This window comes from Nesoenas mayeri, assembly GCF_963082525.1.
Source record: "Nesoenas mayeri genome assembly, chromosome: 4".
Lineage (NCBI taxonomy): Eukaryota > Metazoa > Chordata > Aves > Columbiformes > Columbidae > Nesoenas > Nesoenas mayeri.
The window spans coordinates 5,069,436-5,356,614 of record NC_137540.1 but is presented as its reverse complement, the minus strand read 5'-3'; the positions used below and the strand labels follow the sequence as shown (position 1 = coordinate 5,356,614).

At 39.9% G+C, this 287,179-nt stretch overlaps 6 protein-coding genes across 18 annotated transcripts; 4 read left to right on the top strand and 2 right to left on the bottom strand.

The window, feature by feature from the left end:
- Positions 1 to 9,185: 9,185 nt before the first annotated feature.
- SLC9B2 (solute carrier family 9 member B2) lies at positions 9,186 to 21,681 on the top strand (the record flags this gene model as incomplete). The annotated part of the gene is given in 11 exon segments (XM_080344203.1): positions 9,186 to 9,278; positions 10,779 to 10,962; positions 12,432 to 12,641; positions 14,449 to 14,480; positions 14,484 to 14,677; positions 15,529 to 15,704; positions 16,252 to 16,358; positions 17,537 to 17,686; positions 20,020 to 20,128; positions 20,327 to 20,463; positions 21,442 to 21,681. Coding segments are annotated over 11 exon segments (1,632 nt in total).
- Positions 21,682 to 25,537: 3,856 nt separating this feature from the next.
- CISD2 (CDGSH iron sulfur domain 2) lies at positions 25,538 to 35,977 on the bottom strand. Of its 2 annotated transcripts, XR_013922111.1 has the most exons (5): positions 35,811 to 35,977; positions 28,635 to 28,846; positions 27,563 to 27,616; positions 26,376 to 26,475; positions 25,538 to 25,607 (listed from the first exon to the last, which is right to left on the bottom strand). XR_013922111.1 is itself a non-coding variant. In XM_080344204.1 (3 exons), exons 1-3 carry the CDS (start codon positions 35,911 to 35,913, stop codon positions 27,527 to 27,529), a joined length of 405 nt encoding a protein of 134 aa, XP_080200330.1. In that variant the 5' UTR covers positions 35,914 to 35,977; the 3' UTR covers positions 27,274 to 27,526. The 2 variants fall into 2 exon arrangements, 1 of the variants encoding a protein (XP_080200330.1); XM_080344204.1 differs by lacking the exons at positions 25,538 to 25,607; positions 26,376 to 26,475 and having other exon boundaries at positions 27,274 to 27,616.
- Positions 35,978 to 50,337: 14,360 nt separating this feature from the next.
- On the top strand, positions 50,338 to 70,878 carry UBE2D3 (ubiquitin conjugating enzyme E2 D3). Of its 2 annotated transcripts, none has more exons than XM_080343925.1 (7): positions 50,338 to 50,610; positions 63,006 to 63,069; positions 63,153 to 63,184; positions 65,504 to 65,581; positions 66,397 to 66,502; positions 67,839 to 67,932; positions 69,548 to 70,878. In XM_080343925.1, coding segments are annotated over exons 2-7 (357 nt in total). In that variant the 5' UTR covers positions 50,338 to 50,610; positions 63,006 to 63,068; the 3' UTR covers positions 69,594 to 70,878. The 2 variants fall into 2 exon arrangements, with proteins under 2 accessions (XP_080200051.1, XP_080200052.1); XM_080343926.1 differs by lacking the exon at positions 50,338 to 50,610 and adding an exon at positions 59,390 to 59,412.
- Positions 70,879 to 83,622: 12,744 nt separating this feature from the next.
- Positions 83,623 to 134,452, top strand: MANBA (mannosidase beta). 11 transcript variants are annotated; one of them, XM_080343291.1, is made up of 23 exons: positions 83,623 to 83,832; positions 92,617 to 92,711; positions 93,178 to 93,283; positions 95,201 to 95,371; positions 97,883 to 98,006; positions 100,428 to 100,603; positions 103,587 to 103,697; positions 107,931 to 108,082; positions 108,854 to 108,971; positions 111,724 to 111,810; positions 112,059 to 112,226; positions 114,829 to 115,047; positions 116,350 to 116,514; positions 117,295 to 117,439; positions 121,089 to 121,175; positions 121,389 to 121,531; positions 123,300 to 123,557; positions 125,676 to 127,875; positions 128,727 to 128,800; positions 129,359 to 129,514; positions 129,950 to 130,071; positions 131,131 to 131,215; positions 132,900 to 133,183. In XM_080343291.1, exons 1-18 carry the CDS (start codon positions 83,653 to 83,655, stop codon positions 125,898 to 125,900), a joined length of 2,730 nt encoding a protein of 909 aa, XP_080199417.1. In that variant the 5' UTR covers positions 83,623 to 83,652; the 3' UTR covers positions 125,901 to 127,875; positions 128,727 to 128,800; positions 129,359 to 129,514; positions 129,950 to 130,071; positions 131,131 to 131,215; positions 132,900 to 133,183. The 11 variants fall into 11 exon arrangements, with proteins under 11 accessions (XP_080199417.1, XP_080199416.1, XP_080199414.1 ...); XM_080343290.1 differs by having other exon boundaries at positions 129,359 to 129,830; XM_080343288.1 differs by lacking the exons at positions 129,359 to 129,514; positions 129,950 to 130,071 and adding an exon at positions 133,896 to 134,452 and having other exon boundaries at positions 132,900 to 133,132.
- On the bottom strand, positions 131,229 to 187,863 carry NFKB1 (nuclear factor kappa B subunit 1). The gene is made up of 24 exons (XM_080343283.1): positions 187,610 to 187,863; positions 174,765 to 174,811; positions 173,566 to 173,650; positions 166,123 to 166,163; positions 163,849 to 163,947; positions 156,400 to 156,548; positions 154,711 to 154,874; positions 153,762 to 153,920; positions 151,780 to 151,884; positions 149,856 to 149,947; positions 149,252 to 149,390; positions 146,833 to 146,955; positions 145,865 to 145,954; positions 145,121 to 145,309; positions 142,649 to 142,790; positions 139,654 to 139,768; positions 137,448 to 137,649; positions 136,159 to 136,328; positions 135,473 to 135,575; positions 134,497 to 134,621; positions 133,701 to 133,767; positions 133,195 to 133,367; positions 132,882 to 133,059; positions 131,229 to 132,570 (listed from the first exon to the last, which is right to left on the bottom strand). Exons 2-24 carry the CDS (start codon positions 174,801 to 174,803, stop codon positions 132,383 to 132,385), a joined length of 2,937 nt encoding a protein of 978 aa, XP_080199409.1. The 5' UTR covers positions 174,804 to 174,811; positions 187,610 to 187,863; the 3' UTR covers positions 131,229 to 132,382.
- Positions 187,071 to 249,414, top strand: SLC39A8 (solute carrier family 39 member 8; the record flags this gene model as incomplete). Its single annotated transcript, XM_080343331.1, is given in 10 exon segments — positions 187,071 to 187,550; positions 224,829 to 225,197; positions 225,199 to 225,345; positions 232,248 to 232,416; positions 237,362 to 237,531; positions 238,062 to 238,184; positions 239,338 to 239,505; positions 245,713 to 245,920; positions 246,431 to 246,615; positions 249,268 to 249,414. Coding segments are annotated over 10 exon segments (2,166 nt in total).
- Between the last annotated feature and the right edge of the window lie 37,765 nt (positions 249,415 to 287,179).

The window sequence follows — 287,179 nt, the reverse complement described above, 5'->3', positions numbered from 1 at the left end:
ATTTGTATGTCCAGAGTGCTGCTGAGTTGGAAAGAACGATGCTATTTGTTTCTTGGCATACGGTTTTTGTACCATGTGTTCTCTAACTCCACAGAAACTGCATTTTCACCACAATTTTAACCTCTCTGGACATTGCAACTGAAGTTAGTAATTTTCTGTTGATAGGGCACACAATCAAGGGTTCCTCTTAAACTCCTTACAATATTTCTGCAGGTCAGCCAGTTATGGTGCCAAGAGTAACTCTGTATTTTTCATCATCTTTCAATGTGCTTCCAGGTCCTGTCTGAAGTCGAGTATTAGATTTTTTTTGTAATAGTAAGCAGTGCACCTGACACTTCTGCTGTTCTAGTGAATGGAAAGTAAACTGGATAATCAGGGCTGCAAGACAGACTGTTTTACTGGCCTGCTTATCTGCATTGTGAGACTTGTTTTGTATGTTTTGTATAAGATTTGTTTTGACAATAAATTTTATTGTGCTAAGTACTTTGCTGATCACTTCACTTGTGCTACAATCTGAGGATGTTGATTACTTGATGTCTTTACTTGTGAAAAAATAAAAGCTGAGGCAGCTCCTCCCTTAAAATTCTGGCAGAGTCAAGGTCACACTGCGGCCAAACAGGACAATCTGGGGTGCGATTTGACAGCAGAGGTACTCGGAATCATGTCTCATTCTTGGAATGCATTTGCATCTGATTCCCAAGGGCTGTTGTTGCCTTATCATTTTGTTAAATGATTCTATGACATTTCCTGTGTGTGCAGGTTGGCTTGATGGGAAGCTCATCCTGCTGTCTGCAGCAGCACAGGGCATTGGACCAGCAGCTGCTACAGTAAATTGGAGAATGTTTGTTCCTCTACCCAAGCCAGGTGTCAAATGCGAGCTTGTCCACTGACACCTGCACCAAACAAGTTCTTGAATGAATAAGCTATAGATGAAGCCAGAGCTACCCACTGAGAAAATCAGGGAGGAACACAGTCACTATACTGTATCACACTTGCTTTGTGCTGTTTGAATTTCTGAGTCTTCAAGTCTGAGTGGTGGGCAAGATTTGAGAACACCTGCAACTGCTTTTCTATACTGTCTATACCTTAAATCCAGTGTCTCTGTGGCTTTGTCCTGGGAGAAGGTAAGAAGGATAGAGGGAATATTTCCTGTTAGAAGGCTGGATACTGCAGAGATCACTACAGTAAAGCCAAGGTGGTTTATCTCCATTAATAGCTGGTGTGACCAAGTCTATGTGATACTAACAGCACTGCTGCAACAAGGTTCGCAATTGGCAACTGTGAGAAATCCTTTACAAATGTTATTTACTTAACGATAAACAGAATTCAACATATGTATTAACTTTCTGGCTGCCTTTTAATTCCTTTTGACTGTGTTTTCCCCTGCTACTTCCTTCTTCTACAGCAAACAGAAACTAGTAGAGCTCTCCTAGTATTTCTGTAAGATAATCAACAATCTAGGAAAAGCTCCCGTAAGGAGGATTTTTGCCAGACTAGTTTCTCATGTATGTGGATAAGAATGCAGAAGACTACTGATCTTGGCACTTGCATTAAAATATTCATCCAAGGAGCAGGTAATTTTCCTGATGGTTTCACTTTGTAAACACCCAACATGCCATGCAAGGCTGGTGTACTTAATGCCACTATTCTCTTAAGCCGGACTTGAGACACTTGCTCTGAAGATTAGAGGCTACAGCCCAGGATGTCAGAATGCTTTTGACACGGAGGTTACTTTGTTAGCATAGCTGTTGATTTATCAGCGATAGCAATGCAGAAAAAGCACATTTTGAGGGAAGCATCAAGAATAAAGGAATATCCCTGGTTAAGTATAAAAGAGAAGTCATGCTTCTTTTACTATTGCTCTATTCCAATGATTTGGATGCAAAGGATTTTCACAAAGTTTATATACCACCATTACTTTTTTTATTACTTGTGCCTTTACCTGTCAAATCCCATAACTTCATTTAAATCAAACAATACAGACAATTCTAGCCTGTCATGTTTGTAATGTGCTTGTTAGTGCACATGCAGCTAATAAGGGCAATAATATAATAATACTAATTGTCTTAGTCTGGTTACTGTTTTTAGACTTTGCTTATGGATACTTTACTTCAAGGAAAATATTTAAACCTGTCTTACGTCATGTAAAGTTACTTAGTTGTCCCCAGAATGTGTGGTAATTGATGTCCATTACTCCCTGACATGCCCAAAATGAAAAGTGAGAGATCAGCTGCCTTCAACCATCCTCTATTTCAAGCCAAAAAAAGGAAATGAGGGTTTTATTTCTGGTGAGATCTGAAATACCTGAACATAAACTGCTTCTCTTACTTGAATTTTTCAGGCTTTCGCTGAAGAAGGAGCCAAAGTCATTGCTACAGACATCAATGAGTCTAAGTTGCAAGAACTGGAGAAATATCCAGGTAAATGGCCTATAGCAGGCATTAGGTAATCTCCTAAAAGTTTTATTGTAGACTGGCTGAAATATAATTTGAGGATAGGACAAACTTCAAAAGGCTAGAAAAAATGGAAAATATCCAGACTAATTCTTGAGATGTTGGCATTGCTTTATTCTGTGGTGTGGAAGGACAGAGAATTAGCATGTAAAATACTGCAACATCAGCCTATCAGATGGAGTATTGTTCCAGGTATGTGCAATAACTTTGAGTTTCTTGTGTCACAGAAGCAGTTGATTTCTGCTTCCCAAAAAGGCACCCATTTCAATTACCTTTTGAGATCACTAGGCCAGTTGTCAAACACATCACTCTGAAAGGCACGGAATGCTTTCCTCTGATTACACAAACTAACATTCAGTTATACAAAAAGTATATTCGGTGTCTTACACTTCTATGATCCATACTTGCTAAGGAATGCGTTAAAAGGATAGCTGTCTCGTAGCACTAGATAAGCCTGTTCTGTTTGTACAAATGCTCAGGCCCGAAGGTTGCTTTCCCACTGATATCACAGGAACATACTTCAAGGAGCAGGTTTTGCATAGCCGTGTTTCTTAATCGTAAGTGACACAAGTGTGGGATGTTATATTCAAAAATAAAACCACACCACTGTATTGTTTTCCATCTTGAAATAAAAAATAAGACTTGGATATATTTTACAACTGAAAATGCTTTCAACTCAATTTGACAGAAGAAAGTGGATTTCATGAATTCCTATTACAGGGCGACAGTCAAATATGCAAAGCCACTTGGCTCTAACACAGCTTTTAGAGTGAACAGTGGTCTCTGCTGGCTGGAGTTCACCACCAGCAATCCCTTTGTAATCCTTGAGGAACTTCAGGACTTTTCAGGTTCATTCTGAAGGCGTTTAAGAAAGTGTTATATTTTTTTAACTGTCCACGTTTTTCCCTCTGTCAGTGCGTTCACAAGGAAAGAGATCATTTTCTTTATCAGTCATTTCTAGCCTTTTGGTATATGATCGTTGCGGTCTTTGAATTTTATCCAGGAGAGGTAATTCCAGTGCTGATGTTAATCACCACCCTGTAGTCTAATTGCATCATTATATGCAAATGTCTTCAAAGCTGCCTATCTCATTTAACAAAGGCTTATAAAGCCTGTTTGTGGACTCCAAAGTTTGTTTTCAAAAGAAACGGGGTTTTATCCATTTCAGATCAAATTCTCCTATAATTTAAACATCACTCAGATGCTTTACAGACAGCTTTACAGTATTTCATAGCACCATGTACATTGGATGAGGCCTCTGGAGGCCTTTTAGTCCTGCCCACCTCTCAGAGTGGCTCTGGTTAGTGCAGGTTGCACGGGGCTGTGTTGAGTCAAGTTCTGAGCATCTTCAATGAAGAAATTCCCTCAACAACCTCTGTAGGTACCTATTCCAGTTAAACTGCCTGCATGGTTTTAAAATAAGAATGATATTTCTAAAACAAAACCTCAAACAAGAAATAATGCCCACCAAAATGCAAACACACTTTATATTCTGTCAGATCTTTCCATGTTTTAACTTTTCTATTGCCTTTCATCCTTCCCCTGTGGGTCTTTGAGAAGTCTGGCTCCATCTGTTATACAGTCTCCCAATAGGTAGCTGTAGACATTTATTAGACTGTGTGTCACTAGTTGCATATGACTAAATTGTGAAAAAGCTATGGGACACAGCCCTGCTCTGCACTAGGTGTCCTTTCATCCATATGCAGCACATGCTGTGAGAAAGGGTCTTGGTGTCCTGGGAGCCTGATTGTACGCACTGAGGGGATTACTGGGGAATGCCCTGACTCTTCCTTTTCCACTTATCCAGGTTTCCTTTGAATGAAAAGTTTGGGTATTTGAGAAGGGAGCACAGCTCAGTCTTTACATGCACTTTGGAGTGAAGGTACAGGCAAAGTGTATCGTGAATTATGCCTATTCCATAGTAAGGATTCAACCTTGACATAGGTGAGCAAAGCTAGTTGTCTTAAGATTGCTGGAAGATACTTAAGTAAAATGAGGTAAAATAATGCACAGATTATATCATATAGTATTACAGCTCATCTGGAAGTGTAGTTATGTTACTTTGCTCTTTCAACTTCTGTCCCAGGGATGGCACAGCTGTGGTTGGCCCTACAGCAGTTCTGTTCTATCAAAGTGTTTGGAAGTATGTTTTGCTAACATACTGTTAAAATTGCCATGAATGCCATGGGCTGATTGCCTATGAATATGGTTACCTTAAAAAAACACACACAACTCCATTTATCAAGTTTGTGAATGAAGCTGTATGCAATTTCATATGTAGACATTTTAAATACATATATATGTGGGGGAAGGAATTAAAGAATAAACACTACTGAGTATGACCAGTAATCAGACAACACAGGGAAAAATGTACAATATTTTGTGCATGTTTCTGTAACAATTGCCATATTTTTAAAATGATTGCTGAAGCTTTTCAATTTTAGCTGAAGCATTAATAGAATTTTTTTTATCTCAAAAAGAAATGGAACATGTATAGTTAAAGTCAGGCTTCTTATTTTTTGAAGTTATGTTTACTTAAAATTGCTTTTAAAATGGGACAGTACTGTGGATGTTGGCTTCCTCAGGCTTACTATGGGTTTAACTTTTACCTTTAATCATGCTTGGACCATTCTGATCTTGTGCAGTTTGTTTATGGGATTTTGAGTATCCAGTATTTTAATAAAGTGACCCTGGCAGCCAAGCAGGATCAAGTTGAGGCAGAAATCCAAAGTTATTGAAAACAGCTCCACCAATGTTCACTGACATAAATGCAAATGTTAAAAGCTCAGGCTGGCAGGATTGTTTCAGATTTTAGTATGAAGGCTAAAGTCCTTCTGTAGTAAATGTAGAAGGCTTACCTTGAAAAGAGAATCTCCCCACTGCATTAACACAGGAAACTTGCACTGTGTATTCTGAAAATATAATTAAGAATCAGAGAGAAAATTCATTATACATATTGCATGTTGAACTTTATTAGTTAACATTTCTAAGATCACTGGTGACTGTAATGTACAGCTGCTACTCAGAAATGGAGTTTTTTTGGTGAAAGCGCTCCTGCAAGAAAAGGAGATACTGTCTGCTTTTTACATTGCACTAAAAGCACAGATGTGGATTTCTTCAGTGGTTGTCTGAGAAGCTGGTGGACCAAAAAAAACCCCAAAATTGCCTTATTAGCAATACTTTTCTGGGTGTGTTACCAGATACAACTCTGAAATGTGTTCTAATAATATCACGGGCTTTTCCAGGAGACTTGTCGGATTGAAGAATAATGCTGCTTAATAATGCTCTTGTGACCTCTGAATTCACTGACCTGTTTTTAATAGAACTGGGTAATTCTGCTTGTATTCCTTCCACCCCAGTGATAATACAAAGAGGATTTTTAAGATTCCAGGTCAAACTTTTCTCTTGTGGGGGAGGGGGAAAGAGACTTCCCCAATCCAGAGTCCTTCTGGAAAATTTAATCTGAACAAAAAACAGTGCTTTTTTTCTCTTAAATGTGTAGCCATCTCAATTCTGATTAATGCAACTAGAAGCGAAGTAGCAGCATGTTGCATTTCAATTTGCTTTCATGTGCATGCAGTGTAGCTTGCAAAATGAGTTTGAAAAAGCAGCTCTTGTCTCCTGTCATGTGTATTTAACACACAAGGTGGACACACTTGATCTTTAAGAAGTAGAAATAACTTCATGGGGACACCACAAATATATTTTTTTATATTCTCCTGCCTGCTTCAAAGCAATTGTTCTGCATGCACCTAGAGAAGAATCATCTAGAAATCCTTATCCAGCTGCAGTCTAAGAGGATTGTGTGCAGCTTCCCCATGGCCCTTCCCACAGCCAAGAAAAAGGCAGCGCAGGACTGGTCCATCGCTCACACCAACGTGACACCTGTTTTGACAGCCCAGCCAGAGCCACTTGTTACCCTTCCCGCCGCCCTGCCGGGACTCAACCACGGTGGAAGCCCCTTGGGTGTTGCGAAGCTCCATGCTGAGGTTTTTCCTGCTGCTCTGGTGAAGCGGTGGCTTTGGAGGAGGGACCGCGGCTCCAGCAGCGGGGAGGAGGAGCCGGCGCTGCCGCTGCGGGCGGGGAGCGGGTTCTGCCTCCCCAGCTCCGTGCGGAGGAACAGGAGGGCAGAGAAGCTGCCCAGGCAGCGGAGCCTCCTCTCCCATCGCTGCCGTTCCCCAGGTAAGTTTTCTGCCCTCCTGCGTGGTTGTATCCCCATGCCCTGCGGCCGGAGGGGCAACGCGGGGCCGTCTGCAGCCAGGGAGCTGCTGCGGGAGGCGCAGGATGTTGTTGCATCAGCGCGCATTTACGTGTTTCTGGGGGTTATGATGATGATGTGTGGCTTTGGGTTGTCTTCTTTTTTTTAATTGTTTTTTAAATCTCCCCTGAACGTCAGTTGCTCTGGCGGCGGTTGTGGTATTTTATTTGTATGCCTTTCTGTATTGTGTGTGTGCCAAGCAGAACGTTGACAGTGTCCAGGGCAATAGAGCTAATAATACAGCCGTGCACACGCTGCCCTGTCAGTCATCTCTCCCGTTCAGCTCTCCCTCTTTCCTCCTCCCTAGCAATAAAAACAAGTCAAATGAGAGGATCTAATAATGAAAACTTTTCTTTTTTCAAAATAAGGAGAGTATATTTTACAGGGAGGTAGCGAAATAAGTCTGTTACTGGCTGGTTTCCATGGTACAGGCCTTAACCTTGTGATACGAATTCTGCTCCATGATTTCTTAGTCACTGATTTTGTTTGTATAGCGGGTGATTTTTTATTTTTTTTTTAAACCAACAAATACCATAAACCCAAAAATCCCCCACCCATGTGTGCATAAACTAATTACTCACTTTGGTCTCATTAATCCATCTGGCTGTTGCTTGCAAGTTGCAGTATCAAGAATCTGACAACATGAAGACCTGTCACAAAAAACAGCACATACACTATCAGACTCCTCATTCACACCTGGAAACCATTCCTGCTAAGCAGAACATCCCCTCTCCTTGCTCTGTCAATCTTTTCTTTCTTATATGCTACTGTGACAAATGCACTCAGGAGCTGAAGCTGTTGTGAGGTGGACTCGAGTTTCTTGGAAGTGTTAATGTATTTCATGTCAGCAGTTACGTGACCCCCAGAACTGGGATGTTGTGCATGCAAGGCTGAATGGAGAGCAATATCCTTCTGTCCCTTACCCACACACACCCCTTTCAGAATTATAAAATTAAGTATATATACCTGGGGAAGTGGTCAGTGGTAGGCACTGGTAGGTTGCTGGTACTTCCTGTCCCAGGTTCAATGAAAAGATGAACAGTCCTATGAAAACATAAACAAAATCACTTATTGCACTGAAAAACTTCGTTCCGCAAGTAGTAAATAAAGAAATAGAAAAGTACTGGAGTTTGAGTAAATTAACACTTTACATTTTAAAATGAAAGAAAGTAAAGCTGTTACATTAGAACACACTGAAAGTGTTTGCCTATGGCTCTGTATTCTTCTTCTATGGCTTGGCCATATCTCAAGCCAGTTTCATATCAGAACAGCTCAAACAAAACCACCTAGTTGTTACAATAGCCCCTGTCTTTGTTCATGGCATCAATTGTTCCCAAATATCAAACATATAATTATAAATTGAAGGCTTGATAATTGTGAGAATCAGCTCTTTGACTTGCTTCCAGCAATTCAGTAAGGAAGCAATTTCTTGGCTCAAAAGTTCTGGCTCAACTTGAGCAGTGTTTCGTATGTCCAGAGTGATGTAATAGAAAATGTGGTTAGTACTGAAATGTAGTTGGTAGAGAATATATGCACAGCTTTGGTGTACTGGAGAAGAACGCTAGCAAGCCTTGTCTTCAGATATGTGCATGCAACTCTTGCTGGGTCATATTTGTGAAATTACAGTAAATATTTGGACAAAAAATAATTCTGACATACAGAGCAGTTTGCTGCCATATCTCTCATTAGCATCTACAGGACAAGAAGTGGAGCAGTTAGACTAAGTAAATGCAATGACAATTACCCACAAACAACTTGGACCTTATTTCCTACCATGAGAAGTATCTCCATGGGATGTAAGCAGTAAAAACCAACCGCATTTTATCAGCCCCGTCTGAACACAGAAGGCAAGTTGTGCATAGATCTTTATTCAAAAAGGCATCTTCTGTTTCTTAGATATTTGGTTAATGTGCTTGTGAATAGTGATGTCTAACCATGTTCTTGCAAATTCCCCTGGAAATCAAGCTGGATCTGGTCAGGTTTAAGTCAGGGAAAAAAGTGTCCCCTGATGTGTTTGCTTTAGAAACTATGGTTGCTGTTCTTAGCACTGCAATGAATACAGGGCCTCTGGGACACTTTCAGAACTAATGGTCCTGGTAAGTGGTGTTGACAGCAAATAAATTTCATCTTGTGCTGATAGGAGGCACAAATAGATATCTCTCTAGATATATTACAGCCATACTTTTAAGGATGAAATAACAGGTTAGCACAGATCACTGTGATTCTATAACTCAATTTATTTTGTTTTTTAGTGCTTTTATAAACTACTAAGCTTACTGTTGTTTTGTTAGCTTCTGTCTTTTGTTCTAACATGCAGCATGCAAAAAGCATTCCATTCCAAATTGGGCTGTCAGGGTTTTTTCATCTGATCTATGTCAAAAGAAACAACATCACTGAGAAGTCATCTATCCAGAAAATAATATTTGCTTCTCTCTAACTTTTCTGTCTTTATTACTTTCCATAGGTTTGCAACAATGGTAAAGGAAGATATTATGAATGACGACAAAGATCCTGAGCAAACAGTATGTGACAGAAATGGCATGATTGCCATGCACAAGCAAAGCAAGGTGATTAATTAGAATCTCAAAGTACTATTTTAGTCATAGGGAACCCTCCTTTTCATCTGAAGGGGATACCATCTCAGTGGGAATTTCTTACAATTAAGAAATATTCAGTTTTTAAAAGTTTGTGGTATGTTGGATTGCTGGAAATCAGCGGTTGTGATTTCAGCTTGAAGTGAAAAATGCATCAGTGTACGTTTCACAATCAGCTATGGAAGAGAATTACGTGGACCTAAGATTGTGCCTGTCAGCTCACTTGCTGAAAGTTGTTCATGCATGTCTTCATTTTATCTATTAAAAAGGATTAATTATGCATATTTCCATTGTTCTTGGCAACTTCTATGGCTTAAAAAAAGATTTGCAGTAAATGCAAGAAAGAATAAAATTCTTAACATAAAAGGCACTTTAGGGTAAACACATAGTATTGACTGTAAAGATACTGTATCATGTATCTTTATATACTTGGGTAGCTGGTGATCACATAATCACAGGATAGATAGACAAACAAGTAACTCCATGCTGAAAGCTCACAAGATTTGTGTTCCAGCTATGACTCTGAGTAAGGGGGCAGAGAGAGAGGGAGATGAGACAGAAAAAAAATGGGAAATGTGGAACTATTAGTGGGGGAAATGTAGAACTATTGGTGGAAGAGGGCCAAACCACAGCATAGGCAAAATTCCATGTCCATGCTGTGACAACAAGCTGACATAAAGGTGAATAATCATAAGGGAAGGTAGATGATTAACTTGTCAAAAATAAGGACCCTAAAATGAAATGAGACATATCCAAAAATGGTCAAAAAGCGTTTTGTCTATGAATATGGATAAGTAGATGGCTCAGTATAAGAGGACAGTTTTAAGGAACCATTCTTCAAGGAAATAACTCCCATGGTAGTATTTCTCCATCTCTACCTTGCCTTACCAGCTTGAGTGTTCCAGCAATGGATCACGTGAGTAATGCTTGCATTGGCCAGCTCTTCTGTTTCTTTCATCTTTGTCTAATCACAAGTAGGTTTTGTTATTTTGGTTCAAGGATTTGAAACAGTAGTTATTGATGAGTTATATTCAAGACGCTGTCTCAGTGGAATTGTGCCAGTCATTAACTGTATTGTGGAATCCAGGCTAGAAGCAGAACCCTATTCAGTTGTAGAAAGTGTTGATAAATATTTAGCTTGTAGGTAAAACAGGCTGAACCTGGCCTCTTAATATTGTTTGTTCATCAAATATGCTGAATTGGTGCTATTTGTATTGGGACATGAGTCCTGCTGGTTGCAGGTAGAAAGGCAAATGTCCCGCAATCTCTCATATGCAGTTCTTTGTGCTGTGCAAAAACATGACATAACCAAAAATCCCAAATTTACTACAAAGCCGGACCATTCCTACAGCGACTGCTTAGTTAACATAGTCACCTGTAGACAGCGTAGATCAAGTGCTGATTTCAGGTCTTGTATGCTACTTCAAATGTATTCTGTGCTACTTCTGAGGGCGTCTCATTGTTTTCATCCAGGAGGGACCAATAGCAGATGCCAAAGGCACTGATGGGAATATACAAACAGAAGAAACTGCTCTCTTGAATCACTGTGCTCAGCAACTTCCAGAACCAAAAGCAGGGTCTTCAATACCTGAAAGAACATGGAGGCAAATATTTACTTGCCCTCCTCAGGGTTTACTGGCCCGAACAGTAACAAATGGTATGTAAGAAAGACAGAGTTTAATTAAACTGAGAAAGGGCAAATTAAGTACTCATTTCTCTGCATGTGATGATATCTGTCTATTGGTCTTGAAAATAACGAGGGCAAATAGCTATGTTTTGCACATCACGCTTATGTTTCAATGTTTTAGCAGAAAAAAAAATGAAGTGAAACAAAGATTTGATTTAAAGTACGGCTTTTGTTCTTCCATCCTCGCTTCTGCATTTAATTTGGTTTTTGCATCGCAAATTATTTTCATCAGAAGACTGACCTCCTAATTCTCATCTTGATAGTTGGTTTTGGTGTGAGAGCATTAAGATTATTACAAACACAGTGGCAGTTTTGGCATACTGGTTGGTTTTCTGTTTAATTGAAGCAAATAGATAGGAGGCTTTGCAGTGATACCTTCTTTTGTTTCTTAATACCCCAGGCTTGCAAAGCCAAGAATCCTAATTACAAGGCAAACGGACTCATTTTGTTTAAGATTTGCCCTGCACTGAGGGCTCACAGAGAAAATGCCTGGCTAAGCAGTTATTGCAGGCCTTTCCTAACCAAAGACTCTACCTGCTTCCACAGCCTCCGTTCTCTCTCACTTGGGATTCTTAGGTGTTTGGTCTTCCCTCAACTAAGATTAAGAAAACCATATTCTAAAAATGCCATGCACTTACTTTCTTATGATTATGAGAAGGGGGATTTATTCAACACATTTTTTCTCTCCTTCAGTCTTCTGCTTTTATACCAATTTATATCTGTTCTTTTTGGATAACTGTAGGAACAGGTTTGGGAACCTGAAAAGAGCATAACGTTTCCACATATTTTACAATATTTTCACATATTTTGTAATATTTTTCACTTAATGTTCTCATAATATTTTTGAGGACATGTTTTCCCTCTTTGATTGCTGTATGAAGGGAAGTATCTGTACCACTTCAGCCTGTCCAGAGACATGACCGTCTTCAGATTTCTTTTTTCCTCCCCGGGGTAGCAATGTATTGCACATGCAGCCAGAAAAAATATATTTAAATTCTTTTAAAAATGAGACCGGAGCTGCAGTCATTAGCTCAGAGATAGGCCAGATGGACAGCAGCAGGTTCATATTGCAGTTCTGAAGTAGCTGAAGGAAGAGAAGCAAATACAAGCTAAGTTGGTGAAATTCTTTCCTTTACGTTTGGGACCTGTTAAGCGCTTTCCAGAGTGGCCCAAGGCTCACTTAGTACTTTCTAGTCCCTAATGATGTTCCTGTTAGCATCTTTTTAAAGTATCTTAGCACCTGTAAAATCAGAATATCAGTTTAGGGAGCATCAAAGATAAAACACATTGTTGTGATTAAACTAATTTTTAAGGTAAGTGATTTTATTTTTGAAAGTCATGGTACCTTTTTCCTTAGTAGAAAACCAAATGTGATCTAATGGCAAACAAAGTTGTCCCTGATTGATGATTAAAGATGAATATTTCTTGTTTCATTCCAGTTGCAATCGTAGTCCTCGTCTGGGCTGTGGTTTGGTCAATCACTGGGGCTGAGTGTCTCCCAGGTGGAAACCTGTTTGGAATTCTGTTTCTTTATTTTTTTGCTGTCATTGGAGGTAAAATTTTTGGATTCATTAAAATACGAACACTACCCCCTCTGCCTGCTCTTCTGGGTAAGATATCCTTCCTTCTTTTTGTCCTGCATATCTGTGGTGTTTAACCATCTGTATGCTAGCTATATTTGGATTGGGAACAAACTGTTTCACGCTCCAAATCTGTAGCTTTTTTCCCACTACTTTTATCTGGTCCACACCAAGAAGGTGCAAAATTCTCCAAAGTGTCTCAGGTTTAGTTGTCTGTCTATTACTGAGGCTCTTCTCTTAATTCTTTGGGGGCCAGGAACCTGTATACCTACAGATTCAAAGGACCCTTCAGTCCCCTCTGCCACAGTTACTTAAAATTTGGTTTTAATATCACTAAACAGGAATCTTACTCCAGTCCTCCTGTTACAGTGGAATTATTAATTCTTAAGGAAATTATTGCTGAGCTGTTTCACATGTATCTTGCACAATGGAATTGTTTTCCAAAGAAAATACTACAGGAATTCCCTACTACTGGTAGGACAAGGGGCAATGGGATCAAGCTGGAACACAAGAGGTTCCACTTAAATTTGAGAAGAAACTTCTTCTCAGTAAGGGTGACAGAGCACTGGAACAGGCTGCCCAGGGGGGTTGTGGAGTCTCCTTCTCTGGAGACATTCAAGACCCACCTGGACATGTTCCTGTGCAACCTCACTTAGGCGTTCCTGCTCCAGCAGGGGGATTGGACTGGATGATCTTTTGAGGTCCCTTCCAATCCAGAACATACTGTGATACTGTGATGGGCTGTCAGGAAGAGTTTACACTCCCTGACAAATTCCCTGTCAGTTTACACTGACAAACTGAAACAAGTAAGGGAAGGGATCCCCAGTCTTTGAAAGAGACTATTGCTTGTGTTGACACAAATTAAAAAAAAACACCCACAACCAACCAAAAATCCAAATCTGTGTGTCTTTTTTTTACATTTTACTTGGTTTTTTTAAATCATTGCCATTTTAATGCAAATATATTAATTGTACAGACGAGTTCTGCTGCACTACAGAAACAATGCTTCACAGCACAATAAAGCCCATAATGTTACTGTGAACAAAAAAATAGTCTTCCTTTACACACTGTGAAACATGATGCTCCATAAATTAGAGAAGGCAAGGCTTTGCCTGATCAAAATAAAACTGTACAAAACTGCTCCTATCTATTTAAGGGACTGCTTAGAGTTTATATAAAACTTAGGTCAAGTATAGCTAGTTCAGAACAACTGAACTGATTTTTCTTAACCAATAAAAACTATGGAGTTGCCAGTACTTCAGATATTTAGCAAAATAGGGTTTTGTCATTGTTGAAAAATGCCTGGTTTCCTAGATTACTATCATATAGTTTTCCAGGACATTGAAACTTGTAAGAACACAGACCATGTTGTTACACACAGTTTGGATGCCCAGTTCTGTGAGACTGCATTTCCTTCTATTCCGTGACAACCTTTTTTTGCCAAGGGAAATTCATCTTTGCCTCATTTTTCTCCCCTGTGGCAACTGAAACTGCAACTTGGACTCTGTAGGTAGCAATGCTTTGATGCAGTTACAATTGTTCCTCAGGTAATCGAAGCTGTGAAGACAAAGATGTTAGTTGCTCTGGTGGTTCTCAGCCCTGATGATGCTGGGATAAACTGCGCTGGTAAAAAGTGCAACTCATTGACTTTTTTTTTTCCATGTCAAAATTAGGGACCTATCCTAGCAGAGTCGTGTATGCAAAACAGAATTCTCTGCTGGTTCTTCCTGTTCCTTCTTCATGCAGGAACCTTGTCAAACCTCGACTCAGTGGGTTTCACTGCCACACTTGGAATTTCAGATCCAAATCCAGTTGTGCTTGAGTCTATCTCTGGCTTAGGCCATGTAAAGCTGTCATATCCTGCACTGCAGCTCAGAGGGGATTCTTTTAATAAACCATATCAGATCATAACTGTATTTCCTCTCTATAAAGCTAAAGGTACTGATACTAATGTCTGAATGTGCTTTTATATTGCAGGCTCTTAAGAAACTCAAAGCAGTCTGTTTACGGCTTTCTTTTGGACCGTGCCTCTCAGAAACATGCACAGCTGCTGTTCTTGCCTACTTTTTCATGCATCTGCCGTGGCAATGGGGATTTATCTTAGGGTAATGTACTCTCTTTTCTCCTGTATGACAAAAGCGCCTGTTTTCATGTTACAGTTAAATGATTCAAGTGCTGTTATTTCTTTGCGCCAAGCAGAGACCTCAGTTCAATGTTGGTTGGGAAGCTGTGCTTAGCTCCTGTGGATGTTTGCTTCTGTCTGGCTCTGTGGCTAAAGGTCACATTTCCAGGCTGTGGAGGAGTACTTGCATCACTGCTCTTCTGTGTTCGTGATCCGGACACTTAGGAATACAGATGGTGCAATCTCCGAGTCTTTAACCACAACACTGAGGGCTTTTAAGGTCAGAAAATGATACCACAATTTGGAGAATCTTCATGCTGGAGTTCAGAATTTCCCCATAGGGAGATGCACGTAGAACGGTTTTCCTGTCACAAGTCAAGAATAAGGATATGGCGTATCATATTATATTTCCATCTAGCTATATCTAAACTGGTGGACTTGGTCCAGACCCGTATACTGGAGCAAGATGGATGAACTCCTCCTCCTCTGCCGCACACTGATTTTTATGGGAAAGAACTGCGCTTACTGAGTCATAAAGCAAGTCTAGACCAGGCTCCTAAATTGGACAATCAAGGCCATAACTGGCCTGCAGTGCAGACTCAAGTCTTAGTCTGTGGAGCCCTTCACTTGTAATACTTCTGAGTTTGGCAGGAAGTAAAAGCTGATTGCAAATCTGCATAGAAATATCCCTGCTTTGTAATTAGCAGGGAAAGGTAAGGCAAATACCTTCTATAAAAGTCTGTGTATTTATACGTTAAATAATTGAGGTCAGAACATTAAGTTTTTTAGTTCAGTGCTTACTTTTTAAGAGAAGCTGAAGCTGTGTGTTTCCAGTTTTGTTCTAGGTGCAGTCTCTCCTGCTGTGGTGGTTCCCTCAATGCTGATTTTACAAGCTGGGGGATATGGGGTGGAGAAAGGTGTCCCAACTTTGCTAATGGCAGCTGGCAGCATTGATGACATTCTGGCTATCACAGGCTTCAACACTTGCCTTGGGATGGCTTTCTCTTCTGGTATGCTGGTTAATCTGTACGTGGTGAAATCCAGAACAAACAGTGATATTTTGAAGAATGTGTGCTCTGTTATGACTGACTGGTTTGCAACTTAATGACATCTCCTTATAAAGTTCATGTATGGACTTGAATATTGAGAGGGAGATTTCCCATGATCAAAAGTCTTGGCATAGCTTTGTCTGCTCTGAGTTGTGGGTCACAACAACTTTCAGAAAACATTTTTTCCCTGTCTCCTCCTTCAGCTGCCAAGTCTGGTCCCTGGATACTGAACATAAGTGCTTTCAAATTTCCCTGGGTCCGGCAGTGTTCTCGTAGTGGCTCTTTCTCTGGCTTCTCTGGCACACTTTCTTGGCATGAACTTTCAGAGATACGAAGTTGCCCTGTCCAGTTCTTCCAGGCCCATAGGTTTCCTCCTTAACCCTTTTGCCCCTAAGTCATTTAAAGCAGACACTGTCCTGGAATCATCACCCTCATAGGTCTACAGGGTGGTTTGTGCATGAAGGGTCTATGTATGGCATATTGAACCTGTTCTTCTTTTGCCAAATAGGTTCTACTCTGTACAACGTGCTCCGTGGAGTGGTGGAGGTTGCTGTTGGCATAGCGGCTGGGGGGATTCTGGGAATGTTTGTTCGATATTTCCCAAGCCATGATCAGGTAAAAATTCAGTAAAAAAAAACCCACAACTTTTTATAAAAGAGAGATTCTTTGCTGAGGGATGACGTTCTGTAGTTGTTATTTTCCAAGGTTCCTGCAAAGCTTTTTTGGGGGCGAGGTAAAGCTGTGTACAGGGTTAACAGCTTCCAGGTTGCAAAGCCTGTAAGGTAAGGATGCGCTTTATAGGTGATTACTTGTTTACTGCAACAATAACAACGTATGATCTCACAGTCCTTCCTAATGCAGAGTTTGGAACCCAGCTCACCATCCTGCTCTCATTGAAGGTGGTGGAAATGCCCACAAATTAAGGAGAAGGGGTTTGATTCCCATTTCAGACAGTAAAATAATCATCAATTAGATTGATGTGTGACACATTTATTTCTATGTTTCCAGTAGGCCTAAGATTAAAAAGGAATAAAGCAGACAGATTATAGGTTTTAAGTGATTGTGCATATAATTAATGTTAATGAGAATGTGTTACTTTCAATGAAAATTAAGTTTATTTAAAGTGGTAGATGAATTTACTATCAAGGAGCAAGTAAGTGAACAGAAAATTGTGGAAAAATGTAGATATGTCTTGGCCTACTAAAGTCAATTTGCAAAGCATCTATTGCCCTCAGTGGGATCAAATTTTCTTCGTATTAAATAACATTAGAAGTGTGATACAGGAACTAAACAGATCAATAGAAGTGGGGAATAATGGCAGAGATAAAACTGTCTGCTGTGAGACTGGATCAAATTAAAATAGACCGTCCCTGGCAAATGTTTGCGTGGCATGTTCTTAAAAACATGTAGTGGCAAGGATTTACCTCTCCTTGGATAAACTGTTCTAGTACTTGACTGCACAGGTAGGAAATCTTGTTATCAGAGTTGAAGCGGGGCTGTTAGAATAGAGCATCATGTTCCTTATGATACAAAAAGCCTTTTGGCAATAAGATTTTGGATGGGCAGAGGAAATAAAATATTAACTTTCCAAAATTTAAGATTCTTAGGAATTGATATCCAAAAAAAACCTCAAGTCAACTAAGCAGTTCAAATCTCACTTGAAAGCTTTGATTCTTTCACGATAGTTAATGACAATAATTATTTTCAATTGTTATTTTCAAAATTAACAGACGTAACCTTTTTCTTCCATTTCTACAATAAATTCACCCTTTTGTCTCTTTCCTTGGCTGCAGGCATCTCTGGCATGGAAGAGGTCGTATTTTGTACTTGGGCTGTCCATGTTTGCTGTTTTTGGGAGCATCTACTTTGGCTTCCCTGGATCAGGAGGGCTCTGCACATTAGTCTTAGCTTTTGTTGCAGGCGTGGGATGGTCTGATGAAAAGGTGAACGTTTACATAAAGAAGCATACCATACCAAAACTCCTTTGAGTGTACAGCTTGACAGGAGTTTGAATTTCTGTCAGGAGTGGTAATAGTGCATCTACGAAGCTTTAGAGGGTGTATGGATTAAGAAAAAAAACAAAGCTATGTTTATTTTAGAAGCCTTTAACATTTAGCATGACAGAAAGTTACCATATATGTGAATATATATTGGTACAGAGCCTAACATACTGACAGAGAAATGCTCACAGGCTTTCCTTAGACATCTTAAGCCATGTAAAGGAGATTTAGTTGTCAAGACATTTAACTAGGAATCCAAAACTTTAAGTCCCAGCGCTGTGTCTGTAACCTTACACATTGACTTTATGGTAAGATTTACAAATAGGTGTCCAAAATACAGCTGTGCACATTGCCTGAATCCTCTGAGGTTTTGTTCCATGTGTTTTTTTGGGGGGTGAAATGGAAAACAGTAATTAGCTAACCTCTCTCATCTTTCCCAAATCTCAGGCAGTGCATTCTGGATAAATTAAGAGAACAAGGTGCCTATAGTACATGGTGATATAAAGCCCTACAAAAAACATAGAAAAGACTGCTTTTTAGTCACTTTCTCGTAACTACTAAACCTTCTTCCTCTTACTGTTGTTGCCCCCCTGCATTTCTGTACCTTGGCATGTCTCACTGCCACTTTTGCTTGATACCATCTACATTTAATGTTTTGAGGGCATCTTTCTCTCCACAGCTGTAGCCGTGCAACATGCAGTAGGAGAAGGGGAGAGATTCTGTGATTCTGTGAAAAGAAACGAAAGGGAATCAGATATAGCAGAGTCCACATTATTATCCCATCTAGATGTGACTTCAGTAAGATCTCAAGGTTTGTTAAAACAATGAAAAGAAACTATGGTTTCTATTTAAAGTATTATATTGTTGTCCAACTTTAGAAGAAGAAAAACTTGTCTTCAGACTTAACTAGTTAAGCATATTACAACTGATAAAGCTCTCTATTGTAAAGTTTTTTAGAGCAGTTCAGAAGTAAGGACTGTAAAGAGTATATGCATTCTATAAATGCTTGGTTTCAATTCCTTTGATTAGGGAATGAAGCTTCTTGGCCTTAAGGATGTTGATTTCAAAATCCTTAGCCTCTTTTGTCAGACACAGTCAGAGATGTCTGCATACTGTATACTCAATATATTACTAACATTTTCCTGCTGAGCTTCTGAAAGGCCACTGCCTCCTGCCGTCTCTGGTTTAAGTCACTTAGCAAATGCTGTCCACAGAGAGCAAGGAACATTGTACCTGTTGCTGGAACAGTTAAATGGGCAGTAAACAGACTCAAACAATGCTAGCATCTTTGAAGAGGATTTTTTTTCCCCAAAGAAGAAAAGGGTGTGATAACAGGGAGAAATGAGACAAATAACAAAAAATGGTGAGAAGTCTGTATATTTTCACCTCATTCTTTTTAAGGTTATGGAAGTTTTTGTGTGCTAGTCATTTGTGATTCCATTGAGCAAGAGATGTTGCAGGGTCAGTCCCAGAGAGAACACCAAGGACAAGGACATGTCTAGGCCCTGGATTGGTTACTAAGTGACAGAGCATCACACTTACATTTTCCACACAGGCCAACCTGAAGGTTAATTGGCTATTACAGAACTCCATTAATTAAAAAATAAGTGCTACTAGATATGCTATGTGTACCTCTTCACATAAGTGGAAGATTCCTGTTTATCCTGGCAGCAGTTGCTTTAGGAAAACTGTTAGGTGTAAACACAAGGAGAAAAGATGGCTTTGCCCTTACATAGTATGTTGCATAAAGAAGTTCAACACTTCTTGCTGCTATGGGATTTCAGAGTTTCTCAGTCTGACTTTGCTCCTGCTCACATTCAGGCAGGTCTCCAAATGCAGCCTGAGTGGAGTTGGGTCATGACTGAAACTTTTTGAGGGTCTGACTCTGCTCAGATACCAATGGAAAAACACGTTGAAGTTCCCAAAGGCTCAGAAATTTCATGGCAAAACTGTTCAAATCACATCTTGTAAATACTGAAAATCCATTATGCTTTATTTTCCTCCTCTTGTCTGCAAACTGCTCTTTTGCTGTTCAAACATCAGTGATTTTTATTTCTTTTATTGAGATAGAAAGCATTTCTTTATTAGCAGGGCTAGACACGCTGACCTTTGAAAAGTGCACAACTGATTTTGGATCTTTTAGTATTAGGTCAAAGAAGGAGCAATTCTGGACAATTGTTATGATGCATCTTCAGTTTGTTCCTTGATTATTTAAATGTTCTGTCTACTTGGCCATATTGTTGTGAATTTACAGATTATTTTTGTTTCGATTGCAGAGGGAAGTAGAAAAAATTGTCGCAGTTGCATGGAATATCTTTCAACCTTTTCTTTTTGGTTTAATTGGAGCAGAAGTATCTGTTATGTCTCTTAGGCCTGAAACCGTTGGTAAGATCATTCACTAAATATCCAGCTTTCATTACTGGCTTCCAAAGAATCTCTATAAAGAAATGTAAAGCAAAGCAAACTACAGCTGACCCCCCCTCCCAAAAAACCCAAACCAAGAACCAACCCCACAGTTCTAGGAGGCTTATTCCCTTCATGTACCTATGCACAAAAATACTGAGAAGTGTTTGTCTGTTGCAGGGTTCTGTGTTGCTACATTAGGCATTGCCCTGGTTGTGCGAATCGTAGCAACGTTCCTGATGGTGTGTTTTGCTGGGTTTAATTTCAAGGAGAAAGTATTTGTCTCGCTGGCATGGATTCCCAAAGCCACTGTCCAGGTAAACAGTCCAACATTACTTCGATTCCAGGCTAAATCTACTATCCTTAGCAAAGCTCCTTGTAACTGGCATAGCAGTAAACAGAGAAAAGATCAGGCTCAATGACAGCAGAGCGTAGGATATGGATAATTCATATTCTAAGCCACCCTAAGTCTGCTTGAGAAGTGCTTGGAGAGCATTCTATGTGAAGGTGCTTTGCTTTCATCCTGGGTTGTCCTCTTAATAATGGCAGTGAATTGTACATGTATCACAGGAAGTTTAACTATTTCTCAGCTATTGCAGGGTATGGTGCCTTTACGTACAGATTCTGAGAACTCTCAAAGGTAAAAGTGTTTCCCTCCTGCACATGCAGTATGTTCAGTGACAGTCACACCAGAGGCTCAGAAGGTTTTCAGTTTGTGGTCATTTTGGTAAGGGATAGTTCGATAGCCATGTTGCTGGAGAAGCGTCAGGCTGGCTGCATTCCTGCTCCTTTATTTCAGTGATAGTTACGTCATTTAGACTTTGCCTCAATAGCATGATTACTTGCAAACAAAAGCCACTAATCAGAACAGGCTAGGATTACTGCAAGATTTGTGAACTAACTTTTCAGAAGCTGCTACCAGTTGACTGCTGTCAGGATGCATTCTCAAAGTGTGGCATTTTAACAGCCGCAGTACACAATATAGTGGCCCATTTCATTAATCACACATCCTCCAGACATGTGGATTAGAGAGCAGCTGAGCAATGTTCTTCACAGGAGGGAATCACCCAGATAAACTCATTACCTTAGGAAATTCAAAGTGTAGCCAAGTGAAGATTGTTCTCATAGATGTAATATAACATTTACTTTTCTATGTGCTGCCTAGAAACAAATGGGTTGGATGTACTGAAAATGGCAAATTTATGTTAAATGTGGACTGATGATTAGTCCATTTTTGCCCTGTGTCAGTGCTAAAGGTCACTTGCTCCATCTCAGCAATGTTTTCTTTCCTGCAGGCTGCAATAGGTTCCCTTGCCCTGGACACAGCAAGAAGTCATCAGGATGAGGAACTGGAAAAGTATGGAATGGATGTACTGACAGTAGCCTTCTTGGCTATCTTGATCACTGCTCCAATCGGAGCCCTGGTTATTGGCTTGGCAGGGCCCAGACTTTTGCAGAAGGCTCAGACAAATAGCAGGGAAGATGATGAAGGTGCTGAGGTTGGAGAAGAGGCAGAGGCCTGTGAACCTTCCTAAGATGGACATCTACAGGAATATGGTCCTTCAGCCCTCACACTTCTGTTGAGTAAACACATTTGTGATCTTTCTGAAGGAAAGCAAAACAAGTATCAGTTATGTCTGCTATTTTAAAAGCAGCCCTGGTGGAGTTTTATAAAATATTTTTATGTGTTTATGGTGCCTTAAGAGATGAAATAGCTGAACATACAGGGAACAGGCTGGCCGGGCAGTGAGTCACTGAAAAGTTAGCAGTCAACAGTTACTTGAAATGTGTGGGTGTGTGGCCAGGGAGAGGATCGGAATTGTTCAGGCATGGAGTGGAATATAAACAGAAGAAAATGGAGACTAATGTGAATAACTTCTTGACAGTTGAAACTTGGCCGTGAGATGATAAGTTCAACAGCTCAAATAATGCAGCTTCTGAATACGAGATTGCTGACACACACTGAACAAGTCCTGCCATGGGTTGGTGATTCCTTCTCCTTCCTCACTCACGTTCCAAAACTTGCCTTTTTTACTACTGCTGTTCTTCACAGTTCGTGCACTTCTTTGTGCCTTCAAGGTGCTGTCAGCTCTGGTTGTAGAGCAACTGGTATCTCCTGGTATTTTGTCCTAAGTTAGTACTCATTTGGTTGAGAAAATGCCATGATCAGGTCCTCCTCACATCTGCACTTGGATAACTGCAGCAAAGAAAACCAGGTATTTGCTAAAAATATAGCCAGTTAGTGCCCATTTTTCCAAGAGGTGGTTGGCTGCATTGACTGTGGAGAATGGAAGCCCCTCAGATTTGCCAGGGCATTTTTTACCTCTGACTGATGCAGAAAACTAATAGACTTTAGATGAACAGCCTTGAAAATGCAGTGCTGAGGGGGATGCAACAAAGCGAGAGGAGCCTTCTTCTCACCTACCTTCAGCAAGGCTGCTGTGTGAAGGCAGCTGTTGTGAGGAAGCAGCATTCAGGACACAGCACTGGCACTCTGAGCACATACCCACGGATCTTGGGGTTCTTTCCAGAAACACGAGTTGTGTGCAGCTGTGGATCGTGGTAATGAATGGCAACAATCGCGTTGAATATCTTGCTGAAACATTTCACTAGAGGGACTAAAAAGTTCAAATGTGGCTTTCTTCATTTTATTTAATATAGATGCCTCCTGCACAGTCAGTTGCAATATAGTTCACATTTGGCTTTTTGCATTCCCAGTCGAGTTTCCTTTCTCTTCTCTTTGACTGTCCTAACGTCAGGAGTAAACCTCCTCTGTTGACCAAAATCCTGCTCTTGCCTTTAGCTTTGGTATCAGTTAGGGTTTAGTATCAACAGATACCAGTAAATCTTTCTTACTCTGCTACATTTTGTACAAGTAACTAGCTCCAAGTAGGTAATTCCCGCCTCCATTCTGACGCGTGGAGCTAGTGCAGCATCCCTCAGAAACTGGAAAGTGTGGTGGTGTTGGTTTTTGTTTGGTTGGTTGTTTTCTGTTGGTTTTGTTTTAGTAAGAATGTTAGCTTGTGCCTGTAATCAAGGTAAGCAACGCCTCCCTGCAGATTTCTATGCTACAGTTCACTGAACTCATTTTACAGAGCACTGTGGAGAATATATTTGATGTGTCTTGATATTTTTGGCATAAGAATTAATCAATTCTGTTTTAGCTTTTACACTTTTAAAATGCAACGTAAAAATATACAAAAATATTTTTAGAAGAAAACTATCTGAAACTGTATTATTTGCAGATTGTCCATGTCCGCTTCTGTATACAGATTAATTACAGCTGAGTATCTACGACTTTGTATGTGCGTTCTTCTCCAAGCCAAAAAGAAAGCTTTCTAAGAAATATTTAAGGTTTATAGCCTGCGATTCTGGAACAGTGACAAAAATTCCAGGAAATTATTTGGTAAGTTTTCTCCTAACAGTTGCCAAGTATATTGACATTTTTCTTACTATACACACTGCTGTTCTCTCCGCTTCCTTGGGGAATGTAAATCTTCAGGTCACGTTTGTCCCCTGATCAGAAAGGAGGAAGACGCTTTCAAACCGCACACTGGTGAATGGTTAGGGTGCTGTGCTTGGTGGTTATTGTGTCAGACATTGATGTTGGTGGCTGCTCTGCACATTTTGCATGGCTAAGAGGCACTCTGCGACTTAAACAGGGGTAGTTTTAGTAGGAGGTGGTTGTATTTGGAAACTGTCATGTCTGTAAACCTAATTGATGAAGGAATATGGTGTTCAGCTCATCAGTGACTGTCTATAAAATAATTCTACTTGAGTAAAACTTACAGGAGTATAATAAAAGCTTTATATAGTTTACTTTTTCATAAAGTTTTATCAAGAGTAGAATCCTGCAGGGAGGGATCACTATGCCACACATGGAGTTTGTTCAATAACAAAAGTGTGACATGTAAGGACTACAGCCCTGTAAATATGAATACAACCTTAGGTATGCAAGCAAAGCTCTGATAAACAGCCCTTGTTTATGATAGCTTCTAATACTTGCTCACCATCATAACAGCATCTCACAAATTGGATTTATCATGTTCCCTTACTCTCAGTGCACTCTCAATTTATTCATTAGATCACTCCCACCACTCTGAGTGCTTGAATAGCTGTACCAATGAAAAGTGTCATCTTATTCGCTAATCTAAACTAAATTGGATCCATTTTCCTTCCCTTGTCACCATCTGTGGACGTTTCTCACAAGACAACTTTCCCCCAGCTTTTATGAAATCTTCAGAAGAATCAGGTTAAAGCTATTACATAGACCTGCAGATCTAAAATGAAAAGCACTAATGCTTTATAAAGCTTCTCTTTTTGCCTTCCAGAAAGGAACAAAACACTTGCATATTGGCACAAAAGAAATGTTATATTTAGGCTAAGAACCTAAGAGACTGGAGCTTTGTAATAAGTATCATGACAATTCCGGTTGATTTGAAATAGCAGTTAACTTTGAGAGATACGATTTCACTTTTTATCAGAGGTTCTGTGGGTGAAGTCATGACATTTAAGACCACCGCCCTTTTAACAAAATGCCATTAAATCATGCATAAATTCAAGCCAATAAAATCTCTATGCCATGCCAGTCTCTTATTTGCAGGAAATAAAATCACAGCGCAATGTGTAATAAACTATAACCAGAGGAGTCTTGCTGTCATGCAGACATAATCACAGGCATAATGTGCAAGAGTACTGAGCACAGTATGTGTGTGCAGTTCCAGAAGGTTCCCAGGAACCTCTGCAGCAGAAGGGACTGCTGGCACAGCACGTTCCTGATGGTGAGCAGCAGGCGGAGTTACAGCAGGCAGCATATGGGAAAAGACAGAAATTTGCCATCTGGAAGCAGGGAGTCACACAGGTCAGGGAATGCTGCGATAACGTAATTACAATCACTGCTTTCTCTCTCTTTTTCAGCCAAATGGAGCGTTTTAGGGAATACAGACTGAAGTCTAAAATTAGCTGAAACACTCATGTTGTGACACAGCCACAAAACAGTGAATGACAGTTTTTGCATTTTTCTTTTTAAAGAAATGGAGTGCAAGAGATGAAGATTTGTGCTAGCTGCACCTCAATTACATTTACTTTATCTAGTAGCAGCCACCAGTCAGACACCTTTCTCTAAACATAATTGTTTTATGAGTTTATTTGTGGTCTATTATAACTATTGTTCAAATTTATAATCAAGGCTAAATACTGCTGCTCCCATAAAGCAAAAAAGGCATGTAATGACATGCCAAGTTCAGCTTCCCCTGATTTTGCTTCAAGATCCAGTCTACTACCTCAGTCCTTGCCTTTATTAGCATCAGGGGCAAGTTTATCACTCTGTGTGGAGCTTCCAAATTCGGTTAGAAAAGTCATCCAGTGGCAAGACATCATAGCAGGTAACTGGTTCAACTTTCTCAATTGCTCATGAGATACAGCGCTTTGGAGACACTTCTTAGCTATCTATCCCTGTAGACTTTAGGTAGATAATTCAAACCAATTAGTAAATTTTTTACCATCTTTAATAGACAATTCTGTGGCCATTAGAGACAGTACTACCTGGACAGATTTTGAAATGCAAGAAAATAGTCATTTATCTTGCTTGTAAAGTTAAGTCTTACACTGTCATTCTCCTTTTAGAGGAGCTTTGTGGGAGAAACAAAACCAATTTTGCTGCATTACTTACTCCAGCAGGGTTTGTCTGAGTAGAGCAACAGAAACAAAACCAGGATTCATGTACGTAGTTTACTTCTCAGGCTTAAGAGGAAATCAAACTATTTGTGATAAAAACTGGAAGTACATACAGACCTGTATATAATTACAGGCTGCTACAACAGGCTGTGGATTTTGAAGCCTGAAAAAAAATATTAAAAAAATCTCAAGACAGGCTTTTGCAGTTCACATAGTAATTTCGTCACCAAACCCAAGAATTGGGGCTTGGTGTTCAATATATACCACCTATAAGTGAAGAGTGAATATAAGACACTTAGTAACATTATGGATTTCTCCTATTATCTATGTTATATCCTAATATAATGTTTATGGTTTGCTCACCCATCAAGGTAAGACCACCATGTAGCATGTAAACATTAAAGACTGTACCATGGTTCTACTACACACTTTATGAAAGCAGGCATTTAACATACAGTCACATCATAATCTGCCATTTTTTGCTGAAAGGCAAAAGGTTTAGGTACCTAGAATTACAGCTGTTACAAACGCAGGTTAGAATGATCTACCTTACTTCTACTGCTGCTGAGAGAGCCATTATGTGAGAACTGCTTCCTGACTTGCTTTCTGTTTCAGCACTGTGGCGATCAGCTTTGGCAATGGCAAATGAAATGCTGTTAAGAAACAGTTGAAATCTGCCTTAGTACAATTGTCTAAAATTGTAGCATGGATGAAAAAATTGTTTTTAAACTGATGAACATAGTCTCTTACTGGAGAATACAGCACTTTAGAAGAATTAATTAGAAGTCTAACAGATAAGTAGCAATTATTTACCTGCACCTGAAATTAAGCCATACCACAGCAAAGTTCTGACTTGCCCAAATAACCATTTTGAATGGGTAACAAGCCAAGAATACAGCTCAGCTCTGCTTTCTTGGTTCTGTCATTTAACCAATTCCTCCCATGAAAGTCCCTGCTACAAAAAGAAGCATCTACAGGGCAAATGTGTGTTTCTTTACAAGAGCTCATGAATGATCAACACAGGGGCCTGAGGATAATGTTAGCGGCTGACCTGCTCAATAGTTGAGTTTATAGGGTCTGGAACTGCAGCACTGCACCTAGGACATGGTGTGAGACTGTCTGGCTGTGTGGGGCCTGTCTGAGCCAGGCTGCTTTGCACAAGACTAATAAACTGCCCACTTAGGCACTGCACAGGCCAGACCTTCACCTAGCATGACCTAACACTGCTGTGCTGCCTGCCCTCAGTGATATCCATTCACAAATGAAGAATTTATCATCTTTTTTTTCCCCACTTAAGTGAACTTAAATTTGCTATGGAAAAGCAGAACAAAACATGGCTTCTCAGCAGAACAAAAATCAACAAGAAGGTGCACTTCAACCACTTTGAAATTGCGACTGTTTTATAAATGCATGTTCATACAAAAAAAGGGTTCATTGTAGGAAGTCATTTTATTGTTGAAATAAACGACTTATTTACAGAGATAGTTACCTTACAGTTTTCCAAAGCAGACATAATTCTTCTCAGAATAAAGTATTAAAACAGTGACAGATTTAACACTGTCTAAATGCAGCTTATTCCAAAAAGAAATCTACAGCAATCATTAAACTAAATCATACTAATCACACAGTAAAATGCTGTCCTTTGCAACTACAACAGTATAAAAAGACTGTATATCAGTCATGACCTAGTGGATTAAGCATCAGCTATACCTCTTTCTTCTTGAGTATTAGTGGACCTACATTATCTCCTGTTAATTCATTGTGCTTGTTGTGGGAGCCATCACAGACAGGGAACTGGAAGAAAACATACATGAGGAATTAGTATAACTCTACAGCAATTGCATGGTGATTTTTATACTATGCCAAGAGCATGTCAATAATGTTGCTAGTTCCTCCTACTATGTCCTATTTCAACATCAAACTCGCTGTCTCCTGTTAGGACACGTTACTAAGAAAAAAACAACACTGCTAACTGGTAACTAAGTTTGTGAAGTCCTAAAATTGCTGTTCTAGACACAAAATTAGGGACAGAGCCTTTACCTTGAAAGAACAGCAAGCAAAGCAGCCATCACAGCCACAAATGCTTTAAAGTTTATTGTGGAACTAGTAACAGTGCTCTTAACAGATTTAATCATTTGCAACCACAAAGTACTGCTTTAAGGAAAACTGAAATATTTTGCTGAATTGATTGTTCTGAAGGGAGAATAGTTGAGAGGGTTTCTTAGGTCCAGGGCAGATTTTTTTGTTAGAACAGAAGTGCATTCAGAGCAGAAAGGACAAAAATCAGACCGCAGTCAGGACGTTCAAAAGAAATTGAGGGTAGATGAAAAATATCCATGTACATCTAGTTGGTTTGGGGGATACAGACTAACCAAACCAGTCAGCTACTGGCTGCTCTGGATCAGGTGGGGATATGCTCTCCCTCACCAGTACAGGTCCAGCCTCACTTTCATTACAATACGAACAACCTTCTAAGCATTGTTTTGGCAAAATAATTATGCTCTAATTAGTTGCAATGTATTTCCAAATATCAAACAAGGCTTGCTTGGTTTTGATCTGCTCACAGGTGGTCACTCTAAGTTTTTCTAGAAAAACACCACTCTGTTTCTTAAAAGTTTACCCAGTTTCTTTCTGCATGTAGACAGATTTACAGTAGAGAAAAATAAGAACTGTGCTATTCTCAAAAAAACAGGAACATGTTCCACTTCCAGAGAAAAGCAACAGGTCAACACGTAACAATTCAGCAACAAAGCACTGATAAAAACATGCAAGTTGCAATCTCTAATCCTACAGTAGCACAAAGTTGTCTTACCGTCTTGGAACGCCAACACCTGCAGTAAGCTTTAGTGAGGCACAGATCTTCAATGTTTATTTCATTCACTACTTTTGGATTTTCCTTCTGTATCTTGAGGTTAATCAAGCTATCCTTTTGCTGTTTCTTCTTGGAGAGGAATGGACGAACAGCGAGGTAACCGAGCAAGGCCAGCACACCCAGGAAAGGCAATAACCGCAGCCATTCTGAAACTAAAGAGAGGTGGAATTTGGATTGGTTCTTGATACCACTTCAGTATGGTGCAGCATCAGCTACCCTGAAATTACTTCAGCTTATGGTAAGGAATGGTGTTGCTCAGTCAGCAAGGCTCTGAGGGCAAACATGAATGTGGGTAAACCTTCAGAAGAAAGGTGGCCAAGATTAAAATGCGGGGTTTACTGGAGCCAAGGTAAAAGTTTGACTCCTAGAACGTCATCTGAAGTTCAATTTCAACACTCTAGCACAGAATAAATCCAAATCAAATAAAAGTACTGAAATGAGGAACCGTAAAATTACAGGGTTTCTGCTCACCTGAGGTAAACCTGCACTGTGAACTAGCAAACTGGGCACAATTACGTGCAGTAAGTATATTCAGTGCTGGTATCTTAACATTTTGTATATGAAGAACTATTGAAGAACTATTCAGTGTGTTTTACAATTCCTTTTCTAATTACTTATTTCAGATTTTTAGCTTCTTGAAGTTTTCCTCATTTTATTTGTTCCGAGTTTTTTTAGAAACTCTTGGTAGAAATTATACAGATTATTAGATACACACTAGCAAAACTTTCACCAGTCTTTTTGGTTCTATTTTTCAGAGCTGTTTGCTCAGGGATCTGCACCTAGTTTCTACAATACACAAAGCAGCAAAGAGTCCTGAGATCAGGTAAGTCAAGCCACAGAAAATTGCTCTTTACCAAACTGAGGAACTTCTTTCAAGTACAGATAAATATCCTCTGCAGACTGAGCTGCCTTGCTACATTGTTATAAATCATCTAGACATACTAGTGAGAGAAAGACTTCCTGGACTTTTTAAGAAATTCATCAGCACCTGGCATAAGATATATCTATCTGTAAGGTGGATCCACTTTGCCAGGAAAACATACTGTGACAATAGTCTAGTGTAATTTAAGTACCATGGTACAATAAATGAGAGACCATTTTTCTAAATGTATGGAGAATATATTAAATTAAACACTCACATAGAAATTGAAGAGAGTTTAAAAATATTTTTAAATGAGAAATGAAGTGTAATGAGCTGGAGCACAAATAGCTGCACAAGCACTCTGTAAGACAAGACACTGTAATCGAGTTCCTCTTTTAAATGATTTAGGATCAGAATATAAAAAAAATTTGTCCTGCATTTTGCTTTTTGAGATTAAGATGTACAAGCAAGGAAATGCAATGGAGCAGGAAAGGATGCTAGGTAGACTGTAGCTCTCAGAAATTACATTTTTCTGTACAGGTTGATTTTATTTGTAATAATAGAGCACATGTCCATACTAATACTTTTCCAGTTAGAACACAGTGGCTTTTTCTTAATAATTTTAATTTTCTGGAAGTATACCATGTGAGGAGAATTCTTTGTGGGACTAATTCTGTGTTCTCTGAGCTTTCCGTAGCCTTTGAAGTGAAAACCACACTTACTGCATTTTTCTGGGAACATGCCACAACTGTATAAATGCTGAAGGCACTGCAAGAGCTTTCAGTAGTCTTTCCACACCTGCACCTGCAGCAGTTCCTATGCACAACATCTGACAAAATTTGCTAAGAGTCACTGCACTAGACTAATCTCTGTTGCTCTTTTCTCAGTTACCCCAAGAAGCTGTAAGCCCTAAATTATGACAGTTATCACTGTGATACTTGTATGTTTTCAATTAGACAGAATACTGAGTTTCCTGGACAGCAGTGCCTGTTTGTCTTTTCTATCATTACTGTTCCAAAACACTCTATCGATAGGAATTCAAATACACTTTCTGACCTTAGATGAAGAACTGACTTGGAACATACTTTGGGAGAGAGGAAAAATATTTGGTCACTGGAAAAAATTCCAAATTGAGTCTAACCTGACCATTGGCAAAGAGGTGGATCTCTACAAAGCTACTCTGAACTCCAAGACAGAAGTGCCAACAGGTACACCATAACCAGAAGCAGGGTACGTATCAAGTGTGTGATGAATACAGCTGGGCTAAGATTGACACACAAAAAGGAAAAGTCTCATATCAGAATTAAACATTGTTAAAAGAGACCAGCAACTAAACAACAAGTGACATGTCAATACAGCTTGAAACTCCCTCATATGACCAAAAAAAAAAAAAAAAAAGAGAGAAATTGGAACAGTAGTCATGTCTATGGGAAACTCATAACCAGCTGGGTTCATCCAGATGAAACAGGAACACAATAGCTGTAGCCTCTGCAAAAAGAAATTAGAAACAAAGAGGAATAGGAAGTACAAGAATATTACATACCATGGTTATTATTTAATATTTGTATCATGCTAACTGCTGTTTTGTCCTCACTAGCCAATGATTTCTCTACGTATTTTTGATCTGGGAGTGTCTGAAAAACCTGCAATTACACCAATGTGCACACTAATCATAAACTGACTTGTTATTGCTAAAAGACTGCCAGAAGCTTGTACTTTTAGATTGAAAAATCAACATGACCATGTTTCTAGGGCAAGAGAGACAAGATACTGTCACAAAGTAAAAAAAGTCACAGATCTTTGGACTAAGTGAGCAGGGATGGGAGAAAAGCTTCACCCCAACTAATGTAATGATATCTTCCTACAACTGTAAGCTGCTCTATGTTTTTGAAGCCATTCATCCCTTTCTGAAGCAGATGTAAGGCAATTCACAAGCCTGTTTATTTTCACAGCTGGTACCTCAGAATTCAGCAATTACATGGATTCTGGAAATTCTTTATCAATTCTGCTAAATGGGAAGAGGCCATCTTTGGAGCCAGAAATGGAAAGCAGAGTCTTGAAAAGGTTAGTCTTTAAATTTGACTTACTTTCCAGCACTTTGGGGTTGGTCTCTGTCTAACGTATCAGGAACATCACTGAAACAGGAATGCCCAGAGAACTCTGGACAACAGGCCAGAGTTACATTTTTGAGGAGAGGTTATCTTAACATTTACTCTAACAGTAACAAGTCCAAACAAATAAGAAACACACACTGAACAGAAAAGGACAGGCTAGCCACTGACAGTTGTCTTTCCCAACCACTCCTTTATTGTATTTCACTTTGATTTATGTTTTAGCTAATTTATGTGGAAATGACCCTATACAGACCCCAAAGCAGCTTCTTACAGTAACAGCTCAACTGCAGGTCAAAACTTTAACAAGTATTAGCTACCAGTCATAATGAAGATTGGAATTGTGATGGTATATTCTCTAAACTGATTAAATTCTTAATGCAAATTCAAATTACTTAATTATATTATCTTCAGAACTAATCAGCAGTTCTACTCTAACAGTTTTCTGTTGGTTGCTTGGGTCTCTTAAGGATGTTCTCATTGCTACACAAACTAAACACAAAGGACTTCACACACCACTTTAGTATGTCTATTAGCTTATGCAGCAGGTCTCAAGGTAGAGAGGTGACAGTCCTTTTAGCAACATAGCACACTTTAAGTAAATTAAAAGCCAAAGCTATGGGTAGGTTAGCAAGCCACTCTGCAAATGACAACTTCATGATTCAAATGGGTTCTGAGGACCCTGTTATAATGGTATCATCCTTCTTTCCCCTTAGTACCTTAAAAGATGATCCACAAAACTGTCCTCTTCCTGCCTGGCAGCTCTTTACATTAAAAATCTCTCTTAACATATAGGCCAAGTATAAGACAGCCCACACAGCACTGTATCCTGTTTATGGAAAGGAGACTAGCACCTAGATTCTTCCATAAACCTTGACATTCTGACCACATGCTATTTTGAGGTGAATGTCTATGCTGTTCTAATAACGTACCAGGGTAAAAAACAACACCAGCATGAGAAAACACTGCTCATTTCAGCAAACTTGAGAAGGGAAGGGTAAAGCAGCTACGACAAGAAACTGCAAGAGGCTTCTGAGCAGCAACAGTGCAACCATTTAGATATCCACTTTCAAACTCAAGGTCAAACACCCTTTCCTTCCTCCCTCACTGGTTTTACCTTCAGAAGTTTTGCACTGGATGTTAACAGTGTTCCTCTCCCCAAGCAAACAGTTTTCCATTGTGATTTGGTGAGGTGATGACAGACAATGGGTGTCTCGAAATTTTTAATCAGCACACTACAGATTCTCCCCAATACTTTTGGTCAGTTTTTTCTACAACTGATGCACTAGAGAACCAAAGCTGCATCTGCCAGGAACCTAATGAAGGTTCACAGAAGCAATAAAAGAGCTTACAAGCAATACACTGCGCTGTTCCAGATTTGGGTTCTGGCCTCCCTTTGCGAACAAGGTCTACGCTAGCAAGTGTTTATAGTGCTTGTCCCCGATTAAGTTCAGTAGATGCCACCAAAGGACAAATACTAATGCACTTTGAATGTTTTAAGATTAATATTATTTCTTACCTTCCAAAGAGAAGCAGAGAAAAATGCTTGACATGTTTGATATGTCATTTGCCAAAGAATATCCTCCTCTGTATTTGTAGTAGTAGTAAACACAAAAGACAATATTAATCTCATCTTCTCTATTGTCTAATAGTCTTTCACTAATCTTAATTCAATAGATGTGATCCTGTAAACTGCTGCTGCAAAACAACTCCCAGAATTCGGAATCCTCTGGTCTTAGAGGCTTGTGACTTTAGGACAGAACAAGCTAAGACCAAACAAACAATACAAAAGAGGCAGCACCTGCTGAAAGAATCCCGTTTTCTCAGATGAAACTTTAAACTGCCAGCAGCTCTGAGTACACCTAAGTACAAAAGTCTTTAATGACCAATGAGGTTTCAATGACTTTCAATAAGTTTTAAGCACTAAGAGAGGATAATTTTTTTTATTTAGGTGCCTAGGATGTGATGTCCTACGATTTCATTTTGAAAAGCCTCACCATGTTGCATTTACCCTATGCCATAATTTTAAGAACCTCATTTTTCCTCAATTTTCATTCATATCCACCTTAAGAGGAAGATAAATGACAGCAGATATTAGATATTATCTGAGTGTTGAAAAAAGAGAAAAGTGTCAAAATGTTGCCTCTGTAGGTAGGTATTTTTAATTGTACCTCTCTTTCCATTGAGTGTTTTGCACAAGAGCAGTCAAAGAAATCACTAAGGACTAGAGGCAGTGGATTTTTTCAGGTACACTCATTAAATCCTACCAGGTCTCAAAGCAATCTCTGACACGGTTTCTTCTTTTACCTTTGTTTCATATGTTTGGGACTGATATTTCAAGATGTTTGGTCTCCACTTAAGGTTTCAGTGGAGCTTAAACTAAGCTTAACAAATTTTTAACTACAACTCGTAGTTAAAAGAGCAATAACTTAAGTAAGAAACTGCCAAATTCTAGGAATATGAGAGGGTGCGCTGTTATGTAGCTTATTATATCTCACTCCTCCTAACTTTGTAGCAGCTGAATTTCTCTATTCAGTAAATATACTTGACAACATTTTGAGATGAGAGTAGTTGTGGAGAAAGAAGAACGGTTCATGTAAAATGTCTCTACTTGTCGTGGGAAAGATAATGGGATTTTAAGTTTCAAAGCAGCATAAACATGCTGGGAAATAAAGTACTCAAACCTCGTTTAAGTAAATTATGCCTGTTCTAAATTAAATCATTCTCCAGCACTATTAAAATAACATAGCTTAGTGCTGCAAGGTAAACATTCAAGATTGATCCTACCCTTTGAAGACTTTTTCTGTTTCCAGAGAGTTTGTTATAACATTCCTCTTACTTATGATCACGAAACTCATCTTGTCATTTGACATTACTTGAGGTTCTGCCTGTATTATCCCAGCTGAGCCTGTGCTCAGATAGTTCCAGTTCGCAAAGCACTGAAATGCACTAAACACCTAAAAAATTTGCTGGGATTTAGTTTTCTTTCTTGTTCACTCTGTGATAGGGTTATGATTAATTAACAGGTATTTTTAGTCTCTCGCCTAGAGAATGCTTCCAAAAAGTGATTAGATTAAAAAAAACCTAATTTTGTGTCTGTAGCAGGCTCCAGAAACAGATTTATTTTTGTTTTGATCAGTACAGACGTTCCTATAACCTTCACTTTGAAGAGAGAGTGTTCTAGGCCTTCAGCCCAAATCCCATTTTCTGTGTGTGCATGGCCTGAGACTTGCTGCACAAAGAGGAATTTTAAATACAGTGCAAACGAGTGGGGCTGAGAAGCCTGGTGGGTTTTAATCTATCAATACATTTTACTCTATCATTATTCACCTCACAGGACACCTTAAACACTTCAACAGCAACTAACGTTTGGGGTTCCCCTCACCTTTAACAGATAGAATCATTTTGGTTGGAAGAGACCCTCAGGATCATCGAGTTCAACCATAACCGAACTCTAGCACTAAACCATGTCACTGAGAACCTTGTCTAAACGCCTTTTAAACCCCTCCAGGGATGGTGACTCCAACACTGCCCTGGGCAGCCTGTTCCAATGCTTGATCAATGCAGCCAAAAAGGCCAATAGCACCCTGGCTTGTATCAGGAGCAGTGTGGCCAGTAGGACTAGAGAAGTGATTGTTCCACTGTAATCGGCACTGGTGAGGCCCCATCTTGAATCCTGGGGTCAGTTTTGGGCCCCTCATCACAGGAAGGACATTGAGGTGCTGGAGAGAGTGCAGAGGAGGGAACGGAGCTGGTGAGGGGCTGGAGCACAAGTGTGATGGGAGCGGCTGAGGGAGCTGGGGCTGTTCAGCCTGAGAACAGGAGCTGAGGGGAGACCTGATCGCTGTCTGCTACTGCCTGAAAGGAGGTTGGAGCATGGAGGGGTTGGGCTCTGCTCCCAAGTGACAAGTGATGGGACAAGAGAAAATGGCTCCAAGTTGCGCCAGGGGAGGTTTAGATTGGATATTAGGAAAAAATCCTTCCGGGACAATGTGAGTGAGGCCCGGGGTGGAGGCGGCGGGCCCGGGGGATGTGCTGGAGCCCGGCCCGGCCCCACCGCGCCCCTCACGCCATCCGCGAGACGGGAACGGGGTCACGGCCGCGGGGACCCCGCGCTTCCCTCACCCCGCTCCCCTCACCTACCTGTGAGGCGGATAAAGCCACCGACGCTCTCAGGCAGCGGCAGGCGCTTGAGGTACGCGGGCAGCTGGACCTTGACGATGCGGGCCAGGCTCTCCAGCACCATGGCGGCTGCGGCCGGGAGGGAAGGGCAGAAGAAAACTCCGCCACCGCGGAGCCCCGCGCGCTCCCTCAACGACTCCCGCCGCGCACGCGCCACGGGACGGGGCGACGCCGGTGCCGCGCACGCGCTCAGAGGCGCGGCCCGTTCCCCTCCGCTCGGGCCGCGCTTCCCGCGGGAGCCCAGAGGGGGCGCTGCCGCCGGCCGGCACAGGCGGGAGGGAGCGGTGTCGCCAGCAGGGGGTGAGTGCGGCTTCAATAACGATTTACAGGCTGTGTGTGAGGCTCAGCCTGTCGTGTTAAAGTTGCTTTTCATATGGACAGTCTTTAACAATATTGAGGTAAAAGCCCTGGTGAGACCACACCTGGAATATTGTGTCCAGTTGTGGCCCCTCAGTTCCAGCAGGACAGGGAACTGCTGGAGAGAGTCCAGCGCAGGGCAACAGAGATGCTGAAGGGAGTGGAGCATCTCCTGTGTGAGGAAAGGCTGAGGGAGCTGGGGCTCTGGAGCTGGACAAGAGGACACTGAGGGGTGACCTCATTCATGGTTATAAATATGTAAAGGGTGAGTGTCAGGAGGTTGGAGCCAGGCTCTTCTCAGTGACAAACAATGATAGGACAAGGGGTAATGGGTGCAAACTGGAACACAGGAGGTTCCACTTAAATATGAGAGGAAACTTCTCAGTGAGGGTGGCAGAGCCTGGCCCAGGCTGCCCAGGGGGTTGTGGAGTCTCCTTCTCTGGAGCCATTCCAACCCGCCTGGACACCTTCCTGTGTAACCTCACCTGGGTGTTCCTGCTCCATGGGGGGATTGCACTGGATGAGCTTTCGAGGTCCTTTCCAACCCCTGACATTCTATGATTCTGTGATGTTTTTCATATGGATCATAGTTTTTCTGAAGTGGGATAATGTCAGTGCTGAGAGGGAGAGGCCCATATGCCTCATGTTCGGCAATGGCTTACACAAAACAAGCTGTATCTCAAGTGCATTATTTAATTTTCTTTCATTTTTGTGTCAAGGAGACTGGTCATTTTGGCATAGGAAATTACCCCTTTGTAGCCAGGTGAAAGAATGGGAAATAGGCAGCTATTCCAGGTCAATGTAGACAATCCTGCCAGACCTGAAAATTCCTGCATCGTGCCTTGGTCACAAGTCCAACACCATTTGGTTCAAGATGCTTTGCTACCATGAGTGAATCAACCAAGTGCTAACATTGTATAGGACATAGCATGAGCATTTCAGGAAAGCTGAAGCAGTGCAGTCCTTCTAGAAGATGCATCTCCTTCCTTATGTGGTCTTGACAGGAGCACAGTTCTCTTTCTTCTCTCGGTGTATGGAAACCACACCATGTCTGCCCATATCAGCTCTGCACTTTTCTTGCCAGCCCAGAATTGGTAATTAAAAAGTTTTGGGGTAAGTCAATAGAGTTGAGCAAAGCAATGAAAGAGGAATTATTGCATTTCTTGAGTCAGATGAACTCACTGGGCTGTCTTTGGCTGAATCTACTCAGCAGTCATGTTTGCCTTGTATTGAGTGCTAGATCTATTCCCCTAGTTTGGATTAATGATCGATTCAGGATAATCTTAACAAAAAGTTAAAATCACTATAAAGACTCAAGGCAAAAAACCCAAATACTGGAAGCAAGGTTCAAGACAAACAAATCCAGCTTGTTCTGCTTGTGGCCTGAATATTTACCTGTGACCCTATGTTAACATTTCCTGATGAATCATCTTCTTCAGCTAGTGAGAATATTCCTGTGATCTCAGAGTATCTTAGTTCACTGCCTCACCTAAGTTTATCCTTGTAATGACCATGTCTGATGTCCTAAAATGATTCCTTCTTGTGTAGGCAAATGCCTGCTATTAGACAAGATAATGAAAGAGCAAAATGCTTGATTATTCTGTAAAGATTACAAATCAGATGTCATGATGTAACCTTGTTTGTGGAACTTTATGAGGGAAGAATACTTAAGGCTGAAGATACATAAGGCAAATCTTCCAGCCCTGAATCAAACAACTTCACATTGAAGCTGAGAGCCTCTGTCCTTTCCTCCTCCTCCCTTTCTTCTGCTCTTCCAGCCTTCTCTAGATGCTGGCTGTGATACCGGGGACATAGCTGACATTTCACTGGAGCTCCTGTGTCCTGCTGTGCTGCCTTTGATCAGCGCTCCACTCAGCACACTGCCAGAAAATCTGCACATGTTGCAGAGAGGAACCATTCTCACCACGTCTTGCCTGTCGGCGTGGGTGTCAGTTGACATGAGTGATGAACGGTTTTGGTATATGAAAGGCTGAAGTCATAGATTACGGAAAAAAACTAGAAAGAAGATGAAGCCTGAATAATTAACTGAAGGGGAGGCAAAAAGATGGGTTTTAGAAATCCGGTTTGAACTGGGGCTCAGGAGACGCGTGCTCACTCTCCAATTTGGCTGCAGACTTCCTATTTGACTTAAGGGGAAAAATGTGGGCTTGCAGGCTTGCTCAGTCCTGCAGAGGAGAACGGGGTTTTACGCAGTATTCTATCTTCAGGGACCATGTTATGAGGTCAGAACTTAAAATCAGTCAACATCAGATTTACCAGGCAGTTGTCTTCCTTCTGTTACAACATGTTTAACACCCTATGTGGATGTTCTTATTCTACAGGCAGATTGCTTCTTCAGGATTTTATCAGCATCCTTTTCGACCTTGCTTCAAATTTAAGTGCTGTTGGATAGCTGGAAAATTTTCTTTTTGCAGTAGAGGAATACACAACAATTTGTTCTTGCATATTTAGCTTCTTTTAACTGAACTGTTAAAAAGTAAAGATTGCTTCTGCTTGTGCATTTCATGCTGAATTTGGCCACTGAATCTCTGCTCTTGGGTAGGATTTATAGACTTGCTGTAATAAACATAACAGCAGAAAACGCCCAAACATAGATGCTTGAACAGAACTTAGGTCACTGATACTGAAATACAGCTATTGTTTTCAGCAGTAGGTATCCTCTATCATCGGGATTTTTCATGTAGCAAGAACATTACAGATAAGATGGAGCTTGAAGCCCACATGAAGAGATCTACATAGTTAGTGCTAGCTCAGGTCTTTCACATGAAATTCTCAAAACAGAGCCTAAAAGAGAACCAACCCAATTAGCTTACTACTATGCATGCTTTGATGAGAATGGTAGAAAAGTTTGTGGTGCAGATGCAGATCATGTTTGGCAGAGCATGTCACTAGAACACAGCTGCATTGGTCCAGTTTGCTGTAGAAATAAGAGTTGCCCTCAGCATCCACAAGCTGGTTGGTCCTGGTCCAACAGACTGGGCATAGGTAAAAAGAAGCTGGTTGTGTTCCTTCTCTAGTTACCCTTCAAAATGTGCTTAATTTCCCTGTGCCTTTAATTCAGCTGTAAAATGAAATAACAGTGTCTAGATTTGCAAAGGAAAAATACATTTATACATTATATTTATTTCTTTTCTTTTACCAAGTACACACCAGTGAGGCTAAAAGATGAAAGGTGCTGAGGCAGCAGACACACAGTCCTTCCATCTCTGAAACAAGCCTAAGTAGCACAGTAATTTGCTCAGTACTCTTTCATGGTAATGAGCTTTTCTACCAACAGGGTGTCTCATGTTGTTAAAACCATTTCCTTGGAATTGGCATTGCCATTTTCCATATTGAGTGCCTGGAACAATCACTGCAGCAGGCAAAATACTGTTGTCAACTAAAAACTATCCTGTCACCAAAGAGCTGCCTCTCTGATCAGCAAACACAAGCGCCTGTCTAGGAGGAAGCTACATCTCTCCCTTTGTATTCATAGAATCATTTCACAAAGGGGTTTGATTAGCTGTTGTTCCTGCTGTACACAAAGCTCTCTGTCTCTTCCACTTCCCCAAAAGCAAGCAAAATCATCACACCCCAGAAGGGCTGGAGGAACTGTGATTCATTACATACAATGTCTCCATCAGTTAGTTATGCAGTCAACACCCAAATATTAAATAATTGAATCTCAAAAAATCAGGAGACTGGCATAAGGCCATATCTATAAGGTCACTTTCCTCTATTTTATGCTTATGAACATTGTAAGCAAGTTGCAATTGCATTGCATGCAGGTTAGGGTTTCATTTCCTACTTGTACATCCAAAGGCTCAGCTGCCTTTAGCAGAAAGCTGAGATTGTCGTGGTTTCACTTGACTCCGAGATCTGGCACCTTAAGTGCCTTCTGCTGGTGTTTATTGGAAAGATCTACTACTATTCTGTGGTGGGCAAAGTGTTCATGAGAAAAATGAGTTTTAAGGAAACAAATCACATTTATGATAGAATCAACAGGGTAATTTTGTGAGAGCATAATTTTAATCTTATAAAATTACTACTAAATTAGCATGATATTACTTTCTAACCTAACTAGTGTCCAATGATTTCACAATATAACTATTATGTTTTGAAAGCAGGTACTATTTTAACTGTTTAAGTAACTGCAGTGTTCTAAAAATAGCATATATTATTGTTGAATTTTAAAATTCCCTGTGGCTTAGAATGCTATTTATTGTCACAGATTGTACTGAATTCATTTGTGAGAAGAATGAAAACAGGAATGTAAAGAAAAATGGCAAGATTTCTAAGAATAGGATAAAGTTCCAATGTGGCAACTTTGTGCATGAGAAAACAGAGCAGTAGACACTGGTTTTATCTATTAAAGAAAAGTACCATCTCTCAGCCACAGGTTTAACATTTTAATTTCTTTTTTCTGATTACTACTGCTGGGGAGTGGAAAATGTTATTCATGAGGTGGTTATGAAACAAAATTGAAGAAAACCCCAACTCAAGAAAAAATAGGTGTATTCAGTATTCAGTGTTAACATCCTAGATATCCCCAGATAAAGTTCGGTTACATTCTACTTACATTATGTGCTTTTTCCAACCAGAAATGTCTTTTTATGCAGTGGCTAGAACTGGTCCATAGTGTTTCTATAATGTCTGCAGAAATAACACAAGGTGAAACTGAGTATCCATTCAGTTACACTAAGTTACTGATTTCAACTGCCTTTATTTAAAGCACACAAAGTAACAAGTTGTATGACACGAAACTATGGTAAGTACCATCAGTCAAGTAACACTAAGGATACACAAGGAAACATGCCATAGATATAATATTGCAAAGAGTTTTAAATTTTGACCCATTACATGAATCATGCAATTTTTCTACCCGCATTAGGTAGCTGATTGGATATGTGCTGCTCAGGAGGATCCGACCGATCCAATTGCTGGTTCCACACAGACTTGCACAGATTTTGAACTTTATTGGCTTCCAGAGAGTCGCTAATTCATAACAGTTTTACTTAAATCAGAACAAGTATCCTTAGGATTCACTAATATGTCCATCAAATACCAGATACGTTACTGATTTGTGGCAGGTTCTGCCTGGTTTGTTGCAATAAACCGGGCTGCAAAATCCACAGATTGTCACCTGTGAGGAAGCTGCAGTGATGGAAAACAGATCCATCCTTTCCTACACTAAGGGACCTACAGAGGACAAAGCCGACACAATCTGGCAAGTACATGCTGCTAAACGAACAGATGTGAACTAAAACCACTATCCAAACACTACAAGCCGCTCTCTTATGATGGGAATTCCAGGGAAAATAAGCTATATATCTGTCAATATATTTTCAGCGGCAGACCACTCACCATTCCCTTTAAAACGGCATCAATCTTTGCTATTAGTGAAGACTGAGTATCTTTCACCAGGCAACTAAAGGTATATTTGTTCCCTTAGTACTTTACTCCTTTGGCATAATAGCTATCACTGAAAGACACTTCATTTTGGAAGGCAAAGGTGAGAATGCCACAAAACTAATTCCTGTGACGCAACGTGCGCTCGTTGGCAGTGGCTAATTATAGCACAGAAAAACTACCGGCTTCCCCTGCCGAGCAGAGAGCGCACGATCTCTGCAATATGACTGCACTCTGCTCTTAAGTTCTTCCTGTGTCACAGTGCCCACTGACACCGCAGTAAACCAGCGCTTTATCATTGCTCCTCAGGCTGCTGTGGAACAACAGCACGGTGGAGATTTCTGAGCCAAAACCAACAAAACAAAACCAAAACCCAACCACCATGCCTCTTCCATTTCAGGCAACAAGTATTTGTTTAACGGATGGAGATGAAAGCAGGGAAAAAGTGGCTGTCTTGATCACAAGGCAAACACATGGAACAGTACTACAGGAGGTAAATAAGATTAACATAACATATTGTACGGCTGTCTTAGTAATGCTTTTTCTTCTTTATATTTTCTAGGCACTCCCCGTCCTCTGGGCTGCAGGTCAGCTATACCACAGTGCACTGTCAGATCTACGTAGCTGGCTATTCTCTAGAAGATTTGTAAGTTACTTCCTCACTTTTCGAGATATTGCCAGAATTTTGCATCAATTCTGCACTTCACCCCAGTACAGAGAGCTGTTAGGTCTGTAAATACATTTCTTTACAACTGATTTCTTTTTTGCCTTTGAATCAGCAGAGAAAGCAAGGAACACACAAAGTAAGACGTATCACCTCAAAGTTTACAGAACTTATTTTACAAGAAATGTAAGCCTAATGACTTTGAAAGGTAAAAAATGAATGAAAAATAAGTACATGGTAGTTAAGAGGCATTCGTCTCGAACAACGTGCTAGGAGAGTGCTATCGGACACTAGGAAAATATGCTAGTCCCTCGTTTTTTAGAGCAGAAAGTCTTTTATTGAAAATTAGTCATCATAGGTGTCTGTAGCTAATTTATTAAGATGCCTGAGAACACTCTAAAGTTCTTCCCCAAGAGGAATGAAATTATTTTTATTCAGTTGTTTTCTTTTACACTTTCATGTGAGTTATTTTGACAGTTTCAGGGACAGAAATGTTCCGATTATTCAGAGAACGGGTACAGTAGAAATTTATTCTGCACATAGTCACTCAAACTGGCAGTCCAATATGGTTTGATCCTGTCAAATATCCTGAACAATGTAAGGGCAAGGCTATCATTTAGTTTCCAAGTACCTGAGTCCTCCATACCTAATTGCAGCAGTGTTTGTTTTTCTAACATGGGAGCTAAACAGAGATCATAAAATCATGAGGCCACAAAATAGTCAGGAATGACTAAGAAATTATATTTTTCCCTGTTAATTTGAATTTAAATCACTATGACTGAAAAAATTAGTAACTTAGATCCCACTACTAACTCCTTAAGCCAGTATTTCTCAGGATTTTTTAGTTTGGTTCATTGCTGCTTTTTAAGATAATGTCCCATTATCCAAAGGAAAACAAAATGCAGCCCTCATTTTCTTTATAAAAATGAATCTATTGCTTGTAAAAGTGACAAATCTATGTAATATTTCTTGAAAGGCTGAAAAGCATGCTTGACCTTGGAAAATAGAGGTTGCCAGGAGTACAGAAGCTAAGTTGCCTTTGCTTTATAACTTGCAAAATTTCCAACAACTTGCCGACATCTGGCCATGTTTCATGACTACTGTGTGTGTCACAACCCACCCTCTCAGAAATACTGCCCTGATCCACCCTCTAACCATAATGATGAACAGTGTAATAACTGACTAATTTCAGTCTCGGTGATTTAGAGTAATCAGCAATATTTCCTGAATTACAGTACGACAACGAACAGGAATACTATTCCTGCCTTCAACGAGATGTATTTGGCTGTAATTACCTGGATATTTGAGGTCTAAGCAAACTCTTGGACATTTTATGGTGAACTGGGACATACCAAAACCAGAAAAGATCAACCAAATCTTTAAAGATGAGGTTGCTCAAAAGGACAAAAGGAAAAGTGAAATGACTCTTAGTACCCTATGATAGTTGGCTAGTTAAATACATGGTCATATACTCCTGTATATATATATACTCCTATCAGTTCAAAGACAAACAAAACAAACAAATAAACAAACCCTGAAGTATTTCTATGGACTTTCTTATTTTATTTTATCATTATCATTTTCATTATCATTATCATTATCATATCATTTATCATTTTATCATTTATCATTATTTTAAATATGTCAATACAGCATCAAACTTTTAAGCCACTACCATCTACAAGACTACGTAATAATTTCCCCAGGGAAACATAGCATTATTTTGTATAAAACAGAACCAGAGAGGGAAGGAGAGAGAGGATGTTCTACAATACTGCAGTATAACAATAAGTTTAGCTAGCCTGCTTGAATAATTAACTTTAATCGTTAACATTTTATCTGGATTGGCAATTCTTATAGTGTATTAGGTATGCTGATCAAATCATTTGTTAAACCCAAACACTGCTCAAAGGTTGTGGTTTGCTTAGTACATTTGCATTCTGGAACAAGCCTTGGAGGAGCAACCAAACTAGAATGGTCCAAATCTGACTAGTAATCAATTTCATCCAAGTAATTAAAACAGACGTATCTTGAAGGCGTTTCAGAGAGGCCTTTGGTGTCTCCTTTGGTAAACACAATAGGCCAAATGAAGTAGTGCTGAAAATTGCCATAAGACCTTGGCTGTTTTTGGTAACAGTGTAAGTCCTCCAGACTTAGCGCACAGTGTGAAGGCAGCCTGAGGGGCCAAAAAACAGGTATAACAAGGAAAGCAACCACCTCCAAAGGGAAAGGGTAAAGTGGGTCACCATTAAACAGCTTTTTGAGATCACCAACTGATGTACCCTGGCCTACTGAAATTGATAAAACTCAGATTTGGTCCAGAGAGGGGTTTCACCTGCTGAATTCAGCCTGTGTTACTTTATTTTAATAGCTATGACTAATTGCTCAGAGCTTCGCACCCCTATTGTAAGATGCTATTTTGATGTGTATGTATATATTATCTATGTTTATTCAGGAATGTAAAGAATTCATACGGAAGAACAAAACAAAGGTAGTTAGCAAATGCATGTCAACAAAACTTCTCATTTTTCAAAACTGGCATCATAATTACATCGTGCACATGCTCATGTGAGTTTCATGCTTCAATATCCATAGGGCTGAATCAGCACGGAAAATGAACAACATTCTTGTTGACACAAACTGCTGCTGACTTCAATCTCTTTTTCATTTAGATCAAATGGTGGGTTTGCTGGGAAACAAAAATGAGTACTCTGTATGAATACTAATAAATATCCAGTAGCAACTTTCAGAGTTTTAATTGTTTAGGTCTGTGAGAATAACATAACAGATTTTATGTTGTCAAAACTTCTTGTAAACTAGCTCTTATTTTCTGTAAGGATTTCAAGAGAAGAAAAATATTTTCTTCAACTGAAAGAAAACTGTTGTAACTATGAGGCTAAAAAGGTGCTAAATAATGAAGTGCTAAACAAAATCCCAAAGAGCGGGAGATTTTGTGGAGAAACTTGGTCTGTAGATGTCAGTGGAAGTTGCTGAAGTACTTTATATCCTTGTGAATCCCACATGGCCTTGTGTAAGCCATGAAACCTTAGCATGCCATCATTCAACAAAGCACTCAAGCTTTTCTATGTGGTCTTAAACATTAGATCTTACAACTCCCTATGCAGAGCAGCAAAAACTTAAAATGGATTAACGTAGAGACTCGGTGTTTTGCCCCATGACCTAGCAGTGAGACAAAAACAGTACTATACAAAGGAAACATGTAGAATAGCTTGGAAATTGCTTCAGTGAGATGTCAGAAAAGCTGTCGATGAAACAATGGGAGGTGAAGAATTGCCAAGTTGGAATATAATACAAAAAGTTACCTTTTATCTAATATTCCTTAGAAAGCTAGCTGCTGCCTAACACATTGATCTTGGGCTGGACTCCAGATGTCAAAGGGTTTTGCTACCTCTTCTTCCTAACAGAAGGAGACATAATGGGCCTAGGTATTTAAAACACTGATCAGGTGGAATCCAGTGACATCCACAAACCTGCTTTTCTTTCACTGTTGTGTAATGGCGCTTGGGTTGGCGAACTAAGCCTTTTTATTTATTGGGTTGAAAAAAGCCAATGGAATAATCTTAGCAGCTTTCCTCTGTGATATTACTCTTTGTGGTCTCCGGAGAATCAAAAGGGTCCCCAATACGGTGAGTTGAGCTGACATTAAGGAGGGATTTGACTGCAAGTTTGATTTATGATAATTAAAGGAAAAACAAGTCAGACAGGATGCTGAAGAGAAAATTGAGGCCTGGTAATACATGCAAACAGGGAGAAGCTGTTGTTGTTGATCTTAGCGCTTTGTTTTCCAGTAGCAGAAGCTGTTGTGTTTTGTCTCCTCCAAACAAGAACTAATAGCGACCTACCAGATGGACTAAAAAGAAGAACATTTTTTGTCGAACTAACTTTTTTCTTTCCTAAAAAGGAAGATCTTTTTGGAAACATTTTGCACCTCGTTTGCCCCTTTCAGATAGACGAAGCGTCCTGACGCAGTGTGGAATGCTGCTTGGTGTTGAGGGTGCTCAGTTGCTCCACCTGTTTTGAAGACAGGTAGAAGAGCATGCTCAAAATGTTAAAATGGCTGGTCTGAGGCAAGTGGAAGTGAAAAACAGACGTTGATGTGCAAGCAAGCCACACTAACCTTTAAACTAAGGCTGGGCTGCTTTTCCCTCAAGTCCCCTCTATGCTGAGGGAAGTTCTAGAACAGTATATCAGGCAATCTCCATTCCTGCTTGCTCTGCTGGACCATCAAAAAGCAGAAGAAACAGACTGGCGAATTCAGCCTTTGGAGGTTATCGAGCACCTCGCTGTACAGGGCTCTGTAACACCGTACATGAAAAAGGAAACAAAATTCAAAGATGGAGTTCAAATGAGCTGGTCTGTTCTCAGTGTTTTTGTGCAAACTGTTTATTACCGTGCCGCATCTATTGAGCTATTTTGCATAATAAGCCTCTGAAAATCTAACCCAACTTCACCACCATCTGAGGATTAGACATGGTTAATGCCTCTCTTCAGCCACTTCTGAGGATTAGCTTCAAAAATCGAATTAAAATGAAGCAAACCCAAACAGACAGGGTAGTTGTGCAATAAGCTGCAATGCCCATATTCAGTAACCATCATCAAAATGACTCTTGTATTTTGTATTACTACATGAGGTAGCCATGCAAGTAGCGCCAGAGTACACCTGCTGCATGTGGTAAAGGTGAGAGACTCTTTGAGTATGGCACATCCATACATTAAGGTTATGAGGCCTTACTTGCCCGAGTATTCCTACTAAAGCAAAAAATCTATGGAGTTGATTTATTTCCAGAAGCTGATGGGAAAATGTATGAGTTTTGCGTCACCATTTGAGGAAAAAGGGATGAGGTTGAGGAGTGTAACATTCTCCAAGCCGTGACTTGCAGAAATGGCCACAGAACTGTGAGAGTGCATCTTCTTTTTCATCCTATATAAGCCATTGTTTTTTTTAATTTTCTCAAGTGTATTTAAAGGTAAGTATTGAAATTGATGGATTTGTTTAAAAAATTGACCAGTGAGTGTAATAAAGTGTTTGTCTATACAGGCATACTAAACCAACATATACAAACCTGTTTCTGAGCAATGGCCATAAACAAGAGCTATCCAATACATCTTAAATTCTATTTGGGGTCAAATGCTAACAGAGATATTGATTTTAACATGCAACTGTTGGACGGCACACAAACAAAAACTTGACTTACCACATTAACAACTCCTGTTGCCTTAAATTAGCAGTGAAAATTACACACCTTAAACTGTGTTTGTGCTGTTCTTCACTCCTTCCATTATAAGGTAAAATGTGAATCGCAAACCAGATCAAAACTCTTAATATAGAGTCATAGTAGAGGTAACTAACCTCAAATAATAATTAAGAACGTAGAACTGGAATACTGTTAATTACCTAAGCCTCCTGAGATGACAATAAATAAAAGGTTCAAGAAGTTTGTAGCAATTTACAAGGCAGAGGAAGGTTTCTGTGACAGAAAGATGGACACGCTGGTGATTTGGAGCAGTTCAATAGCATCCGGAATCCAGAGCAGGCAAGGAACAGCAAGGTGGTTTTCATCAATATTCTTGATAAAGATGATAAGAACATTCATGAAATGGTTTGGGCCTACGCTTCCTGAACACGCTGTTCAGTACAACAACAAGCAGAAAATGAAGACTACACAAGGAAGTCGCTAGAAATGGTTTATGTGATCACAGAAAGATAACAAGTACACGGCATTGTTTTCTCTTTGGCCTGTGTGTGATGCAAATGCTAAAAAACCATGGCAGTCCTACCACAGTAATACTTTTTAAATTGTTCTTTAAAAGAGCGCGCATTGCTACCCAAATTAACTGCTGGCCAGTCTCAAGCTTCATACTGAAAATGTTGTTGCACAATCAGGTTTTGTGAATATGCTGCTTTCTCCAGACAAAAATTGGCACCCCAGATAGCAAGAAAACTAACAGTAGTGCATTTAAGGCGCTATAATGAATGCAGACGTGTTTCAGTGCAATGGGTTTAACTAATTACGTACCCATACTCCCTGGGCAGCCAATGCCACGTTTATTAATATGGTCTATCCCCTCATTAGAGGAGAAGGGCAGTCTGCCAAGCCTGCTCTGCTTGGTACTTCATGGGAGTAGGAGTCCTTAACATGTACACAACTATGCATAAATCTACACGATTTATGAGAAAAAAGAGCGGTCTGCTGATCTGTGCTGCACAAAATAAAGCCCCCCAGGAGCTCCAAGTGTCACAGAAGGTATCACTGCAAATTAAAATGATGAACCGATGACCCTGGCCCTTGTGCTGCCAGTCTACGTTACTGTATCTTGCCTCTGGTGTTGTTTTTGCCATCCATTGAGGAACTCGTTTTGGTTTAGTGGCATGTGTCAATACGCAACTAGAACCAAGTTTCAGGCACCAGGCCTGAGCTCCTCGTTGCTCCTGTCCCGGGCACAGGCGGACCCCTGGCTGCATCACTGGCACCACAGGGACAGGTGCGAAGCCCTTGGCCTTTGCCCAGGCCCCCGTGTCCCGCACACCCCTGGGTGACAGAGCGCTGCCGGTACTGCCTCCCAGGCGGAAGAACTCCCGACTAGTCCATTCCCAGCCGCCTGCCGCGCAGCCACACGGACGGGCGCGGGAACAGGGGCCTCGACGGGGCGGGAAGCCTGCGGCCGTCCCCAGCGCGGCCCGATGTGGGACAGTCCAGCCCCCTCCTCAGCACCCGCCGGGCCTGACTGACAGCCGCGGGGCCGAGTAACGCGCGGAAGGATACTGCGCCACCGCGTCAGCTCACACATGTAGATCCGGCCGCCGCCATCTCGTGGGAGGGCGGTGGCTGTCGTCAGCGGCGCGCGCCGCCGCAGCGGAGCCGCCGGCCGGTCCTAGTGGGGCGGCGGCAGGAAGCGGGACCGCGGGGGCGCCGCCCTCCCCGGGGTGCCCGCGGGCAGCCCCAGAACGTTCCTTCCCCCGGCGCGGCACCGGCGCCTGTCCCTCACGAGACCGTCCCGCGCCTTCAGCGGTGCTGGGCCGCAGCGCGCGCGGCCGGCGCTCGCCCCGTTTCCCCCCCGCCCCGCGCCGGGGGGTTTTGCTGGCGGCGTGTCCGCCCCGGCCCGCCCTGTCCTGCCCTTCCCTTCCCTCCCCGCCGGCTCCGCCTCCCGCGGCGTCTGGGCCCGGCTGCGCTGGGCTCACTCGTCCTGTCCCCGGGGCGGGCGGCGCCTCTCGGCTTCCCCCACACCCCCGTCCTCCTGCCGGCGGTGCCGAGCGGCGCGGCGGGCGGAGCGCTGCCCGGCTCGCTGCCCGCACGCCTGCGCGGCCGCCGCGCTCCGCTCCGCTCGGGCGCCCCCCGCGGCTGTTTCCGGAGGAAGGAGAAGCGCAGTTGCCCCCTCCCCCTCTCCGCCTTCCTCCCCCTCCTCCTCGCTTGCTCCCTCCCTCCCTGCCGGCCCCCCCTCGGAGCGGAGCGCGGAGTCACCGCGGCGCACAGACGGGCCCGGCGGCGGCGGCGGCACTCGCACACAATGGCGCTCAAACGCATCAACAAGGTGAGCGCCGGGGCTGCTCCCGCCGCCTCCCCCGCTCGGGTTTCTTCTCTGTTTTTGTGCTTTCCTCCGCCCGGGAGGAGAAGGGCACGGCTGTGGGTGCTCCGGGCTCGGCGCGGGGGGGGAAGGGGAGGCGGGAGGTCGGCGGAGCGAGGCCGGGCAGCGGGCCGGCTCCTTCCGGCGAGGCCGCGGCCTGGCCCGGGCGGTGAGGCCGCTTTCCCCGGGGCTGGGCCTGGAACCTCGGCGGGCGAAGGGGGGCGCTCGGTGGGGCCCGGGGCGCGGGCGGCGCCGCTCCTGCGGGCGGGGAGCGGAGACACCGAAATGTCAGCGCAGCCCGGAGCGGCTGTGGCGTCGCCGCCGCCGCTCCCCCGCCGCCGGCCGGCCCGGATGGTGCCGGTCCGTGTGTGCGGGAGGCGGTTCGTGCCCCGTCGCGGCTCTCCCCGGGACAGGCAGCCGGCCTGTCGGGCCGCTCGCTCCCCTCTGCCGTGTAACTTCTTTCCCGCATTGTAAGATGGCGGCGGGCTCGTCTAGTTCGGGCTCTTTCCGGGATCTCTCGCTTTCTGCAATAACATGACACAAACGCGCACACGCTCCGCTCTCCCCTCGGCTCCGGAGCAGCTGCCGCGGTGCCATCACCCTCTCCCCGCCTTCCTCCCCTTCCAGCCCGGGCCCGGCTCGGCCCTCCCGCCGCCCTGGCCCCCGCGCCGGGCGGGAGCGCGGCCCGCGTTGCACAATCGGAGCCGGGTGGAGCAACTTCGCGGCTAACTCGGAAAAAATGCCGAGGTGATGAAAGGGGGGTTTCGCCTTTTTGTTTTAAAGCCTCTCCCGGGAGGGGGGGGAAAGCTCCCGACGTGAGGTTGCGCTGGGGCAGCTGGAGGGTTTCTCGGCGGGTTTGGGAATTGCTCGGGGTGTGATCGCGGTGGCGTTACCGGGAAGTCGCTGTTGGTCTGAGCTCCTACGCGAGCTACGTGGAGCACTTACGTGTTTCTAGAGCTGAGAGGAGTTTCTTGGTCACCTCTGCCAAGATGGCAGAAAGTCGGTGTGTCCTGGAATTGGTGAACTAAACTTTGGTGCGCAAAACACCTTTTATAGGCAGCGTGTGAAGTTTGCCACCTACTAGTCTTCCTGTAACATCCCATCTCTTGTTGGGCATATTTTAGTCAAGAGGGGGCCGTTTATAATTTGTTAGTGAAAGGAAATCTCTGTTATCCCTGAAAATTTGAAATCTGTTCCGGATTAGTGCTAGCTAAGTGAATTGTCTTTGAATTACGGCTGCATTATCACAGGAATTTCGGAACAATTCCTTTTGAATCTGCCATCAGAACTTGTTCCCCTGTGCTAGTGGATGATATCACTTGAGTTGAAGCACAGCTAGGATACTCCCTGGTATGCTTTGTCATCAGCTCGTGCTTATGAAACACATTCAGGCACCGCAGGTAAGAATTTGTTGTCAAATATAAACCAAGGCAAACCCCCACTTACACAGTCATCTGGTGGTCACAACCTTAAAACGATTCAGCATGACTCTTCAATCAATAAGCTCGCTCTTTGACTTCGAGGTTTTGGCCTGTTGTGAGCAGCCTCTTGTCCTGCGTTGGTCCTTGCGCTCTGTGGCACTGTATAGTAGCAAACTTCTTCCTTCCTTTACCCAGTGTAGAGTTTAGGCTTGGTGAGATGGTTGGGCAAGGGTTCTTGTGGTGTTTTTGTGTGTGTGTGTGTGTTGTTTTTAAGGTGCTATTTTTAATCAGTTTGATCACACCGTGCTGCAAGACATGTTTCCAAATTCACATAGAGTTTACAGTTTTGATTTTGTATTTGCCAGTTTGGAAAGTCAAAATGGTGATGTTTTGCTAAACTGAAACTATTGCTTGCTAGTTGCTCTCTTCCCAAGCATGGCTTCCGATATGAATGTTTACTCGGATTGAGGCTGAAATCCAAAAATAGCAGGGCCTATTTTGTAACAAGGTAGTTGTGGCTTTAAATTTTGGTCTTGCCGACCGGTAAAGCCAGAGAATGGCACTCTGTCCCCAGTGAGGTGGGATCCCCTGTTTTCCAACCGTAAGGTCACAATCAGACCTTGAAACTCCTTGCTTCCTTGTAGTATGTTGTTGGCACTAGATCAGAACAGGCTAAAGAGAGACCGGGACCTCAGAACATTGTAATCACACATAGCTGGTTAGTCTGACTTGTGGTATTACCTGTCAGGGCTGGAATTCATTGTCTCCTGCAGCAAATGACATCGCAAATGCACCGGCAAAAGTATTTTTGGTTTGTGTGGCCAGCTACCTCTTCGTGGACTTGGTGTATCAAGCAAAATAGATTTTTTTTTTATTATATTAGGTGAATCAGACTTTCAGACTGTGTCAGCGTGTCTAAGTTTAATGTGAAGTATGATGCACATTCAGAATACAACCACTACTTAAAACAAAACTGGCAAATTCTACTTTTGGGTTGGAAATGAAAGCACATGAGTATTCACATGTTATGTGTTCGGTCTTCTACTTCTGAAACACCCTTCATAAAGCTCTGTTCAAAATGAAGTAGTTGTCAGGTACATAGCCAGTCCCAGAATGATTTATGTTATGTTGGAACTCATCATCGCATCTGTGCCATCTGCCCTGAGGGCAGCCTGCATTCGATTGGCAAAACTCTGCTTTTATTGATACGACTTGCACTGCGCAAGAGTGGCAGTTATTTTAGTATAACAAGTAGGTGCTTTTGCCAAGGAATAATGTGAGCCTACATCTTACTTTTAACTCTTTCCTTTCATGATTTTTTTTCCCCAAATTATCTTAAAGGCAATGGAACAAATTGATGTTGATTTATGAACTTGTATCTAAATGCTTGTGGCACGTTGTCCAAAGTGTTGAGTGCGCCCTGCTAAATGCACATCCTGTAATTGCTGCAGAATGTTGGCGCTTCAGGTTCAAATGATGATGATCTAGTAGCAGGGAAACATTTATGTAGGAGTGGGGAATTGGGAATGTGTAAAATTGAGAAAACTTGAGAGTGTCACATCATTGATGTACATCCATTTTATCACTGCTATACGCACCCGTTAAAGCGAGGCAGTATAAAATGCCTAAGTGGTGATCTTGATAGACTAAAAATAGAATTAATACAGGAGATGTATGCATGAAATGTCGCATCTGTGAAATCCTTAAGACGACTTGTGCCTGTTGTGTTTTATATCCATTTGGTTAAGCATAACACAAGTCAGCATCATTGTGGAGGGGTATTTTATTAGAAAATCTTAAGTGGACTTGGAATCCTGAAAGCTAAATGCTGAAGGTGGCAAAACCATTTATCGCTACTTAAGTATAGATAGAAGGCTTCCATTGTCAGTGATGGAGACTAAATAACTCTTTTCCTCAAGGCTATAGGCTCCAGCATTATTCCTAGGTGTAGAATTAATTGCAACTTTAATCCCACTTTCCAGATGTTCATATAAGAAATGCTACGAACTCTGGAGTGATGTGTAATATTTTTCAGAGATCGTGACATGCAGCAATGAAGGCAGCATGGCAATCTGCATTGGTTTAACCAGCTTTATATGCTGAGCGTGACATCCTATGGGGTGGAATATCCCTTTGGTCCATTGGGATCAGCTGTCCTGGCTGTGCCCCCTCCCAGCTTCTTGTGCACCCCCAGCCCACTCGCTGGTGGGTGGTGTGAGAAGGAGAAATGGCCTTGACTCTGTGTAAACCCTGCTCAGCAATAACAAAAACGTCCCTGTGTTATCAGCACTGTTTTCAGCACAAATCCAAAACACAACCCCGTACTAGCTACTATGAAGAAAATTAACTCTATCCCAGCCAAAACCAGCACACACCTGTATTCAAGTCCAGCATTTACTGTTAGGGTCTTGGGTGTCTTTTAAGAACTAGTCATTTTTTATGAGAGGGGAAGATTGATGCTTCCTTAACTAGAAAGTTTGGACCACAGTAACTTTGTTAATTGGGCATTGTGCTTGTGAAACAAAGTCCCAGTTAGCATAGATCTTTAAATGTGTGCATTGGAATGAGGGAAGAAGGGGATTGTAATCTTAAGTAATTTACAGAACTGCAGAGATCAATATTTCATTAGATGGGTACTTCTGGCATACCTTAAAAACAGAGTTCTCCAGTATGCTGAGAACTCGGGTGGGATAATGTATAGGGTAAAAAGGCTGTCCAGCCAACATTTTTATTTATGATCACTCCAGCTTTTCAAGATCTGTTTTTGAGAGTAAGCCGGTGCTTTTGCTAGTATTCCCTACATGAGTTTCTCCTATAGAAGGGCTGATGTAGAACTGCGGAATGAGCTCCCTTCAACCGCCTCCCCAGTCTGTAACCAGCTCTGAAGCACTGATGCCTTTCTTTGCACTCACATATTAATGGGTAGAGGAGGGGGAAGGATGTAAACAGCTGTAAGTAGCAGCTGTTGAATACAGAGCAGTTAAGCTGTGGAGGCCACCTCTAGCCTGGCATCATCCTCTACCCGCAGATGTTTTCTCTGCGTCTACTGGCTTGAACTGTTCAAGTAGAGAGAGGATGGATGTTCTTAACCTCCTCTGAGATGTCAAGTGACAGCTGGTAAGGAGGAGTGAAAAGGGTAGAGCTTTTGTGTCATTCAGGTTAGGGCATTGATATGTGATCTCCAATAAATCTTTCTGTTGCAAATATTAAGGTTTTGCCGCTTTAACTGACTGCCCTGTGTTCTTGTATAGGTCTCTCCCCTGTGCGTCAGAGCTGGCAGATGGGAACATGTGGTCTGTGCTTCAGCATTAGGGCCAGTATCTCAGTGTAAGCTGACTTTTGCTGATAGTTTAGGCTAGGATGCTGTAATTCACACTGAAAAGGCTACGGGTGTGCATTTTCTCCTGTGACTGACGTGATGCAGTAACCTGCTAGTATAATATTTGGAAAAAAACCAAATTAGGGTAAGACATGAAAGCAGCAGTGAGAATGTATATCTGATTGTAGTCAGTAGTGCATTTTTATATGCAATTGCTTTTGTCAAGCTGGCTTTATCGGCAGAAGGTCTTAAACTGTGTTGAGTTGCACACGCTGAACAGTTTTGTGAAATTGAATCTAAATGCCTCAGACTCTAAATGGAAAGTACTGGAGCTTTTATTAAAAGAAACTTTCTGTTCAGCGGGCTTTTTATGGGGCACTGATCTGATCCATTAAATGTGGTAGGTTGTGTTGGGGAAGCCTTACAGGAAAAAAATAAAGTTAAAATCATGCTCAAAAGTTAAAATTGGCGTTTATGCCCTTGGCAACTATTTCTAAAACACTTGGACGTAGGACAAGGTTTAATACTGAAAAATGAGCCAAATAGAGCATTGCAGGATTTGGGACTGAAAGCTAAATAGATAGAGGGGATTTTTAAAAGTTTTGTTTAAACATTCTTGAGAGCCTTTTTACCAACAGTAAACTGAAGTATTGAGATTTTGTGTAAAGGAAGCCTTTGTTCTGAACCTCATCCCTTTGAGGGGAGTGATATGCTAGACGTTTTCAAGATCTCCTGCAGTTTTATCCAGTGTAATTGTGATGGTTTTCTATTCCCATTTTAAGAAAGTGAGATGGAAGGATTCCTGACTGCTTTGCAAATGTTAAGGCCCAGTAAAAAAAAAGAGGAGACAAATGTTTAATCCTTTCCACAAGCATCTGGACACCAGAGTTCCAAGCTGAACTGAGTGCAGAAGCTAAAGTGCTTTAGGTCTTCCTGACAGAGGGCATGAGGATTGTGTTTAGTGCTCGGTTCACTTTATAGAGAGCTTTCTCTGTAACCTGGAGTTAGATTGCCCAGGTGCTTGTCATGGCTGTGAGCTCTTCCAACAGTTCTTTTAGGTTTCTAGTAAATACGAGTGTCCTGCTCTCAGACAACATTTCCCAACCTTTGCTGGCCTATTTGAGTAATAGTGCCAGATAGTTTTCAAAATCAGATAACTGCAAACTTTGTTCTTCCTTTTAGACTTGGTTTCAGTTTCTTCCTGCCTTGAATAATCTAGGAGAACCTCCTGAATGACAATTTGCCAGATGAGCAATGGCCTCTTTCCATTGCTCTAATTCAGGTTGCACTATGTTCATAAGTATGCTTTTAAACACTTTTTCCTTTTCTTTTTTTTTTCCCTTAAGCTTTTTAAAGACCTTTATGGACATCATTGTTCCCTCGGTAGCTGTGGTGGAACTCAGCTGTAAAAGCAGCTGCACTCCAGAAACAGTTTTGTATTTTTTCTTCTTTAATGCTCTATTGGCTCAATGTGAGCTGATCATGTAACTGCACCTAATCCTGTAGACAGACCCTTAGTTCTGCATCTCTGCCACTGGCTGTTCAAAATGCAGAACCATTATGAAGGGTAGTTATACACAATAGCATAATATGATAGGGTAATTGTGCAGCTGTAGATAAGCTAGTAGAATCATCCTCACATAGTTGTGTTTGTAGAATATACCCATATGGTATATTGCAGTAGCTTTTGCATGCATCTTTGGATTCATACAAAACAAGGGCTGGTCAAAGTCATGGCTGCTTTTTAAAAGGAAAGCTGACTTTCAGAGTTCTTTAGATTAAATAATTACATTTCAGAATAATACATCAGACTACACCTAAACAATGAAGTGTGATTACAGATGTGGTGCTATTTGTTAGAATATTAATTCAATAACTTCTTGTTACACGATCCTCCTTTCCATACGTTTCCTTGAGAACATGAAGAATTCTTGTACCTTTTTTCAGAAAGCACAGGCTTGCTGAGGTTAAGTGCCCAATTGAGGCCACTTGTGATTTCTACAGAAATTTGTCCTGTGTGCTGCCAGTCCCCACAGTTGTTGTGTTTTGGCCTGTGTCACGTGGAGTCTGGGGCAGCGCGTGTGCAGACGCTGCTTCTGGTTGATACCTCAAATGCCGCTGCCTTACTTTGAACATAAACTTATTTCCAAGTTCATCGCCTCACAGTTGTCTGTATTGAATTGAATCTGCCCCATTGTTTCCCAGTCGCTCTGTTTCTTTTAGCTAGGTGCATCTTGCTGCTTCTCTTGTGGCCTGTTTGTACTAGTTACCTTCTTCTCTGAGGGCTCCATTGTAGTCTTGGGTTACAGAACCAAAGACCAGTGTGGTTCTTGCAGTCAAAAAAGTATTTGAAGTTCCAGGGTCTGATATTCAAAGCTTGGAAATGCCAGAATTAAAATAGCCAGTTATCGTTGAATGGATAGGTAGTTAGCCAGCGCTTTACTTCACACTTTGCCCGTCAATATGCACAGGCCTCATCCTACACTGAGCATATATATACACTGAGCATATATGTTTGAATAGCTCTGTTATTTCCAGGGAATGGTAATGTTTGTAGTACTTCAGAACTGGTGTGTGTAAAGCAGTCAGATTTTCTTCACGTTGAGTAAGACAGCTGCTGTGGGTTTTGTTACTTTGGGGAAAACAAGCCATGCCTTTGAGTTCAAAGCACAACTATAGGTGTGTAGTTGCCACCTTCTTTCTGAGTCTGTTCCAAATGCCTTCAGTGAGTGACCAGGAAAGCAAACTCAATAACTGAGCTCCTTTTCAAGTTGGATCTGTCCAGCTACGGAGGTGAACTCTGCAAAAGGTTGGAACATACAACAGAGAGCCATTTTAGCTGTGCTAACTGAAATTTGCTGAAAACCATTACCTGCATTGTACACCTTCCAGATTTCAGAGCACATGAGAAGAGCTGTAGACAATGTTCTCATTCACAAAGGGCTTGTGTACTAAGAGGTAGGTTCTTCGGAAAGATAACATGTAGTCATCTGAGTAGTTTGTATCACAGCCCAAGCACACAAAGTGATTTAATTACAGTTGCGCAGCAGTCTGGCATTTCCTTCCTTGAGCGTGAGGCTTAAAACATTAATATTTCCATGTTTGTCTTGTAATATACCATTATTGTATTGTTGCATTGTACAAACAATATGCAGTGTGTAGCCCGAAAATTGTAGTACTAAAGGCTTGAGAAAGGAGAACCATGAAAAATAGCACAAGCAGAATAATAAAGATAGGGACAATCACAACTGTTACATTCCTGATCATGTTTTGGGTTTCTTAAAAATTGTTCTGTGCTTTTTGGCCCTTGCTGCTTTCTGTGACTGTTCTTCATGTGTTTTCTTGGCATATTTGTTCTGGCTATTTTTTTTTTTTTTTAAAAACAACAGAAACCTACATCTTTCTGTATTGTGCACTGTCATTATACGTTGTTTTTATCCATTTATTGTCAGCCATAATGCCAGCTTGTTGGAAAGGGATGATTTTCTGCTGGTTACACTTATGTTGCGATGTGTATTGTGCCCCTGCTTTCTTATTCAGCTCAGAAATTCACATTCAGTGTTCTTTCAAACTGTTATTTTCTGCTTCCAGGGGTAATTAATTTTCATGCTGAAATGAATGTTGCAAATGCAGGTGTGTGGGATGAGGCAGTAGTTCTTTGCTGGTTGACACTTCTTAATCTTCAAACAGGCTTAAATGTTCTTCCCCTCCCTTTATAGCTGCTTCCAATCCTTCTTTTTTAAAGCTGGTTTCAGCTGTGAGCTAATGAGTAAGACTAATGCAGTGATGAATTTTTGGATGCTTAGAGTTTGAAATATCCTGTTTAACACAGGCAATGTTAGACAAGCACTCAAATTAATAAATGTTGATTTTAAAAATTATTATTATTTTTAATTACCTCATTTTTATTTACACTTCTGATTTAACAGGATATTGCCTTTCATGCCCTCCAAGGTAGAATGAGTTACTATCTGGAAACTTAAAGCAAATTAACCCAGTTTTTTGCATTATCCTTTCTTGACTACAAACCAGAAAGCTGCAATATCTGATTTTAGCAAATAATTGTGTTACAAACCGGTATTAAATCTGTGAGTTTATGCCTGTGGAGGAAACGTGAGTGATCTTCTGCCACTCTGCGTTTCAGTCAGCTGCTACTATCATTAAAAATAAGCCCTGGCTATTTCCAGCTTAAACTAGAAAAATGTAGCAGTTGTGCCACAGGGAGTATGAATTCTGAGAAACGGGAGGAAAAGGAGCCGACCCTGCTGCTGCTCTACTTGGTACCTTGAGAAATGCAAGTGGTTCCCTGAAGTTATTTTCCTTCGCTGCCTTACTTATGCATGTTTGGATGAGGTATCCTTTAAATTTTTGTCACCCTTTAAATGAGTTCGGTAATCTTTTAAATATCTGGTAGAGAGGAGTTTTTAGCAGCTTTGCGGTCAAAAGAAAAACACTGGTTTGTAATAGGATTGTAGTCCTGCATTCACACTCACACATCCATGTTTTGGATCATCACTTGAAGTATAAGCCAGATTTTCTGTATTAGTTATCATAGAATAATTTTTAATAGACTGTAAGTTACATAATTTACAATGCATGTTCATTGTGATTGTGCAAAACAGGCATATCAGTTAGCTTTTATAAGCGTTTTTTTCCTTGAAAGTACAGCTTTATTTTTTGTTGGCTTTTTGATGAGTGTATGAAGAAAGAAGATTAAGATCGTGGTTGTTTCACCAGTAAGACTACAAATTACTACAAACTTAACGTGAAGCTGGCAGAAGCTGTGGCACTGCATTGGTGTTAAAGCAGGTCTGGCTGTTGCTGTATTTCCAGTTATCAATTTTCCAAAGCTACAAAATTGTACATATATTGCTTTTTGTACGTCCTCTAACAGCAGCATTGGCACTTACTCCTTAAACAGTGTTTAAATCTGTAGAATGCTAAGTGACTAATCATCCCTGTGGGGAGGTGGGAACTATCACAACTTTATATTTGGAAACTGGGACACAGAAATGATGATATGCTGGAGCTACGCTGGAAACCTCTGGCAGTGACGGAGCCTACTAGTCACAGTTGTAATTCAAGACTAAACCTTTCCAACAGGCATGTAACACATCATTCTGAACCAAAATTGGCTTATTGTTTCTGTGTGAAGTTTTGGGAATTTGCTTCTTGGCAGTTTATATCTTTTTTTTTCTTAAGGCACCTGCAAAGTGAAATAGTAGAGCAGCCGACTTCAGGCAAATGTGGGTTCTGTTTGGGGATTTATTAGAGAGTTTGAGGTGTGGATTAGTGCCTCGACAACAGAAAGCACTACTGAAACTGAACGTAAACAGAGAGAAGCAAAGTTGGAGGTAGTAAGCAGTGCAGCAGAAGGAATATTAGAAGCATAAAGCCCTTATATGTAGAAATTCCACAAAACAATGCTTGGGAACCTTTAGTTCTAAAATACCCATTAAACTCTTTGTAAAATGAAACTTGATGTGGACTTTACCTTGGTGAGAAATCAGGTGAAAGAAGGGGAATGATTATGAGCTGTTATTTTTTTTTAATTAGCTCATGGAAATGATCAAGCTTATTTTTGCCATCAGAAATATTTTTCAGATTAAATCTTTTCCTGCTACAGAACAGTCGCTCTTGATTGCTGAACTGCAGAGGGTCAGTTTGTGTTTCCGCTGCTAAGTGGGAAGCTTTTAAGAAGAAAAAAAGGCAAAGCATAAAAAGTTCCTCCCTTTCCTTGACTGAAATGCTTCAACTGGGCTCCAAATGTCACAGCTCGTGTGCCTCTGGTTGTTGAGTTTCCAGTTATTCCAGTTTGCAGCTTTACTCTTTTGACCATTCTATCGGAGAGAAACAAACACAAGAACGCTGCCGCCACAGCTTTTTATTTCTGAATTTAGTGGATAAATGGTTTGCTCTGTGGTTGAAATGCGAGTGGTGTATTGTGTGTTCCCAGCCTCACCTGTATTTTGAGCTGCTTTGTTTAGCACAGTTTTTTGGTGTGGTTTGTTTTGGTTTTTACAGAAATGGTTTGGGCTGGACAAAACTTTAGTCATTTTGCTTATGAAAAATCACTGCTTGTGTGTTGTCTAGAACAGTTTTCAAGTAACTCTGCATGGATGTATATTTTGAAATGGCTGGAGACTCAAATATTACAACCATGTTTCAGCTTGTAAATTTTTCTTAATGTTACTGGAGGGGCTTTTGCACACATTTTTTCACCCGAATTTAGTAAATTTTTGCCTTGCATTTGGAATCCTACTTGTATTTGCTTGTCCTAGTTGAATTACTAATATACTCTAATTTTCCTGCTGTGTTGAAACACCATATTTTTACCTTGAGTACTAATTTCTTAGACTTAGAACTCTCTAGTCTAACGCATGTTCCTGGGACAGTCCACTTCATGCTGTTGTTTTCTTGTCCCTCCTTGTCTTAATGCTATTCATTTTTATAGTTTTCATGAACTACGTGAAAAGCCTTTTTATAGTTTATAGTCCCTGTGATAGTCTTTTAAAAAATAAGATATGATCTTCTTCCCTGATTAATTAAATAACCCAGTAATAACTACACAACTACATTAGTATAGTAACATTTGTGTCTTTGTGCTTATTCTATTGCTACAACATTTAAGGGACGAAAGATCCAGTGGAACTTTTTTCTCTCAGGTTTTGGGAACAATTGATCATTCCTAGAATTGGAAAACACAAGAAATAAGCCTGATTAACAAAACGTATTTGTTAAATGGGAAAACAAAAATATCCTGAAATTTAGAAGAGCTTTCTTCTGAAGGTTCTTTTATATTCCTTGCATTTGCATGGACAGTGTAAATCTAACTTAGCATATTTTCTGGAGGGTGCTGAACAATATATGGACCTAACAAGTGATATTTCTTGGCAGAAATACGTCTACCACAGAGACTCAAAATAATCACTGAGGGTGTAGAGAAATGTCCTCAGAATGGATTTACTATGATGATCTGGAAAGAGCCGTTGCCTGCACTTCTAAATAACAGCAGCAGTGAAATGAACCATAATATTAACTTCATTGTGCCATTGTTGATACAGTTCTGGTTTACAAAGTAGTCCGATGTCAGTGCAAAAATGAAACTTGGTTAATCGGAAAGTTAGTCAAAAATAGCATGTGTAGGGAGGGAAAATGCAGGAATAAGGGGTTTTGGGTGTGTTTGTTTGGGACATATTTTTCCCCTCACTTCATATTGACTTACCCTTACTACATTTTTATCAAGTGCAGAATTTGTGAAACTTAAGGTGTGTACATTAGGATCCTCCCAGACAAAACAGCTGTCTGATGCAAATGTGCATATGTTTCCAGCGTAATAGCTATGCCTGGGTATCTTAAATGTCTGAAAAAGTAATGGAAAGTTCATTTTTTAATGGCTTGTGTAGACTTGCAGCAAAACAACTTGTGTGCAACTGTTAATGTATGGGAGAGGGATTGAAGGTTTTCCCGTTTCTCATGACTTCCAGATGTCTTGACAAGCGTAGATTTATACAAGTTCCTGAAGCTGTTCTTAGATTCAGAAGAGAGCAGGGAAGGGTATACATTTAATTTTAAAAGACACTGTTCAAGCAAGTAACTTGCTGAGCGTTTAAATGAAGTAATACTGAGCTGCTTTGACTGATCCCAGCAATCTTGATCCTACACGAGGAAACCTCCATCTGAAGTTTCTGTTTTCATTTCTCACTGTAACGGGGAAGGGAGGGAATTGTTTCTGCAGCTCAGTTCTTCAGAATTTTAAAGGTATTATTGTCTTAAGTATCAAGTTTAAAATTAAAAATACAGATATTTTTCCCTGATTCCGACAGTTGTCTGCGTCTTTAGTTTTCCCGTCTCCTTTGATCTATGCAAGATGTATCCCTGATGGGAGTAGTGAGGAAAAATGAAACTTAAGTTTCCGTGTTGTTTTTTAGGTTTTTCTTCCTGCTCTGAGCCTCAGCATCAGGCGGTACATTACACAGTGCTTTCTGTTGAATGAAGACTCATCAATAGCTTTCTCTCTTCCTGCTTCAGGCTTCTCTAGCTAAGACTGAATCCTTGCAAATTGTGATCAGAAAGTGATTAGACTTGGCCCACTTCAGGCTCTGTATCCTGCTCTTCTGTCTGTCTTTCAGCAGGAGTGTCTTTACAGTTGTGATATTTATTTGGAAAAGCATAGTCATTGTAGCTGTTTACCTTCGTAGCTGGTTTTGGCGATTGTTGTCTTTTATAAAGGCATTTTTGACACTGATGTAGTGTTTCTTGTAGTTGTTATTGCGCATTCTCCTGTGTTTGTATATGGGAAAACTTAAAGGTTTTTGCTGGACATGAAGTGAAAATGACTAAGTTCATTAGTGTTTCTTCTCTGAATAATTTATTTTATTGTTGTTCTTTTATTCCTAAAGGAACTTAGTGACTTAGCCCGTGACCCTCCAGCACAGTGTTCAGCAGGTCCCGTTGGAGATGACAGTAAGTAACCCTTATGTTTCATGTGTTGCTCTAACTCACGACATATCATGCATAGATAATAATGCGGAGTTTTTCTTTTGTAGTGTTTCATTGGCAAGCCACAATTATGGGACCTGTAAGTATTCGAATTCTTGTGATGTAATATTAAACTAGTTGTTCTTATTCAGGTGGAAACTGTGGGGTTTTTTGTTTTACTTTGTAACTCCCCTTATCAGGCCCACGTGTTTCAGCTGAAATGATCCTCTAGAGCAATGTTAGGCATTATCACTTAATATATAGAAACTTTGCATTTAACTTTTTCTGAAGTTTGAATCTAGCACGAACTTTGTAGTAGGAGCTGGTCTCAGTGTTAGGAATTAGATGAGATGCTTTTGTGTGGATTTTGGAACAGAGAATCCTTATTTGGTCTGGTGTCATGTACTGAGATCTTGAAAACATATCTAGATATAGGAGGGAAAAAGTCACTGAAGTGTTAGGTTCCAGTTACGCCTGGAGGAAAAAATTGTGTGTTAAATGAAACCTGAATGTGACCCTTTCCTTGTTAGAGTAAAGAAGGCAAATGTTTGCCTTTACTGAAAAGGTAACCTGCAAACACTTGACATCTGGCGTTCTCAGGGCTGGTTATCTATATTTAGAAAACAAAACCTGCTGTAACTTGAGAAGACAAATATTGGATGCCAGTAGACCTGCAACCACAATGCGGTGCTTCTGGTGAGGCTACGGAGTAGGAATTAAATATCAGTGTTGCCGAATTACCCTGACTTTATAGCTACAAGTGTGGTTTTAGGAGACCACGATGGAAAATGTGCCTATTACAGGTTCACCTGACTGGAAAAAATGGCTCTCCATTCCAAAGTCCCTGGTCCCCATTGATTTTAACTAGGTGCTTCAAGAAGATTAATTTGTTTAATAGCTATATTAATGTTTAAAAGGCAAAGAATGTTCTGCACTGTACTGAATATGATTTTATGTGGCTGGTGTCTGTGTGGCCATAAGGTGTTAAACAGCGGTTGTATTTAAATTGAGATTATTGTTTTTAGCTTCCTCTTCTGGTTTAGGAATGTACAGCTTTTCTCCTCATATAGTTTTGTGGTGTCAAAAGGTCCGCATTCCTGTTTCAAGTCTGGGCAGTATCCTGACAGAAGTATGGTGTCAGTGGTGCTGGTGGTCCCGTGGTGTTGCTTTGTGCCTTTAATAACAGACAAGGATTGTAGAACCAGTCACCTGGCTTTCCACCTCTGCAGTGCGATATTATCCAGGCTGGCATTTTCTTAGACGTGAGAGAGCGTGCATTGGTCTAACACATTCTCAGAGGAGGTTATAATTGCTAAGATTTATCTGCAGTTCAGGAGTTGCTTTCTGGCTCCTCAAGGCCTCACGTAGTATTTATTGATCAAACAGAGGTTATGTCTTGTCTGCGAGGTTTTTCAGCAGAGTTTGGAGAGGGTATAACCTGTAAGTTTTCAGGTTTGAGTTGCTTGTCTTGTGATGCAGAATTTTATTTTCTGGTATATAAGTAAGATGGAGTTATTTCCTTACACCAGTGAAAAGTTCTCGCAGTGAATGTGAAATAGTAATGTTAATATGAGTCTACAGGTTAATTGTGAAGTTTTTAGCTCTATTTCAGAAATTTAGTTGTAGTTTCAAGTAAAAACTTCTTATATCTTCTCATAACTAGTAACTTATGCAATCCCTATTCAGTCACTCCATGTATTCTCTGCTTATTATCAGCTTTGCTTACTTCCCCATGGTGCTTTCCTGCTAATAGTTAACACCTGAACCAGTTATCCTCATAATTGTTTCCTTGGCGCATGGAAATGTGAAATACTCTTCCATACTAGATTACAATGAATTTCTCATACAGAAAGGGAGGAAGATTTCACTTTAATCTTGATGGGAGGTTTTTTTGTTTGATGCTAGTGGGGTGAGGTTTTTGATTTTGTTGTTGTTTTGGGGTTTTTTTTTGCAACAAACAAGGAATTAGCTGTGTATTTGTAGGTGTTCTGCAGGGCTGAGCAACGCCTGGGCAAGGGCAGAACTTAAAAGGGGATGGAAGGCCCTTAGAGCAGCCCATGGCCACTGTAAGCTTGGGTGCTCATAGCAAATAAGCTCCAAACACGGAACTTCTCTGTACTGTCACTTCTTGGATCTATCTCAGAGGCTTTTGGATGCTTGTGCCAAGTTGTCCTGAGTGGATTGTTAAAGCTGCTGTTTTCTACAAAGCATTAGCTCAGGGAGGTCCATTCAGAAAGTGACCTGTACGTGTTCTGTATCGCTAACCTGAGGAAGTAGTAATTGAATTTTAATTGCATCTCTCTTGTATTAATGGATTAAACAGTTCAGTTGCTTAAGTAACTTTTGTTTAAAAACAAGATCTTCAGTGATATTTAGTCCTAAAGATGGTAATAGGATGATTATTTGTTTACTTTGACAGAATGACAGTCCATATCAGGGTGGTGTATTCTTCTTGACAATTCACTTTCCTACAGACTACCCTTTCAAACCACCTAAGGTAAGTATTGCTTTCTCATTTGTGAAATTAGTTCATTTAAAGAACCAAGTACAGGACAAACTGTCAGCATCTGTGTTGTAATGTTCTAAAGTTCTCACTTCCTTGACGCATTCTTACAGTATCTTAGATGACTATGTCCCTTTCTGACTACATGAGAATGAGTGTGTTGGCATATGTTTTAGGAGCAAATTCATATATATTCTTGGTTTTATTTCTCTTTTTCTTAATTGATAGGAAAACTCATTAGCTTTGTGTTACTATAATAAAATTCTTGCTGAGGGGACTGTCAGGTCTCACAGTGTAGCTGTTTGGGTTGTTCAATAGGAATGTGACACTATGGATAGGGATTAACTTGCTGAGTGCCTAAAATCAGGGAAGATGGCATCTGTTTGGCAATAACTGCAAAATATGCTCTTCTTTGCAGCTGTATCAGCCACTAGCATTGTCTTCCAATTTTCAGTCAATATGAAAGTGCACACTTGGACTCACCACAACGTGTGAGGGCTTTTTTAGCTCTGTGATAGCAGTGGTACTGTGGTTCAGGCACGTCTCTCAAGTGTCTTCATCATGACACAGGCACCTGTTATCAAAACACAGCCTCACACGTGCCCTCTCTCTGGAAATAGAGGGCCTGGTGAATGGAAACTGAGAAGTTGTGGCTTGGGTGCATTTCCATGAATTTGGTGCAGTTTAGCTGCTTAATCTGTTTTCTTTTAGAGTAAATTGAATTGACTGATAAGTTGGCTGAGGAGAAAGGGTGATGTCATTGTCGTCATAGACCAAAACACACTCTTCATATTTTTTTTTTGTTGCAGGTTGCATTTACAACAAGAATCTATCATCCAAATATTAACAGTAATGGCAGCATTTGTCTTGATATTCTAAGATCACAGTGGTCTCCTGCTTTAACTATTTCTAAAGGTAACTTTTGTGAAGGAGAAATACTTCCTTCTTGTGTTGAATACTGTGCTTCTAGCTTTGGTTGTCTGGAGTTCTTACTCATCTCTTGATTTCCCTTACTCATTCTAGCCTGTGTTTTGCCAGTTTGATAATGCTATTTTCCTGCGTTTTTAACGGATATTTGTTTTTTCTAACATCTTCTGCTATATGGCTGTTTAAGGCTTTGTCAGGCCACTTACTTGCTTTAGTATTATTATCAGAGCTTATTTACTAGCTTGATCCTGGAGGAATCTGCCAGCGTTTGGATTGAAACAGGGCTGTGGTGGTGCTATTTGAGCTAAGGCTGTGAAGCTGTTTGTTTGCAGCTGTCCATGTAGATACATGTTTGTATATTAATTTAAAGTCAGTTTTTAATAATGAAATCTGCATTGTTTTTTGACTGAGCTTGTCTAGAATTACCTGCAGAGTTATATTGTCATAACTCTGTGGTAGATGTACAAAACTGTTATTGATGCACACTGCTTTTTGCCACTGTGCGCTGGCGTTGTATTACGTTACTTCAACTTAGCTCACTGATTCTGCTTCAGGATAAATTGCTGTTGTGCTGCAATAGAAGCTTTGTAGCTTTCCTCATTTTACTATAGCAAATAACAATTAATATTCAGATATTTTCATGGTGATCAAATTTTGTTTTACCTCAAAGCCACTAGTCACTGTGGCTTCAAAAGATCCATCAAAATGCTCCTTTTTGTATAGAACTTGTAATTCCTGTCTGTCATAGAGTAGGTTTGTGATTTGAACGTGGATTCCCTACATTTTAGTGCTTTCACTATTGGTTTTTCTTTCAAAGCTACTGTGAGGGTAGAGGATGAAGTCCTCATAGCTGCCTACAAGTGTTACTACTTTATTTTACAACATGTGTAGTTTTAATGGTGCAGACCAGGGTATTGCCACCTTACATACAATATGGAAAGAATTCAGTCTGATTAAAAAAAAAAAAAATTGAAAAAGTTTTAGTAAATCAAACCATGGAATGTGCTGATCATGAGCATATCTAATAACATGCTTTTGTTGGCTGTTGTGTTGTCGTGCAGGGGACAACAGTGCTGTTCTCATGTACATACTGACAGCTCTAAGTATTGGGAAATAGGAAACAAATAGTTCTTACAGACTTTTAAGTCTTCCTGGGCTTTTTATTTAGAGTGGATTACGAGTTTATTTTGGCCATATATCAGGAAAATGCTTTTTAGGGCCTCTCCTGTGCCGCCATTGTGCTAATGCAAAGATCTGTGCTCCATTCTTTCTGAGATTGTTGCTCCTGTTTTGCTATCGAGTATTGTCTCTTTTTATTTTACAGTTCTCTTATCCATTTGTTCACTGTTATGTGATCCAAATCCAGATGACCCACTAGTGCCAGAGATTGCACGTATCTATAAAACAGACAGAGACAAGTAAGTACGGAGTTGTGTAAGACCGATATTTTAACACAAGTTTTGAAGAGTGCATTGTCAGGCAGCAGTTGTGTTGAGTGAGCCTTTTGTCACAATCTGGGATGGGGAGAACTTGTGTGTCAAAGAAGTACCTATTCTTGGTCATCCCTAATGTAGAAAGAAAGGGACTCAGTGTCTTCGGAGCTGTGGGTGAAGGAGACTATGTTTTTCTCATTTGCGTGGCAGTGGTTTAAAATATGTACTGCATAACATTTTGTTTACCATGCATAAAGATAGTTAGATCTTCATACTGAGGAAAAGCTTTGTTATTTTGATGCTTGCTTTTGGTAGCAGCTTGATCTTTAATTTTGGTGCTCCCCTTGAAAAAAAGGCTTCAGGACTTTTTTCCTATCTGTGTTGAAAAAACCATTTTTTCCCCTTATGTGTTTTTAACATTTTGCACAGACAGAATTATGTGAAGTAGACTTTATTTTTGTTTATATATATATATATATATTAATGCTAAACATACTTGTCCAATTAGGTACAATAGGTTAGCAAGAGAGTGGACAGAGAAATACGCTATGCTGTAGGGTAAGAAAATCTGCACATTATGGTGCATTTAACCAAACGGAAACTTGTCAGCACTTGGGTGCTGCATGCTCTAAGGCACTGGATTAACTAACAGATAATGGATGCACCAGTTACTGAACTTGGATATTTAACAGCTTGATCTGTGGTTAGTGTGAAATGGATTGGCTAGTCACTATTTCTCACAGATACTGCTCTTGCATGGCCAAAAAAAACCCCCAGATAGTATTAAATCATTGTTGAGTTTTAAGCCAGCTTGTCAGCTTATTCTGGTAAGTATTTAGCAAGATTTTACTCAGAATTTCATTAAAGTGATGCCCTGCAGGAAGACCTCATGTGTAGACATGGGTGAATTTAGACAATCCAAATTCCGACTTTTGATTACTCAGCAGTGTCTGTCTTCTATATGTAAGCTAGGAAGATGTATCGGGATCGTGTTCTGCTTGTGTAGTTGAAAATTAACTTCTTACTGACAAGCATGGAGTTAAGTAAAAACTAATTGTTAGCTTAAATCCTGTGGAAGTAGCGTATGTAAATATTCTTTTAATGTCCTTTTTAAAAGTTGATTAGTATATTCATGTGGAAACAGAATATTAAGTGTGAAGAAATGCTTAATGTTGTTTTTACTCTAAAATGGGAAAACTGACGTTTTGTATCCAATGATATTAATTAACCCAAGTAATCTTTACTTATGGCATGTGATACTCTGTAATCGTTACCTAAGGTCAGTATTTAAATGAAACGCTCCCCTTGCCTCTCCCACCCCAGGTGGTCTCCATTCCTTCCCTTTCGGTAGTTTTTCACAGCAGACTTCTAGCAAATCTGCTTGTCTTGAATTTGAAGTGTTTCATATAAATTAGAGAATATTCTAGTTAGTCCAGGTAGGGAGTCGTTCAGTATTTTCAGTTCAAGTGTATCATAGTATAGAAGACGACTTCTCTTGGTGTGAAGAGAATAGGGAGATGGGGATAAAGTGATACTTAGTCATTAACTGCTCGGGAAATTGTCATTTTCATGCTGACACCAATCCCTCTTTTCCCTGCAGGTACAACAGAATATCTCGGGAATGGACTCAGAAGTATGCCATGTGATGCTACCTTAAAGTCAGAATAACCTGCATTATAGCTGGAATAAACTTTAAATTACTGTTCCTTTTTTGATTTTCTTATCCGGCTGCTCCCCTCTCAGACCTCATCTTTTTTATTTTTTTGTTTACCTCCTTCCATTCATGCACATGCTCATCTGAGAAGACTTTAGTTCTTCCAGCTTTGGACAATAACTGCTTTTAGAATCTGTAAAGTAGTTACACAAGAACAATTGCCCAAGATTCAGAATTTTTTTTAATGGAGCATGTGTATTATGTGGCCAATGTCTTCATTCTAACTTGGTTATGAGATTAAAGACAAACATTCCTCACTGCTCTAACAGATACTGAAGATGTCACCTGAAGGGGGGAGGGGAGATGGGTGTTCAATTTTCTCCCATCAAAGAAGTAACATTGCTGTAGCAACATCCATCTTGTTTCAAAACCTTCCAGTGTTAGAGAACTGAGGTTTTATTATATACTTTTGCTCATAACTGATGTGTCTGGAGAATTGGTACTGAATCTATAGCATCAACAGAACAGAAAATGTGATGTATCTTATGCATGTCAATAAAGGAATGACCAGTTCTTGTTTTACAGAGAATGGAAATTGGAAGTCAAACATCCCTTGTATTCCAAAATAGGGTCTAAGAACATTTTTGTAATTCATTTAAATTTTGTTAGGAGGCTTGGAGCTATTAGTTAATCTGTCTTCCAAAACACTGTTTAATATAGCACTGAATAAATGATGCAAGTTGTCAATGGATGAGTGATCAACTAATAGCTCTACTAGTAATTGATTTATTTTCTTCAATAAAGTTGCATAAACCAATGAGTTAGCTGCCTGGATTAATCAATATGGGAAACAAAATCTTTTGTAAAAGCAAAGCTGGTTTTTGTATATACTGTTGGGATTTGCCTCATTGTTTAACATCAAATAATGATGTAAAGTTCAATAGAGTGAATCTTTTGCCATTTTCAGTTATAATGCTCAGTCTGTTGCAGGTTGACACATTGTTCGGCCTGATGTATGCAGAATTAATAAGCTAACATAGTAGTGTAGCCGTAGTCGTGTGCTACACGTGGTGCTGGGAGCCCAGCGTTCAAGGATGGACTTGGGACCCAGCAGATCTGAAGTGGTGTGTCACGGAGACCCTTCCTGATGCACCCCTGTTTGCTGACTGAGAACCTTTTTCTTCACCTTGTACACTTGACAGCTGAAAGATCTTAATGTGATAGTAATGATGAGGCAAAAAAAATATATAAAATAAAGTACTGTTTTGATGTGGGAATTGTCATGAGGCTGTGTTGAAGTGACTTTACTATGTGGGATGTTCATTACCATTGAAAAGGACTTGTTCAGCCATGCTGCCATTTGCGTTGATGACTATTTTAATACAACAGACACTTTCCTCCCATCAGGTGACTAAACGTGGATAAAGACTCATTGCTATTGGATCTTTGTTCTACAGGAAACGTTGTCTTGTGCCATTAGCTTATCTCTGCAGCAACAAGGGCATTATTAAACATCCAGCTCTCCTCTTTCCTGCCCTCTTCCTTCACATTTTTCCCTGTTTGATTTTTTTTGGTCTCTTTTTTTAACATACGTAGCTTCATTTTCTCTAGTCTTGTATTATCAGTTTATTGTGCATCTGTGACTTCACACTGGCACCACTTTTGCACTGCTTAATAGTTATGTACATTCTGATTCCTTGTCCCCACATGGATGTGGAAAGCTAGATGTAAAATAAATGTTAAACCTTAATTTTTATAAAAATGTGAATATGTAGTTTGGACATGGTTTGTTCTGGTTCTAAGCTATGGAAGTGAACTTGTAAGTCTAGCTGGCTTGAAATTTAGAAACCTGGGCTCTCTTTAACAGCGCTGAAATGATGTTCTCAAATTTAAGTTGCAGTTCGTGCAGTATTTCTGCTTCGCTAACTGAAGATATTTTTTGCTTACACCATTTTGCTGGAAAAATGGATATACTTAAAATGCAGCTGCCAGTAACATTACAGCTGAGATAAACACTTATATTTCTAAGCTTGCAAATGTTGCTGTCACCTTTTTGGTAATTGTGTTAATTTGTTGCTCGTTACTTTGTTTTGTAGTCTTAGCTGATGAAATCACACCATCAGCTAAAAAAATGTGAGATGTGAGGCATCAGGTTTATAAACTCAACAAGATGTGGATGAGGAAGGGTCAGGGAAGGAGAATATAGTAAAATATGACATGGAAGATGGAAATCCTGTTTGGAACACTGTATAGTTCTCTTGTATGTCCATAATGCGGTATTTCTGTGATCATTTTTTGTACTTAGACGCTATGTATTTTGATGCAAGAATGATGGGTGGATTGTGGATGTGTTGCATGCACGCTGGAGGTCATGCTGAGCATCTTCCCTTTGTGAACTGGGAAACAGCAGGTGTTTTGCTTGTGTCTCGTGTTGTATTTGGGCTTGTGGTTCAAGTGGGGACACAGGATGAGGAGCTGGTTAACGTCAGCTAATCAGATGATGAAAGAACTTAAGAATTTTTACCAAAAGGAAAAGCTTAATTAGTAATTAGCCCTGAGAAATACACCTACCAAATCTACAGATATTCTAAAAAGCAAGTAGTAGATTTTGATTAATATGAAGCATCTGGAGGGGAAAAAAATTCAATTTTAGCTCCATGTGAAAACTGAAGGTTTTGAAAAACATTGAAGTGGATTGTACGTCAGCTCTATTGAGAGACTTATTTCAGGATGATAAATACAAGAACAGCTTCAGAACACAGGAGCCAGATCCATCCTAAAAATCTTGGATTGAGCAAAATATATACATATTTTTTTAAATGCCTTTTATCTAAAGGTATTTATGGAGAACGTGTCAAGCCAAGGCACTTAGATTTCACAAACATCTAACAAGGAAAGAAACTTAACACTTCAGTGTTGTTTCTGGATTTTTATTTTTTTAAGATTTATTGCTATGTTTAAGTGGAGTTTGAATTTGACAAGAAGATTGCAGTTAGCTTATTCGAATTTAACTTTAAAAACTTGCAGTGGTTTTAAGGACATTTTTGAGTCTTTTTCAGGATGCAGGAAAAGCTTTTATCTGCAGCTTTGATTAGGGATATCTTTTTTCTTTCCCTGTCTTTCGATGCTCACAACATCTTCTGTATTGGTTGAAAAAAATAGTATAAACACTTTTATATTTGTGTGTAAAAACATTCTACTCAGTTGCACTGTTGAAAGCTTTTATATAGAGATTGTAGGTGCTAATTCTTTCTGAAACACAAGTCTGGCTTCAAGCAGCCCGCAACAGGAAGGTCTGATTGCTATGGAGGGATGGAACGACAGTCGAGTAAATGATTAAAAGACACCTAGTTAGTATATAGCTGTGTGGATACACTATACTAGTCCTGTTAGAGTTGATAGTTGCTTATGCAAAAAGGAATTAGCGTTGTTTAACAGATAATGTGATGATTTAAACATTCACAGCCGGAAATGTTCCAAATATCTTTGTGTTCTTTTCTGCAGCCTCCACTCATTTGTTCTCTCTAGCCATTTTATTTCAAAGCCTTCATTGTTATTAAACAATAGTATTTTACAGGCATTATCATCTGAAGAAGGTACCGTAGGTCCATAAGATGTGGCTAGTGATTCAGAGGAAATCTTCAGTCTGCAAGTCTAATAAATATACATAAAACTTCATAGTAAAAGTTGGAGTTTGGCTGAAGATTTCTTGCTGTGTTTATATGTGTCCCACCCCCCCAAAAAATCCAGTTTCTTTGCCTGGTTTGTGTGTAGTTTTATACATGAAAACTAGGCTTAGACAGCCATTTCGGTTAAATTTAAATGAAACGAATCAGCACTAGAATAAAGGAATGAGATAAATAAACCATGATCAACAGAGGATCTTAAGGTATAGTGGTTATTTCACTGGAACACAGACTACGCTAATTCTGTAAAGCATGAAAACCAAGAACCTGCTACTCAGAGGAGTAATTTGCTTGATGCTGTTCTTGGTGTCATGGAAGGTTTGCTATTTTACCCCAGTGCCTTCAACATAACTATAAAATGGGCATAAAGTGGCAAACTGTTGGGTTCTGATCTCCATAGGCAATGGTTGCATATTTAAAAGATAGTTGGAATTACGGCTAGAATATTTTTAGTATAAGGCTGAAGGCTTATTTATTGGCGGCAGCAGTGCAGGACCAATGCAGGGCAAGCACAGTAATGCAGGAACCAAAACTGGGTAAATATATGATGTAAAGAGAAGGTACAGAAGATAAAGACCGGCTGCGCATAGACTTTGCTCTCCTATGTCATTTTGAGACAAGTGCTCAGGTCTTCTGCAGGGGTAGTTCGAAGTGGTCAGCCCTTTTTGTACTGCACTGATTAGAGGGAGCGCACAGGTTAAGCTGTTTCTTGTGTTCTTGAAGAGCTGCCTAACTGGTGATGTTCTTGTCTTAGAAAGCATTGATAGACACTGAATATGACAGTTTCATCTATGCTGAGGAAAAGAGAAGTCTATTTTTTCCCTCTGGCCAGGTAAGATTCAGTACTTATATCATAGTATTTTTTGCAAGTGTAAAAGCAAATCGTGTCCATCTAGTCATGAGTCCTGTCCTTTTTTTTTAAAGGGAATTTTCTGGAACACAGCTTTTTACTGAAATTCTTTTGGCATCTAAGTGAGGAACTGCAGTTTGCAACCTTATGTACAGAGCGTAGTGTGAATCTATAACCCCTTCTGACAAATTTGTGAAGGTAAATAGCAAAGATGTGTCATAGCTCTGGCAAAGACCACTGTTGAGAATGAAGCTATTCTTTGGGGAATTACACTCTTGCTAAAACAAGGCTTACAGATTCTTTGCCATGGTATTAATCCTGTTCTGACAGTAAATGCAGAAAAGTTAATTAATTCAGAGATATCTTAGAACTTGAAGGATCTATCCAAGATAACCATTATTATTTTTTTCCTGTTGCAAGGTTCGGGATGTACTTATTGGAGTAAGAGGTCCAGATTTCTTCATAAGGTGCTAGATTTTGCCTCTGTACTCAGAAGAACATTGAGGAAAGGATCACTATTAGTGACTGTAGCAGTTCTCAGGTAACAAACTTGTGGAGAGCAAGACAATTTCTGGAACGTGGCACTGATACATCCTTTTGTAGAGTGGGTTAGTGCTGGCTAGAGAATTGAGTGTAGTACTTGAGACTGAGCACTGTTCAATCTCTGGGGAAGTCCCTTAAAGGCTTGTGTCTCCGAAGCGTATTTGTATGATCTAATTGATGTATGTGCCTTGACAAACATAGAAGTACACATTTTACTGGGGTTATTTTTGTTTTGCTCAGCTTTTGTGTATCTTTGTTCTTCCACACACCCTTTCTTCAGTTTTTCTCCTTACTGAGAAACCCAGTGAGGATTTAATTCCTTGGAGTTCTAGGAGACTTCTATTAGAATCCCCAATGCTGACTTCTGAGAAGTTTGGGGTTTTTTTTGAAAGGCCAGAGGACAAACCATATAGAAATACATTAGCTAGTTCAATTAAAATTGGTATAAATGAGGTGCATGATGTTTGGAGAAGGCTTTCTTGCTTCATGATGCTATGAGTAGAAAATCTTACTATGTAAGTTTGTAAAGGCAACATGCCATTAGTGTGTATAAATCCACTGTGATTCTGCAAGTCTCATGTGTAGTAGAAGTAAATACCCCCAAGAGAGAATGAATGTGGTTTTGCATAAGCTTATTTTACAAACTGTTGTGGTATTTTTTAAATGTAGTAGTAGCACTATGAAAATCCTTGGGATGCAGTAATTTCTATATAGTGGGGGTGCTTAGTACAGTTAGTTTTGCATAAATAATGAAGAATTTTTCATCCACTTGGAAGATGGAAGTTTTACATTGCTAAGTAGTCACAATAAAAAGGAGGACAAAGCTTCTCATGGTTTGTGTACAAAGAGAAGCTAACTGAAATGTGTAAGCCAAAGTGTGCATGTAAGTACATATGGCATATACTAGTGTAAGCTGCCTTTGATCCCAGTTTTTGCAGTACAAAAATGCTTTAGTCTGGGGGTTCTTGGTTTGCTCAGGAATGAGTTCTAAGCTCAGTAACAAGCTGCAGTGGGACAAGCGCAGATCGTGAGTCTAACCAATGCAGGCGGTAGAACTTCATGTGTAAGTGAATTATGACCCCCTGTTTCTGTTGTTGACTGTACTAACTGCTCTTAATGTTTTTACAGTTGTATTTTGTGAGGATATCTCCAGGTCTTGCTTAATAATGATTTATGTTTCCCGAGAATCCATTGTAAATTCATTGAAAGCTGTACTTGAAGGTATTGTCACACAATCACAAGAGTGGAGGTGGGTAGGTGGCTGTTACATAGTTTAGCCAGGCTTTTTTCCACTGCTACTTCATATGTGTTGCACTTCACTCTCAGAATTACTGTTTCAGTGCAAACGATGTGAATTTTCATAGCCTTAATTTTTTGTTTATAGATGGGGAAAGAAGTGCATTCTGTTTGGATTAACCATAAATGACATGAGAAAACTCAAACTTTAAAAAAAAGCAGATAACCTTGAAACGTGTTTTTGCATATAGTATTCTTTCAGATACTGATATGACTGCTGTGGAAACTTACTCCAGCTTTTCAGAACAAAACCATGAAAAGCCAGGCTTGTGGAAAGGCATTGACCAGTTACCTTGAAACTTTTGGATGTAAAACTTATTTCCTTAGAACGGTGCTTTTTTTAACATGGCTGATGTGGCATTTTACTGGACACACATGAATTATGCTGTGCTTTACAGAAAAAAAAAGAAAAAGGAAAACAAGAAGAGAAGTTGGCATTTGCTACTTAACTGAAGCTAGAACAGATCTGGTTCACAGGGCAGGAGGCCTGATACAGAAATAGGTTATAGTTGACCGGTCAGCCCTACTAACCTTGTTTTCCTTCCCACAGCCACACTGCAATGTTTGTCTCCACCCTTTAGAGACATCAGCTTTTTTTTGCCCATTTCTCGCACATACACGTACCCTGCTGGATGGGGCAGCTTTTTGCTGCTGTGCCCAATGCAGTGAGGAGCCTGTTTCATGTAACTGAGCTGGGCCGTGTCTGGGGACTCTTGAGTGCTTCTAAATGATGAATCAGTATTTTATGCAATTGTTAGGGCAAGTCATGCTTCTGGAGGTGCAAGGCATAAAGGAAGGTGGAAGGGATAATGTAGAAAAGAATCTTTTTATTCTAGGAGTAGTTGCATTTATACAGTCCTAAAAATTACATTTGGCCCTTTGAAGGCAAATGTGAGGCTGACGTGGCCCCCCGTGAAAATGAGTTTGATGCCCCTGCTCTAGTAATTGCTGCAGTGGCTCTAGTTGGCAGGAGAACTTGTAAAAATACTGAAAATATGGGTTAAGAAACTTTCTAAGTTTTTAAGTTAGATGAGTATAGGTAAAACAACTGCTTTGTGTTAGGATTGGGAATCTAGAGTGCAGCTATGTAGGTACAAAAAGTGAAGGGGAACAGCTGAGTGTTGTCAGTCTAACTGCATTTTTAAAGAGAAGTTACCATGTAGCATATGCTGACACATACATCATGAATAATTTAGGGTGTGGACAGGGGAGAGGGCAGCCAGCTGTACCTTCTGAGCCAGCTGCAGCAAACTGATAAGCTCTTGTAGAAGAGCTGTGCTGGGAGGAAGTAGCTGTAATCATAGTTTGTGGTGACAAGATTATGGGTCATTGCCGGGAAGTTGGAAGGATAAACAGCCGATCGGCATCCTTGATATTAAGAGAACACAACAAAACAGAAGGGGGCTTGACAAGTCTCCAAACTGCCACCAAGATGGTCACTAAACAATGAGTGACTCTTTGCAGTCATGTTAAGCTGTCCACTGGTAACTGCCGAAGCAGGAGATGGCAGAAGGAAGCTTGGCCATGCCCTTCTGTCCTCTTGAGTAAACCTGCATGGCTGTGACCACGTATGGAGGACTCCAAATTGAATATAAAGGAAAAATTATTTATCAGCTTGATAGGCATATTGAACCACTTCATCAGACTAAATTGCCTATTTAAATAGTTCTAAGTATGTTTTGGTGTGATTGAAATTCATCAGGGCATAGTTCTAGGCCTTTAAAAATGTATTTGTCAATATAACCACTGCTGATAAACTGTATTCAAAAAGTTGAGAGAACCAACAGAATAGAACCTTTATTGACAGCTAAGTTTTCAAGATGGTTTTGCATATTAAACCTTGTAAGTGCTTAATAACCTTTTGGAGTCTTAACAGCTTCCTGTGGTGAAGAAGCCCTTTTTAGGGAGAGCCATACCTGTGGAATTGATTGCCGAATGCTGTTTATTTTGCTACTATGCAGTTAGCGCCAAAAACTTGGGTAGCTGTTCACTCTTTAACTCGCTAACAAAACTTTAAATACCTTCAGAATAACGTGACACTTCTTCAAAATATTCTATAGACATCAAAATGCATGCTGAATATTTATATACAGTGGTTTAATTGAATTTATAGTGTACCTTTCTTCTTTCAGATCTGTACTAGTTTAGTCTAGCTGAAGATCTGTGCACTTGCTGAAACAATCTTAGCGGATTCCAGGCGGTGATCTCTTATGTTTGTGGGATCCTTCCTCACAGGCTACTGTTACCTTTGTGCCGATCTGCAGTCCTAGTGGTGAGAAAACAGAGCTCTTTCATGGAACTGACACTTCTAGCAGCTACCAAAGGTACAGGCAATAATTTGAGTCACAGATGATTTGGGTGCACTAGGCTGAGAATTTAGCTGTGAACAAAATGAGTGTGATTAGTATCTTAATGTAGCCACTCCCTGAAGAGGTCAGGGCCCTTCTTTTACCAAGGATGAGCTGAAAACAAGGTTCTTTTCAGATTCCTAGGGCTGTTTGCAATATTATGGCTAGAAACATAACAACAGGCTCCCCAAGGTAGTGGTCATGGCACTGAGGCTGTTCAGAGTTGAAGGAGCATCTGAATGATAATATTAGTCACATCATTTAGTTTTAGGTAGTCCTGTGAGTATCAAGGAGTTGGACGTGATGATCCTTATGGGCCACTTCCAATTTGAGATATTTTGTGATCCTTTTAGTACTCCTTATTTTTGTTTGCTACAATAGTCTTTCCTTTTTGTTGCAATGAGAATCAAACATGTAGCTTTTTTACAGGTTAGTCTGTATAAAGTAGTATTTTTAGTGCTGTTTATGTACCAAGGCATTTGGAAAAAAAAAAGAGCCCATATTAAAGTATGTGTGCTTGGTGAACATGCATGAGTCCGTTCTGTAACTCTTACTCATGGGATGTTTGTGCTCGTGCAGTGAGTGATGCAGCATCCTGGACTGCATGAGGATGTAGTTCTGTTACACAGGGGTTTGCACTGGAAGTTTTTATCTTTTGTAGGTAGGCACTTACGCTGTTGTGTAAGTGGGGCTTGAGTCAATTCAGTGAGGACTTCATTGATTAAGAATTCTGGCAATTCTTGTGGGTGCTGAAACAATCATTAAGGCACCTCTGGAGTATGCACAGTTTTTACTTTGAATATTCTCTGGCCCTTGCATTGGGGTCCCTTTTGCAGAAATGAATGGACACTAAAGGTCTGAGAAGCAGAGCTCTGACCTGCCCAGCGGCTTGTCTGGAGTGACTGAGCCAGAAAAAGAAATGCAGCTCCCCAGGTGTTTTGGCAACTCCAAATCCATTTAAGTTTACTCACCCAATTTATCAGCTATATATATATATATTATTGACATTCTCTTAATAGTCACCTGCACAGAAAACATTCATTAAAACAGTAGGCTGGATATATGTTCCATATTTAGCGTAATCTGTTTGGTATGTCCTGCACTCAGCTGGTGAAGTGCCAAGAGAAGTACACAGTAAGACTTGATGCAGCCTCTCAGACTTCTGTCATGGGAGAAACAATTTGTTACCTGTGATACCCACGTTTTAAGGGATCTCATTTTAGATGTTTAGGGACGAGTCATACATTGTATTGTAGTCACAGATGACTGTCTAGTTTTAGACCTTTAAGAAAGACTAAGCAAAGCTGTTTTGTAACATCCCTGTATGTACTACTGATTCCCTCTAAGTGCTAGAGAATCCATTTGGATTCTAGATGTTTTTTAAGCAAGATTTAATGGAGAGGTCATGAGGAGCTTGGGCAGCACCATTCCTAGTCTTAAAACAAGACAAAGGGTAAATGACAGTGGTCAGTGTTAATAATCTTATAAATAGACTAGGGTTGTTTCAAAATAGTTTGTAAATTGAAGAGAATAAAAGCTATGAGAATTCCACCTTTGAAATAACTTGTCTTTAGAAATCTGGTCATGCTGGCTTTTAAGAGCCCTTATGCTTTTTGTGTCTGTACTATGGGAAGTGGTGACCTGAAACCTAAATCCTGTGGTTTGAGCCCATCTCAAACCAAGGTGTTATGTAGAGGTATGGATACAGGCTTTTGCCCTGGCATACCTGATGACATTTAAGGGTATGTTCAAGGTATTGTCTACCTTTCTGCTTATGTAATTTTAAAATTACCTATTTTTTTTGCTTTTTTTCCACTCCATATAGCATTCACCTGGAGCAGCAGCTTCCCTTCCACATACTTATTTTTAATTACTCGTGATTATTGGTGTTAAGTAATTTTGTTTGCTAAAGAAATCCCCTTGCAATGACCTACAGACTCTACAATAATTAAGAAAGAAACTCTAGGCCTACCACTTCAGATTGTGATTTTGTATTTTGCTCATTGATAACCTAGTGCAATGTTCTCTTTAGTCATGTATTTATAGCGTCCTTATCTAAAAGAAATGTTAATTTATTTCCTCATTTTATTTTTAACATCCATTCTGGATATTTCAAGATAAATACAGAATAATGCCTGAAATGCGTTCTTTCTGTCTGCCCTTAACAAATCTGTAGCAGGAGGGCTTCGTGCACTATATTGCCTTTATACCAGCCCAGGAAGTAACTATTCTGCATAGCAGTTTTATGTTTTGCAGAGCCAATCAAGAAACATTACGTTGAGGAGCTGTAGGACTTTGATACAGATTTGCTGTGCTGTCCAAATGCATTTACAACCATGCAAACACCGGTTTTACACCGGTATTTATCAAACATGTCTGCACTGATACTGCTGCATCTCTGCAAAACTCCCCAAAGTAGATGGTCATTTAGTTGTGTGCACACAAGTCCTGTTTTGCTTCAGAGGTGGGAACCTTCAGCAGAAGAATGGTACAGGGTGGACAGGTGGGGGCAGTAATATCTTGAAGTACTGCAGCCAAATCTGTGAGAACCTGCTTGTGCAAAACCTTTGCATGAACTCATTGAAAGTGAATTTGAAAGAGAAAACAGCAGCCTGTCGCGGTGATAGAGATTGCGTAGCGATGGGGAACAGAAGACTTCTGGATTAACATGGCAGCTTCAATGGAATGACTCTGAATTTATTCTAATAGCCAAAGAACATGGGTTTGCCTTCAGCTTTTTGTCTTAGGTGATAAAGAATATCTGCTTGCAGTATTGTAAAGAATTGTAGTAACCTCCTAAATTTGTGGCATTTCAGAAAGAAATGGAATATGGTACACAGTAAAAGAAAGCCACACATAAGACCTTGCTTTGCTTGAGATTTTAAAAGATGAAACCACAGGCTTTAAGACTCTATCTTTAAATAGTAAAAATGCCATTTGTGTAAAAATACCTTCAAACAAACAAAAAACAAACCTTAAAACTGAGACATGAAAATGAGACATGATTTAACTTAATTATACGCCTCGAACAGGGAAACAGTGTGTTCTCAGAATACTTAATTACAGCATTGTTTGTAGGTCGGGGTTTTGTGTGTGTGTCGCTCCACTCAGTCTTCAGCAGAAAGAATAAAAGGCAAAGAAAACACGGAAGTACAGTAAACATCTTGAAATGCAGTTTCCTTCTTACTGGGAAGCTACCACATGACTTACTGAAAATGCTTTATTAAAAAAAACAAAGTGCCAGCTTGCAGTTGTCCTTTGGTAGCATTAAAACTTAATTCTCTGTAAATCTGCTTCTTGAGAAATAATATCCTACAAGGTAGCACTCAAGCAGCACAACATTGTTTAAATGTTTTTAGTGTTGAGTGAATTTAAGGAAAAATACACCGAATTGTTTGATTTTCCTGAATGTATTACTCTTCGGCAGATGAGGGCAGAAATGGAACAAGGCTTTCTATTATTAACATATGATGGTTTTACAGTCTGAACTTTTAAAGGTGAGAAGATATTAATTCTGACTGAAGTCTAGAACATGCAAAGGCAGTTTGGGGTAACTCAGCGTTCTATGATTATAGTCTTTTTTTTGCCAGTCTCACTAAAAGGCGGCTGGGAGTTGAACTGAAATGGGGTTTGCATTTCAGTTAGTCAATAGATTGAATGTGGGTTACTCAGTCTTAAAAATACACACAGTAACTGCTCCAACAGCTGAATTTCTGCACAGAATTCTGCTGCCAAACAGCATGGGTCCCAGCCATCTCTTTTTGAAGCTGGTAGCAGAGATTTTATTTATTTACTTTTTCTTTTTAGAGGGACAGAAAGAGCATCAGCTACTGTTTCTCTCCTTTTGGACCAGTATTTCTCAGAACTGTGCTCCCCATGCTCTCACAGGTGAAAAATATTGTGTACTTTATATGCTATATGAATGGAAGGACTGGCTTTTTATTTCATATTGAAACAAAGGGTTGTCAGCTTAGAAGGATTTGGATCAAAATATAAAGGCATACTGTCCACGTTCTGTAATGTTTTAAAGACTTACCTGGAGTCGATTCTGTACTGAATTAGGTGTGTGAAAGCTCTGCTATCCCTATTCTTACATTCTATGCTGCATACGAGGAGCAGCACCATGTTTTTGTGTGTCACACTTTATTTTTCTGTTTTGGTATATGAAATGTATTACGTTGTTAAAGTAATTAACTCTTCAGCATCTCAAGGTGTTTTATGTATTCTTTCCTTCTCTAATTTTACAATCCGAAGAAAAGCAAACCAAGTGCTTTCTAATCTGCTTGCAGCCAAGCAGGAATACACGGAATCTAGTCTTCAAGTTCTTCAATTGTTTTCTGTCAGAACCTTCGGAAGGTATGTGGGCTGGTCACTCTTGCAATTGTGAAAGTCTGAGCACTTTTCTATATAGTGAAATGAGATTCAGAGGATTGCACAACTGTTTTCCACCACTTCCAGCTCGCTGAAGTGCAACCGTGCCATGATGTAGAACATCTCCTTGCCTTTTGCTACTTCTCCTGAGTCATTTAAGAACTTCTTGCTTTAATTCCTGGTTTTAGGCTGTGAATGAAGGGATTAAGCTAGTGACAGCATGCAGGAAAGCCACAGTGTGGCTTGGAAACCCTACTTAAGGTTCTTCAGAGCTGCCCCTTCTGCTCCTTTGCAGATGCACATACTCAATTCTTGTAAACAAAATCTACAGCAACAGTGCTGGCACTGCTTTATGAGAAACTAGAGTACTTATTTTATGAGATGTTCATGATGTTTGTTCTGCTTTTATAAGCCTCTCTAATTTTATGGGATAAAGGTAGAAGCCTGAGGCCATTTAAAAATCTCATGATGAGGGACCCAACACCGAAAGTTTTCCTGTGTGGTGTTGTCACAGCTCTTCCTCATTCCTCTGTCTCCGCTGCAGTTTTTCTAGAGCTCTGAATTTGCTACAGCGAGATCTGCCGTTACTGTGCAGGCGCCCCTTCCCCGCTGGAGGCGGAGAGAGGGCGGGAAGGGGACGGCGGCCCCTCGCCCGCTCTCAGGGCCGTCATGCGGGCTGGGCTCAGCCGGCAGGCCCGGGGGCAGCCGCGCTCCCGCTGACTGGAAATCCTCCCCGGCACCGCGCTGGCTCGTCCCCAGCAGCGCCATCTTTCCTCCTCCCCCTACAGCTGGGCCCTGGAGCGGCCTCCCAGCCCCGAGGAGCCGTTAACGGGCGGCGTGAGGAGGCGCCCGCCCCGCCCTCACCCCCACCGGCCGTTGACGACCCGAAGCGCCGCCCCCGCCCTCTGAGGACGCGGTTCCGCGGCGGTGAGGGGCCGGCCGGCTCGCTCCTCCGCCATGGGCCTGGCGGCGCCGCTGCTGTTGCTGCTGCTGGCGGCGGCTGCGGGCCGGGCCGGGGCTGAGGTGCACAGCCTGCGGGGGAGCTGGCGGCTGCGCAGCGGGAACGGCTCGGTGGTGCTGCCGGGGGAGGTGCCGGGCTGCGTGCACACCGCGCTGCACCGCCGGGGCCTCATCCAGGTACGGTACTCTGCCCGCCTCCCCTCGGCCTCGGTGGGCCAACAGGGCCCGCGTACCCGCCGTGCCGCTCCGGGAGAGCCACGAAGATGGTGGAGTGGAGCGGAGCATCTCCCGTGTGAGGAAAGGCTGAGGGAGCTGGGGCTCTGGAGCTTGGAGGAGACTGAGGGGCGACCTCATTCATGGTTATAAATATGTAAAGGGTGAGTGTCAGGAGGATGGAGCCAGGCTCTTCTCGGTGACAACCAATGATAGGACAAGGGGTAATGGGTGCAAACTGGAACACAGGAGGTTCCACTTAAATATGAGAAGAAACTTCTCAGTGAGGGTGTCAGAGCCTGGCCCAGGCTGCCCAGGGGGTTGTGGAGTCTTCTTCTCTGCAGACATTCCAACCCGCCTGGACACCTTCCTGTGTAACCTCATCTGGGTGTTCCTGCTCCATGGGGGGATTGCACTGGATGAGCTTTCCAGGTCCCTTCCAACCCCTGACATTCTGTGAGTGGGCAGCCTGCCACAAAGGGAAAAAAAAATGACCCCCCATGTGAGATCTTCAGCAGCACAGTTAGAGGCAGCCCCCTCTCCTCCAAAACAGTGCTCAGTCCCACTGCCAGTTTTGCTGGCATTGCCAGTGCGACGGCCAGACTTCATTTCCTTAGTCCCTCCAGAGGCAAAGGATTTGGTGGCTGCAGTATCCTCAGGTGGATGGGTAACTGGAGGTTACAGTCCCACATTGGGCCAGGGATGCAACTGCCAGCCCGTGAGATTCTGTGGTTTTGACACAGAACCAAGGTGCTGACACCAGATGCCGACAATATCATCACAGCATGCAAGTCATGTTTACCTACAGTATTACCACAAAAGAATGAAAAGCTAAACCCAACCTGTTAAAGTTTGGCTTGATGCAAGAAGTCTAGGGATTCCAGGCATTTCAATTCATTAAAAATCCTTTTCACACGTGCAGGGCACATCAGAACAGTTGTGCTGCTTAAGGGAAGTATACTCTGAAACATGAGTATGAAACTTACATTTAGAAGACTAGTTACTGCCTTAACGCTTCTAAGCAGCTTTACTGCTTCTGTTTACTATTGTCTCGTTTAGTTTTTAGGTTTTTTGGAAACTGGAAGAAATGATCAAAACTGCCATTGTAGACTAGCAGCAAAGTACCCTTATATCAGCATATGCTGCTTGTCACTCAGACCTGTCAAGAACCATGACTCTTAACTGGGTCATTGTTAAAATAAGATGCCTTTTTAAAAGGAGATATGTGGAAAATGAAATGTGTGCCTAGAACAAGGAAAAAAATACAGTGAAGTTACCAAAATAATCTATAAAACCGATAAATACACTTCCGTACTAGAAAACGTGAAGTACTGTCATATGTTGTCTGATAATATCAGATATATCTATATATTCACTGTGGGTCCAATGTTGCATTTGTTGTACAGCATTCATTTAAAAAATACATTCTGGATGTGTGCATTTTATATTTTCGATTTAATTTTTATTCTTCAAGTTAATATCCGGCTCTGCTCCGACTACAGTTAGAGCAGTATAAGGAGAAAGCGGCACCACTTCAGACAGGATAATTTTTGTATTATTCTGTGTTGGCATAGGTTGCAAATCCCAGTAATAATAATAGATTCCAAAGAGTGTCATTGCCAGATAAAAGAGATAGTAAACATTGGAGAAGACACTAAGAAGGGATAAGCTGAGCCACGATGGTCTGTTGTTTCAACATCTGTGTGCTTAGTGACAAGACATTTTGAACATATACAATTAAGGTTTTAAAATGGCTTTTCTAAAGTTCTAAAAAGTGCAGTGGGCAGGTAGACTATATATGGAAGATCAGCGAAGAGAACTATGCTGGTTTCTCCCATGCAGAAGTGCATCAGATAAACTGCGCGTCTCAGATGTTCAGCTGTGCTGGGCGGTGTTGCTGTAAGAAGTGTGAATAATCATTCAGGAGAAACTCTGACCAATGCACTGACTCACACAAGACAGTGACGTAGTGAAAGACTCACATTTAACTGCTCACATTAAGTACTCTTGCAAAGTGAGAAAATGTGATTGCTGGTTTAGCCGCATGGCTGGAAATTGACTTGTAATTTTAGTCATCTGAAGCAGCAGTGTAATGTTTGGATGTGAGGCTGTAATCATGAACTCTCACGTGCCTGGGCAGAATCCCGAGCATGCACAGAGGCACGAAAGCTTAGTCAGCCTGCTGGCCAGCTGTATGGCTCTTGCTAATAGGTAGATGAATACTTGGCTAATTAAATCGATGATGGTTGGTTGTGGACGCTTAGAACACGTTTACGTGAATACAAGTATGAACTTGCTCCAGACACGTGCTGATATGGCTAGATATGAACCTGCTGTGGTCTGGAAATTGTTGCTGAATCCGCAGGGTTAGAATTAGTATGCTCTGCAGAGGAGCTGAGTTAACCAAAATACTCCACTAGTGTGGCTGCTTGACCTCTGGACTAGAGCCGGCTGGTGCCTGGCTAGGTCCAAGCTCAGAATGTGCTGACTTGTTTCTATACATAGGTGTTTATAAGTAACTTAAGATCAACTTAAACCCCTTACTCGGTTTAGCAAAACTCACTTTACAGAAAGGAGCATTCACGCAAATATTTGCACTAGGATAATGAAATTATTTTAAAATCAGATTTTTGTTTAAAAGATAGAACAGAGAGTGTGGCAAAATATGGGGGCAGCTTTAGCAGATATCCAGTCTCTCACAGATGGTGTTAAATGTAATCAGTCCCTGCTGCTGTACTTGTAGCATTCTGAAAAGCAGCAAACCTGGGTTGTTCGAAGAGAGTCAGTGACATCATTTGTTATTGCAATGCGTGGCTTTGTGCTGCAAAGTGTGGCTCAGCTGTTTGTCCTGGGGTTTCGTCATTGCAGTGAAAATGCTTATGACCAAATGTTTTCCAACGCAGGTGCGGTGCCTAAAATCATGTTCCTATATTCCTATTTTTACACAAGGATGCACGCAGCCTGAATTCGAGAGGCATAGAGGAGTGGTTGCTCTGTTTCTTCAGTGCTCATTATCTCTGGAAATCAGTCCTTTTTGGGGTTGTGTCAAGTGTAGAATTAGGAGTTTTATTATAGCTGCCTAAAAGCTTTGGTCTTGAGTATTTTTTTCCGTTTGCTCCTTTTGCTCTTGCAGTGGATTTTTGTTCATCCCACTGAAAATGTTTCAAGACCAGCAATCCCAAAGCTTACTGCTTGTAATCAAAATTGAAGATTGGCCTGAAAAGCCGTACCAGGCAACAGAACAAAGCTGGTGGCAACTAAATTATTCTGGATAGCAGTGACCTAGTGAAATCTATGTGCTGTTTTTCTGTGATTTGAAAACAGCAAATAGCAGTGCATCCTTTGCTGCTGTATCCTTGGGAATTTTTCATGGGTTAGCACCCAAAACAGAAATTTAAAACGTTTGGAAGAGCCTGCTCCAACAATGTAGCTTAGTGGGCATCTCACAAACGAGGGGAAGAATGGCAGCGAGAACAAGCTGCTGGATATGAAGTCTGCAAAATGTGACTTAGATTGCAAGAGTAGGCTGCAAACAGCTTATCAGCATGTGGTTCCTTTCAAATTTAGGTCGATGCACAAACTGTTTTTGCCCAGGGATGCTCTAGCTGATTGCATGTTCATAGCCTTTAATCTGCCGTACAGGCCATACCTTTGAATTGGAAGATATCTCTCTGACACTGACAGTTTATTACTCATCTCGCTGGATCTTCTTAGCATTCATTCTGGAGATGCCTTTACTCTTTGGGTTATAAAATATACATTGGTTGAACACATCTTTCTGAATGCACCAAAAGCACATATCTTAGAAAATGCTCTTGGGAAAGATACTTCCAGGTTTCCTACTAAAGTATTATTTTCTCCCATTTATCACCAATGTAGTTCAAATAGTGCATTAAGTGTGATAAAAGCTCTAAGGGTAGGAGATACCATCAGAGTGTGCATTCAGCTGGGTTGTTTTAATAACATTTCATTAGGATTCCATGCCTCTTACTGCTATTCACATGTACAATTTAAAAGAAGACATGAGAAATGCACATAAACAAGAGTAATAGTCACTTGAATAAAGTTAGTGCAAAGCTTGGGCATAAGCACAGACATTTTGCAAATTCGCAGCGAATCTTTTGCTAACCCTACATATATGGAAAAAGAAGATTTGCAGAAACCATATTGTCTGGAGATTTAGTTTTTAACCACTGTCAGTGTAGTATTTTCTTTCAGGCACAGTTCTGATAAGCAATATATATCAGCAGGTAAGTTGTGCATTAAATCTTTGTGCTAGAATTAGTTGTCCTTTAGCATGTGCTGTCCAAGTACTGCATGATGCCATTCCTGCTGGCCCATGACTCCTATAAAATTTCAGTTCTGATAAATATGGCTATTGTAGCTGGGTTTTCTCATCTGACAGCCATTTGCATTCATACAGAAAAGCTATTTTGTCTGATTAGCTGTCACTTTGATTTGTAAAGAACTATTAAGGGCAATCTGCAACTGTGATATTAATATAGGGGCTGGATAATACCGCAGTTTCTGTCCTGTTATTCAACAAGGGCATGCACTTGACACAGAACGTTACAGTGTTCTTGATCACACTTGGATATCAAAATAGATTGGAAGACATAGAAACTTACGTATCTCGAGTGACATTTCTTCACTTCTGTGACACAGTGTGTATTTTTTGTGACTTGTTCTGTATTCATATACAATATGCTGTTGCATATTTTCTGACACTTCATTGTAACTTAGATTTTTCAGAGCAAGCCAGGTAGCAATTGCATTTGGTATTGTATGGTTCTAACAGCTTAAATGGCATTCATTGATTAAATAGTTGATTAAGATAAATATTTTATTTTCCATTAAAACCTGCTCTGCTGAGTTATATGAACATATGTGGAAGCATTCAAAGCCTTAGTGGAACTTAGGATGAATATTAAAGCGCACTCAAGTTTATCTTTCAAAAGCTTGTGAAGTTAAAATAGATACAATTGATACGAGCCTGTTAAATACATCAGAGTATTCAAAGAATGTTGGGTGATGGGTATCAATACCTTGTTAATGAACTCTTTAGTGGTGTTTGGTTCTGTTTGGCCGTAACATATCTTGAGCGGAAGGTGACATTCAGTTTACTGCTTTGTTAGAATAACTACTGAAAATGAATCACTTTAGGATGGACTTCCAAAACTCTTGTTCCAAGAATACGGTCCGTTCATCACTACTGTTAGTTCAGCTTGACTTCAAGCTGTAAATATGTGAAATTGGGCTTGCTGAAAATTGTATAAATGTCCTGCCAAGGAGTTTGTGGACATAGGTACGTATCTTAACTATTTAGCTCCCAGTCTGAAGTTGGCAACAGCAAAACCATTAAACTGTAAATCGTGAAACATCACTTGCAAGTTTTATTTTGATAATCTGTTATGTCAGCAGAATTTTCTTATGCTGCACATTATAAAATATCAGCAAAGTTGATCTATGAGAGAAGAGCATGCAAGGCAATTTCAAGTTAGATCATAACAAAAGTAGGATAAAGCAAAGGAATCTGATTTTTGTTCCCGTTATCATAGTTCATTTTATTACTCATTGATTTTCCTCCTGGATTCAGCTGAGTCTGTCTGGTGGTTGTGCCGGGCTCCCTTGGACTCCTGGCTACGTGGGGGCCTAAAGCTGGACCTTCCTAGGCCCGGGGTGCGCCTGGCACAGCTTTCTTACATGGACTTTGAGCCTCACTTCTGATGTGTTCACGTCTCATCCATTTCCTGCTTAACAGGAGAAGCTCTTAGCTTGTGTGACTTTCCAGTGTCCCCCTAAAATCATTACAAGGAAGGGCTTCCACCCAGCCGCTTGGCAGTGCCTTCAGTTCAGTGCTGCCAGTGCTTTTGAAATCCTGCTCATGTCCTGTTATCCCAACTGGAAATTGCTTCCTTTTGATGCTCTGAAGCAGGGCTTTTTACCTCATCTCAGCAGGTGATTTGCTGCTTGCTTACAGCATTGAAGTTGGGAGCAGAGAACAAACAGGCAGGGAGCTTGAGTGGTTCTGAATTTTTACCCAAAATGCAGGAAAACGCAAGGCTGTCATGTTTGGTGGGATCTAAAAATAGCTGAATCCACCCCTGTGACTTGTTTCCAGGAGCATGTTGAGGCAATGAATATGAAGTGTATGTAATACACGTGCAGTCTATTTCCTACCATCTTTCCAATTCTCCCAGTGCCCTTAAGGATTTTAAATGTCTTCTTTATTTTTTTCCCCATCCAGTTTTCTGAAATAAACATTTAATTTTAATGTGAGCTGCTTTAAATTCTGTTTCAGATAAATCCAAACAATATGACTTCTATAGGTACATCTTCCAGCACTCAGACCAGTAGCATTTAATAATGAAAAAGTCAATAATCTTGCAAGTGTATTGGAGAAGTAATTTTCCTTTCTTACAGGACTTGTGGTCGTACATTTTTCCTGAATTGCCTTAGAAGCATTGCTTGAACATTGCCACATGACTGATTCTACACCAAGCAACGTTTGTCATACTTAAAGCTAACCAGCATTTAGCAGTTTTCCTGTGTGATATGAAGCTGTTTTTCTAGTTATGTAGCTATGATATCAGTAAGCTGTTAAGGTTTATATGAAGGTACACAGAACTAGGGGTTTCCCATCTAAAGAGGCAGATGCCTGTGAGGAAGATACAATATTCTTACGAGTCACAAGGAGCTAATTAGCTCTTCTATGACATGCAGTTTAGCAGTCAAGGCATTTCTCGAAGGCTTTAGGCTGATACAGAAGAAGCAAGTCCCTTCAGGAAGGAGGATCTGCAGTGTGCTCTGAGGAGACTCAAACAAGCAGCTCTGTTGGTAATTGCTGCCTCTGCTGAACCATTCCTACATTCCTGTCTGCTGCTAGAACACCTTGTGTTCTTCAGACACAGGTCTTTCTTCATTAACACCTCAGTATCCCTGCTTTTGCGGGAGAAAGTGCAGGTTTCTTTTATGCGGCGTCTTGATCTTCGACGAGGCACCGATGTCGATTGTTTATCACTAACCAAATTGGTTTTGACTTTGCAGTCTGCTGTTGGTAGTGCATTTGCAACTTGCATCTTATGCCTTTTCTTAAATATTTCCACATACAAGTGGCAATGATTGAAACTTAACATGCACATTTTCCAAAGCAGAACCTAAAATAAAATAGTTTAGAATGTTAAAGCAAGACAGTTGTTAAAAGTGTGCTTTTTTTTTTAAGGACATATTGTGGGTTTTCATGGTCTCTGATGATTTGAGGCTTGCCTTTCTTTGTCTCAATACAGTAATCTTAACGGAGTTTCTTTTATGAGCCTAAATTTTGCATTTTAGTATGCATTTATTAGCCTTAAATTTTATATCTTATTTAAAGTCTAAGATACATTCCCCAAAACATTTTGCATATAAAAGTAATGATATGGATATCTTAAAATTCAGGGATTGTTCTGCTAAGTTCATGATTATTTTCAGAGAATACACTGTATTACCAATACAGAGGTCACAGTTTTACTGAAGTGACAAGACCTTTTCTTTCTTGACTCTTATTCCCTTGTAGTAAGAAATTGGACGGATAGAGCATAACGTGTAGAGGCAAGGTGACAACTTTCCCTCTCTGTGGGCTCAATGAATGATGTTTATATTGCTGTGGGACTCCAGAAGGGACTATGCTGATGAGGACAGTCACTTAGATGGTATGATTAGGTGTGCTGGTACTGTAAAACACTCCTCTCAAAGGGAACCTTAATGCAGCTACGCTTTCTCCTAGCTGGGTTTGAGTCATGTAGTGCCAAAGAGGTTGGTCTTAGTTTTTGAAAAGCAGTTCAGCTGTGCAGGTGCTGAAGGGGGTTGAACTGAGCTGGCAGTCAGAGACACAGATACCTGCACTCTGAGCCGTCTGCCACGGGGATGTTACACCATGTATTTCTGCTGCCTTTGAATCAGGTGCAAGGTGGTGAGTTATCAGGTCCACATACCTGATTCCTACAGCCTAGGTGAGGAACACTGTGACCCGTCGTAAGGTAATCAGTACAGCATGAAGCCAAAAAGGTCGAGGACGTAGCTTAAACCAGCTGTGCCTTTCATTCTTCCTGGGTAGTGTGGCTGAAGGGAAAAGACCACATTTGGTATAAATGCAGCGTTTTTCTCAAAAGCAGTCATTTCATTTTATACAGCAAATGAAATTATATTGCTGCTTCTCTTTCTCCCTTTCTCCAAATGTAAGAATTGAAGTCAGCCTTACCACATCAGGACTAGTTGACACAAAACAACTGGAATATTTGCAATTATTTTGAACTGTAGAGATTTGTTCACTGCTGTCCCTAGAGGCCTAAAATGCTGTTTCTTTGTCTCTTAAAATCCTATTAGTCTTACTTTCTCCATCATTATGAAGGTGATCATATTTCTGTTCCTCTCATTAAGTCACAAGCTGTCTTGGCTTTTTTTTTTTTAATTTCCAGCCAAGTCATTCCTAATATAAAAACAAACCCTGTTCTCTCTAGTTTAAGTATGAATGATTATAGCAAACAGGTTTTGACCTGTGTAGGTAAAGTCAAATATCACCAAAGCTTTGCTTTCACATATTATTTCAAAGGTGAGAAGGAATATCAGGACTACCTAAATAAGGTAGATTTTGCATTTGCAGACTGTCCGAAATAAGAAGTGCTCATCTAATGGATATTACGATGCATTTCATGTAGTAACACTATTACTAAATAAGTCTTGTCATTTTCTTTTTCTTGGTGTTATTAGGATCCATACTATAGATTTAATGATGTGATGTACAGATGGATCTCACTGGATAATTGGACTTACAGCAGGACGTTCAAATCTCCTTTTGATATCAGGTATGCAGTAAGGATACGTCTAAAATAGTTCTGTGCCACCTTTCATGCGGAATTGCAAGTTCAGCTCAAAATCTGCGTAATACTTTTGTGTCTAATAAAACAAATAATGCAATAATGTACAGCTGCAAAGCTGTTGCTAAAGAACACTTTGGTTGTTGCTTTTTTCTATTTTTTTTAATTGTTAAAAATTACTTATGAATTACCAGCTGAGGAAGGATGATACTCAGGCTATCTGGAAGCCAACCTGTCTGATATCTGGTGGGTATGTGAACATGCTGTGTGGCAGACTGGAGCCACTGCAGCTGTTATCTTTATTTGACACACACTAAGTCAAATGATTTTAGAGGTAGTTGATGCAAATGCTGCCAAAGATAACTGTGATACACATGTTTATATTGTCTGTCTCCTGTGTGGTGTTAACTCCAGGTATTCTAACAGGTTTTTATGTGTATGTTACATTCTACAGAAAGTGGCAGAAAGTGAACTTGGTTTTCGAGGGAGTAGATACAGTAGCACAGATCCTGATCAACAATATCACTCTTGGGAGAACAGACAACATGTTCAACAGATATGTAAGTAATGTGCTTGTTTCTAAAGGTGCTTCTGTTTTTTCTTCAAAGCATTTCTGTTGAGCACTTTCTTGAGCACTTCCACTGCATTCAACTGCACATAAAAATAGGTGCTTGGACGTAGAAAGTGTTGACCTGAGGACTGCATGTGTAATCAGATAAGTGTTAGGAAGAGAAGTGTATTTACCTTTTCAGTAGCAACAGAGTCAGATTTAGAGGTGAACATGTCACTCTAAATGAGCGGACACATGCAAGAGGATCAATTCAGCTAATAGTGTAAGTCTTGCTTCTTGGGATCTGTCACAGCTCTAAGGAAACGTAAGCTTAAATCTGTTATATTAGCTGTAAATCTGCTTACTGATTGGTATTAGAATGGTTTACATGTGAATACTGAAATAAAAATGCACATGTTGCAAAGCCTTTGTGTTTCCATGTTGTTTTTTTTTTAATATAGGGGTTTTATTTTTAATATTGGGCTTTTGATAACATTGGCTTGCATTTTTGAGCTTAGCCTGTATCAGCATGAGAGTACTCATCATGGAACAATCTTGAGAATGGCAAAAACATTCCAACTAATTTTATAGCTTCACAATATAAAATTATTCTGGCTACTAGCAGAAGGGACAATCCTTGCTTTTCTCTTAGAATCAAAAAAAGGAGAAGTTAAAGGAAGAATGTTAGTGGAATAACTGAATTACAAAGGAAATCTGGTGTCTTCATATCTCAGTGTTTACTGTTCTGGCAGGTTTTATTGCAGAGGTACTGGCCTGAGCCATGAGAGCTAGTTTCTGCCACCTGGGTCTGTGTGACCTGGGACAAATCACCTCTGTTACTTAGTTTTACCATCAGTCAAATAAGAAATGTCTTAGAGCTTTTACGCAATTGTAATTATTTGCTATTTAGAGAGTATCTAAAGGGTTGCCAGTAGCAGGCTCTGTAGAATCGGGAAGCGATATTATTTTGCCCTTATTTCTGCAACTTCATTCTGTCTGAGATTGTAACAGTGAAATGGCCTTCACTGTAAAAGCAGAGTGTACAGTATTAGATTGTGTCTAGGATTACTGTGACCCAGACTTGTGCTTTGCTCACCTGTTCCACATGGCAACGACTTCTGCAGGAAGGACTCTGTGAAGGCTCTGTATGGGGGATACTATTTACATTGTAATTTTCTGCCGTACTCTACAGATGTAAGTGATGCTATAGCTGGGCTGCTCACAAGTTGGAAAAAATTGCCAAGACTTGGCTTGTCACAAATGAACACTGTGAAGAAGAAATGGGTATTAGCCATTGGAAACATATTAGCTTGATAGTACAGGATAATTCTGAAACCGAACATTTGCAGGGGATTTTGTGGGCCAATGAGGAAGCCCCCAAATGCTTCATTTGGTGCTGGTATAGAATGCATATCCATACATTTTGCGGATGAGAGTGCAGCTGGCATGAAATACAGCTTTGCAGCATTCACGCGGAAGGCAGCTTAGTGCTTTGTGGTAGATAAGCTGGCGGCACAGAGTGAGTTGGAAGGATTCCTGTATAGACTAGCTTTCTGAGCTGGAACAAGGTGTCTTTCTAAAGATGCAGAGGAGTTCTGAATGACGAAGGAAGGTAAAGATTGTCTTGCCGTCCTTATCCTTCAAGCACTTCTGTGTGCAAGCGGAGTGCTGCAGCCTGCGGTGGGGGCTCAGTATGGGGAAAGTGGTTTGTCCAGAAACATCTGCTTGTATCTAGAACGTTACTGTGTCTTGTCTTTTTTTCAGCTTAAGAAGTAGCTTCTCTTTTCCTTCAAAACCTGTTCAGACTGTACTTCAAAAGCCTTTGAATAATATATGTATGGTATTAAAATCCCAATGTAACATTGATTATAAATCTCATAAATAAATGTCACCACTGTAATGATTTTGTTCTGTTTTCTTGACCTAGAGCTTTGATATTACCAGTGTGATCAAGGAGGTCAATTTTGTTGAAGTCCATTTCTTGTCAGCCGTTTCATATGCAGCAGAGCAGAGCAGATGTCACAAAGCGTACAGCGTCCCCCCGGCATGCCCTCCACCTGTGCAGAAAGGAGAGTGCCACGCTAATTTCATCAGGAAGGTAGGGGCAGAATTGTCTGTCTGTGGCTTTAGGCTTGGAAAGAGGAATGCGCCATGTGCTTTCCTTACAGATGTATTCTGAAACCTGCAATGTCATTTTATAAGTAGGGCATATTTTTCATTGCAGCTTTCTTCCTCTGTCCCCCCTAGCAACCTGTAATCTATCATGTCAATAATACAAGAGGCATAAGAAGGCTGGGCTTCATATCTAGGTGATAAGAATGTTTAAAAGGCTGTTTTCATTAAGGAGTCAGTAAGGAGACTTACTGCTAAGAGAGCAGGATAGCATTGGGAAATGTATAATCGTTACATTTTGATCCACTGGGTGGGTTGAGCAATGTATGCTGACAATAGACTTCACACTTGCAAATACCAGTGTATATTGCCAGGGCTGTAAAAATCTCAGCCAGGCAGTTTTGTGAGTGTTTGCTATTGCTCATGTGCTGTGCTATTTATACTGGCAGCTCTGACATGTCCCGAGGAGTGTTATCCAACAGAGGACCTGTTCTCATCTTATTATGGTGTTGTGAAATGTGACTTAAAAGTATAATGTTCTGTGAAAACAACAATGTAATATACAGTGGATGAAACTCAGAAACTCTGATATGGCTTCATTGCTGTTTAAACTTCTCAGGGCAAACTGTCATTTGAGTAGCATCTCATGTATTTCTGATAGCTTTGCAGCAGATAGACAAAATAGCCAGGTGATTTTATTTTGGACTTTCTCTTTTTGGGTGTTTTTTGCATGTTTTTCTCCTCTTGAATGCCATTCTTGTTCATTATTTTTAATCTTTTTAATGTTTAGACCCTTCTCAAAAAAAAAAGGATAGAATCTTGTTAGTCTAAGCCTGGATATAATTTCCTATCAAATTTGCTAATGGAAACACGGACTCCACGTCCTGGGGAGATGCTTCAGTATTAAGATGTTGTCGTTATTATTACCTGCTGCTACTTTTGTTTTCACTACATTTTAGAAGGTTGATTAATTCTTCTGAGTCCACTGTGTGTCTTAAAAATCAGTGCAGGGAGGAGCTTGGAAGGAAGAAAGCACTTAAACACCTGTATTCTTATTTATAGAGCAAAAACATCCAGGAATGATTTTATGCTTTACTGAACTATACCTTGAAATTCGTAAGAAAATGCCCTAGTGCTTTTCCTCAAAGGAGTTGTCTGACTGTACTTGGAAGCTGCTCCAGACATTTCCAGAAACATCTTTAGGTCCATATATATGGCAACAACTGCACTGATGTCACATTTAAAAGTAAACAAACATACTGTCTTAAAGTAATGGAGAGCTGTTTACACATTTTAGGTTCAGTATTAAGTGCAGTAAACATATCTAAATCTTAAGAGGAATTTGTGGCGAAATGCAGTGGTAAGATACTTGAGTGATACAAGCGTATTGTTCTTATCCCATACTGTTTCTGATAGCAGTCTCTGCAATATTACCAGTGAAATGTGACAGTCTGTCAGCGGTTTGTTTATTTGTTATAAATGGAAAATTACTTTCAATCTGACTTGTTTTCTAAGAATGCGTTGTCTCTGTTTTTACACTTGAAATAGGTACAGTGCTCCCTTCCTGGAAGGCTCTTTTGCAACTTGATAGGCAGGCAGGCGGACTCCAGCGATGCAAGGGATAGGTCAGACTTGTGCAATGTGGTTTGCCAAAATTAGTATGCCTCGGCTGTAAGTTATTAGTCTCTAAATTTAGAACTGCAGATCACTGTACAAGACTTTAAGGGGATCTATTGTATTTGCTTTGGGGGCTGGGGCTGTCTGAAGCTTGGAGGGCAGCTGAATAGATGTCTTCAAGGGATTTGTTAACTACAGGGCTGACCAGGTTTGAAAATAGCTAAATGGAAAGCAGTGAAGGTACTTCTCTGCCTGACCGGCATTTTATAATTCTGACAGTTATTCTTACATTAGAACCAGAACTAAGCTACTTCTCAACAATGTCTTTGTTCCCTTTGTTTTTGCTTAAGAGAACCATAAAAAGGGGAGAAACAGTGAACATGACTGAAATACACAAACGCACCAGACATACACATCCCTTGCCTTGTACTAGTGTGTGGTGTTACAAGAAAAAAGGGGGAAGTGTTTCAGATATAGCCATGATTTTTAATCTGATATTGTTCTTTTGGAATACTTTAACTTTTGTAACCATCAGTTTTTTCACTCACTTTATCTTTAAGATACACAATTAAATACTGACCTTACAAACTAAGATAATTCAGAGCTGAATTGAGGGTACCCTGCTGGCTTAAACCTTGCTATACATGGATGTTTAATACAGAGTTTTATTTTTTGCATAATACAGGTAGTAGCAGCAGAGGTCTGGTCAAGAAATAAGAGAAAAAATACTGTAGGCTCTTCTGGGTTTATGGAAATTGGAAAATTCTTTCAGTGCACAGCAATATTTTGTTTCTAGATGGCAAATAATTTTTATTTCTGGCACAGCATCAATGTCTATGTGAAAAATAGGAAATGTTAATATAATTATTCTGTATTCCAGGAGCAGTGTTCATTTAGTTGGGACTGGGGCCCTTCTTTTCCCACTCAAGGAATCTGGAAAGATGTTAGGATTGAGGCCTATAACCATTGTCACCTGATTTACTTTTCTGTGACTTCTCTTTTTGGTAAGTCCTGTCATGACTTTTTGTTGTTATTTCACCCTTGGAATACAAACCATTTTATTTTTAAGCTTGATTAACTGTCAGGTTAGGAAACGTTCTGTTGTTTCATTATGATTTTGTGCATAGTTCTTGCCACAGCACACTTTTTTAGCTCTTAAAACAGCACTTCAGTACAAACAACAGCGATTAACTATGTTGGAATTCATAATCTTGTTTTGCATTAAGATCCCCAAATAACTGCACAAATAATGTAGTATAGCTGAGATTAGTCCCTTCTTCTGTTTTGAAAAGTTTCTTTTTTATTGGCATATGTTTTCACCAAGACTTCCGATAAATACATCTCACTTTTGTCTCACCTCCATTTAAACCAAAGGCAAAGCTGCCATGGGAATTTAGTGTTGTGTTGGGAGGACAAATGCACAGTGAGCAGAGTTTCAAGAGCGCTGAGTTTTCAGGACACAAGATGAAGTCTGAGAGGAGCAGTTGTGCTACACAAGGATAATTTGTTAAGGCTGCAATTTGAGAGGGTGGCCTCTTCCATTCCTGCTACCTAACTTACCTAACCGGTTTCCTCCCTTGGTTGTGATCTTTGATTTGCCTGTCTTTTGTTCTGAAGATCACTTCAGATGAGAAAAAGTAGTTAATTTTCTGTTGAAACTTTCTGTAAATGGTAACATGCCCCATTGTAGACCACCCACACGATTTCCTTCAGTGCCTGTTGAACCCAGTCTTCAGTGGAGTAAAGACTAGCACATGAGTCCTCTGCACTGGCTTGAATTTCAGCCCTTGGGAATAGAGTTGTTGTGTATGAATAAAAGAGGAAGACGTCACTCCCTGGCTGCTTTTAAAGCTTCCTGAAATAGCTGCAGGTCTTAGCTAGAATTAACGTGACTGGAATTTCCATGGAAAGCCCCAGCACAGACTCCCTGTGCTCTCTAAAATTTAGTGACAGTAAAAATCTTTTCTGGTCCCTCCCACATTCCCACAACTCCACCTTCTGGTAGGTAAAGTCTTGTTGTCTGCACAAGCTGAGAGAGCAAACCTCCCTCATTCAGCAGAGAGTGGTTTGGAACCAGAGCCAGAGCTTATTCGTATTCATACACAGTAACATTTGAAAAATAAAAGAGTAAATTAACAACTTGGATTCAAGCTGCCTGTGCAGTTGTATTGCTCATCCGATCTGGTGTCATAGACCACTGAGTCTGTAAAGGATTCATTGTTCTTGATTTCTGTGCCTAGACCCCATGGTTCATGCAGTTCGGAGTGGGCTGCAATTTCTATATGCCCTTGGAGGGGAGAGAAAACACACTGTAAAGGCCGACCCTTGCAGGGTCGGGTGGGGGGTTTTTTAACCCCTTCAACATTTCTGAAAATTGGTCTTCCTGGGTAATGCTAAACTTGGGAACACATTCATTGCTCCTCGTTCTACAAACGATAGCGAAAATTTCACCAGGGCAGAATGTAATTCTTTGCTTTTGGAGGGAGCTCTCTTTCTCTCCTGGAGGAAGGAGAGCTGGAATATATATCCATGAACAAAGAAAGTGATTAGTAGCTTGTGTATACAAAATGTGTCTTAGTTCTAGTTTTCCTTGTTTTCTGTTTTATTTGCTTTTACTTATATGTTCATCTGTAATATTTGAAGTATAGGATTAGCCAGGCTATGTTTGTAGATAGATATATTTGTAGAATTTAATTGCTGAACTTAATGGGAAATTTACACATTAATCTTGAGTACCCTTGACCATATCTTGCCTTGTTCAGTAAGTTCTGTAAAGGAGAGAACTGCCTGAGGTAACTGTAGAGAGATTTCAGGGAAGTCATTAACTTGTTTCTTGTACCACACTTGGATGGCAGAAGGGACATAAAGATACAACCCATCAAGTCTAGACACAATGGGCCCAATTCATCCCCAGCATAACTCCATTCACTTTGTCTAGTGACTCTGGGATGAATTCAGCTCGTTTTCTGTTAATGCTGGTTTTGTTTCACCAACAAAAGTGATTGTACTGCCTTGTGATTACGATCTTTCCCAAAGAGCACCATGTTCATATGAGTGCTGACTAAAAGCAAATATAACGTCTATGGGAGTTGGTGGGAAAAAATCCTTCCTAATGAAGCGACTGGTGTCATGGTCTCTGACTTTTATACAGAGCTCTGAAAAAAACCCTGGATGGCTTTTGAATGAAAAAAAGAGTTATAAAACATATATAAAACATAAATAAAACTCTTCTGAGTTGGCGAATGTAAACACAGACACCAAATGCACTGAACAAGATTAACCCTGTAGGTCTGGTTCAAACACAGACTGAAATTGTTAAATTTAATTTGAGGTGTTTGAATTGTTTCTTTTGGTGGGAGATAATGTTAACTAATACGTATATAAACACAGTTCCTAAATTCCCATTTTTTTCCCCCTTTACTTAGTAAAGAGTGTTCAGCAGTGGAGTCTTGAAATCGAGTCTATTTTTGATGTAGTTGCCTCCAAGCCACTTGCAGGTCTTGTGACTGTGAACATTCCCAAATTGCAAACGCAGCAAACGTTCAGTGTGAAGCTTCAACCTGGAGAAAGCAGCGTTGTGCTGCTTGTAAACATCAACAAGGTAAGGAGGGTCGTGTGTGGAACCTCAGCCAACTGCAAAACATTTCCCCTGGTTTCCAGTGTGTCTTTCTGCCTCCGTGCCAGTTTTTGGCTTCCCTCCCCTTCCTGTGTTGGTGACTTTAAAAACAGTTCTGTATCCCTCACAGGACAGGAGAAGTGTTGTTTTCCTCCCTAAAAACTGATGTCTATGGGGCCGTGTAGCTCTGTGTCAAAAAGATTATGAAGCCTTTACCTTACTGCAAAACAAAAAGATTACATCATTACCAGCCACTGCTAAACGAGCTACTTAGGTAGATAACCTTCGGATACCCTGTGTCACTTCACTTAACTGGCAGTAGGTATCTTGTATCCCATGCCATTGTTTACTGGTCCGATTGGGACTAGAATGTACTACAATACACATGGCTCTCCCAGGAAAGAGAGGAAATATTCCTCAAACCTTTCAGTAGATACTTTTTCAGGTAAATGAAAGCAAAAGAGCCTTATAAAGAACTTGACTGGCAGCAAGGTTGGTGGAAATTTTTCCTTACATTGGCTTATAGTCCCTTGGGTAGACAAAACTCATGAGGAGTTTCAGAGCAGTAAAAGATGATCAAATGAAGAGAGAACTCAACCAAAAAATTACTAATTTGCTATGCATCCCAGTGATGAAAGAAGAAAAAATTGGTGTGCTTACCTTCAGAGAGTGTTGGGAAACTTATGTGGTGGCAGACTTAATTCACCACCATTATTTCACTTCTACAGAATTGGTTTTGTTTGGTGGGTTTTTAAACTGTTGAGTTTTTTCACACAGGCGTAATTGACAAAAGATATATAGACTTGAGAGGTGAAGAAAATCCATGTGTCTGTTCTAGCTGACAAATAGGTAGGTGTGTGGAATTAGGCAGGGAGCCCAGTGTGGCAAAAAGCATCATGAACTTTGTCTTGGCTTCTTGCTCAGAGCGCAGGGCTGCAGTAGAGCTGGCTGTGCAGGGTGGGAGCCCCGTGTCTGCTTCACTGCTGGGCACGGTTCGATTTGGGGGTGAGCCATGTGCTGTGAGCAGGAATTTGGGACTTCTGACAATTCTGGCACTTTATAATGTTTGAGGATCTGCCCTCAAACTTTTGTATGTCTTTTACTGGCTTTACTGATTATTGCTGTGTAACTCTGCGTTTGTTTCCCCAGTTTGAATGCATTATGTGTGTATTCTCAAGTTATCTGGTCAGTTGTTTGAGTGGAGAAAAAACGTGTTAAGGGCAAGCAGAGTATTTATGTTCTAGTATGCTTGCTCAGTGACTTGTGTACTTAAGTGCTTTGTTTTATTTTGACATGAAAGCATACAAACATATGATTTTTATTACTGTTGTCATCTGTCATGCAAGTTGCATGAGCAATCCAAATACCTAGTTTCATTTCAAACAATTATTATTCTAAGCTTAGCCTTTTCAGGGATTACATTAAGCAGGCACCGCGATGCGAAACTTCAAAAATGATTTTGGTGTATTAATTGCTCTACCCCCAAGCTCAGAAGAAATCTACAGTGGGGTATGACTGCAGGTTTGTGAGGAAGCCCTTTCTTCAGAGCAGAGGCAACAGTGTGTTATTATTCTTTGTACATAAAAGGCTTTGCTGCATGAATTCACATCAGCTGATCTTGCAAGATGCCCTGCAATGTGTTTCATGTATCAACGAGCCTAATAGAGCCCTTACTCTGTATGACAGGCTTGTGTGGCGCATGTTAAATAGCGAGACCTCACCAGAAATTTATTTCTCATTGAGAGCTTATTGCAGATTATGTTGTGAAGTCAGCAGACGTTTGGGTGATGTGTCTCATTCGAGATGCGTTGCAGCCTTCCTGCAATTGCCACACAGAGTGCTGTGTTGCTAACATGACAGCATTTTGCTTCTCAGCTAAGGGAGAGCGTGGGGGTGACATCGTTAGTGGCCAATGAGACACTCCAGCCGTGCCAGGCAGCTGCAAACACTCCCGTGTTGTTGAGGCGCACGCTGATTTTGTGCTTCCATTTTGCTCTGTGCGACACCGAGATTAGTAGTTCAGCACAAGCAGTTGTGATAATTCTGTATCGGGGAATCTGAAATGTTAGTAGATACATTCATGATTCTGTCCAAGTATGGCCACAGCAAAACATGTTGTTGGGCTGCTCTCTGGCCTCACTGTATTTGAAAAGATTGAGGCGCTCCTTACGTGGCTCCATTCAGTGCTGATCTCTCCATTGTTTGGTTGCATGCATTAGTGCTTTCTTTCCATGATTTTTGTGTTGTGTACTCAGTGGGCAACTGTTGGCAATAGGGTTGAGCAGCAGAAGTAGGCTGCTGGAATGGAGATGTGAATATTACTCTGTGACTAGAAAAATGAGAAAATTAAATCATCCTGTCATCCTAGAGGTAGTTTTTTTATGCTTGTAAAAATTATGGAGGACTAATGAAGCGTTCGGGAGGCATAAAGAAAAAGCAGAAAACACTGAAAAGAGAGAATGAAACTTACAATCTGACTTAAAAGCTTGACATAAATGAAGCAGTCAGTATGGTCACATATTACCAAGGTTACAACTGAAAAGCATCACCCCTGTATATTGAACGTTGTATTTGATAGGTAAAAGCATCAATGAGAGGAGGGGTAAGATGCAGAAGCTAGTGAACAGTGTCTGCTTCTGACACTTAGATATTTGAGTTTTGGAGGAATATTGTGTCAGTGTAGCCCAGCTGAGGGGTGGCAGTTAGACATGTGTATGTGTGCTCATGGCCCATTGTGGACACAAGATGAAGTGATAGCCCGGACTTCAATAGGAGAAATCGTACTTTTCTCTTTAACTAATTTTCACCTGAGAGCTGCAGCCAGGGAGATCCCAGCTACCATGTCCCAGCTGAGGCACATAAACTCATTAGAGCTGTGGTAATTAACACAAAGATATCTGAGCCCTTAGGTGCATGTTATACATCATTTTATACACATTGCTCTGATCTTCTCTCTTGTATGCTCAAGAGTTCTACAGTGGAGGCTTGGTGGCCAAATGGACATGGAAAGCAAACAGGATACAACATGACAACAGCTTTCATCATGGAGACAGGACACCAGATTGAGAAATTTTCAAAGGTAAGCCCTGGAGCTTATTACTACTGCATCGCACCAACACTGTTAGAACACCTGCTCTGCATAGCAGGCATCTAGAGCTCTTTAAAATTTTGCTGGATTGTAATATGCATATGAAAATGCTAATGAGAAACAAGGGGTTTTAATGTCACGGTATATATTTGTGTGTTTTCTGTAGCCTTAGCTTGTATGGATGCCTTTATTTGCATTCAGACTGGAAGATGTCCTACAGTTATTTGGAAACTCAGAAAAGAAGAGGTGTTTACTTTTTAAGTTTCCTATCTTACAAAAAAAAGCACTTTTAAACTTCATATATTATGCTCATTTTTTGTATCATGCACTGGAAAACCCTTTTAGATTTCTATAGATTATGTGAAGGCTTATTACTGAGATTTGTTTTGTTAATTCAATTTTTTAAAAATTTATGGGATAGATGCATTCCTAAGAAGCTAACATACATTCATTTGTTAGAATGTGATAGATGGGCTTCAGGTTTAAGATGAGGTAACATCTTAAAATATGACCATGAAAGTAATATTCATGGATATTTGCATAAGGGTTCCTGCAACATACTGGCTGTATAATTATATGTTTGTTTTTACTAAGAAGTCTAGATGAGGTAATTTTCAATTGTCTATTGGAAAAAAAAATACAAATTAGACTGGGCTCTTTATGCCATCAACATGCAGAAGCAACTAAGTAAATTTACACATCTGTTAGGTGATTGTGATGCATCTTGCTTCATTAAAAACTAATCTGGTCACCAGCCATCTGAAACTGCTGTTTGCTATAAGGTTTGTTCATGTGAAAGCTGCTGTGAAAAGCAGTAGCCCCTGGAGTCCCAGTCTTTATAGAGCTAGCCCTTAGTTTGATTATGAATTCATCATAGTAATTCTTTGCTATTATTAGCAATTTAATTTTGAAACTATTAAAAGCCACACCAAATAAACAGAGCGTATTTTGCCTAGAAAACCTGGTTGTAGGAAATATGGCCGTAAAGCTGGTTAAAAAAAAAAAGTCTATTGTTTGAAAAGTGCACAATGATAGGAAAACTGATTGATTGCATCAGAATGTTTCATAGAGCCCTGTGCCATATGATAGGGACTTCATGGTCTACAAAAGATATTCAGAAGCTGCTTCTTTTTTCCTCTTTAAAGGGAAAGGGGCGGAGTGGGGGTGGCAGATGCACCACACAGTGGGCATTATAAGTTAGCCAGCATATGAAGCTTATATACAGATTCATAGTGTAAAATCTATTCTTCCTTCGTGTCTTCTGTGAAGCTGCCTTGGATTCTGACACACATATACACCAAGCTGTATAAGTGGAAAAAGGACCCATATGCAGTTTTTTCATGTTCTGCGACAATTTGCTGTCATGTCAGCAGGAGTGAATAGCAACATTCATATGGGTTAATAAGAACTCTGAGTAGTTCAGGGGATACAATCAGGGAAAAATGTTCCTGAAAGTTGTTGTTCTGTTGTCCACCTAACGCTATATTCAGGTGGAGTATGTTTCCCACCCTCCACCCCCCTTTTCAAAAAGAAAAAATGAGGGGTGGCACATTTCACAAGTGGTTTGTACCCGTGTGAGTATCTACATCACTTTGGACAGATGAAAAGTAAAGGGTGAGACAACACAGCTTGGTCTTACATCAGATTAGACTACCTCTAGCTTGAACTACTCTCTGGTTTCTGGCATGTTAGTCTCCAAAACATTAACTAATCCTTTGGGAAAATTTCTGGGTCATAGACAGAAATTATGTCAGAATAAAATAGTTTTTCTTGAGGAAGGGTCTGTTCTGTCCCATTTGCTATTGCTAAGTTGCTTTACTTCTTGCCATGCCTACATCAAGGAATTTATTATGGCTTTCATTGCCTTGTGAGGCATTTGTTTGCTTTTTGATTCTGATTTCCCATCTTTCTATATGGTTATTTCTTCAACACTGTAATCAGAATTTTTTATTTCATGGCGCTGTTTTAATACTTGGAAGAGCTTAACCTCTAGCTGTCTTTCCCTTTCCCTATGCACCCTCTTTTTCCCCCAGGCCTTTGAGCACGACTTCCAGCAGTCTTTCCTTCTGCCTTTTAGTTGTCACACCACTTTGATGCTGTGTGCTCATTTGTTAGGTCACTGGGGTGTTCTGTGATCATATTTCAGCTCTGGGCATCTTCATCCCTATTACTTTTCCTACTGCTAAATCTGGGAACACCAAATGTGATCCACGGGTCACTTAATTAGGTACAAAGCAGTTATATGTGCCTCAAAAAGACCGGTATCTGTTTCTTAATTGTGCCCCAAACCAGTTAATTACTCTGTGGTGGCTAGAGACCCTCTTCTCTGTGCTCCAAGATTGGGAGAGATGATCGGTCCTCAGGCAGCAAGGTCTATCAGAGGGATTTCATGGTGGTCAAGGTGCTGTAGGGGTGGTCCTGGGTGAGTTTCAGCCTCTTTGATTGCCTTGGGTTGGGCCAGTTGCATGAGTTCCGCTTGAGCATGAATAAAGCAATATCACATTACTTCTGTTACTAACATAGATGCTCCATTACAAATGCACTCTGAGACAGTCCCAACCTGTTTGATGACAGCCATTAAGAGGATCTCCCAAATACTTGAGGAGCCCCAACTATAAATCCCATTCCATTTTGTGACACAAAAAAGAGCTGTGCTGGAGACTGAGGAGTTTTTCTCCAAGTAATGGAATTAACTGGAGGAAAGTTAGAACTTTTTTGCTAGTATAGTACTCATAATGTATTTTTTTTTTCTTTTGCAGCCTACAGTAGTTAAGATAAACATGAAAGTTGTATGAAATACTGATTGTTTTTTTAATTCAACTTCTCATGTTAAAATAAATCTGCAAAATTCTAGGAATGGATGTAAGAGTTTTGTCCTAAAGCCAAGTTCATCATACAGAGAGAACAGGCTGTACTCTCCCAACTGACCTTTTGAAAAGGTAGAGCAAATATTCATTCAAAGGAGGAGTGGTTGCTATCTTAGGGGCTAGTCTAGAAAAACAGAGGTTCTTGACCCAAACTTGTTGCTTGGTGTGAGCTGGCTGAAATGTGCCATTTTATTTCACTTCATTTTATTTAATTTCTCAATGGTCTCCCTATGACAATGAAAAACAGGTACCAGAAAGAAAGAGGTTTTTCTTTCTGGTCTAAATAACTTGAACTGGGGCAAGGATGAAGGAGAAAAAGAAGTCTAAAGCCTCCCTGAATGAGATGTTTTCTGTAACACTTTGCAGGAGCCTAACATGGCAGGTGGGGAAGACACCTCTACAAATCAGGGGTCAGCACAAAGTGTTATTACAGCCACCTAACTGCTCTCTCCTGGCTGTGGAATTGACTGTGTTCATGCTGGTGCAATCAGGATACCCCTCACAGCAGCGTTGTTGCTTTGACTGAAGTCCCAAAACATGTCCAGAATGATTTCTTGAGAACCTTTCTCCCACCTGCAGAAATGAGTGTTTTATTTTTCAACGTCTGCAGTACACAATATGAGATATTAGGCTGAAAGGGCACCTGTAAAAGTTTGCCTTCTTCTTGAGATGTGATTTCATCTGGAATGACCTTTAATGCCTTACACAACTACTGGTTATTTGGCTGAACTGGTCGCTCTGAAACCTTATTGCTGGTGATGCTGTTCAAACACAGTTGTGGTGGCCAGAGGGCCCTTCACTTCCAACCTGGCGTTTGTGTGCACATCTTTTTTCTTTAATACACTTATTAAAAAGATATTTCAGAGCAGCAAAAGATTTTGCTTTTACTGGATGAACCTGAAAACAGGCATTCAGGGACAAGACTCACTGCTGAAGCTGCTGTGGTCTTCTTCTGTAAGGAGAAAATTGCGGAGTGAATGGTGTGTCAGATGTATTGGAACCACTTCATTCCTCTTGCTGGTCCTCATGTGGACTTTAAACTGAGTTCTGCAGCAAGCAAACGTGCACCTGCCTGTTACATTTATACACACATGCACACTTGTTTGAGCATATTTTCTCCCTCTCTCTTAATGTGATAGTAACTTTAAAAGTGAACAGGGTTATCAGAAGGATGCTTTTTTTCCCCTGTTATAGTGTGTTTTAATCAAGCAGTAATTTAGAGATGAGACAGCATCTTTTGACTCCTTGACAAATTCTAAGCTCTTGTTGTTCAGTTGAATCTCTTTTTTTAATGATTTCTTTCATTTATTTTAATTGTTCTTTGTCTGCTTTATACCTAAGTTTCATGTCTTCACAGGCCTATTTTCGGACAGTGGAACTTGTTCAGGAGCCTATTCCTGGCTCACCAGGCCTGAGTTTCTACTTTAGAATCAATGGCCGACCCATTTTCATCAAAGGCTCAAACTGGATTCCAGCAGATTCTTTCCAGGACAGAGTGACCTATGACACGTAAGCCACATTTGATGTTCTCTAAGGAGAAAGGATCATGTTTTCCTCTTCCTGATATCAAAGGAACTCCTTTCAAGTTAGGACACTAATTGTTGTGAGTTGGAGGCCTCAGAATTAGGGCTTCATTAATATTAATAGCCTTGAGTGATGTTCAAGGCATATAAGTGCAATAAGTGATGGAGAGGTGGTGGTTTGCTGTCCGCATGTTACTGACCTCTCAAGTATTTTTAGGGGTGATCCACAGGCTGATCCTATTGTCTGGGACACATTCATTGGTACTACTCCTCCCCCTCTCACTACCCACCTTCTCGCTATGCATAGTGGAATTTAGGAAGAGAGTATAGATTTCTGAATGAGTTTAAATGATGATGATTTGAGTTCAAGTGATTGATATTTAAAGTCATATCTGAAGAGAAAAGAGCAAACTGATTAATAAAATATAGTATTTCTAAATCTGGTCCTGTTGATAAAAGTAAAAGCACTTAGTTGCATGTGTCAGTCCATCTGTTTCATAAGTGTTAACAAGACCAAGTGAATTTTTTCTGCGAAAAATTGCTTTTTGAGAGCTCTGTCCAGACATGCAGGCCTAGAAGCTATCAAAGTAGTCTGGTTTCTATCAAAGTTATAATCTTAGATTGCCTGTTAATGATGAATGTTTGGGTTTTTTGTGATGGTTTTTTGGTTTTGTTTTTGGGCTTTTTTGGGATATAACCTTAGAAACTAAGTGATACAGGTTCACCAAACTTGTATAAATCTTTTTGTATTTGACAGATTATGGCTACTCTTGAAGTCTGCAGCAGATGCCAACATGAATGCACTTCGGGTTTGGGGAGGAGGAGTATATGAACAAGATGAATTCTACGATATTTGCGATGAACTAGGAATGATGGTAAAAACACTAGACACACAACACTTATTTAAAAACTGACAAGAACTTGTAAATAAAAATCTACTCCAAATGAACAAAATAAGAGATTTAATACATAAGTTCTAGCCATCTTTCCAAAGCAAGTGGTAGAGTACCAACCTGAGAAGTCATATCAACCTGATTTTTTTTAATTATTATTTTTTTTTTAAAATTTGAATGCGTTTTGATTAGTGAGACTGTCTGTTGAAACTGTAAATGATATTTTGGAAACTTCATATTAGACCCCCAGCTTGTATTTTCTCTTGTTACTGAGGCTACAACTCTGTTCCTCACTCATCCCCACCTCCCTTCCCAGCCCAGATCTCCCCTTTATCTCCTTCCTTTTTCCGCCACTGTCTTTTTCCCTCCCTCTCCCTTATATTTCCTCAAATTAGAGCAACAAGACCGTGACTTCAACTTTGATCTCTTTTCAGACCAAAACTCTCATCGCTCTCCCAGTTCTACATTTCCTGCTCTCTTGGGAAAGGGTGAGAGAAGGAATGAATAGCTGAGAACCTGGTACTAGCAATGGCACTTGATGCAAGACGACAGTGTAACGATCAGCACTGTAGGCATCAACAGGGACTTACAACTCAGTCAGATAGTTGTGAAACAAGTAATACATGGAAAAGGGGGTTATGCACAAGATCAAACAATATCTTTTCTGCACCTGTGTTTAGGGTTTACTGAGAACAGCCTCACTGAAGAAACTGAGTGCTTGAGTATGCGACCCAGGTTGCGAGCAAAGGCCTTGCAGTCTGACCTCAAGGAGGCTTTAAGGCCTGCTGTATTTGAGTTTTGTGGTTTTGGCCACCTCCGAGTTATTAAAACACTGCAGAAGGCAGTTATGCTCTTCTTCGCTGTGGAAATAGATATTATTTCTTTTAAAAGTATTTTCTCTTTTATAGCAATAGCTGAAAAGGCTTGGAGGGGTTCTTTTGTTCAAACTTTTAAACCAAAAATATTTCACTTGGCCTGAAGCCAAGCGTGGAAGGCCAGATCCAAAGGGCCATTTTGAACAAGCTGTAATTGAGTATAAACGTAGCTGTAAGGGGAACACCTGCTGCAGACACTGATAATTCTAGATGAGTACCTTTTATTAGATGAGCTTGGAGGCACATGTTAGTAAGTTTTGATGAAACAATGACTAGATGAGTGAAGGCCAAGTTGCATGTGGTATTAAAATCCAAAGTAGTGTGTTTGGTCTTTCTCTACAGCATAAAAAGCAGGGAAACAGAATTGATACCTTGCTGCTTTCTGCTGTGTGTGCTTGGAAAAATAAAATGTTACATCTATTTTAGTCATCTGAATGAGTGCCCTGATTTTCAGGGCTTCTGAGCACTTATGGTTCTTTCATTTTTGACACCAGGCATCTAAGTAGGCCACTTAGATCTGTGCCTGTATGGTGCTCAATGCAAAATTTGGGTCTTATTTAGCAGCCAAAATAGCTCGTAAATGCAGAAAATCAGACCCTTATTCTGGGGGAGGTGATGCTGGAGGTGTTTGGTTTTGTTTCTTCTGGTGGTCTTGCAAAGGCTTAAAAGTGCGTTAGAGTCAAGCTGTGCTTAAGGAAAAACGGTGATAACTCACTGAGGGAAATAGCAAGAGAAAGTTTATTTCAATAGAGAGTTTTGACTCTACACAGTCACTGATTCTTCAGCAATAGCTTTGCTTTTTGATACAGCGCTAAGTTTGTAACAATTATTAATGGATCCATTACCTCCATCTGTCCTGTTCCTTATCTTCAGTTTTCTTGGGGAACGTATGCTGAAAGACGTAATGGAAAAGCATGTCTTTGCTGCAAGGAAAATGCGATTTTATGAGGAGCTGCTCTGGTGCTTATGTAGCAGCATGTGCAGAAAAGTTTGGTCTCCTATGGACTCCTTTGGGTTAATGTGCCCCTTCAAGAGATCTTCTTGTTAACATTTGGGATAGACTATCAGGAGTCTATAAGTTACATCAATTTAGAATACAGAACGGGTAAAACGAGATCATACTGTCTCATTGGGTTCCTTTCCCCTTTTTTGTAATGTTTTTTCCTTCAAGGTACAAATAGAGTTCATTGTTGGGTTGAAAGGCTTACTGTTCTCTGGTGGTGTCTACCTGATCTTTCTTTTAAGAGAAAGATCACTGGTGTTAGAGGATCTTGTTTGTTTCTACCCCCTCTTACTGGGTAGGATTTGCTTTTTTGGGGATCAGTTTGTGCATTCATTGTGGAAGTGCTTTGTTAACAAGTACACTTGAATATTCGTTAAGTGTGTTTGATACCATGTCAGAAAAATGACTCTTTTGTTTTTTAATAAGCAGTGGGGATTTGGTGTTACACCTGCGAAGTAGTAAATACAGAATTGTTGTGTTCAGCTGGAGATTGCCCCACGTTCACATTTGAGCAATAGATGAGTTGCAGTTATTGCACTGAAACGTACTAAACTCCCTCTACTGAGCAGGATTGCACTGAGCAGTGGAGGCTGTCACGATCTATTCTTAAAGGTGAATATTTTACAACTGTGATATTGAGGAAATACACAGTGGGGTATGCACACACTGAACCCCATGGAGGAATGTGATTGTTCAGGTGGTACTTTCAAAGAAAAAAAATAGAATATTTTAATTATTTTTTACAAAAATAATGTCTGTCTGAAGAAATGATTGTGCATCCCAATAACCATATGTTTTTCAAGTATGTAAAATGATTTGCTAACAGATTTTTTTTGTTCTTTTGTTTTCCTTGTAGATTTGGCAGGATTTTATGTTTGCATGTGCACTGTATCCAACTGACCAGAATTATTTAGACTCTGTAAGAGCAGAAGTTTCTCATCAGGTATTTTGTCCGTGTTTTGAAGCTCTATTTCCCATTTCTATTTCTCTGTAAGCGTGTATTACAAAAGTTTGAGCCTCATGGAGAGCTGAGGGAATAGTCAATGGTGCAGGTAAAAACAGGAATCGTAGGCTCAGCGTATGTAATAAGCATGTAGACTCGTAATTCAAGTATTAGTGAAGTTATTTTCTTTATTAATTTTTAAGAGAAGTAATTTTGCTCGACTTCTGAAACAGTACATTGTATTTCAGGTAAGACGTTTGAAATCCCATCCATCAATTATTCTGTGGAGTGGAAACAATGAAAATGAAGCAGCAATTGCAAGCAACTGGTTCTCCATACCTTATGCTGACAGAGAAACCTATATCAAAGACTACGTGATGCTTTATGTGAAGAACATCCAAGAAATAGTTCTTGCTGTAAGTGATCTCAAGAAACTCTCGGGGGATATGGCTTGACAAAAGATTTTAATTTTTGGAATCTGAGCAACTTGGAGTTCTTTATTTTTTAATCCTTTTGAGAAATGAAAACCAGCACATTATTGAGGAACCGCACTTTCCTGGCTCTTGTAAACAACTCCCTAAACTCAGGACTTATCCTCAAAGTAAAACAAACCAAAAAATGACTTGTGTCTCTAACAGTTTGTGATATCTTAAGGAAGACCTGAAAAATTCAGTGGATATCACAGAATCCCAGAATGTCAGGGATTGGAAGGGACCTCGAAAGATCATCTAGTTCAATCCCCCCATGGAGCAGGAACACCCAGATGAGGTTACACAGGAAGGCGTCCAGGCAGACACCTTCTTGTTTCCTTCCTATTTGTAATACCTCCATAAATACCTTCACTTCTAGTGGAAAAAAAAGATCAACTTGCCCATTAATTAAGTAATCTAGATGATCAGATTTCCTTTATCCTGATTTTGTTAAGTTTTTTGGCTTAAGCAGGTTAAACAAAAGCTATGCTAAACATTGTCCTGATGCTGTCTAGTCATTATATTGTGTGCTTTTGAAAAACAGATTAGTGGTATTTTACAGTATATGAAGGCAAAATAAAATATCTTGCCATAAGATTTAAACTGTGGGCATGCGGACCAGAAGCACCTGGAATCTGTGATGAAGTTTACTGTGATTTGGCACCACTTGTTTCATGCAGCTTTTGTAGTTTTATTTTACCTCCTAGAAGTAGTGCAGTTCTTCATTATTTATTGGAATATGATTTTAACTGGCTTTTATGTGGAAATTGATTTAAAAGTCCCAAGTTGTTGTTGTGTAACTGTCTAGTGGTTAACAAACAATGCTTCCCCCACAGGTGATTATTCTTAACTCTCCTGTTAGCTAAGCAGCAAAATGTTGCAAGAATTTGTCCAGTTAGACCTTTCCTCTTCAACAAGAGTATGAGGGGTTTTTTAACCTAAAAGTAGCATTTTCCTACTCAGTTATCCCTTGTATAGCAGGATCTTATTGACTTCAGGGTATGATAATTTTAGTCTAATCTCTATCTTTTCCAGGATGGCAGACATTTCATGACCTCAAGTTTCCCTTTGCTAGGACAGGCACTCAGTATATAGGTGACAGTGGTATGATTGCTTGTCATTGGAGGCTACCAGCATTGTCGGAGTAGTTGTACTCTGAGAATTTAGAATACATTTCTACTGGAAAAGTTGAAATACAAGGAAACAATAAAAATGAGGCCGGGTTTGATAGAACCTGCAGGAAAGGATCCCACTCTTGAGGGCAGTTATGTATTCTAAATGGTAATGGTGTCTTATATTCCCGCTTAACATCTTGGTTTTAGATTTCTGTGTTTCAGTTAAGGTTTTTTGGAACTGACTTGTTTGTAAAGATATGCTGTGGTGTTCCTGTGGTTAGGTGGTCAGTACATGTGCAGCAAAGTGAGGTGTTCTGACTTGATACTGGTTTTTGGTTACAGTTCACTTGTGCAGTTTTACTGTCCAGGACGGATCCTCTTCTATTGTAAACCCATAGAATAACTATTTGTTTTGAGTGCCAGAAGGAAGCATAGAGTTAAATAATTTCAGGTCCTGTGTAATACAAGCCAGTTTGGGGAAACCTGTAACTGCTAGCACTACTGGATTGGATATCTTAAAAAGGCTTTGAAGTTTGAGCTAAAGACTTCAGGGAATCCTGGATATCCTGTAGTAAATGGTTTCAGTTAATTATTAATTACTAACATTTAAAAACGGGGGCAGAGGGGAATGGGACTGTTTCTTAAAATGAAGCACATGTCTAAGAGCTTTGCTGTATTTGAGCCAGTTGCTGCAACTTGCAACTGGTAACTAACTCGGGCCTCTGTTTTACTACAAGTAGCATGCGAAATGAATTATACCTGCAGAAGGATTCCTTCAGTATTTAGGAGGATACTGCTAAAAGATTGAGTACACTAAATGTACTGAGGCTATAAATAAAGGCAGCGCTGAACAATTTGAAATGTAACCCTTCTTATACTCTCGTCTATCTTAGCATGAAGAGCCAGCCAAAATGACAATAACTTGCAATGCTACCATGCAAGTGTTAGGAGCAGAATATCTGGATTAAATTATTAGGGTTAAATTTAGGTGAATACTTAAGGGAAAATCATGTTTTGGAAAAAACACTCCAAAAGAAATGATGTTCCATAAAGAAGTCACAGTACTCAAATATTAATGTTCCTTGAGTTTATTTTTCATGAGGCACACTTTAAATAGCTTTCATTAAGAATTTAGAAGCATATAAAGATAGATCTCTTGATGTGAGGAGAGAATCCCTTAGAACAGCAGCACAAGCACTATCTGTCCTCCAAGAACATGAATAAAAAGCTAATTAAGCGAGTAAGGATGATGAACGTCGGGGTGCAAAGTGGGATGTTTCCTAGGTGGTGATGCAGAAATTTGGAAAAGGCATGTGCTCCACCCCCACCCCACTCCACCCCCCTTCAAAATGTGGTCTGTGTATTGAGGTCATAAAAGCCGATCACTTTGTGAGCAGGTTGTGTTTTTGTTTTGATTTGGTTTTAAATCTCAGGAAGATAAGAGTCGTCCTTTTATTGCATCCAGTCCCACCAATGGCTTGGAGTCAATTAAAGAAGGCTGGATCTCCCAGAACCCTTATGATACCCATTATGGTGACACTCACTTTTATGACTACAGCAGTGACTGCTGGAACTGGACAGTGTATCCTAAAAATCGTTTTGCTTCAGAGTATGGATTTCAATCCTGGCCTTCCTTCAGTACGATCGAAAAGGTAAGGCTGGGCTTCCACACCTGCTTGTCCCCTCTGTTCTCATTTAGCGAGGGCAAAAAGCGTCTTCCCAACAAACTACAGCATCTGGACCGTAGTTGGGATGAGGCATCGTCAGGTGTGGTATGGCACAGGTGGGACAGAGGTGTGGGCTGTTTCCCTCCTCAGTGTTCAATGTATTTACCTGAGGCTGTTATGAAATGATTAATATTAATACTTTTTAATATATAGCTTAGTAATGATTGCCTAACATCTCTTTCCATTTGCTGTGTCTAAGGATGTGTGTTCATTTAGAAACAGAAGAAACATGACCAGTGCTGAATTGTGCTGAATTCTAAAATATATTGATTCTTACCATTTTTACCAGTTTCTCTTAAATAATTCTTTATGTATTGCATGTAAGAGGATTTGGTTCTGTCTTCCATTAGATTTAAATATGATATATTGTATCTTACTTATCCAGTTGGAGCAGAGACATATCATGCTGTTTGTCCATTTGTTCAGAGGGAACTGAATATCCCATTGATACTCATGCAAGCAACTGAAAGGAGTTCAGAATGTTCCTTTCAATTTGCTGGATGAAGTATATTATCTGAGACGTGATCAGTGCATTCATCCGTATTAATACCAATGAAAGTTATTAAATCCAGCCTCAAAAGGAATAAATTTAAATAAGACGACTTTACAGAAATTGTGATTACTATGAAAGTTTGACAATAATAGCGGTATGAGCTATGCTGCATTGTTGTCCTTAGTTGAAAAAAAAGGTTTCATGGCCTTTTGTGTTCAGAGGCAGGTTAAATTATTATTATTATTATTATTATTATTATTATTATTATTATTATTATTATTATTTAAATTGATAGACCTACTAACTAACTATTATTAAATTTATAACTCTGCTAACTTCTGTAACTTATGCCTAAATGTGTTTGACCAGAGGACTTTCTTTCATCTTAATCGAGGGTGTTTCTGATTTATTATGAACACAAGCAAACCTCTGAGGTCCCTTGGCTGAACTGAACCTTAGGACAAATAAGTTAAATGCCATTCAGCCAAAAGTTGCTCTTTTGGATTCAGCAGCAATGTCTGCTTTCATTTATTCATACAAGGAGTATAAGCAAAGGGTATTATTGATTCAAAATCGTTGCATGACTGCGTGAGGCACTGCAGAAATAGACTATCAATTTTAAAGGATTTAGATGCTATCAGCAGAGTGTAATGGATATCTGTTCCTGAATATCCTGTCAGTCATTAAATGCACAGTTCACCTTTTCATTCTGATCCCTTTCTGTTTTTTAAAAGGTTTCCTCTGTGGACGACTGGTCCTACACAAGTAATTTCTCTCTCCATCGCCAGCACCATGAAGATGGCAATGATCAGATGCTTCAGCTGGTGGGGCATCATTTCAAGCTTCCCCAGAGCACAGATCCCATCAAGAAGTTCAAAGATACGATTTACCTCACTCAGGTAACAATGATATCATCAGTATCAGCAGCTGTCAATACTCATAAGCTCATGCTTATTTCTTTGTGATTTCTGCATGACTTCTAAATGTTATTAAGTAACTTTTTAATGCTCTTAGGCAAGTTTAAAGTGCTGTTACCTTTTGTTGTTTTCCAAAAATTTCATAAACACTCTTGATGGGAATAGCTGCACATTCACTAAGTTTTTAGTGTTTGAGAGCTGCTGACACCAAGTTTTATAAGAAACAAAACATCTGGAGAACTTTAGGCACTGATGACAAGAGAACAAGGGTAGATGATGCTGTGGAATTGAAAACAGGAGTAAAACCTGCGTGGTGGGGTCCCGGCTCAGAAAGCTATGAGAGTTTCTGCAGGGTTAAGTTTGTCAGGGCCTTATTAACATGTTAAAAAATCTAAGAATACCAAAGTAAGGATAGCAAAGAGGGTAAAGAGACTAAACTTGGCTCTGGTGTTTAATTTGAAGGGTTATCTTTACCTTTTGAGCTGTCCTAAATAATAACTTTTTCCTTTATTTTGAGAGTTTCTTGTAATACCTCCCCAGCCCAGTAATATGGGAAGAAAATAACAAACTGTTTGGCTTCTCTTGAACTTGGCCAATGAAATATTCTGAAAAATGTTTTTTAAACACAAGGAAGGAAAGGAGAGAAGAAGAGGGAGTGCAGGTGAAACACACATACTGAGTATGTGTGTTACAAGTTCAGAGTATGGAGATGTGAACGTTGTGGTAATGTGGTATTTATTTTTTATGTCTTTGTTAACCAAGGTGATGCAGGCTCAGTGTGTAAAGACAGAAACTGAATTCTATCGTTTTAGTCAAAGTGAAATAGTCAAGGGAGAAGGACACACAATGGGAGCTCTGTACTGGCAACTCAATGACATTTGGCAGGCACCTTCATGGGCTTCCTTGGGTAAGTTTTGTGACAGTCTGGTTAAGGCACCAACTATCAGTCTGGTTTTGCTTTCCTCATCTGGAAGTACCAAAAGAAGAAATATGGCTCTTCTCTCCCTTGGACAACTTTGTGAACTTTCAGCATGTTTCTGTCCATCCTTTAGAAGTGCTTTCCAGAAAAAGTGTTTTTCAGCATCACCCTAATAGTCTGTGGGAGTGGAAGAGCTGTAAAGAACAAAGCAATTCTCTTCCTATGGAGACTTTGCTGTTTGAGTTCAGATTTAGCAGCCACCTACTCTTACCCTTGTTTTAGTAAGGTTTTACTTTACAGAAGTTAAAATCATATGTAGCTCCTAATTTCTTAAAAATACATTTATTTTTCATTTAAGCTGTATTCTCAGGGAAACAGTACCGTTGAAGCCAGACAAAGCTGCCTGTTAGGCACAGTCTTGGTTAAGACTGAGCACACAGCCCTCTTGTAAGGTCAACTTTCAACTACTCTTGCTTTTCTTATGTAGAGCTGGATCTTCTTGAAACTGTGTGTGATATCCAGGGTTTTCCAGAGAAATTTGGCTTTTTTTTACAAGTTTAATTATTTTAAAATTAGAAAGATCAGTTCTTTTAAAATTGGAGGCTCCTAAGAAATTCTGTTTCCATAAGGGCCTGTCCTGCAAATCTCCAGTTGTATTTCTTGGCTCAGCTGTACAGATGCATGTATGTACCCAGCCACCCTGGGTGAGAATGGACAGAAAGGGAGCTAGTGTGATAGCAAGGTAAGAAGGAACATCCACGTATAATTATGTTTTCCATAATTCCACCAAATTTCGTTGATTTTGTTCCCCCTGACTCCCATGGTAAAATGATCACAGCCTCTCCCTTTAGCAGGCCATAGTGTACTGTCAAAAAACCCCTATAGAACTGTGATCTTGTTGTGAGCAGGGTGGGATTTGGTATGTAAAGGATAGGCATCTAGATTTCTTCTGCACTCAGCTGGGGGAGCAATGGTTATCTCCAGAGTGTGATTAATGTGCCCTTAGCTGTCTAACAAGTGGGATGAATGATCTTCTCCATGCTGGATTTGATTTTTGTAGAACTTCATACATACGACACCTCCCACCATGGCTTCTGAGAAGCTTTCTATAGGAGAAGATGACTAGTTGAGATTTGAGGCCTAACTTAGTGTCAGGTGAGGTGAATCAGTCTTTGTGACGAAATCATTCTGCTAATATGCTGGTTATGCACATGATATCTCCTTATAGATTAGAACACAAACATGGAGTGACCAGACATATGAAGAGATAAGTCATTTAGTTGGTAAGAAACAGGGCAGGAATGTGTGGTATGAGGGAAGTGGCTGTTTCATGTTCCAAATGCTTTGTCTAGAAGTAATTTTGAAACGGAGAACCTGTTCTGTGGCAGCTGTATAGGACTTGGATAGATTCTCTTTATTTCTCACATATTTAGTTTTTTAAAGTATTTTTTTAAGAATTTCATGTTTGAAGAATGATGAGTGAACTAGAAAAAGCCAAGAGGTAGCGTGAAGTTCAGGAGTTGTCCTTAGAACTAAATGGCATTTGGCCTTGCTTTAACATAAAAATAGCCCACCCCATCCTTCCTCTCTTTCTCTGGGAGATGTTTGTTTCCCTCCACTTTTGTTATGTTTGATTTTTGTTGTTTTGGGTTTTTTTTCCCCCCTTTATCATCCAAGCAAAGTAACTTCCACCAACAAAGGCAAACAAGCCCGTATAAGAAACAAGCTATTTTATGTAAATATTAAGGCAGCAGTCCAACAATAATGCTCATCTTTCTGAATTTTATAGACTTGTATTGGGAAATGGAATATCCCAGCGTTCACTTTTATGATCCCAGCGATGGCTGATGCTCTTAGGCTTTAAGTGCCTCGAGAGAAAAAGATGCCTGGAAAAACATCTCTTTGTAAAAACAGTTGTATTGATACATGAAGTGATTGTGGAGACCATAAATGTCTTTTAAAGTACAAAGCTGACATCATTGTAGAAAATACATCAAATACTTGAATTATTCATATGTTGTTGAAGTTACTTTACAGCAAAGAAGCTCAACAGAGATACAGCTGTCCCTTTGTTTTGTTCTAGTCCCTCAGTGGAATGAGGAAAGGTTTAATATTCATTTAATTAGGCAGTGTGGTAAGAGGGATTTTTGAAATGCTAATGGCTGGATTATGCAAAACTTCGGAGAAATTAGTTTTATTTGCACTTCAAAACCACGCTTCTGCATCTTCTTAGATGGCACCGTATTAACACCAGTGAGTGCTGCTTATTTAAAGCTGTTATTTCACAGGGCTGTGGACAGGCTTACATCATTTCCTGAACAAAGCGGAAATGTTTCCTCTTGAAGCGAGGAGGGAAGAAGGCAGCAAACGTTTCTCGTTTGACTTGCCTTTAAGACGCTTGCTTGGGGTTGAATGAACACACAGCACAGCCCTCCTGTCATGCTACTTCTGCCTTCAGAACTCAACAGGTTTTGATTGTCAGCGCCTGGTGGCGGAGCCTGTTGCACTGTGTTGAATTCTGTAGCATCTAAGCAGCGCGTTTTGGTGGCGAGTGCTGTGATACACACAGCAATTAACCTCACTCCCACACAAACATCAGCTTGAGGTGCTCAACGTGCTTGTCATGAGATTCCCTTGAACAGAGAACTTGCAGCTTCAATATTTAGAGCCCCTGGTGGGCTTGTAACCACTCACGCGACGGGTGAGGAAAGAACTCGCAGCGTGTTCCTCAGGTTGCATTTAGTGGTGTGAAGTGATTAATTTAAAATCTGTTCTAGGGAGAACTGTTTGTTCTCACTCCCGCTAGCAGTTCATAGAAGGCTTCAGGGAACAGGCAGCAAAAAGGGTACTGGGATCTCATTACAAACCTAATTTTAGTTTCTGGATCTGAACTTTGATAATGTAAAGAGTGCAGAAGCTGTATTATCAGGAAAGAAAACCTAGGGAGCTTGGATTTCTTTAAAAATTCATTTAAATCTGGGAGGAGAAGGAGAAAAACGCCCTAGGCCTGGTTTTAAATAACTTTTGACTATTGCCTGTGGGTATGCGTGTCTGTAACAGGAAAGTTTAAGCCCAGAGACTTCTCAGGAGAGCTACGTGATCTTCAGATTTCTTACATCCATTTTTAGGCAAGGGGAGTATTTTATAAGCAACTTGCCTATTTTTAAATCAAGAAATGTGACTCTGGTCTTAAGAAAATCAAGACAGCATCTGCAAGGAAGAACGTGGCTTTTTATCAGCTTGTTTTCTGCGCTGTCTGAAGTTACTTTGACAGTTGTTTTACCGAGATCCTATTGCTGGAAAAGTCTTCTTTGGAAGCCTCTTCCTGTGTGAAACTGCTCCGGCAGTTGGGCTTTGTTCTTCATGTTGGCTTTGGGATTTTGAGAAGGGCAAAATCAACCTTAAAAAGCTGATCTGAGGTAAGCAGACTGGTTATGTTTGCAAACATCCCAAAACAATAGCTGTACTAGTTGAACCCTAGGATGAGTTTCGAAATGGTACAAACTTGGTGTGTGGTTTGTTCGCCTTTTTATTGGTTTGTTTGTTTATTCCCTGCATAAGTGTAAATGCCACGTTTAGTCTGAGTTGTTTTCTCCCCTGCACAGGTTTCTTGAGGGTCTCTGTGTCTGCTTCCTAGGTAGCAAACCTTCCCTTTTTGCCTCCATAACCACTGCAAGGTGGCTACATAATCCAGTTGGAAATCAGAGCACAGCAGAAATTGAGGGTAAGGCCCATTCAAAGAGAATCAGCTGCTCTGCTTCAATTGCATTATTCATTTTCATATTTAAGACAGTTCAGGCCTAGATTTTCATCATGTAAATTAAGCTGAGGAAAGAATTAAAGTCACCAGGCACTGAAGCCTCAGTGCAGGAAGGGATTGTGTGCCAAGGCAATCTTGGGCTCAGTCTGAATGTTTTTTCCTTTTAACCTTTTTCAGAGTATGGTGGGAAGTGGAAACTCCTTCATTATTTTGCCCAGAACTTCTTTGCACCCCTGCTGCCTGTGGCCTACGAAGATAAAGGTGTCTTGTACATCTATGGTGTCTCAGATCTTCACGTGGACCACAAGCTGACTTTGAGGGTACGTGAGACCTCTCTCCACCCTTGCATCCTCCCTGCATGAACGTGAGAAGCTGAAATGAGCACATCTTTGTATAGACAAAGTCCTTGCTCAAACACGAGGTACAATTCTTATCTTTAATCTCCTTAGTCAACACTGTTCTTTATTATTAGCGTGTACTGCTTCACAGAACAAGGAATTAATGGCCTTTCTTACAGCCCGTATGTATAGGCCTGAAGTTAACTGTTCTGCTTAAAACTTAAAGGGATTGATGGTTAAATAGAAGTGGTACCTCACTACTTAACAAAACTGTTCCCCGGGTGTTGGAACTGGGTTAACTGACTAAGTGGGGGAGAAAAACAAGTACTGGGCCATTGCTTGCCAGTACCCAAACTACACTGCTTTGGGAAGAAGAACTGGATTATTTTCTGAAATACCAACAGCACATCTAGGTGTACTTTAATTCCAAGGTCATCTACGCAATGGCACCATTTTACAATTGATGCCTTAACTGTTTACTTGCAATGCTATAGAAACAGATAGGATTTCTTAGGTAGTGTTTGGGCTGCTGAGTTGTCCTGTAGAACATGGGTTTGCTTTTTGATTTGTTATGTTTTGTTGCCATTAATGATATGACAACTGTATCCCAAGCGAATTGAGGGTCCATTTTGCGCTGCAAGATGCAATTCCTGACATGAAGCGTGTCCCGTGTGACAAGGCTGGGAAGAATGGCAAAACAGTGAACCTGAAATGATTCGGTGGTAGTTCTGGAATTAGTAGTTTGAGTGTGCCAGTAGTTTGCTGCTCTTTCTGGTGGGCTGCAAAGAGTTTTCAGATTTATAAGGTTAGTAGTTTGTAGAAGAATTTGCTCTTACTTCTGCTCTGGAGAGATTTTTGGCAGCAGACAACCTCCAGTAGAGAAAATTATTCCCATTTCTGGATAGTTAGTTCTTAGAGTAGGACTGCACTTACTGAAATGGTTTGTTTCTGGGCTGAGTTATTATAACAGTCTTAAATTCAGATTTTCTGATAATGTCAGAGAAGCATTTGCAATAGGGTGGTTCTGATAAATAACATGTTTTGCTCTTGAAGAAAAGTTGGAACTTAAAGCTTCTGAAAGGAGTTCAGATCTGTACTTCATTGCAGACCCTGGTAAGGTCACAAACAACCTAATATGTCTGAAGAGATAGACTGCTGTAATTCTCATTAAGTGCTTATCTTCCAAATTATGCTGCTTTTTCTTTTTTAAATGTAAGGGTGCATTCATAATGCACGTGTGATCTCTGGGAATGCATATCTTATTTTAATAATATCACTTCCATAATCCCTTTGAAGATGATGCAGTGACTGTGCAGAAGCTCTAGATTACCCAGTTGGATTGCGTCAGGTAACAATGAGCAATCACAGGAAAATCCTTTGTTTGAATTTTTTAATGAGGGAGGGGAGGAAAAGGACTCAACAAATGATTCACTTACTAATTCCATTTCCCAGCACTCCCGTGGCAGGAATTGGCAACTCCATCCTCTCAAGGAGCCTGGAGAAATCAAAAAGCCTTGCAGGTCAAGAACAGCAGTTCTAGAGTGTTTGAAACTGACTTCTTGTTAGGTTTATATAATCATGTATTAGTATATCAACTGTTTAAATCTTTGTGGAGTTGCTAAGTGGCAATCAGCTGTTCCTATCAGGAGAACATCTCTTGGAATGAGGGTTCTGAAACCCAGGGTGCTGGCTTGTTTTCACAGGTACAACTTTTCCTCTAAGCTTTGTGCTCTCTCAATACACTTGATAGGTTGTTGTGCACACCTGGAGTTCTTTGGAGCCTGTATGCACCCTGGCCAAAGACGATGTGATGGTTAAAGCACAAAGCGCTGTCCCCATCTACAAGGAGTCCATAAATGACTTGCTGGAAAGATGCAGAAATTGTACCAGGAAAAGCTGTGTTGTTACTTTCTGGCTTGTGGGAGAAAGTGGCCTCCAGAGTCCTAGGAACCATCACTTCCTTTCCTCACCGAAGGATGCTGTAGGACTAGAAAAGGCCCAGCTTAGTGTAAGCATCAACAACGCTAAATTACTGTGTGTGGTTTTGCTAATCTTACTGTTATGAGTTGTTTGCCTGCTCTGCAGTGTCTGATTCTGTTCTTTTTCCTTAGCTGTTGCAATTCCAGCTTCCACATTGAGTTCAAAATCATTTTTTCTTTGTCACTTTATGCATATCTAAATAACACTGGTGGTTTGGCGTGTGTTGTTTTGGCTTTTTGCGCTTGGACTTTTTTTGGTCTTAACTAATGAAGTCTTCATTTCATTTGTTTTATTGTCTTTTACCTGACTGCTGTAGCATTGCTCCTTTCGTTCTTTTTGTCCCTAGATAGCAAATAGCATCATGGCAGGTGTTTTGGCTCACAGACAGTACTGTATGCCAGTACTGGGTCACACTAATTCAGTGGAGTGTGGAGCGCATTATTGTCACCAAGATTTCCTCTTGCAGTGCTCGTGTACCATTGCTACCATGCAGTATTGCATACTCCTTTCCTCTCGCTGCAAACCCCTGCCCTCCAGCTATGGGTTCTGCTTTGCATAATAGTGATTATTTCTTAATATCTGGCAAGCGTGTCCGTCTTCCGAACAGGCACACAAAACATCAGTGTTGGATCACTGTTGTTGAGCCTATTTGTTGCTTTTTCCTTGGATTTCTTCTGCTCCTGGCAAGCGTGCTGTGTATACAGAGCGCAAACACGCTCTGTGTGTGTGTGTGTACACACGTTTTGTTAAACCTTACTTCTTAGTATGTAAATCTTATTGCAAAATTCTCAATGAGCAGATTGGCTGTGTGTTTTCACATTTGGCTTCCAAACTGCAGCTTTGCTCTTTAGAGCTAAACTAAACAAGCGGGGGATAGAGCTCTTCAATCTCTTTGAATCTGCACCAGCATAATTACTTCACAAAAAGAAAATGGGCCAGATTTCCCCGTCTTATCTCTTCCATGGCAGCAGGATCTGCCTCCTGAGTTTACAAAGGAAAGAAATCAGCCTGGGTTTATTATTTTCAGCTGGTGGCACAGTCTGGAGTCCGAGTCCTGCTGGGTTTTTTGTGGGTGATATCATTGATAATAAAAGCTCTGCAACCGGAGCATCATTGGGCAACGTCACTCCTTTTTCCCATGGCTGTGCTGTCTCCAAAGCACTAACAGAAGGATAAGCTGGCGAGGATCAATGCAAAGTGGTTATTTTAGGAAAGTATGCCACTGTTATTTTAACAAATATTCTGGTTTGTGAGAAGCTGGCGCTTCTATACATAGTTACTAATAAACTAAGTAGCCTTTCAAATGCATTGCTAATCCAAGGGCTACTTTTCATAACATTGCTTTGAAAAAACATGAAGACTTCAGTGTTTCTTCAGAAAACACACAATGTAAATGATGCGTGCTTTTTCTTAAAAAGAAATGCTGCTGTCTTTCTCGTAAGCAGGATGTGTTTTCTGCACTTAACATAATTTGTCTGCTTTTTCTATATAGTTAATTGGCATTTGAAAATGATGTAGCGTGTTTCACGATGGTGAATGGAGAGTGCTGCGTGAAAATGCGTCCTGGTTGTGATTTAAGCCTCTCTGTGATTAACTACTGATGGAACTTAACTTAATATAAAACATTATATCTTGTCCTGATGTTTCACATCGCTGCCTTCTAGGTGTAGTGCAAGGACTTGATGTTCCATAAGATGAGGTGGCCTCCTGTGCTCCTGTGGTTTTTACCACCTTCTGTGTATTTCTGTAACGCAGTGTAATTAACAGCCAGCTAATTGAGTAGTTGGGAATTTGTAAGTTGAGTGAAGTGTGTTGGTGAAAGTACAACTCTTTCACTGCAGCAGGCAGAGGGTACCAGCACTAGGTACAAGCCAGGCTACCATTTATTTGGTTATTTTCATAAGAAGATGGTAGAATCAAAACATGTCATGGCATTTTTCTATGATTTGTAGTGTTCTGTAGGAACGCTATAATAACACTTGTAGCTTTTCCATAGTTCTTACATATGAATCCTGTTGGTTTGACTTTTTGCTTTGGTTTGTTTTACTGATGTGCAGGTCTTTCCCAGTTTGGGTGTAACTAGCTGGGTGGTTATTTAACATGTATATTTTATTTATTTGGGGTTTTAAAAATGTTTCTTTTCCAGGCCTCTGTATCGCAACGAGATGACATTTACATATTTGCCCTTCAGACCACTGCGATTGCTCCTTTTGTTTCTCTGGACGTGGGGAGTATAAAAGGCAGATTTAGTGACAATGGTTTCCTCATGACCGAAAAGAAGAAAGTGGTTGTGTTTTATCCTTGGGAACCCACCAGTGCTGAAGAACTAGAGAAGTCACTGACCTTGACCTCTCTGCTGGATGTTGCCTGAGGATACTTTGTTTCCTTTTAGAGAAGGAGTGGAAAAGGAAGAGGAAAAAATGAGAAGAATTTCGCTAAAGTTGAAGCGATGTACAGTTTGGGCTCACTGGAGAACATACTGTCTGTTCCTGTCATGTTAATTTTAATTGCTAGTTCAGTGTAAAGATATCAACGGCAAAATTTGCATCTAATATATGTGGTATATTGAAAGTAAGGCTTTCTCAGGTAATGGGGAATAATATATCCCGTGTATAAAATGGGACAGGTGAATTAGTGCAAGTGAGCTGGCCCGACTTCTCCAGTTCACACAAGATGAATTACTGAGTTGTGAGTTCATCCTGAGAGGCAACACAAATATGCATCTCCAGACTATGGTTGTAGAAGTCTATTTTTTTTCCAGTTTCACTATGCCATAAGTGGAAATTCATCTTAGGATAACAGCAGGAGAGTGGAGCTGCCACCACCTCCATGAGTGTGCCCCCACTTGGAGTGGCTTTATCTATCTACACCCAGATTGGGAGAGCACTAGTCCTACCCTGCAGGCTGTTGCTGTGTCAGGCGGGCAGATCTGCTTCCCTTCCGAAAGGGGAATTGAGTACAAGACTTTGTTCTCTCTTCTCATGCAACATTGAGCCAATAACCTTGAGAGCTCCACATCTGGCTTTGTCCCTTCCCAGGGTGCTGCAGGTGCGGTCACAAGCCCTTTGCTGCCGCATGGGATCCTGCGTAACGTGGCACTGTATGAGATACACGTGGCTGTGGGAAAAGGAGCAGGGAGAGGAGTTGACCGTGGGCGCAAAGAGAGAGAGGGCAGTACAGAAGATAAATGGTGGTTTGTGAAGACCAAAGAGTTACAAGTGACTGTTTTTTATCTAGTAGCTGCAGAGTGCAGGGGCTGCTGTTGTCACTCAGACATTGCGTTACCTCCTGGCATTCCTCATGAGAGACCCTGTGCTCCATACTGATCCTCCTCTCCTTCCAACAAAGGAAAACCTCAGCTGCATTTCACATCTTTGCGCAGGGGTTCCCCATGGTTAGATCGATGGCACACTGAACTCCTTAGTCCATACAAAGTAATGGTGCTTCACTGTTCTGTTGTTCTGTAAGTTGTTTTTAAAATGTCTGGGTTTCCCATGGAAATGTCGTCTTGCTTTGGCATTTGATACGAAGAAAGGCGGCTTGCTTCAGCTTAGGGGCTGCTGGAGCCTGTGGAGCTGAAAGCCTGAGGGTGGCAGTCAGGAACTCCAGGTCACCCAGCCATGCTGTGGGCAGGTTGCTGGATGTTGCTCTCATCTGTCAGATGTGGTTTGAAATGCAGCCGTGATCTTGCTGGGGTTCCCCGATGATCCTCTCACCGTCCAAGAAAGTATTAGTTTCCTTGCACAGCACCTCACAGTTGGTGTTTGGTGATATCCATCTTGGTGGCAAAAGCACCAGGTGGGTTTTGTTTGCTGTGCGGGGAGACCGGCTGCACTAAGTTCCTTTGGTCACTTAGAGAACTTGGAGCTGGGGGTGGTTTTCTTGCAGCGATCACAGCTTTAATGGGCAAAGAGATGAGCGTAGGGACTGATGCTCAGCGCTCTCCGGTGCCTTTTGAAGTGGGTCTTAACCAAAACTGATGTTCTCCTGAGCAAGAGGGAAAACTTCAAGATAAAAGGGAAATGATAAATAGAAGTTGCTTGCGAATGTTTTATTAGGTCAGCGAAACAACTGACTGCAGTTGCACAGGAGGGCCCTTCTGATTCAAAACTTGTCCTAGTTGAAAGAAAACATGAAAGTGCTCAAAATATGTATTTTCCAATGCTTATAGGTTATATAAAATAAATAGGAAAAATTATAGTCACAAATAAATCTTAAGAGAAAATGCAGACAGTGATAAAGGGATTTAATAGTTATCTGAGAGGCATCCTGGGCCAACAATACAGGAAAAATACTTCAGTTTTTTCAGTGTTCCGGAATCAAAGCAGCAACAGCGTCAATATAAGGTAAGAATGGGAAAATGTGGAATAAATATGATTAATAACTATTACTGCAGTGTATTAGGAAAAGGGTGTTTGGTTGATGTCTTTCTTTTACACTGATGTAGAAGTGTCTCTATCTAGATAGAACTGCAAATTGGCAGTTAATGGTGTTAAATAAGTAAAAACAGAACAGAATTACTTGTTTCAAAGGAGATCAAGAGGATTATCTGAAGGCAAATGATATTTGTTCTTAGTGATCTCAGAATATGAGTAAAGTTTGAGAGATTTTGGATGGCGAGAAAGCATAAACTTTGAGTTGGATAACTGTGCCCTTGGTTAACCTGTCATGAATTCTAGTCAAAATCATGGAAGAAATAGCATGGTACATGATCAATAATTGAAGTGGCGATGCAACTAATGCCTATCAGCACTGTTATGCACAACAGCATTCTTTTATAATACCTTTTTTGCTGTTGTTTTCTGCTGTTACCAGATTGGCATGAAAAGGCTCAGACAATTTTAAAGTTGTTGTGATTTTTGAAGGTCAGAATCTCCCTAAAGGGTGGGTCCGTTCTTTGCCACTGCACAGCGTTAGTTCAGCACTAGGTGCTGTTATGAAAGATTAGCAATTGCTTAAGCCAACTGCTTGAGCTCAAACCAGAACTGAAGGGATGAGGTTCACTTCCATTATTGTCTTAATATCTTTAAGATGTTCTTTTGGTTTCCTGGTGTTGTAGTAGGTATGTATTTATAGATGCTATTTTCTCCTCTCCCCCACACAGCTGTAACATGTACCTTGGTTAACCATTTCTCCATGGTATTTGGCTGTTACATACTATGCTTGGTGACACTGTTGTGCCTTTGTCTCAACTCAGGGTGAAGACAGGAACACAGCAGTGAAGAGATCTTGAGAGCAGCCATCACTTGAATCTACACATTGCCTCTCTAAGTAAGTGCTTATAGCTCTTTGTCAGTCTTTGTTGTTACCCGCTGTCTGCATACCTTGGGTCCTGAATGATTTTTCTGCCTTAAATGCACATCTTCAGTCCTTTTACGTCTCTTGGTCCCACTTCTGGTTTTGGAGCTATGTAGCAGAGACCCTTCAGTGAGCTGTAGCAGTGTCAGGTGCAGAGGAGCAAGCCAATGAGTTTCTTGTTCTCTTTTGTGGCGCAGAAGCCTTTACGCTGTCACAACTGCAGTTTTCTTTCTTACCCTCTGAGGGGTAAGTTGAGTTATCCAGGAACTTGTGATTTGAATGTTTAATGACATGTCCCAGGCAAGGAATCGGGTTTACATAACTCTGCTTTCCAGTCAGGTGTTACAAGACAGTGAAACAAAACTCTGATTTAGTTTAATTGGGGTGGACTAGTCAGGAGGAAGGTGGTGAGTCTGATCGCCTGCCAGGACTCCATCTTGGGGGGTGTCTTATTTGGAAGTTGATCTTGAGATTTCTTGATGGGCTCTGTGAGTGCCAAGTGGATCAACATTGCTCTCTCTCTTTGCATAGTTTTATTAGTTTGTAGCTGGCTGGAGACCTGGTTGACTCTGAGGGGATTGGCTGTGGTAGAAGGGACTTGACCCTTGTGTATCTGAACCACTGGCCTGTGGATTGAACCAGGCTCCGTGGCCCGGGACGGTGCTGGATAATCCAGAACAGGTCTCGGTAAGAATGGGAGCTGTCTGTGGAGGCGGTGGTCTGGTGGGCAAGCATGCTGTTGTCAGGTGCCAGAGCTGAACTTTGGTCCTTTTTCATGCTGTTGAAAAATGAAAACCTTAAACGCTGACTGAGTTACACCATTACTACCCTCTGCTCAGCAGTTAAGTGAGAGAGGTTTCTCTCCTTAGGTATAGACAGGAGCCCTCAGGCAGTGAATTCCTGAGCTCCTGCAGGACTCTTTAGCTTCTTCCATCACATTTGTGAAATAGGAGTAGCACTTCCTTTCTGGGCAAGGAGATGCAAGGATAAATCTGTATCTGAGGTAAGCAGGTATGATGAGGCACATAAGTACATCTTGATAGTTAGTTACCTGTTAGGAAGAACATATCTGCTTTAAAAGGTGAAGACTTGCCTGCATTGCTTACGCTTTCTCTTGCTAAGCCTGGTTCCCCTGTACGCTGCCTTCATGCCCATCCCTGCACGGAGCCCGGCCTTCTCCCAGCTGCCACCAGTGCCAGCCAGCGGGCCCTGGACGGGATGACCACCTGCTAGTATGCAAAAAGGTAAAGCAGAAAGAGCTGTGAGGTTGGGCATTTTCTTGTAGTGGAGCTGCTTGAGGTACACACGAGGCTCTCCAGTAGGTTTGCCCTGCTGGATGAGAACTATGCAAGATGGCTCTTGGTAGATGTTGTGCCACTTTCTACACAAGCCAGCGTGTTCTGCCTCCTGTTGTTGCCTAGTCCTGGCAACATGTGCCTGCAGCAAATGCTTCAGATGGGAAGGGTTAATAGAGATGGAAAAGTTGTCCTATTATGTGACTCAACTGTAAAAACTTCAGTCTTCCTGTTTGAATTAATGAGAATATTTATTTTTTTTCTATTTCTAAACAAAGAGAGGGGAAAAAGAGAGAATCAAAGCCTCTCTTGTTAAATAGACTGAGATGCTGCAAGGAAAGAAGCCGCCAGACTGCCATTTAAACACTTGAATACACAGGGCCTAGGGCAGATGTCCCGCTGTTCTTTGCGTGATCACAAACCTGATGAATAGCTATTATGCAGCATTTGGTCATGAAGTGCTTAAGGAAATACAGACCCAGGTTTCTTCTGGTGGTTTAAAAGCATAAGCTGGTCAGAAATAAGGCTGAAAGGCATGAATCAACAGCCAGAGTGCCCTGGTGACCTGCAGGATTATGGAAACCTCAGTAACAGTCTGTGCCAGCCCCCGAGTTGTGCTGGAAATTCTGTGACAGCAGACAGTTCGTTTGACTCAGAGCTCTGGAGGGCGCAGGAAACTCCCCACCCCCAGAACATGAGAAACTTGGCCTGGTTCTGTTAGAGCTGGAGCGCAAAGAGACCACTGGACAAGTACAGGAATTGAACAAATCCATATGCCTTTGACACTGCATATGCAGGTTATACCTACGATAACTGAAAGAATGGCATTTTTACTATTATGCAACTTCTTTCTCTGGAAGTAATTAACATGCTCAGTAATTCAGCTGGATAGAAAATTATTTCACAAGTTTGGGGTTTTTTTTTCCTTTACTCATGGTTTAATTCATTACAGCAACTATTGCTCTAAGACTAACAATTCTTAAGGTTGATCTTGATTTGTTTTCTCAGCAATGACACCATGTTACTGAAGGCTGAGCTGAGCCAAGACCATCGCTGCCAATCTCCACCTTCATGCCAAGAAAACTGGCTACGAGTAAGTGACAATAGTCCTCTTTGCTTTTTTTACCATTAAATCTAATACCTGTTCTGTATTAGTAGGGCCGACATCCGTAACAGTTACGCTCAGACAGGATAGAATACTGCTCAGGAACATGGTTATGAGAGGAGTTTATAGACAGCCCAGAGAACCGTCTTGTCAGAGTGTTATTGAGATGCTAAATAGTTGGGTTTAGAGTTAATAATTCTCTGCTGCCATAACTAGGAGAACTAAAAGAGACCATGAGTCAGAGGCTTCCGTTCCAAAGCACAGAGCATGGCTGCTCAGCACTACCTGCTGCTCCTGCTCCCCCGTCAGCTTTAAAACAAGTGCCTTGCAACCCTTTTGTTTTTAAATTTGAGAAGCTGGAAATCAGCATAATCTTGGATCAATGCCTCAAACTGAACAAATCTTCAATGACTCTACTTGAAAGATACATAAAAATTACAGTGAGTGTAAACGAGATATCATTTTGGGTTTTTATTATAAAAGTAAAATAAAAATAAGCATTTAAAAAGCACTTTTTTTTTTTTAAAGGAACAGATATTAAAAAACTATTTACAAATAGAAAAATGCCAAACTTGATTTTTTTTAAGAGGCACCAAAGTAAATTTTAAATACATTATTTGAAATATACAAGATATTTTTTTTTTTAGGATTCTCTTTTTTCTGAGTTGTCATTGTTGTGATTGAAGTCATGGTTTTTCTCTGCCAGTTATTGTATAAGCCTTTTTCATTTAACTGTGCTGCAAAAATTATGAAGAAAGCAGCTAGAAACTGTACCCATTGATTGCTCTGTGTGCCTTACCTCTTTTTATTAAGTGTGTTGGTATGATGCATTAACAAGGAGTGACTTTCGGCTATAAAAGAAAATCCTCACAAACCAGGAAAGCTCAGGTCAGTCACAGTCCAGTCCTGTGTATTAATGCAGCAGGAGAGCCCTGGTTATTGTACATGGCTTGTAAATGAATAAAATGAAACGTACTTGAGGAAGGAAGCAAGAGCTGGGAGCCACAGCCTGAAGTCACAATTGGTTCAGGTTCGTTTCTGGTTCCTCCAGCGCACTTTTGGTTCTGAATTCACTTCCCTCGGGCCAGGATGACACTGGTGTAATTTTAAATGTCACATTTGTCCCTGGAACTGCATGTTGCTAATGGAATATTACTAGTTGGCTATGTAATTACTTTGCGCTGAACTTCCATGGCTGTAGTCCAGGGTCATTTTGCTCAGTGTTACTGATGATTTGCTGTTCAGAGAGTCTGAGTAAGTAAAGCTCAGCTTGCGGAAGGAGGTCTCCACGCCGCTGTCACACGTGCTTTCGGTGTCTTGAAATTTGCTATTGTAAAGCTCACCTGAGGGAGAGAGAAAAGGGAAATATATGATCGCTTGTGTTGCTTCAGTAATGCTGCTTTCAGGAAAGCCTACGGAATGCAAACCAATAGGGTTAAAGCTCTTCTGTAGGAAAATAACCCTAATTTTAGATATTAAAATAGGAAAAGATGTGCTGAATGCTTTCAGTTGACCAAAGTATGTGGTCTGCTGCACTGCTGAAGGTCTCATGTGGGCACAGTGTCACTACAACAGTGGTCAGCATGATTCAGTATTTTTCTAAACAACAGAACTGTTTTAGATAAAGCTCTTGATGTTTTGCTGTCAGTTTTACCTGTCTCTCTGTTTGCAGAGGTGGGTGGTGATGACAACGGAAGAGCTTTCGCTGTATTGTCCTGCTGCTGAGATGGGCTGTGTGAGATGGACAGTGCTTTTCGAATTATTTCGATGGCTTCTGTGTGATCCATTTGTTTCAAAGCAGCAATCAGCTCTTGGACTGTACCACCAGAAACCTACAAGAGAAGAGAGCAGATGCTCGCCGTCAGCCAGAGCAGCTAAAACCAGAGGGCTGCACTGTCTCACCAGGCAGGAGAACAACAGTCTCTGCGTGTCTGTGTGTTCTTTAAAACTCCTTACAGCCACATTACCTCGTAGTTATCTAGCAGAGTTTTTGATGGGGAAGGGCTCAACCTGAAGGCATTGTTAAGTATGCCAAGACCCAGTTTTTGTGCTAGAGTGGACCAGTTTTTCTCTGGATCAGGTGCTTCCAGTAGTTCATAAAGCTGCAATCTGGAACTCTCATTCAGCTCTTTCAAATGCCCTGGGGAAGAGAGGAATATGTTAGTTTATTATTTATACAAATCATGCAACAGTTCATTTCTAAGCAGAAACAAAGCCAAATTAAAGAGTATTTTAGAGTCCATCCATCCCAGTGTTTACTAATATAGTGCTGTAGCACTGAACATGTCCTCCTTTGTGTCCTTGTCACCTACCTCTGAACAGGCTCACGCTCATTCTATGAAAGAGCGGATGGGAGGGAACCTCTTCTCCCTCCCCATTTCAGGTACAGGCTCTCACAGGACAATGACTTCTGCAAGCACACTTTCAGTACTCAGTTACGAGAGGGATATTGTCAAGTCTTTAGAGATGTTACCTTGTGGCAGTAAGTCCTCCGAAACCACTGCTGCCTCATAGGGTTTGCCATTTAATATATCATACACCTAAGAGAATACATTAAAGTCAATATTTAGCAGAAACCTGGTTAGCATCCATTATCTTGATAAGTCTCGGTAGTATTTTATAAAGTCCTAATCGCATCTGTAAATGGGCATTTTTTTTCTGTCCCCAGGATCAGTGTGACTAAAGCTACTGTACAAGACTTGAGGTACAAATGGTGAGAAGTGAATCCCCTTGCCCTTTCACTATGTCACCTGGTAACTGTTTTCAAGATACAGAGGAAGTCTTTGCAGTAAGCCGCAGTAGTACCGAGTGAGGAGTCAGCGCCTGTCTGCAACCAGGAATTCAAAACAAAGCCTGGCTTAGATTTCCACCTAAAGCTGGTACCTCTCCGCAGCTCCTGTGCTCAGAGATGCTGACTGGTTGTACCTTACACCAAACCAACTGCACACACTCAGCTGCCAAGGTAGGACACAAGAGTGTGTTTTTCCTGCACACAGTCTGCAATTCTGAAGAATGTGCAGCAAAAAACCCCACTAGAATGTGTCTCACTCTGAATGTGGGCTTTCAGACACCAGCTGCCCAAACAGCTAAATACTTTTCCATATTGAAGTCTGTAATGCAACTATTTCAAGAAGGGCCTGATCATTGTGATTTTTTTGGTGGCTGAGCTAGTTTAATTTCTGATGGCAAATTAGTAGCAGGAGTTGGCTGAGAGAGACAAACTATCCATTTATTATTAAAAAACAAAAGGAAAAAACCAGACCACGTACCTCACAGTTGGCCGCCATATCTAGCGGTGTTGTGCCAGGCACGATCCCTTCATCGTCATCTTCATCATCTTTCACATCATCTAGATCAAACAATGGCTCAAAGTTTTCAATGTGAGGATCCGCACCTGGAAAACAAGTGTGCAAAAAAATTCTTAAGAAAAGGCTTCAGGTTGGCTTTTCAACCATATTTGAAATATGCATTCTAAGTTCTGAATGGCAAATCTGCTAATTTAGCTACTCAAGCTAAATTACATTTTCTATTAAGTCAGCAAATCAACTCAATTTAAATGCTGTCACATTCCTGTATAATGCAACGCTCTGTTGTGAAGAGGGAAACAATGGCAAGCAGGTGTTAGGGCCCAAAGAAGGAGCCGTGATCATACAAACTGACTTTTGAGTCTTGGATCACTCAGAGCGCAGCACAAATGGGATAAAGCGATGGTGCGCTGCTGTTTTTTGTAGTATCACTGAAAGTGTGAGGATTAGTAAAGGACCAAGCACGCAGCCAGAGCAATAGGAGGCTTGGATTTCTGTTTCGAAGGAGAAAAATCAGGTCTAAATACAACTGAAAAAAAAGTTCCAATAAATATTTAAAACTAACTCTTCCACAGTGATATGAAATGAGAGACACCAGGAAGCTCATGTTTCAATGACCTATTTTTTCTTGTTTTTAAAGCAGCCCAACGCTTATCCCAACTGGTCTCCTCTGCTTTTTCAGCTACAAAAAACCTACAAAATAAATAGTCAAAAGACATCCAAGAGTGCCCGAGAGATTTTCTGTTACTAACATATTTTGCTTTTTTAGCCATTAGATGGTGCTAAAGAGCAGCGCACCTGAAAGTAGGTACTGATAAAAACCAAACCTCCATGTTTCTAACATCTGATCTGCTCATAAGCGAGTTCACTGGCACATTCTTTTCTGCTTGCAGCCTTGTAACCTGAATTGTCACTGTGAAAGAAATATTTCCGTTCATACCTGCTGCTTTGAGGACAGCTGCTAGTTTTGTAGAGCCCCTTCCCGCTGCTATGTGCAGAGGAGTTGTCCCATCGTACGTAGTGCTGTCCACATCCGCGTCGCCCTAAGTTTGTATTTAACAACAAAAAGAAAAGCGGTACTCCTCTAGACAATACAGCTGCAGACTCACATTGCACCATTGTCTGTTTGCTAAGTGCTGTCCGAAAAGAAGGACTGAGAAAGCAATGGCCCGCAGCGCCGCCTTCCTCCCCAGCTGCAGCTGCCGCGGGAGCTCTTAAGCACACGAGGATCAAGGTGTTAAGGAGATGAGACAAATATGCACAGATACATACACCAAGCTCTCCACGCACACCTGGATCCGCATTCCACTTCACAAAGTGATTTAACTTGTTCATAAGTAGTTTTAATGGCTGCTGGGATTACTCAGTGCAAATTAAACACAGCATACGCGGTCACGCCAGGGTCACAAACTAAATTCCTCAACTTGGGTAAAAGTTTCACCAGTAGTGCTGAACAAGTAGTAACGAACAGCATTAGCGATCATTTTGCCATTATACCAATTTAAGTATTCAAGTCAATAAACAGGAAAAAACCCTTATACCTCCCTTCTAAGGCACTTGAGGATTTTTCAAGATTTTAAAATTACGTAAATGAAAAGACCTGGGAGAAAGAAATTCCACCCTTACCTCAAGCAAAAGGCAGCCTGCCAAAGGGATGTTCTCGTGTTCTACAGCTAAATGCAATGCAGTTCGTCCAGATTTTTGTTCCTGAGCATTGACGTTAACGCCAGCAGCAATCAGCTGTTTGAGGCAGGACATGCTGTTTGCCATCACCGCCATGTGAATTGCACTGAGACCTACACAACACAAAACCCATCCACCGTGTACATGAATATTTGAAATATATGGAAATGTCAGTAATGAATTTTGAAGTGGCCTCATCTATGAGAATTATAAAATGACTGAGTTACTGTAGTTACCTGAGCAGACGGGACTTAATTTGCCTGCTTGTACACTGCAAGTTGGTGTTAATAAAAATGTTCTTCATGCATAAATTGGAAGCAGTTGTGTTATTCATGGCGAGTCAAAGCCATGCATGGGGAAAAAAATATTCAAATTACAAGGTAGAAAAGAAGGCAGTAAAGAGCTCACCTAGAGCATCTTTTGCTCTCAAAGGAGAGTAGCCTTAAAAAGAGAATCTGCACCTTGGTAGTAAACAAAGAGGCAGCCTGCACTGGCCCCATCTGCTACTGAACATTGCTTTTAGAAACAGTCTGGCCAATAACGGGTGTATTTTAGTAGGCATCCTCCTGTAAGGTCACAGTGCCGCACCAGCTCAAAAAGAGAATAATAAAGCCTTGTATCTAAAAACCAATCAAACATCAGCCTCAAACCAACCACACCAAAAATCTCTTAACACAGTTAACTTAACACAGTTTTTTGATTCCCATAATGACATTTTTAGGTCAGACATTTTGTAATCACTAGAGCAGGAGTATTAAATTCAAGTGACCTGTGCCACTGGTCATGGTCCTTGTGGTTATTTTATAGGCTCTAATTCTGTATGGTCACAAAATACCAGATATGAAATTTGACACTGGTCCAGAAATTATTTCTGAGAGGATTTCATTCACAAGAGAGGAGGAAACATTTTCTTCTGGGGCGATTTTTTCTAAAAACAGTGGTTGCACAAGGTATCTCAAAAGGAACATCTTTTTAAGATTAAAAAGAATACACAGTAGCAAAAATTCAAATCCATACTGTGTCACATGGCCATTACAAATCTTTATGTTCTGTATAACCACAAAACCTACATGTCTGTGTTCTTGGCATATAAAAGCCAAGGACTGTGTGTGCAAAAATGGGGAAAGATGCTATTTCCACGGTCTGTATCTATTGTAAAAACACTATGTTGGCAGGAACTGAGGTGTGCTTGTCCTGGAGGTGTGTAAAATACAGCCATTATCTTTCCATACCTTCACCGTTGGAAAGGTCAACCATCGATAAGATCTTCTTGTGCTTGAGGAGTACACTCAAAATCCTGTCGTCTCCTTCAGCAGCAGCTAAATGTAAGACGGAATTGCCGTGGCGATCCAGAAGGCTGACATCTGCTCCGGCCCTCAGCAAGTCTTCTACCACCTCTGCCTGCTTGGTGATCACTGCCAGGTGCAAGGGGGTCTGCAAGGGACAAAGCCAGGAGAAAATCAGCAGCAGAAATCTTTTAAACCCACAAAAGCCCCTACTGTGTGAAGACGTTCCTCCAGCTCAAAGCTAACAGGAATGAAAAGCTCGCACATGCGTGCATTTTTTTTCTACTGCTAACAGGGTCTCTCCTTACTGGAAATAAAAGCTGCTTTGCCAGTGTCAGCAGGCAGACTTTGGGAGGAACAAAGCTGCTGCCTGCTCTACAGAGCCAGGGACTGACCTGCCCATTTGAGCACTGTGGGGCTAGGGACTTGGGAAATGAGATGATCCCTGTGCCCCACAGACACTGTAACCCACTACCAGCTGCCCCATGGCCAAGTTCATGCCACAGAGGGAGCACCTGTGCTTTCCAAAGCCTGCTCAAATTGGCCTCGGGCACTTGGCTATGTCCTGATTTTGCTCCTGCATGGGGCGCTTGCAGCCGTGGGCTTGGGATTTCCTTGTCCCCCAGAACAACTCAGCACAGAAAAGAATAATATCTTGTTGTTCTGTGCATTTTTCAAAGTGCAGAACAACTGTGCATTTACACAGTGTGTCCAGCTGACTGTATCTGCACATTCTCCATTTTTGTGCAAAGACACCTGCAGCACCGAGAGGCTCTCGGACCAAGAGGCTTCCAGTATTTCTAACTGTATATGGCTTTCTCGACAGTCTTTCCAAGTGAACAGAATCATGTACAACTCCTCAAACTCAGAAATGTATGTATTTAAACAGTAAGGCATTCCAGTAAGGTTTGGGAAATCAGATTTCCAACACTAAAGTAATCTAAAAATTGCACATGATTCCATATTATTATCCTTATATTAACAGAAGACTATATGAAAAGACTAAATCCAGCTCTGTGCAATAAATTTGTGTTTGTCAATACATCTGTCAACATATTTGCAATTAATTACTGAACCTATAGGGTACATGTACGATTCAGCTTTCAGAATACCTGCACAGAAGGAAAATTCTAGCCCAAGCTTACATTCCCTCCCACCATTGGTTTATGGATTAAGTAGAAGGTAGAGGTCCTGGTAGTTAGAGATTTAGTCCTTGTCTGGAGCACAGCTTTGCTTCCTGTGTCTGTTAAACACAGGCTACAGAATTCAATTCAGAATCTTCTGCTTGCTTTCAACAGCTTCCGTATTGCAAACTTGCTTTATATGAGCAAAAGAGGACAAAAAAAGTCAAAATAAACCCTCTGGGACAATCTGTGTAGAATAAAATGCTGCCTTTAGCGTTCCCAGCCAAAGAAACAACACCAGTGTCGGAATGCTGCCGTGTAACGTCCAGCTGGTTACCTTTGGGCCAACTGAATGGCGCACACAGTTGACAAGAGATTCTTTTCCAGGCAGGTTTCCACAGCTCTTTTTAAAGCCTGAGTTATGATACAAGAACCTCAGACTACATCACAGCTGAAGCTGAGGAGATAGAATTGTGCCCGGCAATTAAAAGTGGGATGTTGTTTTGATTGTTTGTTTTGCTATGATGTGAATCTAGAAATGAAAGGGAAATTGCGGTGCTCATGTGATGGGCATGAATAGCAGAGGAAAGGCATCGTTTGTTACAGCTTCCACATGCCTACAGATAACTGATGACACAGCAACTGGCACATGATCCCAAGTTAGCCTATGTTAGAAAGGTCACAAGACCCCAAAGTTGGCACATGATAATCCACACCACTGGTTTAACAACAGACGAGCCAAATAACGACGACATGAACATAAGGATTTTGTATTTTTGGCCTGTTCTGCGATTAACCCATGGAGACGTTTCTGTTAATGTCAAGGGAAGTTACGAACTAAACCAGTGAAAACATGCTCTTGCTCCTCCATCACCTTAGAATATGTCATTGTGTGTCTAAACTTGTCTGCCTTACAGTCTGACCTGGGCTCATTCCAACGGATTGACGATAAATAAGACAGACAATAAGTTCTGCAATTTCTTTTCTGTTGGCTAAACAATCAACACCAGTTAATCACACCAGCATACCTGATAAAGGTCATTTCTCATGTTAATGATGTCATTAGAATTCAGACCACGAATCACTTCCAAGAGGTTTTTCACCAGCTCAGTATGAAGGTGGATAATTGCTAAATGAAGGACACTGAAACAAACAAGAACAGATTAACAACTTCACGCTATTTTCAAATTTATTAAAAAAATAAGGTTTTACTATAGGTCTGACTGAATTCTAACCGGTATAAACACTTGACTATTAGTAAATATCAGCACCTAAAATGAACCCCAACATTAAAAAAAGCCAGTCAGAAGAGAACTCTGTTTAACTCTTCCATCACAAAAGCAGGCTTAGAATGGCTTTTGCTGGTACGGAGCACAACTTAACTACTAGTCTAATAAATACAAACTTTGTAGCACGAAATAATTGTTTCAGAAGTTCTTTGAAATCCCCAGATTCTTTGCCGTTTTGGTTTTTTTCATGTGTTAATTCTGCAGCACACGAACAGCTCTTACTGTCAAAACCTTCCTGCAGAATTTCCACAGGCCTCTCTGCCACCAAAGCAAATTTTCCCTTGGGGGTTTCCCCAGATCTGTGGGTTTTTCTTTTCTTCGTTTTCAAACAGAAGAATGAGTAAGGACTCGGGCCCGGTGACTAACTGCCACAGGATTTGCAGCAGTGGCCAGAGATGTCAATGCAAAGGAAAAACCTGCTTTGGGACACGAATGACCCCGCACAGCAAGACATTTCACCACTTGTACCAGGTTAATGCAGTGGCCTTTCCCGTGCTCTTCTCCAGAACCAGGTACGGCTGGACTTGTAAAAGCAGGAAAAAAGCAGGTTGTAAATCACATCACCCTTCTCCAACAGAGCTGGAGTTGGTTTGTTCCATTGAGACTTCATTTCAAAGTTCTTAAAACATCTTGCCAAGCTATCCCGTGGCAACTTCTAGACTAATCTCTTGAGCATATTGCTGCTGACATTCCGTATTGACAGAGCACACGTGGGGTGTTTGTTGTGCTGCTCCAGGAATACCTGGGTATACTCAGACCTACACTTTCATCAGAAAATAAAAAGCAGTTCCTTGCCATTAGGGGCACAGAGTCATCTTGAAATTGAGACTGAGAGCGCTCCAAACCAGAAGATACTTGAAAAAGAGAAAAAACACCATTTCTAAACCAAACTCACCTTCCAAAGGCGTGTTTTATTGGTTCTGGATGCTGCCACAGGCAATACCATGGCACTTTCCCTCCTTAAGTCTCCTGTGCTGTTCAAACAGTCCCACCACTACTATAAAATACCTGCTCCTTTGCTCTCTGGTAGATGCTGCTTATTATTCTCTATCATGCTGACATTTCAATTCCAAATCTCGCTACAGAAAGAAATTTGCTCTTCTCCGGCCTTTAATTCTCTTTCCTGTAGCAAGTATCTTGATTTTACCCTGCCACTACATGTGATGCTGTAAAGACATGCTGACTAGACCATGAAAGTGAAGCCAATTCCATTTCTTGAACAGTTCTATGTCCAAAAAGTGCATTTCAGCACCACTGTGGAGGCAGAGTGTTGGAACAACATCAGGCTTCTGGTATTGATATGAATGGAGTAACAGTTGGCGTTACTGAGTGCTCGCTCTAAATATGCACTAATCACAGATTTTACAGGTTTTGCCATATCGTTTTAATGATGAAAGTGAAAATTAGGGAAATTGGTTTATGAATTCTGACTTTTTAAAAAGAAAAAAAAAGCAACAGCTCCTGCAAGAGCGCTGGAAGACAGTCAACAAAACTTCGTTTAAAAGCTGCAGAGTAATTTAGATGCATTACATACTCACAAACTAAAATCCATCCCAGGGGAAAGGCAACGTGAGCTTGAGCTTCACATACCTGCAGGTACTTCTTGACTCAGGATGAAAACAACTATCTATCATCATTTTGAAAAGTATTTTGACTTTGTTGAAATGCAAGTCCAGATCTGTGGGGCACCTTACTGATATTTAAATGCAGGTCCTACTTGCCCAATACTCCTTTAGCCTCCGCTTTTTTTGTTGGTTTTCAAAACACAGGAGCTGCATTGTCCAAAGCGCTAGCAGATTTTGTTGCTTGCCCCTGCTGCGTTCACGTCCCTGCTTTCCTCGCAGCAGACATTAGGTTGCCAACTGGAAAGCAAAGCAATTGTCTCTGATTTTGTACCCCTCTATCAGTGATCTGAGACTTGTTTTCACTGGAAGTGAAGTGAACGTAGTAGTGTCTCACAGAGTTAAGTGAACAGTGGGACAGCAGGTCTCAGTCACGGGAAATTTTCCATCTAGATGGATGCCTTAAGGTTTATGTGGCTCCTGCTGTACAAAATACTGCCATTTAAGGAAACAGAAGTGATTGCACAGGGCCTGCCCAAAGCCTGCCAGCTAAAAGGTGAGGATATGATAATGTCACTGGCTTACTCAAGAGATTATCTTTGCATGTGTTTACAGCCACTTCCACTGAATTTGCTTTTAAATAACTAGTAATCATTACTTCCCCACTGTATTTCACTCTCTGAATACCACAGAATCTCCAGAGCTGTATAGGAACAAACCAGATTTCTACTCCAGCTCACATTATTGAAGAACTGATGAGTAAATATCAGCACTCAGTTCTGCCACAAACATTCAAGCAATAACTTGGACAACAACAGTATAGGACAGAGGTAAGAGCAAAATACCACCCTCTGGGAAGAACTTGGTGTCAGTGGGAGAAAAGCAGCATGGACCCTCCAGCCTTTGCTTCCACGTCTCTCTATGCATCTATAACTTAAAGCTTCCTATGAAGACCTAAGGACTTGCATGGAATAAAAAACAGGGCATGCTCCTTCAGCACAATCTCAGTTGCAGTTCTACTTCTACCAAACAGCACAACAGAGAACGATATTTACTTGATTAGAGCAGTGCTGCAATTCATGATCATCACCCACAGGGGACACAACAAATTGACTACACCATTCTGCCACCAAAAACATGACTTTCGGCCCAGTAAGTATAGGCCAACTTACTTGTCTCCATTATCGTCCTGGACAACAGTGAGATGGCGCTGAACAGCCAACAGCATCTTCACATCTCCAGTTACAGCATAATCAAAGAGAGCATTGCAGTGTCGCTTGGCAAGCTGCATGGCCTTCTCCAGGAACAGACCATCTGCAACACAAAATTTTGTCTTCATTCGGTTGTTTTCCTCGCAACATCATTTTCTTTTGACAGGCATTTGTGCTGCCAAAGAAATCCAAAGTGCAGACCACCAAGCATTATTCACTGATTCACTGAGACAGGTTGCTAATTACTCCTGAGAGGTAAGGATAGAGGGAATGAGTCCCTTGGAAGAAAAACTAGGTGCATGATGAGCACTTAGGCAGCAGGAATGCGGAGAACAGTCAAACCCTGGAAGCTACTTTTAGTTTGAATGGCACCGAATTAATTGCATTGATGTACACTTGTGTGTAATGAGACAAAAGGAGCAGGGACTTGGACCTGCTCAGTGCAAGTGACATTTAAGGACTCTTGTCCATAAAGCACTTAAAAAAACCTCCCATGCAGTGCTGAGTAGTTTAGACTTGAGGAAACTGAGAAACAAGAAACCTAAGTGAACCATCTAATATCGCACAGAAACTCACAGAAAAGCTGTGGAATAAATACAAGGCTTTGTGCCGTCTTTCCGACTCAAATCACCTGGTTAAAACATTCCAGTGTTTACCATGCTTAGTATTTGTAGGATCCTAATTTTAGATATATAAAATGTAGAACCACTGAGATTTCAAAAATCAGAGTTTGGCATGGTGGGGAGTCCAAAGGGAGAAAGAGGAGGAAAGAAGCTCATTTGTAGAAAAAAGTCACTCAAGCCGCTCTGTCAATACCTTTGTGGTTCCCTATCAGCAAGAAACTAGTGAAAATGAAACAGATGAACTTTCAAACCACAGATGTAATTCTGGGAAGCAGTATCATCTGAAACCAGCCTGTATTTTGAATAGTTTCAAGTTTCTCTAAAACCTTGTAAGGTTAGAAATTACTAAGAGCAAACAAGTAAAATAGACTTTGCCATTTAAAACACACAAAGGGAGAGAATGCCCAGGATTTCCAGCTACACAATACCAGGCACTTACACTGGCTCAGAAGCATATCCCTGATAAACATATCACTTCTGTAAGCCAGAGACTTGCTCAGCTATCCATGAATCTTATTGTTCCAGCCAATATATCACTGTGGTTCCAATGCTATATGCCGATACATTCATATTTGCTATTTACCTCTTCACACTAAGTAATAGCATTAAATGGATGCTATGTTCAGGATATTCAGGGAAAGAGTGTTAAGAAATTTAGTCTTTTCTCATTATAGACATTTCCAAAGATACAAAACTTGATGTTCAACCTCCCTGGTTTCCCATATCAAGCAGACAGAAAATATATCCTTCAAAATACTAAGAGCATCTTTTAGTCTAATATCCAAATGTCCTAGCCTGCAGTAGCTATTTCATAGCACCTGTTCTTCTGCATCTATTCTTCATATAATCCAGAGCTTCAAACTGCTTCTTTTCCTGTCATTATAATAGATAAAGAAACAGTCAACTTCTTGCCTACAACGTTCATTACTCAGAAACCAGGTCAACAACCCAGGCTCCTCCTTGGCGACTGCTAGAGTGGACATTGTTATTTCTTTACATAACAGCAAGAGATTCTGCTCTCTGAATCACAACCAGAACTGCAAAAAGCAAGTTCTTCAGCTTTACTTAGGAGGAGCATCTGTTTCTCAGATCACAAGAAGCTACACCTTGGAGATTTTCACAACTACTATGCAACTTTGATTTTCCAGGTCACAGTTTCTGTTATTAACACAGTGCTGTTAATAGCAAGTGTCGCACCGGGCTGATACACACAAGATAACGTGCCCTTTCCCTGACCAAGGAGGGAATTAAAGTGGTCTAGATCATATAGCACTTGGTAAAAGAACTAAAAATTCTTTCCTGCTCAATTCCTACCACTACCACATCTCTCTAGTCCAACTGCTGGTTTTTAATACTATGAGAAGTATGATTACTCAAATCCTTTTAAAAAAGGGACCATTAACTATTTTTAAAAATAATTAATGAAAAGGAAATCTTACTGTCTGGGAAAGGGTGATTTGTAGTCTTCATATATTTCACAACTCTGCTGCTAAACCATTTCTACTTACTGCTCTTGCCTTCCTCCCCTTCTGTTCACCAGTTTGATGTATAAGACTTTGCTACCCAACAGTGTTATTTTACTGCGTATGTCTCACATGGGAACAGATAAATTTAAATTGTGGCAGTACAAAGGTAGAAGATTATTTACAGAACTATGTACGGGGAATGGAATCCCTCCCATTTCCTCCAGGAGGCATTATCATGTTTTGAAAACAGCAAGCAGACGGTTATGGAGTTTACAGGCCTTTAACATCAGCTTTGCCCACACTGCAGTCTGATCTACCCTAAATACATGTACTTGTTCACTTACCCTGCCACCTGCAATCTGCTTCATTTACTTCAGTTTTACAGGAAGCAGCAGCATCCTCCTCATTTTCACCAGAGGTTCTGCACTCGTTTTTCTCCAGAGTTTCCATTTTCGTTTCATGTTTTGTGTCCCATTTGTTACTTTGCTTATCAGAACTCTTCCCATCTTGATCAGCTGTGCTATTTGATAGTTCTTCAAACAAAAATCAGGATCATTAGTGTCCAATACAGTGGGTGTTTTATGCACATGATAAAAGCAACTGGTGAAAACCAAATCCTGAAGAACTCAATACAAACATTTACTTTGACATAGGTGTTATCATTAAAAACTCATAGTACTCCAGATGGCAACGCACATGGACAGACAATAGCAATGTAACTCGCTCTAAAGTGATGTTTTTGACAGTCTCTGCTTTAAAGATAAACTTTTACATATAACAACACATAAACCTTACATTCTGTGGTACAAGAATGCAAATCTGCAGTATTCTCAGGAAATGTAGCAAAATTATTCAGACAACAAATTCATCCCTGAGACTTTGGAAATAACTACAGAGCATGCAACATCCAGATCTGAAATGACTTCTCTGTTTTATGTAGCCAAGAACGCCCTTATTATTAACCCAATATTTTCCATTGACTTTAATGCTACTTCTCTGGGCTACTGTGTAGTATCAGACTTCAGCTCATACTGTAGAAGAATATAAAGATGGTGCAACTGTTACAAGAACAACATTTTTACCCTTACCATGTTTCATTCCAGCATTAGACTTTGTTGTGCCAGGGTGGAAATGCATCCCTCCAAAAGCAGAGTATCCATATGAAGGATAACTGAACCCTAAAGAAAGAAAAAGGATTAAGAATTAATACAATTACACCTGAAAGGAATGAATACACCATCTGGAAGAACACTGAACCTGAAGAACTGAAACTCTGTTTTCTACATACCTTCTGTTTTATTCCACGTGATTAAAATTTTATCAGGCTGAAGGTGAACTCTACCCCACTGCTTCAAAAATCCAAAGAAATGCTAGATAGTTGGCTAGTGACACTATCCCAACATCAGTAAGACCACACAAATGTAATAGGGTCACAAAGGTACTGTGGTTCAGATGACATTTGCTGATCTACAGGTTTTTAATGCTCTGCTGCAAGAATCAAAGCAATTCTCTTATGATCCTGCATCTCACATATGCTCTGGCTTCAACAGAGCACAGCAGAAAATTTAGTAAATAGTATCTCAAATTTTTTAATAGTTCTTTGCACTAACAGGGTAAGTTTGCCAAATTCCACTCCTTGTCCCAGAAATAATTAAGAACCTGTTTAAACACCCAAGATGGTACTTAGCTGAGCTGTCTCTTGAATTTCAGTGCCCTCGAGGCCCTAGGAACCAAGAAAGCTAAGGTATGACTTATTCCTGACTCAGACTCCCTTGACTAGAAAGGTGTTATCTGTGACTAAAAGCTTCAAGGAGGAGAAATAAAAGTCACCAAGAGCCTTACATCCAAGCAGAAATGCAAAGGAGCTGATGAAATATTTAGAAAACAAGGATATGCTTGACTTGAAATGAGTAACACTGGTATTAAGACAGAGAGTCAGGTCTGATCTACCTAGGAGGAGATTAAATCCTCCTCACATATTAAAAATCTGAATAAACACCTGTCCTGCTCTCAACGGAGAGCCCCTCCCCCTCCCTGCCCAAAACTGCTGTCTTACCAGGGCCAGCACCGCCACCACCCCCTCCATACATGCTACCACCTCCTGCGCCACTGCCACCACCATAGCCATCGGAGAAGTTTGGCATGAGCTTCTGTCGTTTCCTTTGCACTTCTTCTTTATCTGCGTTAGAAGGAATAGACGGGATAAGGAGTCACTCTTACTGGTGGCCACACACTCAACAGGATGTGCATACAGAAACCATTACTAAAGTTTACTGGTTTATAAAGGAAAATGCAGAGTGCTGTGGAAGAGTTAACGCTCTTCGGGCTCCAAATAACACAACAGTGGTCCCCAATTCTTCTACTTCTAAACCAAGTCATAAACTAGCACAAATGCCCCGAACCACAAACTTGTTCAAGAAAATTTGCCTTTGGGGAATATAAGCACAAGATCTTCTACTAAGAAAACAATTTCAGCAATGGGCCCTTATCAAAGGGTCAGCAAATCACAAGGCACTTTGCTTTCCAACAGTGCAGAGTACCTGCAGCGCCCTTTGAGCTTTTGTGTAAGTGCAAGGATGACAAGAAGTGGTGACAACAACGTTTGCTTGAAATTATTTACTTGAATTATCAGAAAAGCCATCAGAATAAAGATAGCTTATTTTCAGGCAGGACATAATACTGTCAAACCATGCTGAGCAAAAGTAGAAAAAAAGTCTAAATATTTTATAGTGTAAGTACAAAATAATACTTAGCCCCCTTGGAAAGCAAAACACAGAGATTTAAAAGAATTATCCCAGTGACTGGAGAAAATGGAAGTGTCATGACAAGAGCTAAAAAGTAGAGAAACAAACGTCATAGGGTTAAAATCCAGAAGAACTGTCGAGGAAAGAACAAAATATCCTTCTTTCATTAAACTAGTAGCTTTCAACAGCCCTATTACAAAAAGAAATTTCATGCACAGGCACATTGGTCAGTGCATCGTATGAGATAGTTGAATACATGAAAGAGGATACTGGAAAGTACAAGTGCATTACTCGCAGGCATACATGATGTGTAAGTATGTGTGCATGCGTGCACCAGGCATACTCACACTGCCCAGGAGACAAAACTCTAGAGAGCAATCTAGCCAGAGAAATAAACAGAAAAAATCCACATACATGTCTGTTTGTGTGAACACTTGCAACAAGGGGAAAAAATGGCCCTAAATGGTGATTTCATGATTAGGTTGTGTAGGGGATCCGAAAATGCACATAATTTTATTGAATTAGTTTTATTCCATTAAGAAGCACACAAGAGGTTTGCTTCAAATCTGGCAACTTTGCTCTGCGGTTTTATGCTTCACTTTCCATAAAACTGGTGCAAGAGATTTCTGAAATCATTACAGATACAAAATCCTCCAGCAGCTCCAAGTTTTTGTGAATGCAAGCTTTCTGCTATTTCATCATAATAGGGGTAAAGTAGATTCACTCGGACACCAACCACCACCCCTCTCTCCTCAGCTGTCCTTAGTCCATGCCCACTGATGCACACATATTTCCCAGAGTTTGACAGGGTATTGATTTCAACACAGCTCTAAATTAGGCCCTGAAAATGTGCAAGATTAGGACTTAATAGTGTAACTTGCAGGCAGTTAAACTGTTAGGCAGAAAGACTATTGCCTTAGTACAATGACACAGCGATTCTGTCTTGGGCCTCAAGGCATTTCCATTTCATTAACATCATTGATATTTAAAACCGTGATTGCTGCTGCCATTCACATCAATAATTTCAAATGCAGACTTCAAAGGGGACAGATCTGTTACTAGTTAAACTTCTTTAATGCCAACTATCAATTAACTTAATAATTTAATGTAATCAAACTTCTTTAATGTCATCTAAACTTCTAGATGCCAACTAATCTACTTCTGCTAAGTGACTAACATTTTGACACAAGAGACTGAAACAGCACTTTCCCTGCTCTCACAAGAAGTGGTTTTGGCTTACTTAACTACTACAGGCAACTGGAAAATTCAAAATCATCAGTGAAATTGTGAGGCATGATGGTAACAGAAGAGAACTGCAAAATATCTCCTTTTTCCACCAGATACCAACCAGTCTTTGGTTTAAGGTTTCACCTGAAAGTACTGACAGTAAAACGTCCTCAGATATTGTTTTGCAGAAACTCGGAGGAAGGGAGTGCCACCCTCTGTAAGGACAGGCACGCATGCGTATAGGAAACTTGCAGGGAGTAAACCTCACCAAGAAAATACTCACGGATTTACTGCCTGCCAGTCCAACAACAAATCTACAAACCCATTACAGAGTTACCACTATTCATATTAGCTCTGCTCAAAACAAGGAGGCAAATACACTGTTTTCTAAAAATAACAACTACAAAAATAATCCCTCATCCAACAAGTCCTGTCTTATTAAAATCATTCCTAGAGACCCTGCAGTTTCTGTTTCCAACATATAAAACAGGTTTAATGAATTACCTTTGATTTCTGGATAGTAGAGAAAAGGCTTTGGTTCGCTTGTTTCTAGATCAGATTTCCTCCGCAGTTGTACAAATACAGATGCTGGCTTTGTGATATTGACATCTCGGTACTTGGGTGTTTTGAACACAATAGCAAACTGTGAAGGAAACAATGACAAGCACATCTGTCATGGAGCATGGGTTTTGACAACTCTGCTTTTACATCTGTAGGAGCTGGTTCACAGCCTTAGAGGCAAAAATTCTTAGCAAAAGGGTGCTACAATAAAAAACTTCACTTTTGAGTTTGAGTCCTAAAGCCTTTTGGGAAAGACAGAACTGCCATGCAACGTATTCCTTTTCACATACCCTGTCCCAGTTTACACGGGTACATGTTAAAGCAATGACTCTGTCTCCCAATTTCCTTGCACTGTATTCCTAACTTGCCTACTTACCTAATGTATGTCTTTACAGAACAGTTAAAACTACTGTTACTAGGAAGTAACCAACAGAAGAAGAAGATAGTATAGAATACAGATGCTTTCACCTAATTTACTAGTTATAATATAATCCTACTTTATAGAGATGAGAAAAATCATAAACAAATGACGAAAGCTATTACTTACCTGCCTATGTACATCTGTAGGAGAAAAGTCTCCAAAGCCTTCCCACATACCTCCATTCTCATCCTCTTCATAGAAACGTATTTGAATATCATCTGCGAAGAGTGAAAGAAACACTCTTTGGGATGTTTGTGCATTTATTTAACCTTTGGGATGTTTGTGCATTTGTTTAACCTTTGGCTAAATGTACTTCAGATGGAAAACAACACAGTTATGTTTTGGCTGGATGATAATATTACATGAATAATACATGAATTATCTTTATCCATTTGATGCAAATAGCACAATTAACCCATTTGTATATCAATTTTAGATCAGCCTAATTCTACTGACTTCACTGAAGTTGTTCTCTACTTACTGAGCAGTAAAAGGAGAACTAGGTTCACTACTCCTTCCTATTCTAGGGCTATAAAACATTCCAGAGGAGCTTTATTTGGAACAAACATATAGGGAGGGGAGAACCTGAAGCATGAAATGTAGAAACCACCCTGTCTCCTCCAACAGTTTCAGTTCAAAAAACTGTAGCAAAACCTGAAGTGCCACAGCTCAAGTTCCGCTTGCAGCTGGCATAGTGCCACTTGGAGCTACAGCTCAGAGACAAAAGGGTGTGAACAAGCTGCATGGCAGCGGAGATCACCCGTCCCCCAAACAAACACAGGCCAGAAACACGAGATTTGGCTTCTGCTCCTCCAAACAGATTTTCTTTGGTTCTCTTTGTATTCATTTATTTGTATTTTTAGGAGAAGCTGGGGAATATCACACTAGCACATTCCTTCCCCAGCACTCCTGGTGAGAAAAACAATTTAGAAAAAGCGTTTTCTCTCTTAGGGTGACTGATGCAGCACAGGCTTTTAGGACAGACAGACAGCTTGTTCTGATCCACCACCTGCTAGTCTCAAGACTGTGAACCACCACTTCCAGCCCTGCTGTCCTTCATGCTCAAGTTCCTTCAGGCAGGAGGTTTCTGAGAGTAATGAGGTCAGGGGAAACCCCGATCCGGCTGAGGGGAAACCCCACCTCAGGGCTTCCACTGAGTCAGACATTTATTTGTTTACTTAATGCACAAGAGTTATGTTTCATCTCAGTTCTCCTGATAGTAGAGGGTATATACACTTCTAATCAAAAAACATTTTTTTTGACAAGCCCTCTCAGTTTCCTAAGTGTTAGAAGAACATTTGCAAAAAAGAGAGGTGGAAAAGGACAGCCTATGTTAAGAGAGAATGCCAGTGTGATTTTAACATCGTGTGCAGGGACCAGTTTCAAACAGGTGAGAACAAGGCACCCGCTCCACCACCCAACCTACTCCAGGGAGTCCCAGGTACTACCCATAGCTGAAAAGTGCAAAGGATTTCCTTCGCTCCTATTTTTTATTTTTAGTTCAGCCCAAATACTACAACCAACTGCATTAACCATTATCTTCCTATCCAGAAACAAAGCATCCAAACCCACTCTGCCCCATCTCAACACATTCAGAGCCATGAGCAGAGATTACCAAAATGAGTCTGTGAGAAGTATATGTTTACACTGAGTAACCTCTACTATTAGTATATACATAAAAATTAAGTTACTAACAGCAGTGCTGAACACATTCAGTTCCCATTGGTGGTTAACAGAGAATGTTCACACTTTTTATAATCAGAAACTTAATAATAAATCAGAAACTTCAGAATAACTCAGAGCAGGTGTTACTTAATGGATTCAAACATCACCCAGGACCCACCACCCACAAAAAAAAACCCCAGAACACGGGTAAGGGCAAACATTTAGGAACAAAGATGACCACTGGAGGCAACACAAGCTGAATTTGCTTTGCAACAGACTATTTTGATTTATTAATTTTCTGGGAGAACACTAAGGCAGCACAGCAGGCTTCACGTGTACTCCAGATCAACACCCCGCTGTGCCTTAGAATACTCAGGACTCTTACCTTTCTGAACCTTGTCACAGAGAAGGTAAATCTCTTCCCCTCCTGTTACACACCCTGCTGTTCTGTCCATTCTTACAATTTTTAGGTTGGAGGCATTGGGAGCTTCTATTGAAATGAAAGATTAAAAAACACCTTTATAATAACTTTAGATTGAAAAAAAACCCCCACAAAACAAACAAGCACAAAACACAGAAATACAGGAGAAAGACATGTTTTTTCAAACATGAAAAAAATCAACAGTTTTTAATCTGAAAGGCATAATCTTGTATCCTCTAAGCCTCTAAGTGAACTATAAAATCACACCCTGGCCTTTCCAGCACAGTTACTGTACTAGTAAAGTAGCACAGCAGTGAAGTGCATCCAGCACTCTACACTAGTACTAATTTTGTGACAAGAAAACAGAATTTTTTCTTCCCTTCTTTCTTGACAGGGCAACACTCCCGAGAGCTGCTCCCTGTCTCACTATTTCAAAGCAATATGCAATTCTTTGCTGTACGCTGTGGGTTATTTGAAGGCATTGTCAGTCCTTGGCCAACTCACAGGACGGTGATCAAAAAGCCCACCTCCACAGATCTTAGCAGAGGCATCAGTGGACACCCAGTGGTCCTCAAGACAGAACTATCATCTGATAAATAAAAGCAGTTGTGATAGACAGTTCTGCTACCACAAGGTGTGTCTGCTCTGTGGAAGGGGCTCAAATGGTCCCAAGGAAGAGTATTAGAAAAAAAAACAAAAGCCAAGAAAAATGTTTTGGAATTAACAATCAAGAATTCACCTTGGGAGCTTAGAAACTATAACGGACATCTAGGTAGCAACTTAAACCAGCAGAAACATGCATGCAAAATTCCCCCTCTGTTCGTCCGGTTGAAGGAAAAATTTTGATGGTCAGACTCAGGAGGATGGGATAACTTCAATTGATTTTACATGTATGGCTTGATACCCTCTCTGCCTCTGTTGATACTTCATTTCTCGTCTTTGCTTTACAAATACTCTGTCACTATGCAAGTGTGAGATGAGTAATGAAAACAAACGGAATCTGCAACTGTTTCTAATGAAAATCAAGATTGCTTTAAGACACTGCTTGGTAAATCACCTCAGCCTCCAGATGAAAAGACTGTTTTCTCATCCAGAAAATGCAGGTCATATGTGCCACAAGAACAGCAGATATCACTTTTTTCACTCAGTGAATATATGCAAAATTAGAACAGTATTAGAACAGTTGCGTTTAAGACCTTTTCATCTAGACTTTGTCCTTAAAAAGTGATGATATAGACAAGACTGTTGTGCAAAGAAAAAAAAGGTACTTTTTCAGAGTCATCACAGAATAAGTATCAGGAACATGATAATTCACAGCTACAGAGAGGAGGAAAACTCAGGCAGCAGAACAGGGTCGGTATCATCAAAAAGCACAAGGGAAAAAATGAAGTGGAAAGATTCACTTAGAAAAAAGACAGAGGGATGTAACAGAAGCATAACAAATTGGGACAGGTCTAAAGGAAATGGACTGAGAACCCTGGTTGTGTTAGTCTCATGAAACAAAGCCAAGCAGATGGCCAGCAAAACTAAAAGGTGTCAAATTCTCAACCAAGATTGACGCAGGGTAATCTTTTCCTCACATCTTGTGTGCCTTTGTCATAGACAGCGACTGAAAATTCTGCAAAATTCAAGCACTTCTTCGGAATATCACAAGAATTTACAAAACCCTCATAATAAAAGCGGCAGGGTTAAACATGCTAGCAGCAAAAGAAAATCCTCCTTTATGGCTTACATCACCTCACCATGTATTATAAACCAGAATGATACCATGGGTACTTGGACAGACATGGGGCCAATTATCCACAAGCTATTTACTTGTTATTGACCAAATACCAGGCAAGCAGCAGTGCTAGATGAGTCTACGTATAGCAATATCTATATATAATTCTTATATGTACAAAAGCTTACCCCTTATTAAAAAAGTAATTAAAGCCAAATATACTTACTGCTGTCATATATTGCATCCGATATAACAGGATCGAGTTTCCGTGTGAAACTACCATTACTGTCAGGGAGAAAGGCTGTAAACATAAGACGCACCACACTGAGATCCATTTCTTTAGTCTGTTGTACGGCTGCCTGACGAATAATTTCTCGTTCTCGTTCTGGAACCGATAAGTAGACAGATGAATCAGCACAAGGGACAAGGAACCCGTGACAAAAGAGAAAGTATGTTTTCCAAACATCATTACCAAAAGGCACCAACACCAAGGAAATGTTTTCCTTTCCATTTAGTATCCATCGACTTCTCTCTTTTTAAGCAGAGAGGAGCAGCTATTCACAAAATACTGTATTCACCTTGCAGCGTGTGCATCACATGCTATTTAGGATAAGGTACGTAATTAAAAGACATAGAGAAAATTACTGTTTTCTACTCTCAATTTATAAAGGTTGCAGAAAGGACAAAGGCTGCCACTAATGATATTTGAATGCCTGGTATTAGAGTGGTAAAGAGAAGGCTGGCCCCTCTATACAGTGCCTCAAAGCACTGCAGACCACAGGTTTTACAGGGATATGGGCAAAATGCAGTTGAATTCTCAAGTATTCTTAAGAGAAAGTCCCCAAGTTACTGAAGGATATAATGTCTTGCAGCAATAATGCAAAATGACTCTATCAGCTTATTAAACAGGGTAAGAGCAACAAAATACAAGAGCAGAGGTGGGCACAGGCAGCTATGGATGGAAGGTGCTCTGTTCTCATGTGCATGTTGACAGCAAATACTCTTTCTTTCAGATTCCCTAGACAATGGCAACAACACACCACCTCTTAAACCACACAGCCATAGGGTGTTTTCCTATCTTTCCAGCCTTTTTCTGGCTAAGAATCCATGTTTTCAGAAGCTAAACCTGTTTTTAGTAAAAGGACTATTAAAACCAGGCCATCATTACTACGTACCCGTTAGCTGTCTGTCTCCACACGCATCTGCCTGCAGATAGCCAAGTTCAGGATGCACCAGGAGTCCTGGGTTGTATCCCTTTTTGCAAGCGTCTATCATGCGTGCTTCCAGAGTTTCAAACACTTTCTTCTTTGTGACATGAAGTATTCCAAGATTTGCAAACCTGTTGAATTTTGATGGAGGGAAATATTTTCGTATTTTCGTCAACCTGCAGCAGGCAGTCCCTCTCCTACCAGAGGCAGCTACACAACTGAAGTCAATGGAAGGACTCTATAGACACTATTAATTCTTGAGGGCATATTTTCCAGCAAGAAAAATTCAGCCAAGCTTACAAAACGTGCATCATTATATGGCAGCAATTGTATGGGTGCACGGGATTTTCCCATGACATAAGTAGATATCTATTAGGTTTCAGACTTAGACTGTGGAAGCAACTTACAAAACACCTGAAAATGTGGTTGTCACACTCTGCTCTGTCTTGGCAATGACATTGATGTGTCATTCTATATGGCTGTTGTGCAGAATAACTGCTCTGAATAAGCTCAATCCACTCAAAACGATTTGGAAAGCAGGCTAAGAAGCTACAAACAGTGCAACATTTTCCAAAGGAAATGTTCTAAGCAAGGCTCTGGACATTCAGCAAGGTACTTCAGGTTTCTATTTGAAAGACAACTTCCATAATACAAGATCAGCTTTAGTAAACATCTCCTGGCACATTTAAGAAAATCAATTGGATCTGGAAGTATGAAAACAAGAAAATAACTCAACTTTCTTGTGGGTCAATTAAGGATAGAAAAGCTGTTTCTAAACATCTGATGAAAAACAAGACAGGTTAGGAAATGAGCCAAACTTTTCAAGATGAAAAGGAGCATTTCAAATAAAGTTATTTAAATTGTTGTGCTTGGTAAAGTTAGTGCACTGGGCTTGGACATCAAAAGTTACACTTTAAAAGAATCTCTCTCTCCCAACCTTCTCAGCTTTTTAAGCTTCATCTTTTTCACCAACAAAGACATTCTTGAGATCACAGAACTAAAGCTCACAGCCAGCATGAAACCTGATCTAAGCCTGAAAACGTAGACAGGAGCCTCAGCTCCATTTACTGATATAACCAATTATTCTTTTAAATTAAACAAGAACAGACCAACTACAATTTCACTATAATCTTACTGCTTTAAACTTTAAAAGTTTGACTCATTTAGGAGTATTCAAGTTTATACATGTCTTGCATTAATTTCAAATATACTAACCCTATTTTCTTAATGCTTTTATCTTCACTATATTCCTATTGGCAGACTTCAGCAAAAGTAAAATATTGATCAAAATCATAACAAAAGCTTTTCTTCACTAATTGTACAGTCCCCGCTCTTTGATCAAAACTACTTAGGATTTTAAGGAACGGGCTTACAATACAAATTTGGACTGCACGCCAAGAGACTGAAACTCTACAAATTTTAAGTGAAAATTATTTGCTTAAATTTATTTAGCTTGCTTGGGGCAAATTCTACAAAGCTAAAAAGAAACTCCATTTATTTTACTATTTAAGATACAAAAAAAGACAGAGATCAGAGTGGCAAGACTATTGCTCCACTTAGCTGCCTCTTAGTAGTATCTTTGTATTGCTTTTTACAGTGTTTATACTTTGTTCTCTCTTCCTTAGCTCAGCTTTACAAATGAGTTGTCAGACTTACCCCACAACCATATCTTTAGGTCCTGCATTAACCGTGCATACTCCATCTTCACAAAATTTACCCACTAAGCTGTGAGCATGTAAGTGGACGTATTTTCCATTAGTAACTAACTGGACGATTACTTTTGCAGGTCCAACATAATTGCAGATCTGTAAATAAATATTTAAAAAGTGGGATTTTTTTTTTAAATGGAAAAAGTAATTATTCCAGTTGAGTATTTTCTGTCAGCTAAGTACAATCAAACTTACATAGGAGAAATGTGTATGCCTTTCCTCATAAAATACAAATGACAAACTAACTGTACCAGATCACCACAAAGAAAAGCCAACATTTTTTTGTAGTTAATCTTGACATACATATGGCTGGAGCAGTGACCAAACAAGTTAAGAAATGAAACAAAGCTAAAGGAAAGCAATCTTCTGTTTCCCAAATCATGAATCTCAGTTTCACATTCTGGTCAGTTACTCCATGTTGCTGTCCTTAAACTTCAATTGGTACCCTGAATTCACAGTAAATGTTTCTACATGTTAAACATTTTGGTGTCGTTACAATGAGTCTTCAGATAGAGATATTAAAGTGAATTAATTCTATATGCATAGGTGTTTTTTTAAGTCAATATGTTACATCAACACATATTACTCAATCCAGCAAATACTCCCCTTAAGTGTATATGAAGATATATGCTAAATCCCTACCTAAGATTTTGCAGGACTGGAACTGTGATAAATTGGGTGCCCTAGCACAGCCAGTTCTGTAGGACGACAAAGCTTTTGCTCCCCGTTATAATTTCTGATCACCACACATTTTTTAATAGTTTCTAAAATCGTGATGTCAAGTAATGCCTCAAAACCAAACCTAAAATTACTAGCAACATATCGTATTGGTAAGTTACTTGCTTTACGTATATTATTTAGAACTTTCTGTCCTCACAAGTAATACTCTTCAAGTCAGTTACCAACTATGCACCACTTTGAATTATGCTGAATATAAATATGTCCCACTTTAAAAAAGCAAACATAACATTACCTTCCCTTCCAATTCACTTAATTAATCCTTTTATCAATGTTGGGGTTTTTCCCTGCCTCTTCTAATTTTTCTTCTAATTTGCCTTGGGCAAAGTTCTTTGTATTAGAGCAGCTTATAGATCTAATCAACCAAGGTATTAAAGGATCATGATAAACATTAAAGTGATGAATCAGTGATGAACTGAATACTTAAAGGTTATATTGTTGATAAAATGCTGATAACCAGGGATTGCCACGATTTCACCATGTTGCTAAGTCTTGCTAGATTCCTTCACTCCAGTTAACCCCTCTCTTGAATCCATTCCATCACAGCTGAAATACTCTGCATACGTATAACGCGTGCCCTTCTCCATCTTCCCATCCACTGCCAAAAGCAAAACAGATCTTCACTATGGAAAAGCTGCTTCAGGAGGAACAGGTGTGCAAAAGTCCTCTCATTACTAACTGCCTGCTATTTAACCATTTAATGCTGTATTAATGCACATTTTACAAGCGGCAGTTTCTAAAATACAAAACATGGGGTACTCAAGCTGCTCTCCTGTTTCCAAACTGTAATCCCTTCTGGACTAAAACTATACAGAGATGCAGAGTAATCACTGCTTTGCTGTTTCCACCATCTACCAGCAGTGAGAAAACGCAGAGATACCTATGTAATTACAGAAAGTCATCTGAAAATAAAAATGACTGCATTTGATGCTACATGTCACCACCATGACTACAATTAACTTTGCAAGAGAAAAACTTTTAATTTGTTTTTTCATTTTATCCCTCACTAAAGTCTTTCCCTGTTATAAAGTTCCCAGCACATCTACAGCATTATATTCATTATGAGTAATATGCATGTTCTAGTATCACATCAGAAAAGTTCAAGACAATCCTTCATCAGCTGTAGAAACCACAGTGAAACTGTAGGTAGGACTGCTGCACGTCAAGGACTTTCCAGCCTCTGAAAGCAGAACATGTAAGTGCAGCGGTAACCAGATTGCAATCTCCCCCTGTTACTCAGCTCAGCATGATCTCTGTAGTCTCTCTGAGGGGAAAAACAAAAGAGTTCCTAAAACGTAACAGCTTATATAGGTCATAAGTCAAAAAAGGACTATTGTCATCCAGTCTGATGTCCTACACTGCAAAGGGTACAGAATGTCCCTGAACTGTTTCGTACCTGTATTTCATATAGACAGACTTTCTTACCTTACTGTGAGACACCCAGGTTATCTCAGTGCCCAGCAACACAGCCTGAGTGGTTAAATATTCTTGTTTACCACCAATTAAGTCTGAAATAATTTCTTGATGGCCTTGAAGTACTGACATCACAACATCAGAATAACTTAAAATTTATTCTGGCACCAAGATATACAAATCAGTATCACCTTTTATGTAAGAACTTAAACACTGTCAAAAGGTAGACAGCGTATTACAATGCTCAATATCTAGAGAAACTTAAGGATTCCGGTATTGACACAAAAACACATACTCAACATAAGAGGGAGACAGCATGTGGGTGCTGTACTGCTCAAAATCAGAGCTGTGATCTGAAAAAGTAGCTATTGAATATCAAATTAAAGATAGGGGAGAAAAAAGAAAATCAGGAGTTCCTGGGAAGAGCATAGCTCTAATACTTGATTACATCCTGTACTGAAGCAGCATTCAATTGATCTAATCTGATAAAGTTAGAAAGCTGCAGGCTCACATTTATCTGCTGTTTCTGTTTGAGAGATCTGTCGGAGAGATTAAAAGGACGCTGTGAACCTGAAATTGAGTCAATTTCAAAACAAGAGTTTAAAGTTTTTTCAGTTATTTCACATCCTCTTGCAATCCAGACCCCAGACAATTATTTTATAGTTTCTGAAACTTTAAAAAACTTTACAAGAACATTTTCCTACTTCAAAGATGTTTTTTCTAGTTATTCTTACAAGCAAGAAATGAAAGCAACTGGTCAACAGAAAGCAAATGATGGAAAGGACCGTGGCAAACCTACAAAGCCAGCAACTACAAAAATCCCTATTTCTCTTTCTAATCACTTTGTTATAGCAACTATACCCAATCTTGCCGGACCGTTAGAGTGTGACTAGTGCTGGCCTCAATACACGCACCCAAGAAGTGTCGCAAAGATGAGGCATCACTCTTTACAAACTGTTTATTTTCACAGAGCAGCAGCATTGGGTTTTTTTCAGTTTCCAGTTTAAGACAAAATATTTCAGATGTGGTATGAAACATTTAGGCAACTGAATATCCATTTAGAGATCTAAGAATATGCAATGCAAAGTAACTTAAACCAATGGTAGTGAAAGATCTTCTGATCCTCTAGATGTGAGGTCACACTCTCAAGTCAAAAATACAGTTAGGTGCTCTGCTTTAGGAGCCCAACTAAAGGAATCCAGTGCCTCATATTCAGCCAAATTAACTGTAGCACTAAAAGGCACAAATCTCATCAAATTTAGCTTTGGCTGAATTTGGGTCGGTACAGGTGCTTAGGAGGGGTAAAGACTTAATAAAAAGTCTGCTTATTGTTGTCTCATGTCTATTCCTTAATTCAACTGTTCAATGAATTTTTAACTTGTAATCAGCGATATATCGCTCCACAATTTAATTCCTACAAGAGAAAAAAGGCAAATATGCTGCTCCTTTCTTCACCAAGAAGGCTCATCAACAAAATAACTTGTTTAATTTTCCATAAATTTACACCCTGAACTTGAAACACATGCTGAAATCCCCCTGATTTCAATAAGAATGCTTATCTCCGAATTGATGTATAATGTACCATAGCCCCAGGACACAACTGGATGGGCAGTTCTCCTGTTCAGGTGCCTGGGTTCAGGGCTCCTAACTGGTACGCAGCTTCAATTCGCAAGCTGAACTGCACAATGTCCAAACTCACCAGCAGGGCGATGGTGCTCAGTAGCTTGGGTACACCTCCCACTAACTGGTTACTCAGCCTCTGGGCTGGAGCCGATTTACATCCAGCCCACAGAGGATGAGCAACTTGAGTTTGCAGCCACCCACGTAGATTTGCCCCCAAGGAGATGAAAATTCAGGACATTTCCTTCACACTGTTATTTTCAGCAAATTCTTTTCACACCCAAAACTGGATCAAGTACTTCAGCGTAAAACATGAATATGCCTACAGTAACATCAGTATGCAGGACCATGACACACATTGTGAACATGTAAGAAAGCCAGTAGAAATTTTCTGTGCAGATTTTCTTACAGTTTTTCAAATACATAAACCCAAGGCAATTAGGAATAAAAATTTCAGCTCAGGAGCTTTGATTTCAACTGTTCTAGACAGTAAAATTTTCCAGCATTGTGTTACTTACATTGAGCAGATGAAAATGAAACTTAAATGAAGAATTTTAGGTAGCTTTCTACTGTAACCACAAAACTTGTCATAAAATGTAACTTCATTATCACATGTTCAGTATCTACAACTTCTCTGCTCTCCATAACTAGACGCAAAGTTACATAAAATCCTCTGAAAATATAAGATGTTTTGAACATGATATTAGGATTAGGGTTAGCAAAGACAGGGTTAAACAAAGGAATATAATTCCATAAAACATAAAGATTAATTAATCCCATTTTTTACATTATAAAAGAATACCACTATTATCCAGACTCCATTCATTATGACTGTGCTGTTAAAACAAGATGTTTTAAATCGATTCTGCCTTACTGGCCAGCACAGATTTGTCTTAAGTGTGAAGAGTGTGGCATTGTAGAACTACTACGCTAACTCCTGACCTACACCATCTCCTTATAGGCTATACAACAGGTGGTTAAATGTGTTATTAACTACCAAAACATCTTGCTTAGAGACACAGCAAAGGCCTCAGCTCTCCAGCCTTTACATGAAAGATACATCTTCATGTGTTCCAGACAAGGCACAAGTTAGGGACTAAGTACAAGAAAAACAAACAAACAAACAAAAACTGCGAGGTTGACAGTCCATATCATGCAAGAGGCCACATCAGATATATGTGTTTTCTTTTGCCAGCCAACCCATGATCCTGCAAAAGGGAGTAGGGAGACAGCAATACATTTTTGTGCACCAAAGGTGTCAATTTTCAGGACATTGCCTGGTAGCTACTGGTAAGTTACATCAGCTTGCAGTTCAGAGTTGGCCAATGTCACGGTTGAGATGGACAAATGACATGGACCAAATTCTTTCAAGATGAAAGTAATAGGTGCCATTTATTGCTACAAGTGCATTTTTATACAATTCTACCAGTTCATGTGTCTTTTCACTATTGGTTACAAGTTACAGCACTAACATCTCATTGGTTAATTTTTCTATCATCCATGTTATTCTTCTATCCCCTTCTCTCTCACGGGTACATCTCTCCTCTCTCCGGATACTCCTTTACTCCCATCCTTCTCAAGGGTAAATCTTAATATCTCAAGGCTGATCTCTACTCTCATATTTTCTGTCAAGGATTCCACAGACCTGCTGCAGTTTCCCACAGGCCAAGCAGAAGAGAGATCCCAGTGTGAACTGCACTGACCACACCATGGCCAGAGTTTAACGATCTATGACAAAAGTTCCTTTCTACATTACAACCAAAGCTTTCACAGCACTGTGATGAACTAAAAGAGGTTTTATGGTGAAAGCCTTGCCACAAGAGTAATTAAAAAAAAACCAACAACCCACCAACCTGAAACAAAACAAAAAATCCCAATGCAATAAAAAAAAAAACACAGCGATCTTCAATTGTGCTCACCTCAGTGATGACAAGGTGAAGCACCCTTTGACAAAACACAGCAGAGACTTACAGGAAAAGGTGTGAAACACTTCTGTCTTTACTGGCACCACTTGAATCAAGAACAGGCACTAACAAGCAATGGCCTTGAGGAATTTACTTGTTGTGTTCCCTTGCCAGCCTCTCCCAGCAGGTGTTGCCATGTGGGGATTTGTACTAGAAAAAACCCAGATGCACACAGCAGGATGAGAGGGAGGGAGAAAGGGAAAGGCACGCGTGTGTGTGCGTGTGTGTGTGTGTGTGTAAGCTTTAGACTAAATTAAAATCTGATGATCAATGAAAACAGAAGGTTTGATGGAAAGCCAAAGAACATTTTGGTTTCTAGTTTACTCCATTTCCTGTATAACTCCTAATTGCATATCTCCTTGTCATGCTATTGTGCAACCTATCGCGTCTTTATAAAGGATCGTCTGTAATATTATCAATACAGATAGGATTGGAGTCCAAAGATCTGGCTCAATTGAGATAAACTATTTTATATCCAAACATACTAGTGAAATCTCATTCATCAGTTCATCATCATCGTCACAATAGGAAAGGGAGAAGTAAGCAGATCATTGCCTGGGCTAGAATTTTTTCACAGGAGTTTTGTAAGGCTACACAAAATCAGCTTTCCCAGCCTCTTCTCAATTTACAAGACTAACACCCTGGGCTATGTCAGCCAATGCCCATTATTTTCCATTGAGTCATGCTCATACTGATTCATTAGGGAAATGCAACTGTTCCAAACTCCAGCCTTTCTCAAGAACTGCAGAACGACAGGCATGCTGCGGAGAGAGCTGAGGGTGACCCAGGCTGCCTGCCACTCTCCCCTTCTCTCCTGCTAAAGGAGAGTGGAAGAGCTAACACCAGAATCAAAACACATTAACCCTGCTCCTCAACAGACAATCTCTAGTGCAATAGTTCAAACAGATAATGCAACAACAAGACTAGGACTTTAATTAAGTTAAAAATCACTGAAAGGACACAGTGTATCTTTTCCCCATTTCCATGGAAAAAGAACTTGCTGCAAGAAACATAGGCAAAGACAGTTCTTCTCTAATCCTAGAATGATTAATCATCACTGTTATAATCTTCATATTGCGTTAGCATAAAATGTTTCTTTGATTAACATACTTGAATTTTTTCCAGCACCAAAAAATGTTCAGCCAACACCTGAACACAATGTTGCTCCTATTAAAATGAGATTTCTGTTGACTTTAAAGTAATCCTTAAGAACAGAGTATCCTAGAGATATTGGATAAGGAGTAACATGAACAGAAAAAGAAGGAAAACTTGGGAAACAGCATTTTAGACTGAAGGAGTAATTGACTGGACTCATGCTCTACAGTATGCTAGAAGTGGAGTAATTAAGAAGCTCAGGCCTTGCTTTATGCTAAAATTGCACCTCGAGGAAGAACTCTGTTAGTGTGCAGGAGGGAGCCAAGGTGGTGGGTGCAGGAAAGCTTACTGATCACTTGCTGGCAGTTAAATATGGTGCCAAAATCACTCCATAAATCTGAATACAACTTCCTTTTCAAAATCAATTCCATTTTGAAAATTGGGATTGAAATGTAGTCAGTCTTGAGTAATTTAATACAAATTTATGTTGATATGCAGTAAGGTTCTATACACAAATATATGGCAACTTGCATTCAGATTGCAAAATTAATTATTTCTGTACTTACTTTGACCTGAGGGTATGACTTTTTGTTCTTTTCACTAGAAGCACCAGGAAGCCCACCATGTGAAGGGCCTTCGCACACATATCGAAAACGAAACCCCCTCTGTGGAAATAAAGGAAAATACACTTGAAAGCTGTTTAGAAACAAAACTAAAAAAAAATAGAACACGCACGCGCAAGCTTGCACACACACAGACATAAACAGGACTTGCCCAAACAGCTCACAAACAGAAAAGTTATAACTGTTCATCCCTGAAATGCTGTCGGTGTGCTGGTTGACTGAACTGTAGCCCTGGAGAAACTGTTATATTCTCACTCTTGCACACAGCAGCAACCCAATATTTTTATTTCAGTAAGTGGAACTATTTCGAAGCAGAGATCTATTTACACTCTCAAAAGATAAAAATTCAAGAATGCAAGAGCAGATACTCTTTCTCCCATGACTGCTGCTAGGCAGAGAGAATTGAAGTCAATAATGATCAAGGAAGTCCAAAGCATCATAAAGAAAGGAACAGGGATGAAACAGAAATGATTCTTCCTTCTGGGCAGGGCACGTGAAAGTTGCATCTCCAAGTGGAATCCAGAAACAGTACAAATGCTTCAGGGGACTTTGAACGGCTGAGTTTTCATTTCAGTTTCCTAAATAGGTATCTGAATATACTTTAGGGAACTGCAAGATATTAGCAGCTACTCTAGAGTACAGCTGTCCATTTATTCCACTTCTATTTGCAGGAAGTAACGTCTCCTTTACAGGGTAATGTATAAGGCACAAAAGATGCTACTCTTAAACAAATGTATTTGGTAATTCTGCTTAGCTGTATTATTTCATGTGGCTCTCAACATCAAATACTTTCAGATCTACTCTGCAGAACTGCAATTTCTGGCAAAATCCCCATCTTATAAAGGACTCCCAGTGTCTGTCCTAACAGCACCAGTTAGCGTTATATCCTTCATTGGAATCATTCAGCTTCTTTCTAATAGCAGAAAACTCTGAATTCAAAGTCTGTACTAGCTGACGGTAAACATGGCTCAAAAATAGCTCTGTAATCATTAGCTTCACTACCTATCTTACTAAAGCCTTTCCAGTTTAAAAACTTGATTCCCAGGCAAGTGGAAAAACCTGACTTTTATTCAGACACTGACCAGACAATGTAATTCATCCTTAAGTATGTATTTTACTTGCCTTCCTACAGTAAAATGTGTGACAGCTATGATAAGCTTGAACTCAAGTTGTCCAAAAGGCAAAGCAACCTCTGGCATCACGATGCATGAGAGGACTCGGTCTGTCTTCACCTCTATGCCTTTGGTCCAACAGAGGCAGAAGTCATCTGTGCAGCCTGCCCCCACAAATATCTTCTACCATCTCCTACAAGGAAGACTGGATTGTGGCATGCTTCTGCACAAGACCAAGCTAGGATGGGACAGCTTTTGGTCACTCTCTTTCCCTGTCTACTTAACAGCTCCCTAAGGTAGGATTTTATGCAACTGATTGGGAGAGGCAGGAAAGCGGTCTCCCATTCTGTACCAGCTTAAGGAGGAATACTTGTAATTGCTGATGCCACCAGCTAAAGGGAACAATGCCTGGCATTCTTTAGGGCTATCTTCACCCAGCAATTACTCTGTACACAGTTGCATGAAAACTAACCAGTGCATTGGAATGACTCTTGTACTGTCAGACAAGCATAAGTGAGTGTTTGTTACAGAGTCACACACACACACACACAAAATCTACATTCAAGCATTTATCTTCATTTTTCTTGGGTTATTCAAAACAGCCAACATGATGAAAAGAATGTCAACGGACAACAGAATTTCTTAACGATGACAACACACAAGTCAAAAGTTTCTGTAACTTGGGAACAGAATAAAATGTTTTTATTTTTTCTTTCATGTGTTTTAAGAAACATGAAACAAATTCTAAAAGTCTTCCATGTTTGGTCTAGCCATTTATGTTTCAAAACACTGGGGGTACTGTAAAAGTCACTTCTAAGATGAAGAGTCTATACTTAGCAAGACATTTTTTTAAAACCCTCAGTGTTTTGGTTTTTTTTTGTCTTATGACACTTCCAGAGAGGCACAAAGACGAAAACAGAACAAAACAGGAAATGATTTTACGACAAAAGAGAGAGGAAAAACTGCTCATGGTTAAGTGCCACATTTGTTATGAGAGTTCAACCGCTTCAACACACTTTTTTTCTAATCTTAAGTCATAATTTTATTCAAAGCTGAGCATAGTGACATAGCTAACTTAAAGATTTTCAAAATGTAGTGTTCTTACCTGTTTTGGCTGTTCTATGATTTGAAGATAGGGTCCATCTGCTAACATAAAAGAAAAAAAAGTAAAAATAAAAGATGTATTTCTATTACTATCACAGGTAAGTTGAAGGAGTAAAACTGATGCCCTCGAATGTTTCGAGACAAAATTTTTGAAAGCACCTAAGCATCTTCAGAACTTCAATTTAAAAAAATAATTTGATCACCTGGTAGTGTGTAATTTCAAATGTTTTGTAAGACCAGTGGAGTAAGAAGGGAAGGATTAACACAGAAAAGTTAATTTTAGCTCAGAGCGCCTAAATGGGCAATTCTGATCACTCAGTTAAAACTCTCAAGGGTGAGTAGTAAGGATCCTCCCCTTGCCACTGACAAGCAGCCTGGCCTCCTGAGCTAAGGTTAACTTTTGTATTTAAACCCCTTGGGCTCTAAAGACTATATTCACAAGCTTTTGGCTCTAGGGCTTTCTACTGAATAGGTTCTTTTGAAGGTCTAGAGACAGCCAATGGGAAGCTCTGAGGTATGGGAATACAGGAGGAATTTAAGCTGTCTCAACATGCCCTAACAGTCATAACTGCTTTAAAAAAAACACCCTGTAATTGAGGAGACTAAACAATTTACATTATTTTAATAATTTCAGATACACTTTAAAATATACTGTTCTGCTGTGCCTCTAAAAACACTGAACACACTATTTGACTAGAGATGCAGACTCCATAATGAGATCCATCTTTGAGCATGATGCCAATACACAGGATTATGTTCTACTAAAATTCTATTTGTCTTTCAAACAAGGCTTCCTTAAACAACTTTTAGTCTTGCACCACTCCCTCAACAGTGGCTTACTTCCATATCATAAACCCCATTCAAAATTCACCAGTTTAACTAGCCTTTGAGCAGGCCCTAAATCCAATGAAAACTCTGTGCCACCCGAGTTAAGAATCTGTCACCTAATCAAAGCTTAGTTCCAACTCTGCTCGTTTAGATTATTTACGTTGAGAAGGAAAGCTCCCTCAGTGGATGGCTGTGAAATACCTACTAAAACACAAGGCAGTCCTGGGTCTGAAAATGACAGTTCTGAGAGGCATGATTTCTTATCTACCTCTTGCTAAGCAGAGAACAAGATTCAGATTTCAATGTTAAAAACTCAATTGTTATCAAAGCAGTTCCCAAATGACGGCTTTGCTGTGAACACTTGCACAATATTTTGGCAGCTACATTCCTGTTGGAATTACGTACCATCTCTTATACTCTATTAAAGGTATTAAAGCTAAGGAATCAAGCGAGTTCACTGGGACACATGAAACCTTCAAAGCAGACAAGCCACAGCTATGTGGCAGAGCCTGCAAGCATGTAAAACACATCGTGCCCTGCCAACCTGCAGGTATGACCTGCCTTGGCACAACTGCACCATCTGCAAGTGCCACACCACCCAGCTACCTCGACTAGGTAGTACTTGGCTTCGGCACAGAACTACCTACTTGCATCAGCTTTCATTTGCTAATAGGTTTGATGTACACTGATGATTAAAAATGGCAGAGGATTCATTAATTTATAGTTTGTGGGATGACTACACGCATCCTTCTCAGCTCCTCAATACAACTTCACTTTAATAAAACAAGAGCTTTGTGCCTTTACTCAGCACAGGTCTTAAATGAACAGGGTTCTCTCAAAAGGAAAGTTTTGGTAAATATGCTAATAGATGAAACTAGTATTTTGCTGTTGAAGCTGGCTGACTCAGCGACTGAATTATCTTCAAACCAAAGTTATATTGCACATCAGTCACAGCAATTTCACATATAAAGTTCATTTATTTCCCAAGTCCAACACTCTTCCTTTGAAAAAGTAAACACTGCTACAATTACAATCTTGAAGTCATGCAAAACAGTGTCCCCAAGATCATAGACACATCAAATTACATTAGAAAGCATGAAAAACAGTTTGGACTTCAGAAACTTTAACAGACATAGAACAATACTGAGCTTTGGTGTGGTTTTATTTTTCAGTTTTTGTCTGTAATACAGAGTCAAGATGAGGCGAGTTGGGTTTAAGCATTACGTCAGCACTTAAATTTAAGATTTTTGTTCACAGACCTCTAACCCGACTCGTGCTTTAGGCACCTAACATTTTATATTTTAATGATCCAGAGGCCTTGTATATCTTCTGGGCACTGGCAGAAATAATGCACCTAAAATACAACTGCGTAGTTCCAACTTCCAATGAAGCCTCTAGGGCAGGATCTGCCAAGCAATTTTCTTTGGCTGTTCTCCCCTTAGGAATTCATTTTCAAGGCATATACACTGGGTTAATATAGGCACGAAATACCATTGCTTTCTCTTAAACATTAGCCAGAAAAGGAAGTTCTCTTTTATTCAACAGCTAAGTGGCTCCAGCAGTCCCCCAGGATGCAGCAGGTTCCAACTTTTCCTCAGCATAAGGAAATTCAAACTCCCAAAAGAGGGAGATACACTATATTGGCATATTGGAAAGCTCAAGGGGAACACTTCATACTGCTGAAATGTTTTACCTTGCATGGCCCTTGAGAAAATGAAAGAAAATGGAAAACTTAGGACTGTGAATCTTATGCCCCCTTGGGAAAAAACTTCATAAAAAGCATACAAATATACTAATACAAAAAAAACGCTCACATACTAATACTCTGAAAGTGCAAAAAAGGTGTAGTGTAAATGTACAAAGGCAAATTACATGCCTGTTATGATTAATCCAGATTACATAAATCATGTACTAATGTATTTTAACATAAAAATTTGCAAAAAATTTGGGGTTTGTGACTAAACGTTTTCTTTTTTACAATGACTAAGTAATTCTCTAATATAGCATCTGAAACAGATCCAAGTAACAGTACAGAGAAGGCACTCTAATGCAAGTCTATTTGAAAACAAAGCAGCAATATTCAAGATAACTTCCAAGCACAAATGGTGTCTTATTTTGACTATAAAAAGGATTTTTACTTAGTGAAAGGTCTTATACAGTTGTCTTCACTAAACTCTGAATATTCAGAAGTACATTAGACAGACAGCCTAACATTGGTTATGTGTGGTTCCTTCTTTCTCTCTCTCATCCTTTCTCATGGGGAATAGAAAAGATGTTCAGCGTTTTGCACCAGGAAGTTTTTAATATTTCCTTTCTATTAGTAGACATGTCTGGTCTAAGCAGACAGCAGGAACCTGAAGATGCACACCTTGCAAAAGGAACTAATAATGATGAGATTTGTGACAATCTTTTATACCTCTGCGCTAGGCTGGAAAATTGCTTGCTTCAAGTTCTTGTTTAATGAGCAACCTCCTTTTAAGTGTTAAACAACCACAAGAAGGAATGCTACTTAATGCATAGCATAAATTCTGCTTGTGCCCTGCGGAGAGGCTCAAGCAGCATAGAATCATGGAGCTGGCCTCTACACTGGCATGAGTCTCACGGTTGCCAAGAGCCAAGTTTTGACATGAGCACTCCTTATTGATTTCCATGGCACTGCTGCAGTCAGGAGGGCTGAAAATTGCAACTAAGACATGCAGTCCTCCAGCCTGGAAGGGATTTGGTGCAGTATGTCACGTCCTGGCTATGCTTCAGTGCTTCCTTTTCTGTCTTCTTGCCTCAGTTGCCACAGACCTACTCACATCCCACTGCCTCCTCTCCAGCCTGAGTCATAGTCCCACTTCCCCACGTCTTCTTCAACGGCTACATTTCTTCACTTTCCTTCCTGCCTGAGTCAGAGGCCCTCCTGCATCTTGACACTCCCACCACTTAACATTCTTTCTTCCACTTGACAGGTATCACCCTGCACGCACACTTCCCAAAGGAGCACTCATCTTAGGCTTCCCCTTGGTTCCTTCTTCCCACCACAGCAAAGTCAAGAACAAAAGGGCCTGTGAGGTTGGTGGGATATCCCTGCAAGCCTGGCAGCACCATAGGACTCGTGGGGTCCTTTATCTAACGGTTCAATTTAATCTGCAACCAGCTGTGGTCAAGTCCCTCTCTCACCTCCTCTCTGTTAGTGGGTCCCCCAAAGCAGGCATCTCACTCTTGTAACTGTGTGCTGGTTTGTTTTGTGGACATGGATGAAAGTAGTCATAGCCTTGAGGTTTTGATTGTAAAATCTAACACCATCCCTCTTGTGTCCATCCTGACAGTGGCACCTTGCGCCTAAAAGCTCAGACTCTAGATCTAGAGTCATATCCTTCTAGAGTCATATTCCTTCCTGAATAGCATTTGTATGTCCTTCCCCTCAGGGGTTCACCTGCACAGGAACACTCCACTGTATCTTGCCTCTGCAGTGTATCATGTGAGCATGATGCTCACAGCAAACAGCACACAGGTTTTGCTTAACCTGTCTCTTCCCTCTGTTCACTTTTACAAATACAAGCACAGAAGACCTAGAAAAAACACCAGAGGCAGTATGCATGTCTGCTCATGCTTCTAAAGATTAGGGCCACTGCCATGGGACAGGGAAAATGAACACTCAACTAATTTTTGGTGATGGTCAAGTGTCCTTGAATCTCTTCCTAAAATCATCTCTCTGATAAAAAAATGAAATTAAGATTTTTGTAAGTGACTTCTTTTTCCCTCTATGCCCATCTCACCTCAACAGCACGCATCACAGAGGGTTGGCAGAGGAGGTTAAAGAAATAACAGAAAACTGTAATTCTAGCAGCCTCCAGGCAAGACTGTTCAGCTGCAGATGGCCCTGCTTCAACTTTACAGGTTTAGCCTGACTGCAAGAAAAAAAACACGACACCTCAATGCCAACAGCTAGTTGGACCAGAGCCCCTAAAAAACAAACCAATACCAGTTCCCAAAACCATCATGAACTGGCACACAGATTGCTATGTTACACAGCTGTAGATGGCCTTGTATAATCAAGAGGAAGTAAGAAACACCCAAAATTATAAAACATTTTGCTCAGAGTTCTACCCAATTCCATGCCTAATTCTTACTTAAAACTGACATATGTGAGGCAAAAAAAGAAACGAGCAAAGACACCAACAACTATATTGAGAAAATCCTTGCCCCAACATCTCAAAGGTTTTCTACTATTACTGTAAATATTAACAACACAGCAGAACATCTATCATCAGGAAGTCCCCAAATTCCCCAGCTATTTGTTGATTCACTACGCTGGCGTGATATGGCAATCCACAGTTATATATTAAACCCGCCTGCCAATGTAGTAAATCTGACATTGTGCATTCATAAACGTACAGGTTGGAAGACACAGGCACCACACTAGATCATGAGCAACAACGATGTCTTTGGTTTTCCTATTTAAATCATCCAACTGTTCTAGAGAAAAGTTCTCTTTAGAACACTTATTTTGCCTCCTTCGTATCTCAGTTGGAAGAACTTCTGGAAAATCTCGCAAGAATTTTAAACTGACTTTGCTGCTTATAAAGAAATTATTAATTCCTGCTTTGAAACAATTAAAGCATAACATACAAATTTTTGTATTATGTTATAGTTGAAGAGTTAGTCCGCGGTAATGATGCATCCTGGTTTCAAGCAGGAGAGGAACCAAGCATTATAGCAATACTACCCAAGAAACAAAACCACTATGGCATCATCAGATGGCATTGAAATGATCAACTTTTTCTAAAACAACTTATTAGCTTCTTGTTTGTGATACCTGAAATCCATGATCCTTTATCAAATCCTGTTTTGTACACAGGGAACTTGCTACCTATAATGCAGCCGTCAACAAGAGCGGTGCCATTTAAAAAAAGGTCTTTTCTAACCAATTTTGCAAATTAAGGATAGAGCGTGAGTTTTCTGTGACTTCAGAACTCAGTGAATTCTTGACTTCCCCAACACAGTTTTAAACACAGCTGTTTTCTAGTTTAGACAGGACATAGATAAAATGGATTTTCAGATATCTATCTGAATAATTTGTATAGAATGAGTCTTCTACAAGGAGTACAGAATAAGCTTAAAAGTTATGTGTAAGAGAGATCATCACAGGGAAATCAGAATTCCAACAACCTTATTTGTTCCACAGAAACTCTGAGAACAGTGAAAAAAACCCTTGGTATAAAATGGACAAGCCCTTTAATCCTAAACAGATGAATATTACTGAAAATTTTATCTGTCTTGATAAAAAACACACTGCAAATAAACGATTGCAACATTAATTTGTTCGATATTTGTTTGTATTTGTCAAGAGCTTTGCTCATCAGAACATTTTAGCTTGAAACAAAATTATCTGTACCATATGTATTTCTTCATCCTTCCTCACTACCATTCAGTCAAGAAACCTGAAGTATGGTTTAAATCAGGAAACACTGAAACTGTAAGCACGCCTTAATTTTTATTTTTAAATCATCATTTATTGTTACTTTAGGGTAGAACTTTACCTATGAAATAAAAAGTTAATTGCTTATTTAATTTTACCCTTCAAACCTTCACTGCTGCCAAGTGTATAAAGTATTTCAAACAAAAGCGATTTGCATTTTCAACAAAAGAAAGCAATCTGCAATACAGAAGATACCAACTACATCCTGATACAACAAATAGATCAACAGCAGGAAGCTGTCATGTTAAAAGACATTAATAGCTCATTGGAGATACATTATTTGAGATATATATGCTTATATACATTTTTATTTTCTTTCTCCTTTCATATCAGCTATTCTAATAAACTAAGCAGGTGAAACAGAGTTTTCCAAATTCAAGCAAGAAGTAACACTTACAAAAAAATTTCACAAGCAAAACCAAGCCAAGGTTCATCAAGCAGCTAATCCTGTCTGAGATACAACACACTGCTATTTGATATTCCTGTGCTGGAACCATACTGGAAGAAGTGCATATCAGACTTTCGCAGAACACTATTTGCTTATTTTCAGTGGCTGGTTGCAAAATTTTATTCTGAGCTTTCAAACTAGTGTTATTATTCAGGAAATTGTCAGGTTCTTTTAATACCAGACTGTTGCTTTACAGGAAACAGAGAAGTCACCAAGAAGGAAAAACAGATTTGAATGATACAGGAAGTTGAATATGCTCTGTATTTTATTAGTGAAAAACAAGCACCTTAAGAGTTATTACAACTGAAACACCATTCAGAAGAAAAAAAAGTACATGTTGTACCCTGAAAACTGGCAGTACAAACATGTAGGTCATTGCAGATGCAAATTTAGAAAAAAATACAAAATAATTTATCAAAACATGTCACTCAAAGCTCTTCGGTCACTCAAACCATTTAACTAACAGAAACTTTCAGTTTCTGTACAAGCCCAAAGAAAATGAGATTTGCCTCACTGTTTTAAGTTTCATGAGGGTAAGAAAGAGATGCATAAGAGGGTCATAAAAAGTCTAGTTGGCAACTCTGGGATCCGGTATTATGAAATACAAGAGTGTAAACCAAAAAGCCTCTGAAAAGAACTTCACAAAAAAACAAACTGGAAGAAACAGGACAATAGCACAGTCAAAGAGCAACAGTTCTTACCTGTTCGTAGTGGTAAGTCTGAAGTGATGTAATTTGTATTATTGAATAATGCATTCATTCCCATGAACTGATCCATTGTAAACATCTGTATTGAAAGAAAATATACTCTTCATTACTACATATATACGTAATTTCATAAAGCATCTATAAGCAGAGAATCTCAAAGTTCTCTGCAAATATTGAGACTGCTAACACCCCAGTGCAGTACATAAATGTTTTATATCTCTTTTATTTTTGCTGGCAGCAGCAGTGCAAGCAAAGCTGATCGTAATGACCAAGTTTCAGCAGTATCATGAGACTGCACTGAGCTCAGCACAGTTTCTAAGCACACATTTTGCCTATATCCACTAACAATTACACATTTGAAATTGCTTAGATGGTCAGTTCTGAAAATCTGACCCTAGATGTCTTGCCCAAAGCCTTGCTGGGAACCTATGAGTTTTCATTTGCACTCCTGTGATTAAACCTCACCAGACTACATTCTTTATTTAATATGTTTATAAGCTTTAATGCGAGAAAACAGTATACCCAGGTTAAAGTTTAAATTTTTTTTTAACACACTGACATGTCTTAACTCACTGTAATTATTGTTAGGTATAAATAGATCTTCTTCCAAAGTGGAGCAAGCATAAAGGATTATATAGTTTATTTTTTGAAATTAAGGCAAGCAGAAATAATCTGTTCTTCACTCAAACTTTTCACTTGAGTGCAAGTCTCATAATTCAAATGAATCATAAAATGACCTAATGAAATCGGGAAGAGCTTCTGAAGAACTAGGCCTACTGATCTGTATGAGTGAAGGAACACTTTAGTCATCAATGTGAATGCAAATTTCACCAAAAAATCTTACAAATTGGCCTTTTAAGGTATAAGTGGCTTTATTTGCAGATAAAGTCCAATGTCTACGACAGAAGAAATTTCAGGGCATAAAAATGAGTATTTTTTCAATTGCTTCTTTGGCCTAGCTTTCCTTTTCACTCAGCTATTTCTCCAGCAGCAAGACAATTTACAGGTCACATAGAAGATATCTTTGAGAAAAAATAACCCTAGATTTCCCCAAACCTGATTTCTGCCAATAGCTGGAATGCTTTTATATCTGTGTTGTCAAGTCTAGGAAATGACCGGACAATATGAAAGGAAGCCAAAACAGAGAGCTAGGAGACAATACCGGGATATTGAAAATACACAAATCCACTTACCTGGGGATCGGACATAATATAGGAATCTTCTCCTGCCATTTTAAGTCCTGAAACACAAAAAACATGATCAGAACACTCTTTTGTTTTTAAATGTGTATCAATAGAGAAACTTGAAAAATGTTAAGAGTTCTAAGTCCTAACTCTGACCCTTCTTATTTTAATCATAATGTTAATGATTTCTAAAACACCCTTAAAATTCCTCAGTATTTGCAAGCGGCAGGCTACAGCTAGGATTTTCCATTGTCTGCTCCCAAGCAACTACTGTAAAAATTTATTAAAATCTGCAATCCATTTGTTTCTGGCTTTGCTCTGACTATTCTGCCATTAGAGTTTAGGCACAATTAATTATCATAGTTTAATAAAAACAGGACTCCGCATTTTTATACAATAAAAAGACTTCTGAACATTCATGTATGCCTGATGGTTTTCTTGGGAAGTTATTACTAAATGCAAGATAAAGATGCCTTAGAAAGAACATCCAATACTTTTTCTTTAAGTAAAAAGAGTCAAGCATTGACTAATTTTGGACACCTTTATTCCTAGAGGTCCACAAGTGCTTTGCACCCATGACAGCTGAGTGCTGACAATGGCAGTTATGGATGTACAAACCAGCACACCCGGATCCCTCACTGTCTACATGTAAACACTGGACACTGGGAAAGTTTAGCCTGGCTGAGTTTTCTTTGGGCCAGTAGCAAGTCAACAGGTCTATTCTTTAAAAAAATTACAATTTCACTTACATTGACCTTACTAAAAAAGGCTCTCCAAGAGAATATCTGAAAATAACTAGTGAATATTTCAAGACAGTCATGTCTGCATGAAAGCATATTTAAAGGTTAACAGCTAATAGAAGATAGAGACATGTCACCAGCCCTCGTGTTCCACCACACTGACCATGAACAATGTTTTCCAGCAAAGCAAAGTGAACTGCAAAAATCCTGCCCTATGAAAAAGTGAGAAGTGATCAGTAAACCAGCAGAGGAAAACTGAATCACCATCTACATTCTATAGGAACTAGAAAGGAAAATATCAAAAAGAAATTGCAATACTTGGGTACTTCGATTTGATGGAGGCGCAACTCAGCTTGTTTACAAGCTCCAAAGACAACATATAGCCACCCATCCCACACAAGCAGAAAATGAAAGAAAATTTTAAGTGGAGAAATAGGAGACACTTCCACCTGATTTACCGGAAAAAGAAGTCCCTGAGGATAAAATTATTCATAACCTAGAAAATAAAAGAACTCATCTGTTTGTAATTTAATTTTCAAGAGAAAAAATTTAATGGGTAATATTATTTGTAGTATTTGAGCACATATCAAATAACTGCTCATAAGTTTTCAGCCGAAAAAGAATAACAGATGTAACAGGCAGCCACAGAAACCCATGCTGTACTTCATCACCTAATACATCAGGATTTCGGCTATATAAAAAATACTAGTCAATCACATTATCTCCCAGGCACATTCTCCAAAGCATTCTGTTGTTATTACCAACTTTTAAGGAAAAAGTCAACATACAAGGCATAACAAAACCTTCAGCATACAACAAACTTTACTAAATGTTTTTATTTGACATTCCATTCCTCAGAAAGAATATAACCCCCACCACCATTTGACAAGTTATTGACATCACTGAAATAACTGTAATTTAGTTTTTAGCAAATACTTCCCAGTTAAAGTTGTAGATATTACAGAAAACAATCCGAAGACTTCAATGGCCAACAGATTTTAGGAAGCATCAGAAAATACCCACCCTGCTGATGCAGCCTAATCACAGAACTGTGAGTGCAAATGCCAAATTTCTTCTGCAAAACAGAGTAAAAACTGCTTCTAAAACTCCTGGTTTGTGAGCTCTCCTATTTAATCACTTACTATTTCATGAGTCGCATATTGCAAAACTGTGTTCCAAAATACCTAAAGTACCCAAAAAAACACAGTAAGTATGCTTGTTCAGAATAAAAAGTTCTGAGGAGCTAATATGACTAGCATCTGCCCACTTGCCTGTTTGCTAAATGTATACTCAATGCAAAACTTCCAAACAAAGCATCTCACAGCTTCTTCTGTAAGCCTAATAAGATAAATTTAACAGCATGTTCTATTGTCTTTGTCCTGTTCTGGTTTCTCAGACTGCATTACACTCACTCCAGCAGAACTCCCTAGGAGAAGGGCAGTTCTCACACCTGCTCCACTTGCTGGTCACAGTTACAATTCTACGGTCACATTTGCAGTTCTACAATACATTACTTCAACGAAGTGAAAAAATATCACAGAGGCAGAATTTCTGAAAACTTTTCATTTAAGGTACTTTGATATAAAATTTAGACTCCACACAGAAATAAAACCTATGTCTATCTGAATCAGTCCTTCAATTTCACCTGATCAAAATGCTCATTTCTGGCTTTTTGGCTGATGCAATGAACAATGTCATGAGAGCAAACAGGAGCTATTAAAGATAAACATTATACTTGGAAGCAGCAAGGTAGTTACCCACATACTGCCCTGCTGTAGGTGTATACCTAGGAGTTTCTAACCAGGTATTAAACACAACCTTTCTCACACCAAAAGCATAGGTGTCTCTTGCTTGAGATCTTTTGTGTTCAACAATCAGCTGCAGGGTTTGGAGGAGAGGTTAAAAACATTCTCTCTGGACTGAATGCTAAACCAGTTTATTATGAACACACGATGATTTAGATGTGCAAACATATGCCTTTGTGTATGTAAACGGACACCTGATTGCCTTTTCAGGGCCTAGACAAAAATTAACCCAGCAGTTTAAAATGACCCCTCTAAATGACTGAAAACACTCTCAGTTTCACTATAGGTTTTGTCCTCTTTCAAAGACAAACAAATGACAAAAATGTTTCAAGAGCCATGATTCTAAAATCGGTTCGCTTGGGATTTATTTATTTAACAAATCCCGAAGCTTCCTCTTCTTACAAGAAAACTGGAGCAAATCCAGGGAGTCAATAACATGACTAAAAACCAAAAAGACACTTGTAGAAAAACAGACCCTAGCATTAATTGCATGGTTTTTAATCAGCCTCTTCCCTTAATGCTTCAGTTTCTAAACATCTACTGTATGTGCATTAAGTGGTAAGATTAACATCCACCAGAGTATCTTTGCTCATTTTCTCCTCACATGAGCTGTATTTTGGGGCAGAGATTGCTTTTATCCAAGCTATATTTACTGCTATATGCATCTTAGAGAAGTCAGGTGAAAACCACCTCTCTTTCATTTGAAGATGACTGGGATTAAAATTGCTTTGTGGCAGTTCACGTTACCATATATGCCCGCTCCCCACATAACCTCCGATGCCCACAAACTGTACTGCAAACTTGCACCTACAATAAAAAATATCCCTACACCTGCCGACCACAATCAACCATGACAGTCTCCACCCTGGAGATCATCTGAAGTCTTTCAGCTACTGGGGCACAGGAAACTAAACATTTCAACTCACACTAATTTTTAGTGTGAAAATTCAAAGGTGGGTGAAGGAATGTCATTTAGATCCTAGTGCAATGGGAAAACGCTAAATCCAGCTAAACTTGTCCAAAACCATACAGCGGTGCCTCCTGAGGGACTGTGTGTATGCATGTGTATATGCATGCAGTATTCCTTTCTCCCCACAGCAGGTCAGCTGCCATTGTAAAAAAAGGTTAAAAAAAATAATGAGAAAAAGAAGAAACCTAGGATTTTATATGTATCTATCTATACATAAAAATATATGGAAGATGATGGGGTTGCACCAAGCGAACATAATGGCAGTTACTTTGTGTTACTACTCCTCCTTAATAACGAAGTAATAGCAGGTACAAGTAAGCACAACTGGAAGAACAGAAGTTCATTTATTGTATTCTGGATATGTTTTAAAGCTTCGAAAGGATCAGGCATTTAAAATGGAAACAACATAACTAGTGTAAGAATGCTCTCATCCAGGAACAAGAATTCTCATTTCTGTTTATCTCAATAATTTGATTTCAGAGCTCTCTCCTGCTGTTCTCCAACCTCCACGGTATCTAAATACTTTAAAACAAAGATAGGTTTCTCTAATCAACTTTTTTTAGGCCCCTAATTTTTCTGAGTCCAGATCCTTCCCTCTGCTGTTCCTCTTCAACTTTCCAGCCTGAATTTTAAAAATGAAGTAAAACATTTTCCTCTTTGATATCAGTACCCAATCTAATACCTACAAACAGGGCACGGGACTTCTTCCTAATATCTTTCTACAGACAAGCGAAACCCAATGCAAATTTCATCATCTATGAGGAATCAAGCTTTAATGTGTGATTCAGATACTAATAATACAGGTGTTTCTGAAAACATTTACAGACATCTCACTCAGCAGCTGCATGCCTTTTAAAAAACTAAGACTTTTAACTTAATTCTTTCTCTTTCTAGCTTTGCTCTCATACTGGTCTGGCTAAAAGCCTGAACAGTAAAAATATTAACAAATTTGGAAGACTTCTTATTAATCCAAGTAGGAAATAAAATCATGCAAATATTACCCTTAATAGTTGAACGCCCCCCCAAAAAAGAGCTTTAGTAGCCAAAATCTATCTAATAGTATTTTAAAGTGCCTGAATGCACTTACTAATGAAGCTAACATTTCAAATAGGACCAAATGAAAAAAAAGCCAAACCAAAACATGACACATACTTCCTTTCCCAGATTTTCAAAGACAGACATAGTAAGCAGGTCTCTACTTTTAATCTGTGTTATTTGAATATAAATGTATTTTTTTAATCAACTTGGAGAGATTAAGTATGAACAGTATGACCAACTTCTCTACCCCACAAAGAGCTGCCTCATCATAAAAGAGGGCGATGCCTGGTGGAAATTCTTATCAGCCACTCATCTCTTCTAAACTTTCTGTACTTTGAACCAATCAAACAAAATAAAAGCATAAAACCTGATGTGATAGGGTAACCATCATATCCTCAGAAAATGAATACAAAAGCCTAGCATCAGGGTATCTCTCTGCTGTTTTTTAAGATACAAAGAATCAATTAATCCTTTCTAAACCTTGTTGGTTATTTTTTAATTAATTCAGTGTAAAGACTGAGTCCAGGAAAAAATAATATTTTATGGAAGAAGGTTTGGTTATAGCATGGATCAGTTTAACAGGATGGAAAACAAGGCATATTCTGTAAAAGGTACACCGAAGATACATGTTAGTGAATCACGATCTTTATTACCCAGAGTTCACTATACTTGTGAACTGGAATTAGTGTGATGGTTTAAATAAATTTCTATGTTAAACAATGTCCCTCTCTTACTCTACGAGACATTTTGCATCAACCTCTTCTCACCTTTCAAGGCTAAGATTCAGAAAGCAAGCCCCAAAATGACAAACTCAACTACTACACTTCAGCTGACTTAATATATTGAAAGCATAGCTCGTCCTGCCAAGTTTTCTAGCAGGTTGTTTTTTCTCTTTAACTTGGTTTTCACTGGAATTTACCTGTTAAAAATAAACTTCTTTAACTGGACACTGAATGAAAGTAATGAAGTTCACTGTGATTATGCTCTTAGACTGTTTATTTTGCTTATTAAAAATAGAGAAGAATGAGGATGAGAGGTGAAGACATTTGAGTGTTGTATATTATACTGTAAGTATATTTTGCTACATCATGGCTATAAAACACAGTAGACTATCTGATTGCAGAGAACTATGTTTTCAGGAACAGTGTGAAGTTCTTTGAAATCCTATAGCAGCTATGAAATACAGAAACAGTAGATATACTAACTGTTGTACTGTGCAGTCTCTACAATGTATTTTACCCCGTATTGTTTACTTCTTTTAGTGGTAACTATTCATCCTTGAGCCTCAATTTTCTGACCTTTGCAAAACATAATCTGCATAGAGACAATTGTTTAAGAAATCTGCATTTCCCAAATGGAGATGCTGGGAAACATATTGTGCAATAGACAGTGAGAGTTGCCGGGTCAGGCCTGGAAGGACAAGAGCCACTGAGATGATTTTGGCTAGAGGACAGAGCAGGCTGCTCTGATGGGACAGATACTGATCCAAGACGTTTAGTCTCAAGCCTTCATCACTGAAGTGCCTTCAAAATCAGGATGCTGCCCACCCCTTTTAACACCTGGCCTCTTCACCTTAGCTCTGGTCACCTCCTCTCAACTTCATCCAGCACTCTCATTTCCCTTGGAACCCAGGACTTTTCCCAAAACACTGGGAGCACAGCTCCAGAACAAAAAAACCCCAGAATATCTTTTCAGAGAAGCACAATGAGGGAAAAGTAGAAACTTGAGAAGTGCTATCTTCTACCTCAGCACAAAATAGCAGGCCACATGTATACACAGACTTAGGTCTTCTGAAGCTTCAGAGAACATAGAGGTTGGGTCATGAACCTACAACGTTTATGTGGACAACCCTTAGTTTAAGCTGTGCATGCCTTTTTGACCACTTTATTTTTTTAAGGCTGAATAAAAGATGCTTTTCTTAAGAAAAATCAATCCCATTTTTGTTAAAAGCAAGGTAGCAACAGCGGGAATATTGTACAGGCAGGAATCCAAACAGTTGCTGGCACTCTGAACACATATTGTCTGAGCCTGCTTAAGGCAGGTCTACACACCTGAACTCCTAACAGCTGGGAGCTACCAGCACCTTGCACTTCCATGACTGTTGCCATTAATGAAGCTGCTGCAGAAGAAAATTTTCTGGAGAGGGAGAGCAGGGCGAGGACAGAGACATCCCCCTCCCAAATACTAATAAAGAAAAAATTTAACACAGAAAAGATTTTACCAGTGGTTATTTTATTTACATTGTTCTCAGCTACCCATTTTGATTGCTTCCATTTTAATATATCATACTGTTTCTGAAGTCCCCAGGCAAAGGTTAAGACAGGACCAAATATTTATCATTTAGATGAATGCTATCCTGATACACTGGCCAGAAAAAAATGGAAAATACAAGCTACACTCAGATACACATATTTTCCTTTTTAAAATAAAAGGAAAATAAAAAAGTGCCACAGACAACAAATCCCAGGATTGTTCAAAATAAGAGGTGACAAACAGCTATAGTATTCTGAAATATACAAAGTAAATAGAACCAAAATATTAAGGGAACATCATGCAGACTTTCACTCCTATTATTGGCATAGATCTCTTAAGCACAAACAGGAAAGAAAAAGAATTTTAAAAAATATGAGAAGTGATTGCCAACTTGCTCAAGAGTCCCATCAACTATGTCTTTTTTGAAGGGAGTTTAACTCAGTAATGAAACAGACTTGGAATTTGAAGTTTGCCTTTAAATGCTAAAAGTTTATTAATATTTCTTCTCCCATCTATGACTTCAATACCTGGAGGTGCAGGGGGCTGTTTTAAGGAAACCATATGCTCAGTATAAAATGCAGCAACGCTCTGTTTCCGCAAAAGCAGCATACGGAAGTTGTTGTTTGGTTTTCTTTTTTTTACTTTCCTTCAGCTGCTACAAAGACATGTAATCTCTGAATAAAAATTTGAGTATAATTTCTCAGTATACAAGTGAGAAAAGGTCTGTGCAGACAGGTATTTTTACCAAAGATACTACTTTTCTCTGCAGACTTTTTCCTCATCCATAGACTGCTGCAGTTGCAATAACACCACATAACCCTTAATGACATTGTTTGTTTTTCTAGTACAACACCACAAATTGCTTGCTCTTGTTATTAAGTCTGCTTATTATTTCCTGGTGGGTGGGACCTGGGAGTTCTGGCTGTTTATTTTTAAAATTTAAAAACTAAGTTAAAATTTTCAAATATTTTCAGTCATGAGCAGATGCATCATTGGACAACAGTACAAAAAATACAAAACGTCTAAGAAATTAAATCAATCACAAGTATTAAAGAGATTTTGGAAGTGTGACGCTCTGAATCAGAATTGTTGGGTGCAGAATGATAGCAGGAAATCTAGACTCAAATTTATTACACCAGATAATGACCAAATTTGAAGAAAATTTCATCGCATGAAGAAATCCACTTGGCAAAGGTAACAGGGCTACCTGAATGGTTGTTTTATTAAGTATCTTTACAAACGGAATTTTTTTGTGTTTTATTGCTTTCCCAAACATCAAAGTAGTAAATATGATAAGAGCAAACACTAAAATGCCATAAATATATAAACCATTTTTTCCAGTATATTGTTAGAATAAAATCAGAATGTTTTTGTTAAAGCACATTCAAAGTAACTTAAACCAAACGAATAAACAATATTCAAATATATGGCAAACATAATCTGGTATATGTATAATGCTAAGTATATGTAAAAATACTGAGGTTCAACACAGCAAAACAACTCTGGTAACTACCCTGCATTTTAGTCACGTGAGGTGGTAACACTACTTGAACTAACCTGAATATTATGGTAAAATGCTGCTACTTTTTTCCTACAGATTAAAAAGAATCACTGAGCGTTCTTCAGAAACAGTTCTAGTTCAAACAAAGTTGTTCAAAGTAAAATTTTAACTTACAAAGCCACACATACCAACTTCGTAAGTCTGAAGTGCAATGAATCATCAATATTAAACACCAAACCTTTTCCCTTTTTGGGGGGGGAAGAACAGCATTCCTGAGAAGCCAACTAACAAGCAAACCCAAGATTTCAGAAGTCCAGTTCACACAAGGTTTGCTGTATCAGCTGGTACCTTCACACAGGTTCTGGGGTCTCTACTGAAGACACAGTTCATCTCATGAACATGGCGGTAGGAGAGGGAGGGCTCAGACAACACCAAGGGCTGTGGTTGCTGCAATCACAAATGTTAGCTGACGATTCTCAGTGTCCTTTTGGCTTTGAACAGCCACCAAAATGTAACACAACAGAGAAGGTCAGTTAAGTAACACCAGTAAATGGGACCGTACAGGTAGAACCAAGTCCAGCACTGTTACAGTTACACCCTAGGCTTCAAATCTACAGGTGCAAAGTGGTTACTAAGGCTTTTTTTTTGTTGTTCTGTTAAATAGTAAAACTCCTGTAGCCTCAATTTTCTACAGTAACCTACAATATGGCAAAGCCTATTTAGACTAAACTAATGAGACTCCCCCCAAAAAAATCTGCTCACTTTGTTTTAATTTCATTTGTGTGGTATGGTAAAATCTGTCTGTAAGTGTTTAAACAGATAGAAACATGACCTTTAAAAGAAATAAATAAACAAAAAGCAATACTACACAGCTCAGACTTACTTTGTTCTTGATCTGTTGATACCAGTACAGTTTGCTTCAGAGTATGCAATGTTTAGTATAGCTAATACTGCATTTTAAATGAAGAAGAAATATATACCTGGCACTGCTTTTCAAAAGAACATAAAAGTTGGAAGGGGTAAAAAACACTAGTAGTTGCATTAGTAGTTTCCTCCCTACATGTGGTCTGTCAGCTCCACCTAAATCCTAAACAAAGGATTTTTACCTTGACAGTAGAATAATTTGAATAATCTTTTAAGACCTTCTGAAACTGTCAACAGTGCTTCAGCAAAATACATATGTTTATATGAGAGCACTGAAGAAGACTCACTGTATTATTTCCATGCTCAAAATTAGATGCAAACTTAGGGCCTGACTGACCTAAGGGCACAGTTAATTACAACTGTAATTATGATCTTATCAATGTATAAATTCATTAAATGTTCACAGCTTATTCAAAGGACATCAAACTACAACTTCCACTTCTAAAATACTTGTGTCAGAGCTAAAAGTGACCAAGACCAGGAATTTCTTTTTCATTATTTGCCAAAAACAGTGTCTCCTCTTTGTTTTTTAATAGTTGAGTTATTTTGTTTCTGAGAACCAAAGAAAAGCCATGAACATGTTGGGAAATTAAAAAAATTAAACTAGTTTTCACTAGTTACTTATGGAAATAAGTAACAATTCTCTTTAAGGCTAATACTTCTGAATTTAGAGTTGGCAAACATTTACAGTACCGAAAGGTGAGAAGAGCACATTTTGAAGCGGTCTATGGAAACACAAAGTAAGCAAGCAGAACATCTGAAGACCGCAGAATCTTCTCATCACTAGCTACATCAGAAAGCAAACTGTAAGTTAGTAAAAAAAATGTTGTCTTTCACCATACCTTTGTAACTTCAAAACAACATTCACTCTGTATGCTTGTAACTAGTGAGGGAGACTTGAACTTTCTAGTGAGCATAGAGCATCTTTGACAGTGAGGACTCACAGGCCTTCGAACTTGGTTTCTGCCCCTCCAGACTCAGTAATTACAAGCACGATAACATGAATTCTAAACTGCACTTATTTTTGGAGCTGGCATGGATTAATGAGACAGTGGCATGGCAGGATTTTGGGTAAAGGCAATGCCAAAAAGAGGAGCATTGTTTTCATGAAAACTCCAAAATCTAGTTAACTAGCAAATCGGCATCAGTGATATTTATTTGCAGGTATCCATTAGTGAATTCACATAATGCCACCTCGATAAAAAAGTAAATTTAAATGTATTAAAATTAATTGTACAAGTCAAATGCATCTAGTAAGAGAAACAATTGCTGTTTTTCAATAAATGAAATAGAAAATTTTACAATGCGCACAGAAATGAAGTATCACTGTCAGCTTTCCTCTCGTTCTCTCCCGAGGTTCCCTTGTTCTCTCCCCCAGCACACTATTTTCTTTCCATTTAACTTTTCTAATTTCAAAATACATACTGCAAAAACATTATCGAGGTGCCGGTAACTTAAGCCTGTACAGGTATGAAGTTTACCTGCTACACTATTTATTGAAAACACACAACAGGACACAAAGCAATACAAAGCTGTTCTCAGTTTTACAACCTTAACTCTACTCAAAGTGCATTTGTCACTTGCATGAGAAAATAACTTCAGTTTTTATTACTCTACCACGGCACTTTTTTCATTAAAAAGAGAACAAAATGCAGAAAGAAGGCAGCTTATGTTTAATATTTCAGACTAAATTATTTAACAGATCTTGCACATATTTCAGCACCCAGTTTCCTTGAAATCTCCACTCTGTGGCAGATCCCAACAAGAACATTTCAGCATAACTGTCAGTCAGATTCTTGATCCAGGGAAGTTTACAGAACAGAGGATCTGCCTCTGGACAGTTACAGGCTGCTTTTTCCTCTTTCATTTTCTCAAACTGTAGTCATTTCTGTAGATTACAAAACACTGCAGACAGGATGACGTCTTAAAATGATGTCTTGGTTAATGCTTTCCTAGAATCATCACCTACACTATCTTTTGAAAGAATAAAAATGCTCTAACTGAAATACTATTTCAAAAGCTGATACTTCAACAGTACATCAACTCTGGATGTCAATAAAAACAAAGAGCTACATTTTCAACTCTATTCTGTAAACTTGATAGTGGCCATGTAGCACCTTACAGCATATAAGGCCCAAGATGATATGGCAGAGAACTCATCCACTTAATACTGATTTTCTCCGTGAACAGAACTTCTGAAGCACAAAACATGTCAAATAGGATCAGCACTTTAAAACAATTTTTTAACAATATAGCCTGCCCTTCTTTTAAAAAAAGTTAATCTTTAGCAAAGATTTTGAGCATTTTAAAACAGGAAGTTGAAATGCAGCACTGAAGTTGTTATGATCCCTTGCCTACAAAGCCTCATTCTACAAATGCTTACAGGCACTCATGTACTTATTTGAATGAAATTACATAGCAGCACACTGCATTTTGACAATGGCCAAATAGCAACTAGCTCATCTCTACTACAGTCCATAAATTTTACTCCATTTTAAGTTCATATAAAATAAGTCAATAGTGCTTCTTTATCAAAGTTGCCAAAGCAGAAAACACCAATAGGTTAAAAAAAAAATAATAATAATAAAATCCCTACAAAACTGTGATGATGAACAGTTGATTATTCTTGGTTTTAAGGTCAAACGTCTGATAATATTACTTGTCATGGGGAGAGCATTTCAGTTTCATCACTTACCACTAAATTGCCTTTAAAAAACTCACTGTTTACTACTTTTGCAACCAGTCTTTATTTTTACCATTTGTGCCACTTAGGGAACTACTGCAAGCCCCATCCAAGACCAGGACATGAAGCTGTCCACAGCAAACCTACGTTTGCCCGGTAATCACGCGTGTTTTAAAGGCCAGCCCGTGCCTATCCAGCAGCAGACACTCCAAACTGTGTCTCAGGTTGTCACGAATGTCACCTTCGAAACCAAAAGTGTAAAAAGCAACCACTCCTTTGCCCACATGCACGTACTATACGATCAGCAGAAGCTGGGCTTCCAAACTTTTTCATGGTAGTTTAAAGTCCTTCCCAGGCACCCCTTCCTAGCTCGGAAGACACATACAATACATTAAGCCCACATGAGCGTAAGAAAGAATAAATCACAGAAGCGGCGCAAGGCGTTTCACGCACTAAGCGCAACTTCGCAGATCCGCAACAGAAAGGAAAGCGAGCTGGTAACCACCCTTCTCAGAAACTCCGCACCGGGAAGAAGGGGTGTCCGCCTCCCGGGTCACCCCCTCCGCAGTGCCCACACCCCGCGACACCCCGAATCGCGGCACCGGCCGCTGCTGCCGGTTGCCCGCCTTCCCCTGCCGTTTGCTGCAGCCGCCCCGAAGGGCACCGGCAAAGCCCGCGGCAATCAGCCGCTCCCGGCGCTCCAGTGGGAGCTCCGCGCCGGGGCCGAGGTCACAGGCGTGGGGCTGGCCCGGAGGACACGCTTCCCGTCGGCAAACCGCCCCTCACCCGGGGCCGCCGCGCACCCCACAGCGCTGCCCAGCCGCCCGCTCCCGCTTCGCATCGGGCCGCAGGACGGCGGAAGGGCAGCCAGAGGCACCGGGGTAAGGGCAGGGTAGAAAGAGGGCAGCGAGCGGCGGGTCAGGGGCCGCCTGAGGCTCACCCGGGGCAGGGCTGACGGCGCCTCCTCGTCGTCGTCTGCCGCTGGCGGATCGCGGCCGCGCGTCCCCTCAGCGCCGCGCCATGTAACCGGCGTGACGCCACCGGCGCCGCCCGCGCCCTGGCTCCGCGCGGACTTTCCCCTCTCTCTCTTCCTCCCGTCCGTCCCCCTGGCGAGGGCAGCAGAGCCGTCCCGGCCTGCGCGGCCGCCGCCTCCGTAGCCCCCACCGCCGCACTTCCTGACTGGAAATTCCCGCAGACGCTCCGGCAGCGCAAGCGGCCGCGCGGGAGGGGCGGGGCGGCAGCGGGCGGCCGTTGAGGGGCAGAGAGCGAGCGGGCGGGCGGCCGCTGGGCGGGAAAGGGGGCGCGCGTGCCGCCGCCTCAGCGCCGCGCGCGGTAACGGTCGCTCGCCGCCTCACGGCGCCGGGGAAGGCGACGCCGGGGTGGGGAGAAGAGGGAGCAGGGCAGCGGGGAGCTGAGGGAGCGCCTGCCGCACGCCCTGTGGAGCCGAAATCCCTCCCACCTGGAGGGAGCCTTTTCACCCCGGGGGAATTTGCCACCGCCACGAGTATAATCCTGTCGTTGTCCGCGATGCTGGAGGCTTAGGTGGAGTCAGGCCAGACCTGGTGGCTGCCAACGTTTTCTTGTTGGTTAACCCCTAAAAAGATTTGAAGAGACTGCGTTGAGTGAATTTAGACCTACTGACATAGTGCCTGGCTGTTGTCTGCCTTTCATGGGCACTTAGTAAAAGGAAGTTTGCTGATTGACTGTCACCTGATGTCTGAGAACAGCAGAGTACAGGCTACATGGCACCATTTCTCTGTGGATTTCTACAGCTTCTGACAGAGCAGACACCCAGGTTGGTTAACTTCTGGTAAATAGTGCCAGCCATCAATGATACACTGGTCTTAATACTGAAACCCAGGTTTGTAGAACAGTAACCAAGTCATCTAGATGCATGTAACCAAGTCAGCTAGTGCCATGTTGAATTGGCACAAATACTATGTGAAACATTAAAGTTCAAACATCTTCATGCTGAGTCTTAAATGTCTGGGTTTGATCAGGGTGAAGAGGATCTCAAATCAGCAGTCAGCATGGCTCACCTGATGCATTTTAGCCTAGAAATTCAGCAGCACACCTGAAAAGCACATGTGGGGGATTTTGTTATACAAAGGCCACATGAGCTGGAACTTCTCTGATTATTTATCTCAGAGTTGAATTGAGACTAATACAAATAATAATTTTATAAGAAGTATTAACCCTATAAATTAATGAAGTGATATGATGATTGCTTCTTGTGTTGAAGCAAGGAACTGTAATCTAGAGTCTAGAGCAAAAAAGGATTAAAAAGAAATAGAGTCAAGTCATAAGCCAACTGTTGAAGAGGAAGAAAGGGGTATTTTTACAAGAGAGCTATTACAACATTATTTTTTACACTCTATAGATAGTCCAGTCATGTCATAGAGGGATACTACACTGTTGAACACCTCCAGTCTATCTGAATAATAGCTCATTTCATTCCTGGAAGGGGAGTAGATTCAAATGTTAGACTTTCTGGCCCATCTCTGGGTTAGAACAGAGATGTGCTTGTTTAAAATTAGTGCTGAAACTGAAAGGGAGCTTGAAAATACCAAGGATTTTCTCTCTCTCAGTAAGAAAACTGAAATCTCATACAAGTTACACATATGTATGAAGAGACAGTCATTTCCGCTACTTGGATTGCCACTCATGTTCTGTGACGGAGTTCTAAAAACGCATTCCTGCCTTCTCTTCCCAGTCCAAATTGGGAATTCAGAATGACTCAGCAGTTCTGAGTAAAACATGTTTTTCCTTATTAAATGGGGGGATTTTCTGAACACTCAAAACCCAATATTAATCTTTCCTGTGGAAGCAAGTGCACTGAAGTAGCAGAGCAAGTAAGGAGATAATCAGACCCCAAAACCCTTTAAGAAGGAAGTCTAGATAGATTTAAAACAGAAGAAGTGTTTCAGATAAAATTCATTAGAAGTGAAAGGTGCCATGTCACAGCTACTCAAAGGCGTGCTCACAGGGCAAAACCTGTATGAACAAGTACCAGGAAATCAGACAAGGTGGAAAAGTTCCAAAACTTAAGGAGACTTACCTGGTGGATTTATTGTAAAAGGCCACATTATCAAGTACTCAGGCTCTACTTTCCCTGTGAAATCCTAATCAGCTTCCACAAACATCTAGAAAAGAAAATCCTCTCCTTAATTATATTTAAAACATAATTTTGTCTTTCTTATAACTTAACACTCTAACAAAAATGTTATTTTTACTGAAACCCACAATAGCGCTAGATTGTAACCTCAGAGTTTATTAAAATCTACACAGGACACTCTAAATAAATGAACTGCTTTAAAACACAAGGTTCTCACCAGAAGAACCAAATGAGCAATTATTTCTCCAATCCTGTTTCCAACCACTAGGGAAATTAGGCAGATAATATAGACTCGGGTGTGAGTTGTTTGCAATTATCAAGTGGTGCCTCTTTCCTGGGTAACACCTGTTTGCATTATTACCATCAAGATACTTCAGTGCCTGGACAATATCACCTCACAGAAGAAGAGCTGGTGGTTACTGTTGAAACAAAAAGAGCAAGTGCTTCTGTTGCTGAGCTGAGGGAGGCATTGTGAAATGTTTCTAGCCATGTTACAGCCTCTGGTAGCTGGGGAGTTGTATTGGAGGTGAGGCTTTCTAGTTGTACACTTACCTAGGCTGTATTACCTTACTAAGGTTGTGTATATTTAATTTCCCTGATATGTAAATGCAATCTAGGAGCTGTGTCTGGTCTCTGCTAGATTTAGTCTGGGAGAACAGATCCCTTTCCAAGGTCAGAAATTTTTGGCCTCAGTACCTTTTAATCCTGTAACTAATATGGTTTCTGCTCAGGAACAAGGTATTGCTGCTGAGAATTAAGCTTTATTTCTCTAGGGGTGTCTGAAAGAAGAGAAATGTATAAGATTAGCAGAGATTTTCAAAATAATCACTCTTTAATTGGTACACCTAAATTAAAGAAAAAAGTTCCCTGTTTTGTTTTTTTTGTTTGGTTTGGCTTTGTTTGTTTGTTTTGGGTTTTTTTGGTGGTGGTGTTTTTTTTTCTTGAAAAAAAAATAAATCCCCTGTTTCTGAAGTATTTATTGGAATTGGGACAGGATTAATTCATTCCCTTTAACCCAGTAGATTTGGTACTAAACCAGGAAGAGATAAAGGAAAGTCTAAGATAGCTACTGTTTGGTTTTTTTTTTTTAAAGCTTTCACCTTCCTGTCTTCATTGGCCTGCTATGCATTACGATCCCAATCTCTTTCTGGTTAATCCATTATTTCTTTATCATCCAGAAGTTTTAACGTAAAAACTGCTTTGCCTTGGGTAGTAGCCAGTGATTGTCTTTTAAGTGCTTAGCCAACATTTGTTGTTGGTGTTGCCAATTATCTCCTGTAGCTTGAATCTGCCAGGAGCATAAGATGACAATATGCTTAAAAATAATTTGTATTTTTAAGATTTATATATTGAGCTCTAATGAAGTAGAGAACAGAAAATGTATTTTTTAAAAAAATTAATCTCTGAATAGCCAAAGTACATATTGCAAAGCCAACCAATTTGAACTGCAGCTAAAGCAGGCTCTAGAGTTCAGTGATGCTGCTGAATCCCTATATTGCAGCATCCATGACAAGTACTTTCATCTTCACAGGAGTGATGACCTGGCTTCAATTCGTCATGTATTTCATCAGCACTTAGATGGACACAGGAACACGGTGCCAAACTCAGAACAGGGTGGTGTCGCCTGTAGTTAGACAGGTTGCATCCCAAATATACCTTTCACTTTCTTCTTACAGAACTGCAAATCAGATACGGGATCTCATATTACCACCAAAGTGGTTCAGACCTGTAACTATGCTAAAAAAAACTTTGGGTAAAAGTGCCAGAGCTAAAGCAGGAGAAGATTTCAGTAGTTAATAGCTGTTTGGGGAAAAAATAGATTTAATAAATTTAAATAAGAGAACCATGAGGCTGTGGACATTGCAGATATGTATAATTAACAGAGAAAGATGAACCTTTAGAGAGAGCTAGAAGTAAACAAGAAAAGGAAGAGTAAAGAATTATTAAAATAAACAAAAAAAACCCCAACCAAACAAAAAAGTGATCATGAAAGCTTGACTAGAGTAAATAACAGGTTAGCTCAGTCCTATGCTCTGAGTGGGGAGACAATCTGAATGAATGGGAGTCTATCAGATTGCCTTTTGTCTTCTGGAGTGCCATAGTTTTCTTGCATTAATAGCTGGTAGATACAGTTGTGAGTCTACTTTTATATGTTTTCCCCCAAAGTAAGCCTTTCATTTAACTTAGAAAATAAATCTAGGCATGAATGCTCACATTAGGTATTATGATAACCACTCTAGCTCTGACATGATCTGCTTTGTCTTCATGTATGACTGGACAACACTCACTTTCACACCTATGATACAGGGTAGATCATCACTTAAAGATGCGGAAAGAGCCAAGCAGAGAAGTCAATTCTATGTATATCGTTTTTGGAATGGTTGGTCTAGCATCTCCTCAGTTTGGCAGTGTAATGCCAATCCTTCCTCTCTCCCTTTTTCCTTCCCAGCAAACCTCTCTGTTACACTGAAAACAGTGGTTTATATATTGTGTGAACTTGCTGCTCTCAATGGGGAGCACTGTGAGAAGTTGTTAACTGACCAGCTCCCCTGGGCCCTGAAGCTGCTTTATGCAAAAGATACAGACAGCTTCGAAAGTGTTTCCTAGGCTAGTCCTAGTTTCCAGTCTAGATTTAGAGGCTGAGCTATGTAATGGTATACAATAGTATGTATAAGTATTCTCAGAATATAAATGATTATGTTTATAGAAACTATTTATGGGATGATTGGTGGTATATAGCAGTATAATAATGTGAAGGACGTGCACCTCGTAGCCAAAAGCAAACTGCTAAAGGAAGCAGAGTCACAGTTAAGAGTTGTGCTTTCTGGTAATAAATCTACTAGTCTACCAGTCAATTCTTCAGAATCTGGCCTCAGTACAGACTGTGAGTCATTTACTCTTCTGTTGCTCAGCTGCCTAACACCTTGGCCAACCGCTGAAGGCAGAGGGATGGGCTTTTGCCATTTGAGTTCAGTGACAGAAGGTTCTTTCTAGTCCACTACATTCACTCCCTTCTCTTCCCATCTACCCTCCCTGTGTTATGATTAATACTGCACTATGTTCAGTATTTCTTACATGAGTGGGTCACTTTCTCTTCATAGTCTCTTGCATATCTGAATTATATGTACTTCTAACTTTTATCTAATTACACCTGTCAGGATCTGGTTCAGGGGCCCAGTTGTTTTCTCAAGACACTATTTCTTCCCATTACATGACTGCATCTTTAGAGCCTCAGCAATGTTTCACCCAGTTAGCTAATGCAAACAAGAACAGCTGTTTGATTCTTTGTATCTTTGTCACTTTGTTTTGTTAATAGTCCTTAAATATATACTCAGCTCAATTTATGGGGTCATTTTGTGTCAGGTGTACTGAATATTACCATAATTAACTTTATAGAGAAAGCAGAATTTAGCTAACTTGACTTGGTATTACTGCTATTTTATGCTTCCCCAGTAGAAGAAAGAAGTTTCAGACAGCTAAGCACTGTACAGATAAATAGGGAAGAGACTGCTGCTGCTGCAGAATTTCCAACATCTAAATATATAATGGAAAACAGACTATGGAAGCACGAAGTGGCATTCTCATTGCTATTTGAGCTCATGCAGGGAATCATAGAAGTCTTGTGTTCAACTGTTGACAGAAGTACTGATTTCCTGAACTGTTTCTTATGCAGCTTTTAAGCCTTTACCGTAACTTGTGATATTCTCCTTAAAATTCCAGGCCTAGAATCTCGGTACATGGCTAGTTTTCTCTTGGGTTTTAATGAAAACTTAAAACTTATGTTTAAACACTCAGAAGTATCATCTTTCAAAAGATATTTTTTAAATTGATGTGATTCTCTTTAAGCAAATCCTGTGGGCTTGGGGGACTTTGTTTATGATTTTGTAATGGTGGAGGTTAACAACAGTGAATGGTGAGCTAAGACAAATCACTAGTGTAATGGATCAGGCCTTCTAAAAATTTGACATTATAAAAGAATATTTGGAGGGCAGTTAACAACGGCAAGTTGTCTCATGGATTTGGTTTCATAAAAGCTCATATTTTCTACCTTTGCTCCAGGGCTGTGAGGACTAGAAACTTTTTTTTAGGATAGTATTCTGTACTTAAAGGTGTAACATCAGAAACAGTACAGGTGCTATCTAAGATTGTGATAAGATGATAAGCAAGAGAGTATGCTGTAATAAGGGCCCTGTGATAGAGCAGGGTTTCAGAAAAAGGGAGAGGCCTCTGTCCCACAAGAAAAACCATGAGTGATGGTAGTGACGGAACCAGAGTGTTCTCCTTATTCTAGTTTCTTTCTCAGTTCCTCTCTTGATTTACTGATTGGAAGCTGAAGCCTAGGTGATGATGGGACAGAGTCTTTTATTCTTCCCTACCCTGTGTAAGAGCTTTTAAGCTATAAATAAACATCCCAGTGCTGAAGGCAGAACTGGTATGATCATGCAAGTCTGTTGCTGTTCACAAGCACGTTGTCTTGGATGTGGTTGTGCTTACGTGGCCTGCCACGCTTTCACTGCTAAGGATCACCACACAGTGCAGTAACACATTAAGTATGTGTATTTGTACAGGCTCAGGGTCTCTGCACTGCTGATACCTGACCTGAAAGTGCATGTGGCTTTTCTCACCTGAGGGTAGAGAAATGGAATTGCAAAGTCCCAAAATGTTGTTCACCTAGATGTCTAAATAAAAGCTTGAGACTACTTTTTAAGCCCTTGGGTTTATTTACAACAGCTCTTCCCAGCTTTAAGCATTATGCTGCCAACAATTGTCTGCACACAAAGACACTCCCTTAGATAGCATAGTGAAAGCTGAGCGCTGCTTGCATTTGGATCAACAGCAAACTCTTGTTGACCCACCTGGTTACAAGGCAGGAGGAGGCCCTCTATAAGCTTGGAAAGTGTTTTGACAGTGGACTCACATGGTTATAAATAGTAAGGCCGAGCAGTGTCTGCAGAGCTGTTCAAGTATTTTCTTAAAGCAAGATGTAGCTTTGCAAGCTGTATGTTGGTCTGCAAGAAAGTAAAGTGGGTGTCATGATGACATTATGAATGCTCCTGGGTAGGTTCAGGTGGGTCTGCTGGAGTTCTGACAGTGGTCTAGACAGGTTAGAATGATGTTCTTGTGACAAAAGTGCTGTTATTCTAAGAATACAGAATGAAAGTCCAAAGAAATTAAGACTGAAAATATAAATGTTAGGAGGAATCTGAAACACTGAGAATCTCATTTTCCCAAGAGTTCTTATCACTAAATGGATTAATATGTCCACAGAATCACTTGTGATCTGTATGTGCTACCCTCAATAATTCATGTGGTCCTGGAGCCTGTGGTATCTTGTGCCATCGGATGGGAATACTTGGAGTAGGTGATTGTGCCATTAGAAGAAACTCATCTGTCACCGGACGATACTACAGGACCTGCCTGACTAGAAAAGTTGGACACACTGGTATAGTGCTTGATGTTTTCGAAACATTTGCTTCCATTGACTTCAGCTGCAGATGTGAGTGTTTTTAGTACTTCTGCAGTCAGACTTCAGTGTCTAAGTCAAGCACCTAGAAAATGAGGAACACTGACTATCTATGGAAAAATTTGGTTTAAGTGATGTGACTAGCATCACACAGCAACTATAGTACAGAAGAGGAGACACTATGGCTCACGTGGTCAGGATTAAGGCAGTTACCTGCCTGTTTGTTACAATTTTCATAGCTTTTGCCAGGAAATTAATGAAGGCCTTACAGAAAGCAGTCTCTTTAAGATGTTCTTTTTTAGAGCAGCCCCCTCCTAACAACTCTGCTTGATACATGTGTCCTGGAGTGGCAACTTTCATACAAAGCAAAGAAATGTTGCTAACGTTATAAACAGGAAATAATGTCCTCTTAAATTCTTATCAGTAGTTTATTAGTACTAGTAATATGATAATCCCCATTGATAATACAAAGACAAACTTGTGATTAGAGCAAAAGTCTCAGAATGTGGGTTCTCTATGTAAGCTTCCAGTGTGACTTCAGAGAAGAGAAACTGTCACCATTTATGTTGAAGCCTGGAGAAGGAGTGGGAAGAGACAGAATAAAGAGAGTAGCTAGTGAGCAATTCTTGTTTAGTATTTCATATAACCCTTAAATTATTTTCCACTTTGCAAACAAATGAACAGCACGTCAAGCAAACAAATCTCCAAATCCTGGTTTTGCTGACTTGGATAGCAAAAGATTCATTTTATTCCTCCACTGATGTGCAGTAGTTCAACTTCTTTCTTCCTCCACCTTGTTGCATGAAACCGCTCTGGTGTGACACATTAATACTGAATAGCTATGACAAGTCACTCTCCTGATCTGCCAACAGTTTCATTAAGCTGTGTCTTTTAGAAGAATAGCTTTAAAACTGTGAAAGAGTCTTGAATAAACTTGAAACTGGAAGAGACAAGGACAGATTTCATCAAAGTATGTATTATTTGCCTTCCATCTTTATCAACATTTGTGTGACAAAATCACATGGGCAGCTGAAAAATACTGGGTCCCTGAAAATGGAGCTGGTGATTCCCTTTCTGGAAGATGCTCTGCTTATGAGCAGCACAAGTCGAAACAGAAATGCTGAGGAGGAAGTTAAATCCAAAAACTGGACTTCTGAGCTATAAAACTCTTGATGCCTTTTATCATGATGACCTACATAAAAAGTCTACCCCCACTAACTTTGATCAAATATGACCTGGAACTGTCAGGCCCTATCGTGTCTGAGGCTTTGTTAGTTCTTTGATGTTACTGAAATTGAAGAATTCTCCTTATCCTCACCCTTTTAGAAGAAAAATATTTCTGAAGTCATTGCAGGTGTCTGCTCCCATGTGAAATATGTACATGACTCCCTACTTGTCATAAAATACTGTAAAGTCATGAAATAATGAAGTAGCACTGCAAATGAAGATACTGTCAGAAGCCTCATGGTTTTCTGAGGATTCTAGCAGTGTTTCTCAGACTGTGATTCATATCTGTAACAGAACAGGTCAGAGATTTTGATAAAGAAGCATGATCACATGCAATGCCTGCCCAAACCTGTTACAAATCTTTACCCAGGGGCCAAAACCAACCACAAGTGTTGCTGTTTCATCACCTTACCCCTTAGCAGAAAAAACAGCTATTTTGATTTATTATGTTTGTCATTCGGTTCTGTTAATGGCTATGCAAAGTGCCTCTTTTACCATGCATATATCAAAGCTATATCATAATGAAAAAAAAATAATCAAAGATCAGCTCTGGCTCCTTTTAACTCCTGCATGTGCTTCTGTGCCAAGACTGCTGTAAGAGCCTAAGCTAGACCCTGTTCAGAAAATGTGCAATCAACAGAATACTTGGTCAAATTCTCACTGGGCATTTATAGAAAGTAAAGCTCCCATTGATTTTGAGTTCTTGAGTTTGGCTTGCATGGAAATACTAGAAAGATACATTCAAGAACAGAGACAATGGAAACAAAATAAGTGACACATACAGGAAAGTTAGATCTAATTAATGGAGACCACCCAAAATGTAGTCCTGTCCTGAAATCCATAGAAGTAGGTATATTCTGTTGTTAACAAGTAATTGTAATATAAAAGGCATTTGACAATTTGAACAGTCTCCAAAATGGCCAGATTTGGTAATATTCATGTCAGATATTTATTAGGCAAGTACTTCTCCTGAGCTGTGAGTAGCAGCTCTGGAATCTCCAGGCTTACTGAAATAGATCTAAAAAAAACCTAGGCAGAGTGTCAGGCTTCCTACAATCAATCTAAACTTGTGTAGTGAAGACCGGAGGGAAAAATACAGAGGAAAATCTGAGTAAATGGAGTAAATATTTATCAGTGTCTGTCTTGGCTACACAAGAAAGGAGACAAACTTGACACAGAACAAACAAAAAATAGATCCAGTGGATTTCCATCTAATCCATCACATTAAACACAAACCCTCACAGACAACTGGGTGCATTAGTCTGTTTGCCACTGTGTGAAGGTTTTTCACAGCAGAACTAAATGCCAAAGAATTGTAGTACAAACAGAAGGTCTCAGAGCTAAGGAAATTACTCTTAAAATAACAGCTTTCTAAACATTGAAGAGGTTGCCACAGAGAAGACACAGTAGGCTTGGGAATACCAGTAAAGGCATATTGGCACTCAAGTCATCTAATGAAGATCTCACCACCTGACAGGAGGCAACGTGAGACTGTATGACAGAGAACTTGAAGAGCCCTAACAGGATGTGAAAATTTAGTTCTCTCAAGCTGTTACATGTATGGTTTATCAGGAAGACAGTAATAACAGAAAATATCCTGTTGGTTGGTTTGTTTGTTTTCCACTACATATGGAATCTCTGAGACACTTAACAACAGGGTGAGTCTGAGAGAAGGTAGTTGTTTTGGGGGGCTTTTTTTTTTTTTTTTTTTTTTTAAGAGCTGTAAAATTATTTTTTCAGACAAAAAGTGTGGTGTGATAAGAAATCTTTTGCAAAGCCTTTCTATTTCTGAAGAACTCATGTACTTTGTGATTCCGTGGGAAGGAATGTATTTAAGCTCTTGTGGGATTTAGGGCTAGGATCTGTGAAGGGAATGGTAAATTGTGAGCTTGGCTTCTAGAAGAGACTGTACTCTGTGAGTGTTTTTAGGCTGTATCTTGACAGGATTCACGAGAAGTGAAGCACTGACAAGGGCAACAAGGTTGTGTCCAGGGAAAGCCTCAGGCTAGAACACGAGTAGAGCAATTAGACTGAGTCTATGGGATATTGGGTGATAGCAGGAGCAATGTTAGGCAGACTGATGTCACAGTCTGCTTGTCAGGGCAGACAGATAACCAACTGTGAGAGTCTGGAAAAGACTATATTATGGGTTGTCTGTAGGGTACAAAGGCCTTGTTTCCAGCTATATGGACAGGCTTTTGAGAAATGCTAGAGAGGAACTGACTGTTGTGGTAAAATGGGTTACAGTGACACAGGGAGGTTCTGCAGTCAAATTTAGGCTGTGACGTAGAAAACCAGAAAGCAGAACTTCCATACATCATTTTCCGAAATGTGCTTATTTCTGCATGCAGTGCCAGACAGGTTTGCAGAGCTAGCTTCAATATCCGGCTGAGAAAATTACATCAGAAGGAAAGAATTAAAGTCATCAGGAAGTGGCCACATAAAATGTGAGAAGTTATAGCAAGTGCATGGACACCATGCCTAAGGATCCTGGTCCTTCAGTTGCTTCAACTGAGGACCTGCTCAAAGTTTTCCTCTGGCTGTAGCCAGACTTGCGCCATTGTGTTTCCTTCATAAACTTATACAGAGACACTCCTAAACTCTTGCTTTAAGAAGATAAAGGCCACAAAGTTGTTCCTTTATAGCTCTTCCAAGTAAGTTTACCTTTCATTGATCTGAAATGGATATTTATTATCAAACCAACATAATACTGTTAAGAGACCTAAAATTACTCTATAACATTAATTACTACCTATGGAATATGACATGCAATAGATTTATGAGATCTGCAATCCACCAGCTGGATTAATTGTATAATTCATTGTATAACACATACAGTAGGCAATAATCCATGTAGATGAAATTGGTGCTCAGGGTAAAGAGAATCAGAGACTCCTTTCTTTACTGCTACGGTCTTGTTTACAGGTATGAGTACTCTCTTCAGTGCTGAATGCATTCAGTGCTGCATTCATTACAATTTGATGCAAACCATAACACTTTTGCCAGTACATATATAAGTGTACAGCATTTGTGACTCTTACTTTATTTGTGGTAAGGTCAGATTACTTTGTTTGCTGCGTTTTTTTCTCATTGTGTTTTAATATAAAACTAGTTCTAACAGCAAAACTGACCCGAAACCCATGATCTCAAGATTAGTTCCAGTTCTTAACAGAAAAAAATCAATGAGATCTTGTCGAGGGTTTAGATTGTGGGGTGACAATAAAACCCTGGCAGATGTATTGTTAACCTCCTCTCCCCACCACCGCTTCCCCCTTTTACCCCTCCCTCTCCCCCCTTCCCACTCAGGACAGGCGATTGGGAGGGAAAGAAGGACAGAGAGAGAGAGTTGGAAAAGTTAACAACGTTTTACTAAGGCTACTAATAAGAATAGAGAAAATAATACAAAATATACAAAACCAATCTTGAAAGTCTCAGCAGCTGCAGAGCTGGCAACCAAAGTCCTGGATTAGGCTCTGCAGCAAACCGGAGCTCAATTCAGTCTGTCACTAGGCCTCAGTTCGCAGAGACGACTAGCAAGGTCCTCTCCTAATGTAGGCCATAAGCAGAAGGGAAAAAGGGAAAAGGAAAAGGGACGAGATCCTTGTGATCTCCCACTTCTATATGAAGTATTCATGTGAATGGAATGTTATACACAGTTGGTCAGTTTCTTGGTCACTTGTTTCTCCCCTCCTCTTGGGAGATGTCCATCTGTGCTTATCAATAAGTTTGCATTCCATTGCTAGGCTTACCAAAACATGTGTCTGGTTCTCCAGGAAAATGCAGCTAATATGAAGGCTTTAGCTGACAGGCAAAATCACTAAAAGAGAAACTTGTTTTTAAGAAAACCAGGACAGGTCTTCATAGAAGACAATGATACTAAGCCTAACTGGTACTGAAAAAGCAACAACAAATATTTACTCAAGACTATAGTGTGCATGTGTGGGTGGGAAGCAGTTGCTGCTGTAGTATTAGAGCTACATAAAAGGCTGCAATTGTCAACCTTGCTGTGCTTTGACTGTATCCTCTGCTTGATAGGACAGCACCAACTCAAAAAGTGATTGTGAGGTTGTATCTGATAATGTTAGTATTTGTTGTTTTGTTTTGTTTTAAAATTTATTGTAGAGATGAGTAACATAAAGAAAAAAAAAAAAAAGAGCCCTGGGGAAATCAACATTGACTCCAGCCCCAATTCTAATAGGTTTAACTGAACATGGTATGGGAATGCATGTAGAGCAAGGAAAATAGAACAAGATATTGATGCTTTTTTGGTGAACGGTAACTTGGAGAGAGAGGAATAAAAGATGGTATCATGTAGACAAAGGCAATCGTTGTATTTGGATAAGGTACAGGTGTTGGTACATGAAATAAGGATAATCAGCTTACCTGAATGCTGACATTCCTATTGCTGAGTCTCTGATATCACAACTGTAATGTTTTTTGTATTACTACATGTACAAAAATATATTGATTCTTAATCACCTGTGATGTTTGAGTTGCACCTTAACTGTATTGAGCTAATTAAGTAATTTAGATACAATTTTGAGTTTAGTTTGGTCTTACTAGCTCCAACTCTGCAGCAGCCAGGCCAAACCTGGGCAACTCAGGAGAGAATTGACCCTTCTATTTCTAGTGTGTTCACCAGTACATTTTTTCCAGGTTTTACCACTAATCTGGATTTCTCACTGTCTTCACTCTGAATATTGAATTGCAATCCATAAAACTAAATTTTATGATTTTAAATATTTTTAAATGCATATTTTAGCTCTTGCCACTTGTCCAATATTAAAAACAAAAGTACATAGTAGAATTATATACTTTGAAAGGAAAACTGTACAGTATTGTTTCTAGACATAAATATAAGCCTCTGTAACTATTTAAAATCCAACCTTAAAATTATGTACTTAAAAATTACAACACATCTCCCTCCCCTGAGAAAGATGAATATAGCAGCATGCCCTGAAGAGCATTAACTCTACTTGTTTAAACCCAAAGCCTGATCTAATTCGGGGGTGGGGGGAATTAAATCTTTGGAAATGAGAAGAATTTGCATCCTAGAATTCTGACAACCAGAGATGGAATGCTTCTTTGTTTCTCTTGAATCTGACTGTCCTCCCACCACCTGTTTCACAAGAAAGGAATTATTATTTATTTTTTTTTTAAACAGCTAAAAGTGTTTGCAAGAGGGAACCAGGAAAAATAGATAACTGTAGAGCTACTGCCACCTACAGTCTCGCTGCAAAAATGCCAGTTTGGGGAAAAGCAGAAGTAGCAGTAATAACTAGGTCTTAAATATCCACCCAGAGAACACACTACAATATAATGCAAATGATTTAAAGTACATTTAGGATTCACCTAAGGATCCTCAAATGTCTTTCTGAAGGAGAGCTCGATCACTTTCTATTTGCTTAGCCTTCCTTATGTAATAGTTGATTTTTCTTGCAAATCCTAACAATTGACATGCTGAAAAATCTTCACTTTCTTTTTTCCAGCATTATGCAGGGAACCACTTGAATAGACACCAGATGCAAAGAAGAATGAGTTACTGCTGGTACCACACAGAGGAACGCTGTTGCACCAGCTGAGCAGAGGTGAGGTGTATCCTGAGAAGCAAGAGGGTTCCAAAATGCTTGCCAAAATGCGGTCGTGGTCAGCTCTACAGTAACTGTCTCTGATCTTCCTGAGACTGATGAACCAGAAGTAGAATTCTAACAGATTATGCAAATAAAAACCTGCAACGAATGGGAATTTGAAGCTGTTCTCTTTGGCAAGTGCCTTGTTATTTCCAGTAAAGAACAGTTTTGTTTGAGTTTTTTCTTCTTCCTCTGCCCCATTATTTTCTAGTGGATGTCAGCCAGTTTTCAAAGGACTTAGTCTCGAAATGTGAGGAAATAACAGGTCTTTTGAGAAGCTGGCACTCACTTTTAGGGAGAAAATTATATTGAAATCCAGCTGCATGATCTATTTCCCCCTCACTCTCCTCTTTAACCAGGCAATGTGGTGAAGTTTGTATGTGGTGGTGTTCGTATCATTCTGTTCTGGAAGTAACATAGGCACTTGGACCTGTGTTTTACTGGTAATCTGACACCAAACTTTTTATAAAGCCTTTTTATTGAACATATATTTAAAAGCTTTTTTTATATGATGTATTCCCCCTCCCCCAGCTTTAGGCTACAGTAATAGTATATTTAACTCCACTTGATGGCGATATATAGAAAGCATGGGCTAGTTTTCTGTTATAGGAGCTCTAGCTTCAGGTGTTTTAAAAGTTTATTGTCAAACTGTTGTCTTTTCTGTGATTTAAAAATAGTCATCCAACAAATACAACTCACGTGGTCCTAATTAGTCATTTTGGCTTGAATTTTTAACTGGGTTTGGACAATGATTCCTTGTGTACCTGTGGTTTTTTTGCAAACTTAAGACCTTACACGTACAGCACACAAATTGGAAGTCAAAGGTAAGCCTATAGGGCAATGCGTACACTCTCCTGGCAGCAGCTGCTGTTGCCATCATTTAAGAACCCATGCTGCTCATTTGTGACTGACTGTAGATGGAAGAAATTCAAGCCATGAGCAATTCTGGCATTGATAGGTAAGGCACCTATGTCACGGAAGTGTCTTATGGCTCCAAATTTAATAGGAAGTTACACACTTAAGAAACATAATCTTGTTTGGGAATTTGGGGTGCTTCAGGATTAGGTTCAACCTCTGTCCTATATCCTCCTTTTATGGCAATGAAATAATTGTTGAAGTTGTATATAGAGACACAAGGATGATTCTGTGTGGTTAATGTGCTACAGAAGGATTTGGACAACATGTGTTCAGCTCCTAACTCTACAACAGTCTGTGTGACCTGGAATATGAAGGCCAAGGCCAATAGAAGTGCTTAGACACATAGCTCCTAGTGGAGTTGAATGAGTATTAGACACTTGAATTCAATTGCAGATTTGTCCCTTGATCTGTTTGTGTCCAATTATTTAATCTGAAATAAGGATGGTGTTTACTGAGAGGGTAGCCAAACACTGGAACAGACTTCTAGAGAGGTGGTTGATGCCCCAAGCCTGTCAGTGTTCAAGAGGCATTTGGACAATGCGCTTAGCAACATGCTTTAATTTGGTCGGCCCTGAACTGGTCAGGCAGTTGGACTAGATGATTGTTGTAGGTCCCTTCCACCTAAAATATTCTAGTCTATGCTAGCCTATTCTAATTCTCTCCCATGCTGCATTTGTGCCTCTTTTATTTGTGTAAGCTCTTCATTAAGGACTGTTTTCCACCAGTATGTGGAGAGACCAGTAGTATCCTAGTCTCAGTGGACAGTAAGATAATTCACAACAATCTGTAAGAGTAGTGATAGCAACCACACCCAGCCAAAGAAGAGAGTTAAGACCTTTCTGTTCTGTGCTTGAAACAGGTTTATTTCACTGACAAGGAGTGGAGGGGAAACTAGACTGACATGCTTTTCCCAGAAAGCAAGGGGTTCATGTTACAAAGCTGTTGTAGCTTTTGATAATTCATGAAGTTTTTGAGTTCTCTCGTGTCTTTGTCAAATGATTTGTGGAAGACAGTGAAACTGAAAAGGCTTTAAAAATTCTTATTACTCCAAATAAAAGAAAAATAATTTTAGGAGTTTGGATTTTGGTGTTTGATACTGTAAGTCAATCAGGACACTTTACTGCATCAGTTCTATCTAAAACATTATGATGGGATGTCTTGCCCTTACTGTAACACTTTATTTTTTGCTGAATTAAAAGGTGAAGAGAATAGGTCCTGCAGAAAGCTTAAATCTCAGTTAAGTACCATTTTGTTGGAAAAACATTCATTTAAACACTGCTTATTTCTGATGGTGTCTTCAGTGATGGAAAGCTTCTGAGATCGGTGACTAGTTCTTGTAGCAATGTCATAGACCCTGCATCATAGAGACCTGTATTCAACAATGCCACATGGCTTACATTCCTCTTTAGATTGTTAGAGTATCCTTTGAGTGGCAGTAGTTCCTGTGAAAGTTGTCAAATACAATATAATTTAATTACCTAATATTTTAATGTTCCAAAAAAAGTCAGTATTAGACTTTTAATATTCCTGCATTTTGTATTTTTAATTAGGCATACACTGTAACTGTAAGTGGATGCAATATAAACCCCACATTTGTTCTACTGATTGAATTCTGCTTTCGTATGAGATGCATTTGTGAATTTAAGGCATTTTCTTCCTGTGTATTGAATGCTATCAGAAAGATGCACTAGAGGGGAAAAAAGCTCAGCATTCAAATGTGGTGTCCAGGAAGTAAAAAAACAACAAACAACCAAAAAACTAAAAAAACCCACATCCAATGTTAGCAAATTTTTCAAATATAATATCTACTTAACTAGACAGTGAAGACAAGTACGTTACTTACATCCACTTTCTGAAACTTCTTAAGTATTTCAGTAAGCAGGTACTGAGAACTTAGGGAAATGTATCATTAATGTGAAACTGCTTACATGAGCCATAGCATTCTTCAGCGTTTAGTCCAAGCCACAGTTTGACCAGTGTTAAAATTATTAAGTACCATTTTTTTTATATCTGATTGGAGAAATTGACCATAAAATAAATCTTAATCTGGCCTGTTATGTAATTACTTGTTAGCAGTTTGGTGGTTGCTTCACTTCTTTCCAGGAAATGTTTTATTTTTAAAAATAAAGGCTTCAGAGACTCAGCTGGAAACGGAATCTTTATTCAGTGACTACCAATTAGCTTGTGTGAAGCAGTGGCAGCTCATTGTACCAGCTCAAGGAGGTTATTTTTCCTCAGATTCAGAAGAAAAAGCATGCTCTGAGTATTCCAGTTTTGCAGCAACTAAGCAAAAACCATTGAGTCATTCCACTTTTCATCTGGTCTACACAGATTACATGGTTTAAAGGAGGGAGTATATATTGGCCATCTTAATGGCATTGTGATCTTAACTGGCTTCTCTAACGGCTACACAAGCAAACTAAGAAAATTAACTGCCTATTGGAAATGTGGTGTGCTGCTCTTCCTCTGAACCCCTTCAGAAGGAAGAGGGGAAGTGGTCAAGAATCTTCTCTGTATGGCAAAGTTTTATGCTGACAACTGGGCTAATGCATGATCCTTGATGAATAATTCATGCGAAAAAAGGCTAGAATACTTAAACCAGTGCAGGGCTGCAGGATTACATTGAGGGATTTCTGGATTTTCTTCATGTCAAGTTTTAGGAGGTAAATGGCAGAATACAGCTACTAGAAGTGTGATAGAACAGGAACTTCGTAATTTTTAAGAAGCTCTAGAAATATTGGATCAATTTTTACGGGATATAGGGATCTTCCAAAAGACAACAGTTAGCACAATGAGCTCTCTCTGAACTGAAGTCATCTGATTGCATCCTGAGTGGCTGCAAGTGCACATATTTCTTAGGATTGTGTCTTAAGATACAAAAAAGACGTAAGAGTTCCTGTGGTGTTGCAGAGTGATACAGGACTTGTTAGAAATTGGATTTTGACACAAATAAATTTAACCAAAACTGGTACTGGTTTATTTCCCAGGCTGTCTGTAAACTGCAGTAGCTCCCGTTGCTACTTTGAGTAGCTCAACTCTCCACATAACAGTAGGCTTGTTTGGGGCCAAGATAAAGAGCTGAAGCAGTTATCTCATCATCCCCTCCTATCAGTCAGAGCCCTCTGTGCCTGCTCGTGGCTGCTGCCAGTCCTTCCAGACACTGAGAAGACCAGAGTCTGGAGTCTGTGTGGGATGACTTAGGCAAGTGTGTGCTGATGTTAGTGAGTTTCTGTGTGCTTGTCCCATATTTATATCGGAAGTGCAGCTACCATCCATGACTCAAATGTGTTTTTTGGGGTAGGAACTGGCCTTTCTCTGTCCAGCTTCTAGTACAGCGGGACCCTACTCTAAGGTTTACATATTACTATCAGAGGACAGTCTGGTACAGCAATATTCTAAGTAAGATAAAGCCAATCACAAAGTAAAAAATAGAATATGTATCACTGGTGATGTTGAAAATGAGGCATTTTTAGGGGAGAAGTGACTAGCTGAACTGTTGTGATCCAGCCAGATGCTGGTCAATGTTCAATATCTCAATTATATACCGTACATTTAATATTACTGCACTTAACTGTGACTTCTATTATTCTTGCATTTCAAGCCCGGTACAGCCGTATCTGTGTTGAACATATAACTGTGGAAAAAAATCAACATAGTAAGAGAAACAGAACTGTAAGAAACACCACCTCGTTATCTTTAGCTAGCCTGATTATTTTTAGCAAACATTTTCCATGCTGACATGAAGGTTTTATAGGAAGTTTGTGTCAGGGAAGTGCACACTATTGTTTTAATGCAAATCTAATTACTCTGTGGGACATCTCACATGCTTAGCAAGTCCTTTTCTAAGGATGATTGCCTCTGCTCTTTATTTAGCAGCTCTAACTTTTGGGAGTAATTCAGGAAAACTGTTACTGCTGCTTGAGTTAGAAGGCTTTCTGATGCAAAACTGCCATTCAGGCCCTATAATTGAGCCCTGATTTGAACAAAAATCGATGACAAAAAGTAATAAAACTGTAAGCCCCCATAGAGACTGCAAAGATGGTTAAAGTCTCTGGCAAGTGTCAAAGGAAGTCAGAGGTGATGCCAGCAGAGGCTGGTTAGAAAAGGCAACAGATGCTGCTTTTGCCTTCTCCTAGCTCTATAACAAATATTTCTGAGCATTATGTGTACTCAAATACTGTTTCACATGCTGCAAATTATTTGTGCCAACGGGCTATATAATTATTTAGCCATGTACAACACTGCAAGACGTATTAATAACTATATTGGTTATTGCATATGGAAACCTGCTTAGAAAGAGCAAGTACAGTTGGCGGTGCTAAAGTGTATGTGCTATGTTTGTACCATCCTTTGCAGTTGTATGGTATCTTTCACAATTATTTAATTTTTTATACTTGTTAAAAGGAAAAAAATGTGATGCCTGCTGGTATGAGATGTAGGAAGGTGAAGCACTTGAAGTCAGTGAAAGGGTGGTAAAACCAAGATAAGCTAAGAGCACTCTCAACAGAAAGTATACTTATCTAAAGTATTTCCCATCTCCTAAGTATGTTCCTTGTTTCCAGTAAGTGCCTGGAAGCTTCTTCCTCCTGAAGTTGCTAAGAACCCCAAATCAGTAAAAGCACTTGAGGCTATGCTAGGTGCCCTGAAGAACAGGGTTTACATAAGGTAGTGCTAAGCAATTACAGAAACAGCATTGCTGATAGCAATGTCATTTTCAGAGTATATCACAGAAACTTGGATTTGCTCCAAATTCCATTTGTAAACATCAATGAAACTTCAGAAAGTGCTAAACAGAAGTTTGCTTGGGTCTATAATTAAGAGCAAAGCTTTTATAGTCCAGTATTCAGTGGTTCTTATAAAATGCATGTTTTGCTGTGCTGAAATGACAAGCACATCAAAATAATTTTATAAATTAACTGATTGCATTTTTTATTACTTATGTTATGCATCTACTTACGATCTTTATTTTAAGTTCAAGGTAATCAAGGTAGTAATACAACTAGATGAACAACAGAGACCTTTTCTTGTCAAGAAGTCTCTCCATAGTACACATATCAAAAAAAACTTCTGTCATGTCCTGTTGAAGGCCACTATTGCCCAAGACAACTACTTCAATCATCGAACAGACTCATATTTGAACAGGTCAAAGAGTTCCAGTGGAGGAAACTGTTTTTCTGACGTCTTCCTTGGCAAATTATTAGTCTCACAAACATGTATAAATTAGCACTGTTTGTACCTTTTGGGGCATTCAGGGAGAAAAAGAAAATCAAGAGAACAGTGGTCATTCAAATATATGCCTAAGTAAAAATAATACAATATAGTAACACAGAATATTTCCCTATGACTTCATGTGTCCTTGTCTCTGCCAAGTGATGGGGTTGTGAGGGTTTGCTGTTCTTGAGCGTCAGGTCCTAAACCATTTTTTTAATGTCTGTTTGTCAATCAGGAACCTCTCAATACTTATGGATTCTCAGGTGGAACTTCCTTATCTGATTACTATTAACTCTCCCACTTGGGAACATACAAGGGCTTAGTCCATTTCATTGAGGAAAGACTTTGCTGTTCACTATCCAAGCTGTTAGAGGAGCTCACTCTGTGCCTCACAGAACATTAGGCAGATTTGTCACGGAATTTTCTGTTCATTTCTAAAACGATATCAGGTTAGATGTGTCTGAAATGTGAAGAAGTAAAAGGCTTGAGGGAGAGTATTGGTGGTAGCAGAACAAGAGATAAACAGGTCAAGACCCTGCTCCCTTCTGCTGCTACTTCAGTGATGCTGCTTCCTAGGTTTTAGCCTGTGCCATCTCTTTCCTTTCCCAGGGTAAAGGCAATATAAAACTGGAAAGCTGTCTGGAGGAAAAACAAACTGGGATCTGGTATTCTAAATCTGGAGTAGTGGCCTTAGCAGGATGATTTAAGGGTCAATTCTTGAACGTGGTGAGATAGGCAAGAAAGAGAAGCCAGGTCTCTAAGCCATCTGGTAACAGAGACTCTTCAGTAAAGCACTGACATTGTTTGGAAAGCCTATTACTAGTAATTGCAGCTGTACTGTTGACTGCACAAATGAGCTGGTTCATTCTGTCTGTCCCCTTAAGTTTTTACTGGTATCTAGCAGTTGACCTGTTTATTTTTATTTTTAAGTAGCCATTCTGTAATTCAGGACAGTATTGTTTGCAATGTCTATATGGGGAAGGGCAGAAACAATAAGATTTTGTTGTGCTTGCAAACAAGTCCTTTGTGACCTTGTGGTGTAAAATCAGCACAGCCTGACCCCTTGATGTAGGATCACAGTGCTGAGGTAAGAAGTGTATGGTTTTCTTTCTTTTGCTGTCAATGTGGAGAAGAAGAAAGATCTGAAACCCAGCTTGCTTGTTTGGTCCTTGCTGCCTACTTTCCTGTGTGTTTTGTAGGTAGTTGTCTGCTTTGCCAACAGTATAACATATAGAAAAATACTGTTTCCTGGAGGCAGTGTATATAGTGTAAATCTAACATTATCATCATTACTTAGAAAAAAAACCAAAACCACCACTCCCTTAGAATGATACTGCCCTGAAGCTAAACTTTCACCAAGGCTTATTTTGAGTGCAGTTGTAGTGACAGAATGGCTGATGAGAGCATAAGTATGAACTGTTGAATTCTTACTTAAGCTATCAAAGCTGTATACCACAGTAGATAGCGCTACTTGAAAATCCACAAAATACCAAGTTCTTTTTACCTTAACCTAGAAGAAATGCTTTCTGAATGTAGGCATCCGTAAAATGTGTCCAAAAGTTATGTTTCTGCAAGCTGTAAAATATCTCCTAATTACTGGGGCATAATCCTGTCACAAGTGAGGCAGTCATAGCTTGGAGCCCATGTGCACAAGTCATGGAATACCTTTACTGGAACTGGGAGCATAGCCTAATGACACCTGAGAAGCTGTAGACTCTGTCAGCTTGGGTTGTCTGTTTCATCTCAGTGCCCACAGTTGGAGCTGGAGGACTAAAACAGCAGCAAAGAGGGGAGATGGTGATGGTACGAAGTAGAAGTCCTGTTTTTGTTGGAAAAGAATGTGGAAGAGGAGTCAGAATGGGAAAGGAAGTGGGCTGAAGAAAAAGATGCTGGGGAACTGGACCACAAGAAGCACAGCACACTGCCTAATTTCTCAAGTAAGTCTTCACATCAAAACTGAAATGCCTGCTTTATAGCATTGAAATAATTTTCTTTTCCTTCAGAATTGCTGTGTTTGTGCAGAGAAGGCCACATCAGGACAGCCAAGTCTTCAGTTGTCCAAACAACTCAGAAAGTTTCTAATTGTCCATTTAACAGCATGCTTCTTACAAAACATGCAGCACAGTCAGATTATATCACTAAAAATAAATATACAGTCAGGCATAAAGCCAGAGGGTTAGCTACAGTTCTGGTTTATCAAGAACAACAATACTTGTATCTGAGCAGAGGGAACTGAAATACTCTAGCACTAGGGTACATGGTAATTAATGGCGCCTTAATAAGTACTTGGTGAAAGGCTGACGTACTGGGTGTTCCCATTAAGTGACTGAAAGACACGTTGGTGTGGCAGAAACTCAGACCGAGGTTCAGAACTGTATTCTTTCATTAGAGCCTTATTTCCTTGGCAAATGTAGCTGCCTGTGTGCCTTCATTTTAATGCTAGTACCCCTGTACATTCATAACTCTATATAATATGGGGATAAAATAGTAATGCAAAGGCCTTGTCCATCCTACCTGTCCTTCCCCAAGGGATTTTAGAAGTACAGATTTTCTTACTAACACAGTGGTGTGAGGAGCTGGTTTTGAGGTCTGAGTTGAAATTAACTTCTTATAATCAGCTCTACAGACTGCACTAAAAAGAAACTTATCCTCTGCTCACACATGCAGGTTTTCAGATCCTGGATTCTAATAAAAATTTATGGCATGATTACTCTCTAATTAAGGATAGTTTTTGGTAGATTAGAAATTGTGCCATGTTCAATGTATATAAGATATATTAGCTCTTTGCCTAGCAAGTGTTGAATAGCTGGTTTTGGTGTATTAAAAATAAGGTGAACTTTGGAAGAAAGATATTAATGTTGATCTATATGCTTTAGATAGAAGGACAAAATCCTTCTGCTTTGATTAATCCTCTTAGAATTTTCAAGTAGCTGCAAATAATCTAGTGTGATTCTGACCTAAGAAGTATACAGCGCTTTTCCTGACAACGATGTGCTGCTTCTCTGTGATGCCCATTTTCTACAGACAAGCCCTGCCTAAACAGACAAAACTGCAACTTAAGGGAGGCTGACAGCATCATGTTTTGTTTTGTTTTGTTTTTAAATGGATTTTTAAAAAGATTTTAATGGAGAGTCAATCTGTCTATGGTTTGCTAGGCTACTTGCATAGGTCTTCTGATAATATAACTTTGTTTAGTGTAAAACAAGTAAGGGGGAATAGCATCAGTCCAGGGGAAGGTGATGTGCTATAAGTACATAAAAGTTGGCTGAGAAGACATGAAGTAACTTCTCACAGCCTATGTGTAATCAAGAACATCAGTTTAGTAAGCTGTGGTATAAAGTGAATTAAATTTATAACTATCCTTTTGTGGTTAAGTTTATTTTAAACTCACCAACTGAGGACTGTCCTTATGCTCATATCCTGGAAATGTGTGAGCATAGAGAGACAGGGAGAGGGAGAACTAACTTGTCCTGCTGCTCTGTGTGCTGCTTACACATGGGATCCTTGGCATCTAAACATGATGAATTGAAAGAAACCTCAGTCTTGCAAGTCCTTAGTGTTGCTAGCAGCTTCAAGGGAGTCCTACCTGTTGGTGTAGCACTAAAGGTGTATGTTCAGTTATTTAAAAAATGGAAGCAAGGCAGACTTTGCAATTGCAGAAGAAAGTGAAGGGCTGGTGTCTGATGTTGGAAGGGTGGAGAGGCTAGACTTCAATTTGGAGGAAAGACTGTAGATTTATTGCTTCAAGCCATATCTGGAACTGACACTAATCCAGACAGCGTGATTTGACCAGCTCAAATAATTTAGTGTGTCATGAGATGATGAATTGCTAAGGGGCACCCTGTAGGTTTTCTGGTAAATATTTGACTATGCTTAATTTCAAATTATTTTTTTCTTGTTGGCATCCTAGCTTTTGTAAGAAGTGCCTGCAACTGCTGGCAGCCAGCATAGTTTAGAGCAGTCTTTGGCTGTTCCAGGGTTGTGAAAACACGGAAGGGGTTTAACACCTTTGCATCCTCCGGATCCTTCCATGCTTTCCATGAGCTTGGCTTTCTGACTTGCAGCCAAGTCTTCATATCTGTGCAACTGTGTGCTTGCTGGGAATGCTGCCAAATGCCAGCACCTGTCAGAGCAGAACAAACTGCACGGGCACAACCCTCGCTGTTGATCAGCAGGGTGCTGGGATTCAAGGGTGGGGGCAGGCCAAGAGGACAGCTGTGAATCTCCTCCTCTTGGCAGGAGCTCTGCCACGTGTTCTCTGATACTGTGGATTTGCTGTAACAGGACTAAAAGGTAATGTCCTAAAAAAGCAAATAAGTGTCATATAGATTGAAAGAAAAATGCAATATAGTCATGAGCCATTACTGCATGAAAGATTTTGTTCAGCTTGCTAGGGAGCAAGTGAGAATGCTGCTTAAGGTAACATCACATTGCCTGTCTTGGGGTGATTCCAGTTCCCTGCTCAGCAGCGCACTTATCAGATCTTTTGCTGCTGTACATCCCTGACTTTCCCCTTGGTCCCTTTGTCTTCTAATAAATATCTATGACTGCTCTGTTGTCTATATCCACGCCTGTCTGCTGTCTCTGTGCATCCCCTAGAAATGATGAAACTGATTTAGGCCTTACACTGCAACTCTGTTGTTTTCTAAACAATTTTATTTCTCCTTACAAATTAAAGAGGAGAGATGGAGAAATTACTCTATCCTTATCCAGGCCTTTCCCTACAAGGTACACTACAAAATTCTGTCTTAATATGGGAGGAGTTTTTCTCTGGTTTTAGTGAGGCAAATCCTTAGTCTGTTGAGTGTTAAACACAGTAGTAGTTAGTGATATTAAATTAAAATAATTGAAAATCTGAAGTTTCAATTCAATAATGTGAAATGGCCTTAAAACCAGAGCAACTGCTCATTTTTAAGAGCTAAGATGAGTGGGTGTTCATGGTAGTTTTCTGATGGAAGTTTATTTTGGATAAATCATTTGGAAGTGTTTCAGTTATTTAACACAATCTTTCTTGAGTGTTGACAGTTGTTTTCACATTCTAGAATATGGGAATAACCTCACAGTTAGGTTATTTATTCCCTGAATCTTATGGCATGAGATGAAGATTTTTCTCCTCCTTCAGTTTAGTGTTATGATCAACCCCTATTTGCTTCCAATTTGTGTATGAGGATCACATCTTTGCCAGATATTTCATAGTGAAGGAGTCAAATCCTATTATTTCATTAAAAATACCAAGAAGAAAGCCATGTATTTGTACAATTTCTGCCTGGCAATATTAAAGTCACCATTGTGTGTGAGTAGTAGTAGGACAGGTGTTAGTCATTGCATTTTTTCCGCCATGAAGCCAACATCTCTTTCCTGTATTCTTAATAGTGATTGAAATGGTTCAAATAAGTTTAATCTTTCTTTAAAAAAAAAATTACAAGCAATGAAATAAGTTTGAACTTTCAGTCCACTTGCCAGAAAACTCCATAAGAAAGTATGGAGAAGGAGCTGGAGACAAGTGACCCAGGAATATCTGCCCTTGAATGGCCTCTTTAGTGTCTTGTCCTTTGGCTTTCGTCAGAGGGGTGGTGTAAGGCACTAAGAACAACCTATTGCTCTAGCTGCATCTTCCTCCGCCCCTTGTACTTGCAGGACAAGGAGGTTTTGTTCAAATTTCAAACACTCTCATATTACTTACTACCAAGTCAAGTGAAGGACAGAGAGGGGAAAGGTTTGCTTTATAAACAGTAAGGAAATTAGTGTGTCTGAGCAGATGGAAGCATTGAGATGCAAGTATTTAAATACATAGTCATAATATTTACTAGCTGACAGTGTGACAGAATCTTTTCTCCGTAAACAAAGGTATGTATACTCATCACTAACTTATCTTAATTTTATTTATGTTACTTTCAGTCACCTAGATAGGTATAAACAAATCCATTTTGAATTTCTGTTGTATGTTTAATTGCTTATCTATAATTCAATTTCATCACAACAAAAACTCTGATCACCTCTTAGTGGAAAAAAAAGTAGGATGCTAAAATGCCAATATAATAGTCTTACAGAGTGAGACATATATGATGTTGCATGACACTAACTGTTTAGGCCTTGGAAATTCCTGAAACGTCACAGAATTGGTAATTTTACAGTGCAAAGCTTTTGTGTGTTGTTGTGTGTTTAATAATATAATGTGGGATAGTTTAGCAGCAGTGTTCAAATTCCCTAAAAATTTAGAACATGAAAGTGCTAGAAGATATACCAATACAAAGAAATGAATCTGTTCTTAATGACGTTCTCTATACATCTGAGCAGAATGAGGTAGTACATAATGTTGAGCTTAGTAGTTCTGAGCTGATATCTCTAATGGGCACTGTGGGAATAAGTCAGCTGGTTTTGTTCTCTCAAACACTTCTGTTTCTGACAGCTGCTGGTGTTACCAGTCTGTGTGAGAGAGTTTCAGGTTTCTCAAACACCATCTGAGCGGTTAAGTCAGGACTTGGTATCATTATGTTTCTTACTGTAGTATGTTGGAAATTGTTAGAAATGACAAAAGCATGAAAAAAATAAAATGCAGGACCACATTTGAGATCTATTGTTTAATACTGGATTCCTCAACACCCCCTTCCTTGCCCCCTAAATAGTTATTTGATGCTTTCCAAATCCTTCCCTTCCTATTCCTTCTATGCTGTGAAATCCAAAGATCATGTTTTAATGCTCTGCTTCAGCTGGTCTTTGGAAGAGCACTTGTCTGGCCTCTGAGCAATGGCCACTTGACCTGATGAGAGATATTTCAGTGATGTGGCAGCTCTGCCACACAAAATGCTTTGTCTGTTGTTTATCTCACAGATGCTAATGGTAAATGCTCTCCCTACAAAAGACATCAGCTGAACGTTTGGAACAATTTGGGAAGGTCATCTCCTACCACAGTTAAGTAATGTGTTGCTAGAAATAGGAGATACTAGTGCTTCTCCCACATTATTGTGAACCAGCATTTATCTTTGCATCCTTGCTCCCAAGCAATAAAATTACATAATGTCCTTAAATAATGTGTTTTCTGTGTGCTGACATTGAATTTATTTTAGCAAAGAAAATAATAAAGTATTGGTAAAGTGCTTAACATGCTTCTCAAATTTTGAGCTTACCCCTTCTGCTTCTCCTGTTTAGGAATGTAATCCTATACAGAGCCTTGCCCTTGTTGAATAGTTTTTGTAGAAGACCTGCTCTACAGAGCAAGAGTGGATGGTGTGCATTAGGAGTTAAAAAGTGGATTCCATGCATTTGTTTGCATTTAAATCGTTGAACTTCACTATTTGTAAGTTTCCTAGTCTGTAAAAAGTAATGTAGTATTTCCTTCACCTCCAGGTTTTGGGAAGATGAGCTCATTAAACTCAATGTACATGAGATATTCCCTCACTAAGCTCTATGTACAGGAGATTTTTCAGATGAAGGTCACACTTGAGGCTCCTGTTGCTATTAAACTGTTGCTTTGGTTGCCCTTCAGTGAGGAGTGAAACTGTGCTTACTTACAGGGATTACATGGTGAATCTTTCTTTCATAAAGAATCATAATTAACTGCCAGCAACTATGTTAGGAATCTCAACACCTCTCTGGTGTGGAGCAGTAGACTGATAATTGTTTACCTATGAAACTTTCTCACTGGTTGTGCTTCGCTTTTCTGTCATGTGGTGGCCTATACCCACCCCCAAAATGAAGCATTTCTAGGGTAGTTGCTTAAGGCCATTTGTGTGGTGTGTTTGTGTTTTGTTTTATTTATTATTACATTGTAACAGTTCTCTCACAGTTATTAACATTTGCTGATGAAGTTTCTCAGTTATTCCTGTATTTGTGCGCTAAAAATAAGAATTATTTTTGAACAATTTAATAATCTGTTCATGTTGGTATAGTTCAAAATCTATAGAGGTGGATATTTGTCCAGGATCTATATATGAGGCCATTTCCTCATCTATAGCAATTTATTGTCTGCTTCTGCAGCTTAGACCTTGGAAACATGCTGTGTCCACACGTTTGCCTCACAAGCTCACAAAAACAGGGAACAAGCTGAACTGAATGAACTCTTGTGTTTCCTTTCTCCCTGCTGTGCTTGCTTGAGAGAACACCTTTTGTAGGCCAAGCAAATAGAGACTGCTAGGCTCTCTTAATTTTCGGCTTGCAAATTCTGATTCTAACTCATTCTTTGTTTTGCTTGGCCAAAGAGATTCTACTCTGATTTATACCAGAAGAACACAAATAGATTCAAAGGGCTTAACTTAATGTATTTATTCTTCAAAGACCTTTAAAAGTGTTAATGGACTATAAATGCTGTACAGCATTTTGAAGTAGGATGATAAGAAACCAATGTGCGAATTGAGCTGTAAAATTATCGAACACTTCTGCAGCCAGCTTCCTTAAGTTAATGGTGTTGAACTAGTTGTCTGATTTCTTTTGTGCATTTCTTATGAGGCCCACAGATGCAAATGCCTGAGCCTTTTTTTGTTTTTTTTTTTAATCTGTAACTTGTTTAGGAAGCATTCTCTGCCAAATGTTTGTACTGTGTTATCCTTTAGCCATTTTAACACTTTCTATTCCACAACTGATAGTAAATACTTTGGAAGGTTGTCCTGGTTTTTGGTTTTGTTTTGTTTTGTTTGTTTTTGAGTCACTCATTGTAGAGTTGTCTTCTCTGGAGACATTCAAAACCTGCCTGGCCACATTCCTATGCAATCTGCTCTGGCTCTGTTATAGCAGGTGGGTTGCACTAAATGATCTCCAGAGGTCCTTTCCAACCTCAACCATTCTGTGATTCTGTGATTTCCATATTTGAGTTGTGGTAAACAAAGGCAATACCTCCATGGAGGTTTTTTTTTAGTATTCTGACCTGATGGTAAGTTCACATATGGCTTCCAAAAACTTTTCTTGAACCTTTTCTGGTGCTGTAAATTCCTGACTCCTTTAAAATCAATGCTCTGGTACATTCATGACTTCAGGCTCTGCCTTCTGTACACATTGTGTATAAAGACTACTCAGCAGAGCTGGCAGTACTCCTGCCTCAGTAAGCTAGGCTTAATAGCATTAGGCCTTACAGAGAGTACAAGATTTTAAAGCAAAAATAGTTGAATATGAAAACAATCTGCTGTCACTTACACATGGTTTTCCTCCCCTTCCCCTACAAAAGCAAACAAACAAAACCAACAAAAACCACAACCAACCAACTCCAAACACACAGACACATAGTATAACATCCATGGTGAGGTTAGAAATAGCATTAGAAATTCTTACATAAACAGTAAGCATTTAGACCTGAAAATCACCACCACCATCTAGATAGATATACATTAAATAACTTGCATGTCAGAAATAACTGTTACATTAACATTTTGGCACTTACAGTACCAGCGAGAGAAGGTTCAAACTTACACTTCATATTGCCAAAGGCTGTTGCAGACAAATCAGTCACATAATACTAAAACGCAGCTATGCATAAATGCAACTTTCCTCTAGTGCTAAGTGATGATTCCAAGGTAATATATGAATTTTGTATATCTGCTCATACTTTGTTCAATAGAATGACATATCTTGGGAAACAGGGCACTTTGAGAAGGGTGAACACTGAAATATTTTGCTTAACTAGAGAACTTGTTGGGAAATGAAGGAGAAACCAGTGAATGAACATTAATGAACAGGTACTTGGCTAGCAGAAGTATAATTTCCTTCTCCATATGAGGAACCCTCACAGAGGGGCTTTTTATCCCATAAATTTGAGTGATCTCTAGATCAATTTATTGATTTACACATGTAACTGAAACAGCTATTTGTTCGGTGCTTCTGCTCTAATTGCTGAAGGAAGTTCTAGTGTCATCGTTACCCTTTGGCACGTTTTATTCCACTCCACTTGTTTTTATCACATGAGCATCAGCTCAGTTATATCCCTGAAGTCGGATGTAGCCATGTCTTTTGTAAAAAATGTACAGAACATTGGAAAAACTAATACAATTCAGTGAAACTGAGAGCTCTATATTTTCCTTCAAGGGCCAAGCATTGTAAAACTTCTTGAAGTGTAAGTTACTAATAGCTTTCAGAATCTTAAGATAACTTTTTTTTTAAAAAAAGCAAATTCTTTTTACAATAACACTGAGTAGAATCTTATTTTTTTCTTTCTTTACTGTATACTTTGGACACTAGGTTTCAAGTGCTGTGCATAGCCTATGGATATCCTTATTCTACGTGCCATATATGTGAAGATTTTTCTATAAATTATTTAGTGGTAGAATATCCCAAATACCTCTCCTGTTTGTGTTTAGACACACTCAGATTTAGTGGACTAAGCATGGAAATGGATTCCACTGTTACATGAACTAAGTCAATAATAATTCATACCTGTAATGATTCAGATTTAAATAAGCTCAAGATGAAACTGGAATTGCCTTTGATCTAATGTGCTACTTCTATGTATGGTATTAGAAGCTTCATCTCGGCATGTATTAAATCCAAACTTGGTTAGGTTGCCAGCTGGCAATCTCATACCTAATGTTATACCTATATGTAAGCGTTCATACCCTTTTCTCTTTAATTTTAGAAAGTCCTGTCTGATGTACCTGAATGTTTTGATTATCAATAACTATTCAATCCTGTTTAGTTTAATCTAACTTCAAAGGCATCTTGTGGCTGTATTCTACAGCATAATTATGAGTTGCGAGAGTTTTAGAAAACATATTTTCTAATACTTATCAACAAAACAAAAGCTGTTCTCATGCCAGGCAGAGCTTGAATGTTAATCTAGGCTACCAATACTTCTAACAAGTTCGTGAAAGCACAAAGAGTTCAAAAGCTGTCACAAACTGCATGTAACTCTGGTACTGCACTGTGATAATGCTGCTAGTCTTGCAACAGAATAGTACAAACTATTTTTGAAATCGTTAACACACTGTTACTTGCAGATAACTGCAGTTAGATGCCAAAATACATCCAGGAAAGAGCTAAAACTGAGATGCTTTTTGTGTTCAAGTATTCTCACTTAAATAACTGAACTGATATTTGACTGAGACCCACGGCCCAAATTTAAAAACTTTGTCATTTGAAGAATATTATTTTAATAGATTGAAGCACCACAGTTTTAAGTATATCTTGAATTTAAACTCAGCATGGCAACAGTACTTACTGAAGAATGTATGCAGGTTTGGAGTTCTGTTTGTTAATTGGAACTTTTAAAATCTCAGTGTTAAGCAGGCAGGTACAAGAGAAGTGACAGAAGGGCCTGATTCTGTGTGATAACCCACTGCATCCCAAAACAGGAAGGTGTTACCTGCATCTGTATTTCTCAACTGAAGTTAGATGCCTTCTATGTTATAGTGCCTTTTCTCCCCTCTCTGATATTAGTAGTTGTTGAAAAAATTAAGCACATTTACCAATCTGAGGGGCCTGTACTGCACCTATTTTGGAGATATGCTAAGCATACTGACACGATTTGCAAACTCAGACTTGAGTTTTCGTGTTTTCAGAAATGATTTGCTTATTTGAGCATGTTTAGCAGCTGTATTTCCAATAAACAAAGGGATTGATGTGTTGAAGGCCACTGATCTACAAGTGTCCAGAACAATTGTTTTCTGTAATTGGAGCTGGTAAGGCTGTTTTGGTCCCTCTCTAGAAACTCCATTGACTTTTGCACCATACTGGATTATGAGGAAAAAACCCAAAGAACTGCAGCTGATTTAGCATTGCTCCCTCACAGGGTTCGTCTTGATCCCTGCAGAATCCAGCCTGTAAAACACAACGCCAGCATGTTATGTCTCGGACATCCTGCTGACACTACTCTGCTTATCTAATCACACTAATATTGACATATGACTGCTTCTCCTTTATTCTGTGGTAACCCTTGTTCTTTAGTGACATACAATTCAGTGCAGATATGTCAATATAGTCTGGGCTTTTAGCTTTCAGTGGTGTACTGACCCTCCTCTGGGATCTTCTGGTGGATTTAAAGGTCATCACCAGGTAAGAGGTCACTACTAGGCATGTTCCTACAAAACATTAATTGTTTCATCAATGATTTTGAGACTTTAAGGTTGGTTTTGATCTAACTTTAGAACAATAGAAAATTTAAATTTCAAAGTATGTTTGCAAGACTTGTGGACAATAGCCTGAAATGTTTTAATTTGTAAATGTAAAAATTCTTTTTTATAATGCTAGAGTACAAAGTAAGGCTACCTTGAAAAAGAGCGCTTAACTTCTCAGCTTCCCTTTTCTTAAAAAATGTAGTTTAGCTCATAAGAATGTGTAGTGTTTTGTGCTTTTTTGTGTGGATGTTTGTTTTTTGTTTAAACACAGAAAAAAGAAGAGCTATTTTTTTCCAGAAGATGACTCTTCTGGCAAAGATTATCTGAGCAGTGTGAAGCCATATGAGCAATATTAATCTTCATGGTGAATAGTGTTCTCTTTCAAGGAAATTTATTAGTTTCTGTCTCCCTGCACACGTATCCCTGGGTACTCTGAGCTCTGACCCACAGCTGCTCTAGGCTGGCTCAGCTCTCCAGGCACTGGCTCACTTCATACCGTCAGAAGCTGTAGCCCACAGCTACTGCATTTTTTAAGTTAGAAGCCTGTTTACCAGCTGAAAACTTGAGATGGTCCTAGGCCAAAACTTCAGATTCAAAACAACGTGAAGCTTTGACACGACAAATATGATCCTGTCTTGAGCCTACACTAACAAGGTGGGGACAAATATTTCTAAAGTGTCAGTGGAATTTTATTAATCTTAGTTTTCTAATGAGCAGATATGAACTGAACATAATTTCATCTGCATTTCTCCATTAATGAAAACTCTAATTCTTATTGTGGTTGAAGATCCCTAAATATCTCTATATATTAGTCCTTGAAAATGTGAGCAGTAAAGGTTTTAATACTATTATTTTATTGTAAAGATTTTGTTTTTAAAAATACTGAAACAATATTTAATCTTAAGGAGCAAATGGATCACATTTCTTATCAGAAGCTTGGTGTTTTACAGTTTCAGAGAGGGAGAGCTAATGAACTGGCTATTGGAGGGTTGGAGAATGACTAATACCTCCTGCAGGGTGAAATCTATTGCATAATATTAACCTTTTGCATGAGCCAAGCTTCCCAGGATAGTAAACAATACACAAATGGTATGGATAGTGCAGCCTAAGAAAATAAGCAAGTAATGATTGATTTAGCATAGCAATGCCATTATACCTGTCATATTTTGAGGTCTATGCCCCTAGCACTTGTAATTCAACATTAAACTATTAAAATTACAGAGTCAAACTCTTCTGTAAAACTTGAGATCCCACTTTTCCCTTTGAATGCGTTACTGTACCAATATGAGGTATTTTGGCCAACGCGCCTTGAGGCAAAGATTACTTTTAATTCTGTAATTTCAGAAACTTTTCTACTATGATATATCAGGACAAATTTCTAGTGCCATTCTGTGAACCCTGCCTTTCAAAAATGAGTCAAGATTTGCACAGTGATGAGATTCAGGCTTTATTATCTTAAGATTTTTTAGGCCAAACAGTATGGTTTTTATCTGGCTTCTGTGGTTTTGAGTCTTCACAGTACCTTTTACCTGTGTTCCTAGAGCTCTAATCTCTGAATTCCTTTTCAGTATTTGCAAGAGCACAGAACTTAGAACTGCAAGATTCCTGAGGTGGCTATATTGAAAACTGAGTATCTATCTTAGCACACTATTAACCTGTAATTTATTGGACTGTGAGGCCCTGGAAGTTAAAATCTCATGGCTGTGAGTCTTTAAGTCTGCCTGGCCAAGTTAAAAATGAACAAATAGAACTGTTTGGAATTTGCTTACCACAGTGAAGAGAATTACTTATGGAAAATAGGTGGAAAAGGTGTCAGTCCAATATTTTTACACATCTCTACCTAGATACGTCCCCTAGAAATACCTATTGCTTTATGTCGTTTGATTCAAGGGTGTTTAGTTACAGGATATAATTTTAAAATCCTGTTTAAATAGATAATCCAACTCAGAGTTGAGAGCAAAAGGGTGCCAGAGTTGATACAAGGAATAGATGTGTTTTACCTGCCAAATGTCAGAATTATAATATGTTTGCTATTTTCAAATAAGTTTATTTCCATTGGTTTGAACGACAATAAACAGAGAGGGTTCTTCTGACTTGGGGATAAGTAAATAACACATACGATTACAACTCATGCTAGCTTTGATGTAATTAGCTGCAGCTTCACTGCATTTCTAAAGAGAAAACCCACTTCAGAGAGGATTTGGCCCTTTAGAAGATTGGAGAAGCTGATTATGTGTCTTGCCCACTGCTAGTCACCATCTGGTGCACTGGCACCTTGTGCTGGTTTAAATGTGACAGTAACATTACACAGGTGTAATAAAAGCAAGAAACAAAACAATAGTGAGTCAGGACCGTGAAGTACTGTTGGGAAATACTTATTTTACAGTGTACAAACAGATTGTTCTTTCAGTTTGAGAAAGCGAATTTGGCTCTGTTAGTACCTGACAAAGCTGTATCAGGCTTGATATGAACCAAGATCAGACTTTCTGATTGGGTTTGTACATCACAAGAATATGTGCAAAATCTGGAGTAGTCCTTCAAGTGCTACTTGTACAGTTTGAAAGGTGTGTGACCTTTGCTCTTATTGTTAGCAAGTACTTCTAGCTCTTGGGATCTTTTTTGGTAACACTCAGTTTAGAAACTACGTTTTTCTTTTAAACTACAGTAATATGAATGTGTCACTCCTTGAGGAAAAAAAATTGGCTCTCTCTCAAATAGAGCAGGATTTTCATTCTACAGAGGTTTGTCAAGAGAGAATAATTCTTAATGGAATCATCCAGGAATTCCTTAAACTTTTCAGCATTATGCAAATATGGGCCTAAGAACTAAAGCAAATATGAATTTCTTTAATTACACTAATTTAAATAATCCTTTACATTTCTGCGACTGATAAAAAGGAAGTCTTAATATATTTTGAGATTAACCCTTTGGCATTGCACAACAAAGCACTGACAAATCTTTCTGATGGAACCAGCAACCTGTTTTGATTTACCTGTTTTAACCAGTTTGCAGTTGTTTCCCATTTATCTAGTGGTCCTAAGGCACTTTTCAAGTATAGACTTTGAATTTCAGAATGCCGTCAATAATCGACTGTTTACTAAAGCTGTGTTCAGAAATAGAGACACTGTAGAAGAAAATAGAGGTGGTGCCAGTTCTGCTACTGACAGTGCTACTGCCTAAAGAATGTTGTGATTCTACTAGCAGCAAAGGAAATTTGTGTTATTTTCTCTGGAAAAGACCCAAAATGCACAAATAAATGGACAGGTGGGTAAGGTGGAGAATCTTCAGCCAGGGCTGGTGGTATAACCAGTGCAGATGGGGACTGTCATTTGGAACAACCTGCAACTAAATTGTGTGTGGGCTGGTTTTGGCTTCCACCAGCCAAGTATGAGGGAAACATGAAAATATCCTTGGCTATTCAGGGTCTAATTCAGAAGAGTAGCATTTAGGTTTTCCAATAGTAGAATTTATATGATTGTAGCTCTCTCTAGATTTTTTTTTGTTTGTTTTCCTGATAGTAGGTTATGCTGCTGGCATTTCTTTTTTCCTGCTATACTTTGTGCATTGAGAAATTGTTTATGAGGAATTTATCCAAATGAGTTTCTCTGTTTGTGAAGTATGTTCAGCTGTGACTCCTTCCCAGTGCTGTTACCCAGGCTTCCTGGCACACACAGTACAAAATTCTCATTTCAGAAAACTTGGAATCAGGGACAGTATCTCAGCTCATGTAATTCAGTACAGTTCCACAGAGGTCTGAATGAGAATCTGTTTATAAAATATTTGTCTTTAAAAATATGCTATCTCTTCCCACTACAGAGATAGGTAAGAATTTTGTAACAGGCAGTTACAAAATAACTTGTCAATAGTAGAAATTTCTCCTGAGCTGGAGCTGCTGCTACATGGCTGCTGTCCTGAAACCTGAGGATTTTCATCTAAACCAACTGACAGCCCCTAGGAAAATACCCATGAACAGTCACAACTTTCTATTTGTTAAAAAGGATGCATGAAAGAACATGCTTTTTTTGTGTGTGCATTAAACCTTCTTAAAATGGTAGGCTAGACACAAATCCATGTCTTGACTTGGGCCTGAGAGAAGCGAGTTACCTAACTGGCTGCCAGCCAAGTGGCTCATTCCAAGGTCCAGGTGCCCTGACTGCAGGGGTACTGCTGGTGAGGTGTGTGTGCGGCGGGTCCTACCTGTTTGTGTACCTGGCCTAGGCCTGGACCTTGACCTCGACTATCCCATCTGACATTTTGTGGATCATGGCAGGTCGGTCTGGGGCCTGTTTTTGGGGTGCAGGCTCTGTGGCAGACTGGGGAAGGCGATCAGGCAGACAGCTAATAAGGGCAAAGCGTGGACTTGGGGCAGTTCAGAAAAGACTCTGCACCTCCATGGATGTGTCTGGTTTTGTGACCCTTCGCCCCTGGGCCAGAGCTGGCAGCAACCAGGGGTTTTGCAGACTTCGCCTCTGCCTGGGTGTTGGTCTATCTCTGAGCAGCCCCGTGTCACCCTTCTGTTGTGACACCGGTTTACGGGGAGGCCCTGCGGTTGCCCTTAGTCCCGCGCCGGCGGGGCTCGGCTGACGCTCGGTAACCAGCCTAACACGGCGGCGGGGACCAAAAAGCGGCACGGCCCCCTGCCGGGGACTCCCGCAGGGCAGGGGGGATCAGCGGCGGGGGAGCGGCGCCCGCCTTGTCCGGAGCCCTGGGGCACCGCCGCGCTGCTGCCCGCCCCGTCTCCCCACTACGCCCCCCGGGGAGGGGCCGAGCCGGGCGGGAGCCGCTCCCGCCCCGCGGAGCACCGGGTGCGCGGGCAGAGGCGGTGGCGGTGCGGAGGGGTGCGCGGTGCTGCGCGCCTGCTGACACTCGCTGCGTCCCGCGGGGCTGGAGATGCTCCCACGCGGGGCGGTGTTGCGGGGGGCCCCGGCCGCGGCGACCTTCGCCGACGACGTGCTGCGCGTCTTCGGGGCCAACCACAGCCTGTCAGCCGGGCAGCTGTCCGCGCTGCTGCAGAGGCTGGGCGCTGCGCCGGCCCTGGGCGCGGTGCTGCCGCTGACCCACCTGCACCACAACCAGGTACCGCGGGAGCCGGGTTTGTCCGGGTGCCGCTTTGGCTGCGAGGCGAGGGCTGGGCTGTAGAAACGCACGTCCAGGAACAAGGGCACCGAGCTGGGTGGGCAGCTCGATAGTTTCTTAAATTTCGTCGCTGTCGTGTTTCCCCACGTTGAAGCGGGGAGAGAGGAAGGGAGGGAGTGTGGGAGCAAAGGTCTCCTGAGGCCCTGGGCCCGGATTTCGGGCAAAGGTACCGGCCCACCGGGGAGACCAGCTTGCGGCAGGGGAGAAATGCCATCCCTCAGGGAACTGCTGCGGTGCGGGGCTGCCCGAGGGGTCAGCTCTGCCTCCTCATTGCTCAGCTTTTAAACTGGCGCGTTTACTGTGTAAATAGCATCTGGACAACAGTGAGGAGTGTATGAGAATCGGCTAATGTTTCTGTCCAAGAGCTATATATGCAAATATTCAGGACTTGTTAAAAGAAAATTGTTAGGTGATAGCACAATCTTGATTATAGACAAGTCTGCTTGCGTAAAGAAACTTCTTCAGAAATTTTCGCATCTTTCATCTAAACTGAGTGCAAAGTGCGCACCCGTCAATTCATATACTAAAAGATGTTTAAAATTACATTTAATTTACTATCATTGAAATAGCACTTGTCATGGAAATATTTTACTCTGTTTAATGTCTCTATACAAAACTCAGACCTTATTGCTACTTCTAAAGTCTATATAATTTCACACCTCTGTAGTGTCCTAGGCTGAGTTTGTTTCTTTGAAGGGGAATCTTGAGGCTGGCGGAGATTTCCTTATGCTCAGGAATCAGGGGCACCAAGTCAGTCATGAGAATGAAAGGAAAGCTCTGGTTTGGTTCAGCTCCCTGAGAAACAGAAGAGGCATAGTTCTGGAGACCTTGAGAAACTTCTTTTTTACATTGGGAGTGGTAGCTCTTGTTCTGTGGAGGAGATTTGGATAAGTTCTGTACACTTTAGAAAGAGTGCAATTCTGGTGTCTTTACCCTTAGCAGAGGTTTAGTTGGGAATTAATACCGCTGAAATCAATATACTATTCAGTATAAGCATGGCAATATTTGCCAGACTTACTGCTTTCGAATCTCACAAATTGGACACTGTTTCAACACAGTGTATTAAAAACATAAACATTGCCAGTCACACATGCTAAATACAAGTTTGCAGTGTTGAATATGGCTATGAAGAGGAGCTTTCTTTAAAAGGGAATAGAAATGAGTAGCTTCTTTAGTCCTTCAGGTTTTCCCTCTGCAAAAGCACGTAGCACTCGTACACAGACTTTGGCACAGGCTACAGAGGAAATAAAAAAAAGTAATACTCTTTCTTTAGATGCATGTTCCTTATAATTCATTTGAAGTTTAACTGAAATTTTGTTACAGGCTTGTTCTAGTTTTATATGTTTTGAATAATATCTAGGATACCATACTGAAATGCACATACTTTTTTTTCCTGAGTTACTTCTCAGGAAACTTTCTCAAAATTGGCCTTAAGGTTGCTCCATCTGTTAGTGCCATTTAAGAAATGCATTTTACCTCCTGGCTTTTGGTCCATCATAGATGTTAGGTATATGAATGACTGTGAGCAGGTAGTGCATACAAATGCATACTCATGATCATTTTCAAATACTGTGACTCTTTGTGCTTACAAGTTGATAATTTAGAGTATCTACTGGACATGACAGCAGACATAAAGTGGCCTAATCTGACTTTATATGTTGGAACACACCCGAGGCCTTAGCTCTACCTGTTCTCTATGGATGAAAGTAAATAACTCTGGAAAGTGATTTGTGTCTTTCTCAGGTAGGCTGAATCCATTCAGGCTGCCCAAATATCTGACTGTAGGAGGAAAAAAGGTTTATCTTAGACTTTCAGTTCTTAACTTCAGTGTCCAGAGCTAGTGGGATGACCCCCAAGGCTTTCTTCCAGGGAAGATTACGCACCCCTGCTCTATCAGAGTCCCTCATCCAAGCCTGAAGTAGTTTTTCGTGGAGAGCTGATGTGTAAGGGACAGGTGATACAGCCCTGCAAGAACTGGCAGGAAGGAACAGTGTCTCTTAGTTTTACCCCAGTATCAGTGTTTAGTTTTAGTGTTTCATTCATAACAATTTTAGTAAGCTTCTTAATCTCACAAGGAAGATCCAGCAGAAGCTGATCAATTTTCTTAAAGATTGAAAGAGTTTGGGTGTGTAAACCAGGAGGAGACAGCTGCTTGATTTCTGTTTTTCTTTGATACCAGACTGACTTGAAAAGATAAGGGAGAAGAAAAAACGATTTAGTTCGTTGATGATGATGTTTGAATGCATACTTATGTAAGCATTTATAGTCACCTATTTCCTATGCTGTGCATGAAGATGCTGATTTTTTTACCTGTAAAACACACAAAAGACAACAATTTTTTTTTGAGTACTGTTAAAGAATTTTTGATTAAACTGTCTTCATTTCGTTAAGCTTTTGGTCTTTTCTTTCACCATGCACTTTTATAATTCTCATAATTTTGTGTTTATATTTTCTTTGCTCTTCATTTTTTCTGTTATCACCTTTCCTTAATATATAAGCTAAGACTTCCTGTCAGCGAAATAAGTAGTAACTGAGCAAACTCAAAAACTGGTCACTGCATTTTTTTCTTTTTACTGTGGAGTTCCAACATATTTTAATCCTACTAATTGGGATGAAATTAGCAATTTCAGTAGGTGAATGCATGTTTACTCTGTATCTTACATTATTAACAAGATAAAAAAATGTGAAACCAGACTGGAGCTTCTGCCATTGAGTTCATCATAGTATGATAGCGATAACCTGTGTGCTGGAGGATTAAATTACGTGCTCAAAAGTTTTGGTCAAAAATACATAGAAGATAAATGGGCATTGGAAAGAAAGCTTGTTAACATCACTTTTTGTTTGTGCTTTGCTGTAATCAGTAGGTGCTAAAATCATGCCTCAGTTTCCTTCTTGGACTCTTCTAAATCTATATTTATGTCAATCTGTATGTTATGCCTGAATACTGTGTTGTAATGTAATGCATTTTCATTTTTAAACAAGACCTGTGGACAACATGAAGTTAATTTTTTTTTATATTCATGATCAGATATAAGTAGTTTTCACATCAAGATGAGTAATAAAAACAATTACTTTGCTGCTTTGGATAGACTAGAACCAGGTTAGTATCTGCTTTGATTTTGGTTTTGTATGGTAATGTTTCACTAATTACATCTTACGCCTTTTGAAAGAAGGGGCAATGGCCTGAAAGAGGCTTATTTGTTCTACCCTTTCAATTTCTTATTTCTACAATATCGTCAGCGAGTTTCAGCATTCATGGGTGGTTTTCAGCTCTCAGCATGAACAGCTGCCTTGAGCATGTCAGTGTGTCAAGTGCATTCGAGCAGCTTCATCATGTTTGACTCCCATGGAGCGCTGCTTATTGAAGGCCTGGCCGTCTCCTAGCATCCAGGTCTTACCAGTGCTGAGTGACAAACAGGTGTCACCACATCAGCATTGGATGCTTCAATTTGTTACAAGTATGTTGAGGAAGACATAGTCATATGTCTCTATTTCGCCTTATCCAGGCTAAGGCTCAGAAAAACACGCTGATCAGATGGATATTCAGGGCATTCTTTCTGGGCTGTTGCTGCTATCTGACCCACAGCGCAGCTCTGGCGTGGGCCAGGCCAGTATTTAATCTGGCAACATCTAGAAACCGCAGTCCAGGTTGCTGTGGGGTATCTTAGTACTTCACATGTGGAATGCTACGGATAAAACAAAGGCAGAGCAAAGATAAGAACATGGCAGAAGATAAGAGAAAAGTGACTGAAGCGTTTACAAGATGGTTGGAACTGTAGTGTATTTTGTTAATTTTCCAGGTAGAGGTCTGTAGATTATTTTTGTCTGAGCAATTATCCAGTCCTTTCCTTCAAAAGATGTGGTGAGCTGGCATCCACTTTTCATTTATAAAGATACTGGTATAAAGAGATTCTAGATAGTTTGGCATCACTTTATTTCATTTCCCATTAAAAAAAAAAATCCCATACTGGCCAGTCATTTTTGGGAGAGCCTTACTAGGAGAAAAGTGAACATCTGTTTGAATGACACAGTCGATGGTTTAATTTTTTAAGTCTGAATGCTTTGTAGTTGTCTAAATTCTAGGGATTTAAGGCCTCCCTAATTCTGATGAAAGCATTTATTAAATTATTTTTTAATATGATCAGTTATGTCGTATCTTCTTTGTGATTGTTTGTTAAGTACTGGGTGACAGTCCCATTACAACCAGTTCCCTCACCTCAGTGTTCTGACAAGGCTCACTGGATAGCAGGGGACAGACTTGGCAAGAGACTTGCTGAGCCAGGACATCATTCTCAGGCCCCTGTTCATGAGGCTGAATTTGTTTTCTCCTGAGATCATCTGTCAGTCTTACAAAATAAATAGCTTATGTTTTTACAGCAGTGTGGCTGTCTTAATGTATTTATCCTCCAAAGATAAATGCAGAGTTTTGCAGTGTGCAAACATGAGTTGCTCCAGTTCAAGGGTTCTAATAGATTTAATCTTTTAATTAATCCATTAATTCTGCCAGTGAACTCATGCTACTTTGCTTTTTAGTTCTTGGATGTATGTAGGAGTTTACTGAGAGGATGAAGTGACTTACAACAATGAATCATTTATAGGAATCATTATCTTCTGGGTTTGTCCCTAATCAAAATAATGATAGGAATTAAATAAAATGCTGATTCTCACCCTCACATAAAAGAGCTCTTGTCCGCTGGTACTTCTCGCTTAGTTGTTTGTATGTAGCCAAAGTTACAAGTCTCAAGTTTACAAATACATGCTGTGTCTGGTTTATTTTTTCTCCATAATCTCTTTTTCTACATAAAACATGGTTTGGATTTTTCTGAGCTAATATTAATACTTACATATTAGTATATTAAAATACTATCAATCCATTCTGTATCTCTGGGAACGAGATAGTTCAGAATCATTTCTCTTAGAGATAGTTATGTTAGGAATTCTCAGCTCCTACTAGCTTGCTTTGCTAAGGACTTTTCACTGCAAACTTCCAGAAATGGCTTTACCAGCCACTAATACAAGAAGCACCGTATAGAAACTATTTCTATAGACCACAAATATCCTTTCTTTGTTTCACATTGAATATTTTAGCCATGTATTTAGCCATGTATTTTTCCATAATGCAGAGTTAATGGCAAAATGATTAGTCATACAACCAGTTTAGAAGGTTGGAGAGGTTCATGTTTTGAGTTGTTAGAGACACTATCTTCAGTGACGATATCTCTATGCACTACTTCTGCTGGTGTTAAACGTAGCAACATGCTTTAAAACAGAACACGTTTTCTGTTATCAAACTATGTTTATTTTATATGTGATACTTGGACATTGGCATGGACATTGAAAGGTGAAAGTATATGCACATTACTTGTATATATTTGAGTCTTCAGTGTCTCATGGCCTTAACAAAATTTAGACTTATAAGTTCAAGGATGTTCTTGAATGCTCTACTAGACTGGGTCATTAAAGAGGAAGGGCAGAAACATCCTGGATGTAATTGAGCTGAAGTTACTTGAATTGCCTGCATGTTCTCTTCCTTCAAGCTAGATCGGAAATAGTCACATTCACAGTCCGTGTGCCTGCCTTTCACCTTTTGGGACAGTATTAGAAAAATACTTATTAACTGAAGTGGAAGCAGCTCTGTTGAAGTGAATGACTTGCAATTGCTTTGGCTTGTCTGTAGAAGGAATTTGCTTTATAAATAGTAATCTTGAATTATTGGAGAAGTGCTGTGGAACCTGAAGGCTAGCAAAACTGAAAAGAGCAGGGAGTGACCATTCATTTTATTTTGCTAAGGCTTCCAGCGCTCTGCTTTTGCAACCACACTGATATTTGCTGCAGGGAGAGTTAGGCTCTAACTTGTTGTCTCATATAGAAGAAAACATTTGACTTTTGTTTTTTTTGTCTTAAGACTCAAACTTTGTATGTGTTTTGTTGTACCGCAATAAGCCAAGTCACTTTTGTTTATACCCCAAAAAAGAGCACTCTTTCCTTCCTAATTGTTGTAGGAAATCATGAATGCAAATAAATGGAAAGTGTTGGATAAAAGACTTAAGCAGTGTAGAACATTTCATCTAAAAATACTCAATTTTTCTGTAGATCTACATTTTAAGCTATTTCATGGTTTGTCTTCTATGTTTTTGGTTGAAAATAACAAACATAGCAACCAGCCCTGCCCCTGGCCTGGTTTAGTGTTGCTAAATACATTTATCCTTGACCTGTTAGGTACTGTTATGTCCTGAGCTGAAGACAAAGTGAAGATCCAAATTAAGAGTTTGTCTCATTGGAGTACACGATGGTTTTACAAACCAATGTTTGCTGCTCACAATTATCGCTATAAAATGAGTGAAAAATGAGTGCTGCAAACATTTGGACAATTTTTAAACAGCTAATTTGGGGAGATAAATAAGAAGCATTGTTGTAAAGTAGAAGTAGTCACGTACATGAATAAACAGTTGCTGAATTACTGATAATTTTCTGACATATTCTGTCACTGAGACTATAACTGTATCTGGTCTGCTCTTAAATGTAATTATTTTGTAATTACGTGAGATTTTAATTGCTGCGAAGCTATTTTTCCAAATGTAAGGTTTAACTGTCCTTGTTCATAGGGTATAATGTCTATTTAAAACATGTTTCATTGATTTGCGATTTATCTTACTTCTTCAAATCACTTCTGCTTCACATGAAGCAATCACAGTGTTCTGATGCGGTGTACAAACACTGTACGCTTCCTTGAAAATGTGTTACAATATTTTGATGATATAATTTTTGAGTTTCTCACTATGTGACTTATTTTTTAGTTTCGTATTAACGTATTAAATTGGCAAAATCCCTTTTTGTTCCAGTGCTTGACCGGTGAGGAAATTTTTTCTTTGCATGGGATACCAAACAACAGTCATGTATCAAATTCAAGCTTCTCTACAATATGTCCTGCTGTTCTGCAACAGCTGATTATTCACCCGTGTGATCATCAGGAAAACCTTGTTGATACGTCTAAACCACATTCTTTGCAAGGTTAGTTAATATTAATTGTATTAATACTGCTGCTAGAGTGGAGTTCTTAAGAGGATAGTAAGAATTTATCTATACATGATAGGAATGTCTTGTTTAGCAAGATACAGTTGGTCAGTGGACTATCTAAACAATATCCTGTCATAACAATGATCTATTCAAAATGTTTTAGAGAAAGGTGAAAGAACAGAGTGGGTAATTATGGAACAATTTGCCCATTAAAGGAAGAGTCTGATCTGTTTCGATAATGGATTGTGCCTTGAACCATAAGTACTCTCGCTAATAGCTGGTTAATAGGAGAGAAGACAGGAGTACAGAAGGAAGGTTTGTGCAGTTGATTTGCAGTGGAAAATCAGAGTTAGTGGGATGTATGTGCATCAAAGCGACTCAAGATAAAATTATTAGGGGACTGCATTTGAGTGCAGTTGTTGGCAGGTGGGAGTCATGACGTTAGGGGAGCCAGAGACTGTTTTACTGAGCAGAAATACTCGTACTATTTCCAAACTCCAGCTTCTGCTTTCATGTCATCTTCTGTGCTGCCTCTTCCACATGGAACATCATCACATGGCTGTGTAGCCTTAATCTTGCTTCCTGCTATTTTTCTCACTATTATTTCTGTATTTCTTGTCTACAGAACTGTACAGTGCAGTGGAACATGTAGGACAGGGAAAATTCAGCTGGTTATTGAAGTTGCTTTTTGCACTGACAAGGATCAAATATGTAATGGCCTATTTATTTGATTCAGTATTACAAATAAATTTGTTATTCCAAGGGAGTCAGTTGAATTAAAGTTAAAAGTTAGAACGTTGGATGAGCAGGTGCTTAGTGGCAGTATTTATGAGCAGATACAGCAGTGTTTTTCATAACTTTGAAATATTAGCATTAATAACATTCTGATTAATATAAGTGATGATGTTTATTAAGAATTATATATAATTCCTAAAACTTAGCTGTATCAGTGAATAACTAGAATTATATTTGATCAGCCACTGAAACCATGGTGTCAGTTTGCCATTGTGGTTCTAAATTGCTTATACCATAAGAGGACATATACTGTCAGAAAGTCCTTAATATCCGTACTGGAAGGTAGGATCTGCCTTTTTTTGGGGGGGGGATGGAGGCTCTTTAGGAAGGTTGTATGTGGAGAGCTTGACCTGTAGTTAACTTCCTAAGCTATTTAGACCATCCCCCTTGTTTTTCTTTTATCCTGTCAGCTCAGAAGCAATGTCCACTAGCCAGATAAGCAAGGCAGCCTTCTCCCTACCCCTCCCTCCGCTGCAGTGCAAGAAATCTGTAAGGCCCGTGATTAGAGTATCTTAAAACCATAAGCAGTTACTGCCCATGAACCAAAATCCTCTATGCGTGTTTCCAGCTGTGCTTATGTGAATTTTCTGCTCAGGGACTCCCACACACTTAACAATATTCTGTCTTCCAAAATACCAACAGACAAGACATACTGAAGAAATTAGTACAATAAGCTTTACAGGACAGCTCCTTGCAATAACAGAAAATAAGTGCTGCCAAAACAGAATAAAAGTTAAAAGGCAGCATATAGCATGTCTTCCTTGGGATTTGTATAACTTGTACGTAATCCAGCTGACTTTAGGGACACACTCAAGTCCTTCCCTTTCTTGCTTCTCTGAAGGGTAATAGTGAGGTGTACAGAACTGCATGAAATAGCTGGAAATGCCCAGTGGCATTGCTTCTGTACAAGGTGCACAGGTTCTGTGTTCTCTGCTTGGCTTTTTCAGAAAGCTTTTCATACCCTTATTTCCTCTTCTTCCCAGGACAGGATTCATGAAGAGCTTGAGCCTGCCTCAGGAAGGCCCAGAGCAGTTGTCCTCACTTCTTGTAGGGAATAATGCTGAGCAATGGTGTTCTAAGGCAGGGATCTTACTTGTACTCCTGCTGTGTTATTTTTTTTGCATTTGCTGTGGCTCTGTCTCTTCGTTGGCATTACAGTTGTAGAGACAGAAAGAATAATGGTAGCTGGCAAAGGCTGACTGTGCCACCAGTGTCAGGGGAGGACACTGTGTGTCCTGAGCAGAACGCTCTGTGCAGATACCTCAGGTCAAACTGTCAAGCTTTCTGGGATGCAGGGACTCATGAAAAGCTAAGTGTGGATGGAGTCCTAGTGAATAAAACCAATTTGAAGGCAGCACTGCATACATGATATTGTGAAATACAGTCTATAATACAATAACTTTGGCAACATTCGTTGTCTTGGTATTTTATAACTTCTTTGTTTTCTCCCCAATTTGTGGTCTTTTTCTTGAAGTACCCATTCATATAATTGTGTGATTATGAGGTAGTCTTTTTTAGCTTTCCAGTTACACTTCATGTCTTCCTGAACTCAAAGGAAAGCTTGCCACAAGGTCCGGGAATATCTTCCCAGAGAATGTATAAGAAAAATCTTGGATTGATTTTATTCCTTTAAAAATTTCATTAGTTTAAACTAGTCCCCATACTACTGAAGCTCAATGCAAGATGTGCAGAATGCCTAGGGTGGATAATACTTAATTTATTCTTTCGTTCTCTGAGGTTATTTAATTGCTTATTTTAATTCTTACTCATTCTTTCATTTTGGATGAGTAAATCAGAAACATAATATCAATATGTAAAATCCCAAATTCTTTGAGCCATCCAGATCTAGGACAGAATTTTGAAAGTAAGATTGCATCTTGTCTTCTGACAACCCTAATCTCTGGGAAATCAGGAAGGATAAAGGCTTTTTTTTATTTTTGGTGACAGAAAACGGCTAGGTACTTCATACCAGTGTATTAGAATACATCCCTACTTATGAGCACAAGTCTTTTAGTACATTATGAGACAGCTCCCATTGCATTAAGCATACAGAATGGTGACAGTTGTGTAATTTATAACATGTACTTCAAGTTAAATGTCCCAGTATGTTCTACTCTTCTGGACAAAGAGTACCAGCATGAAAGTTAGGTCGTTTGTTAGTGAAGCATATAGTATCGTGAGAACTTCTCTCACAATTTGGCAATAGCCTGTTTTTCCGTGCTTGGTTTTAGGCTCCGGTCTCCTATCATTTGTGTCATCCACTGATTTACACACAGAATTTGTAAATATATCCTCTTTTTTGTTGTAAAAAGTAATTAGGACTGACATTTGTATTGTAATTTTTGAAACTTACTCTGATTTCCTTCTGATGAAGTAATTTGGGCAAGTACACTAAATGCTTCATATTTGATAAATGGGGTTTTTATTTTGTTAACTCAGTTTAAAACATACATTTTGCACAGAATAATGTGTAGAGTTGTCTGTACACTAAACTGGAGGAGTTTCATGCTTCTGTAGTAATTCTAAACTGTAAACAGTGGTTGTGACTCATGATGGCATTGGAAACCCATTTGTTTATAATAAACTTCATTTCCAAAAGATATTTACAAGCTTAATTGTCATTTATTGTAACGGAAATTAATCTCCTGTGTAGCTTATCTAGTTGTGTTTTTTCCCTCTCTCTGTCTCTCTCTCAAAAATGGCAAATGAATCTTCTAATTGGCATTAATTCACCTGCAAATGCTTTGAATGTTTCTAACGCTTTCTGTTCTTGACATACTATGAAATTCATTACATGTAAAAATTGAGACACTCTGCAAACAAAGTAGAGCCATCCCAGTTGCACGGAGGAATCTGGCTTAGCGTGTTTGCTGATTGTGTTGCAGGAAAGTTGGGCTGCAGATAGTTATCTGACCTGTTAGTTTCTGTTGCGCAGAAGGAAATTTATAACTTCTTGACGTACATATTGTAAAGCTTATAATTATGCAACTGCCTGGATTATACCAAAGTGTTCTCATACAGCCAACATTGTGTTGGCTTTGATTATTATCTCTGGTTAATTTTTATAGACAACCCCACTGTCTATGTGGAAAACTTTGTGGTTCTGTGGCATCGTTTGAGGCAGTGTTGTAGACATCTGCGGTGCAACCTTTAAAACTTTCCTCTGTACTCACAGGGACCTGAGATGTCACTGGGATAAGCAGCAGTCATGAATGAGGCACAGCTTTGGGATGAACTTATGAGCAGCAACAACAACCGCTCTTCTGCCCATTCCCCACCTTCCTCACCCCCCACGCCTTGTCTTATAATTCAGACTCCAGAATAATTATGGCCTGACTTCGTACAAGCCCTGGTGTCTGAACTCTAAATATCTGAGACTATGCTTATACTGAAGGAAGCTAAGTTATGGTGAACCCTGCTGCATTTGCCAGTTCTTAGGAAAGGTTGTCCCCCTTGTGTACCTAAATCATGTGTCCATCTTTTTGAATCTAGAAGCCCGCTTTTTTTTAGTGTGCTTTCATTTCTCTATTAGAATTGCCTCTACTAGCAGCTATCTGCCACCTCACCTGTTTGCTAAGCAGTGACGTGCAGTGTTTTCAGCCAGCATAACTACTTTGAATGAGAAGAGGAGGAGTGTTAGGAACAGAAAGTTACCACCTCAGGATGATTTGAAGGAGTCATCCTTTATCAGGAAGGATTTTGGGATCTAGTACAGCCTAGACAGCAGAGTTCTTTAGGAGTAAATGACAACTGAATCTCACCCTGGGACTAATAAGAAGTTTTGTCTTATGGCTGTGCAATAGCTGCTTTGACTGTTGGACTAAGCCTTAATTTTTCCTCTTTGCTGACTGTAGAGAGACCTGATTTATACTAGCAGCAGATATGCTATCCCAGATCTTGTACTAGTGCAGTTTCCATTTTTAATAAGGTAGTCCTGGACAGTGTTTCCAGATATTTCCTTCCTGCAGGTATTCATCTTAAGTATCTATACATTCTAAAATTTTTGGATTTGTGATGTGTAATTTCAGCCAGGGAACTGCTCTTTTTCCCAATTCCATGCCAGTTTAGCTGTTAGAGAAATCACAAGCAGCCTGAAGTGAGTGTTACACTAAAATATTTTATATTTCTGTTTGTCTGTCCACAGTTTGGGGATTTGGGTTCCTGGCTGTGTCTATCATTAACTTGGCATCGCTTCTGGGATTGATTTTAACTCCCCTCTTGAAGAAGTCATATTTTCCCAAGGTTTTAACCTACTTTGTGGGCTTGGCCATTGGTACTCTCTTTTCTAATGCAATTTTCCAGCTCATTCCAGAGGTAAGCAAGGGGAATCGTTGTTTGTTTAGCATACTAGTTCCTAAAGTATATTAATTTTAGAAGTATGCTGCAGTGGGATTCTGTTTGTGGGTTGCAATCTCCAAAAAATTGTGGGTGTGCTTCAGTGCCAATAGCTACTATCTCTTTCTGGCTGGGTGAGCAGAGCCATCAAGATCTATGTCTAGTTGTGCCATGGGAAAGACCAAGGGCTGTTCTGCCTCTAGACAGAAAGAGAAATCCATTGCATAAAATTCTAGTGAACTTTAATGGGCTACAGGTTAGACCCTCCTTGTCTTGCACTTCTACATTCCGCATGTAAAGTTCTAGTAAATTAAAACATGGTTATCATTTAATCCATATTAGAAAAATGTAAAAATAGCAGGATTTTTCATAATTTCAGCCTCATGGAAACTCATGGATTCTAGAGAGTCTATATTTTAGAGGAATATATGTGTAGGGGATGTTTGTTTTTCTGGAAATGTGTTAAGATTATGGACTAATTTGCATTGCTGCTTTTTTTTCGCTGTTAGGCATTTGGCTTTGACCCCAAAGTAGATAACTATACTGAGAAAGCAGTTGCTGTGTTTGGTGGATTCTATATCCTCTTCTTTGTGGAAAGGATTCTTAAAGTGACATTGAAGATCTATGACCAGGTAATGAAATGTATCACTAACTGAATGAGTCTTCCTTTCAAGTACCTGTTCTATTTTATGACATGCTTGATAGTTTAATAAAATGTGGTGTTTTTTTTCATCTTACCTGAGGAACTCAGCCTTACTGCGTGTTCTGATATATCTGTTTAAAATCCATATGGATAGGGTATGCAATCTCACTTTTTTGAGGGAGTTTCAAGCAGTGCTGGGAATTGAATGCAGATCAAGATGAGATCTGCTGTTACTAGTGTACGCACTACTTGTTATCAACGGCTAAGTTGTTGCCATGCTAGCTAAACGCATCAGAAAAATAGCGAAACTATTTAAGAGCTGGAGAGCATTGAGTGTGCTCCTGGAGCAACCCTTTGGGCAGGAGAAATCAGTGTGACATATTTACCTTCTCAGTCACACGTAAAGTGTCACTGTGCTGACAGGCCTGAATTTCACCCTCCCTATCTTCAGCACATGCTCTGGTACACAGACCTGCTTTAGTGAAGCTGAAGTTATCCATATTGCACAGGGCTCTGCTTTCTACCTGTATGCCAGAGTATGTATTTCTGTGTATTCACATGAGTGGGGCTTAATTTATCTCAGGGCCTGCCAAACTTTTTGGTCCTCTCTGCTCACATCTTGCCAAGGAAACTGTCCTGTCTTCCTATTGTTACCTCACTTAAGGTTCCCCTTCCCCAGCTGTTGCTGCTATTGAAGGTTACGAAGATGAACTGTCCCTTGTTTGTAATAGCTGCACCAAAAAAAAAATAAAGCAAATGAATTTGTTGCCCTTTATTTTTGGAAACAGTTGACAAAGGTGAATAGGCTCTATTTGACAGGCAGCCATGAATAACTAGCGGATATTGATCACTTATGGTCAGATACTTGGCTTGGGAAGTTCTAGATAAAGGTGTAAAAATGAAAAATCCTCACATATATTCTGATTAGCTTAAAGTAAGAGATAAGCTAGGAGCTTATCTAAGTTTGGAGTTCATTTAAACATCTAAATGTTTACTGCTGCACATTTAAACATTTACTTGGTGTTGAAAGCAAGGCAGCATGAGCATGATACCCCATCTTTTCTTTTTTGGTCTCTATTTTCTTATGTTTGTTATTCTGCTTTTGCTTTAATTAGCTACCTGTTTATTAATTTGTCACCTAGACTGGCCATAATGACTCCAAAAATGCTGAACAGAATCATTCTCAGGATAAGACTAACCCACCCAAACCACTATCATCCAGTAATGGGGGGACGTGTTATGCAAATTCAGCCATCATAGAGAGCAATGGAAATCTTGGTTTTGACAGCATCAGTGTGGTCTCAGCACAGGTATGAAAATTTTATGTTTATTTATTTTATCCCACCAATTATATAGAGGAGAGTTAATATGATTTTTTTTTTTTGGTCAAGTTTTTGTAAACTTATCGCTTGCTTGAGCCTTATGAAAAAAATGTAGATTTTTGGGGCAAGCTTACAAAAGCTGAATGAAGCACTGAATTTGTAGCCAGCAAAAGGAGCTAATTGGTAGCAGTGTCAGGATGGGTAGGACAGAGATATGTATATAATCAGATATTTTGATTTTAATAAGTTAATTTTAGTGTTATTGTTTTGCTTAAAGAGTGATAGTGTGTTTTAATGTTACATGATCCATATTGTCTTCCGAACTACATAAAGTTATGTGAGAATGGTTGGTGTGTGTGAGAACCTGGTTCCTCTGAATCAATGATTAAAGAGGAAAACTAATAGAGTAACTTTTGTCCAGTATATTGTGAGCACTGCTTGTGCTAGTCCAGTATATTTGGATACTGTTAGAATTATGGAGGTAACATGTTGAGACAGAAGCCATTCCTCCTGGTTTAAGTATTACTCTCTTTCAGATTTGTTCTCTATGTTTCTCTGTTTGTTTTCACGCTACAAATTCTCTTCCTGTTGTAATTTTTTTCTCAGATCGAAGGAAGCTGTAAGTTGGTGTGCTTCTTTATTCTCTTCCTTGTACAGTGAGGAGCAGTATTTTAAAAAAAGAAAAACACCTAGAAACAATTCTCTGATGACAGAGGCAGATTTTTTCATAGTAGAGATTTCTGGTTTACCACCCACGTTCTTCAGCCAGCAAGTTGGTTGTGGGGAGCAGTGAAAAGGAGGAGGAGAGGAAGCCACAGACAGGCCCTAAGAGTTGGGAGAGAATCTGAGAGTTCTGCGTTGACCCCGCAGGCTCACAGGACATGTGATGTGCACACTTTAAAGCAGCAAAATTGTACTTGTCCTTACTGTAGAAATGTCACGAAGTGTGGTGGGTACTGGGCATTTGAAATATTAGGAGAAACATGCGTAATAATTAAAGCTGCATGGTCACCAAGAGGGAATTAGTATTATGAGTGTTCCTAAACTGTGTTTTGTAGATTTATAAAATGAACAAAGGGCCCTCGACTCTCTGTGGAGACAGTCATCTCCACTGTCATGGGTGTTATTTTTTGCCCTGTTTACCAGAGGTTTTATCTGGACTCACTCCATTATTATGTTTTGGCTAGCCATCTGCTTATGTATAACATAAACATAACAAATCATACCATTTATAATAATAATAAAATGTAACTATATAGTGTTTATTTATAGCAACTAGTTTAGATGCAGTGCTTATGATCATAAAATATTGTAGATCACCCCAAGATCCTTTGTGGAATACTCATACATCTCCTTTTACATGCCATGTTGACTTAAGACCTTGAAATTTCACAAAGCTTCTTCTTCTCTATGTATTGTTCTTACGAAAATTCATGCTTTCCATTCTTTCTTCCTCTCAGTTTCTCCAAAGCTAAGAAGATATTATGTTGTATTAAAACCTCCTGAAAGTAACAGGATAAAATTCACTCTGAAGCTAAGGCTGGCTAAAAGGAAATCCCAGTGGCAGAGAGTGTGTGGCTGACAATGGAGTTGGCAACCAAAAAACCATCGTTACTCTTGTCCTCCTCGAGGCAGGTTCAAAGGAGCCAGGTAGCCCTTGAGGGTTTTGTGGCAGCTGGGGTAGTGCCTTGACAGCAGGTTCAACTTTACAGGCATTTGGTCTTTATGAGGGTACCATTTTACATGAGCCAACACATACCTAATAGAATTTTAATGTGTCCTTGTAATCTAAGCTTATTAGAGAGGGCAAACTGTAGCTAGAAATCATCTTGTAGGCTTTGGGGGAATTTGAAGTCCGGTTGTGCCAAAGTGTAGTAGCTGTTTTCAGCCATGGGGAACCAGCAATTTTTCTCTTTTAATGCCAGAACAGACTGGCTGCCAGAGTAAATTTAAATGTTTAATTAGTCACATACTTCCAGATTTCACTTGCAGCAGTAATCACAACCTTGGAAACCTCTTTTGTGCTTGCCTCAAATTTGTATCTGCTTTGTATTAGAATTATATGGCTTGACAGTAGGAGCTCTGAAGAAAAGCTGTTTCAGAGACAAATTGCTGAAATGTCTGTATCCTCGAGCGCACAATATTAGGATTGTATAACAAAACTTTTTGGTGGCCTTTATTTATGCCATGGAGGCAGTGTCAGGATGCATTCCTGATCCTGTGGGCACTTCCAGAGGACACAAAATGGCATGTCTGGTTCATGTCTGAAGGAGTCAGAGATGCATTAGAAATAGCAATAGTAATCTGATGAGATATCATAGGATAAAATAAGAGAGTCTTGGTATAATTTTTAAGTTTGGGAACAAAAGAGGGGCCATTAATTTTAAAGAAAAAAATTGGGTTCAGAAGAACAAAAATACCAAGGATGTCTTGGGTTTACTGTAAACTGTGGAGATACAAATAATACAGAACTGCATTAATAGTTAAAAAAGTCAGACCTGATATTCCAGCTGGGTATTACAGAGCTCCTTAGCTGGCATCTCTTCTGTGATGTCTGCTAAACTACCATGACAAAGTGGGAATAATCCAGCATAGACAGACATTGTTTTTTCTTTGAAATCCTATATATTTGTAGGGTAAATGTGTCAGTAGTCTGCCTTACCTTAAACATTAAAAATATGTATTAGTTCTTCATCTGCTTCTATCAGATACACAGTCTAGTAAAGTTCAGAATGTAAACCCAGACAAGCAACCTCCTTGTACTTTATATGATTTACAAAACATGTCAAGACATTATCTGAAATAGTTTGCAGGCAATGATTATTGTACTTCAAAGCTACACAGTAAACAGCAGATAGCCATCTATATACTACAGAAGCCTCTCGGAAACTGATTCCTAGTTTTTAAACTGTAATTGTTTCTGCATTTCGAAAGATTAGATCAAGAAACTAATTTCTAGAAGTAAACCAGTACTGTTTTCCTAAATTAATTGCAATGACTTAAAGATTAACCAGCTCAAACCTCAGTGATTCTCTAGTCAGTTCCGTTCTTGATGAGTTCAGCAGCTAATCTTAATAGCATCTTCTTACTCCATGTTCATTTTCTTCATACAGGCATAGAAAATTCAGCATGTATGTTTGTAAATTATTTATTTCAACAGAAACGCCTTTGAGATCAGGTTTTTGTTTGTCGTATGTCTGCAATGCTTTGGACTGCATTGGAATTATGAACTGTGCTGCTGGTACCCAGAAATGGGTCCTTTACTTAGTTCTATGGCTAAGCCAGTTATGCCCCTACAGCCCCCAGGAAACTGTGGGCACATACATGGTTCCCACATAAAAATGTGCTTTGATGGGACCAAACATAAATGAGCATGTACAAGTGACATTTTTGTACATTTGTATTATTTGCTCACTCTTTTCATTGCCCTTTTAGGAATTTTCATCCTCATAAACTCTTCTCATAAAACTATTTATTTTACAGAGATGCTTGGCATTTGATGTGAGTGTTGTGGTTTAACCCCAACTAGCAATACAACCATGATAGCTGTTCGCTCACTCCCCACCCCCTAAATAGGGGAGAGAATCGAAAGGGAAGGGAGAAACTTAGATTGAGATAACCACAGTTTAATAAAATAACAAAATGCCAATGCACTACTAGTAAATATATATATATAAAATAGAAATGGAATATAAAGTAAAAGTTACTCAGTGCAATTCCTCATGAACTCCATCCACACCAAGCAGCCAGTCCCAGGAAGCAGCACCTGGTCCCAACAGCTGATCCCAGAGAGAGAAAAAAAGAGAGGGGAAAAAAGGCACAAAGGCCTCTGCAAAAGCACAGGATGGTCAAAGGCCAAACTAGTCAAAATCCTGAACAGAACTCCTGTGAACTAGTCTGGCTCCAACAAAAAGAGCGAAGAAGGTGAGAGAGAGGCACCAGACGAACTAGATTCTCCTTTAATATGAAGCATGACACTAATGGGATGGAATACTCATATTGATCAGTCTGGATGTCAGTCAAGCTCTGCCCCATTCGTGCCCCCCTTCCTCAATGCCTCACACCTGTGGGTAGAGCTCAGAGTGTCCTTGGCTCTCATACCAGGGCAATTAAAAACAGTAACTCTGTCCCAGGGTGTCATCTTCTTGTTCTCAAACTGAGTCCAAATAATGACTAGCTGCAAAAAAAGAAAGGTTTCTAACTGCATGAAGAAAATTAAATTTAGTCAAACTAGCACAGTGAGAGTTTTTTGGTAATAGAAAGTTTTTGCAGAACAAAACCCACCATCACCTTTCCCCTGTGTAATAGAAGTTGCTAATATAACTTTCCAGAATACAGTCTGCTGAGATTAATGTTGCTCTGTCAGAAAGTACTTGGCGTTGTTGTTGGGGTTTTTGTATATGTTGTTTCCAAAAAGAACAATGTTCTTTTTTAATAGAAAAATACATGAATTATTCAAGGTGAAAATCTGTGCATTGTCTCAAGCTCCGTTTCATCAGTGAAGCTAGAAACATGCCCAAGACACTTGACAGAAATCAAGACATTCCACAAAACAATGCCTCCATAATTTCTTGGGCAGCTTGAAGGATGGTCACCAGGGAACGGAAAAAAACATACAGGAACAGAACTTCAGCTCATGGAGCCAGATGAATAGGTGGAAGAGCTTCACTTACTGTACTTTTATTTTCTCATACTAATGTTTCTTTTTACTTCCAGTTACCTAATATACGTATTTTATGTGGTTTGCTTTGTAATATTTCTTTCTTAAAGTGAAGTTTGCCTTTGTGGATTAAGAAAGAGGTCCATTACTTCTAAGTGGTCCTACATCAAACAGAATTAGTACAGGTACAAGTTAATAATCTCAAAAATATGATCGGTATTGCTTGTATGTTGAGAGGAAAACCTCCAAAAAGTGAACGCAAGCATGTTGTACAAGTGTTTGAGTCAGCAGGGAAATTCCCAGTTTTTGGATAGCATTGCTTATTTTCAAATCAGAAGTATAATTTCAGGATTTCCTAAGCACTGAACAGGAGCTGCAAGCATGCTTTATGGCAGTTGTGGCAATAATCAACCAAGGCTTTATTAGCCAGGAGTTCCAAGTAGTGCATTAGTCATCCGACGCTGAAATCCCTGACCTGAAATTTGTGTCCTATCCCAAGGCAGCTCCTACGTACAAGGGTGTAGTATGTCAGATAAGAGTCTAGTGAGCAAATAATGAGACAGGCCTTACTGCGCTGTCATTAAAGATTATGTAAGAATTTATTAATTGTGATATTTCCATTAAATTCAAAACTTAGTTGTCTGTTAGCGTTTGCATTTTATATGGCAAAATTAAAGCAATTTGCAATATGTGTACAGAAATTTATCAGAATGGATCATTAATATTTTTTTTAGGGGAGATTAGTTTGTGCTCCCAGCTAAAATGGCAGTTCCTTTTATCTGCTTCAAGGTTTTCAGTATTTCATTGGCACCACATGTATAAATTACTTCCACTTCTGGGAGGAATTATTGAGATCCCTGGTGTGTATGTGCAGTGCAGTTTTGCATGAGCCTGTTTTCATCCTTTGAGCCTTCAACTCTCACAGTCGGAATTGCCCACTACTGTTTTTATTAAACGTGCAATTTGTAGAAATTGATCTGAATGGCTGGACTTAACTGTCGTTGCCCAAAATCAGAAATAAAGTTTATAGGTATCCAGATATGTGCCTATATTCACATGTACCTGGCCATTACTGTAGCGGCTGCGTGTCTCTGAGAGCAAAATGTACTGCAGTATGTAATTGGTGCAGATGTGTTTTAGATAGGAAATACAGATGCCGGCAGTCACTATGATCTGAATTCTTACTGTACATGCTTAATGGAAGTGGCTGAGGAGGCTGTGAGGAGCCTTGGCACTCCAGATCTGGCAGAGACTCTGGAGAGGCATTCACACCACTATGGTCTGAACTTTCTCTCAGCTGAAGGGCATTCAGTTACAGCTTTGTAGCCAGAAGGGTGATTGAGCCTGGGGTGTTAACTTATTGAAACAGAAAACATTTGCTGCTGCTACCTGTGCCTTTTGCTTCTTGGACCAAGCATTTTGGCCTCCATATGCAGTAAGTGCTTTATTTTATATTTGGCATTCCTTTAAAGACAGAAGTGTGATTCATTTATTCAATGTTTTATGTAATTGCTTTATCGTGTTATTTTTTCCAGGAGGAAGTCACCCAAGGCAGCTTATGCAAGTGTCTTAAGGGTCGTCCTCTGTCAAAGATTGGGACCATTGCTTGGATGGTGACGCTGAGTGATGCCGTACATAATTTCATTGATGGTTTGGCTATCGGCGCTTCTTTCACTTTGTCGCTGTTTCAAGGGCTTAGTACCTCCATAGCCATCTTGTGCGAAGAGTTTCCTCATGAACTAGGTAAAGAACTCCATTCAACGTGTTGTTTACTGTGGAAATCACTGTTGTAGAAGGTTGTGGTGGCTGAAGGTTGGCAGAGCTTGGAAGAAAGTTTAGGCAAATTAATAGAAAATATTTTCAACGAAAACTTCCAAAGCACCAAAACACGCATCTAGCATAGGAAATTCCCAAGTGCAGGTGGATGGAAGCTGGGGAAGTATATTAGAGAGATATTAATTACCCTGTTCATATATGCTGTTGTTTTAATTGTTTTTTTAAAAATCATTTTAGGTATTAATAGTTCTGTGTTCCTATGTTGTTAGCTCAATTGTGCATCACCTATTTGCTTCAGAATAATTCAATTGCCTTTGTGTTGAAGGGAAATGCTCATCACATACTTGAATGAGGAAAAACAGCAGTGGGTTATAATTGGTATACAAATCATGTATTTTCTTCAGACTTCTGTTGAAATCAGAAAATAATCACAGTATCATTTTCTGAAGTTTTTTTTTTTTTTCTCCTTTCTTTTAGGGGATTTTGTCATCTTACTTAATGCAGGAATGAGTACTCGGCAGGCTCTGTTTTTCAACTTTCTGTCTGCATGTTCCTGTTACGTTGGGCTGGCTTTTGGTATATTAGTAGGAAACAACTTTGCTCCGAACATCATCTTTGCCGTGGCCGGTGGAATGTTCCTGTACATCTCTCTGGCAGATATGGTGAGATATAATGTCATTTTCATTTATTTATTATTCTGCAAGAAAACAAAGATTGCACTAAGTCTTTCCAGTAGAGTGTGGTATTTTGTACCTCTCATGCCGGTGTCATCTGCTTGTTTTTACTAGATGTTAAATCACCGATGATAGCCTTAATGGAGATGCAGAAATAGTTACGCTTATTCATGAAACGTGAAAGCATTTTGCTTCACAAATAGGGCTGATCAGATTATTGCTGAAAAGAAGTTTTAGAGAGAGAGAGACAAGCTTTTCATCAATTTGGGCTGGTTTCATCAAAGAGTATAAATATTTTGTTTCAGCATTTTAAAGGGGCAAAGTGTTTCACCTTATTATTTTTAAAAGATTAATTTGTCTCTAAACTATATTTCAAAAGAAAAGAAAAATAAGGAGGTAAACAAAATGAAACTAAGTATTTTGTTTTGAGTTGAATGAAAGGTGTTTTGTAATCTCAGTGACAATTCGGGGGTTGTTTAGGTGAAAAGCCTGATTTAAATTCTGTTCTGGTATAAATTAAACAGTGCCAGGCCCAGTTTCCTTGTTTAGACCAAAAAATTAGCTGAAATCAATTAAAAACAGTCTATCATGTATTTTTTTTTAAAGTGCTAGAAGATAGAAGCTAAAGAAATTATGCTAAGATCCAGATAAGATTCAAACGTTGGGAAGTGAAGTCTGGCTTCACACGTAGTCATCAATATTGCATAAGTTACTCTTATGATGATGTTGTGTCTCTAAGTTAAAGAGATCTTTCAAGGATTTTGAGTTTTATTATGTGTAATTCAGTGCTGTAAGAACAGATGTATCTGCAAAGATGTTTGCACCTGCCACATGATAAATCCATTTTAATGTAGAACTGGGAGAAAGTGGCCTGAATTTGAAAATATTTGAGACCCCACTTTGTTCCTAGATGTGTTTAAGAACTGTCACATAGTTACAGTGACTGTGTCATTAAATACTGTTATACTTTAGGTAATAACATAGGATTGAAAAGGTAATAATGTTAGAGTTAAATGAATAATATAAATAGTTTATTTTACAATTTTGCAGTACCTTAATTGCTAATGGTTTTTGTTTATTTTCAGTCATATAATGAATAGTAGTGTACTCAGTTATCATGTGTAAAAACTCATGGCATAGAGTGGCTCAGCTTAAACTTGTTATTAAATCCATCGAATTAGGTAACATTCTTTTCTTTGTATCTGTTGTTCTGTTCTCTCTATTTCTCTGTCTCTGTTTCTGTCTTCCCCCCCATCACTTCTCCTTCATCTCTCTCTTTTTATAGGTTTTTGGATTGTATCCGTTACCTATCTGAATTTTTCTTCCCCCTGAAAAGTCTGAAATAGGGTATTCGAGTGCTCTGTACAGAGATCTGGCTTTCCACTTTCTGTTACGGTTTTCACACACTTCTGGTTTCCTTGTCCAGAAGCAGGTAGGATTAACTAGAATGTGATTCCTTCCTTCTTTTCTTTTTGCTCTTCTTTTTTCCTCCAATATTGGCGTAGTCCAATCTCTGCCAGTAAGATCCCTGTGAGGTGAGGCTGTGGACATGTGAGAATGTGTACACTGAGGTGTGTACACAAGTGAGCCTTGCTGTATGGCATGAAGCTGATCTGGTTTGGTTTTGCCTCTTGTGCAAGAGGATTACCAAGCTCTGGAGTGATTTCTGGGAAGGTCTGGCCACTTCCCTCTAATCTTAGTCTGTTCTTCAAGAATTGCATTACCTTCAATGGTTGTTTTAGCCTTGTGAGATCAAAGATACAGCTTCTGACTCACTAAACTAACACTGACATTTACAGTTCACTGCATTCTGGCTGTACTACTCTCAGTGCAACAGGAGAGGAGTTTAAAGGTTATTTGACCATGTCCATCAAAATCAACTGCAGCTGACTTTATCTGCAGCAAACACACACCCTGGAATCACCCAATATGGAGGACTTTATCACCAGCGCTCATCTGCCATCACCTCCAGGAGGAGGTGTCTTTGTTTCTGCATTTAACACTAGATCACTCATCCTTTGCTATTATAATATGTTGCCATTAAGATGCGAGTTCTGGAATTAAGATTCCCTTCATTGCACTGTAATGTAATACATTGCATGTGTTACCACCAGTTTCACAACGTTCTTCTTCTTTCTTCCTTGCTTTGCCACTACCTCATCAGCCCACCAGACCTTCTATTTGTAACACTTATTTCTGAGGGGTTGTCTATGTTGTCAGCTTCACCTAATTTGCTTATAAAGCAGAAGAATCCTAATCCTGCGTTACCTGAACAAGGATTTCTCTGTCTATACTAGTGAAGGAAGAAACAACATTTAGCAGATACGGGTGGCTGCTCCTAGCAACATATGGACCAACAGTTGGACCCTAGGAGACTGCTGGAATCAGAAAGAGGAAATTTGCATGAGAGAAAACTGGGTATAGTCAGAGCAGAGAGGAACAAAAGCACCATTTCATTTTACAGTCCTTGGTGAAGTGGTTTTTCAGGTTAACTAGGGTGACTTGTTCCTGGGATTGCCTTCACCCTCTTTTAATTCTAATATTCAGTCCAAAGTAGCAATGTGGTTCAGTTCTTAATGCCTTCAATTATGCACACTACCACGAGATGGCAATACTTACCTAAAAATATTCCTTTTTCAGTTCCCAGAGATGAATGATATGCTGCGAGAGAAAGTGACAGGAAGAAAGATGGATCTCACATTCTTCCTTATCCAGAATGCTGGTTTACTAACAGGGTTTACTGCAATACTGATGATTACCTTGTATGCAGGAAATATTCAGCTGTGATAATGGAAGTGAAAATGGAATTGGTACTGAAGACATGAAGTAAATTACAAATGGAAGACACTTGAAATCTATAAAGGGACATTCATTTAATATACTTGGTTTTGAAACGGTGACAAGTCCCATCCTGTCACCCTTGCTCCAAATACAGGAAATTCTTCTTTAGGACTTGCCATCAATCCAAATAGCAAGAGCTGTCAACTTCTGTACTATGCCAAAGAACCAATTCTAATATTTTTCTTATTTCTACTTAAAATTATCAGACATATCTGAACTGTCATAAAGGATGTTACTTGGCCAGTAGAGTTATGCAATACAAGCAGCTACGTGCAACTCAAGACCAAATGAAGGCTGAGGTCTCGAAGGAAGGTGCTTATTTAAGAGAAAATAATGGAGTTTCCTATGCTTTTGTAACTGCTGAAGGCAAGCAGTTTCAAAGCTGGTTCATTTTCATGCCTTTTATTGCAGGATTTGTCTGTGTAACATCCGCTTCCTCCTCCAACCCGCTCACTCCCCCCTATGTCCCCACTCCCAAACCAACAACAAAACCCAAGCTAGTTCAGAGTAGGTATTAATGAAGCTAAGATTTTTAATTACTAATTAACACTGGAAGGAAAGATACCAGTTACTGCTTTTGATCTTTTCTCCTTATAAGTGCACTAGGGAATTGTTGATTTATTTCGAGAACCACTTTTTTTGAATTAGAGGGAACCTGTGTTAAATTTATGGCAATTTATCAACTCCATAATATTTTAGAAACATTGAGTATTATTAACATGTTCAAACATTTTGTATTTTAAGAAAATAATAATGTTTTATATTTAAGTTCCACAAATATCCCTTTTAAAAATCAGTATTTTAGGTTAAAATTTTGAAAGATTTACTGTTAGTTTTACAAAGTGGAATTTAGAAAAAACTTACTAAAATCAACATTCCAGGAAGCTCTTTTGTAATTTGCATTGTTTTCTTGTGTGCCATGGGGTGAAAGTAAGTGATGCTAAAATAAACAAACCCTTATCACTATCTGTTGCATATGAACTTTCTACAGTCATGCTTAGATATATGAGTTCTTCTGAAATAAACAGTTCAGCTACTCTGGTGTCGTAAGATGTGTGCAAGGAAATCAATAAAGAAATATATTCCATTTCAGCCACCACTAATCTTTGAAGGCAGTGTTATTATTCTCAAGTAAGTTACTTTTTTCATTGCTTTTTAGGCAAGTTTTACAACATGAAAGAAAATACTGTTTCTTTGACGTATTTCCTGGCAGTAGGAAGGGACAAATATTTTTAATTCACTATTAAAATATTTCTTCTGTCAGGTAAAGGCTTTATTTTAATACTTTATTTGAATCTCGTCTGTAATTACATTAGAAAAAATAACTTCTCTAGATGTCTGGTCGATAGAAAGTTTCAGGCAGACTGCACAGGAGTTTTAAATGACACTTATTTTAAAATATGTTATAAATGTTAAAATGTAATTCTAGTAGTCTACGGTATTTGCTGTATGGAAAACGCATTTATTAGTCACTTTATGCTCTCTGAGTTTCTGTGAAAATGAATTCACTCACTCCACGTTCTTTAATTCTTCTGTTGATTCCTTTGATATAAGCTGTTTTTAAATGCTACTCTTTTGTATGACAAGGATGTATCATAGAAACTATGAATATTCATTGACTTTTAAAAATCATTTGACCATTCCTAGTTCATGAGATAATAATTTGCCTGCATAATACTTTTCACCTTTAAATCTAAACATTTGTAAGGGAGACTTGATTTTTGTTATCTTCCCAAGGAGGAAAAAGTGAAACAAATGGATCATGGAAATAACCTACTTTTAGATCACAGAGCAGACTAGGGATGGAACAAAGTCTGATTTTCAAGGTAGTACTTCAGTCACAAGTTAAATTGCCTTTTCTACAGGTGGAATATTCAGTAGGTAAGAAAGCTTTTTGATTTCTCTTTGAGCTGGTTTGTTGGTATAATCTTTGCTACTATGTTTGTCCACCACATATAAATCCATTGCAATTCTAGGACTGCCAGTGATTTCCTGGATTTTGCTGATACATCCAGAGAGGAAGAAGTGTAGGCAAACATGCAAAAAATTGTTGTTTTGTGAAAAATAAGACTGCAGTAAGTTACTCCCTAGAAGTTTGGAAATTAGATGAGGGGAAGATTTTCACTTTCTTTTTCATGTTAATGTCACCTGTAACACTCTTCATCTTATATTCTGTCATTTCTTCAGCCTTTTTTTTCAACAATTGTGCAAATTCTGTATACAGTGTAATTTCAGAGGGCTCTGATATGCTTTTGCGTCTGTTATTGCCCTAGGGCAAATTACCTAATGTTAGACATTACCCAGCATACACTGGGAAGATATTCTGTGTTGGCAATGCTGTCATAGATAGTACACTGTCATAAAGTTTCCTCTTTTTTCATTATATGGTTCAGAACCCAAGACACACTTCACTACATTTCAAGAGAGGTGGGGAAAAAAACTACCCCCACAAAACCCCCCCACCTATAAAAGACAATAAAGAGGGAAGAACAGTTGATTTTGGAGCCAAAAACATATAAAGAACAACAACATGGACAAAGGATAAATTCTAGAGTTCTTCTGATCCCTTGAAGAAGGGATACGTAGAAAAGTGAAATGGTCTATGGGGAAAACCTGTCAAAAATGTGATACGTAATTTCTCTCTGTGATTTCAAGAAAAAAGAATTGAAGAATTAAATTGGCACTTAAAGTTTATGGTTATCACTTTTGACATTTTGATGAGTTCTTTACTGAATAAGAATGAAAAGCATCAGACTAAAAATCTGGTCTCAACTATAACCAGCTAAATTAAATATCAGCCCCATTCCCATTGTGGTCATCTAGATGTTGAAGTATTTGCCCTGCTGCTCCATCAAGTTTTACAGCTTGCCTGAAGCTTTGCATTGCTTTAGTTAAAAGAGTTACAAAACCTGAGCTACATGGTTTAAATATGATTTTTAACATTAATGAATTATATTCGGTTATGCTAATGATAGCGGTGGAAACATCTATTTGATGCAGGTAGAGATTCACTTGTGCGTGCTGATTTCTGGACTGCAATCTTTTTATCTTTTTTTAAGAAACCGCTGGTTTTACCTGTACATAGGTGAACAGATTTATGTATCTGCATGTTATTTTGTCTTGTACTGTACCATCTCCTCTCTATAACTATGGGAGCTGGTCAGCTGGAGTTGATCCCTTGAGTATGTTCCAACAGTTTGAGGTGTTTGAGCTTCCAGCCTATGTGATGGGTGCAAGAAAGCACAGGTGCTGTGAGCCCATTCCCAAAAGGATCAAAATTGTTCAGCATTCCTCAATGAAGGTTTGAGTAAAGGAAAAGAAGATAAAGAAAAAATTTCTCTAGAAATGCGTGTTTTATTTCGGAACTACATATGGAAAAGAGCACCAACTTGGATTATCCTTCAGCAGTTGATTATTCTGTATAGATTGGTAGGTGCCAGCAAACCTTTTCATGTGGGCATATGCACCATATGCATATTGTAGCTCTTGACTTTTATTTTGCTATAATATCCCAAAGTTTCTAGGAATGCTGCAGCTGCTTTATCAGCTCTTAAAATATTTGATGCACAAGTTCTCTCTCTCTAAGAACTGAGCAGAAACTCCTCTCCCTGTCTTGCAGTTCAATTCAAAATGTACAGGTGTGACAAGCTGACAAAGGTGCTAATATGAAAAACAGACAGCCCTAAGTCTGCTAGCAGTAGATATAATGCACCTGTCAAATATAAGATTACATTGTATTTTTAAGGCTTAATCCCCAATACATTTCCTTTTTTTTAGCTGATATATCGGGAGTGGATTTTTGCTTTGTGTGTTTGCTTTTCTTTCTTTTTTTTTTAACTTACTACAGTACTTTTGAAGAAGATAATGTATTTACATGTTTTGTAGTTGTCTTATGATCACAACGCTTTGTTCTACTTTTAAAATCTCTCCACAATTTATACATCTTCTTCCATTTTAAACTGAAGTACTACAACATTTAAGGTTTGGGGTAAAAATAAGAGACATTGAATGGCATAGGAGGTGAACTACAGGAAGACGTAGTTTGAATTTATGGGTAGCATGTGAATTTAGGAGATAATGTAATTCTCCATAATGTAACTATTACCTGCTGCTCTGGGTGAAAACATTATGTGGAAGATTCATAAGAACCAAACTTGATTTCCTTTAGAGAAATAGCAGTCCTGAGTCTACGAACAAACAAGAATTGCTGCATTCTTCAAGCGATAAGATTGAATCAAAAAGCAGAATATAGGCAACTGCAGTATCCAAAGAGGGACCTGGATGCCTGTGCCACACTCATAAAGCTGTTCTGTCTTGTAACCGTGTCATTTGCAGTCTTGTTTGTATGCGGCAAAAAACTTTGGGAGAATCCTTGATGCAGGTGGGTAATAGCATCTGTAATAGTAACATGGTGGGCTCCATGGTGCTCAATATTTCACCTACTCTTTCCCTTTTCTCTGGAAAATTAAGGAGACTGGTGGGTCAGCATATTTTGAGAGGAGTTTTAGTTCTCATGTACTCATTTCAGATCTAGATGCCAGATTGTCCCATAAAAGGGAGTCTCTGTAAACAGAATAGCTTACAGATAAGGAAAGTAACTCAACAACATGAAATAGCTATCTAGAAGAAGGCAAAACATAGAGATAGGAGTAGAATATGAGCCTTTTGACTATATTTGTTAGCTATCCTTTAGACCATTTGGGAAGATTGATGACATTGCAAAAGGTAGTATCATCAGAAACTCTCCCTGACTCTTTATTGCCGTCTCTTAAAAAACATTGGTTACAATCTATCTGTTGTTTACTGTAGCATTTGTGTATGTACAGTTATTAATGACACTGGGAGCAACACACGCATAAATGTGGTTTAGTTTAAAGAAGAAAAGGATGCTGTTCTCCAGCAATAAAATCCAGACCTTGCATACATGGGGAAAATATAACATTTATGAATGGCTCTTGCTTCAGATCAAAAACATACTGCTTCTCAGAAACTCCAAAATCTGATCAGCTCAATTCTGCTACCTCTTTTTTACCTCATAGTTAACAACCAATATCTCCTGATGTCAACTACATATATCCCATCCTGAATGACTCTTTTACCATCTTAGCAAATGCTGAGGAGGAGCCCATCATGATTTGGTTTGCTAAGAAAATATAATTGGACCTACGACCACATGGTGTTCTGTGGTGTTGGTCTTAGCAATGGTTAAGTTAATTAAAAAAAAACCAAACCATAACTAGTAATCCTGTTCGATAAAAGCATTTATTATGCCAGTGATTTTATCGTGTAGAACAGTGGTATTATAGTCAAACAAAGACAAGAAGAAAATTTATATATTTCCAGCAGCTTGCCTTAGCCAATTGGAGACGCAGCAGGAGTCATCTCTGGATAGGCTGGTTCTTGACAAGAAACATGCGCAGTGGCGTTCCCTTACTGCTAAAGAGTGAGAAAACCAGCCTAATTATAAGAAACATGAAATGAGATTATATGAGTCAAGCATATTTAGTTAGAGAATTCCAAATGGCTTTGATGTCATTGGCCTGAAGGATAAAAAATCTTCACTAAAATCCACTTTTCCAATTTGTGGGTGAAAGCTAATGGAGGTTTTGTCTCACAGTAAATTTAACAACAAAATTCTGTCTAGAGAAAGGTAAATAATCTCCAAATTGTTTTTATAAGACAAAAAAAAATTATTGCTACATTTCTGATGTGTGTGTTTTATTGTTGTTGCAATGAATTGCACTAAGCTGACTTAATTGTAATGAAAAATCTCTTTAGAATGTTTCTTTTATCTTTAAGAGATTCATACTTGTGTGTAATGCTGAGAAGGTTGTGAAATAATTTCTCAGTTTTTCACATACTGAAATTAATTACATCTTGTAAAGTTTATCACCGAACTTTTAGTGTCTCTCTTCCTCTCTAATTGTCTATATACTTATAGCCTGCAGGAAACTCTTGACCATTTTAATAAGCTATTAGTAAGATAATAGAGATCCCCTTTTGGTTATAAATATTGGTAGTGATTTGCAACGGGTAACTGTTCATTAGAAGCACGTTATGGTGTGATTTGCTTGAAATTTCCTTTTACAAACAGCAGACAGAAGTGAAAAAAATACCTGATTCTATTATGATTAATGTTCTTCTATTACAAAGCATGGTTCTCTGTGCCGACAGAGAAATTGTCCTCCATTCAGTAAAGACTCTGTAATTTTTCACCTCATTGGTATATTAGTGAAATCAAAGCTACAGATTCTGCTGAATTGGTAAATAATTAGATGAGGCATATAATGTTCCCCGACCCTTTTTTGTTTTTTAAAAGTCAGTCCATAAAAATTACTTCTCCTGTTTGCATTTTGATTGCTCTTCCAATCATAGCTAAATCTAGCGTTGCTTGTTTTACCATAATGAAAAATCACTTAGCAGATCAAATGAATGACTTTCATTGATGTCAACAAAGGGCCTTGTTCACTGACATGCTTGTAACAAATTTCTTCTTCAGGGAGAGCCTTGGGTGTAGAGGCATACAGCTGATTTCTAAATGTGACCATACTTACTATATTTCATACTTGAAAATGTATGTCTTTGAAGTTGTCTTCTGCAAGATTGTTTTGTGAATTGAGAAACCAGTGGGGCACTGTTGGACTTGCCCTGCATGTAACTTCTTGCTTGACATGTTGAATGGGTATGTCTGTGCTGCACAATGGAGAGCTGTGTTGGGAGAGATCTATACCATCTCGGATAAACAGAGGAGTATGTGTTCATAAATAATGTATGCAGGAAGAAGGACAGCCATATTGATAAGGCAGTCAGCCCTAATAAGAAAGGTATACTGTCATGAAAGGATCCTTGTGATGTAGTGATACTATATCTCCAAGAAGTGAGAGCAGTATATATTTGCATGCTAAGTATCAGACACAGGATTTTCTGTCTTAAATGTATATAGTACTGGAGCTTACTGTGCTACAAACTTGGTCTGTCATAACTGTATTCTAACACATTTGGGCTAAAAGCTGCCTATAGAGCAATATCCTCACTCCTCCCTCTTTAGTTCAGTTTAGCATACTCATTTCTTTTCTTTTTTTCTTTTCAGAGTAGAATGTGTCGAATGCAGCTCCAGTATAGTATGATATAGTATGAAACAGTTCCACAAAACACTGAAAAAGGATAATGTGAGTAACTTTTGCTTGTTCACTGAGAGTAAAGCTCCTAACTTTTGAAAGGCTAACAGTGGTCACAGCAAGCAGAACCTGCGTTTTGCATCTTACCTGAAAAATTATGACCTTTGGTACTTCTAGCACCATAATGTTATACTGGTTCAACATGCTCTCTGCAACGTCTTATAATTCATCAGTTCTTGATGATTTTTTTTTTTTCACTTTCTGGCATGCAGCCTCACTTCTTAGCTAAAGTCCTATTTCCTAGTTTACTTAGCCAGGCTGAGGAGAAGGCTCATAGAGTAGAGCACAACAGAGAGGTGTTAATCTATTTATAAGGCAGATCTCACCAGTGCAACTTAAGAGTACTTCTTAGCTGATAACTGGATGGGTGTCCAGATACATCTTGAGGCTGTATTGGGATGAGACCTGGGTAAGTAGCCTCCTTGCTCCACGTCTACTCTGATTTCCACTGGAAGGAAAGTGGCTTGCCAGCAAGGGTGGATCTGTAACTGTTTGTTTTAGGCAACTGGTGTACCCGGGGCTGTGGTTTATTCTCCAGAGCATAGTTGCCTTGTGATTTACACCCAAACGTAGGTACCAACATCACTATAGAGCAATAATTGCAGCTGTAATCATGTTTGACTAGTAATTACCTGACCTGTGTGGATGTGAAATACCTGCAAAGTTCCCAGCCTCGAGGATTCAGGGAATATACGCTGTTTCTGAAACATTATCCTGTTGGGTCTTTAAAGTGAAACCACATCCCAGTTTGCAGTTTATGAGAAACTTGAAAATACTGATATTGGCAGAAAATTTTGTATATAACTACATAATAGAAGATACTCCATGAGCCACAAATCCTAATTTTCCACCAGCTGTATCTACTCTGTTTTTCTGTTGAACAACCAAACCTAACAAGGTCAGTAAATCTGTACTAGCAGGTCAGAACAGGATAGTTTGGTCAGTTTGCTGGTAGGTGATGAGATGCTGTGTGTGAGGGAGGAACTTGCTTATTCTTTTTGCCTCTGAGGGATGGGCGGGGGGAAGTATATAAAGACATAGCTGATACCAGAAATACAAGTCAGGACGATCATGATTTGAGAGGGCACAATTAGTAATATAATTGCACTACAGTAGCAATAATTATTATAATTAGTTTTATTTACATAAATATAGTTCTGTACTAAATGCTGTAATTAATGTTATGGACACATTGTGATTTGTGGCTTGTAAAGTGAAAGATTATTCAAACAGAGCTTTTCCCTTGCATGGTGAACAGTGACTTCCTTTTTGAGGCTAAGAAATGTCATAGTTTTATACTTTAAATAATAATGATTTCTTTAGGAAACTCAGCCAAGGATGGGAGCATATGGAAGGCCCTAGCTCCTCTGGGCACTGTTCAGTATTCACTAAGAGCGAAGGAGAGAGAGGTCTGGTCAATTCATCATCTGAAGTCCAACTGATCCCTGTGTAAACAGGTGTCTTCACATAATGTAGCACCTGGCAATAACAGGCTCAGGCCAGAGTCTGAAAGGTGAAGTCCCCAGCAGTGGGTATGAGGATGGGAAGAAGATGAAATGTCAGTGTAGGGTTGGAATGCACAGTACCTGCTGTTTCTATTTTGGAGGAAATTAAGGAGGAGTTGCAATTCTTCACTGAAAACTGGAGGCCACCAGAGGGTGGATCTTGAAACAACTGGTGAGGAACTAAATAAAGAAGAGAAGCAGAGGTTTGAAGCTGGCAATGGTGGTGCTGAGAGGACGGAAGTACTTCTTAAGGAAGAGTCAGCTGGAGGGCTTGGGGACAGATAGACTGAGAAAGCAGGGTTGGGTAATACAGGTGCGTGATGTCGTGGGAGAATAAAAATGGGAAAACTGCTGAAGTTTTACCTAGGCTGGAAAAGGTCAAGTAGAATAGGTGGGTGAGTACAGTCCGTCATGCCTGCTCTGTTATTTCTGGTAACCCTGCGTGGATTTGGAGCATGTGCTATAAAGAATGGAAAGTAGGATGAAAGATCCCCTGTAGTGTGGGAAAGATGGGCTGGGTCACATGAGAGACTTACCAGGTTGGAGTACATCAGTGAGGTAATTAAATATATATATATGTTGTAGTATTTGTTGCAAATGCGAACTAGACAGAGACAAAAGAGGTTCCCATTGGGGTGGACTGCAAGCAGATGCCAAGGCAGTGCCCCAGGCCAGGTGGTGTGTATGAACCATTAGCTGTAATAATCAACTTCTCTCAGCTGGGTTCAGGTGGCTAACAGGGCTGAGTGGGGCTTTTGCAGGGCCAGGAAACAACCTGCTTTAAAAACTTGATGAAGATGGGCCATAAATGGATTAAAGAAGCACTCTCAAGGGTGTTCATAACAGAACAGATGGTTTCTCCTGGGCCTCACTGATATCTTACTGCCACTCATATACTTCTGTTGGGATTAAACATGATTCAAAGAGAGACTTTGCTACCTGAAGGCTTATGAGGAAACAAAATGCCTGGCTTTGAAAAGGGAGTGACTGGAGCCTGCATCATACTGGGAAACCCTGGAGAGGAGGTTGAACTGCTTTGGACTTCCGTGTAGATTTGAGCTGAGGTAAGCGGAGTGGTGTTGCTGGGAGGGTGAGCTGGGAAAGTTGAGGAGCCTCTACTGCTGTGGGTGGTATGGAGCTGTGTTATGGTTTTCTGCTTTTCTGAACCTGCACTGTTGTTCTGAATTATTGCAAAAAGAGCTCAAAGTTATATAATTGTTGTGGGTTACCATAAAAATTATGGAGGGAGAAGTACCTGCAGGTTGCTTGTATTTGTACAGATCCGTGTGTTCAGCTGTATGTTGATGTATAGCTGGATACAGGATGGTGGTGGGTACCTGAGTCCAAGTCTGTTGTCTTGCTTGCTACAGCTGTGCTGGGTACCAGGGAGAGCTGCTCAGCAGAACACGGGCCATGTTCATGTAACACAACGAGCTTGCCCCTCAAGCTGTCTCAGGAATGGGGTCAGTGAAATAGTGGGGCTGATGTGCTGCTCTGCCTGGGCTAATTAAAAGCGATTTGTTTATAGCGTATAAATTCCTATCTTTATTTTGCTCTTGAGGCTTGTTATTTTTAAGAGTGTGCGAACTGTGATTTCTGTGGATTGTTAATGAGTTCTTTTGGTTGCTTTGATCTGAATGTACAAAGTTTTATGAAGATGTCATTCTTTCTCCTTTAAATGATTCTGTCAGGTGTCCAGACTGTTGGGTATTTTTTTAAATTATTATTTTGGTTTTTAATGGTGTTGCAATGGAGGCAGTAACCTTTGAGATGCTGAGTATTTTCTGTGGGGAATTAAGCCACTGGTGGCTGTGGGCATTCAAGGGTGCCTGCCAGCTTAAGCACTTGGGTCACTTTTAATGTTAGTGTATTTGCTTAATTTTAATGGATGTGAATGTACCTTCTTGGAGAGAGAGAGGTTAAGGAAACAACTTTTATCACTTGTTCTCTGCTCACTGTTGGATGGAGGGGGAGCAGCAAATCACTGAAAACTAATTAACAAAGAGAATTAATAGTAAGGAAGAATACTGTGTGTAATATGGAAGCAGCAAGTACGGTTGAGAGCTCTCTGCTTGTGTTTTTGGTCTGTAAGCTGGAAATTTCCTACCTGCCAGGAGTGGTATAAGCAGAATTCACAAGTATGTGCATGTTTTAGTGACTGATATGCAGAAAATTGTGTGTATTTTTAAAATGTAATGGTTTCAAACACTTTCTGTTTTCTCCTCTGGCAAATAAGAGGTCAAGAGGAGTAAGACCCTGTGACTTGCTGACACTGGAGATAAAGAAGTATTCAGCTTGGCTTGTGGTGATTCCTGAATGGAAGAATGGGGGACACAGTACAGAGGTGCCCAAGTTCCCTGGGTCTGCAACAACATATGTCTATAATAAGGCTAAATCACACTGGAGAGTCCATATGATAGCATATTTGTTGACTGTTAAACGAAGGCAAAATGAGGTTTTCAAGTTGGGTCTGAGTATAGCTGGTGCTGTGATTTTGTGTAGATTACTTAAATCTCCCTTTTCCCTTCGTTTCTGCTGCCTCCCTGAAATGGCAACAATGGTCCATCTTGTCTATCAGTTTAGAGCATTGCTAATTGCAAGTGTTTAATGTTTGTAAAACACTCAGAAAACGAACAGCCATCTTGGGTGAGATCTAATTTCTACTGTTCTTGCCACAGAAATAAAAGAGCGTCAGTGTCAACTTGCCTCAGATCCACTTCTGACCCCAGGCCTGACAACACTGAGGCCTGTGCCTGGGCCTTAGTTTGTGACTCATACAGTGGGAACAGAGCTGCTTGCTGTCTATTTATCAAACAATGCAAAAATCAAGGCAAAAATGTTTCAAAGCTTGGAGGCAAAATACTGCCTTGCTTCTGTAATACTTCTTAGCAGGCAAGCTGCAGGGGAGTTTGTTAGTATTAAAAAAAGAAAAGTTGAGCACTTCGTGAATATACTGGAGAATGGCAAAACAATGTGCAATATGTTGGAAGCCAACACAGAGAAGTGTGTGTGTGGTCGTTAGAAGCTCCTATAAATGATACTGAGTACTGTCATAGTCCTGCCCTTCTGTATTTCTGCTAATGAGCATCAAAAATTGTCTGTTGAAGGTTATAAATCTGACTTGGTACAGCTCTCCCTAGCAACCCCGCACAGGAAATTCCCCTCCACAGATGTGGCGCAGTTCTGCAAGTCAGAACCCGGTGAGCAGTCCCAGCTACATCCTGGCTCTTCCCACGGGAGTAGTATTTTGTGTGGCTGACTACTGCTATTAACATTAATTTGTCTGGCAAATTAACTAGAAGTGTCTTTTCTAGTTCCAAATGCTAAGATCCAAGATGACAAGGTGGCAACTAGCTAGTCATGTAAATAAAATGCTTAGCTTAGGCTGAATTTTTAAGCTCTCAATTAGTTCAAAGATTAAAAGAACATAGAAACTTTCTCAACATAAGTAGACAAATGCAGGAGTCCTAACTGACATTGCAAAATTGGAAGGATGTCTGCTCTATCTAAATCCATGTCCAGACTGATGATTTGGTTCATATCATCGTCAGAGTAAATGAGCTGATGTCCCTTTTTAACAAGGCCATATATTTCATAGTTGAATCCAGTCAAGTTAAACATGTCCTTTCATCAAAAATACAAACACTTAAGTTGGAGGCTGGATTAATGTAATTCCTGTAGGACTTGTAAGGACATATATGATATATCTTCTACAGCAATTTCTGTTGCCTTCCTTGTATAGCTCCTGTTTGTAGGATAGACCAGACCTCAGTGATGCCCTTTCCAGTAAAGCTGGAGATCCGGTGTTCGTCTGTAAACTGGGATGACGGGGCTCACCAGGCTGTTGGCAGTGGAACCTGCATGTGTGGGCTGCAGGTCAGAGCAGCTTCTGAATACTCATCCAAGATACTAAATGCAAGAGAAAATGCAGGTGTGGGGGAAATGATTGCTGAGTGGATAGAGGAGGAAAGGCTGAACATGATTTAAGCTATGGAATAAACCAAAAAGCTCAGATCCCAGCAAAGATCTGTGCGCTAGAATATTTGTGATAAAGGACGTGAAAAGGCAGCCTGGGCTGCAATAGAGCAGGCAACATTAGACCACAGCGCTCCCAGCGCTCAAAATCTGCAGCAAATGACTTTAGAGAAACAGTTTGGAGTTTGGCATACACTGAAGGCTTAAAGCAGAGAGAAATTTCACTGCTAGTTTGCTGGTAGTTGCTTGGGCTGTTTTATGGGTAAGAAATGACAGCCCCTGTCTTGCCTTAGCAACTGGGTGCAACTGTGCTTTCCTACAGGACACACCGAGGATGTGTTCAAGCTCAGCCATATTACATCAATTTTGTTCTTAAGTCTGAAAAAAAGTAAATTGCAACCTCCCTTTCTTTTGCCTATTAAAAAAGCTCCCAAAGCTGTACTGAACCTTTGCGAAATAAACAGGAGCACAGAAAACTGGAATGGACAATCTCTCACAAAAAATGTATGTACTGTAACTTTACATTCAGGTATCCTTGAGCTGCTAATGTGACTTTCCTCTTTGGTAAATCGAATCAGTTTTTTTTCTTGGCTATTCACTGTTTTGTTCACTCCATGGGAACTCTTCGATCTCATTGTTGGTGTAAAAAGTTCTGATGAAGTCAACAGTGCCTTACCTGCTCTGTTTCTTCTTAAAATTGCATCGTGTATTTTTTTGCTTGGAGGTAAAAATACTGCATCCAACACTGAGATATTTGTGTCAAGCAATAGTACCATGTGCTGTAACTTCTTGGTGCCAGCTGAAGCTCTTGAAGTTCTTGTTTGGTATGGACAATCAAAAAATGGAATCTGTAGAAGTCCAAGACTTGAACTTAATTGAGAGAAACTACTGGAGCATCTTAGGAATTTCTTCCATTCATTATGTGTTTCCCAAAGTTCTTCCTGGATAGGATCATCCACACATTCTTCTCAAAAATCAAGGTGTGTTTTTTGAAAGACCGGGCCTGTGGTAGTGTTCCCTTTAACAAGAAGGAAATAAAGGAAACAAATTTTCCTTATGATGGAAGACTAAGAAATATAATTCTCAGTACTCTCTTGAAAAAACTGGACTGATTTTATTAAGGTAAAAATTCCTTGTTCATGAACCACTCTCTAGCACAATAATATAGGAAATAAAGTACAATATAGGGGACTTTTTTCTTCCCACATCTGGCCATTCAGTTGTGGCTTCCAAGGAAGGGCAAGAGGAAAGAAGCTGTTACCAACTGCGGTTGAAGCCTTTCTGATCTTGCTGGCTGATACTGCAGCTGGAGTAATTAGTTTCCTGGCCTTGAACTCCTTTTGCTTTGCAATTTTCTCATCTTTGCTACTAACAAGGAGTAATGCTTGTCTGTGTCACAGATCAGGTGCTTCTTTTATAATTTCTGTGGTGTTTTCATTGCCTTTAGTGCTGCTGGCAACTGAGCTGATGATTTCATGGGAGAATTGCCACTGAAATACCTGGTTCATGCCTGTAATGTCTGTTCATTTTGGATTTCCCTGTGAGATATTTTACAGAAAAGTAACAGTGATTATGCAGTGTTAATAATATATGTATAATATATGGGCTGAGAGGAGAGAGCTCACTTGACCTAAATTTGCCTTGGTCTCAAAGCTGCTCTGAGGTTTTGTACAGCATCTTAGGGACATGGTTTAGTGCTAGAGTTCGGATAGGTTATGACTGGACTCGATGATCCTGAGGGTCTCTTGCAACTGAAATGATTCTATGATCCCTCCTGTAAATACTGCCTGTATCGGAGACAAGTAACGCTTTTGTCTCAACTACATCACTCCAATTCTTTATCATAAGTGTGTGTTTCATAAACTGAAGCTGACAGATTTTGTGAGATTTGACCAGTGATCTTTGTCCCTCTTGTTGAACTGCTGTTTCCGTGGGGCTATAAAATAAAGGCTGCTTTCATTCTTCCCGTGGCAGATTCCATCTATTGTGACTGTCTCCCTCCCTTCAAAAAGCAATCACATACAGAAAAAGAAATTCAGTATCTTCACACATATGATGAGTTCCTGTTAGAGCTCTGTGGAAAATACCCTTTGAAAATAACTGGAAATGGGTTTGTTGTCATAATTTGCACCACCTTATGGAATTTTGAGCATGGAATTTGCCAGCAATTAAAACAGTGGCTAGATACGTCAGGGAAATTAGGTTTTCATTTGGTAGACTGCAGATGTTTGGTGCATACATACTGGCTGTTTCTCTTGTTTGGAAACTATTTTCCCCTCTATAAGAAAATTAACAACAATAGATAGACATTAACTACAGAACTTGGAAAGTGCTGTAGGTTATTCTAAGGCAAAACCAAGTTATTGCGTTGTCAGGTACTTATCAGTTGTTAATCACATCACTGCCTGTATCAACATGGTTACGCTGCTGTAATAAGGTTCCTGCTGCACAAAAACTGTGCTTATTTATAGCTGCTATAATTGCATATTTGACTTTAAATTGTGACTTAGCAAACCGATAGCTAGTGGCCAACTGCTTTCTTAAATGGAAAAAAATATCCCACAGTTGAGAGCAGATCTTCGAGGCACAGAAATTAGCTAACTGCATTGAACCATGGTGGGAAAATTCTGAGGACGTTTTAGGGTGTGAAAAGCCCACATCACTGTGGTTATCTCTACTTATACAGGCACTTAATACCTCAGAGTCTTCCCCAAATCAATAATGACATCTGTGCCCTGTTTGGATATAAAATTTATTTTTAATTCCTTAGTGCTAGATTGCACCCAGGACTCATAGATGTGTATCCAGTTCCTCTCCATGTGAGCACTTGATTATTGAAGCTGTCCCATTAGACTAAGCGGTAAGTTCTTGCAGGTGGGGAGAGCTGTAGCTTGATCTCCACTGATGGCACCAGTTATATCTGTGTTATTGAGTGGCCTCCACCCAGTGCAGCTTCAAACCTGATTCCCCATGGCCTTGCTGCATATGCTGCTTGCTCTTAGAATGTTGTGGCTACAATGCTAAACTGTCAGAATGCCCTTCTGGCGCATATCTACTTTGTACAGTTTGTCATGAAGAACTGGTTTCAGTGTTGCTCATGTTTGTTCACTAGAAATGACTCTGTCATTCACTTGGAGTGTGGTTTAGAGCTGGATTGGCCGATACAGGAAAAATGACAGTTTCACAAGGGCTTTACTGAAGAGCTCCCTTCAGATGGTTTGTATGGATTCCTATCCTTCTAGCTTGGCCATTTCCATACTTTTCACATGACATAGCTGTTTCAGAAAGATCTGTGTACTAGGGAGAAAAAAGCTTGAAATCTCTTGCAGATCTGAAGCAGTTTTCTTCCGGTTACATGAGAGGAGATCACAGTTTGAGACTGAAATGAAGCCAAATCCCTTTGAAGGGCTGAATAAAGAGCACCAACCTTCAGAAGGATGAAAACTGACAATGCCCGAGTCTTACTGATGTGTAGAAGACACATTGTTAGCTAATGGAGAAAAGGGGGGTAATTTTTTTTTTATAATGTATTTCTGCCCTCATCCTTTTCTTCAAACTCCATCCTGCCATGACCTGTAAGTTTTTCATATGACAACAAGCGTTTTTACATCTTTGCTTAATTGGATGCCATGGAGCCAAATAATTCTGTGTAACCCTTAGAAAACTTAGCAGAAACACCTAGATAGACTTTGATGTCAAGTGAAAAAAAGATAACTAGGTAGAGGTATTGCTACTAATGACTATTACTACTGTGAATAATTTTAAGCTTTTGTGCAGCTGCGTTTATTCCTCCTTTTCTAATTCCTGAAGCATCATGTGACATATAGAAATAGAGCCTTTTATGTGTTAGGAGTGTATAATAAAGTATGGCGAAATCCAGCAACTAGAAAAAAAAACCTTCTGTATGTATGTGTGGGCAAACTTTAATTTTGCCTGAAGAATGTAACTTGCCGCTTTTTAATTTGTGGTGCAGATACAGCAAATCTGCAATTAAGCCTTCTAGCAGGTCTGTAGGACGCGTAATTGTTTTGTAATCCTTCCTTGGAACACAATAAATACAAACAGTAATCACAGGTTTAATGAGTATAATCTATCATAACATAACTAACAAAACAGTATGTGCAATATTATCTCCTAGTTCATGCTTCAAATATTCCAACTGTATTAAAGAAGTGTAGCAATTGCTGAGTACCCACCTAGACAGGAAGGGAGGGAACAGGCTTCTAAATAAGTAAACAGTGTGTATCTGTATGATAAACAAGAAGGCTTATTCAAAATTCATTTTGCTCCTGTGGAGGTGAGTGAAAGCTTTGTACTGATTGCAGGTACTTGCTGCTACACTAAAGCCTAGTTTACCTAAAACCTTTTTTGAGAGACCACACTGAATATACAACGGGATGTTTAGAAAAGGTTGCAGAATCATAAACTGTAAGACTCGGTATCTGTCTTAAGTGCATCTCTGCAGATATTTTGATCCATGTCTTCGTTCTCTTATGTTTTAATCACTTCAGGTTTCTCACATGTGCATTTGCATTTAGAAAACTTGTGGAATACCCGGTTTCTAACTTGATGTCAACAAAAGGGAGAGTTACCACAGAGCTTGTTACACAGACTCGAGTTCTACAGTGCCCTTATACTTACTCCTTCATCAAACACATCTTGGACCGATCTGAAATTAAAACTCTAGCTGTGTGATTCTTTTGGGGAAGCTGTTGGCACTGGATAACACTGAAATAGTTTCAAACCTAAGTTTCTGGCCAGAGTTACTGAAAGGCTCAAAACTTGTAAACTTGAGGTTGGGAAACCTTTTCAGCCTGAGATTAAACCAAACCCGGCATTACTTGTGACTTCAGGCAGACTTGGCTGACCTTTAGGTTAATTTAACTCAGTTGTTTACCTTCTCACTGCACTGTAATGTTGGGAGAATTTGTTGCTTGAAAAGCGGATAGTTGGAAAGGAGGTGCCAGTGTGAGTCTCAAGGGATCATCTCTTTCTGTCAGGACAAATGCATAAATTAATATATTTTTCTAGTCTCTTCCTGAACATACACAATAGTTAAGCTGTAGGGGAAGTATCCTGCCTTGGTAGAAAGTTGACTTTTGTGTATAAGGATGTTCTGCAGACCCAATTGCTGAGCCTTTTTTTGTACTTGTGCTGCCACCAGAGAGAAATGGCACTTTCCTGAAACCCATCTGTGGCAACTGTTACAGGCAGTCTCTTAGTCTTTCCTTTGGTTTGTATCAGTTACATGCACTATGGAATCAACTAAAGGAACTGTTTGAAAAGCTTGCATGAATTTATTTTCAGCTGACTTGCAACACATAGTGTTTTTTCCAAGTGATCTGCCAGTCTGACGTCAGTATTAAATAGGATATTGCACTTTATGGACTAACAAGTCTGATTCATTGTGACAGGTTTTTTTTCCTCTAACGTCTGAAGTTTTAATTAAGGGAGAAACGTGGGAGAGAGAATAAAAATCAAGAGGTAAAATAGGAATTGGTTTGCAAAGGCAGGGAAGGAACTTTGTCATTTATTATTCTAAAATATGAGAGCATTACTGACTGCACAAAAAGTTGTATGTCCTCGTTAAAAACAAACAAAACCCATTTTGATTCATTTTACTTAAATCTGGAGCATCTTAAGAGCTTTTTTTATATGCTTATGTAAGTGTGGCCAATCAAGTAATAAGTGCAAGGAGTAATGCTCTTTATAGTTGCAGTGGATAAAAACTCCAGAGTGAGTTGTGTGTTTGTGTGCACACACATCATACCAAGCTGGAACTGTCGGAAGGGCTGAGCACACCAGTGATCTGAGCCTGTACACGCTGATCTGAGCCTGTACACGCTGATCCGAGTTTTCTAGTTAGAGTTGGCCTCAGAAGAAATCTGAAAGTGGCATCTGCCACAAGTTAGCTTGTATTTTGTAGTCACAGAGTGTTAGTCAGCGCTTGTTACAGACAAACAAAATTTTGGAATAATTTGGCTCACCAAAGAGCAGTGTCAGTGGATTCAGTTTCATTAGACTAAAGGTTAATTTGGCTCTGAAAACTAATAGTTTCCCTGGAAATGCTTTTTCAGTCACAAGTAATTTTTAAACACCAAAGTAAAAATACGGTGAAGTTGTTGTAGAATTAAGTTTAATGCCAGTTATGGTTTTATTTCATTTACAGCTATTAAGACTGAGAAGTTATTTTCTGCAGACCAGAGTAAGTTCTGGAAGAGGTGATGGGAGACTTCTTGTAAGCAATAGTTTTCCATCCTTTATAGCTTTACTTAAGGCAACAACGTGCTGTTGAATGAACTAATTTGGCTTTTTATGGCAGCTGTGGCCCATGTGATTTGTATCAGAGATATTCAGACCAAAATACCGATAGCTTCAATAGCCACCTTCCTATACCTGCCTGGCGTGAGTCAGACCCTGTGGTGATGAGGATCACTTTAAATCATCACTGTGAAGTAGATGAAATCCACCTCTCCACTTTCTAACTGTTCTGAACAAAATAATTTATCAAGTATATCACCTTTCTTGGTAAGAAAGTTTGGCATGGGGACTCTGTCTTCACAAAGTCCTTGTTAAAAGCCAGTTGTAACTTGGTGCATTCCAAATTCTTACTTAGCTGTGTGTGGAGGGCTGGGACACCAGACAGGCCTGTGCACTTTGCTGGGCTGGATGTGGACAGCAATGAGCAAACCTGCTGAATGTATTTCAAGTGATGTGCTGTTGGGGAATCAGCTGTTTGCTTACAGTATTTGGGTCATCATTCATCATCCACATGAGTTCAGACAGTTTCTCAAAGCACTGTCTTCTCCTGTTTGACCACACTTTTTGAAAGGACTCTAAATGCCTTGGCTCATGTTGCCTGGAGCAGATTGTGGAATAGGGTTTATTCCTTGATAGTCTCCCCGGAGCTGGATGCTTTGTCTCTGGGCAGAGCTGTGTGGGTAACAGAGACTTAGGCTGCAATTCAGGGGGACAGGTCTGTTTTCAGTGGTCTTAGTGCAGTGAGTTCACGTGGAAGTGAAGATCCTGGGAAAGAGAACTAGTCCGGGAACTGCCCTTCCTTGTGGCGTCTCCTTCCCATTGTGCCTGCCAGGATTCCTCCCAGCCCTTGCCTACCTTTTTCAGTGGCTTCTGTCATCACTAGTGCAGACAGGCTTGGAAAACCGTAAGGTGAGAAGGGAAAATTTGCTTAAGAACTCAACATTGTTCTTAGATGCCTGGAAGCTACTGGGAGCAGTGGGATTTAATATGATTTAAGACCATTCATTCCCACTTCCCTTTCACCCAGGGGTGCCCAGCAAGCAAGGAGAAAGCCCGTTCTTTGAGACCTATGCTTGTACCGTGACGTGGCTTCCTCCAGATCCAGGCCAGTCCAAATCTCTGAAGCAGCCAGCAGTTCTGTTTCTGAGAGGATGGCTGTGCAACAACTTTAGATTTACAGCACGCTGGCTGTTGCTGGGTAATTATTCTGTGTGGGTTTTACTGCTTGGCAAATGAAAGATCGCTTGTTCCTCAGTTACTGCTGGGTAAGAGCTGGCACACAGCACGTACCATGGCTCTGGCTGAAGGGTTGTGAATCTAAACGAGAGATGGCTTGCACTCTGGGCTGCATGCTATAATCTCAAACAAGTGAGGCATATTCATCCAAAACAGGCATTTTCCTGTTTTTTTCCAGACAGAGATTTTTATACTGAATAAAATTTGCCATCAGTTACACTTCCCATGTGGAAGAGCTTGACATTTCTGCTAATGGGACATTAGGTGTGCTTCATTTTAAACCTGCTGTGATCTTACCTCTTACTGTGAGAAAAAATTAATTGTGAAAGAAAATAAGACAACTAGTTGCAAAACTAAATACATATTGAAAATGGATTTATGCCTCCAACCAATGAAACATGGAACATTTTGTGAGAGCTCCCATCTACATTTCCAGAAATAGTCCGTGTTTTGATTATTATTTATATTATGTAAATAAATGCTGTGTTCTTGGTCTCGTGTTGCTCACCCCTTTCCTGAAGGTAGCTGATGTGAATACTGAGATAGCACTTCCATTCTCCTTGTAAACTGCTTTGGGCACAGACAATCCTGATCTGGAAGTGCAATTCTTTGTTCCTTGGAGTCTGATCACAGTTGTAACACCTCTGTATTACAAATAACTATTTTCATATCAAATATGTCACTTGTAGAATGACGCTGACACTTTAGTCACTTGATTAGGTAAAAAAACCCAACCTCTAAAGGGGGTTTGAAAAGAAATCTCTGTCTTTGGCAGGTTATTTCAGAAGAATCCTCCAAGTCTTTTACTAACACAGTTAATACGGACAAGTAGCAGAATGGTTTTTGAACTGAAAAGATAGACTTGAGGTCTGGACCGTTCCAGTAGTGGTGGCTTTGCCCTTGTTGGATATTTCCTTTTTCCAATGCAGGCGTAAGATGGCTTATGCAGATCTGCAGCAGGTACAGTCCTCCTTTAGAAACACATCCCACCTGTTTGTGAAATACACACTGTAGCTCTTTTTGTGACTGGCATAACTGCCTTACCATAATCTTTAGAAATTAACTCTCTTGACTAGAAAAGGCAATTCACTGAGCTGACTTGGGGCATGTGAGGAGAAGAGAGGGAAGAGAAAGTAAGGAAATAAAATGTTTTCTATTTGTCACCTGCAGAAAGGCCTCAAGGGGTAGGAAGGACAGGAATACCAATGGCAATGAATCAACCACCCCCTTCTACCACCAGTGTAATGTGTATAACTGAGCTTAATTTTTTTCCCCATCTTCATATGGCTTTAAATTACAGTAAACATGTCCTGTATTCCATCCTATCATGTTACTCCCTGTTCTCTGGGTAAGTTAAATCACTGCTCTCTATAGAGAGCAATTATTGCAGTGGAAGGTAGGTAGTAACATTGCAGTGGTAGGTAGGTAGGTAGTAACAATAGCAGCAGCCCAATTACTTTCAGTGAAACTAGTTCTATTTCCAAAGGAAGCCTGAGGTGGAGTAACAGAATCTGCCTGTGCATTGTGAGTGGATGAGTCTTCTCCAAATATTCTTTCATTCAAGTAGTGTTAAATAGAGGAGTGTTTCCCCTCCCCGCCCCCCATTTCCCTATCAAAAGGTTTGAAAAGTGTGTATACAACAAGGCAGCGAATTGGGAAGGTGATGAGAAAAAGTGGTTCTTGTATTTCAGTATTGGAGAGGAGGGCTGGGAAGGGGGAATCGAAGAAACAAGGACAGGATATCGTGGTTTCTCTGTACATGGTGAGACCCGGTTCCCCACCAATACTTCCTGGCAGTCCTTGAAGCTTTCCTGAGTTTTCATGTTATCGAAGTCAAATGTTGTAGGGCTGTGTCTTTACAAGGCTTGTCTGTGTGCTGGAATCCATAATTGCCACTGAAATTAGGCAAATCCCCCCAACTTGTTATCTTCATTTAAAAAAACCACGAACTAACCATAAACCAAACCAAAACAACAACAAACCAACCAAACTCAACACCGGCAAATCCATGCCTCACTGTTCTATACAGCAGTAAAATTAAAGAACAGCAGTGACATTTTTATGCCAGACTGCATGACTACAAATGAGTATCCAAAGTGGGAGATGGGGAGAATCAGTGTTAAGGCCCTAAGTGGGGCCTTAACTACATTCATGTCTGTATTAGCTAGTGCTCGACAGCCTGTTTATAAGGAAAACATCCTGGTAGTATGTCTTCTGAGACTAATATTGTGTTGTTGTAAGGTACAAGTAATAAATGTAGCATCAGAGTAAATGAAAAAGCAGAGATTGCAGATATACTTGGAGTGGTGTAGTTGCAAAACCTTGATGGGAGGAACAAAAACTGAAAAACTGGGAGATGGGATAGTTAAATATTTTTGTGACAAAAATCATATGAACAGAACTGCACTTTCATATGTATATTGTGTAATTTAAAAACTCTTTGTCAAAGGATTGTAAAATGAGTATGAATTATGTTAGCTCTTACTGAAAGCACTTTTACACAAGTAGTATAGCATTTTTTTGTACGTGAGTAATCAGATACTGTATTATAAACAAGGTAAGATTTACTAATCCTAACTTCCCTTTGAGGAATTTGTTGGCCTCTTAGCATAGCAGGCGTGATTTAGGAATGTAGAGTGAAGCAGGGAATTTATTCAATGCCTCCCTGCTACAACAAATTGCACTAATCTGGTGGCTATCTTATATATAATGGATTAGTTAGAAGATTAGACAACTTCCTGTGTATGTGTATATCTTCAACCATGACCATAAAATACCCAAAACCTTCATAAAGCTCTAATAGCAGTTGAAAGGGAAGAAAATGACAGTTTTAGCATGAAGAGGAGATATTTGGAGCTCTCTTCCATTCTTGAAGTGAAAACAATACAATATTTCCCTTTGTTTTAGTGGAGGGAGAGGGATCTAGATGAAGCATGTCAAAGCAAATAGAACATCTGCCAACCACAATTACATTTTTACCCACAGAAAATATTCCTTTTCAAACTTGTTTAATTCTGGGGGAGGTTTGGCATGAGTACAGCTTCCTGAGGTCATACAGTACTGGACAACAGGCAGATAGGGATGAATAGGAGTGCATCACTTAACAAGTGCGTAAAATTAATTCAGAAGAAACAGAAGTCTTAATATTTAACAGGTACTCATTGTACCTCTTAATTTGCTTCACTGCAACAATTGCTCAATTTTGTTCTGGGGCACAACCCAGAAAATTAGATGGCAAAGAAATTCCAACATAGAAATCTTCTGACCAATAAAACATCCAGTGTAATGAGCAAGTAGCCTTGCAAATCTGCATTTGCTTTGAATGGGATCTGCTTCTGCTGTCCTGCTAAGCCTTTTCTTTAGCTTTCTATGAGCTGCCTTGATTCTTGTTGGGAGGTTTAGCAGGCAGTGCATTACTTGTGAAGTGCAGAGGAGGGTATTCTGGAGCACTCTGTGGTGCAGCGCCACCACACAGCTTGTTTTCTCTGGCTAGGTTAGTAGGGACAGGAGATCATCTCTGGCCTTAAACTCCTGCTGGTGTCAAAACAGCTGTCCCAGCACTAATGCCTGGTAACTAAACCATGTGTTACTTCTTAGCTCCAATGGATTTCAAAAGAGCATCTGAAGACTTGCATTTGTTTCCAGGGCTTCTAGTGTTCTTTCTGTTTTCTAGAAATACTGTTTCCCTTATCTTTAAGAAGCTGGGCTGAAATCTTACGCACATCACAAATAATCCAGTGGTTGAATTTAATCAAGATTTGGAATTCCTTACATTGAATTGTTTTCTTGTATACATCTGATTCCAGAATAAAATGAGAGCAGGGTACATCAATCTCGGTTAACAAGATAAGTCGCTTTTTCCTACCATGAGCTGGGGGTTAGCATGCTGTGAGGTAGCATGATAACCCTGGGCTAATCTCATGGTTGCTCTGAAGAATAGGTGGAAACGTAATAATTGTGATCCAAATAGGTATAAAACATCCGTTATCCGGTGGCTGAGGTATGTCCTGAGGCATGTTTTATGAATGTGTAAATCTTATTACCTATGCACGTCAAATATTCTTTTAAACGGGTGAATTCCTGGCATCAACTATATTTTTAGCAACACAGTGACTAATTTATACGTATTTTCTATCCATTAAGCTTGCTTTTTGGGCTCACTCTTTTGTATTTTGAAGGTATAGTTAATAGACACATGTCAAGTTCATTCTATCTGTAATCTTCACACATAATCCGGTGTTACCCTTTCTTACTTGACTTTCTGGTTTTAAGAACAGCAAACCCTCCCCAGTGTTTCACAATTAGCCATAGTGCCTGCAAATGATTTGCGTATGAAAGACATGGAAGAGAACAACAGATTTGAAGATTGCCTATGTGATGGTGGTTTAAAGCGTGCTATCCCGTCCAAAGAGGAAACAACTGTGGGGTTTTTGTTCGTTTGTTTTAATAAATAGTAATGTGTTTTCAGCTTTATCCTCCATCATTTTCTTACTTCAGTATAAAACTTTTGTTGATGCCGTAGCTGTATTTTACGTTCTAGGTGGGCATTGCAAGCACTTTGGGGAAGGTGAGACTGAAGGAGCTCTCCACCTCAGCACAAACCTGATAAGAAACTGAAGCTACGCTGCGATGCCAGTTAGCAAGCTGGCTATTAGCGAGAATGCTATTGAGCAGAAACAATTTACCCAAATTAAAAAAAAAATGTTGAGCAGATGAATTATCTGGACGAATACTAAGGCTAACAAAGAATTTATCAGCTAAAATGTTAATCAGAAATTATGCTTTCGCATCCAGCATCAGGATTGACAAGTGTAGTTATATCTGCTGAATTGAGCCTTCTCAATTTCTTCATAATTTAAGTATTTTCTGTGCTTTAGTTTACAGACTTTAAGACAGGGAGGAGTTCTTGCATCATCCATCTTGTTTTTTACTCCCACAGCTGGAGTACTGCACTCCCTAATTAATATATTAGTGCTTTAAAAAACCCCTCAAACTTTGCTCCTGGCCCCCAATCCCTGCTTGAGTCCTCCGTGCCTAAATTCTCCTGATTAATCATTAGAATGGCCTTCCACAGCACAGTCTTCTCTGAATAGGCAGGCCTTTAGTAGAACCAATAGGTTCTACTAAAATGCAGTTTTGCGAATGTAAGGGAGAGAAAGCAAAGGGTATCTCGGACAATATGGTTAATTACAAAATAATTCGCTAGCACAGCTACTGCTGTTTCTGTGTTACTTCACATTTTGCAGTGAGCAGAATGAGAAGCCATTTCATCTAATGCAAGGTACTAATTTGAATCCTGCTCTCCATACGTTGTGGGTATTTGAAATAATAAATCCATATACGTTGGACCTCTAGAGACTACTGCTTCCCAGAGAAACTTATGAAATTTTGGTTTAAAAATTATGAACCTTGTAGGTTAATGTAATGTTTCTTTGCCCAGAGAGGTTGACACAAGGCTGAGCTGTTAGAACATGTTAATCACTGGAAACAGTGTTTTCAGAATAAATGGCTTTTAGGCCTCATTTATTTAAATATCTTAAAGCACCAGAAGAGTGCTCTCTCCATTATTTATTTCTCCTGCTGCTACTAAGAAATACCTTATATCTGCTAGATGCCTTTCACAGTAAAAAGACTGCAGGAGGCTGCGGTGGTTATGGATAACATGAACTCACCCATCCTTGCAATGCAGCCAGCTGTAGAGCTGACAAAGTACCACACGTTTCAGCAACAAGTAAACGATGTGAGGTAGAATAGCCAAAAATGGAGCTTTTAACCCCTTTAGCTCAGGCTCTCTGGTATTCTTTGTCCTGGACAAGACATCTGACATATGATGTAATGCTCATAAGTCTTAGCCTTGTGAACACATGCTTTCTATTTTAGCAGCTTTATGCTTTTTAGAAGTTATGTGAAAACTGCTAATGGCTAAATCAGGCCTGAGATGGCTGGATTTCCAAATGATCGTAGGTCTTATAACAGTCAGCTGTTCAGCACTGAACTCATAGGTGCTACATTCCTAATTCCTCACAAATGGGAGTTAGGTCCTTCCTACAGTGTGCCCAGGGTTCCATGCCTTACCATGGGCCCCAACTGCTGCTACTTGGCAAGAGCATCCTCCTCTTTCCTCCACATTTCTTTAAAAATGAGAGTAAGTTTTGCCATGTTATCCTAGCAGGTAGTCACCACGTTTGAAGCTGGCGTACTTATTCAGTGGCCTGTATAATTTAGAAGCTTGGTTTCACGCATTCAGGGTTGAAAGCCTTCCCCTTGATCATTATTTTTCCATGCTTTGCATGTTGCTGTACAGTCTTTTGTGTTCCGTGCTGGTTATCTAGCTGAGTTGTAATCCAGCCCCTCTACTCCACTGAGACACAATGATTCCTAAGAAACCCATATTTGGCAAGAAAACCAAATAGATTTGAAATGGCAGGTTTGGTGTGTAGCAGCACTGGTGGTTGTTACAGTCTGGTTGCTGGAGAATTTCCTGCAGTTGGTGCCACTGCAATCAGCTGAGCACATCATCTGATAAGAGATGGTGGTTTTCACCCTGAAGAGATGGTGAACATTCCTGCTGTTATGTTCCATGTCTGTGCCCCGTTGTTTCTCCCATTTGCTACTGCATATATCATGTTATGCTGGTAATGCCCCAGTTCATGAAGTGGATTTCAGAGAGCATGAAATCCTGCTTGCAGGGCTGTCTGTACAGCTCACTGCTGGGTCAGGTTAGATTCTTCGCAATGCGAGGCAGACCTGTACAGTCTTGAAGCTTGTCTTGAACCCTGAGGGAAGAGGAAAAAATGCTGCTAGAAGAACTTGAAGAAAAAACCAGCAGCCCAGATGTGCCCAGGTGTCATTGTTCTAATGGTGTCTGTTGAAGGTGATTGAAAACCCCGCTGTCCGTGTTTGGTGGTTACCAATGCTGCCTCCAGATTTAAAATTAGCAGCTACTTGCTCTTGCTGTTGCAAACAGCTTCTGGGGGCTATTTCAGTGGCTTTGCATCAGTTGGCTTGAACACTGGCACGTTACATGTGTGTGTGATGTGAACCTGTGACAGTCCATCTTGTACAGCCTTTCAGAGCCTTCTCTCCCTGCTGCTTCTCGTATTCTCTCAATACCAGAATCACAAAAGCCATGACTGTAATTCTGAATGCATATGTGCAGCTGGGGTGTCAGCAAGGAATGTATGTGGGCGAGTGGCTGAGGGAGCATGAATGAATGATTGAACAGAGGTAAATGCAACAAAAGTTGTGGGTGGAAAGAGTAGGCTTGAAATTGGCTCACCCACCACTTTAATATGTTCTTTACAATGGTGTACGCAAGTGAGAAGAGGGTGGAGGGGCCTTTACTCCCCCAACCCTTTGAATTCGATGTGATTTTGTCTTGGGCGTATTTTTGTTTCTGTGCTGTTTAGGAATGGGGAAAATGCCCTGTCTGCCAGTGTTGTTAAAAGTGTGCTTTGAATTTCCTGAATAAATAAGGTGCAGCTCCTGTGGTGAGTGCAGGGAACCTTGCTTAACTTAATGCTGCATAGAAAGCTGCTAGATAAGGAGAGCTTGGCGGTGTGAGACTGAACAAGCAACTGACTGGGGGATTTTCTGATATCCTAAACCCCAAAGTGTTTAGCAAACAGATTAGGTTAGTGAAGCACAACAGACCTGCCGATGTTTCATTAGCCTGTTCAATTTGATGATATCTGTGGGCCGTTAATGGGGAAAAAAAGAAGTTTGCCACCACTGAACTGGTTTCTCTCCGGGCTGTGTTGTGGTTTGGCTGTAGCTGCCTTGCAGACATTTAAGGGAGAATCAAAAAGAACTCAGTCTCAGTGTGTCTGTAAAAGGATAAGAAGTATGTGGGTGGGATATTGGCTTTTCTTCCTTAAGGCACATACCAAGCTGGGATGGGAGAGGGCACCAGGCTGAGCTGCTCGTATTGTTGCAGCGAGCCCATAAGCAAGGAAGAATGGGAGAGAAACAGACACTGTTGCGCGGTGTCCTTTGAGCCAGGGGACTTGCTCTAGCCTGTTCTCACCTCATTAGCCTTGACTTTTGTTTATGCTAATTCTGTATCTAGGGGGAAACGGTACAGTATTTCAAACACCTTCTGTCAGCCGCCTGTAAAATAATACCAAAAAACAAAGGTATCTTGTGCTCGATTGTGGTTTGCCCTGTAGCCTCACAGTTATTAACCTGGTTAGTGAACTAATAGAGTCTCCTCCGATGGCAAAGCAGTTTCATTTTACCCTGTTGTCAGTAGCACAGGAACATGCACACGTTCTTATGCATGTAATTCGATTCACGTGCCTCAGCAGGAACACCACCGCATTTTCTTCCAGTATTTTGCTGAAAGTTAAGGTGGCTGCTTAAATTAGCTTGGAGAAGTGGAGCTTGCTATAGCTGTACAAAACTTGGTCAGGCTTTGTTTTGACTTCAGTTGGACAGTGATGAGATAAGCTATGCAGGTTGAATTTCTGCTTTTTCTTCAGTAGTGCCATAAGCACTTAACTAATTAAGATTGTAAAAGCTCATAATTTAATCTGGGTTATGTGGTGCAAGCTGGACATGTTGCATTTAAAGGTGAATGAGGGAGTAGTCACCCTGTGACATGGAGAATCTCGGGGTGGTAATGACTGTCAGGCCTGGATGACTGACTGATGGTGGATGTGATGTTTGGAACAGTCGAATCTCGCCTCTGAAGTATTAGCTGATCTGTGCTGCAAATGGGAAGTCATGTTTTTCTTACCATTTAAATAGCAGCAATTTGTCACTTTATTTCAGCCTTCATCCAATGAACCCTGGTCCTAAGTGGGGACTAATGGCAGCTCAGTCACTGCTCTGGATGAGCTGGAAAGGGAAGACTTGAGGAACATCCCAATACAAGGGACACTGGCAGGAGCAGAAGTGTAGCTTTCTCTAAGACTGTTCTGGGAAGCCGACCCATGATCTAGAGAGCTCATTTTGTTAGAATCCTGATCTCAGCTTAATTTTGCAAGAAGTATGTGCTTTTAATCTAAAATGCCTCCAGTGCGCAGTTTTGTTTATCGTACGTGTGTTTGCAAGGCGTCTGATTAGACACAAATCTGACATCTAGCATGTAAAACTGGCATGAGAAACGGGAACTGCCTTCAGATCAACAGGCAGAAATAGAACACAAGATGTTGTTAATGAAACTTATAAAAAACAAACACAAAAATCATAAAAATGGAGGTAATGCGTATTATGTGATGGTAAGCAAATTCAGTGCTCAAGCTCACTTAGCAGGAAATACTAACAAAAAGTATCCAGAAGAGAAATAGTCCTGCCTGAGAAATTTTAGAATGTATCACTTTTCTATGACTCCTTTTATAGTTCACTCACATCTTGTAAACTTCCACTTGAGATGGGCAGGAAAAAATAAGAGATTATGTGACAATGCTCAAACGGCAATGAAATTATCAGGCCAGAGGAATGTTGCTGCCTCTTTAATTCCTTTCATTTTGCTGTTACCCAGGTGTCTAATGCTGAAAAATAAAAATACTTTAGTCATTTTTCCCATAGGAGATGGTTTGTGTTAATGTGATTTTCAGGCTCCTCTTAATAAACAAAGGCAAGTCAGGTATGGGGTAAAGGCAACTTAAACTCATTAGATGGACTGAGGAGAGAAGGATCCTCTGTAGAGATGGAGTGGAAGTTTCTCACCTGTTTTGATCTCATCACTTTTCTGTCATCTTGCTTACCAGAGCATTCACGCTACTCTTGGGCCTGAGACTTTAATTGAAATGGAAATGATTGAAGATGGCTGTGAAAGTTGTGCAAGATCAAGTATGCACTGCCGTTTGTGGATTTCCCTGCAGTACCTGTGTGCCATCTCTGTGGTAATATCACTCCAAACATTTTCAGTGTGTTATGGCTGGAAAAAGTTTGGTTTTAATGGTGTTGATATTAGTGAAGAAGCTTGTCTGACTCCAACGGGATTTAATTGATCAGTAGAGACAGCATCAGGAACTTCATTATTGCATCCTGTGGTTATAGATTGACTGAATCCACCCTAAAATAGCACACTAATGTAAGTTGTTGGCTGGTGGTGCAATTTACCCCTTGCCTGGTCTCTTCCCGTTCTCCATCTCCATCACTGGCACAGTGTGTGTCTCTGTGTGCTGTGAGCCCCAGACGGTGACGTGGGGGGTGACAGCCCATGTGGGCTCTGTTTTACAGCAGGGCAGCTGCTGGTATTGGCTGGTCTGGTTAACAGCAGGTGAGGAATTGTTAGGCCAAGCTGCAGCTTGTGTTCAGGGCATGACCACTGATACTTACAATGGTTTTGTGGTGGAGGGGAGTACAAATGATGCCCTGAAGGGGCAAAACTGCTGCATCCTGTGTGCAAAACTGCCTTCTATCCACTTCCAACAGTGGCATTTGGAGCTTGTTTGTGCGCCTGCATTCCTTGGGTGTCGAGGAGTGGAGCTGAACAGCCACCACATTTGGGTGAAGGAGGGTTTAAAAACCTACCAGCAGGACAACCTGTGACAAGAGGTGCAGTCACTTGCAGTGATGCTGTTTGTTGGGTTTCGTACTGCAGCCCCATGGTCCCTGACTCTGAGCTGCAGAGCAGAGCCCTTGTATTGTGTTGGTGGATCCTCATCTCCAGGCTGTGGATGTGGGGTTTCCTGTAACGTATGTGAGCAGCAGTGATGTGTGCCAGCCTCGTCCTGCACGTACAGCTGTGTGCTGCAACGTCAAAAACAACAAAGTTTATCAGGCCTGCTTTGTGGTCTCAGGTTAAGAAGGGAAAGGGTTTTTTCAAAGGTTTTTTTCTTCCTTTATCTAGAAACATCTTTATATGAAAAGACTTCTGATAATAGCACTTAATGTAGCAGAGCAAGATATTGCAAAAGACAGAGAAAGGAGGTGGAATTAGACAAATCTCTGCTAGGAACGAGTCCTTCAGGTAGGTTCCCCCTGTCTAGCCTTGAAGTGCATGGGGTCCAAGGTTGCTTTCTGAAGAGCTGCTGTAACCCAACCAAGCTTCCCAGGTTAGTGCCCTGGGGTGAAATGTTCTGGCCTGTCTTCAGCCAGGAGTGAAGCCACATGTTCATAATGAGTCAGTCATCTTAGCATTATATCTGATGAATGTGAATACTGGTTGATCAAAATACCACTTTTTGCACATGTTGTGAGCTTTTTTTGTTTTTCACCATGCTAAGTGCATTCTCTGTATAGATGGCAATGGTAAACTTTTACCGCTGAAAAAAATTTTCCGCACATGGTTTTATTTTTTTGGAGGCTTAGCCCATACTAGCAGGTATCTTAGGTCACTTTCATCTACAGACAATTGCAGCTAATATAGGTATTTTTTGCTTTTTAATTCTGCTTTGTGCTGCATACCACACCATCCACGTCAGGCCGTTCCAGTGGATTATTCACCGATGTTCTGTCCCTGCTGTACAGGGGCTTTGCACAGCTGAGCTGAGACCTGGGGACTTTATTTGTGGGATTTCCTCTTCTGTCAGAAGAGGCTCATCCAGGCTTTTGGAATAAGTGTTGAGAGCTGACAATCATGTTGGTATTGGCCTTCTGAGTTCTTGTACGAGGCATCTGGCATAAGTTGACTGTACCTTCCTCCGGACCGTTTTCTATCTCCATTAAACTCTTCTCTGCTCTCTGGATGCAGTTTTTAAATTTCAGTTACTGCAGCCCAGTGTGTCTCGAGGGGGATGAGGCTGAGTCCTCCCCCCATCCCGCTGGTTGATGGCTTGTCTTGGGGCCTGTTTCTGGAACGATTCACTTGAGAGTCACGTTTCAGCAATGCTGAAGTTTGTCAGGACGAGTGTTGGTTCCAGTAAATGAAGGGGATGTGTGGTGACTGCACATGGTCCTGCCTCCTCTTTGTTACTAACACCCCCTCGAACTGTCAGGACAACACTTGTCATTTTGCTCCTGCTCTTATCGCAGCAGAGGTTTCCTGCCAGGACTGAAACGTGTCTTCAGCATGACTTAGGCTCCTGGAGAATTATAGCTTCTTTAACAAAATGAAGGCAGGACTTCAGATCTGTTCTTATTGTGCTATATATTATGCTGTTGTTGAAATGCTGCAAGTATTTTTTCATTGGGTGAACGTCCAGGAAGGCCATACCACACCCTGATGGGTGACAGGCTGCGTCTGAACGGTGAGTTACCTCAGCAAAATGTGGGTGATCTTTGAGTGCTGATGACCCAGTGAAACCTCTCCTGTAAGGAGGCCCCTCCTGCAGGCAGCCAGGCCATCCACAAGACCCTGGGATGAGTGTTGGCTTGCTGATTACAGTCACTGTCAGTCTCTTCATATTCTATTCTTCTTCTTGGATGTCACAATGTTTAAAATATTTTTAAATGGGTTATTGGTTAAAGTGTAATGGAATACACAGTGGCAGCTGGAGGGGTAGAGTGGTGTTATTCTACTGATCAGTCAATTAGCTTACAATGAAGATAGTATTTTAGAACACCTACGAAAGGGACCTTGTGTCAGCTAGGCTCTCAGGCTCTTGTGCTTTACTTAATGGTTCTGGCACTGCTAAACAGACACTTGCTGATGTTTCCTGTTAGTGATGCACTTTTGCTTAGCAAACTTCAGCACTTCCTTTGTCAGAATGTCTGCCTAGAAACGTGACGCACCTTGGGGAAATATGGAAATCCTTCAGCAGAAGAGTGTGAATACTGAACAGGAGCAGGGTGGGGAACAGACGCTTTTATTTTTGTAGAATTATAATGATTTTACTTGTAGCTTACACATAACTAACTATACTGAGATTCAGAAATTCCCTTTGGAGGAGGGAGAAGGAAGAAGCATCCATTGCTTCAGTTCTGCTCTGGGGCCTTGAGGCTGACTGTGGGGGGAGAGGGGAAAGCCTCTCCGTGCATGTAGACAAAACCCAGATGAACAAAAGCCCTGTTCTCAAATTGTTGCTTGGCTGTTGTGGAATATAATACTGTAGAAAATACTTTGTCATGGATTACATACGATTTGTCAGATTTTGTACACCAACAATAACTGATCTGAGATACAGGACACATAAGTCACTCAAATGGTTTTAGTGGTGGTGTGGCTGGTTTTTGTTCTTATTGTACAATAAAACCCCAGGAGTCAGAGGAGATACTAAACTCTTTGTGTCAAATCCACCCTGAAGATCAGAGTGATACAAGCAAGTAAATCTGTAGTGCAGCAAAATTATTTCTTCATTAAAGTGACGCTGTCTGTCTTCTCCATTGATCTCTTACATCCTGTTGAGACTGCTCCGTACTCTGTAGGACAGTTGTACTTCTGTGACAGTGGCAAAAGTAGCTGTCCCAGCTGCAGGAACTGAAACTACTATTGCTTTTTGTACATCAGGGCTCAAGATTAAAGTTGTTTCAGTGACAGCTTTAGCTAGTTAAAAAAGCTACTGTAATTATACTTTTATTGTGGAACAGTGAGACATGGTGTCCGTCAAACAGTAGGTGCACTTGCTGCCCGAAAGAACGACACAGCCTTAGAAAATTGGGGGGAGATTTAAAAAGGATAAAAAAAGAGAACATGTTGCCTGAGAGTGCTGAAGTTTAAGAGGCTAAAAACTTGCTTACTAAAATTCCCTGCTGAGCACATGCTTCACTGAAGAAAAACAATGAGGTGCCTCTGCCTGTCCTCTTATAACCTTTAAGTATTACTGAAGCTTTTTGCCTTTTACATCTTGCTGATGCTGCCAGGGCTGCAGTTTGGCCTTTAGAATTCTAAAATCTTCTTTGCTGCTGTTACCCTGTACCAAAGCAAGAGTTTCTTCTGTGCTTCAGTTTTTAGCAAATGGCAATTCCCTGCTTGTGCTCCCAACTGGAACTGGTGCTTTGCTTGGACTCTGCTGAAACCTGGTGCTACTAATCTTTTTTAAATTATTATTATTTTATTTTAAAATTGTATTATTTTATTTCCTGAGGAGGAACTATGCTCTGGCTTCTAGGTGTGCGTTTGGCACTCTTGCTGTATTGTTGTACTCTCTCTTTTCCCCAGGAAACCCAAAGTGTTTCCCTGATGTAACTTTCTGCACTTTATTTCTGTCCATTTCCTGTTTTGTCAGTTTCTGACCACTGACCTCAAATATTTCCATTTCCCAGGTGCCCTCTCACTGGGGCGAAGGGGCCGCTGGGCTGGTGCTGCTCACTTGGCAGCACAGAGAGCACCTGGATCCTGCCTGGAGCGCTGTGACAACTGACCTGCAGGGAAGTGTCCCTTCATCTCCTCTGCCACAGGAACAAGCAGAAAAGACACCAGGTACTGACATGAAGAAACTTTCCATAATTTCTATTCTTTTTCTCAATTTGTGTGTCAGCTGCTCAGGAGTGCTTGCCAGGGCATACACTGACCAGCCAGGTTTATAAGAAAATAAGTGTATTTTTTGGAGGGAGGAGAACCTCTTAAGGGAAAATAACAACTTGTACACATTTAGATTTTAAAGTAATTCTCCTCACTCCATTTCCACATGGCCAGGTAAGTCTAAAACATCACAGCTCCTTCTCCTATAACGCCTGGCTATCTCATGTCCCTCACTTCATAGGCACTAACTGTATTTCAAGGCTTTTGCTGCAGTTCAGATAGCTCAGAGAAGCCGTTGTAAGGAATGCAAAGCTATGTTGCCACACTAATACAGCAGTCATTGAATATTTATGACTTCACAGCAATACATCTGCAGTGTTTGTGGGAGTGTTTCTAACAGAAAATAGGGGGTTTCCCCAGAGAAGGGAGAATTTCCTCAAAATGTTTAATCGACTCATTTAAAATAGAATTTTAATTAGCCTAAAGTTACTTGTGTGATACAAACTTGAAAGATTGTGTCATTATTTTAAAATCTCAACATTGTATTTTTGGCTTATCTTCATTTGTAGCAGTTCTTGACACAATAGTTAGTTGAAAATGAAAAAATAATATGAACCTCAAGGCTCCTAAGTCTGAACACTGAATCCCTCCCTTCTGCCAAAGTTGCGTGACGCATCAATATGTAGTTTAGGAGCACCATTTATTTAAGCTTATGTGTTCTGATTATAAGTAGTTTTCAGTTTTTCTTAACTGAAGTTTAAGTGCAAAGCAGAGCTGAACAGCACTGAGATCTTGAAGGGAGGCTTGCTCTGAACAATTGGGGTTCCTAATGCTGTTTGGGAACGACGTGCAGCTACCAAGTTAGTGAAGATTAAGATCTCTGTGGAGGCAGTTTTGGCTCTAACAGCACGTTCACCTGCTTTTTCAGAAGGCTTGTGTGAAGCTCGGATAGGTTGGGGGAAGTCTATTTAAGCTCCTACTTATCTGAAAGTTAAAATATTCTCTTGTACTCTCTGCAGGTTGCAGAGGAGATTTTTGCATATGAAATAGGGCAGGTGTTCTTGCGTTCTTCTGTATTGTCACATGCTCATTTAAACCCTGGAGTAGATTGCTGTGGGAATGCAGATCATTATACCCATTAACTGTATCCATCCCTTTACTTTTGCTGTGGAAATGCAGTAGAGATTCTTCTGGTTTAGTTCTGTGTAGCGCTTACCTTAGGCAACTTAGTAAGCAAAACACAATTTCCTTGTAAACCCAATTCTTGTAATCACTTTAATGCATTAGTAGATAATTAGTACTGATTTACATAGTTTGACTTTAAGAATTAGCTTTACTTTGAGTACAATTATTATTCCTAGGAAAGACAAATTTATATACAAAGTCTATACAAAAATGTCTTAACAAAAAGTACAAACTGAACTTTACGTATTATAACTTCATAATCTTCATAATTTTTCACAAAATCTTTCTCTTTTGTGAATAACATCTACTTTTAAACAACTACTAAGCATTCTGGAAAAATTGAAATTAGTTTAAAAGTAATTACCCAAAGCATCAATATATCTGTATATAAATCCTCAGCTGTCATCTTTAAAAAACCCCACAAAAACTGGCAAATAAAAAACGTACAAGTCAGTGCTGACTTGACAAGAACTCTTACTAACTTGCTTTAGCGATACTGGACGTGTTCCTGGGTTGGCCCAGGTGAGAGATTCCAAGATCCCAAAAGCGCAGCGATGCTGACACAGCCGTGTCGCGGCTCCGGGGCGCGCGGGATGCCAAGCGAAGAAACTGGTGCAGAGCTGGCTGAGAATCGCGCTGTAAGAAATAATGAAAAATGCTTAATATTCAGTAGACTGGTCATATTTGTTTAGAATAAGATCAAATGCTGTATTTGTAGAAATGAGTATAAGAGAATCAAAAGCACAGGCTACTCCATCAGAGCCACCAGCTGGACCTCAGCACTGTTATTCTCCTCTCCCCTTTCATACAGGAGGTGCGATGATCCTCAGACAGGCACAAGCAACACAGCTCACAACTGTTGAGCTTGGAGGCTCAACTGTTTGGAGAACCAGAATATTAGCAAGAGAAGTGTAGGTTTTGAATGGTTTATCTGCAGGTTTTTTAGTACTAACCACTCAAAACCACCAAACCCAAGCCAAACCAAAACCAACAAAAAACCCCCCAAACGACTACATGGTGTTGGTTTTGTCGTGAAAGCATGCGTTTCAGACATGGAGTTACTATCTCAGAGGATTTTAGAATTTCACCTTAAGTGTGTGTTTTCTGGTGCACGTGGGTAAATGAACATTTGTGGATAATTTACAAACAGAATTGATTGAACACGCTCGATAAACTGTATTTTGCAAGTTCTCCTACATCTCACTCACCTTCTCTCCTGCATAACATTTTCCTAAAAGTGAGAGAGATCACCTATCCTGATCCCAGGATCATTCCCCCTCCCTCCTTGAATGAATCATCTCACTTTTGCAATCTGCAGTTTATAAGCACCTGTGCCATTACCAAGTTTATCATAATAACTTTTCTCTAGCTTCAGAGCTTTGAACATTCAACGCTTTTTTACCCATTTAGTGTAGGTGACTTGAGCTGCAGTGAAGGAAACAGCTCTGAGAGGAAAGCCCGTGTAGGAGGTGAGTGTTATGAGGACTTTGGAGGAGGGGACACTGAGCAAGGGCCTTGGAGGATCAGCAGGAGCAGAGCAGGTAGCTGTCATCTTGTGGTGTGGGCACCGTGCTGCAGTGAGCAGGAGGGCAGCTGGCTCCAGAAATGAGACGGTTCTCCTTCACACAGGAGAAGGGTGGTTGAAAAGACTTTGCTGAAGATTCTCTATCTTCAGTGCCACATAATGGCATTACATCAGTATACAGCGTGTCATCCCCCCAATTGGAAAAGGGGGAGAGGCAAATTGAGTCAAAGTAGCTTAGCTAACAAAGCCTTTAAAATTACATTTGTCTTGAGGAATGAATTCTATCGTTTTGTCAATGTGAACAAATATTGTTTAATCCCTTTTAAAATTACAAATACTACTCCTATCTAAAACGTGGCAAACTTTAAAATTTAAACTTTAAGGTCCTAAACTTATCTGAAGGAAAGGAAACTGAAGAAGAAAATTTAACTCTTGACTTTTGGAGCTGCTCAGCACAGTGTTCTCGCACAGATCAATGGACTGAAGAAATTCAGTGCCTAAGAAAACCGTGCGATCGGAAATTTGTTGAAGATCTCAAGGAGAAGATATGCAC

Bases quoted from the DNA above. Each gene is read 5' to 3' on its own strand.
- CISD2 (XM_080344204.1), bottom strand. From the start codon at position 35,913: ATGGTGCTGGAGAGCCTGGCCCGCATCGTCAAGGTCCAGCTGCCCGCG. The intron at 28,847-35,810 runs GTAGGTGAGGGG...ACCTCTCTTTAG, and splicing joins TGGCTTTATCCGCCTCACAG to TTTCAGAATGGCTGCGGTTA. The intron at 27,617-28,634 runs GTAAGACAACTT...GTTTTCTTCCAG, and splicing joins GGTGTTGGCGTTCCAAGACG to TTCCCTGTCTGTGATGGCTC.
- UBE2D3 (XM_080343925.1), top strand. The intron at 63,185-65,503 runs GTAAGTATTCGA...TTACTTTGACAG, and splicing joins AAGCCACAATTATGGGACCT to AATGACAGTCCATATCAGGG. The intron at 65,582-66,396 runs GTAAGTATTGCT...TTTTTGTTGCAG, and splicing joins ACCCTTTCAAACCACCTAAG to GTTGCATTTACAACAAGAAT.
- MANBA (XM_080343288.1), top strand. From the start codon at position 83,653: ATGGGCCTGGCGGCGCCGCTGCTGTTGCTGCTGCTGGCGGCGGCTGCG. The intron at 92,712-93,177 runs GTATGCAGTAAG...TACATTCTACAG, and splicing joins AAATCTCCTTTTGATATCAG to AAAGTGGCAGAAAGTGAACT. The intron at 108,972-111,723 runs GTAAAAACACTA...TTTTCCTTGTAG, and splicing joins GCGATGAACTAGGAATGATG to ATTTGGCAGGATTTTATGTT.
- NFKB1 (XM_080343283.1), bottom strand. From the start codon at position 174,803: ATGGCAGGAGAAGATTCCTATATTATGTCCGATCCCCAG. The intron at 136,329-137,447 runs GTATGGAAAGAT...TGTGTTGTGTAG, and splicing joins TGACCTTTCCAACGGTGAAG to GTCTCAGTGCAATTCACATG. The intron at 133,768-134,496 runs GTACGTGGTCTG...GTATTCTCTTAG, and splicing joins ATATGGCGGCCAACTGTGAG to GTGTATGATATATTAAATGG.